Below are 252,640 nucleotides of genomic sequence, written 5' to 3' on the forward strand. Positions count from 1 at the left end.
GCTTGTCCTGCAAATGCATAATGGAACATCCTATTTGCATTGTCGCTAGCAGGCTATGTAAAGTAAGGTCTGGAACAATACAGGCAGTTCTAGATCACAACTGAGTCCAAAATTTCCATTCGCTAAGCAAGACGGTTGTTAAGTAAATTTTGCCCCATTTTATGACCTTTCTTGCCACAGTAGTTAAGTGAATCACTGCAGTTCTTAAGTTAGTAACACAGTTGTGAAGTCAATCTGGCTTCCTCATTGGCTGCTTGCCAGAAGGTCACATAACCCCGAGACCAGTGGTGGGATTCAAGTCATTTAACAACCGGTTCTCTGCAGTGATGGGATTCAGCCAGTTCGCACCACTTCGGGAGAACCGGTTGTTAACTTTGTGAGCAGTTTGGCAAACTGGTTGTTGGAAGAAATCATTAGGGTAGAGAACCGGTTGTTAAATTACTTGAATCCCACCACTGGTTCTCTGCCCTAATAATTTCTTTCAACAACCAGTTTGCCAAACTGCTCAGAAAGTTAACAACTGGTTCTTCCGAAGTGGTGTGAACTGGCTGAATCCCGAGACCCTGCAACCCGTCATAAACACATGCCAGTTGCCAAGCATCTGAATTTTGATTGCATGACCTTGGGGATGCTGCAGTGGTTGTAAGTGTGAAAAATGGTCGTGAGTCGCTTTTTTCAGTGCCGTTGTAGTGAATGGTTGTAAGTATAGGATGACCTGTATACAAACCTAAGTTTACAAATGCAGCGCAGTTTAGAAAGTGTTAACCTGTAATATTGTGAAGAATTAAGAAGAAATCGCAATCCCAAATTTAAAATGTGTAAAATACATAGATCGAAATAAATAAAAATATAAACAAAGAATCAAAGAAATGCTTTAATCTTGCTGTCAAATACCATGCTAATCAAATCTGCCTCGGACTGCATGATAAAATCAAGCAGCCACCACTAAAAGGGCTTCATCGTACAATACAAAATGTTTTTCATGGACATGAAGAAAAAAATAATCTAATAATCTTAATGCCTGGGCGGAGTCATATAGGATAGGCTTTTATTTGGGCCCCTACCTATTATGGCTATAACAATGAGTCCCCACATCTTCAGTCATATTTAAAAGCAATTAATTATTTTAGAATCAATGGAACATGCACATGCATCGTGTTCTCCAGAAATTTTGTATACATTTTCATATAAAGCTCATCTAGCAAACCTAAGGACCATGCCAAATATCAGGCAAATGGATTCAAATTCTAAATATTGCATTACTGAACCATTTAAAGGTTCACACTGAAGCATATTGCACTCTTCTTACCAAAACTGTGGCATATATGGTCCGTCATAAGCAGTTCCATGTGCAACATTTATTATTTGTTTATTTTATTTATTTATTTTGTCACAACAGTATATATAAGCATAAGCATGAAATAACTATACAATATATAAGCATATATATATGTATGTAATAACTATAGTAATCCATCCTAGATGTTGCTACGTCATGTGTTACCATAGTTAGCAATGTTATTCATAGCCAGGTTATGTATACATTATAGAAGACTTAAGACTACATGCATTGTAGAAGACTTAAAGTGCTAGAGCTCTTTCATCGTTTCTCAGCCTGATGCCCTCCAGTTGTATTGGACTTCAGTACCCAGAATTCTTGGTCAACAGATCTAAAGACTGCCAGGTTATTGAAGAGAAAATTAGAGAGAGTTGTTGCTGCAGAAGATGGACTTACAAGACCTCAAGGAGAAAAATGACGATAGCCTAAATACAGGTATGATGGTCTAAGAAAGAATATATAGTAATGTAAAAAATTATAAATTTGGAAGAAAAATAATCTGAGAATTTACAGACACTAAAACAATACAGGAATACAAAAAGTAAAGTAGCTTCTTTTTTAAATTAGATTTAAAAAACCAGGTAAAATCAAGAAATAACAAAAAAATAATCTCAGAGGAAAATGGAAAGTAATATTCTGAAGCAAAAAGATAAAGTGGCAAATCAGCTGCATTCAAACAATAAATAACTCTGAAGTTCTTGGTGCTCCCTGAGCTTGATTGTTTTGCTTGCAGATATTACCGAACTAGATAACATCATCTGTGCTGTAAGTGTGGGGTTTGTTGCCTGTTTACATGCAGTAGCTTTCTTGCAATGTTAGTGAGGGTATAGCTTCCTCCTTAGTGATTCCTTGTTTAGAGTATTATTTTCTACTTGATTATTTGTCTAGTATTAAACATTGCTTATCTGAGTGATGGTTGCTGGAAGTGATTTGTTCTCCTATAGTCTTTTTGTTTCTTTCCTAAGTTTTTTATTTTCTCTTTTAAATGGTGTATAAGTGGTTGATAACTATGTATACATTCATGGCTGATTTGCCCAAATGCCAAGCTTCCAGGAATTTCCAAAGCATTTTTGGATTTGTCTTGGTCTGAGATGGTAATAGTGTCCCAATTGAAACTGGTTGGATCTGCTATGTGTTTTGAGATTTTCATCATGATGTGTAATGGAATGCCTGCAAGCAAACATCCAAGATCAGAGAGCACAAAAAAACTTCACAGTTCAACCCTGAACTGCAGATATTCTAGTCTATTGGAAAACATAACTTAAAAATAACTTATAAAAAATTAACTGAGGAAAAGGCTGAAATCAGGAAAGGGATTAGAACTGCAACCAAGGTATCCAGGATCAAAATAGTATATTAGCATCAGCCTCAATAGATGCAATGATGCTATGCCAATGCTTTTTGAATAGGAAGAAAAATGATCTGGTAACTTTCAGATACAAGATACAGTGAGCTTCCAGGTCCATCAAAGCCATAGGCATTATACCAAGTAGTACCTGTGCTTAAAGCCAAACAGTGGTTATACTATAACTTAATCTGTGCATCCTGAGGATGGGGGAGGGAAGAGTTAAACGAGAGTTGACAGTTTGGTACAGTAGTTAAGGTGTTGGCCTAAAAACCAGGAGAACATGAATTCTTATCCCATTTTAGGCATGAAAGTTAGCTGGGTGACTTTGGGCCAGGCACTCTCAGTCAGTCCAATCTATCTCACAAAAATACCCTGTTTCCCCAAAAATAAGACCTATCCCATAAATAAGACCTAGCATGTTTTATGTGTGTGCCTAATTTGTGCCCTACCCACAAAATAAACCCTCATTAAGAACCTACCTTCCTGGTCGCGGTGCCGTAACCATGAGGCGAGGCAAGGTGGTGGTGGTAGAGATGCCTCATGTGCCTTGCACCGGCATACCTCAGGGCCCCCGCAGCCAGGCCATCCATGCCCTGACACCTGCCTCATGGCGGCAGCACTGACAGCCATTGTTGTGACTCCGCCCCCCAAGCCTGTCCTCATGGAGGAGAGTGACTCGGAGAGTGAGGGAGAGGAGCCAGCAAGGCCTCCCTCGCTAGGACCCTCCTCACTGGCACCGCCCCAAGTTCCAGCTGCAGGCCAGGAGGAGGAGCTGACAAGGCCTCCCTCTCCCGCACCCTCCTCCTCCCTGGCAATGCCTCAAGTCCCAGCTGCTGACGATCAATCTTGGATTGATCCGAGGCAGCAACAAAAAGATAAACATGCGCAGGAGAGGAAAAGATGTGGCAGGCTCAGAGATTGCTGAGCCACTGAGCCACACCCCACAGGGTATAAAAGTGGGTGGAGCTGCCATGTGGCCCTTGTGACGGACAAAAAAGCTACCAAGGGTGCACTGCAGCTCGGTTGTTGGAGGGTTAAAGGACTTTGTCAGTGAGTTTTGGCAATGGATCTTGGACACAAGATAATGGACTCAGAATTTGGCAGGCCTTTGCATGGTCACTGCCAAGTATTTCCTCAGCTGAAGAAAATCAGGTCTGTAGCAAATAAAAAGACTGGGAGACACGCATCTTTGCGTTTGCTCTGTGAAGTGGGGAGGGGGATATAAGAGCCATGTGCAGCAGGAGCCCACATGGCTGCTGGCCCACTTCTTCTGCTGGCTTGCAGCTGCAACAGACCAGGAGGCTAAGTGGCATGCTGGTGCCGTGACCATGAGGCAAGGCAAGTGTCGGGGCATGGATGTCCTGGCTATAAAGGCCCTGAGGTAAGCTGGTGTGAGGCACATGGGCAGCTCCACCACCACAACACCTCATCTCATGGCCACGGCACTGGTGCATGGCTCAGCCTTCTGCTCCATTGCAGCCACAAGCAGTCAGAAGTGGCCTGGCAGCCAGGTGGGCTCTTGCTGGATGAGGCTGCCAGAAGGACCCTGAAGTAAGCCAATGCAGGGTGTGTGGGGCAGCTCTACCTCCCCGCCTCACGGTGGTAGCACTAGCACACAGCCTCCTTCCCACTGCGAGCAGGCAGAAGAAATGGGCCTTCCTTACATGGGGAAAAGATAAGACACCCCCCAAAAATAAACCCTGGTACTTATTTTGGGGCCCAAAGGAAAATAAGACCCTGTCTTATTTTCGGGAAAACACAGGTAGGAGGAGGAAGAAATATTATAGATCTTCAACATTTTGAATTACTTATAAAGTAATAAATGTGGGATAAAAATCTAATAAAAAAATAAAATAAATTAGGATGAGATCTAGTTACAGAAAGATAAAAAAAATAAAATGAGGAAGAAGCAATGGTGGGTTTCAAAATTTTTTACTATCGGTTCTGTGGGTGTGGCTTGGTGGGCGTGGCAGGGGAAGGATACTGTAAAATCTCCATTCCCACCCCACTCCAGGGGAAGGTTACTGCAAAATCTCCATTCCCTCCCGATCATCTGGGACTCGGGAGGCAGAGAATAGATGGGATCCAAACTACTTAAAAGTAGATCCGAACTACTCAAAATTTCCACTACCAGTTCTCCAGAACTGGTCAGAACCTGCTGAAACCTACCTCTGGAAAGAAGCCATAACATTTTACTTCTTTCCCGCTATCTACATCCTATATCTGCTTAAACACATAGAGGGCTCTTTATCTCTTCTTTACTGCCTTAAAAATGATGTATTTACCAAATACAGATTCTGGGTATAGCTGGCAGCTTGTCCTCTGGATTGAAGGCTCCTACATTTGATTATGAAACTTCATGAAAATACTTTAATGGAAGTTAAATGTTCGATATGACCAATACGTAGCAGAAAAGGAATGGAGCAAGGTTGCTTTCCTTCTTCTTTTTCATTTCTATTTTAATATTATAATCCAAGCTCTGAAAAATACTGAATGGCATCCTCCCAAACTGGATAAGAATCCATTTTATGCTGATGAGGAAGCCATGCCCTCCCTGAAGCAAGTCGGCTGAGGCACAGTCTTTAAGCAAGCCTTTGCTTTATAGTGTGGCACAGACAGGCTCTTCACTCAGTATTCTAAGACAAAAGTAATTGCTGGAAAATAAATAATATCTCATAGGCTTTTAAATATCTGGGAATTATATTTCGGTCCTCTGCTGCCTGGAGGGAACAAATAAAAGATGTCACTGATCAGGCCCATAAGACTGATAATGCAATTCTGTCTTTCACGGGTAGCAGAAGCCGTAATAATGTGTCCGCTGCTATCAGCATCTGTAAAACTAAAGTGATTAGTCTTTTGCTTTACAGTTCCCAGATTTGCATTTACAAAGACTTAAGATCCCTCGAAGCAGTCTGAACAACCCAAATGTTTCAGATCTATACTCCAAGTCCTTCGGAACATATCCAACTCTTGGCTACGTTTAGAATTTGGTCTGGCTTTTTCTAACGGCTCGTGCAAGGCTTTGCTGCCTTAGATTCTTTTTATGAGAGAGCCCTGATTTCTCTGTCTCTTTTTGATTGTTTTTAATCTTATTGGGGAATAAAGGTATTGAATCAGGTTTTAGATACTACGGCTTTTCAATTCAATACTTAGTTTCATCTGAATTTGAGGGACTCCACTGGAAATTGAAGCAACCTGCCCTTGATGTTAATCTTCAGGATGAGTAGAGCATAAATCCCTCCATCCATGGAGATACACTTTGTGGACAGCCATTCATCCCAGGTCCCTAATTAATATCTCACATGTGCTGCACGGAAAGCCTGTTCCCTGGTGAGCCTCAATATTTTGCCACTTATGTTAATAGAAGGGAACTATAACAATACAGCACGGAGATCTAGATTGCAGACCCCTGATGTCCTATGCACAGCTCAACAATGGTGCCCCTCAGCCCTTCCCTTGTTTAAGTGACAATGCATTAAGATTCAAACATTTAAACTTTATTCATTCACCATGACAAAGAAAATATTTTTGCAATGCATATTAAAGTGAAACACAGCAGCTAAGAACAATTATGAAAACAAATATTATTACAGTCAAATACAGTCGTGGCAGTAAATGAGTTATAAGGTCGGGATAGCTAGGGGGGGAAATTCTGTAGTGTTGCCTTCCTCTTGATGCACTAAACACATACTTATTTTGCTTAGTAGTTAATCCAGGACTGACAAAGCTTCAACGCAGGATGGATTATGTCCCTGCCAGTTGGGAGAGTGCAACGTCCTATTGCACTGCCCGTTTATATGAAGCTTGATCCTTAGTCTTAATAAAGGCCCTGCTTCAAAAATTTATTGGAAGAACTGAGGGAGAGAAAGTTTGATGCTGTCTGTTCTGCCTGTTCTAGAAAGGTTACTGTGTTTTGTGCAACTCCATTACCTAACTGCCTAGGCTCCCCAATCAATGTTTATTTTTGTTCTGTCTTCTTACATCATGAATTGAGTTAATCAATTTTCCCACATGGTTGTGAATTATAATCCTTTTATTGTTTTATTTTTGTTTTATACCTTATTTTGGTATATTTATAAAGATGCCCTTCTCCCGAAGGACTCAGGGCGGTGTACAGGCAAAATAAAACAAACAATACAAAGTACAATTTAAAATGCAATTTAAAAAACTTATTTAAATTAGCCTGAAAAATTTTAAAAATTTACCATACACTAAAAAACCCCATTTAAAATTAATAAAAATTTGACATTTAAAATTCAATTCAAGCCAGCCCCGCGCGGATAAAAAGGTGTGTCTTCAGTTTGCGGAGGAAAGTCCGAAGGTCAGGTATTTGGCGTAAACCTGGGGGAAGCTCGTTCCAGAGTGTGGGAGCCCCCACAGAGAAGGCCCTTCCCCTGGGGGCCGCCAGCCGACATTGTTTACATAATAATTGGTTTAAAGTTATGATCCCAGCTTCTACCCAAACTTTCCAACAGAACCTTGTACTACCTATTTGCCACGTGGAATTTTCCAAAGAGTTAAACATATAAAGGAAGCTTACTACCGCAACTAGTCAAAAGCCTCCTACTGTTAGATAGTTTTTCTTATGCAAGCCAGAATCTGCTTCTTGTCATTTGTGCATCATTTCTAGGATGACAGAAAACAGGATTTGGCCTTCTCAGATATTTAAAGATTTCCATCATATTTGTATACCCCTCTGTGTCCTATTGTACATGTTCCATATTTCCAGTTCTGTCCATCACATTTCATAGGACGTAGTAACCAGTCCCCTATCTTTTGTATAATCCTTCTCAAAACCTGTTCCGGCTGTCTGAATCTTTCTTGAAATGTGATGCCCAGCGGGGGCCTAAATGCTCAGGATGGCTTCTGATGAACGTGGAATAAAGTAGAATTCTTACTTTCCCTGATGTGGAAACTGTTCTATTGTTGACTGAGACAAAACTGCATTTGTCTTTTTTGCAGATACATCATAGTATCAATTCCTATTCAGATTGTGTTCTACTACTATTCCAAGATACTTTTCATAAGTATTATATCAAAGCTAGGTGTTCTTTATTCTATACCTGTACAGTCAAATTAAATAATGTTAGCAGGAAAAACAAATTACAATTTACTGGAAGGATGAGGCATAGCAAAATTTGTCTCCCAATAGATCACAGCTACCTCATTCCAGATCACATTGTGCTTGTGACCATCAATTCCCCATTCCCATAACCGTTTACGTCGATGCTAGAAAACAGGGAGGCGAGCTAGACCTTGGTTCAAGAACCCACGTAATCATTTGACACATGTCACTCATTTTTCATTTATTCTAACACAAAGACTTCCATAAGTTCCATTTAGGAAAAATAGGGGGAAACCTAACTTTTGCAGGAGTTATTATTCTTCCCAAAATACTTCAAAATAACATCATATCTGTCGTATTTGGGTAAAAATCAAGCGAAATGGGAGAAATAATATTCTACATACACAAACGTTCATTGAAGTCAGGAAGTTGTCTGTAACTATTATAAATGATTTGTAAAACACAATTTTAACAAATGAATAATGAAACAAAAATTAAGCTGCAGTGAAAGGGTTTTTTTAAAAAATGAAAAAGAAAACAAATGAGGTATCAAAATAAAATTGATTTTCTTGGACACCACTACAAAGAACATAAAAGGGCTTCCCTTCTGCAGATTAACAAGAACAGGAGAAAGGACATGGCAGCCAGCAAATCTAAAAAGGATTCAGCAAGGAGATTACAGCAGGGTTGCTGACAATCTTATTTAATGAGGTATGAATTTCAGAGGATTTAGAGCCAATTATCCCTGTGGTTGCTGGCGAGCGCTTCAAGAGCAGGCTACGCTGAGAACCCTCTAATCACAATAAACTACATGTGTGAATGAGCCCTTTTAAAATAATTACCAAATTATTAGATATTACACTTCTGCAGATTTTTAATCATAAGTTTACACTGATATGTCTAGGCATGTTGGGAGAAAGGAGACATTTTCTATAATGAAGAATCTTTGTTATGGAGTGGAGGGAAGCATCATGTGTGACCCACGTAAATCCACTGTCAGTAACTAACATTTTATCATGATTCTAGGAACAGGCAAAATAGTGCTTGTGAGACGCAAAGTGCCCCAAAACGCACCCTTGATGCATAGCAGGAGTCCTACTTCAGCTGGGCTTTTGGTTTGGTTTGGTTTTTTGAAAGTTGATTTTAATTGTTAGAAAAATTAAATGGGAAGTTGGTGGCATGCTGCATAGGAAAGGCCGAGTCTCAGCATCATTTTTATTTATACTCATCATACTTTAAAAGCAGCATGCGTTACTAAAGCAGGGATGGCCAACCTTGGCAAATTTTAAGACTTGTGGACTTTAGCTCCCGGAATCCCCCAGCTGGCTTTCAAAATTTCGGATGTGCCCTTTATCTCAAGGGTTGTCCATTCTTTCTTATTGTTATGGAATAAGCATATCAATTATTTTCCCAGTCTTCAACCTTTTGCTTCTATTTCCAATTCTAAATCATCTGAATTTTTTGAAATTGTGCCAGCACAATTAACTAGAAAGCTGATTTTTTTTTTCCCATTCACCAAATTTGATTCACTGGTGTTTCAGGCTTACATTACTCTTTTAAAAGCCTCTTTTAACAAAACATTCCAGATATTTATGCTTATATCTAATAATATATAGTTCAAATTACAGGGGTAGTCTTGCATCTCTTATATTTCAAATACTATAGAAATATAGTCCGGGTAATTAAAATACATGTGATTTCACAGGTATCCATTTCTCAAAACAAGCCCCAAATGACTACAGGTAATCCTCAATTTATGGTCAGACACTTAACAACTGTTCAAAGTTATAATAGATTTGAAAAAAAAGTTACTTATGACCTGACTTTGAAAATACAACTGCTGCATCAACACTCATGTGGTCACATGATTGCATTTCAAGCATTTCGCAATTGGTTTGCATTTATGACAGGCAGTAGAATCCCACGCCGCCGCTGCACCATTCACTTTCTTCCCTCTCCTGCCATGAAATGAAAGCAAACGGTGGCGGGGTTGCTTTGGGAGGGCAGGCAGATGTGTGCACACTGTGCAGCCAGGTGGAGAGGGAGAGCAGAGGCGGCAGCAGCCCCTTCCAAGCGCAGTGCATTGAGTCGAAAGTGGGCAAGGCGGCTGTGGCGCATCTGTTGCTGCAGCGGCACTGCAATCGTTCAGCCAGGGCGGCCTCGGCGGAGGCTGCATTGACCTCTCTGCTCATGCCATGTCTCGCTCCAGCCGGCCGTGTGACTATAAGTGTGGCAACCTGGTCTTCGGCAAGATGAAGGGCTACCCACATTGGGCCCAATGGGTAAGTGCCGCCGCCCAGGCTGAAGGCAAAGCACCACAGGCTCCATGGTGGCATGGCTGGGCCTGGCCCTCTCCCCACATGTTTAAGAAACAAAGCACGGCTCTGGTAAGTTTTGCTGCAAGAAGCCTGCAACCGCTGCATCTTTTGGCACAAGAAGCACCTCCAGGCGCATTGGGGAAAAAAGGCTGTGGCTGCAGGCATCTCGTGACAGGATAATAGGGTTTTAGAATAGAAAATCGACATTAAAAAAAAAATTCTACCGGGTTCTGTGGGCGTGGCTTGGTGGGGGTGGCTGTGAGTGATGTCAAGTTGGTCCCACCCACTCAGTCACAGGAAACCACCCCCCCAAGCCACGGCCACAGAACCAGTAGGGAAAATTTTTAGATTTCACCACTGCTTCCATCCTTCCGAGGTTGGTAAAATGAAGACACACATTGTTGACTCTGGAAACCTCTTAGAGAAGGCTGTAAAGCTGTTGTGACCCAGGTTCCTGGACCCGGACTCCTGGACTCGGATGATTCAGAAAGTGAGGGAGAAGACCTGGCCAGCCCTGCTTCTCTTGAGCCCTTTCCCTCCCTGGCACCCACTCAAAGGGAGGGGGAGGGGCCGGCACAGCCTGATTCCATGGAGCCTCCTTCTGATTTGGCAACGCCCCAAGAACAGTTTTGGAGCGATGCAAGGTCACGTAGACGTAATCGCCGTGCGCAGCAGCGGAAGAGTTGGGACAAAGCCAAGTCATAATTGTCATGCAGTGACATCTGCAGAGACTATAAATAGGAGGCGGGACTTCCTGGTTTTTGTCTTGGACAAAATAATGAGTTAGCGAGCTAATGAATTGGCGAGCTAACTATTTCAATGGAGGGAAGAATATATTCGTGAGTAATTCTGGCCTTATCTATAATTTCCTCGTTATCTCCAGAAACTTGGCAGGCCCGTGGGTAGACGTGGCCAGGACATGTATCTATGTAAATAAAAGGAAAAAAGAAGGCCTCTGTCGGACTCTTTCCTGGGAGTATTAGGGGGAGGGAAACAGAACATTTTGTCCAAGACCTGACTAAAACATCTTCTACCAAAGATGGATCAGCAGCAGGTACAGCAGCAGTTAGAGCAGCTACAAGCAGCTAATCAACAGCTCCAGCAGCAAGTGGCTCACTTGGCAGGCCAACTTGCTGCCAGGAATGTGCCTGCAGCCCCCCCCCCATCCTCCCACTCCTCCTCCTCGTCGCAAGTGCCCGATAACCGTACCGGATAAGTTTTCTGGGCAGCCTGAGATGTTCCCGACCTTCTTGGGACAGTGCCAGCTCTACATGGCTATGAGGCCAGAGGATTTCCCAGACGACCGGGCTAAGGTGGCCTTCGTGATTAACCTTCTTTCCGGCTCGGCTGCTCGATGGGCCACGCCCTCTTGCTCCAGGACAGCCCCTGCTGGCGGACCAACAGCGTTTTGGCAGCACCTCGCACCATGTATGAGGACCCGTTCGAATGCTGGCGGCAACCAGGCGCCTTAAGGAACTCCGTCAAGGGAAACGCCCCTGCAGGAGTACATCGCGAATTTCGTCTTTTGTGCCAGGACTCTGACTGGAATGATGCAGCGCTGGTGGACGCGTTCAGGAGGGACTCTCAGAGGAATTGCAAGACGAGCTGGCCCGCGTGGGCGCCGCGGACCCTCGACAACTTGGTGCCCTTTGTCTCCGCCTCGATGCCCGTCTGCAACGGCGACCGTCCCGTCGCACCCCCCGGGACCCTCCGTCGACATCTGCACCCCCACTTCCTGCACCACCAGCACCCAGGGTCGCCCCACGTTTTGTAACCGCTGCGGAAGAGCCCATGGAGTTGGGAGCGGCCAGACCTCGCCTGACAGCCCAGGAGCGGAACCGGAGGCGCCAAGGGGGATTGTGCCTGTACTGTGGGGAGCCCGGCCACTTCGCCGCTTCTTGCCCCAGGAAGCGGTGGGGCACGCCGGTCCCCGAATCACAGCGTGACCAATCGGGAAACGGAGCAGGCCCGACCTCGGGGAAACCCTAGGTCGGGCACGTACTAAGCCCCCACTGGACGTTGCGGAAGTAGACTCTGGGCCCCCTCGGCATCTGATTCTGGACACACGGATATGGTTGGGGAACCAGTCGGACGGGCTCCAGGCGCATGCGCTGGTGGACTCAGGGGCCACAACAAACTTTATGGACCAGGCCTTTGTGACCCAGTTTGCGGTCCCGTGGTTCCGTGGACCCTCCGATGCGGTAGAGACAATTGATGGGCGAGAACTGGTGTCCGCCCCATTAAATTCGCCACCCAGCCTTTGCGCCTGGCTATTGGGGACCATGAGGAGGCGATCCAGTTTTATGTCACGGCGGACCTTCATTTTCCTTGGTCCTTGGGTTGGCCTGGCTTCGGACCCACGATCCTCAGGTGGCCTGGTCGCGAACGCCATCTCTTTCCCGAGTCTGCAGTGCGTCGATCACATCCGCCACACCTGTGCCGCCAGAACGCCCCACCGCTGCCATCACCTTGCCTCCTGAGCTGACGGACTTCGCCGACGTGTTCAGCGAGAAGGAGGCGGACCGACTACCCCCGCATCGGCCCTACGATTGCCCCGTGGACCTTCTGCCCAACGCACCACTGCCTGTGGGACGCCTGTATTCCATGTCGGAGCCCGAGTTGGCCGCCCTCAGGGACTTCCTGGACAAAAACCTGGCCCGAGGGTTCATCCGCCTTCAAAGTCCCTCTCTCGGCCCCGGTCCTCTTTGTGAAGAAGAAGACAGGGACTTGCGCCTATGCTGTGATTACCGCCGGCTAAACGCCATTACGGTGCGGAATCGCTACCCCCTGCCGCTCATCCCGGAGCTACTGGAAAGGTTGCGGGAGGCCACGATCTTCACCAAGCTCGATCTCCGGGGGGCCTACAACCTGGTGGGGATGCCAGACGGAGACGAATGGAACACGGCATTCGCACCGATACGGACACTACGAATACACTGTCATGCCATTTGGGTTGACCAATGCTCCCGCCGTTTTTCAGCACTTCATGAACGACGTGTTCCGAGACATGTTGGATCGGTTCGTGGTTATCTACCTCGACGACATCCTGATTTACTCGGTCCAGGAAAGCCACCTTCGACACGTCGGTCTGGTTCTGCAACGCTATGGAGCAACAACTCAATGCGGCTGGAGAAATGCGTCTTCTTCCGGACTTCCATAGAATTCCTCGGCATATCATCTCGCCCGAGGGCATAGCCATGGACCCATGTAAAGTAGAAGCTTTGTGTAGCTGGGAAGCCCTCGTCGGGTGAAGGATGTTCAGCGCCTGCTGGGCTTCGCCAACTACTACCGGACCTTCATCCCGGCTTTGCCACACTGACAGCTCCACTTACCCAGCTCCTCAGGAAGAAGGTTGCATTCCGGTGGGGTCCCCCGCAGCAAGAAGCATTCACAGCCCTCAAGAAAGCCTTCGTCACGGAACCCGTCCTGAGGCATCCCGACCCGCTCCGGCCTTTTGTGGTGGAAACGGACGCGTCCAATGTGGCTCTGGGAGCGGTGCTGCTACAGGCTCCGACGAATGGTGGCACACTTTTTCCCTGCGCTTACTACTCCCGGAAACTCAATCCTTCCGAGGCGCAACTACACTATCTGGGAAAAAGAGTTGCTGGCTATCAAGGCTGCATTCGAGGCTTGGCGACACCATCTGGAGGGGCCCGACATCAGGTGGAGGTCGAGCGGACCATCGGAATCTCGAGCACCTCACCACAGCACGGAAGTTGAACCAGCGGCAGATCCGGTGGTCATTGTTTTTTGGCCGGTTCAACTTCCGCGTGACCTACATTCCCAGCGGTCACAACCGGAGGGCGGATGCCCTGTCCCGCAAGCCAGAGTACCTCTGCGCCAAGGACCCCTTCCTCCACGGACAGTGCTGCGGCAGAAGCCTTGGCCGCAGCACGGGAGCCAGTGGACTTGCGGGCCCAGGTGCGAGGCGCAGCGCCAGGGCGCCTGGTCGCAGCAAAGGAGAGCGGAGGTGGGCCCCACGTCTCCTTGGACCTTGGAGGAGGACTTACTCAAGTTTCGGGGCGATTATATGTGCCCACAGGACCACTCCGAGCCCTCGTCATGACCCAGTGCCACGACAACCCTGCAGCAGGACATTTTGGGTTCTTCAAGACCCTCCACCTGGTGACACGGACCTTTTGGTGGCCCAGTGCGGCATGATATACATGCCTACGTGACATCCTGCGTACCGTGCCGGCAAGCCAAGACCGCCACGGGGCCCTCCCGGCTCCTCCAGCCCTTGCCGACACCCGACAGACCCTGGGGCGATCTCTATGGATTTCCTGACAGACCTGCCGCCGTCCTCTGGGTTCACCACGGTGCTGGTGGTGGTGGACATGCTCACCAAGATGGCACACTTCATCCCATGCCGCGGACTGCCCACAGCCGCAAAACGCCCGCCTCTTTCTGCAGCACATCTTCCGCCTCCATGGTCTACCGGACAGGGTGGTTTCGGACCGCTGGAGTTCAGTTCACAGCCCGCTTCTGGAAGAGCCTGATGGCGCGTTGGAGGTGCAGGTGTGTCTGTCGTCATCGCACCATCCGGAGACCGACGGGGCTACAGAGAAGGTCATCGGTATACTGGAACAGTATCTCCGTTGCTTCATCCACCAGCAACAGGACAACTGGGCCGACTACCTGTCCCTGGCGGAGTTTGCTTTTAACAACTCTCAGCACACCTCTACTCAGATGACCCGTTCTTTGCCAATGTGGGTACCATCCGCGGCTCTTCCTCTGGCACCACGGACTCTCCTGTTCCCGAAACGCAGACCGTCCTGACGGAATTGCATGCGGTCCAACAGTTGGTACGACAGCAGCTGAATCGGGCAAAGGAGGATTACAAACGGTCCGCCGACCGCTCCCGACGGGCAACGCCCCCGCTGGCAGTTGGAGACCGGTGTGGCTCTCCACCAAACACCTCCCGTCCGACCGCCCGGTAAAGAAGTTGGACCACCGATTCATCGGCCCGTTCCCTGTCGAGGCAGTCATCAACCCGGTAGCCTACCGACTGACCCTGCCACGATCCATGCGGATCCACCCGTTTTCACGGTCCCTTCTGGTTCCTGAGGCCACACCGAGTCCCCTTCGGTGCCCAACAGCACCCGTCACTGTCGCCGAGGACGGATCGGAGGAATCTGAAGTCCACAGCGTCTGAGACTCCCGCTGGCTGAAGGGTCGTATCCAATATTTGATCGCGTGGAAGGGATACGGGACTGATTTCTCCTGGGTAGATGCCTCCGATGTTCATGCCCCTGACCTGGTGCAGGCCTTCCATGGGCAGAACCCCGCCCGACCGCATCCCGATCGTCAGCCCGGGGAAGGGCCCTGCGGTGAGGATAGTGTTGTGACCCAGGTTCCTGGACCCAGACTCCTGGACTCGGATGATTCAGAAAGTGAGGGAGAAGACCTGGCCAGCCCTGCTTCTCTTGAGCCCTTTCCCTCCCTGGCACCCACTCAAAGGGAGGAGGAGGGGCCGGCACAGCCTGATTCCATGGAGCCTCCTTCTGATTTGGCAACGCCCCAAGAACAGTTTTGGAGCGATGCAAGGTTACGTGAGCGTGATCGCGTGCGCAGCAGCGGAAGAGTTGGGACAAAGCCAAGTCATAATTGTCATGCAGTGACATCTGCAGAGACTATAAATAGGAGGCGGGGCTTCCTGGTTTTTGTCTCGGACAAAGCAATGAATTGGCGCGAGCTAACTATTTCAATGGAGGGAAGAATATATTCGTGAGTAATTCTGGCCTTATCTATAATTTCCTCGTTATCTCCAGAAACTTGGCAGGCCCGTGGGTAGACGTGGCCAGGACATGTATCTATGTAAATAAAAGGAAAAAAAAAGAAGGCCTCTGACGGACTCTTTGCTGGGAGTATTGGGGGAAGGGAAACAGAACAAAAGCACTGTGGAGCGGTATATAAGTCTAAGTGCTATTGCTATTGCTACCCCTATTGAACCATATTTTAAGGGACTACAGGAAGACCATAAGCATTGGGGCTAAGCTAATACCACAAAAACATTGGGATATAACTAGAAGACTCATGTTACAATCTATTCTCAGTCATAGAAGCTTACTTTGAGCAATCAATCAAAGTGAGCTACAGGGCTCTTGACTTGTTATAGAAAGGATTGGAGGAGAAAGTGTTATAACTGCCAATATGAACTGCTGGAAGAAGGGAAGAATAAACATCTATCAAGAAATAAATATTCTTCAACCATATACTATTATATTTTTAAAAATACAATCAAATTTGCTTTAAAATATGGTTTAATACATAATTTTATTCACAATAAGATTTAACTATCAGAAAATAATTGTGTTGATTCCTTTGGTGTTTGGATGTTTTAGACATGAAGGGAGTGCATTCCTTTGCTTTTTAGAAGCAATGAAATTCTCCCAGGATGCCTAAATAATATTATTTCATCATGAAAAGTTTCTGGATAGAGTCCATCCCTTCCCTCATGTTAAAAAATATCAATACTACCTCCCAATCAAATAATAATAGTAGCCCTATTACTCATTATGTTCCCAACCATTCTCCCATCTTCCTGCAGTACCTACCCTCACTAACTGGCTGCCTGTATTATACTTGGGAGAGCTAAAATAAATTTTGCAAGATAAGACTTGAAGTTCCACCTTTACTTTACAGTCTTTGTTATCGGCATACCACACTTCTGCAATAAACTTTGCTTGTTGCAGTCAAACCACAGCTGATACCGCTGCTGTATGCTTCATTGAAAACTACTCCTACCCAATATTTATGGAATAAATTTTATAATTATCAGATGGGGCTCAGTAAATGCAGCCTCCTGTGTTGCCATTTCACCAGATGTCACCTCCAAATTAGACATTTGGTTTTTAATCTTTTAATTACTATGGTGGCGTTGTAATGTGAAGATTATTAGACAGAAATGTCTCCCTAGATGGAAATGATGCTGTACAACTTCTACATGATTATAGCCAAAAAGATGAGGGTATGAGGTGTTTCAAGGAAGGAAGGAAGGAAGGAAGGAAGGAAGGAAGGAAGGAAGGAAGGAAGGAAGGAAGGAAGGAAGGAAGGAAGGAAGGAAGGAAGGAAGGAAGGAAGGAAGGAAGGAAGGAATTTAGTTAGAAACTTAGATCAGATTCCTCAATATGGTTTCTTTTTACATCTGTTCTTGTTGAGATATTCTTCCATTATTGGAAGCTTCAAAGTCTAAACCTCTGGTAAGGTTTAGCTTCAGCATGGAAGCCGGGAGATAATCAGACAGCACAGGCCATTTGAGTACTACTCTTGTTATCGCTTGACTCATTCTCTCCTCCATCTCTTTTAGTTGTGATCCAGGCACCCTTGGGCTTTGGATTTACATTTTTAATACTCCAGATTTGCAACGTCATGCTTCTTGTTCTTCTAATTGGTATCACAGCAAGTGGTTTTGCCCCTTCTCGGAAATAAATCTTTGCTAAAAGCAAAAATTGGGCAAGTTTTCTTTATCCTATCCTCATTTGTAATGGGTTAGCAAAGGCTCTTCCACACCACAATAAACAAACTTCAACTCTCACTTTTTAAAAAGTGCAGCTTTATGCTTTAACGGCTTTGATGAATTTTGTTAGCCACTTCAAAAAAAAAAAACCTACCCTAAGCCATTTCAGATTGCCAAATTCTTTTTTTTTTCAGACATCTTTCCTACTCCAAAGTCTTTTATTTGAAAGGATTTATTTAGGATCCTGCATATTTCATAATTCTGAAAGCACTTTCAAAGTATAATACAAGCCAGTAAATTAGTCGGGCAACATGTCTGAAGTTTAGAATCTTCAGTTACAATGAGCTGCAACCTTGATATTATCCACATGGGCTGATTAAAAACTTTTTGGATTCTTCTGGTTTCATTGTGTGATAGAACATCACTGCAGTACCGTCAACACAAAATAATTACACGATTAATTAGCTACAATAGAAACTATGTTGGAACTAGAGAACTCCCAGATCTTGTTAAACTGTGGCTTTCAACATCCTTCACAGTGCAGACTGTGCACATAAATTCAATAGCCTATTGTTGTTGAATTTCAACAGCCTATGGAGGGCCACAGATGTTCTACCTTTGGGTAATGTAATTATGCTGATTGTTTGAGCATTTGAACAAAAGTACAGTTTTGGAGGCAGTTACTGCTGTCTGTTTCAGGGCTTATATTCCATCACTGTACTTATAATCATCACCTTCACAGTGTCGATGTATTCCTGAGTTCCAGCCTGTTCCTGAATAATTTGTGGATGTTGCTGACTTGGAATACTTCTTCCCAATCCTTTTTAGTTGCACCCTTTCCTTGAAGAAATCAAACCAAAGCCACAGTCATTAATGCTCTAGTCATCTCTAATCTGGGTTTGTGCAATGCACTTGATGTAGGTTTGATTTGGAAAGTAGTCTAAATGCTGCATTCGGGCCAAAATATTGTAGTAAAGGTTTGATATGAACCTTGGTCAAATGCCTCTTATCTGCTCCTGGGCACCACCAGGACCAGGAAGATCTAGATCTGTGATGGCAAACCTATGGCACGCATGCCACAGGTGGCACGCGGAGCCATATTTTGGACACACGAGTGTTGCCCTAGCTCAGCTCCAGCGTGCATGCACGCGCCGGCCATGTGCTTTTTGGGCCTTCCATTCTAGGAGCCTGGGGAGGCAAAAACAGCCTTTCCCTCCCACCCACCCAGAGGCCCTCCAGAGGCTGGAAACAGCCCATTCCCCAACTTCCAGTGGGCCCAGAAGGCCTGTTTTTTGCTCTCCCCAGTCTCCAGAGGCTTTCTAGGAGCCTCGAGAGAGCAAAAAATGGGCCTACCAGGCCCACTGTGCCATCGTGTGCCAAAAGCGGGGGAAGCACAGGGGGTCACACATGTATGCGCAGGGCGCGAGGTGCATTGAATTATGGGCATGGGCACACATGCGCATGACCTCCCCCTGTACTCCCCCCGCTTTTGGCACACAACACCAAAAAGGTTAGCCATCACTGATCTAGATTAGTGGTGTAATCTGAACCAGTTTACTGCCAGTTTGCCGGCTGTGCATGCACACTGTGTGCGGTTGCGCAGTGCGCACCATGCACCAAATGCAAGGTGTGCATGCGCAGTGCACTCCAAAAGGAAGCGTGGGTTAAGTAGAACAGTGGGGGGGGTGATCAGCTGTGGTGCGCGATCTTTTTTTTTTTTTTACTTTCAAAAGCATTTTTTTACAACCTATTCGGCCAAAGAGGTTGTAAAAAAATGCTTTTAAAAGTTAAAAAAAGGCTCTGACAATCGCGCGGCTCAGCTGGGCATGGGCAGGGGGGACAGGGATTTTTGCTACCAGTTTTCTGAACCAACCGCTGCCATCGCTACCAGATTGGCCGATCTGGTCCAAACCAGGAGCATTTCACCCCTGATCTAGATATTGTACAGTAGTGGCCAAAATTGTGGAAACCTTTTGGGAAAAGTGTATTTTTGCGGTTTGATAGTTAATAATACCACTTTTTTTAAAAAAGTTTCAAGATAATCATATTCCCACTGCTGGAATGGCCTGGGAATAGCCCAGACTTTAACCCAATTGAAAATCTATGGAGCCAACTAAAGAAACCTGTTAGTCAGAGGCGACCCAGCAATAAAACCCAGTTAATAGAAGCAATCATTCAATCTTGGTTTCACATTATAACAGCTGCAAAACTGAAAGACTTGGTTCACTCCATGGGAAGACATTGTAAGGCCATAATTCATGCCAAAGGTTACCCAACTACGTATTAACTGACATGATAATTTTTGTATATCTCGTTTTTTCTATGTGTTTCACTGTTCTTCTTTATATTGTAACTGCTATTCTAATAGCAAATCCTTCATAAATGTTATTGCGTTACATTCTTGGTTAAATTATTTTCCCATTGATATATAATTTTATAGTACTACTCCCCCCCCAAAAAAGTGGCGTTATTAGCTAGTTTTAGAAAATACATTTTTCCCAAAAGGTTTCCACAGTTTTGGGCACTACTGTATTTACATATCAGCACAGCTAAAAGAAATATTCCAAATTTTAAGATGTTTTAGTTCTCTTGCTGCAGACAAAAATGGGGCATCTGGGTGTGAATTATAGTATACTAATTAAAACATAATTTCTCTTACTTTATAGTTTCCTCTTTTTTCTTTTGTGTATTTCTGTTTCTTGCAATATGTGACCTGCTTAAAGAATGAAACCTGCTCGGTTATGAGACCTTGTGTATGGAATGCCTTTCTCAAGATGTGATCTTAATGCTCATATTGGTCTTCTGAGTGGCAGGTATTTCTCTTTTCCCAGTCACTATTATAGTTACTCATTTTTTAAAAGCCAGAGTGGTGACTTTTCTTTTTTTAAAGAAAAGGCTACTTATTTATGCCTTAAGACATTTAACTGCTTATTGTATGAAATAGCTTTGGAACCTCACTTTTTGAGGAGCCTGAAAAAAATAAACAAGTAAATATGCAGTAAACAAAGATTATGATTATGAATATTTTCCCATTCATAAAGTTTTTAGTGCTTTATCTATTTTAATAGTGCAAGTTTCCCATAAGAAAAAAATAGAAGGTACTAACACAGGCTATATATCACTAAGACATTTCCACCGACTTTGGTTCATTTTGGCAGCAGCAATGAAAAACTGGAACTTAAATCAGCTAGGAAAATGCCAAATACTAGTGCAGAGGAAATTGTTAGTCCAGTGTTGGAAAGGATGTTCTTGGGACTGTTTAGAAGCGGTGACTTAATAAAAGTGCCTGGAGTAAGAGATAAGCTAAGAGCCAGTTCTCAGGGCAAAGATGTCAGTTATGACAACAACCATTCAGATTCAACACCCTGAGGTACTGAGCAAGAAAACCTCTGCAATGTGGGAAAAGCAAGAAGCCACAGCAAAGGAGTAAGCTGCTATGGGTATGGGGGAGCCATACCCTCAGGGCAGACAGAGAGTTCTTTAATGTGGTTTACCTTAAGATTCTTGCCTAGTAACAAAATCACAAATGTCCAAGAGATTTCAGCCATGGGTCCAGCAGCCAAAGTCAGCCATGTGAAGGGATTGGAGATACATAATTGAGTCCTGGTCAGTGGTGGAATTCAAATTTTTTAACAACCGCGCTGAAAATGGAGCATTCAGAAGCTCAGCTGCTTACCTTCCAAGTCAGCCATGGTAAGTAGAACAGCGAGAGAGCTGGAAATCAGCTGTGCTGCACAATTGAGATGAGCTAGAAAGCAGGAAATAAAGGACAGGATAGGGCGGGGGCTGGTGGGCTGGGCCAGCTGATCGTCAGAGCTACCGGTTCATCTGAACTGGTCCGAACCAGCTGAATACCACCTCTGGTCCTGGTTCAAAAAGACTGATCCCTAGTACTGTCAACAATTTAAACCACATACCTGGACCTTTCAGTCTTCTATAAAGTTGATCATTATTATGACCAAGTGACACAGGCCAAAGCTATTTATCTTCAAATTATTCTTTTATAAATGAATGCACAAGTTTACTCTACTGGTAGACCTCAACTTAGGATCACAATGGAGTCCAAAATATATGTTGTTAAGTGAGACATTTGATAAGTGAAGTTTGCCTCATTTTACTTATTTTTTTTCTTGCCAGAGTTGTTAAGTGAATCACAGCAATTGTTAAGTTAGTAACCCGGTTGTTAAATGAACCTGGTTTCTCCATTGACTTTGCTTGTGAGAAGTTCACAAAAAATGATCACATGACCCTGGGTCATAAATATGAACCAGTTGTCAAGCATCTAAATTTTGATCTTATGATCATGGGGATGCTGCAAAAAGTCAAAACAGTGAAAAACAGTCATAAGCATATTTTTTCAGTGCCTTTGAACTGCCACTAAATGGACTGTTATAAGTATTATTTTGCCCTAACCTATCTCTTTCATTTTACACCATGTCATTTAAATTGCAAACTTAATGGCCAGATTAATATATATATATATATATATATTCAAACCCCCACTAGCAGTTAAAAGGAAGAAACAGCTGCGATCACACATTGCTCCCAGAAGCACGAAGCTGAAGCCTGAAGATGACGAATGAGACTTCGTCGAAACGTCGCCAAGACACTTCCAATTTTACACGGGAGAAAACCCGAACAACCAAAGACCTATATACAAACACCCGTGAAAACCTCAGAAAACAAATATATATATATATATGTGTGTGTGTGGGTGTGTGGGTGTGTGGGTGTGTGGGTGTGGGTGTGGGTGTGTGGGTGTGTGTGGGTGGGTGGGTGGGGGGTGTGTAGATATGTAGATATGTAGATAGATAGATAGATAGATATAATTAATAATAATTAATAAATAAATAAAAATAATAATATATTAATAATATATATATAGTGACATTTGTAAAACTTTTTAGGACCCTTTGGGTTGAGAGGGAAGAGCTAGACTACAAATGCTTTAAACAAATATACACATATTGGAGAAACGGAATCATTGGGGAGGCACATCAGTAATGTTAAATAGGTGACAGCAAATCCAGGAGATTTTTTTTTTTACGGATGGGACTCTTTTTTTTTTTCCTTTAGATTCAAAGCAAGCTGAGATTTTCTCAGAACAGAAGAGCAAGCACAGCTTCATGATCAGAATGACTATGGTGCCATTGTTTTATTTTATTCTATTATTGAAAAGATTCCAAGGTCATCCTTCACTGAAGTTTCCATAGCAGTTCTCAAAGCTATAAAACCAAGAGGGAAGTATATGATATTGACATTCAATTAAAATGACATCAACACCAAAAACCAGTAGCAAAAAGCAAAAGTAAAAGCAGCAGTAAAATCAAACTAGCAGACGTAAAGTTATCAGCTACAAGCTTGGAGAAGTAAAATCTCTTTCATGAACACCAAAAAGACAAGAAGGTCAATGCCAGGCCAACGGTGCTTTCACTGGAAATCTTGTTTGTGTGACCATTGCTTGCTCCACATTTCTAAGAGAAGCAGTGTTTATAGTACAGCGCCATTTTTCAAACTTGACAACATTAAGATGCACTGCCTGGACTTCCAATTCCTGTGCAGGATGGCAAATTCCAGATAGGTTGAAGTCCACATATCTAAAAGTTGCCAGGTTTGAAACACATCGTAATGAAGCTTCAGCAGATCCACCAAATAAATCAGGAAACTTTCGAATATTTTAGTAGCAACACCTGATATATGGTGCCAACCTGGACTTGCATCGAAATCAATTGACTGATTGATTTAAATGAATACTGGCATGCTGCAAATTCTGCAGGATCTGAGTGGCTCTGGCCAATCAGTGAGGCTATGATGTCCTATTCTCTTGAACTACCAGTGTTTTGATCACTGATATTGCCTCAAATACAAATTCAGTAGTTTTGGTCTAAGGCAACAACAGGGTAACAAGGTATTTGGCTCTTTTATCCAGCTTTCTGTGGCTTTCAGCAAGGCTTTTAAAACCCAGTTCCCATTTTTCTATTTGTAAATGAAAGATAATAATGCCTAATTGATTACATCAACTTATTTATAGGAATGATATTGTGCATGTCAAAGTATTTTGAAGCTGTTAAAATGATTTAAATACCAAGTGTGGTTTCTGTGTATAGAAAACTATAAGCTACATATTTGACTGTCTTCGTATCTCTGTCCAGATATAGCCATTCCCAGGTCAGACTGATGTTCAGAACCTCCACTGCTATATGGCAGTGATGATTAACCTTTTCCGGACTGAGTGCCCAAAGCAAGCCCCCCACCCAGCACGCGTCCTCTCTGCATGCGCACACCCCTTCATGTGTGTTTGCCCCCTGAATGTGTCCCGACATGCCCCCCAATTCCCCCACACATACGTGCGGGGGGCCCATATGTACCCCACCCCTTGCACATGAACAGGAAGCCCTCCCACACGTGCCCTGCCCCTCTGCGCATGCACAGCAGAGACCCAAAGACCAGCTGGCTGGCAGGAGGTGCGAGCACAGGCGCGGCGGAGCTGAACTGGGGTGATGGCTCGCATGCCCACAGAGTGGGCGCTGCGTGTCATCTGTGGCACATGTGCCATAGGTTCGCCATCACGGCTATATGGTTTCTAGTTTGATATTTCAGTTTGCTCTAACTGCTCCCTTTCTTTTCTGGTTTGCTTAACAAATATTTCAGGGAACGGAAGAAGAAACCCAGTTGTATTGGAAATTTTCTCTTTCCTTCTGTTTATGATTTCATATGTCCTTGCACAAATCCAGGACAAATAATGGCACTTACTATTTTGTGAGTGACTTAACCTTTTAATTTCTCCGGTATCCCAAATGTAGGATCAACCACAGAGGTGTTGTAAATCAAGAACATTGGCAGATTAAAACCCATACCATCACTGTTGTCTGCCATATAATTTACATCTTATTTAGGTCCAATAAGACAGAGGCATACCAACATTTGGGAGGAAGTGAATTTGCCAGTTCCTCCATAAACCTGGAACTAGTTCTATACAAATAAGCTCAAGAATGAGGGGTCTGCTTTGTCTATTGCAGGGGTCAGTAACCTGCAGTTCCAGAGCCACATGGGCCCTCTTTGGGCCCTCTGCTGTGGCTCCTTGTCAGGTGATCCCACCACTGGCTGGCCCCGCCCTCCCCTCCCAGTCACTTCTCACCTGTACTGAGAAGGTAAGGGCGACAGCGGGGGATGGAGAAGTGGCCAGGGCAGAGACAGAGAGATACAGAGAGAGGGGGAGATAGAGAGACAGAGAGAGATACAGAGAGAGGGGGAGAAAGTAGGGGAGAGAGAGATATGTCAAAAGGCTTATGTGGTTCACGGTGTTTTTTAACAACTGGTTCTCTGTCCTAATGCTGGCTAGGCATGGCTAGGGGGTCATGTGACTGGTAGAAGTGAGTGACATTGAGTTGCCCATACCCACCCAGGTTTTGTGGCTCCCAGTGTTTTCTTTTCTGTGGGAAATGGGTCCAAATGGCTCTTTGAGTATTTAAAATTGCAGACTCCTGGTCTATGGTATAGGCTGAAAGCCAGATGTAATATTGGACCTTATTTACAAATTGACTCTATAGTTAGGTTGCTATTTGTTGCAGAATGTATAGTATCCAGAAAAGCCATGAAAAAGCTACTTGAGCTCATATCAAGAAAAACAAACTTAAGGATGGTTTAATTCTAACTTCCTGAACTAAGGTAAAATTCTAGATGAGTAACAACTGTCTTAAGCAGTCTTCTCCAAATTGGTGTACTCCAGATAGATGGAGACTGTAACTACTAGCAACTTCAATAAATCTGGAGAGTACCAAATTGGGGAAGGCAAAGAATTAGAGATAGTCAAAAATACCATCTTCATTATCATCATCCATATTAACAGACTCTACTTCACCAGCAGTAAAGACTGGAGGATAATATCCAGGTAAAGCAAACACAAACATTGGAAGGTGGGGAAAAACAACACTTGAATAATTGATTGAGGTATAGGAAGGAACTAATATTGATGGGACTTTGTAAAAAAACTACTGAAGGCTACAAAGTCAAAAGAAAGAAAAAGAACTGAAATTCGTGCAAATCTCAGTCTGTTTATGGCCAATACATACATAATATTGAATAAAAATCTGATCAACATTCAAAAGGTTGTTTTTTGCCCTCCCAGGAGTCTCCACACGGCCCGTTCATCATTCCAGGTAAGTGCAGGGGCCGCGCAGAGGGTCTGGGAGGGCAAAAAACAGGCCTACCAGATGTTCTGGAAGTCCGGAAACGGGCCTGCGCTCCATGGCTTAGGACCGGGCTATTTACGAGACCGCCTTCTGCCACCAATAGCCTCCCAACAACCTGTGCGCTCCCACAGAGCGGGCCTGCTCCGGGTGCCATCAGCCAAACAGTGTCGGCTCGTGACCCCCAGGGGGAGAGCCTTCTCTGTGGCAGCACCGACCCTATGGAATGAGTTACCTCCTGGGTTACGCCAACTTCCCAACCTCCGTACCTTCAAGCAGGAACTGAAGACTCTGCTATTCAATCGGGCAGGACTAGCCTAAATATTATTTTAATTTGATATTTTAGTTTAATTTAGTTTTAATTGAATTTTAAACTGTATTAATCTATTTATAATTTTATATTTTAGGGTTTTATATCGGTCTTTTGACCGTTTTTAGTTTTAAATTGGCCGGTTAAATATTTCATTTTAAATGTATTTTAAATTTATTGTGTACCTATGTGTTTTAATAAGGCTGTACACCGCCCTGAGTCCTTCGGGAGAAGGGCAGTCTAGAAATCTTAAAAAAAAAAAAAAAAATCTGGAGGGCCTCTGGACCCTGGGGGAAGCTGTTTTCACCCTCCTGGAGACTTGAGGAAAGCTTCTGAAACTTGGGGAGGATGAAAAACGACCACCACCCCGCCATGGTGCAAGCGACTGACTAGGCCATGCCCACCATGGCCACGCCCACCCAGCAACAGGGCAGCAAACCCATTGCTAAAGGATCTGAAGCCCATCCCTGAACAAAACCTCCTGCTTGGAACTTTCTAGACTTTAGATGCTATGGTGCGTCATGATCCTAGGCTTTTGGTTAGAACCTGAATCAACAGAAAATATCAGTTCTAAAGACTATGATATATGTCAGATGAATAAAAAAAAACAATCATAGAATATATTATAGTGAATTTTAGCCTATATACCACAAATTCAATTTGGATTTTGAGGAATAATTCTTATTTGCATGTAAGGTAATTTCAAATTAAAGTTAATAATTAATAAACCTATACAGCAACATTGGAAACATAACTGTATAGCTCCCATTAGTCAGTAGATTGAAAACCTGATATCTCTATGACTTGTGAACATAGAGCTTACCTACTTAAGAGTGAATGATTAGCATGAAATATAGTCGTCATCCTTTATTTATTTATTTATTTTATTTATTTATTAATTAGATTTCTAGACCGCCCTTCTCCCGAAGGACTCAGGGCGGTGTACAGCCTTATTAAAACACATAGGTACACAATAAATTTAAAATACATTTAAAATGAAATATTTAACCGGCCAATTTAAAACTAAAAACGGTCAAACGACCGATATAAAACCCTAAACTATAAAATCACCATTAAAAACCCATAACTTAAAAAACTAACCCAGTCCAGCGCAGATAAATAAGTAAGTTTTGAGCTCATGAAAGGTTCGGAGGTCCGGAAGTTGACGAAGTCCTGGGGGGAGCTCGTTCCAGAGGGCGGGAGCCCCCACAGAGAAGGCCCTTCCCCTGGGTGTCGCCAGACGACACTGTCGCGCCGACGGCACCCTGAGGAGTCCCTCTCTGTGAGAGCGCACGGGTCGGTGAGAGGTATTCGGTAGCAGCAGTTATTGAAACTTTCGTGGAGATGGGAATGAAATGTGATGAGAGCACAACTATCAGTGGCAGAATTCTTGAAGTGGGCAGTCTCACAATCAATGGGTTGTTTCCTGACATTTCCAAGGAAACAATTTTTTGTGAGAGGGATCTTGGAGTCGTATGGCTCATATTACTGCTGGATATGAGCCAGCAGTGTGCAGCAGCTGCCAAAAAAAGCAACACAGTTCTTCTGGGCTGCATAAACAGAGGGATAGAATCAAGATCAGGTGAAGTGTTAGTGCCACTTTATAATGCCTTGGCAAGGCCACACTTGGGATACTGCATTCAGTTTTGGTCGCCACAATGTAAAAAAGATGTGGAGACTCTAGAAAGAGTGCAGAGAAGAGCAACAAAGATGATTAGGGGACTGGAGGCTAAAACATAGGAAGAACGGTTGCAAGAACTGGATATGTCTAGTTTAATGAAAACAAGGACCAGGAGTGTCATGATAGCTGTGTTCCAATATCTCAGGGGTTGCCACAAAGAAGAGGGAGTCAAGCTATTCTCCAAAGCACCTGAAGGTAGGACAAGAAGCAATGGGTGGAAACTAATCAAGGAGAGAAGGAACCTAGAACCAAGGAGAAATTTCCTGACAGAACAATTAATCAGTGGAACGAATTGCCTCCAGAAGTTCTGAATGCTCCAATACTGGAAGTTTTTAAGAAGATGTTGGATAACCATCTGACTGACCAGGTGTAGGGTTTCCTGCCTGGGCAGGGGGTTGGACTAGAAGACCTCCAAGGTCCTTTCCAACTCTGTTATTATTATGATGATGGGCTGAAAAGGGCTCTGTAAAGAGTGGAGCTGATTGTCATGTTAGAAAAAAAAGAGTGCTGGCAAATAGGGCAGTTTCTTGAGCTTCTTTCCAGATCAAGGAGAGGATCAGGATTGCCCACAAGTGCTACTTACAAAGGTTCCATGCAAATTGACTATAAAACAACAATTTCTGGTGGGTCTCAAAGCTCTGGGAAACTGGAGAAAGTCAACTTGCTTTAGCTGCAATTTAAAGCCCTCAAACGGACCCTGGGTTCACCCACTTCTTCTCCTAATAACTTCTGGAAAAAGCATATTAATTGCTTTTTGAATGCTAAGAATTTCAGAGAGGGGAGTTTCATTACATTAGGTGATTGTCCTTCAATCCTCAGCAAAAGAAGTTCTATGTACATTTAAGAACTTACATTTAAAAAGAAAGTAGGAATTATAGTGCTATAATATAGCAAGCAAGAGATACCACACTTCCGTCGTACTTACTTACATACAACCTTTCTTCTATTTTCTCCACACTGTAAAGATGGAAAACTCTTTAAAAGATTTTTTTTTTATCAGAGCATGTAATATCCTTAAAAAGTTGATTCACCCTTCTGGAATTTGATCAAGTTTAGCTCTTTAAGCCTAGGTTCTACACATATACGTATCCTCCAGCTAAACATTAGTTAGAAAGTTAGATTTTGGAAGAAGAATTCCCCAGCAAATAATAATAAAAATAATAATCACATGAGAGAAAGAGCAGAAAAGATATCAGTAAATTATAGCATCAGATCATTTTAAAGTGCTCCCAGTACAGAAACCATCTGAGTTACTAAAGCTATAATATAACATTCTAATAGCTGCCACCTTTGATTCTGAAAGTAATTTGTAGTTATGCTGTTGCTGCAGGAGGAAAAACACTTATTTTATTTATTTGAAATATTTATATATTGCCTGTCTAACCATGGATTTCCAGATGATGTATAACATTAAAGTACCTTTAACTCACTATTTGGTAAAATAAAGTAGTAAGTTACTCAGATAAGTATCACGCAGAGTCAAATGTCAAGGTGAATACAAATGTTCCCAGTGTGGACTAAAATATAATAATACTGGCAAATGTTAAATTTCTAAAAGGTTTTCCACAGTGTGGGTGCTGCAGCTATTATTTTTTTATTTTATTTATTTTTTATTTATTTATTTTGTCACAACAAAATACCGTATATACTCGAGTATAAGCCGAGTTTTTCAGCACGTTTTTTGTGCTGAAAAACGTCCCCTCGGCTTATACTCGAGTCTACGTCTTCGGGAACCCCGCACAGGAGGGGGTACCGAACGGACTCCCATGGGAGGGACGGGGAGCGGGCCCGCCGAGGTCTCGCGGGATTTGTCGCCCCCAGGCCGGCCCCCATTCCCGTGTCTGGTGGGCGGACGGCGCAAACTTGGCGGGCTGTGCATTGGCGCGGGGAAGCCCTGGTGGTGCAGTGTTCCCGTTCGCCTGGCCTCCGTCCTCCGATCTCCTGCGCTGGGAGGCGGGCAGCGACGGCTCGGCACGCGGACTTTGGCAGGAGGAAGGTGGGAGGAAGCGGAGCTGCGGCTGTGGGGGTTGAGGCGTGCAAGAGGTGGCGTGGAAAGGCCTTTTGTGTGTGTGTGCGTGTGTGCGCGCCTGTGCCCTAGGGAGGAAGCGGAGCTGCCGGCTGTGTGGGGGTTGAGGGCGTGCAAGAGGAGCGCCTCCTCCTCTTCCTCCACGCTCGCTCCTCTTGCACGCCTCAACCCCACCATCCCCACCCTCTCCAGCGTGAAGGTCACCTCCTCCCTCTTCCAGGCGGCGGCGGCGCGCTCAGCTCAGCGGGCGCCACAGCCGGCAGCTCGCTTCCTCCACGGTCCCAGTCCAGCCGAACGGTGAAAGCGACATGCGGCGCCGCTCCGCTTTCACCGTTCGGCTGGATTGGGACCGGCTTAACAGGTCCGCGCGGGCGGGGAGCCGCCAGCCTTCTCGGCTGAGGGAGGAGGTTTCAACGGTGAAAGCGTCGGCCGAGAAGGCTGGCGGCTCCCCGCCCGCCGCGGACCCAAGCCAAGCGGTCCCAATCAGCCGAACGGTGAAAGCGGAGCGCGCCGCATGTCGCCACCGCTCGCTGGACTGGGACCGGTGGGAGGGAAGCGGAGCTGCCGGCTGTGGCGCTCCGCCCGGGGCCGGGGCCGCCGCCGCCGCCTGGAAGAGGGAGGGGGGGAGCTTCACGCGCGGGGAGGGTGGGGGATGGTGGGGTTGAGGCGTGCAAGAGGAGCGGCGTGGAGGAAGAGAGGAGGCGCGCTCCTCTTGCACGCCTCAACCCCCACACACCCGGCAGCCCCGCTTCCCTCCCTAGGGCACACAGGCGCGCACACACACGCACACACACACAAAAAGGCCTATCCACGCCACTCCTCTTGCACGCCTCAACCCCCACAGCCGGCAGCTCCGCTTCCTCCCACCTTCCTCCTTGCCAAAGTCCGCGGTGCCCGGTTGCCGCTGGCTCGCCGCCGCTCCCAGCGCAGGAGATCGGAGGACGGAGGCCAGGCGAACGGGAACAGCCCACGCCCGAAGAGGGAAAGGGAGCGAGTGGGTGGGTGGCTGGGACGAGACCCCCACCACAAACACACACACACACGCCCCGTGAGACGTCTTGCTTGCATGTCACACACGCACCGCTCGCTGGGGAAAAAAAAAGGATGGATGGATGGATGGAAGTAAGGAAGGAAGGATGGATTGATGGATGGAGGCGACCGCTTTGAAGCGCAACCCTTCTCCCGCAACTAAGGGGGGGGTCAATGTTTTCCCCAATCCTAGGGTGTGGGGAAACAGTCATTCTTTCTTCCCCCCTAGTCTCTCCCGAGATCGCACTGCAGCGCCCATCATCCCCAGCCGGCAATCTGAGCTCGTGCCATCGATGTGGTCCTTGAACTTCCCCCTCCTAGGATGGCCGGCGTGGAGGGTGTGGTGGTGGTAAAACGGCCAGGAGAAAGCTTTCGCTCTTTTCGAGAGGTCCTCTTGGAAGGCTGCCTTGGAAAGGGAAAGTGGGGAGGGGGCAGAGATTTCTCCCTCAAAGGTCCCCTTGGAAGGCTGGGTTGGAAAGGGAAAGTGGGAGGGGCAGAGATTTCTTCCTCGGTCCTTCTAGAGTCCTTGAGAAACTGATATCATACAAGGTTAATAAATTATACTCCTCCTCCTCATTGATGAGTTTTTCATCCTGAAATTGATTGAAACATTGTACCATCATATGCTGCCATAGTATAGTGTTAACAACATCTGTAAAGATGATATATGAGCATGACACTAAGTTTTGTCTAATTTCCCTTTATTGAAAAACTTCCATCATGCTTCTTTCTGAAAACAAAGGTCATTATAATATACCTCATTATATATTTGATTTGATGATATTTCAGTTAATAAATACCATTTAAGGTGTTAAGCTTCTTTTCTTTTTCAGCAGCAAAGTGAATTACAACTTTAAAGAACTTTATTACTTTATATTCATTTATTTTAAGTATAGATTTTAGATTTTTAAACAAATATGTTTAGAGCTTTTATATCTTTCAAGTTATTCAAATTATCCCCTCAGCAGGTATATAATGGCATCCAATTCCAATATCATGTTGGGGCTTTTGAGCAAGGGAGGAGGAACGTGAGCACCACCTTCGCTGGCATTCCGGGATTTCCTTTGTTTAGAGCTGGGAATCCTCCTTCCCTTTGCACTCCCTCCCTCTCTCTCTCTCTCTCTCTCTCTCTCTCTCTCACACACACACACACACACACACACACACACACACAGACTTCTAAAGTCGATTGGCACAATGAAAGGCAAAGACCACAATTGTTTTAAGAAAGAAGCTTTAGCAGGGAGGGGGGATGGGAGGGTGTTTTAAGTTTTGGCAAACAGCCAGGCCAACTGTATTGGAGAAGGTCACACAACTGGCCTTAACATTTTAGCTGCTGTCTTTTTCCTCACACTTGGGTTTAATGATATTAGAGACCCTTATTGCCCTGCCAAAAAAAAGAGCCACCCCAACGTCTATGAAAATTAACCTTCTCTGCCAAGAGACACTGTGCAGGGTATTTTCACTATTGGTGTGCATACAGGCTTAGATTTGTGCTGGGTTCTTAGTGCTTAGAGCACTGACCTTCAGAGGCACCCTGGTCCCTTGGAAGCTAAAGGAGGACTCATTTTCATGCTTGCAGTTGTATTGTCAATTTCTGTGAGACAATGTTGTTGAAGTAACTCACTCACTCATTCATTCATTCATTCATTCCTTGTGTGTCCAATCACACTTAGCCAATAAAAATTCTATTCTATTCTATTCTATTCATTCATTCATTCATTCATTTTATTTTGTCAAATACATATTAAATAATTATATAAATATAAGCATGAATTGAATACATAAAAGGAATACAACTAAAGGGAACATTAGGACAGGGACGGTAGGCACGCTGGTGCTCTTATGCACGCCTTACAGACCTCTTAGGAATGGGGTGAGGTCAATACTAGATAGTCTTTGGTTAAGGCTTTGGGGATTTTGGGAAGAGACCACAGAGTCAGGTAGCACATTCCAGGCATTAACAACTCTGTTACTGAAGTCACATTTTCTGCAATCTAGATTGGAGAGGTTCACTTTTAAGTTTGAATCTATTGTGTTCTCGTGTATTGTTGTGGTTGAAGCTGAAGTAGTCATTGATAGGAAGTACATTGTAGCAGATAATTTTATGAGCTATGCTCAGGTCATACCAAAGGCGGCGTAGTTCTAAATTTTCTAAAGCTGGGAATCCTCCTTCCCCCTTTTGCACTTTTATTGTTTTTCGTTCAAATAAATATTCATGTTATTTTACTTGGCTCTATCTTTATTTTTTACATTGACCAGTAGCTGCCTCATTTCCCACCCTCGGCTTATACTCGAGTCAATAGTTTTTCCCAGTTTTTGTGGTAAAATTAGGTGCCTCGGCTTATATTCGGATCGGCTTATACTCGAGTATATACGGTAACCCATTTTTTCCATATAAGCATAAGCATGAAAATAACTATATAATATATAAGCATATATATATAAGAATAAGCATGCAATAACTATATTAATTGGATATAATGAAAGAAAACAATAGGACAGGAACGGTAGGCATGTTTGTGCACGCCCCTTACGGACCTCTTAGGAATGGGGTGAGGTCAATAGTATACAGTTTTTGTTAAAACTTTTAGGATTATGGAAAGAGACCACAGAGTCAGGTAGGTGTTCCAAGCATTAACAACTCTGTTACAGAAGTCATATTTTCTGCAATCAAGATTGAAGCGGTTAACATTAAGTTTAAATCTATTGTTTGCTCTTGTATTGTTGTGATTGAAGCTGAAGTAGTCTTTAACAGGAAGGACATTGCAATAGATTTTTATTTTACTGAAAAAGTTTTACAAAATTTCCCCCCCTTTCCCCTCCCCTTTCCCCTCCTCCTTCCCAAACCCCTCCTCCTCCCCGACTTCCCGGAACAAACACAAGGTATAGTAAAAATAAAGCAAACATATACTAAAAAAATTTCCTTCCTAACTAAATTATAATCCTACAATTCTCATCAATTCCTAACTTCCCCCAAAATAATCAAAAATAATACATCCTAATCATTCAAAGGCAGTCTGATAACTCTTAGTCTGATATCTGTTTTGAATATAGTCAACCCATTTTTTCCATTCACTTAAATATCTTTCTTGGCAATAGATTATTCTATGAGTTAAACACAGGTCCTGTCGAAGGAATTTTCTGGAATGATCCCAAATTAAAATCCACAGGATGTGACATGGCCAGGAAGGCCTCTATTGACTATGGGACAAAACGATACAGAAGAAATTTGTCATTGTCTGTATTGCTGGGATTACATTTTATAAAATTTGCAGCCAGCATATTGGCTAAGATTACTATATATTATGGAGTCATCACATCTATAGAATATCAAGTTGTAGATGAGTACACTATGCTGGGTTGCCAACATAGAGGTTGGATATCACAGGAACCAATGGACAGCTAAGTGAACATGTCTCACTAATGTTTGCAACTATTTTTTTTTATTACATGCTCCATTTTATGGTACCTGGTCTTGGTCAAACTTATTTTACCCCTAGGGCATGATCATTTTGCAAAGCTCTCTCTTTCTTTCTCTCTTTCTCTCTTTCTCTCTCTCCCTCCCTCCCTCCCTCCCTCTCTCTCTCGTTTTTTTGGAAGTTAAATACAAGATAAGAAGTGGGTGCATTGGTTTTACTATCATTTAATATGTGCAATCTCTAAATTGAAGCACAAGCTACTATTCCAAGCCATTGTTTGTGAGGAAAAGTTTGAGTAAGCAACCTATTGTAGAATAGTTGGGGTTTTTACAGTAAATCTGTAATCAATAGAATACCCTCCTGAGCTTGAGATCAATGGAATGCAGTTGATTGCAGAATAAATCAGCAGAGTACTCTATACAAAACACCAAAAAAAGCCAGTTCTGCATAGGGATCTTGTGATCTCATGCAGGGGAATTGGGATGCAATTTCTGTGTCAATTTGTAAAAAGTTGAAGTGGGAGGGGGGGGGGAGACGAGACAACGACAACAAATGAAGCTCTTTTATAAAAGTGGAAGAGGACTGCCAGATCATAATGCATTGATCCAAATGCTAACTTCAACTATTTTAATGTTGTCACAACATTCATTTTGTATTACATCAAACTAAACACATTCTTTAAGATGGGTTTTCAAGAATTTGCATTCAAATTACGTAATTACAGGGAACCCCACTACCATCTTTTTTTTCTCCTTCATATATATATCATATATATATGCTTCATATATATATGCTTATTCTTCCTAATATTTACTCTTATATATGTTTATACACTATATAATCTTTTCTGTATGATACTTATATATATTGTTGTGACAAAATAAATAAATAAAAATAAATAAATCTTTTTCTTTCAAAATGTTTAGTGGCTTTAATTAATAATATTTAACAGAGATGATGTATTAATGCTGAAAGATCAGCTGAAGCAGTCAAAAGAACATCAAACCCAGTTTGGTGTCACCTATATGTAATAATTTTGTATTTATTTTGTAGATATTTAGGACTTGCACTACCATGAAACAATTTGAAGTAGTCTTGAAAGGGGAATGAATTTAGTATTCTTACTTGCAAAGAAGATAAGATGCCTCTAGGATTCCCTATTTCATATAATAAACTGATTTTGTTAGTTCTGTAATACACCTTCATTTTAGTTGGTGTTATACTGCTATTTCTTTCTCTTTCACAGGCATCAAAATACTTCAGGATATCTCTGCAATCACTGTTTCTTCCTTCTTTCTACAATCCAGCTCTTATATGGACCAAGTTATTCCTCTGTTCTTTGTCAGACAAAACAGGATTTCAATATTTTCAAAATTAGTGAGCACTTTCAAAGGCATACTAATAAAAGAACTACAATATAAATTTTCTAAACAAATAAATAAAATGTCCCCTCTCTTTACCTCCAAAACATCTGAACAACATTCTTGTCCCTTAATAATAATAATAACAACAGAGTTGGAAGGGACCTTGGAGGCCTTCTAGTCCAACCCCCTGCCCAGGCAGGAAAATCCTACACCATCTCAGAGAGATGGTTCTCCAACATTTTCCTAAAAATTTCCAGTGTTGGAGCACTCACAACTTCTGCAGGCAAGTCGTTCCACTTATTAATTGTTCTAACTGTCAGGAAATTTCTCCTTAGTTCTAAGTTGCTTCTTTCCTTGATCAGTTTCCACCCTTCTTGTCCTGCTTTCAGGTGCTTTGGAGAACAGCCCGACTCCCTCTTCTTTGTGGCAGCCCCTGAGATATTGGAACACTGCTATCATGTCTCCCCTAGTCCTTCTTTTTATTAAACTAGACAGCAAGGTGATCCATTGTTGGTTTAGTGTGCTTTTTCCCTGATACTTTTTCAAAGGCTTTTATTATAGTTTATGTATAACAGCCAGTATAGAAAATTGTATAAATAAGTTGTTCCACCTTAATCCAAGATGCTATATTGAACACAACTTCTGAAGACCGTTTTTGCTACTGAGACCCATTGTGGTAATGAGAACTGACAACATCGAAGATTCCTTTGATTTCCCCAAAAGTTGTTCTTAAATCAAATTAAATATATCCCCCTAATCAGCCTGTATCTTTCCCACATAACTGAGAATAAATAAAACTAGATTATAGATACTTGGATGAACCCTGCACTGCACATCTCATTGAATAAGAGTTCTATTAAAACTACAAGCTCTTAAGTTAACAAACGTGTTACTATGGTGATAGAGTATGCTTGTAAAAAACTATAGGCATTCATATTCATAGAAACTTCTGAAGCAAGACCAAATGTTGGATGCAACACCTGCACTCTTGCCAAGTTTGAACTAACACATAAATTATGGTAGAAATAAATGGGTGTGACTAATATAAGCACAGCACACTAAAGGAGAAAGGAGGGGCAGGGGGAAAATGTAGCATATGCCTTGAAGGCAATATTCAGAGTTTGCAGGAGATGGGCATTTTGAAGAGCATATTTTTCCCCCCTGTTCACCTTTATACTCCATAACCGCATCGCACATTTCTCCCCCATAAATTGCACAACTGCTAGTTAATTATATTGCTGCAACCTGGGGAACAAGTGTTGTAACACTTTGTTTCTTTGTAATATTGGGAACATTAAGTTTCACTGGAGCAGGAAATTTGGTTCCCTTTCGCTCATAGGGAACTCAATTGCAAATCGCCCCTTTCAGAAATGTTGCCAGTATGGGTCAGAAGCACTATTCCACCTGCCATCAAGCCCAGCACTGGAGAATTATTATCTTGATATTTTTTTTAAATTTCTCTCCATTTTCAAAACTCCTGCCCTATGATCTTAGTTCCTGCATCTCCAAGATCAAATGCCATCAAGAATCTGCAGAGCATTAAATGTGCTGTATCCAGTTCCAGCAAGTTCCTGCTAATTACTGTGGTCACACTTCCTGGTCCAACCATCCGAGGAGGACTTAGCAGCCTTCTCAAATAGAAGAGGTCACCTAGCTGTGTGATGTAGGTCATCGTGTCCACAGGTGCTGTTGGTCAGAAGAAGCTAGTTGTTAGAACAGGAAGAGCAACCTCAGGGAAATTAACTGATACACACAGTATGATTCATGTGCACACTGCGGACAGAGGGAGAAGAGAAACAGGCATTAATGTTGGCTTACGCTTCATCATGGAGAGTCCCATGGACTGCAAGGCAAACGAACAAGCCAGTCCTAGAGGAGATCAACTCTGACTGCTCTTTAGAAGGCCAGATCCTGAAGATGAAACTGAAATACTTTGGCCACTTAATGAGAAGGAAGGACTCACTGGAGAAGAGCCTAATGCTGGGAAAGATTGAGGGAAAAAGAAGAAGGGCTGACAGAGAATGAGGTGGCTGGATGGAGTCACTGAAGCAGTAGGCTTCAGTGAGCTTAAATGGACTCCAGAGGATGGTAGAGGACAGGAAGGCCTGGAGGAACGTTGTCCATGGGATCGCAATGGGTCTGACACCACAACTAACAACAACAAAATACTTCATCCTCTTACCCTGTGTTTTCCCCTGAAGACTGTGCATGTTCTCGTTCTGGGATGCTATAATTTAAATCCATGAGCAGGGCCTGCAGAAGATAAAAGAGAAGATGTTCTCCTTTCAACGCAGGTAGTCCTCGACGGATGACCACAACTGAGCCCAAAATTTATGTTGCTAACGGAGACATTTGTTAGGTGAGCTTGGCTCCATTTTACAAGCTTTCTTGCCAAAGTTCTTAAGTGAATCACTGCAGTTATTAAGTTAGTAACACGGCTGTTAAGTGAATCTGGCTTCCCCGTTGATTTTGCTTGTGAGAAAGTCGCAAAAGGCGATCACATGAACCCAAGACATTGTAACCATCATAAATATGACTTAGTTGCCAAGCATCTAAAGTTTGATCACATGGCAACAGTGTGAAAAACGGTCATGTCACTTTTTCAGTGCCATTGTAACTTCGAACAGTCAAACAGACTTACAAACAGTTGTAAGTCATGGGCTACCTGTATGTGCTTGTGGAAGACAAAACGTACTTGCAGCTGAATTTATTTCACTAATGGCAGTGGAACAGCATAGCTTCCGCACTGCCCTAAGAGATAAGTTTGTACAACCAGCTATGATTAATATAAGGCCCTGAGAGATTGTTTCTTCTGCCAGGTTGGCAGTACAGTTTTGTGCCAAGTACAGTTCTTCAATAATTGGGGCCGAAGACCAAATATGTGGGATTTCAGTTCCCATCAGCATCAGCCAACATGGCAATGATAAGAATTATGAATAGTGGTGTCAGCACAGCCCCAGGTTTGTCAATCCTTGAATTTGAAATTTTTCACTGGCTTAACCAATGGTCTGAAAAAGCTAATTTTCTATCAGGTTTCCTGGAGTGATTATGCATGAGTTCACACAATTTAAAAAATCCATCAGGAGATAATAGTAAAGGACACAAGTTTCAGTTTGACTGTTTTCTTTCCACAAATGACATTCTGTTCTCAGAAATAAAAAATGCAGTGTATTTTTTTTCTTTTTCTTTTTTTAGAAAAGAGACTTCCACACTCCTGCTAATTAGGAGGGGGAAAGTTTTTCCACGACCAAATCACACATATCACTGTCATCCAAATCAATTCTTCTTTCTGTTCTGTTTCCGCTAATCTAGGTTGACATCCATTTGAACCTCAGTTTCATGAAAATTCTTCCACTGTAGAAACAGGGGAAAGGAACTAACCATAGACGGTATGCCATATCCAAAGCCCTGCCAGGCTCAATCCAACAGAGGGGAAGGGAAGGAGCCTTTCCAATTAGTTGAATGTGCACAGACACACACACATACACAGTCACATACATACACATACACTTCTTTCTTCTGAATTCCTTCAGCCTGATTACAATGGTGAAATTAATTTAAAGCAGTACTAGGATTTTTGAAAAATTGCTGCCTGTTATAAGGCTCTGCAATCAAAGTATTTTATCAATTATGGCCCTTCCCCAGAGAGAGGGGGAGGGAGGGAGGAAGGGGGAGAGAGAGAGAGAGAGAAAGAGAGAATTTTTTCTCTACTGTCCTTAGATAAATGATGTTTGTGAAATGAGGACTGGGGTGTATCTACAGTAGGGCAGTTGAGGTTGGATATTTCTTTCCAAAACTAAACATAGAACATAGAATAATAGAGTTGGAAGGGACCTAGTTCAACCCCTTACTCAAGCAAGAGACCTTATACCATTTCAAACAAATGGTTGTCCAGTCTCTTTTTGAAAGCCTCCAGTAATGGGACACCCACAACATCTGAAGGCAAGGTGTTCTATTGGTTGATTGTTCTCACTGAACAATGGGCTACTCTTAGTGAAAGAAATCCCAAATATTTTGTGGGCCCAGAGACATCCTTCCAGATGCCATCTGTTAGCAGCCTTTGTGTTTGCTACAATTCTATACTCTTATTTTTGTTTACAGACAAATTTATCCCCAAAACAATCTATCTACCCAAGTTATGTTCTGTAATCTTGCCTGCTCATTTAAGATGTTGATGGACCTTCTTCTGCTCTTGTGGGTATTTTTCTGGGTAATATTTGCAGCATGCTCTGCTTGTTACAATTCTTATATTAAGTTACTCAACTACCATATGATGATATGGCCAAATTCCAAACCAACTCTGTGTGTATAAACATTTTAAAGACACAAATGTATTTGCCAATCCTTGCAGCTTCACAGATATTTCACTGATTCACTGTGAATCTTATCAGAAATAGCCACGGTTCCAGTATCTTAGCAGTAACTTTTAAACATATACTGCGGCTTTTATATCTTGAACTCAGCATCTAATCCAAAATAAAATAAAGTCTTTGATCCACTTCTAATGATTATTTATGTTCTACTTAAAACAATAAAATAAACATTTAGAACAAAAATATGAGACTGCAGCTTACCCAATTACCTTTACTATAACTATGGATTCAAACCAGTTAAATGATTTTTTTTAAAAAAAGTTTATCCTAGCTAAACTGTAGATTTTGTGCCACTGATCAGCTTTTGACTCTGTTGCTAAGTGGTCAATTTCTTAGGAGGTTTGTGCAAATTTTGTTTTCTTCTAACTTTGATGAGAGATGTGGGTATTCTGAACTTCTGACAGACAGTTCCTTACCTGAAAAAGTTTTTTTTTTCATAAGACCAGAACAAATCCACATTATCCCTTCAATTTATTTAGAATTTTCATGACTAGAATTCTGTGTTCAGCTAAAGTACTTTATGCCTGAAATCTCAATTGTATAATTAATTTAATTCAACTGGGATATGAGTATAATGTGGTAGGTAAATTGGCTTGAGAACCCTAAACAAAGGATTATAAATAGAATTAGATGGTGCTTCAGGGTTTCAACTAAGTTCTGTCTTGTTCATTAAAAAAGAAAAGATATCATAAGGTACAACACTTAATGATAGTCATAGGGTACAAATAAGCAATCAAATCATACTAGGAAACAAGCAATATAAATCGTAAGGATACGAGCAACAAAGTTACAGTTATGCAGTCATAAGTGGGAGGAGATGGGTGATAGGAATGATGAGAAGACTAATAGTAATACTAATGCAGACTTAGTGAATAGTTTGACAGAGGGAATTATTTGTTTAGTAGAGTGATGGCGTTCAGGGGAAAACTGTTCTTGTGTCTAGTTGTTCTGGTGTGCAGTACTCTATAGTGTTGTTTTGAGGGTAGGAGTTGAAACAGTTTATGTCCAGGATGTGAGGGGTCTGTAAATATTTTCACAGCCCTCTTTTTGATTCGTGCAGTATACAGGTCCTCAATGGAAGGCAGGTTGGTAGTAATTGTTTTTTCTGCAGTTCTAATTATCCTCTGAAGTCTGTGTCTGTCTTGTTGGATTGCAGGACCAAACCAGACAGTTATAGAGGTGCAGCTGACAGACTCAATAATTCCTCTGTAGAACTGTATCAGCAGCTCCTTGGGTTGTTTGAGCTTCCTGAGTTGGCGCACGCATAAATCATTTCATACATTAAGGATATCTCTGATATAAAAGAGAAACACAGGAACAAGTGGGTGGGCCTTGAGGCAGAATCTATCAGCTGAGAGGCATGGCCCAACAATAAGAAACAACTGTGCAGAAACAAAAAACTGGAACTGAAAGCGCACTCAAGTTGTTGGCCTTAGGGTGACAAACTCAAGAAGACAATCCTGATTACACAACGAATCAAATGTATGTAATCTCTCTCTCTCTCTCTCTCTATCTGTCTCTATCTCTCTCTCTAGTCTATCTCTGTCTCTATCTCTATCTCTCTCTCTAGTCTATCTCTGTCTCTATCTCTATCTCTCTCTCTCTCTAGTCTATCTCTATCTCTGTCTCTATCTCTCTCTATATCTCTATCTCTATCTCTCTATTTCTATCTATCTCTCTATCTCGATCTCTATTTATCTCTATATATATCTATATCTATATCTCTCTATATCTCTATCTCGTCTATCTCTATCTCTGTCTCTATCTATCTCGATCTCTCTAGCTATCTCGCTATCTCTATCTCTATCTAGTCTATCTCTATCTTTGTCTCTATCTATCTCATCTCTATCTCTGTCTCTATCTATCTCAATCTCTCTAGCTATCTCGCTATCTCTATCTCTATCTAGTCTATCTCTATCTTTGTCTCTATCTCTCTCGCTCTCCCTCGCTCTCTCTATCTAGTCTATCCCCATCTCTATCTCTATCTAACTGTCATCTATATCTGTCTGTCTGTCTGTCTGTCTGTCTGTCTGTCTGTCTCTGTCTCTGTCTCTGTCTCTGTCTCTCTATCTCTGTCTATCTATCTCTATCTATCTCTATCTCTATTTCTATCTCTCTCTCTCTAGCTTTATCTATCTATCTATCTATGTCTGCCTGCCTGCTTGCCTGCCTGCCTGCCTGCCTGCCTATCTATAACCATCCCTAGAGTCAGACATGGTTGCATAGGGGAAACCTTTACCTTTATTTATTTATTTATTTGATTGTTTGTTTGTCTTTCTGTCTGTCTATCCATCTATCCCCCATTTCCATTTTTTAAAGGAAACTGTTCCCATTTTATAGATGAGAAACACAGAGTTCTGGTTGCTAGTGCAAGATTAGACAAAGAATCTCTGGCACAGTCTTCTAAAACTCGGGGCTTTCCCATCACCGAACAGATATACAAAGACATAAAATTCTAATTAAGTCTGAACAGCTGCAGTCTCTTCCCTGTCAACATAATTTTGGCAATGCTGACCTCTGAAGACATGACTCAGCAGAGTTTTTAGTACTGACATGCATTGATTATTGAAAATGGATCTGGGAGATCATCTAGCACTTTAAGTCTGGTTTTAATGAAAGTTTTAGGCTAGATATAACTCACAAGTTTTCATGTGACCAGCATCAAAACTATCAAACTGAGATTTCTCTTTCAAAAAAAGTACAATTTAAGAGCAAGCCCTCCCCCCACCCCCGTGGTACACTCAAGCAAATACAATAGCAGTTAGACTTATATACTGCTTCACAGTGCTTTACAGCCCTCTCTAAGCAGTTTACAGAGTCAGCCTATTGCCCCCAACAATCTGGGTCTTCACTTTACCGACCTCGGGAGGATGGAAGGCTGAGTCAACCTTGAGCCGTTCAGAACCGAACTGCTGGCAGTCAGCAGAATTGGCCTGCAGTACTGCATTCTAAACACTGCACACCATGGCTCATTACAATGAACGAAGGAAGCTGTGCTCATTCTTCCCTCCATGAAATGTTGGGCAACCCATGTTGCCAATCTTTGCAGAAGCTTAATCCTACTATGGCCAAATTTTCCATGCAAAATAGTTCTCAAAACAATTGAACCTGCCATGTATATGGAAATCACCTTAGTATCCTGAATCAGACTCCTGGATTGCCCTAGCATAGCCCTCTGCAAAGACTGTGATTGTCAACATGGGTTGCCCAACATTTCATGGAAGAAAGAATGAGCACTGCTTCCTTTGTCTACTTTGAGTTATATGCTTCTCTAGGATGATAAAATAGCATTATGGGAGGCATATAAATTTAATAAATGAATTAATAAGATTTGGAACTGGTGTGTGTGGTTTGTCAATTGTACTTGGGAGATGCTGATAATTGAACATACACATTTCCACTACAGAGCATATGCTCTGACTCTGCCACTAAATTAAAAGCCATCCCAGTGTGAAGATCTTGCTGATGTGATTGTGGTATTAGTATGTCTGCCTTTATATAATCCTCCCTAATAATCAAGATAGTTAGATACAAGTCTATGCAGAATAGAGTCACTTGACTAGAATAATTTATCCACATTAATTCAGCATTTCTTTTCAAACTGCTTTGGTCATGAAGATACACAAATTTCTGAATGTTTGTTTGTCAGCTAATCCATACCTCATTCTGACTCTCCTTTTAAATAAAATATTCTCCTGCCACTAATGCAGTCTTATAGTTTATTACCATATGGTAAAGATTAACATTCTTCTCAACCCACAGTCAATATAATATTGGATAAAGCAAGATAAATCTATTAAATTCAGGGCAAAATGAATGATTTTTACACCAGAATTTAATACATTTATCTTATTTTTGCATGTATCATGTCAAACCATGATGCTTCCTATCAAGCAGCATGGTTATTAATCATTTTTAATAGCAGTCATCAATATTACAAAAATTCTGAATAAGCTTTTAATCTAAATCTTTTGGATATATCAAAATCAATTCTTATTTTAAAAAGTATCCTTTATACTGGAAAATTTAAATGCTTTTAGAAACATCTGAGATGTACATAATTCATAATAAACGCATTCATATTTTATATCTTCATAGCAGTTGGCAATAATAAGGAAAATTGTAATTCAAGAAAAAACAGAATGTCTTCAGCAATAGACTGCATGCAGATGTTTTCCACTGTTATTTTCAGTTGGTCCTGGATTAGAACCAAGGTGATCATCTCAGTTCCTTGCTTCAGGCTAAGTGCCATCCCATCATTACTGAAACATTACAGATAAGCATCATTGACACCAGCTTTATATGTTACAGCCACCATCTGTCACATCAAAACAAGATGAAGCTCAAAATACTAGAAGAATGTTGGTCACTAAAGTGTAAAACACTTTCTCCTGTTGCAAATAACTGTGTTCCTCCCACACGTACAGGGGAGTCATGATATCATCCCCTGATAACTATGTTCAACAGCTGGCAGTTATGTAGAAACACCTGAACAATGATCTTTGAGATAACTGCCACTCACAAAGTATTTGCCTTCCAAAAGTTGAAGAGTATTGTTCGCCGCACAGTCAGCCAGGTGTTCAGATTGGATTTGGCATTTTTGTCTATTGATCGAGTACTTCTCAAGGACCTGGAATAGGCAGGTGTGTATATTTGATAGTGTTACAGATATCATGGCAGGATATAAGCTGTTTCAAGTAAAGCTGCAATTGACTGATGGTGAATTTGTCAATTCCGATGGTGTTCAAATGATGCTCCACTTGTTTTGGGATTGCACCCAAGGCGCCTATTATCATTGGAGTTACCTTTGCTTGCTTCTGACATAGTCATTCTATTTCTATTTGCACGTCTTTGTATTTTGTGATCTTCTCCAGTTCTTTCTCTTCTCTTCTGCTCTCTCCAGGTACTTACATGTACATTATTCACTCTTTTCTGTCTTTCTTATCAACCGTTGTTCAGTCTGTTAAACGGCTAGCACAAAGACCATCTCCAGTGTCACTAAGCCACTGTCATGTCCCACTCCTCCTCTGACGGCTGGGTCGGGGAAGTCCGTATCAAGCGTGCCTCTGAAGCTCTGCTAAAGTCCTATCAGAGTCCTCAGGGCAGGCAGGAATCCAAGATGTGACTTCAGCAATCCAGATTAAACTTTGCCTGACTCAGAGAATGCCAGAAAGCAGATCCTTTATATAGGCCATGGGGTGTGGCTCCATGACTCAGCACTTATCCAGGCCTGCCCCTCCCTTCCTTTTGGTGACGTCACCTCTCCATTCTCCAGAAGCGTGGATCTATCCATTGCATCATTTCGTCTCCAGCTGTTGGTAATCCCAGCTCGTGGCTGGCTTCAGGCGCACATGCTATCGGAGGGAGGTTTGTTTGTTCGGTTTCTCCAGGCATGGTGCCAGGGCTGGGGGCTGGAGGCATGCCAGGACATTCTTCAGCACTATCAGCGTCCGGCAGGAGATAAGAGGGGCCCAGCTGCGGCGGGGGGAGCGAGCAAGGCACAACAGCCACTGAGCTACCACATCTCCTAAAGTTGAAGATTATTCATGCAAATCAATCATTTGGTCTTTTTGAAATGTTTTTGAGGGGTTTTCTTATTTGAAAATAAGAGATGCAAATCAGTATGGATCAACAGGAAAAGGGGTGATAAACCATAGGAACACAAAGCAAACAACACAAATAAGCTGACCATGTATAGATGAAAGAGAAGGCATCAAACATGGAAACAATAAGAGGAACGCAAACAATGGTTTACAAAAAACAAGTCATTATATTGCACAGGAGTTAATGTAAATGTACCTTCCAAGTTCCATTTTCAAAGTCCTGAGTAGCTTCTTTTACCATGATTGCCAAAAACTGATATCAGTTTCCTGCCACTTGGTGAATATGAAAAATGTGCTAACTTTAGTTTTAGTTTTGAAATAAACACATTACAGTTAAAAACAACGAAAACTCCCCCCAATGAAAGCTCTCCCTTAAATCCATATCACCCACATCAGAGGTGGGTTTCAACAGGTTCTGACCAGTTCTGGAGAACCAGTAACAGAAATTTTGAGTAGTTCGGAGAACCGGTAGTAAAAATTCTAACTGGCCCTGCCCCCGTCTATTCTCTGCCTCCCAAGTCCCAGCTGATCGGGAGGAAATTGGGCTTTTGCAATAACCTTCCCCTGGAGTGGGAAGGGAATGGAGATTTTATAGTATCTTTCCCCTGCCATGCCCACCAAGCCACTCCCACCAAGTCATGCCACACCCACCAAGCCACACCCACAGAACTGGTAGTAAAAAAATTTGAAACCCACCACTGACCCACATGCTATGTGACCTCCAATCACCTTGGGGCCCTCAGACACTTGCCCCAAAAGCAGGAATATACAAATCAGTGGATCTCCACACCCCTTTAGGTGGCCTTTCACAGGTGCCTTGTCCATTGCCTGTATTGATGTTATAACTGAGCCTTTATTAGTGTTGATAATCCTTTGCATTCATGTATTTTACTACATTTGTATTTAAATATTTGATATCATTTCATTATAGTACTTTAACTCTTTTACTGTAGACGAGCGAGTCCTGCTGGATTGGAGCAGCATACAATCCCTAGTACATAAATAATTACTTGTTGCCCAGCAACCAACATCTACCTTTCAGAAGATGTCCTCTGCATAGAGCAGAACTTTTTAAGAAATTAGCTTCTCTCTATAAGGTCCTACAAGAAACATCAGCCATAGGTAGTCCTTGACTTACAAAAGTCCAGATTTACAATGACCTTGGAAAGGGTGTTTTATGACCTGTCACAAAACATTGCGCCACCCCGTGGTTATGTGATAGTGATCCGGGTGCTTGGCAATCTGTTTGCTTTAATGACTGGCTCCTAAGCACCCCAGATTATATGATTGCCATCTGCAATCTTTTCTGCCAGCTTCCCAGAAAGTTAATGGGGAAGTCAGAAGGGAAGGCTGTGAGCTGCTGCTGCCTGCTGAGAGGCTCCCTCTTGTTTCTGGGATCTGGCTGCCTGAAAGAGCTGCCTGCTGAGGGGAGCTGAACTTCTCTGTTGGGATGCAGAAACGGAGAACTGATCCAGAAGTTTCCACATATTGAGATAAACTGAATTTAGGAGGCAGCTCTTTCACTACTTCTGCTTAACAAGCAGCTTCTGCAGCTTAATGGCTGCAACCAGGAGTGCCTTGATTGCAACCACTGAGTGAATTAATCATGTGGGCATCTCATTTAATGACTGCTTCACTCAACAACCAAGATTCCAGTCCCGATACACCATAAATCAAGGACCACGTGTATAACCTTGGATTGCCAATCTCAAACACACCAAGGTATAAGGAAGATATTGACTGTGTGTGGTGAGGTTTTTTTTTTTAAAAAAAATAGAGAATCATATATTAGCCAATCACATTTTAGCCTAACAGACTCCAACCTGTGTGATTGGTTAAGTTTCAGCATGTCATACTAGCTCAGAAAACTGAATATGGCATGGTATGTTCCTCCTCTGATGTTTTTCTATGCACAGTCTGTGATCCCCACAGTTGTATTTGTCCTTGAAGTTTCCATCCCGCTGATTTAGGCTGATGCGCAAATCCTTTTAACGTAGGTTTGGTATCAGGTATAGGAAAATAAGATGTGACTTTTCTAGGAAGAAAATCAAAAGGAGGATGAGGAGAGAAGTTCACTTAAAGGATGATAGTCTCCCCAGAGTTTCAAGTTGTGAAGTACAGATGGGAAGTTATATCCCATCTTTTAGAATTATGATTGGGTTTCATTTTTTGTTTTTTGTTTTTGTGGAAAATATAATTAGCCTAAAAGTTTTTGGCATAAATTGCATCACAGCATAAATCCTTTAAGCTTCTCTTTTGGCTGGCTCTTTTGAAAATTCTGTACTTGGACATGTATGGAACCACAGGAAGTCTGTCATGGATTTTTCTTCCTGTCATGAACCAGTCTTATAGTTGCTTCTGTTTCTAAGGTCTGGACTGTTTCTATAGAATCCAAGTATTTTCATTTCATGTACAAATGTCCTCATGTTACGTCTTTAAAAAAATAAACTTACAGCATTTCTTTTCTTTAACTTCAGTAGTGTATTTCAAATTTCCATTCTGTGAAATTGTACTCTTAAATGCTTTGCTTATGATATGCTGCCTAGTAAGTGTGAAAGATAGAAGAATATGAATTGGTTCTATGATATATTTCTTATTACCATATTCTGAAACAAAGTCATTCAATAAAACAGGGAGCCTTCAATTATGTGCACCCCAAAATATTAATTATCACATACGACTTTTCCTTTAAAGGAAACTCTTTGTCTTTCTGTATTGAAGATAGACAACTATCCAGACCCAAGAGGTTTTAACAAGGGGAGCAACAGTTTGAAGCAAATTCTGGAGTTCCTTAAAATGCTTTCCTGTTAGCTGAAGCCAATGTCAGTTCTGGAATTATTGGGACATTTTTAAGTTGAGCCTTTTTGCGTATTACTCCCTTTCCAGACTGAGAAAATGATCCTTTATTTTCATTCGAGACAATACTAGGAGGTGTACATCTTATAAGAACTTCAGTTCACCAATCTGATGGGGTCAGAAACATTTTAATAAGTATGAGTAGAGGAAGCATTATGTTTCAAACTCAGGGAAGGACATCCTCTTGAATTAGGAATGTGTATCTATGTATGCGTGTACTGTATCAGAGGTGAGATTCAGCCAGTTCTCTCCTGATTGCGCAAACAGGTAGCAGCGATGGTGGGAGACTCCACCCACTCGACCTGACATAACGCGTGCCTTCTGCATGTGCAGATGAGGTGCGTGCTCCCATTTGCAAACCAATAGGGAAAGTAAGTGAATCCCACCACTGTACTGTACGTATGAAATTTTTAAGCTGCCCATCTCACCTACAAGGTGACTCTGGGCAGATGTATGTATGTGCGTATGTATGTATATAATTTATGCAATTAGAACTCATGATTGTTTTTAGTCTGACACCTTAACCTCTGCACCAAACTGGCTTTGTGAACGTAAATATACACAGATAAAACAAGTATTATTTGGAAGAAGGCTAGTGTAAGACTGCCTTTTCACTTATATCTACAGAAATAGAATTCACTTGTCACAGCAGTGTTTGGTTTTGGCTTTCGGCACACTGTAGCTTAAACCAGGGCTTATGGTTTACTACTTGTTGTAATCACAGGCTCTTGTGGCTTATGAAATAAATCATTGCTAAAACCATGCTTTGTATGACGTTGAACCCTGGCAAAACCCATATTGTATGGTGGACCACTGAGCCTTGCTTCTCAACTCGGCCACAAGTTTGCTCTCTCGGTAAGAGAATTAGTCCTGTCTTCTTCAAAGGGAGAAAATAAACAGGCTTTCCACTGAGCTGTCTCTTACAGTGTTAACGCGCCCCCTAGGGGAACAGGCAGTGCAGTACAACCAGATGGGAAGGCAGGAAACCGCTGTGCTCTGAAGATGGTCAGTCAGGATTCTGTGGCAAGAACAAAGGACACGAAGGTCTGCAACTTCCCATTAAGAGCCTTTGATTCTACGAAGAGGCCACTGACAGACAGATGACATAGCCATGATTTCCAACACTATTATGGTTTGCCCAATTCTGACTAGGACTAAACTATGTGCATGGACAGCATGGGCTGTAATCTACCACACTGATGATCCAATGAAGATTGCTTGGTTGGTTGGTCGGTTGGTAGATAGAGGGATGTTTTTTCAACTTCCAGTCTATAATTGACAAGGAGTGATTGACCCCAAATCAGGCAACTGGCTTTTGTGCCTAAGGGCGGGCTAAAAACTCAGCCTTCCTACTCCTAATCTAGCAATTTGATCAATACGCCATATTGGCTCTCATATTGTCATAGGTATTCCCAACCAATGCTCTTTTTTTAACCCTTGCTTCTTCATCCAGAAACAAAACATAAAGGGGAATGTCCCAGGAATACTTTTTAATTCAAAGAGCTCTCTTTCTCTTCCATATCCTGTAAGATTTGTTTCCCGAAACTTAAAATAGATTCAAAAATTGCTAACAAATATAAATCATACTTTACAATTCGTTACAGATCAAAGATTGTGGAGACATAAGATTGTCTCATCATCCTTGCCTGTCCTGTTATTCAAAAAAAAAAAACATTCTTCCCTTCTCTTTAATGCAAACAATGGCATCTTACATATGGAAACTAAATTAAAAGCAAAACATTATTTTATTTTATATTTTATATATATATATATATATATATATATATATATATATATATATATATATATATATATATATATATATATATATATATATATATATTTTACAGAAGCAAGTTTTGCAACCATGCCAGGGCCTCCATGGGGCAGGAATGTTCAACACTGTCAGAATGAGAATCATATGCATGATATACTGTGAGTGAAACGGTACTCATAGAGCATAGATATTTATTTACAATTTATTGCACAGGAAAAAATGTAAAAATAAGCTCAGAGCCAACTTACCCCCAAGCTAAAAGTGTAAAATTAGTTTCATATTATGAAATCTTTCATCTTGGCTTTAATACATCAACACCAAATTCCATCCCTAAGAACTTTGTAGAAGTTTTAGAGAAACTGCTTATCCATCAAACATTATACCCAGGAGGACTCCAGGGAGTCCTCCAGGGATGTGGCCAGAGATGGTATTCAGCTGGTTCAGACCGGTTCATCTGAACCCGTAGCAGAAATCATGGGTGGGCCCACCCACCCTGGCTCTATGCCATCTTATCTAGTCACGTTTTTGAGGCCGGGTGCATGTGTGGAAGGCAAGCGCATGCGTGAACCAGGCATGCATGAACCGGGCGCGTGAATAGAATAGAATAGAATAGAATAGAATAGAATAGAATAGAATAGAATTTAATTTAATTTAATTTAATTTAATTTAATTTAATTTAATTTAATTTTTATTGGCCAAGTGTGATTGGACACACAAGGAATTTGTTTTGGTGCATATGCTCTCAGTGTACATAAAAGAAAAGAAAAAGAAAAAGAAAAAGAAAGAAAAAAAATACCTTCATCAAAGGTACAACATTTACAACACAAATGATGGTCATAGGTTGCAATTTAACCCTTAGTAATAGCAACAAAAAGTTATAGTCATACAGTCATAAGTGGAAAGAGATTGGTGATGAAAACGAGAAGATTAATAGTAGTGTAGATTTAGTAAATAGTTTGACAGTGTTGAGGGAATTATTTGTTTAGCAGAGTGATGGCCTTCGGGGAAAAACTGTTCTTGTGTCTAGTTGTTCTGGTGTGCAATGCTCTATAGCGTTGTTTTGATGGTAGGAGTTGAAACAGTTTATGTCCAGGATGTGAGGGATCTATAAATATTTTCACGGCCCTCTTCTTGATTCGTGCAGTATACAGGTCTTCAATGGAAGGCAGGTTGGTAGCAATTATTTTTTCTGCAGTTCTAATTATCCTCTGAAGTCTGTGTCTTTCTTGTTGGGTTGCAGAACCAAACCAGACAGTTATAGAGGTGCAAATGACAAACTCAATAATTCCACTGTAGAACTGGATCAGTAGCTCCTTGGGCAGTTTGAGCTTTCTGAGTTGGCGCAGAAAGAACAGTCTTTGTTGTCCTTTTTTGATGATGTTTTTTATGTTAACTGTCCATTTTAGATCTCGTGATATGATAGAACCTAGAAATTTGAAGGTTTCTACTGTTGATACTGTGTTGTCAAGTATTGTGAGAGGTGGAAGTATGGAAGGGTTTCTCCTAAAGTCTACCACCATTTCTACAATTTTGAGTGTGTTCAGTTCCAGATTGTTACGGTCGCACCACAAGGCTAGTCGTTCGACCTCACGTCTATATGCAGATTCGTCATTGTCTCGAATGAGACCAACCACTGTTGTGTCATCTGCGAACTTCAGTAGTTTAACAGATGGATCGTTGGAGATGCAGAAGTGAGCATGTGTGGCGAACCAGTAGTAACATAATGTGAAACCAACTGCTGGATGTGGCCTTCAATTCCAAAATTCTCCACAATGACCATTCTGGCTATAGAATCCTGGCAGATGGTCCACACCTCTGAAAGCTATCCATGATGGGGAAGGCTGCCATGGAATATTACAGCATAGGAGGCTGTACCTCTTATTTTTAAACTAACTTCTATCTCAAAACCACAAAAAGCAAGTTAAAGACTTTAATCTTAAAGTAAAAATAGGTGAACTCTTCCTCCAACTGTGTTTTCTCACAGGCCTTTTTCCTTCCTTTCCTTTTTCCTTCATTTGGGTTTATGCATTGAAAAAAAAATCACAAGAAGAAGAAAATACCTCAGTCAGCAGCACTTTTCCCAAAATGAGTTGGGATTGCATCCCAAGAGTATTTCCAAACATCTTATCCAAGCCTAGAGGAAAAGACAGACAATCCATTTCTGTTGTCTTTGAATGATATAGGGGTGTGTGTGTGTGTGTGTGTGTGTGTGTGTGTGTGTGTGTGTGTGTATGACACCCATCTCATTATCATGCTATCCATAGGGTTCGCGTTTCCTGCAGGTTGATCTGTATTCACTATCTTGTGGAAATAAAACACTTCCATGAAAGGGGGAAATCTCGTTTACTCAAAACATTTTCACTGAGTTGATCTCAATCCTAAAATTAACACAACAGAAAGAAACAGTGTGGACGCCACTTAGTATATTTTGTTGTCCAGCAGATCTCGGTTGTAGATCATGGCTTTGCTTTCCAGAAATCTGTACTTTTCTCTTTGGAACTGTCAGATTCCAAGAATCTGAATCAAGTCTATACATTAAGTTGCAGCATAGAAGATTTATTCAAATCTATAGACAAGAATCTAGTCATTACTAAATTGGCAGTAAATAAGCGCCAAAGGAATTAAAGAGGGACTGGATTTTGGATCATTTGTGCCAACATAAGGATTCTAAGCTAATGACATGTTTAACTCTGCCCCCATCCCACCCCCACCTCAGCTCTGCCTACTCTTCTACAGGAATGTTTTGCCTGAGAAAGCTCTACTCCTAGAAACCTGGAACTGCTGCTGAACCATATTTGGGTTCCTGGACTTTTCAATCATAACCATCCCTTCTGCTTCAGATCTGACGATTTGGAGCTCACTGCAACCAAATACTCCAAGGATGTTTGACTTCCTGTATTGCTTAAAGTCTAACTAATGGTTCTTGCAAGTTACGCTGGATGGTTGTACTGTGTGTACCTGATTCTGTGAATAACAATTCCACATGCATACTAGGAAATCATCCTCAGCAGGTAGTAACCCTTTGTTGGTCTTGGAAAAACTGCATAGGGTTGGCCTTCCTTAATATTGGATAGGAGGCCATTAGAAAGTTTCAGGACTAGAGGTATGACAATTTCAGTTACTGGAACCCTTAGGTGCCCATTTTTGTTTTGCATATGAGTGCTTTGTTTCGTTACTATTATTTCTATTATTGTTTCTAAACTTGTTTATATTATTATTTCTAAACTTGCTCACCACCCAAAGCCCACTTGATGAAATGTGTATCCTTAGAAATAGTTATAAATAAATAAAATAATAAGTGGAAATTTTAATTTTAATTTTTTTTTCTGAAAAATTTTTTTTTTATTTTTTTTCTGATTAAACATTCCTATATTGTTACTAAAAAGCCTTGTATGGCCTTTCCATACTTATTTTTTTCAATTGATGCCTGGATATATCCTAAATAAACTAGCCCACCTTAGTCCAAATCATAAAAGTGTTGTGTCATTATATTTAATCTTTGCCACAAAGCATGGAAACTACAGCACGTTTCATTTTTAATCCATTCATACCCCTCTTGATATTCAAATATATAGTATTTACATGCAGTTGAGAAAATGACCACAAGATGTCGGTCTCACCCAATTCTTGAAAGAATTCTCCTCCCTTCATAAAAATAAGTTACAGCATAAAAAAAGATGAATACTTAAGACTCACAAAAACAACTTTCAATTCATGCAGCATGGTTATTTGAATGTAGAAAATGTCAGAGATCTTGTATAATGTTATTTTCCTTCCTTAGAAATTGCTAAGAATCTTCTTCTAGAATAACTGCTGTTTGCATTACCTTGCAAACTTCACTTCTCAATATATTTTTTAAAAGGATACTGCAACCTATATGAAGACATTAAGTCATACTTCTTAAGGGTTCATTTTTAGAAATACATGCAAATTACTTCAATGATTTTGCTTTTTGTAATAATACATTCCACATTGAACTTCTCAAAAAAAAAAAACCTCTTGCCTACCTTAAATAGAACAAACCTAAACATTAGTTTCCTTATAATCAGGATGGTGAAGGAGAAATGTTCTCTTGACATCAATAAAACCGCCTCAGATAATGAGATTTTGAGCAAAATGATTGCCAGGAATAGAAAAAGCAAAACAAAACAGCAAATGTTCTAGAACATCCTCTGATCCAGAGGTGGGTTTCAGCAGGTTCTGACCAGTTCTGGAGAACCGATAGCAGAAATTTTGAGTAGTTTGGAGAACCAGTAGTAAAAATTCTGACTGGCCCTGCCCCTATCTATTCTCTGCCTCCCGAGTCCCAGCTGGTTGGGAGAAAATGCGGATTTTGCAGTAACCTTCCCCTGGATTGGGGTGGGAATGGAGATTTTACAGTATCTTTCCCCTGCCACGCCCACCAAGCCACACCATGCCCAGCAAGCCACACCCACAGAACTGGTAGTAAAAAAATTTGAAACCCACCACTGCTCTGATCCTATAAAACAGGGCTGGGTGGCTATTTTGAACTGAACACTGCACTTAAGCCTTTGAACTGAAGGCTAGAAGTCACATTCCTAAACACAAAAGGACCAGGACAAAGGCACAGCTTGGATCATGTCAAAAATAAATTTGATCAAATTCAAATGTAATTTACATTTACGTCATTGAGTAGTGGTGATGCGATTGCTCTCCACCTACTGAAAAATTTTCCCATTGTTTTCTAATATAAAATTAGGATTGAAGAACAACACTGGGGAGATCATGGAGAACAACATGGAGAAGAGTGCGCAGCTCCAGGGATGCTGGAAATGTTGCTTTGAACTTGTCACTCCCGGAGACAAGTTCAAAACTACATAGCACTGATCACAAACTGCACATAACCACATTTTCTACCAGCACTGAATAGATGTTCATTTAATGGCACCAACTTATTTGATTGTTGGCTTAGATCAGAACTGCACATCTAAACCTTTACATAAATCTCTAAAGCAGAAGAGCAGCCAATGAAAACTGGCCTAGTAAAAACTCCATAAGATGTTGTTTGATCTTGTCACTCCCAGAGACAAGTTCAAAACTACATAGCACTGATCACAAACTGCACATAACCACATTTTCTACCAGCACTGAATAGATGTTCATTTAATGGCACCAACTTATTTGATTGTTGGCTTAGATCAGAACTGCACATCTAAACCTTTACATAAATCTCTAAAGCAGAAGAGCAGCCAATGAAAACTGGCCTAGTAAAAACTCCATAAGATGTTTGCTCTTGATAGGGAAGAAGTTATTTAATCTTGCAGATCTTGGCAGTGTAGCCCAATCAAGTCTTAAAGTCTTTGGTAGGGATGGGTAGACTTTTCCAGGTGTTGCTGGATACCAAGTCCTATCAACCCCAAACATCATGGACAATGTTTAACGAAGGTAGAAGTTGCACTTTGACTACTGGCAGAAGTTCAAAAAGGAAATTTGATGTAACAGAGCATGAATTACTAATTTTATGTCTTAGGACAGGGGTAGTCAACCTTTTTATACCTACCGCCCACCATGAAGCTGGAACGCCCACTAGTGGGCGGTAGGGACCAGGTTGACTACCATTGTCTTAGGACAGGGTAGTCAACCTTTTATACCTACCGCCCACTTTTGTATCTCTGTTAGTAGTAAAATTCTGACTGGCCCTGCCCCTATCTATTCTCTGCCTCCCGAGTCCCAGCTGGTTGGGAGAAAATGCGGATTTTGCAGTAACCTTCCCTGGATTGGGGTGGGAATGGAGATTTTACAGTATCTTTCCCTGCCACGCCCACCAAGCCACACCATGCCCAGCAAGCCACACCCACAGAACTGGTAGTAAAATTTTCTAACCGCCCACTTTTGTATCTCTGTTAACAATTTTTTAAAAGGATACTGCAACCTATATGAAGACATTAAGTCATACTTCTTAAGGGTTCATTTTTAGAAATACATGCAAATTACTTCAATGATTTTGCTTTTTGTAATAATACATTCCACAATGAACTTCTCAAAAAAAAAACAAAAAAAACTCTTGCCTACCTTAAATAGAACAAACCTAAACATTAGTTTCCTTATAATCAGGATGGTGAAGGAGAAATGTTCTCTTGACATCAATAAAACCACCTCAGATAATGAGATTTTGAGCAAAATGATTGCCAGGAATAGAAAAAGCAAAACAAAACAGCAAATGTTCTAGAACATCCTCTGATCCAGAGGTGGGTTTCAGCAGGTTCCGACCAGTTCTGGAGAACCGATAGCAGAAATTTTGAGTAGTTTGGAGAACCGGTAGTAAAAATTCTGACTGGCCCTGCCCCTATCTATTCTCTGCCTCCCGAGTCCCAGCTGGTTGGGAGAAAATGCGGATTTTGCAGTAACCTTCCCCTGGATTGGGGTGGGAATGGAGATTTTACAGTATCTTTCCCCTGCCACGTCCACCAAGCCACACCATGCCCAGCAAGCCACACCATGCCCAGCAAGCCACACCATGCCCAGCAAGCCACACCATGCCCAGCAAGCCACACCCACAGAACTGGTAGTAAAATTCTGACTGGCCCTGCCCCTATCTATTCTCTGCCTCCCGAGTCCCAGCTGGTTGGGAGAAAATGCGGATTTTGCAGTAACCTTCCCTGGATTGGGGTGGGAATGGAGATTTTACAGTATCTTTCCCTGCCACGCCCACCAAGCCACACCCACAGAACTGGTAGTAAAATTCTGACTGGCCCTGCCCCTATCTATTCTCTGCCTCCCGAGTCCCAGCTGGTTGGGAGAAAATGCGGATTTTGCAGTAACCTTCCCTGGATTGGGGTGGGAATGGAGATTTTACAGTATCTTTCCCTGCCACGCCCACCAAGCCACACCATGCCCAGCAAGCCACACCATGCCCAGCAAGCCACACCATGCCCAGCAAGCCACACCCACAGAACTGGTAGTAAAATTTTCTAACCGCCCACTGGTTCCACAGTAATGTGCCGTGTATCATCGTCTGTGCATGCCTCTCGCGCATCGTGGATTGAGTTTGGGGGAGAGGGGCGCCGGCTACTAGCTCTGCTTGTCTGTTACAACTGGGTGGTATGGGGGGGAGATGCATGAGCTATTCTGGGATGAGGCTCTTTTGTTTGCGGTCGCACTATAGTGCCATTTAGTTTCACTTATGTAACACGAACTAAACTTATGCGTGGGCAATACAAATAGTATATTTTCAGAAATTTAAATTGTCATGGGGAATTTTATGAAAACCTAATGAAAATGTTTTTAAATAATGCTATGAATTTTTTTTTAAAGTCAATTAAATTAAAAAAAAGGAAAGTGCTTCAGTATCAAACAAAACCCCTACCGCCCACCATGAAAGCTGGAACGCCCACTAGTGGGCGGTAGGGACCAGGTTGACTACCATTGTCTTAGGAGAATGTTTTGGGAAATATGTCTCTGTTAACTCACTGGAGAAGAGCCTAATGCTGGGAAAGATTGAGGGCAAAAGAAGAACGGGACGACAGAGAACGAGGTGGCTGGATGGAGTCACTGAAGCAGTAGGCGTGAGTTTAAATGGACTCCAGAGGATGGTAGAGGACAGGAAGGCCTGGAGGAACGTTGTCCATGGGGTCGCGATGGGTCGGACACGACTTCGCATCTAACAACAACAATCTCTGTTAACAATTTTTTTAAAATCTATACAACTGTTCCATCTTTGTCTTCTTAGTCTATTTTTTTCTAGTAATAAAAAGAATGGAAGACCTGATGAGAAACTATAGAAAGGGTTTAGCAGAAAGCAGCCCTTCACTTCTGTTAAATCACAATCCATGTTGTGCCCACATGGTCTCTACTCATCCTAGCAGGGACACAGCTGGTTAGCATGCATGAATGTGCTTCCATCCATGTCTGACTCACACAACCATTTTCCAAGGTTTGTTGGAAGCCCTCTGCCTACTGTACACTGAAAACCGTATGGGACATGTCTTCCATTTGATATGCCGTTTCCTCTATGCCTGAGAGGTGCATTGTCTGAATCATTCATAACATTTGGAGAATAAGATAAAGCAACTTAATAATGACAGCATTGTCTGGAACAGAAAATCAGAATCTGCAACTGCAAAGCCCCTTAAAACATGCTGCTGAACTATACTTTTCAATGTGACAAAAGGAGGAATTATTCAACACATGAGGAATATTCATGCATTTAAGTAAGTGTTTGATTCATTAATTCTGATTAAATACTTATATCAACTTTAGTTTTATTCCCACCCACCCCTATTTCTTTGTCCCAGAGTTGCCCAGTTCTTGGAGTGCAGCCTTAAAATACTGAAAGGCCGAATACGGGACCGCCTACTGCTACCTAATACCTCTCACCGACCCGTGCGCTCTCACAGAGAGGGACTCCTCAGGGTGCCGTCAGCTAGGCAGTGCTGTCTGGCGACGCCCAGGGGAAGGGCCTTCTCTGTGGGGGCTCCCACCCTCTGGAACGAACTCCCCCCAGGACTCCGTCAACTTCCGGACCTCCGAACCTTCTGTCGCGAGCTCAAGACACATTTATTCATCTGTGCAGGACTGGCCTAGATTTTAAATTTATAGGGGTTTTAAATTGGTTTTAATATTTATATTTATATTTTAAAATTTGGCATTAGAATAAGTTTTTTAATGGTTATTTTAATGTGTATATAAATGTTTTATTTGCCTGTGAACCGCCCTGAGTCCTTCGGGAGATAGGGCGGTATACAAATATGAATAATAAATAAATAAATAAATAAATAAATAAATAAATAAAACTTCCATCAAAAATCTGCACTTATAATCTAGAGGATGTTTATATTTTACCTGAGAATGGCAACTTGTTTAAGAATCTAGCAATCCTGTAGCAATGACTACTTAAATCTCTGCTATATAGGATTATAATAGTCTCATTTGTAGTTCATTTTGTTTCCATCTCACTCATGCATACTTTCTAGAGAGGTTAACTGGTGTGTGTGTGTTATCAAAACCATTTAAACAAACGAACAAATAAAAAACAGATGCTAGGAACACATTTCTTACATGAAAATGTTCTCACAAGAGCAGAGAGAAAGGACTTCTCTCCATATAATTATATCCAGTCAGATTTAAACTCTCGCAGAAAGACAGATCTCTAAAGATTAACCTGTTCAACTAAAAGCACTTTTCTGCTAATGCAACTCTGTTCTGTTAATGCACAATCAGCGGTCTTGAATTAATTGTTTTGAAGAGACTTTTTGAAGTTGGAGCTTTAAAAAGAGTTCTTTTAAAACAGGAGAGTTTTTTTCCCCTTGGCCTGCTGGTTGATGGGGAGGCCGAGCTAGATTTAGAACTGGCAGCACCCCTCTGAGAAGCAACACATGGGAAACTATCATGTCTAGTTCTTCATATATTCCTCCTTAGCGTCCAAATGAAAGGACAGCCTCAGAAAGCACAGTGCCTTTTTTCCCCCTACAGAGTTAGAACAGACAGAAACCTCATCCAGCCAGGTCTCCTTAGAATGGGATAGCAAGCAAAGCTTAGGACGCAGGCAGGCAGGCAGGCATAAATAAATAAATACATACATACATACATATATACATACATACATACATATATACTGCTAGGTGATTTGCTACTGGCAGTGAGAAGCTGGTTGCAGCCTACAGGAACCTGAAAGGGTTGAATACCAGAACTTGGAAATACGTTGCTATGACAACACGGCAAGCATCTATTAGGGAGAATTGAAAGTATATGTGTTAGAAGGTATCTATCTTTCTATTTGTGTGTGTGCATGTGCACATGCATGTGTGTGTGCGCCTCAAAGTGGGCGGATGGATGATTGATAGGTAGGTAGGTAGCAGAGGTGGGTCCAGTTCTGGAGAACCAGAGCGGAAATTTTGAGTAGTTCGGAGAACCGGTAATAAAACTTCTGGCCCCGCCCCCATCTATTCTCTGCCTCCCAATTCCCAGCTGATAAGGAGGAAATGGGGATTTTGCAGTAACCTTCCCCTGAAGTGGGTGGGAATGGAGATTTTATAGTATCCTTCCCTGCCATGCCCACAAAACAATGCCACGCCCACCAAGCCACACCCACAGAACCAGTAGTAAAAAATTTGAAACCCACCACTGGTAGGTAGATAGATAGATAGATAGATAGATAGATAGATAGATAGATAGATAGATAGATAGATAGATAGATAGATAGATGGGATACATCAACAAGGGATCCATTCCTTAGAAGCAGAGCAACATCTTCAATATGAATTGTTCACTGTAGGCAAGATTTTAGAACAGATTCCAGAGACCTCCATTCTTAAAAGTTTATCAGGAGGACTTTGAACTTCAACAATGCTGATTTGGTACATTTTGATGCAGAATACATAACCCTGGGAAGAGGGTTCCCCTCCCTTTATTTCGGCAAGCCGAAAGCCCATCACAGGCTTCTTAGCCGAATCTACCTCACAGGGCTGTTGTGGGAGAAAGATAAGGGGAGGGAGGCTTTTGTGCATTGTCTTCAACCCCTGGAAGGCAGGCAAGATAAAAAATGAATAAACAAACACTTGGTGGCAAACATATATATATATAATGTTATGTTATGTTATGTTATGTTATGCTATGTTATGCTATGCTATGCTATGCTATGCTATGCTATGCTATGCTATGCTATGCTATGCTATGCTATGCTATGCTATGCTATGTTCAGAGATGGGTTTCAGCCATCTCTGACCAGTTCTGGAGAACCGGTAGCAGAAATTTTGAGTAGTTCGGAGAACCGGTAAATACCTCTGACTGGCCCGCCCCTATCTATTCTCTGCTTCCCAAGTCCCAGCTGATTGGGAGGGAATGGAGATTTTACAGTATCCTTCCCCTGCCATGCCCCCCAAGCCATGCCACGTCCACCAAGCCACACCCACAGAACTGGTAGTAAAAAAGTTTGAAACACACCACTGGTTGTGTTGTTATGTTATGCTGTCTCGTGTTGCTTCGTGCTGTATTTATTGCATTACAATGTCTAAGTATATAGCTGTGTATGCAACTGTTACATATAATAGAATTATAATTACTGTATATATCAGCGGTGGGTTAGTACCAGTTCGCCCTGGATCAGGTGAACCGGTATGGGCGGTGGCAGGAGACTCCACCCACCTGCCTGGATGCTTCTGTGCATGTGCAGAAGCATTGCATGCGCGAGCACATGAGCGCTCACGAGCAAACCGGTAGCGATGGGTTTTGAAACCCACCCCTGGTATATGTAATTGATGGAATATATAATGTATATATATCTCTGCGTGTGTGCGTATATCTACCTCAATATAAATTAAATAAGACTTATCCTTCCCATTCTTACACCAACAGTAAAGGCAAGCCAGGAATGGAAGCAAGTTTATTCTATATAAACCAATAGAATAGAATAGAATTTTATTGGCCAAGTGTGATTGGACACACAAGGAATTTGTCTTGGTGCATATGCTCTCAGTGTACATAAAAGAAAAGATACGTTCATCAAGGTACAACATTTACAACACAATTGATGATCAATATATCAATATAAATCATAAGGATTGCCAGCAACAAGTTATAGTCATACAGTCATAAGTGGAAAGAATAATGGATAATGGATAATAATATAATGGATAATAATGGATAATAATAATAATAATGGAGATAGTGGAAAGGGAGGGGTAGAAACTGACTGTTGCTTAACGAAAAGTGTTGCTGAAATACAATAAAGGAAGGAAGGAAATGAATAAATCAGGATAACGTCAATGGAAGTAAGCACTAAAGTATGGTCCAAAGTTAATAAGCCAGATAAATAAATAAAGTGTATTGGTAGTAGTCAAAAATATAAAAAGCTTTGGCTAAAATCACTGTTTCCAAATAACAAATGAATATGGACTGAAATGCAGGCAAATAGCCACATACAATGGCCTCTAGCTAATGTTGCCTACTCGTGACTATAATATATAGGTCAATTTTCCCCAGCCTGATGTCCTCCATATGCCTTGGATTACCACAATCAATTCCCCTTCAGCATCCAAAGGATTTCAGGTTGGGCAAAGTTCATTTAAGTGCTTCCCAAGAGACAGATTAAAAAAACAAAACAAATACAAGACAGAGAAGCATTGTGTTAACTGCAATGCATAGTCCATTACGTTATTTCTTATTTAAGGTTTTTAAGAAGAGATTTGGATGAACTCTGCAGAAGACAATACCATAGGCACAGTTCTCTTAGAAAGCAACCTCTAAAAATGCATCTTGAGCAAAATAAATCACTTCAAATCAATTATTGCCGGACTCTGGTCCGATAAAGTTCCATTTTACAAAATTAATTATAAGCCTATTTGCTCATATCTACAAGAGAGATTTGCCAAGAAGTTTGACTTATGTTGTGCCTCGCTCGCCCCCCTCTCCGCAGCCGGGCCCCTCTCGTCTCCTGCCGGACAATGATAGTGCAGAAGAATGTCCTGGCATGCCTCCAGCCCCCAGTCCTGGCACCATGCCCGGACAGACCGAGCAAGACGAATGGCCTGACATGCCTCCAGCCCCCAGTCCTGACACCATGCCTGAACAAACGGAGCAGCTGGGCCCCTCCCCCACAGCATGTGAGCCTGCGGAGTGTGAAGCCAGTCACAAGCTGGAATTGCCGGCAGCTGGAGGCTAGAGGGACCCACGTTTCCGGAGAGTGGAGAGGCGACGTCAGTAAAAGGAAGGGAGGGGCAGGCCTGGATAAGTGCTGAGTCAAGGAGCCACACCCCATGGCCTATATAAAGGATCTGCTTTCTGGCATTTTTTGAGTCAGGCAAAGTCTAAATTGGATTGCTGAAGTCACATCCTGGTCTTCTGCCTGCCCTGAGAACTCTGACAGAACTTTGGCAAAGCTGCAGAGGCACACTTGATACGGACTTCCCCGAGCCGGCCGTCAGAGGAGGAGTGGGACACGAAACTTAGTAGAAGCCCGTGATGGTGAACCTATGGCACATGTGCTGGAAGTGGCACGTAGAGCCATCTCTCCAGGCACACAAGAGTTCTTCCAGGTTCCAGCGCACCAGCCAACTGGTCTTTATGCACACAGGAGCCCCGGAAACCGGAAGAGCAGCCACCCGGTGCGCATGTGCATGCCGGGAAGATAATCTTCCAGTTTCTGGCACAAACATGCACACCGGCCACCTGGTCTTCCAGTTTCTGGCACACATGCGTGCGTGAAAACCAGATGGCTGGTGCACATGCATGCACCAGAAACCAGAAGATCATCTTCCCAGCATGCACATGTACTCCGGACGGCTGCTCTTCTGGTTTCTGGCGCATCCATGCGCACTGGCCAGCTGGTCTTTGCGTGCGCATGCGTGCCAGAAACCGGAAGACCAGATGACCAGTTTGCTTGCATGCACCAGATCATCTTCCTGGCGCACACATGCGCACTGGGCGGCTGCTCTTCTAGTTTCCGGCGTGCGCATGTGCATCAGCCAGCTGGTCTTCGGACACGTATGGTGCTGAAAAGGTTTGCCATCACGGGTATAAGCTATCCAGTGTACTCCTGCATGGGGCTTCTTCCCACCTCCCACTTGCCCCTTCCTGTTATTGGGGGCATTTACACTAGTCATAGAGGCCCCCTTTCTTATTTATTTAATTTTGTGTAAAAAACAGGCCTCTGGCTTGCTTTCTCTTAACAAACCAAGCCAAAAGCCATCATTTCTTTCTTTTCTTTTCTTTTTTTATTTACATTTATATCCCGCCCTTCTCCGAAGACTCAGGGCGGCTTACAGTGTGTAAGGCAATAGTCTCATTCTATTTGTATATTTACAAAGTCAACTTATTGCCCCCCCAACAATCTGGGTCCTCATTTTACCTACCTTATAAAGGATGGAAGGCTGAGTCAACCTTGGGCCGGGCTTGAACCTGCAGTAATTGCAGGCTACTGTGTTCTTAATAACAGGCTTTACCAGCGTGAGCTACCACGGCCCCTTATAGCATGTGTCCAGTGATTATGCAGAGCACATGACCCATTCTTTGAAGACGAGCCATAAAATATACCCACATTAACTTTAGCTCTTTAAAAGGATGCATAATAAAAACTACAGCATCAAACATTTTTTCAACAATAGAATATTCCGCAAGGCCAAGTGAATTTATTAGGAAACAGATACCATACAAGACAGGGCAGCATAGAAAGGACGTGGTAATCCTCAACTTACAACCATTTGTTTAGTGATTGCTCGCAGCTGCAACAGCACTGAAGTGATTTATGGCCATTTTTCATATTTATGACCATTATAGCTTCCCCATGGTTACATGATTAAAATTCGGCTGCTTGGCAACTGGTTCATATTTATGACGGTTGCCGTGTCCCAGGGTCATGTGATCCCCTTTTGTGACCTTCTGACAGATGAAGTCAGTGCAGAAGCTAGGTTCACTTAACAACTGCGTTACTAATTTAATAACTGCAGTGATTCACTTAACAACTGTGGCAAATAGTCATAAAAAGGTGCAAACCTCACTTAATGATTGTCTTGCTTAGCAACAGAAATTTTGGGCTCAATTGTGGTCTAGGTCAAGGATTAGCTACCTCTAGTTGAACTGCTAAATTTGAAAAATTCAGTTTAAATTTGTTCCCTATGTTCTACAGTCATCACATCACTAAACTGAAAACAATAAGCCATTTGAAGTCACAGATTTCTGGAACAGCTGAATAGTATATATTTTATTTATTCATTCATTCATCAAACTCAACCCAAACCATTTGACTCTGCGCAGCATACAAAAAGAAGGGGGGGAAAACTATCATCAATACAAAATAACATATTACATTACAATAGAGTAAAATAATGGAGTGGCAATCACAAACTGCTGTGATACATACAGTGTGCACACTTGAGGACGTTTAGCTGTTTATCCACATGTGTCTTCCTCAGGCATGTTTCAATATATGGGCAATAAAGTTTTCAGAATTCTTAGTAGGAAACCTGGAGAACTGTATCTCCTTACTTAGATGGCTGAGCAGAAGTCTGTGTTCAGAAGTCTAGTTCATTCTATTTAGTTTGCTTTTCTGTTCAAATATACTACAAATATAAGAAGTGGATCTCAGATTGCCTCTTTGTCCCATTCAGTGGTGATATCTGAACCAGTTTACAACCGGTTCGTTGGCTGTGCATGCGCGCATGCATAGTGCGCATCATGCACCAAATGCGAGGTGCGTGCGTGTGAGCTGCATGCCAGAAGGAGGCATGGGGTAAGTAGAACAGTGATCAACTGTGGCGCACAATCTTTTTTTAACTTTTAAAAGCATTTTTTTACAACCTATTCGGCCGAATAGGTTATAAAAAAATGCTTTTAAAAGTAAAAAAAAAGGCTCCGACGATCGCGCGGCTCAGCTGTGATCGTCAGAGCCTTTTTTTTTTACTTTTAAAAACACAGTATTCATACTACACATTGTACATCAGATCACTATTTTCCCCAATAAAATCTGATGTACAGTATTATGATGGCTTCAACTCATTTGTTGTTTTCCTACACACTGAAGCCCCACTTGTCTGTCTATCTATCTATCACATTTCTAAACTGCCTATAAGTGGTTTCTGCAGATTGATATACAGCAGTGATGGTTAACCTTTTTGGTGCTGAGTGCCCAAAACGCACATGCGCGAATGCATATGCGGGTGCTCGAACCCCCAAAATGCAATGTGAGCACCCACACACATGTGCCTCATCCTGCACATGTGCACGCGTCCCCATGCATGTGTGCATGTCCCCATGCATGTGCAGGTGTTCCCTGCACATGCGTGTGTCTCCCACACATGCGCTGTGCACCCCTACACCCCATTTTGGCTTCCAGGTTGGTGCAGGAGGATTTCCAGGCCTAAAATGGGGCACAGGGGCGCGTGCATGCAAACCCCCAAAATGCAGTGTGAGCACCCATGTATGCACCCCGCCTCCCCTGCACGTGCGCATACACAACCCCACATGCTCCCCACCCCCCGTGCATGCACAGCAGAGACCCAAAGACCAGCTGGCGGGTGGGAGGCATGCACGCATGTGCAGTGGAGCCGGGCTGGGGCAACGGCTGGCGTGCCCACAGAGAGGGCTCTGTGTGCCACATGTGCCATAGGTTCACTGTCACAGGCATATAGATTCCTGTGGGTCACTCCCACTGATTTCTTGTAAGCAGTGACAAGACAAACTTGTAAGTGTGATGAACACTCAGAGCACTATCAGTACCCTGCACAAAAAGACCTGATAGCTTCTGTTTGATTGAATCAGACAAGCATTCCTCCAGTCACTCAGGGCAATTCCCCTTATCCTGCAGTCAGTTGTGCATTCAGGGAGAGCCTCCATTGGGCTGCCACAAAAACGACCAGTTAACGGCATCTGACGATCATAGCCAAGGAAATCCATTTGACATAATCAAATATTTCTCCTGCCCTTAACCAGAGTACGTGGGTGTTTTCAAAATACTTGAACTGCACATGTTTTCCTTTAGAGGAAGAGGAAGTCCTACAGTATGCTGAAGATGACTAAGCAGAACCTGCAGCCTTGAAATAATATCATGCCTGATTCTCCACAAATGAATAATTAAAAAATAAAGTGTATGTTTCCCTGCCTTTTCTTGCATCCCGTTAGCAATACGTCTTGGGATGCGATCTTGTGACACTGAAAACATCATCAAGGGCACAGCTGGGTGCTCAATCCTTGCTGTGGAAATCAGTGGTGTTTTTTTCCAACTAAACATGCATGGAATTGCACTGTCAGATAAATGAGCCATTTCTCCTTTCCTGGCATAACTTCCCATGGTGATCCATCTCAGCTGAAGATTCTTCCTTCTAGACTCGAGATGCAATTCCTCCACAACGCTCAAATATAGTCCAAGGGGAATTCTGATCAGAGTCAGCCTAGTTAAGTTTGAGGATTCCAGGTTCCCTATCTTTGCCCAAAGAGTATATTGTGCATGTACACGTATTCCCTTTTGGAGTAAGCAGGGTTGTACAAACCAGGGGTGGGTTCTACTTACTTTACTATCGGTTCGCATTGTGTCCAGATAGAGCTTGGAACTGTGAGTTAGTAGTCATTGGTTTGACTTTTATATGTAATTTTAAACCTTATTTTATAAAATAAGTATATATATAAATGATCAGTCAGTGAATATTAGAACAGCATATAAACCCTGTTAAATAAAGAACAAAATTTTGCCATCTCCCTGTCTGCTTCCCTGCCAATCTGTTTGTCTGTTTTTTCCTCCTTTTTAATTTGTTTTTTTTTTGTTTTGTTTTCGTGGTTTGTACCAGTGGTGGGTTGCCCCCAGTTCGGACCGGTTCTATAGAACCGGTAGTAAAATCGGTGGGAGGCTCCGCCCACTGACCCAAACGTCATCAAGATTCTTCTGCGCATGCACAGAATACTCCACCACCACCACCTTACAAAAAAGGACACTTTATGTCACAACTGTCCCCCAAATTTACTCAAAAGCCAAGTTTTAATGGTCTTTCAGAAGTCCAGTGAGGTTGAAGCCATATGGTTGGGGTTTGGAAGAAGAAAAACAGTGGTTGAAATCTGCAGTATGGCATTTTCTGAGTGGAGAGGGAGACAAAGGGAATCTCTTTCACCTTATTCTACTGGATGAGTAGATAAAATTGGAACAAGGCAGTATGAGTTTTTTAAAAAGACTCCCAGACTGTAAACCTGATCTTTTGGAAAGATCTGGTGTCTTTTGGAAAAACACCTTTGGGACCAGAGTAAGACCTTGATTGCTTTGACTTGAAAGGCAAAATTCAATATCATCAGAATAATGATGATACCTGGCCTCATACCAATGAATCATCTCTGTCAACAATTCTATATTGATGAGATATTGGAGTTGAGTAGTTGTCAGGCCTGGAAACCATACTAGACTTTAGGGTTCCAGACGCTGCCACATTTTTCCCCTGAGGGGAAGAACGGGGGGTTGAGGGGTATGTTAACATTCTTCAAGCGGTCAAGGTCGGATGGTGTTCACATCTGCAGGAAGAGTGGCGAGAAGATATTCGAATGAACTGGGAGAACGTGGGACCATGTGACCATCAAAGGGGTCAGGGGGGTGGGACTCTTGGGGTTTGTATAACTGGGAAAAGAATGCGGAAGTTCAGTTTTGGAATTTCACCCATCGTGTGCCAGTTTCCTCATGCTAGTAAAGAACTCTGAAAGACAATGGCTTCTGAGTTTTTTTTATGCAGAAGAGGTTTTTCTGGAACCTTGACAGTAGTATGCCAAGCTTTGTGGCATCCTACAACCAAGATACCTAGAGCTTGACCTCTTCCTCTAACTGCTATCACTTGAGATAGAGAAAGTGGAGGATATCTATCTAAATGTATTTCACACCACACTTTTCCATTTTACTACCTTTGCAAAACTTCTGTGTTTCTACCATCTTTTATTCATACATTGTTTTTGTTCTCACTTCTCTCTTTTTGAAAACATTATAATTTCCACTCAGCTACAGTTTTTTCGGTCTCCCCCTCACTCTCCACCCACTCGCACTTTTTTTTTATTTTGTATATTTTATTTGCAATTCAATCTTAATTTGTTTTCTTATAATGACCAAACCATCTCTAGGTACTTCTTTTGTACTGGTTATGTTTTATTCAAATCACATTCATTTGGAACTTACTCATTCTAATCCAGTGGTGGCGAACCTTTGGCGTTCTCGCATGCTGGCCTGCGTGCCAGAAGTGGCACACGAAACTGTCCCATCCCGAATGCGCAGCCTCGCCAGCTCTCGTCGCGTTCTTGTGCTCAAATGCACGCCAGTGGGCTGGCCATCGCACACGCGGTGCTGGCGACCCCAAAAATGCAGCGGTCCATTGCGCATGCACGCGATGCCAACCCAGAAGGCTGGGTGCTGGCTTGCGCATGCGCGATGGACCGCCACACTTCCAGGGTCCGTCAGAACCGCGCACGTGACGGCCAGCTGACTGGTGCACGTTTGAGCGCAGGAACGCGAGGAGGAGCCAGCGAGGCTGTGCATTCGGCACGGGACAGTTTCACATGCCACTTCCGGCACGTGTGCCATAGGTTCGCCAACACTGTTCTAATCCTTACCTCTTCATATTTTACCCTATCTCATAAGTACCTGACTCCCACTACATTCTCATTACTTTTATGTTTTTCATGACATACCCACTTCTCACTTCCATATATGAAAGTAGGTAGAATCCTTCCCCACCCATTTAAAAAGCCACTTTCTCTTCTTTCAATAAACAGTCATCTCTCAAAACAGACCATATAATGCCCATATTCTTCTACAAGCATTTGTATTCCTTAAAATGTTTCAATCCATTTTCCTGTCTTTAATAAACATTCTAAAAAGGTACACACAATTACCTATTTGTAAGCATTTCATTATGTACCATGTTTCCCTGAAAATAAGACCCCGTCTTATATTTTTTTGAACCCCAAAATAAGTGCTTGGGCTTATTTTTGGGGAGGTTTTATTAATTTGGGGCACATGGAGCAAGAAGGGACTCCTCTTGCCATCTTACCTGATTTCCAGCTCTGCGTTTAAATATTTTTGGGGAGGACTTATTTTGGGGGGGAGGCTTATTTTAGGGCATGCACTCAAAAGCCTGATTGGGCTTATTATCACAGGATGTCTTATTTTCGGGAAAACAGGGTAGGTATAACTTGCAATTGTTTATTTTATTTTCCCTGTGACTCTGGGCAGTTTGCAATTAATTTCTAAAATTAATCTGTAAAATACTTAGCACATTGAGTCCACAATCCTGGAATAGGAGAGAAACCTGCTTCCCTTATCACCATTCACTGTAGTCTAAGATACAATTATCACCCATTTATGGATTCCTATTTTTATTCATGCCGACAATGACTTAGATTAAAAAAAATACTACTATGTGACATACGTTGTAGCCCTTCTATTCATAATTAAATATATATCCTTAATTTCCTGTTTATATACACAATCTCACACCATAAGATCTTCATTAAGATGTACTTTTTCCTTCTTCTCCTAGTTTCATAGACATGTGTTTATTTTTATATATATATATATATATATATATATATATATATATATATATATATATATATATATACATACACACAATTTTCTCATTACCTCATGTTTTCCCTTTTACTCTGCTTACATTCCAAGTTATAATATTCCCAATACAGAGGCATCACCTACCATAATGGGCCAATAGTTGCTGACCTCTCCAGCCCACATGGCTTAATTTAAAACCAACATTATATAAATATATATTAAACAGAGGCAGGGGAGAAAAAGATGAAGAAATAAAACAACTGTGGGGTGGGGGTGGGGAAGAAAACAAGTATTATTTTACATATAAGAAACCATTCAGCCTAATTTTTAAACTCATTTGTATACCTTGACTATAAAATAATACTAACAGGTCTTTCTATTGCACCAGTAAAATGGCTTTTCAGAAAGCAAACACACGTTATTTTTCCAAAATGATAATTCTGGGTTGCATGTCTTTCTAATATAGTAGTGTTTTACCATTCCTCTCCCATGTTTGATCAATCCATAATTCTTCAGATTACACCCATCATCAGGAGCGTGGTGGCGCAGTGGTTAGAATGCAGCATTGCAAACTAATTCTGCTGACTGTCAGTGGTTCGATCCTCACTGGCTCAAGATTGACTCAGCCTTCCATCCTTTAGCGGTAGGTAAAATGAGGACCCAAATTGTTGGGGGCAATAGGCTGACTCTGTAAAGCTCTGCAAAGAGGTATATAAGCACTATTGCTATCATGGCTTTGCTCAATCAAGATCTTCCATCACTATTTAGTAATGCAGAGAAGGTGTAGATCAGAAGTACCAAACACATGGCCCTAGGCTGGGTATAACACACAATACTCCCAAGTGTGGCCTGAACCAATTTAAATACAGTTTGGGAAATATTTCAGAAAATAAAAATTAAAAATAGGCAATATTACATTTTTAAACTAAATAATAATGTCCACCAATCATCAAAAGAAATCCGAGCTTGCAACCTGAACAAGTTTGCTGTCTTGGTCTAGCCGCAGCAATGCAGGTCCGGTCATTCAGCATTGCTAGCCACAGACTGAACAGCATTGTGTAACAAGATCTCCTTCTCAGTCTGTGCTGCAGCAGCACCGACTACCCCAAGCATCCCTAGGTGCTGCAATTAAGCTGAGGCAGCAAGCTTGTGCCTTTTCCCACTCAGCAGGCAGGCACCTACTTGAGACCCCAGTATTTCCAGTGCAATAAAGGAGCCCTTCCCTCCAAATCAGGTTGAATTTATTTATTTCCTTCCTTCCTTCCTTCCTTCCTTCCTTCCTTCCTTCCTTCCTTCCTTCCTTCCTTCCTTCCTTCTTTCTGAAAAGAGTTAATTAATATCTCTTGACCTTGGGCTGCACAAGATCGGTGATCATTACTAATATTATAATAAATTCCATTTTTAAGTTAATAATTACATTTGAAATAAGTTTAGAATACATTCAGAAAAGAAGAAAATAATAAGGGGAGGGGAGGGGATATAAATGCTTTTTTTATAATTCTTTTGATAAAATAATTTATGGGGAAAGATGTCAACATTCCAGCAAAGAACATTAATTTTGAATATTCTAATAGTGATTCGTTTTGCAACAATTTTGAAACTTTTCAAAACATATTAAAGCATACATTTGTATTCTTTTTATCTACAACTAGTTTCTTCTTGATTGCTATGCATTTATATAATACGTATATGAATACACATAAATTTTGAAAACAGTCAAATTCATAGTAATACATTTATTTTTACATAGTACTCATAACTAGTTCCTTTCTGATTTTAATTTTAAAATTCTTTTAAAAAGGAAATATATAAATACAGTATGTGGTTTTCTGTCAATAAGTGCCTGCAAGGATTTATATGTAGGGTTTAGTGGTCCTTGCTTCTACCTGAGTTTGATACTGTTGGAGTAGATGAAAATACTGGCCTTAGTTTTAATAGAGTCTCTTGCAGCATTCCCAGCTAATGTTAAGTATAATGCCAATCAATTCTGACATATTTTTCCCATATGCCATAAGAGCAACCAAAGTTCAGAAATTTGTGTTTTGTGCAAGCTACCACCTCTAGAGACTACTTTATAAGCCAACATTTTATCCCACCACATCACACATATGGAGATCCAGCCGTTCTGAGGCTGACCGGACACTAGTTAGGTCCTATAGCAGGACCTACCTAGTGGCATTGAGGGATGCGAAATGTTCCTACGTTTCCTCCCTCATTGTGTCGGCAGATAACCGCCCAGCCACCCTGTTTCGGGTGACCCGCTCTCTCCTTCAACAGGAGGGGCGGGAGGACCCCCTACAAGGGCGTGCCGAGGAGTTTAACGGTTATCTATGCGATAAAATCGTTCAGCTTCAGGACGGATTGGATCAAAATTGGGTAGATCCAGGTGAGAGTTCCGAGACCCGTCTTGTTGAGGTGGTTTGGGATAACTTTGACCCTGTGACTCCCGAGGACATGGACAGGTTGCTGGGAAGGTTGAATGCCACCACATGTTTACTGGATCCGTGCCCCTCCTGGTTAGTACTGGCTACTCAGGAGGTGACACGAGGCTGGCTCCGGGGGATTACAAATGCTTCTTTGCAGGAGGGGGTCTTTCCCGCTGCCTTGAAAGAGGTGGTGGTGAGACCTCTCCTCAAGAAGCCTTCCCTGGATCCAGCTGTTTTAGGGAATTACCGGCCAGTCTCCAATCTTCGCTTCACGGCGAAGGTTGTAGAGAGTGCAGTGGCATGTCAGATACCCCAGTACCTGGATGAAGCTGTCTATCTAGACCCGTTCCAGTCCGGCTTCCGGCCCAGATACAGTACGGAGACAGTTTTGGTCGTGCTGGTGGATGATCTCTGGAGGGCCAGGGACAAGGGTTACTCCTCTGCCCTGGTCCTATTAGATCTCTCAGCGGCTTTTGATACCATCGACCATGGTATCCTGCTGCGCCGGTTGGAGGGGTTGGGGGTGGGAGGCACCGTTTATTGGTGGTTCTCCTCCTACCTCTCTGACCGGACGCAGACGGTGTTGACAGGGGGGCAGAGATCGACTCCGAGGTGCCTCATGTGTGGGGTGCTGCAGGGATCGATTCTCTCACCCCTCCTGTTCAACATCTATATGAAGCCACTGGGTGAGATCATCAGTGGCTTTGGGGTGAGATACCAACTGTACGCTGATGACACTCAGCTGTACTTTTCCACCCCAGGCCACCCCAGCAAAGCTGTCAAAGTACTGTCCCGGTGTCTGGAAGCCGTACGGGTCTGGATGGGGAGGAACAGGCTCAAACTTAATCCCTCCAAGACGGAGTGGCTGTGGATGCCGGCACCTCGGTACAGTCAGCTGCAGATGCGGCTGTCTGTCGGGGGCGAGTCATTGGCCCTGATGGAGAAGGTATGCAACTTGGGCATGCTCCTGGATGGTCAGTTGTCCTTTGAAGATCATTTGGCGACCGTCTCCAGGAGAGCTTTTTATCAGGTTCGCCTGATCCGCCAGTTGCGTCCCTTCCTGGACCGGGATTCCCTATGCACGGTCATTCATGCTCTCGCTACCTCTCGCCTGGACTACTGCAATGCTCTCTACATGGGGCTCCCCTTGAAGAGCACCCGGAGACTTCAGCTAGTCCAGAATGCGGCTGAGCACGTTATTGAGGGAGCGGTTCGGAGCTCCCACGTAACACCTATCCTGCGCAGACTGCACTGGCTACCTGTTGTTTTCCGGGTGTGCTTCAAGGTATTGGTTACCACCTTTAAAGCGCTCCATGGCTTAGGACCGGGCTACCTACGGGACCGTCTACTGCCGGCCTCTATCTCCCAGTGTCCGGTGCGTTCCCACAGAGAGGGACTCCTCAGGGTGCCGTCAGCCAAACAGTGTCGACTGGCGGCCCCCAGGGGGAGGGCCTTCTCTGTGGGGCTCACCCTGTGGAACGAACTTCCCCTCGGGCTTCGACAACTACCTGACCTTAGGACCTTTCGCCGCGAACTTAAAACCTATTTATTTCATATGGCTGGACTGGCCTGATTTTAATTTTAAATTTTAATTGAATTGTTGATGGGTTTTAAATTTTGTAATTTTATGGGGTGTAATTTCATTTTAAATTTTCTGGCATATTTGAATCAGTTTTTTAAGGGTTGTTTTAATTATTGAGTATGTTTGTTTGTATTTTATTTGCCTGTTCACTGCCCTGAGTCCTTCGGGAGAAGGGCGGTATACAAATTAAAACATTATTATTATTATTATTATTATTATTATTATTATTATTATTATTATTATTATTAATATTCCCTTATCATCCTTGATTTCTTTTGTACAGGTAGTCCTCAACTTACAACAGTTCATTTAATGACCATTCAAAGTTACAATGGCGTGGGAAAAACTTGACTTATGACCAGTTTTCATACTTATCATTGCACCATCTCTGTGGTCATGTGATCAAAATTCAAATACATGGCAACTGACTCATATTTATGACGATTGCGGTGTCCTGGGGTTATGTGATCACCTTTTGTGCCGTTGGACAAGCAAAATCAATGCAGAAGCCAGATTCACTTAACAAACATGTTATTAACTTAACAACCACAATGGTTCACTTAACAGTTATGGTAAGAAAGGGTGTAAAATCAGGCAAAACTCACTTAACATATGTCTCACTTAGCGACAATAATTTTGGGCTCAATTGTGGTCATAAGTCAAGGTCTACCTGTCGTGTCCCACTCCTCCGCTGACGGCCGGGTCAGGGAAATCCGAATCAGGCTTGCCTCTGCAGCTCTGCCCAAAGTCCTAGCAAAGTCCTCAGAGCAGACAGGAGACCAGTAAGTGACTTCAGCAAGATAAGTTCGACTTTTGCCTGACTCAGAGACTGCCAGAAAGTAGATCCTTTATATAGGCCATGGGGTGTGGCTCCATGACTCAGCACTCATTAAGGCCTGCCCCTCCCTTCCTTCTGTTGCCTCCGCCTATCCAATCTTCTGATGCGAGGATTACTCCAATCAGCTGTTGGGAATAAACCCTCCTCAGGCTCACCTGCTGTGGAGGAGGGGGAGGGGTCTAGCTGCTCCGTTTGCCTGGGCATGGAGTCAGGGCTGGGGCCGGGAGGTGCTCCTTCTTCTGCAGTTTGTCTGGGCATGGAGCCAGGACTGGGGCCGGGAGGCATACATTCCTCCGTGTTCGGGAGCAGATAAGAAGGCCCCGGCTGCTCTGAGGGCGGGCAAGACACAACACTACCTGTATAATGAAACACAGTTTCACCTCTGATTTTCTGGGAGGTTAGAGTTTATAAAGTTTCCCTTAACATACCGATATTTGGGAAATACTTCCCACCAACTAGGAGGTGGATGTAGAATAGCTACATATACTTGGGATGTACATAAAGTTATGATGTCATACTAGGAGGATCAGAGTCTAGATCTATTGCAACATATTTTCCTGTTTATCATTTATAAAGCTCCCAGAAATTGTGGAACCACATGGAATATAAATTCAAATAAATACAATTAATATTAATTTGCTTGCAGCTAATTTACCAAATTGTTAAAATGGTAATTAATATGGCAAATTATATGTACCATATTATTTTATCTGTCATTTAATTTTTAATTGGAGGGAGCCACCCAGAGTTAGATGTAAGATGGACAGTTATATAAATGTTATAAAGAAATAAAGTAATTGTAAAATTGATCATTACTTTTACTTTGTGTTTAGGACTTTTCTAGATTCCATTTCCTTTCAGTTTTACTCATAGGTTTTCATCACACATTGCTCTATTTTCTGTAATACTAATTTATGCTAATATGTCATATCATATTCTCTGACATTTGTTGCACTTTATACATGTTGCATTTGTGTGTATTTAGTATATTGAATAAATCATAAGCCCCCACAAATGATGACATAGAAATTATTTGTTCCATTATTATATTCACTGTGAAACTTAGACATCCATACCATTTTAAAATAAACAAAAGGGTTAATTCATATTGTAACCAATGTAAAACTGTAACTTGTCCTTGTATTTATTTTACTCGGATATAGAGGAAAATTTTTCCTAGTACAGTATACATCTGAGTATAATAAATGAAAAAAACCAAGTTTTTTACACTGAGCACAAGATTAATCTTTTTTGGTTTTTGTCAGAAGAATTCTTTTATTAATGACTGCATTTGTACACAGCATCAGCACTATTTATACGGGGCTAGTCATCTTTCAAAACACTAACCAGAGAATCCCAAAGGTGCTTTTTCAAGAGGCAACTGGACTTTATGGTTTTTCTTTGAAGACGTTTTGCTTCTCATCCAAGAAGTTTCTTCAGGTCTAACCAGAGAAATTCTCAGAACAGCCAGCTTAAAAGAAAAAGGAGAAGGTAGCAATCTGAGAAATCCTGTTCTGCTTTGTAGTACATTTCCATCCTTCTTTTTCATAATCACAAACTTCGCTGTTATGGGTTATTTGGGAAATACTTCCCACCAACTAGGAGGTGGATGTAGAATAGCTACATATACTTGGGATGTACATAAAGTTATGATGTCATACTAGGAGGATCAGAGTCTAGATCTATTGCAACATATTTTCCTGTTTATCATTTATAAAGCTCCCAGAAATTGTGGAACCACATGGAATATAAATTCAAATAAATACAATTAATATTAATTTGCTTGCAGCTAATTTACCAAATTGTTAAAATGGTAATTAATATGGCAAATTATATGTACCATATTATTTTATCTGTCATTTAATTTTTAATTGGAGGGAGCCACCCAGAGTTAGATGTAAGATGGACAGTTATATAAATGTTATAAAGAAATAAAGTAATTGTAAAATTGATCATTACTTTTACTTTGTGTTTAGGACTTTTCTAGATTCCATTTCCTTTCAGTTTTACTCATAGGTTTTCATCACACATTGCTCTATTTTCTGTAATACTAATTTATGCTAATATGTCATATCATATTCTCTGACATTTGTTGCACTTTATACATGTTGCATTTGTGTGTATTTAGTATATTGAATAAATCATAAGCCCCCACAAATGATGACATAGAAATTATTTGTTCCATTATTATATTCACTGTGAAACTTAGACATCCATACCATTTTAAAATAAACAAAAGGGTTAATTCATATTGTAACCAATGTAAAACTGTAACTTGTCCTTGTATTTATTTTACTCGGATATAGAGGAAAATTTTTCCTAGTACAGTATACATCTGAGTATAATAAATGAAAAAAACCAAGTTTTTTACACTGAGTACAAGATTAATCTTTTTTGGTTTTTGTCAGAAGAATTCTTTTATTAATGACTGCATTTGTACACAGCATCAGCACTATTTATACGGGGCTAGTCATCTTTCAAAACACTAACCAGAAAATCCCAAAGGTGCTTTTTCAAGAGGCAACTGGACTTTATGGTTTTTCTTTGAAGATGTTTTGCTTTTCATCCAAGAAGTTTCTTCAGGTCTAACCAGAGAAATTCTCAGAACAGCCAGCTTAAAAGAAAAAGGAGAAGGTAGCAATCTGAGAAATCCTGTTCTGCTTTGTAGTACATTTCCATCCTTCTTTTTCTCTCCTGCAGGATGTCAGGCTTCAGCTTTATCTGTAAATCATAGCCTTTTGTCGAGAGCCTTTCCTCTATGAATAGCCATTTCTTGTGATGAGAAACAAAGTAAGCAAGAGGAAGTGGTTATCAGGCTTCAAACAGAGCACTCAGGAGTCACAGCAGTGATATTGGTGGCACTCCTTGTGATTGCACTATGAAGGGTTTTTTCTTCTTCTAAATTTACTGTACACTACTAGAGTGACAGGAGCCCCTTTAATTTCATTAATTGCCATCAGAGGACAAATCTGAAGGAACGTTGTCTTATAAATTAAGCAACTCTGCTCTTATAAAAGAGCTACGTCCTTATTAAAGCACATCATACGTTTTTATCATTTTTGACAAGCAGATGGGCAAGGTATGCTGTTTATGCCTTAAAGTCATTGCCCATAACTAATCCTAAGGTGCTAGTCACAGGAGGCACCACAGTACAGTTAGATCTCAATTTACTATAGTTCATTATGTTGTGACCTATGGCTACTTTTCAGACTTACAACCATTGCAGCATCCCCATGGTCACATGATCCTCTTTTGTGACCTTCTGACAAGCAAACTCAATGGGAAACTTAACAAGCGTGTTACTAATTTAATTGCCGTGATTCACTTAACAGTTGTGGCAAGAAAAGTCAAAGAATGGGGCAAAATTCATTTAACAAATGTTCCACTTAGCAACAGAAATTTTGAATTGAATTGTAGTCATAAGTCGAGGACTACCTGTACATTTATGTGAAGTTTAGAAATTTGCCTATTATATGATAATAACTATATATGGTGTTTGCTTAAAATGCATAGCAATCAGACTTTATTAGTATGAAATTCTGTATATACCACGCCTTTGGGGAAGTCTCTTTATGTCAGCTTGACTTAAAAGAACAAGAAACAATATGTCCATTTGAGTAGTGAAGATGGCAGTTACAAGCTTTTATGACATATACAGATTATTATGAAACACTTGACCCTATCAGCATGCTACTGTCTGTTTTATTTTCATTATGATATTTATTTAGCACCATTGGAACAATGGCTCCCCCCCACATCACTACATAAGTAGCAAAAAAACCTGGAAATATTAAATGTAAAGGAAACAATCTTGCTATATGGTTTTGCTAAAGTTGCTAAATTTTGCTAACTTTCTTATAGCATTAACTTTTCAAATGAAGTCATTTATTTGTTTTCATCATATGAGGAGACTAAAATTGCTGCTGTAAAACCTGGATATTGAAGTAACATTTTGGGGTTTTTTTAGCCCAATGCTAGACATTTCTGGCATTGCTTTAATTCTTGTCATTAACTCCTTCCAAGTTTTTTTTAATCATAAGTTCATTGATGTTAAATACTCTTGATTTGCTTCTCATTATCCTCATAAATCCTCCTCCGTTTCAAAAGAAACACACCAGAAGAAATGTGAAACTGAACACGTGTGAGGGAAAAGTTACACTGATCTATGTTTTCTTTGTATAAAGCAATTTGAAGTTGGAAAATCTGTTCTTCAGACATTATATCAACCAACCTTTCATGCCGATTTCCACAACGTCCATGTCTTATTGTCAATACAGGTATTAATGAATATTAATCCTGGCTTGAAGAATAAAAGCCTTTATTGAGGACAATCTATATGTGCATATGAAGAGTATTAATAATACAGTTTTGCTTGGGTTTGAAAGGAAATATTTTACCTCTGGGATTTCCCAAGTAGCATCCATCAAATAGCTCTACTGAAATGCCAGTGCTGCTTTCTCCAACAAGACATCCTTAAAATTCCCCTATTTTTTAGCCTGTTGACTTCGGAATGTGGGAGATGGTCCAGCAATTTGGGGAAACCCAGGTGAGGGATTACTCTGTTTTCTGGTCAGATAGTATTTTCACTAAACCTATGGCGTCCTAGAGATTACTTTTCCATTTGCCACTGAAATACAGCATCCTAGATCAGTGAGCTCTCCTTAAGAGGATGGGAAGGACAGTCGAAGTATTGGCAAGCGTGAAGGAAACTATATCCTTGCATTAGATTGCTTGGGTCTCCGGATTCCCGATTTTAAACTTGAGTTAAGTAATTCTGCTCCTGTTTCTCTAGCAACGTAGGTTAAAGAGCGTGTCAGAAAGCCATGTTTTCTGATTTAAGGGAAGGGAAGGTGTGACCGAGCGCCTAATGTTTGCTCGGGTTCTGCTGAGGAGCCATGTGGAACGCGTCTTCTGCCATTCAAAACACGCAAACACACCCCTTCTGCACGCGCTCAAAAGCGCTTTCTCGGACGCCGGACCGCCCGACGCGCGGGTCTCACGGATCTGCGGCAAAGGCGGGCCTTCAAACCTTCGCTCCCGCGCCGCCCCGCCAAGACGACGAGGCCGCCGGCTGCACGGATGAAGGGCTAGGAGAAAGGGGCCGAACGACTCCTGGACGCATCTCCTTGCTTGGCGCAAGAGTGCCCAAAACGGCGATTCGTGAGGCCTCGGGGCAGGAGCGGCGGATCGTGAGGGGTTTGGGAGTTGTTGTTTTTGCGCAAAGCCCCGGGCGGAGTGGCCTCCGCTTCCTTCTCTGCGCCTGGACGGTGGCTTCTCGCTCCCAACCATCTTGAGGGAGGGAAACTAGCTGGCGCCTTGCCTGCCTGCCTGCCTGCCTTTCTCCCTCCCCGAAAGCAGCTGGGCTGCTCGGATAACGTCATCGCTTCCGCCCAGCTTCCTCCTCCTGTTGGCGGCGGCGGCGGCTAAGAATCCAACATGGAGTAAAAAAGAGACAGAGATGGGGCTCGGACGGGGCCGCCGGCTGCAGCACCATCCGGGCGCGTTGGCCGACGCGGCGCCCCGCTGCCTTCCCGCGCGCTGAGCGCCCTTCCGTCGCAGGTCTCGTCTCTCTCTCGCAGCCCCTGCGCTTGGCAGCCAACGAGGCCTTAGCAAACTGCCTGGCTTCTTTCCTTTTCCCTCCCCATCCCTGCCCCCTTCTCTCCCCCCTTCCGCCCGCCCGCTTGCTTTCCAGCGAAGCCGAGGCGGTCTCTTTCCCCGCATCCTTCGAGCTCGATCGGCTCGCTCGCCCGCGCTCTCTTTGCCCTCGATGTGAAGCTGAGGAAGGAGAGGTGGGGGCAAAAAAGAAAAAATGAAGAGGTGCTGCCCGGCTGCCCGCGGCGGGGGATGAATTTTTGAGAAGGAGAAAATGACCGAGGAAACCCATCCAGACGAGTAAGCGTCCGACGAGGGGGGAGGGGGAACAGCATGCTTGTAAACATCTGGCGAGGGGAGGTGCTCGGTATGGTCGTGGCGAGCTTTTCTCCCTATAAGCCGCCTTGCCCCGGTGTCCGGGCGATCGCAAAAAGAAGTGCAAGCTTTGCGGTTATCCCACGTCTGGGTCGCCTTGCCCGGGAGCCTTCGGCTTCCCAGCGCCCCGCTTCTCGGCTTTGCTCGAGAGATTGGCGCAGGGCGCGCAGCGCCCCAGTTCTGCAAGGCTGCTGTGTTTCGAAGAGGGAATGTTAACCCAGCTCGGTTCTGGCAAAAGTGGGGGGGGCGAGAAGGCGTAGAGAAGTATAGATGGACTTTTTTCGGGATCCGTCTAAGACGGGCTCCCCCCCCCCACCTTACTTCTCTGCGTTCCTCGTCTTCATGCTGCTCGCTCTGTAAGTTTGAGGGTCACTGTTGATGCCAGTTCCCCCCCCTTTTTTTTTTTTCCTCTGCCCCCCTTTCACTTCTCCCCTGCCAAGGTTTTTTTTTTTTTTTGCAGCCTTCACATCCGCCATTTCTTTTCTTTTTTTTCTTGACTTACTCTCATTTGCATACCACATTTCCATTCATAAAAAAACACCATTCGAGGCCAGGAGTCTGCTCGGACCGAGGGAGAGAGAGAGAGAGACATCTCGGGGAAGGTGGGGGAGGAAGAGAGGGAAAAGGTTCGATCGCTGTTGCAAGGCGGCTTCGGGCTGCCAGATGGGGGGAGGGAGGCTTCGGGTCTCCTTTCTCCTCCACCTCCCTCCCCCCCTTCGCACGGTGACGGCGGGGCGTGGGGGGGTGAGCAGATCGCCGCGGTGCTTGCCTGCCTGGGCCTCGGCTGACTCTGAAGCTGGCCTGGAGGGGGGAGGAGGGGGGCAGGGATAGAATTTTAGGCACGGCCGCCTCGCTGCTTTCAGCTCATTGTTAGCCTTGCAGCCGGTCGGGACTGTCGCTTGTTGTGTGAGTGTCTAAACTGAAGAAATGGAGGTGGGCGGCCGAGGAGACAGCGGGAGAAATCATTAACGATCGTCTTCGCCCGTAAAAGTTAGTTAACTTCCAAGCAAATCCCTCTCAGCGTGCTTCCAGACTACACTTAATCTCCCTGCTACCGCGCCTCTCCTTTGAGGCACGGAGTTCTTTAAAATTGCCTGGGTGGCGGGGTGCGGCTCCCTGGGCTACTGGTGGTTAAAGGTGACCCGGCTCGCCCGCAAGGGCTATAAGTGCCTCTCGCTGTCTGACTCGGGCGAAGCTGTTTCTGCTCCCTACGGCTGCATATAGTTGGATTCTTTTTCTGCCCTTTTTTTTTTTGTGTGTGAATAAGACAGGTTCCCGTTGTTGTCACATGATCCTGACATTCATAAATCCGGTAACCTTCAGCCTCCGTTCATTCACTCAATCGCTCGCTGCTATCCTTACCTTTCTTGCACCGTTGGCGAAACGTGGGGGAGGGAGGGAGAATAAGAAAACACTTCTGAAAGATTAGGAAATGGATTTTCTCTAAATAGTGCTTCTCCCCGAAAAGAAAGCATCTCTTGCATTCTGGAAATGGGAAGTGACTCACACTTCTTTTCTTATTTTTCTAATGCAAAGGGTTGGTGATGAAGGTTTAAAATGAACATCCGTGGAGAGGATGTAGCTGTTGCTAATTCAGTTTTGTGGAAATGGGTTGGGGGGGGGGAGAGCCAGAGAGGGAAAGAGCAACTCTTACATAAATGCCTTTGCCGATTTATGGCCCAGCATGACAAAGATGGGCTATTTCAGAATAGTTTAGACTGCTTCAATATTCCTTGCACCTGCAAACTGTATATAATCTGCAGCTGCCACACAGCTGTGAGCCCAACCTTGAAAAGCACAAAAAAAATCCCAAAACAACCCATGGCTGGAAACAGCAAGACCAAGTTTGCTAAGCTAAAATGCAATTCATTAGTTTGTATCTTGTTGTATGGGTCATTTATGGCTCAGTATAATGTGTGAATCTGGGCTAATTCAGTGAATAGTAGTTCAATGTAAGATCCGGTTTGGTGTAGTGATTAAGGCCAGGAGGCTGAGTTCCAGTCCCGCCTTGGGCACCGAGCCAGCTGGGTGACCTTGGGCCAGTCACTGTCCCCCAGCCCTAGAAAGGAGGCAAGGGCAAACCACTTCTGAAAAACTTTGCCAAGCAAACTGCAGCGACTACAGTACAGTAGTTGTGGCAGCTGCCAGGAGACAAACACTAATTTGAAGCCAACACACACACACAATTAAATGAGTGAGACAAAATGGGTTCTGGCCCTGAAATACTGATTTTTTATTTTTTTTTACATTTATATCCCGCCCTTCTCCGAAGACTCAGGGCGGCTTACATTGTGTAAGGCAATAGTCTCATTCTATTTGTATATTTATATACAAAGTCAACTTATTGCCCCCCCAACAATATGGGTCCTCATTTTACCTACCTTATAAAGGATGGAAGGCTGAGTAGGTCATATTAGGTAGGTCATGTTGTCAATAGGCTGTTCAGTGTTCACAATACTTTTAGCTGCTCCTTGGCAATTGTATTTAGGTTGCAACTTGCAGGATTTCTCAGAGAGCTTCTGGACATAGTGACTTGGATACATGATGCCTGGATAGGCATTAGGCATAGAATAGCTGTTTTTAGACTGGCTGTCCTAGTTTTTCTTAGAATGGAAAACTGAAAAAGCCTCATAGAAGACAACTTTAAAATCCTGGTACTTCCCTCTTTCTCTCCCTTCTCCTTACCACCAAAATGAGAAATATGGAACAACTGGAACTATTGAGTTGGGGGGAAAAATGGTCCATCTCGAATGAGCGGAAGATATAAGCTAAGAAGAAGTCCTTGTATTTCTTGGGCGGGGATGAGCTAATGTGATACATTTTAATTTGTAGTATATTTCAGTGTTGTGCTTCCATATTGTAGATTTGAAAATAAATCACAGGGCAACAATATTTGAACCAGGGAACCTCAAAGAGGCTTATTTACACAGAATGCATCCTGAAGTTTGGCAAAGCTGTGTCCACTTCAGCATCACGATGCCGCTGCAGTTATGTGACCGTTATGTCCAGTGCTTCCTGCAAGCTTCCCATAAGGAAGGTCCATATGGAAGCCAGCAGGAAGTGGGAAGTTGCTGCTATTCCCATGGATCTTTTATCAATGGTCATTCTGTTCCTCTGTTTTGGTAAGAAAATGTATCTGAAATGTGAACCCAACAGGGTTGTCTAGTTGTTGTCAAATATTTTTACTTACCTTGGTGGCTTACTCCTTAATTGAAACTAGTGCTCATTGGAGTGAAGGATTCCATTGACTTGCTCATGTAGCCTAAATGAAGAGCCGTGGTAGCTCAGGCTGTAAGAAGCCTGTTATTAAAACACAGCAGCCTGCAATTACTGCAGGTTCAAGCCCGGCCCGAGGTTGACTCAGCCTTCCATCCTTTATAAGGTAGGTAAAATGAGGACCCAGATTGTTGGGGGGGCAATAAGTTGACTTTGTAAATATACAAATAGAATGAGACTATTGCCTTACACACTGTAAGCCGCCCTGAGTCTTCGGAGAAGGGCGGGGTATAAATGTAAATTTTTAAAAAAAAGAACCAAATAATATACAGATAGTCCTCAATTTACAAAAGTTCATTTAGAGACTGTTCAAAGTTACAACGGCACTGAAAATGATGACTTATGACCATTTTTCATAATTACAACCCATAATAATGTGATCAGAATTCAGATGTTTGGCAACTGGTTCATACTTACGACCACTGCTGTATCCCAAGGTCATGTGGTCACCTTTTGCAACATTCGGACAAGCAAAGCCAGTGGGGAAGCCAGATTTAACTTAACAACTGGGTTGCTAAATTATCAGTTGCAGTGATTCACTTAACAACTGTGGAAAGAAAGGTCGTAAAATGGGGCAAAATTCACTGAACAGAAATTTTGGGCTAAATTGTGATCATAAGTCAAGGACTACCTGTACAGAAACCTGTGAATAATACCTTCAGCAAGGTGCTCATGTTGTACTTTATATTTTGGCAAAAGACACAGGTTCGGGCCAAGATGACTGCAAATCTCCTTGACTCTGTTCTAGAAGGCACTTTGACACAAACCTGTTTGGCAGAGATGCAAGATGAGGATATAAACAATAGCCTAGTCATTTCCACCTATGGCAAGAACTATTTTAGTCCTGGCAGCAGGAGGTTAGGAGATTTGTCTGCTGCAAATCACAGTTTTTAGCATTTGTTTATAATGTAGATAGAACATGATGTAATAAAAGCATACATATCCAACTCCCAGAAATGGTAAAATTAGGGTGAGCAGATATGTATAGCAACAGAGTCATATTGACAATGCATAATGAACTACGTTGCAAGTGGGCTACAGCTATCTTACATTTTGTGTTTTTAGTATTGTGGTTTGGGTACCATAAATGTGGTGATTATATTTGAAAACTAAGCTGTCCCCATTTCTTTTGCTTAACGTTTTAGCCTCCAAGCAACCATTTTTGCCAATATTTTCCCAAGTTCCTCTCTAATGATATGAGGATTTTGAGGGTTTAAATTTAATACAGGTAGTCTTCAAGAGTCATTTAGTGACTCTTCAAAGTTACAACGGCACTGAAAAAAAGGGACTTATGGCCATTTTTTACACTTATGACCATTGCAGCATCCCCCTGATCAAAATTCAGATGCTTGGCAAATGGTTCATAGTTATGACTGTTTGTGTGTCCTGGGATCATGTGATTTCCTTTTGCAACCTTCTGACAAGCAAAGTCAATGGAGAAACCAGATTCACTTAACAACTGTGTTACTAACTTAACAACTACAGTGATTTACTTAACAACTGTGGCAAGAAAGTGGGGCAAATTCACTTAACAAATGTTTCACTTAGCCATAGAAATGTCGGGCTCAATTGTGGTCGTATGTTGAGGACTACCTGTATTACCAACATGCCACTTAAATAGGAGGTTAGAAAAATGAGATTATTGGTCAGTTTTATTTTATTTTCTGAAAAATATATATATGATTTTTAGAAACATTATATCATTATTGGAGGCGTCTCCAACCTTGGCAACTTTAAGCCTAGAGGACTTCAACTCTTTGCTGGCTGGGGAATTCTGGGAATTGAAGTCCTCCAGGCTTAAAGTTACCAAGGTTGGAGACCCCTGATCTAGAGTAGGGTGTTTCAAAATTGCTCCACAGAAATTTATCAGCCAGTTTTCTATCACTAAGAGCTGTGCCTTTCAATCAGGTTTTGAGAACACATCAATACATTAACTAATGGTTCCACTGCCTGAAAAAGTTTGAATATCTCTGTCCTGTAGCACTGAGTATATAAATCTTAGAGAGGAATCTCAATTGATTGTCTCAGCATATGTACAGCTATACATATGTACTGTGTTATGCGCCATCCGGAGCTGCCTTTGGTAAGATGGGCAGCTATATAAATTTGATCAACAAATAAAACTGTGTTTTGATATTTATATTTCAGCCACCTAAGCTGAACCACTGAAATGTGTCAAACATTAAAACATTTTGAAGTTGGTAACATAGTACTAAAATATTCCAGTTGGAAAAATATAGAAGCCTAAAGTTATTAATATCACTAAGGCAACAATGAGGAAAATATATAACAGAAGAAATGTATGCATCCCTTAGTAGAAAGTCCTATTAAATACAGCTCAAGCGTTTGCAGATAGATGACTATTGGATTGCAGAATGTAAAGTCCCTTCTGTGCCCCTTGCAGTGGTTATGAAAGTTTCATTTTAGATATTTCGGTGAGATACCTTTCATACCTTCAAATTGTGATTGCCATCCAGCATTTAACTTGATGGTTACCATTTCATATACTGTGTTTCCCTGAAAATAATACCCTGTCTTATATTTTTTTGAATGCCGAAATAAACGCTTGGGATTATTTTTGGAGAGATCTTATTATTTTGGGGCACATGGAGCAAGATGGAGCTCCTCTTGGCATCTTACCTGATTTCCAGCTCTGTGTTTAAATATTTTTGGGGAGGGCTTATTTTCAGGGGGAGGCTTATTTTAGCACATGCGCTCAAAAGCCCGATTGGGCTTATTATCAGGGGATGTCTTATTTTCGGGGAAACAGGGTATATCCCCTTTCCAGTGTAAAATAAAATGTCAGATTGCAATGCCACATCTTATTTTAAAGTGACACCCTCAGAATCGGTATATTCCTACAAAGCAAGCTTGTCCTATCAACATCAGTCCTGGACGATAAAGCTAACCTTGTTTTGTGCTTTAAGGTTTAATGTATAACAAATTTTTAACGGGGGAAAAAAAGCTGTAATATTATTACAATCTATAGTTGAAGATATAAATGAAAATTGAGTTGAGTGGAGGAATCGTACCATTCAACATCATTAGTAGGATTGTTGTATATGTGTCTCAACAGTGTTTATGTCTAACTCTTGCCTGCTTATTCTCTTTCCCATGCAAACATACACTCAACTAACTTACCAGGGACCTCATGAATATCCCCTGCCTTGGATCCATTTTCTGTGTACTGCAAAGCTGCCCAGTGTAAGGTTTCTGTGTGTGGCAAGTACGTTCTTGCCCATGGGAATTTCCTGTGTGATATGAAAGAAGCATTAAAAAAAATGGAAGAGTTTATAGAATGTATCTGAATTTGTACAATTTTGTACATACATATATGTATGCTATTTTGAGCTGCTTGGAAGAAAACCAAGATGTTCCTTTGTGGGACAATATATGTATGCACATTTTTGGCTGAGGTCCACTGTAAAAAAAGTGGGTTTTCTTCTGCTGCTTGTGGTGCATAGAAGTTCTTCTAGGCTCAGAAATCTGGTCTCTGATGGAATGTTTAATGTTCTGCACACCTCTATTGTTTTTAATGAGTAACACCTGCACCTAATAGCTTTTGAGTTGTTTTCTGTTGGAGAAAATGGCAACAACATTGCTAAATTGCTGGGGGGAAGGTTTTTGTTAAAGGGCGTTTGGGAAATTTTATTATTAAATCTGATGCTTTTAGAACCCCTTTCTCTCTTTACTGGTATTAGATTTACATCAAGTACCCAAATCACCTTAAATTAATTGCAACTCTTGAACATGAAGAATATAACCCATTCCCAGCCTGGAGCCCACCTGATATATTAAATGATTGCTTCAGGCCAACATGGATATTAGGTTGATAAAAATTCTAATTGAGCACCTCAGAAGAATTCTGAGGAAGGGTATTGTGAATAAATAGCAACTAAGGTAATGGCAGGTATCTGAGAGCTTTTTGAGTCAGTGTCGACTCCTAGTGATTACCTGGGCAAGTTCTTGTGGGTTTTCTTGGCCAGATTTTGGAAGTGGTCTGGTTTGCTATTGCCCGCTTCCTACCGCTGAGAGAGAGGGACTGGCTCAAGGTTACCCAGCTGGCTTCGTGCCTCACAGCCTTTTGTTCACAACCTTGCTGTATTAACCACCCCCACGCTGAAATGAAGAATGGACAAATGGATTTGTACCAAGGAGACTTTCTGGTCTGCAGGTTGTATGTACTTTATCTCTTGCAGTGCTTCCATATTCTCTACTTCTTTTGGCTTCTTACTGAGCAAATTGTGGAATAGCCTCATGTATGCAAGATATAGATATAAGAACATATAAATATTTACACACACCCCTCTCCTTTCTAAGGTTTTTTTCCCCTCACGCAACTGTAAGCTGATTAGTATCCAATATGGTAGTTATACTGATTTCAATAAATTTTAGTTTGCACATGAGAGGTTTCTCTCTGGGACGACAACTTTCCTAGCCTCAGCTATGGTGTTACATTATATAATACAAACAGTTAGGAGAACCAAGCTCCCTTGCATCGTAACCTATGCCATTTAACTCATAATTAGGCAAATGTCTCCAGTTTTGGCCTTGCCAATAAACAAGGGAGAAACGAGGAAGGAAATTGCTCTAAAGAACTGAATTATGAAAAAAAAATGTTCTAAGGCCCACTTTTGATTTGGAATCCACAGTGACAGGAACCCAGCCAGAAAAATACTATTGTCCACTTAAGAGCCATGGTGGCGCAGTGGTTAGAATGCAGTACTGCAGGCTAATTCTGCTGACTACCGACCGCCAGCAGTTTGACAGTTTGACTCTCATCGGCTCAAGGTTGACTCAGCCTTCTTCCGAGGTGGGTGAAATGAGGACCCAGATTGTTGGTGGCAATATGCTGGCTCTGTAAACCGCTTAATAAAGCACTGTGAAGTGATATAAAAGTCTAAGTGCTGTTGCTGTTGCTGTTGCTGTTGCTGTTGCTATCCTAACAAAACTACTTAGTAAACCTAAGTGAAGAGAATTATAGGCTAAAGGGAATGCTTCCACTTGATGCTCACTTGAGCAGGAACAGAGTATGGGATGAACTTGTCTAAAAGTAGAGAAAATAACCAATAACAATTTACATAAAAAGGTAAATGTCAGAAACTTCTACCCAAACATACTTGACTTGCTTAGAGTATAATGGAATTCGGCTGTGCCTCAGAAAGTGAGTGGGGGGAAAAAAGCTTTTCATTATGAATCCTTTAATGGACTCCCAATCTCACATGTGAAAAACAGATGTTTGGGTTGAAGATATGCTGCTTATAGAGGAACTTGTTTTGGAATCCTAGTTAGTCATTGTACTATATAGAATGTAGCTGAGAACCAATGTAATCATGAAATATAGTCAGAATAATTGCCTGTTGCTCTTTAAAAGTTTGTAAATGCTATGTTGCTGCTATAGGATGATTATATTGTTCTAATGTTTTAAAAAGTTTATTGTGTGCTTCTTTCAAAAGTAAAGTAGCTAGAAATACTTTGTGCTACTATGTTTGCTTGTGAATAAAGAAAATGATTGAGAAAGCTATCCATGGTCACCGTTCTCTTGGCTAATAGAAAACATCCAGAACATCTAATAGAAAAATCATGCAATTCTTCTTCCTTAATTTCTTCTTAATATTCATGTTTCAGATACAGTGATCTATGAGAGGTCTAGATATTAGCTGTCTTATTAAACCGTGTATTACAATCTACGTTCACAAATTATGCTTCTGAGCCTTTGATTACCAACAAAAGAGACACACAGAATATATAAAACGTTTGGTTCTTAAGTGCCACACTTGGTTAGTGTTGTGTCTGAATCAGGCTTGTGGTTTGATTTCTAGTTCCCTTTCTAGCTTTCTTTTACGATGCGGCTCATAAAAATTGGATCTGAATTCTCAGAATTCCAGTTCCCTTTTCACAGACATTTAAGTGCTCCTGTTTTTTTCCTCAGCGCTTTTCTCATTCTGTGTACCAGCAGAAATACCTCCTTCTCACTAGGCTATTTGCAAGAGGATGCAAAAACAGTAGGATGATGTCAGCTCCTCCCACAAATACTTAAGTGCTCGGAAACACAGTATCAATTCCAACCATAAATAATGACTTGACAAGTAAATCTTCTAGATCCCTAGAAGGATACTAGGGAAATGGGAACTGCTTAGGAATCTGCAGTGACAAGTCAGTTCCAGACTGTTATCTAAAACAGTGGCCCCCAACCTTTTGGGCACCTGGGACTGGTTTTTCCACGGACCGGAGGGGGCGTGTTTTTGCTTGCTGCCTCCATCCCATGAATGGGGCTTCACTTGTTTGCACAGCCCAGTTTCTGGCATGCCAAGGACCAGTGCTGGTCCATGGACCAGGGGTTGGGGACCCCCTGATCTAGAAGGCTGCAAGATATTGAAAAGGAGACTCATTTGTTTGCTGTTAATAATTGTATTATCTGCAAAGTTGATAAGAGAAATAGGATGAATCACTACATGCTTGAAACTATGTTAAAAAGGACCAATCTCTACAACAGAGTTTGACATGTTCCATGTAGCTTTTGTGTTCTTAAACAGCACAGGCTACACTTACTGTCCTACGTGGATGAAAGGCAAGGCGCTTTCTTAAGGCCACCTCAGTGAATTCTTGGCTGAAGTGAGATATGAATGGGGACTTCAGTATCTCTTAGCCAGTTAGCTTTTATCTCAGCTTTTTAAAAACACTTCAAAACCAAGATATCCCTTGATGCATGAAGCTTCTGTTACATGAGTGGGAGGACATGCGCTTCAGCAGCTGCCTTCTACAGCTTTTTTCCCTTTGGCAAGAAGATATTTCATGCACCACTTTCCTCATTGGTTCCAGAGTTCAGCTTTGTGCTTGTTCATATTATTTCCGATGGCTTTGCAGCATCAGTTTTATCTCCCATTCACAGGCAGCAGTTCCTTATGAAATGTTATGAATGGCTTTGGAGTGGCGATTACTACCCAGCTCTATTTATCATCATGAGTTTTGGCTGTGTAGCTTGGACCCCTGCTGTGTCCTGCTGCCATGACATCAGTCTCTGCTTTTAAGGCAGGAAACACAGTCCTGGGAAGTGTAAGCGTGACAATTGTTGAATTGCCTTATCTCCAGGACAAAAATCCAGCTCGTTGAGGACTGTTTAAACTACAGGGTGCCAAGAGGGCATTTGATAACAAAATAAAAATAAACACAAAATAAATGTAAAGTCCAACTTTACAAATCCTCTGACTTTGTTGTATGTATTTTTTTGTATGTTGTACCTTGATGAACGTATCTTTTCTTTTATGTACACTGAGAGCATATGCACCAAGACAAATTCCTTGTGTGTCCAGTCACACTTGGCCAATAAAAATTCTATTCTATTCTATTCTATTCTTTGGATAAATTGGTGGAACTCCTGTTATTTCTTTGGACTGGTGATTGTTTCCACCAAGGTTTGTGGTAAAGAACGTCACTTGCAAGTTTAGTTGTACGTGTGCAATACTAACAGTACTATGGATCATGACACCTTTTAAGTTTTTTTCCTCTGAAGACAGGCATAATTGAACAGTTCAGATTGTTTGAGAGTAAGTGCCAACATGGGCATAAGTTGAGCACTCCCTTCCATTGATGGGAAGATGTTCATCACAAAGACAGAGTTCAGAGAAAGGGTGTGAGCAGAGCCAAAGTATGAGGAAATATCCCAGAATTATCCTTCCTGCTTCATTGAATTACAAGGTAAATTTGTTCAAGAATTGCTTTGCTATATGATGAGGTGCATTGAAGCTACCCAGATAAGCCTTGCTATTCTGTAATTGTCTAATGGTCAGTATTCAGTAGAGGTATTACATATCCATTCTGCTCCCCTCCCCTTTTCTCTCTCTTACATATTTCATGTTTCCCAATAATCTTTTTTTGTTGTTGTTTTTATTGAAAAAGTTTTAGAAAACAAACAAACATTTTTTCCCCTTTTCCCCCCCCTTCCCCCCTCCCTCACCTCATCACACACACACCCCAGCTTCCCGGGTCAATCACAAGGTATTATTACACATAAACCAAACATAGACTAAGATTTTCCCTTCTAACCCAATTAGCCTCATCCAAGTCTTTTCATTTCCTAACCTCCCCCATAACATTCTAAAATAATACATCCTAATTATTCAAAGGCAATCTGATATCTCTTAATCTGATATCTATTTTGTATATAATCAATCCATTTTTTCCATTCAATTAAATATCTTTCCTACGTATTGTCTTTCAAAAAGGCTGAGATTTTTGCCATCTCAGCCAAGTTGATAACTTTCAATATCCATTCTTCTATTGTAGGTAATTCTTTTTTCTTCCAGTATTGTCCAATCAGCAGTCTTGCTGCTGTTATTAAGTTCAAGATCAATTTAGTCTCAGTCACTGTACAATCCGTTATAATTCCCAAAAGGAAAAATTGCGGCAGGAACTTTATCTTCTTCTTCAAAACATTTTGAATAATCCACCAAATTCTTATCCAAAAGGCCTTAATTTTCTTGCAAGTCCACCGAATATGAAAATATGTAGTAGCATCATCACACTCACATCTCCAACATTTTGCTTGGATATCAGGATACATACATGATAATTTCTTGGGATCTAAATGCCATCTATAAAACATCTTATAAAAATTTTCCCTTAGATTCTGTGCTTGTGTAAACTTAACATTTCTAATCCAAATTTTCTCCCATGTTGCCAACATTATTGGTTCCTGAATATTCTGTGCCCATTTTATCATACAGTCCTTTACCAAATCCTTTTCCGAATCTATTTCAAGCAACACATTATACAATCTCTTTATATGCTCCTAGGTCTGATTTCTAATTTGCTTTATTAAATTTTCCTCCCTTTGCATTATACCAATTTTTTAATCTTCTTTCCATCTAGCGATTAGTTGCCCATATTGAAACCAAGTATATTTCCTCCCTTCTTCATTTAATACCTGTAAAGATTTTAATTGCAAGCTACCTCTTTCAACATACAAGAGTTCTTTATAAGTAATCATTTCCTGTTTCTGTTCTATATTTATATTCTCTATTGCGTGTCTATTTTTCCCAATAATCTCATTAAATATTGTATCATACAAATAGAACTAATACTACACAAGAAATACATTTAAAAAATAAAAGTTAAGAAAGTGTAGAAAAAGGGGAAAAGAAGAAAAAAATAACCATCTTTTTGCTGTACATTTTAAAATGTACAAGTTGTATTTCAACTTAAAAAAAAAAAGGATTAAAGCAGTCTCAGCTGGTGATTTCAATAAAACCGGTCGGAAGTTTCTCAATGTTTACTTTTAAGAAAAACAGCCAAAAGGGGAAAAATTAAATCTAAAGTGATTAAGAGATCAGCTTCAGTTGAACATAAAGTCCATTTGGGCAACATTAGTGGCTCTAAGCATGATGGAATCCTGTGACTCCCAGCTAATCACAAGCAGACCACAAAAATGCAGTTCCAGCCACCTGCTTACAGAAGAAAGAAAGAAACCTTGTATGGAATACATGTGGGTAATCTTGTGATTTCTCTTTAACCCAGAGAGATTTCAGCAGCCCGAATCCTGCAGTTGGGTGCCATTTTCATCCACAGCGTATTTTAGAGGAATATCAATTCACCATAATGGTTCACCAGAAGGTGCCACCACCACCAAAAAATATTTTGGATAGTTGAAAATGTTTTTAAAGAATGTTCCTGAATTCGTATCATAGTCATTTTAGCACTTCACTCCCTTTCTCAAATAATATGGGGAAATAGCTTTGCTTTATTTTAAGTCAAGAGAATTGAATATGTCAGCAATGAGTTTTCTGGAGTCCAGGACAGAAACAGTTTCTAAAAGATTTGCATTCAAGAACAAAAATAAACTAGAACTCCCTTTTATGTTACAGTTAGGGCTGTTAAAATTATTGTCACCATCCTCACTGCCATGTTCATGTTCTTAAAGCATTGTACCTGGTAAATGTAGTAGGTAATCCTTGACTTAGGAACACAATGAAGTCAGCCCATTATGGTTGTTAAGTCATTATGTTCATAAAACTGGTCACCCCATAACCAACCTGATTTTATGATATTTTTTCCAGCAGCTGTTAAGTGACCACTGCAGTTATTAACCGAACACCACAGTTGTAAAGTGAACAAATGGTTTACTATGGCTGGGTTTGCTGAAAAATGAAAGTAAATGCTGGTTTTGTGAGAAAATGTTGTAATGCCACAAATAGCCGTAAATGCAGACCAGCTGCCAAGCTGTCAGAGCTTCAGAACTGCATTGCAAGTACCCCTAGGGAGGTCTAGCATAACCTTCAAATGGTCACTAAGCAAGCAGTCATAAGTGAAAGAATGCCTGTAAGCTTACATATGCCTACCTTGGAAAAGCTGAGTTCTTGTTTCTGGCTAGGTAGAACCCTGTACTTTTGACCGTGATGAGATTTAAGATATGATGGCTGAGAAACACTGCCCCAAGCAGCCTTACAAAGTAAATCCTGATGCAGTATTCCAAGTCAGGAGTGCCTTCAGACCATCTAGCAAAGTTATCACCAGGAACTGAGTTTAATTCTTTAACTTGGCCCATGGCCAACATTGGTGATTTCAGAAAAAAAGCTAATCAGAGTCATTATTGATTAGTATTTGCATTGAAAAACACCAGGAAAGTCCAGAGCCTACCATCTAAGTTGGGAAGCCAATAAAGCAATGAGAAACCACTTTGATATCATTGCCAAGAAGATACATGGTGACCAATAAATTTAATTGGAATTAGAGGTTACCTGTCTTGGACAGCTTGCACAGTTGATGCGACTGTGCTATTTCTAAGTAGTGGAACCATAGTTCATGCTCTGCTGCCCTACTCTTCACATGTGCAAATTCACTGTCCATAATTCATGTCATGTATTAAACTTTTGTTGTACTTATTCATGGGACTGGATTTGCACAGCATACTAAGCCACATATAATGATGTATGAAGCACAATGGCCGAATTCCCATGACAACTTAGTGCAATAAGCAGAATCGGCCATAATGAAGAATTAAGGCTGCATGGAGTAGAATATGTTACACCGTGAACTGCTTCACACATTGCACTAAGTCAGGGGTGTCAAGCACTATTTCATTGAGGGTGACATCAGGGTTGTGTTTGATCTCATGGGGGCGGGGGATGGGTATGGCCAGCTCAACATCCGTTTTCAGCTGCAGTAGCCTCCTGCAGTCCTCTGCCAATGAAAACGGAGCTCGGGAGGGCTGTGCGCATACCCCAGAGCTCCATTTTCACTGGCAGAGGCAATGTGGTCCATTCCTTTGCTGTTTCCAGAGCAGCCCCATGGGCCAAATCCGGCCCACAGGTCTTGAGTTTAACACCCCTATACCAAGTCATGGTTTCTTAAGCATAGTTATTGTTTGGTTTAAAGTGATAATCAAAACTAGTCAGTAATTTCCTTAGCAGTTTGTGTGAACATAGCCTATGGCTAGTGCTGTAAAGAAAAAAGAAGAGTGAATTTATAGGTAAGAAGTATGTAAGGATACATGGTATCATGCTTGTTTTAGATAATCTCCTTTTACAAGTGTTTTAAGAGAAACACAGCCACACACAGCTACTTTACAAAGTAGAATTATTTATCCTTTAAGATAAAACTTGCATGCCAGAGAAATAAAACTATTAGACACACAGAAATCAGCACTATTTCAATTTCAACTATTTCAACTGATTCAATTAAACAGCATTATTGTAAGCTAAGACAAATCTAAGAATATGACTTCTCTTGTGCTTGCACGTATTTTCTATATATGGTCTCAGAAAGAGTAATATGATGGACTGAATAAATATTCATTCACCCCACCCCAAATTTGATTATCTGTGTACATAGCAAATTTTTAAATAAAAATGAGGCAATGAATTGAATGTTCCCATTATCATGGAATGAATACTGACCAATTTGAAATTAGTAGAAAAAGAGCAATTTAAGACCAAAATTGAGCCTAGCAATTACCATTGTAAGTCACGACAATTGTAAATCAGGTCATCACGTGACTACTTGGATTTTATGCCCTGTTCTTGTGGCGGGGGTCATTAAATGAATGTGGTGATGTTCACTTTGAGTGGTTTTTGCCAGAAATACTGGCAAAGAAGTAACTGCCAGTTTCCAGCAAAACTGCTGCAAATCACAATTATGTGACTTTAGAATGCTGTAAATAGCCCTAAATGCAGGCTGGTTGCTCAGCATCCAAAATGCAGTCATGTCATTGTGGGAGGTGGGGGACTGTCATAACTTCAGAACTAGGTCGTCAGTAGCTTTTGTTGGATTTGTCATAACTTTGAATGGTTATATTAGCTATATTAGCTAAGCAATCATGAATTGCCTGTGTTGCTAATTGTTTAGTAAAATCTGGGCAACTGAACTTGTCCTAAATACATGAAACAATCAAACACAACAGAGGAGCATGCAAAGGTTTGCATTAAATACTTGGGAAGAGGCTTTTGTAGTGGACACGGTATAAACATAACCATATGTGACCTTCCCTGGAACATGACCCCCTGCGCTCAGTTTACTCAAGCCCTGGTCATCTCTAGTCTGGATTACTGCAATGCATTCCTCATGGGGCTACCCTTGCAATCCACTTGGAAGTTTCAGCAAAGTGCAGCAGCAAGAGAAGTCTTTGGAGCTCCCTATAACACCTCTGCTCCATGAACTTCACTGGCTACTAGTCTGCTTCCAGATGCAGTTCAGGGTGTTGGTTTAAACCAGAGGTCTTCAAACTTGGCAGCTTTAAGAATTGTGGACTTCAGCTTTGCTGGCTGGGGAATTCTAGGAGTTGAAGACCTCCAGGCTTAAAGTTGCCAAGGTTGGAGACCCCTGCTTTGGAACATCTTACCCTCCAGAGTAAGATCTGCCCAACCTTCCTGTACTTCCATAAGAGGTTGAAGACCTGGTTCTGCCAGTTGGCCTTGAGGATCTAGTGGGGGGAGTTCCACACTGGAGGTGACTGCTGCATTGATGGCAGACTCCACCTCTGCGCCCTCCCCACCCATTCTCTGCCCGTCCATCTTTTGTTATATTGATGTATTCTCATTTTCACTATTTATTTCAAAGTTTTCCTTATTGTTTTACTTCTGTTTTGTTTATATTTCTTTTTGTTGTAAGCCATCTAGAGTAGCCCCACCTAGAGTAGGTGGCAAATCAATTTTTTTAAAAAAAAAAAAAAAAAAAAGTTTGAGGGAACAGTCCAGGCCATAAGAAGTCAACTTGCGTTCTCCAGTTATTTAAATTGAGGAGATTCTTTCTCTACCATTCTTACGCTTTTTAAAAAAAAAAGTTTGAGGAACAGTCCAGGCCATAAGAAGTCAACTTATGCTCTCCAGTTATTTAAATTGAGGAGATTCTTTCTCTACCATTCTTACGCTTTTTAAAAAAAAAAGTTTGAGGAACAGTCCAGGCCATAAGAAGTCAACTTATGCTCTCCAGTTATTTAAATTGAGGAGATTCTTTCTCTACCATTCTTACGCTTTTTAAAAAAAAAAGTTTGAGGGAACAGTCCAGGCCATAAGAAGTCAACTTGCGTTCTCCAGTTATTTAAATTGAGGAGATTCTTTCTCTACCATTCTTACGCTTTTTTTAAAAAAAAAACCATTCAGGGTAGTAATCACCAAAAATGAGGGAAGGCCTATAAACATAAGCCCCTTCCCAGCTTAAGTTTCCCACAAACAAGTTTTAACAGTATAATTTTAAGAGCTTTTAGGGAGGAAAATGGGGAAGATCCATGGCCTGTATTTTAACACTTGAAAAGAATCTGACTGTTTATATAGGCAATGAATAAAACGTTCATGCCCTGGAGCTGATCTAGGGTTGCTAAGAATGCAAGCTGTAACATATAAAGGTGCGTGTGAGAGAGAAATGGAAAAAAAACCCTGCAGGAACCAGTTCAAATGTCTAATTTCCTGAGTCTGCCAGCAACTATATGATGGAGGACAGAAAAAGATGCTACTTCTTTAAGAAGCCATCAACAGCGACTTAAATGCCCCCACATGCTCGGAATCAGCTTTTCCCCTTTTGAATCTGGATCACTGCACCGTCCTAGAAATTAATATGTGCCTGAGTGGATCCCTTGTGTCACTTCACTATTAACACTCCAGTTGGTTGTGAAGGTGGCCTTTTTGCAAAGAAGGGAAATCATGTTCAGAGAAAAGGAAGGATAGCATCCCTCCAGGGATGGTTAACATGGCAGCCGCACAAAGCCATTATTGCATTTTAGGAAGATGCTCCTTACAATTATGTGAAATTATGGCGAGGATTATAGAAAATTATGGTGAGGAGTGACTAGGAGAAAATGCTTAAATGAATCCTTTACAGTAGTTTTACTGGAAAAGAAATTAAGAGCTGGTATGAGAGTGGCTAGAATGATGGGCTGTTGAGGGAGATATCCAGGGAGATTTTTTGGCTCACTGAAGGATTGAAATACTGCAGGGAATATAATAACTGGATGGGGCTTGTGCTTAGGTTACCCATGAAATAGTTGATAAATGAGGGTGGCGATGTGATTTGGCCTGAATTATAGCATCTAAGAGTATCATTGGGCAGATCTGAAATAAGACATAAAGTACATATTACATTAATGATTGGCTATTCTAATTATGTTCTCATGATGGATTACTTTTGCTCTGAAGATCTTGATATGGTTTAAAAGGGCCTCTGGTGGCTCAACAGACTAAGCAGTCTGTTATTAACACAGCTGCTTGCAATTACTGCAAGTTCAAGCCCCACCAGGCCCAAGGTTGACTCAGCCTTCCATCCTTCCATCCTTATAAGGTAGGTAAAATGAGGACCCAGATTGTTGGGGGCAATAAAAGTTGACTTTGAATATAATATACAAATGGATGAAGACTATTGCTTAACATAGTGTACGCCGCCCTGAGTCTTCGGAGAAGGGCGGGATATAAATTCAAATTTAAAAAAAAAAAGTTTGAGGGAACAGTCCAGGCCATAAGAAGTCAACTTGCGTTCTCCAGTTATTTAAATTGAGGAGATTCTTTCTCTACCATTCTTACGCTTTTTAAAAAAAAAAAAACATTCAGGGTAGTAATCACCAAAAATGAGGGAAGGCCTATAAACATAAGCCCCTTCCCAGCTTAAGTTTCCCACAAACAAGTTTTAACAGTATAATTTTAAGAGCTTTTAGGGAGGAAAATGGGGAAGATCCATGGCCTGTATTTTAACACTTGAAAAGAATCTGACTGTTTATATAGGCAATGAATAAAACGTTCATGCCCTGGAGCTGATCTAGGGTTGCTAAGAATGCAAGCTGTAACATATAAAGGTGCGTGTGAGAGAGAGATTTGCAAGTTCAAGCAATACTCATAAAGGTGGTGAATGCATTAACCCTCAAATAGAGTAGACTGTATAATAGTTGGGCCCCAGATATATATTTTTCTGATTGTCTCATGTACTATCCCAGTGTTGGTGAACCTTTTCAGCACCAAGTACCGAAATAGGAGTGTGCGTGCGCACACAGGGGAGCACCGGAAGAGCAACTCCCCGGCGCATATGCGTGGGGGCTCCGGAAACTAGAAGAGCAGTTCCCCAGCGTGCGTATATGCACGGGTCACCTGGTATTCCAGTTTCTGGCACGCATTTGCGAGTGAAGACCAGCTGGCTGGCATGCATGTACACGCCGGAACCGGAAGCTCAGCTTCATGGTGCGCGCATGCGCGCCACGGAGATGTTTTTCTGGTTTCCCATGCTTTTTTTTTTTAATTTGAATTTATATCCCGCCCTTCTCCGAAGACTCAGGGCGGCGTACACTATGTTAAGCAATAGTCTTCATCCATTTGTATATTATATACAAAGTCAACTTATTGCCCCCAACAATCTGGGTCCTCATTTTACCTACCTTATAAAGGATGGAAGGCTGAGTCAACCTTGGGCCTGGTGGGACTTGAACCTGCAGTAATTGCAAGCAGCTGTGTTAATAACAGACTGTCTTAGCAGTCTGAGCCACCAGAGGCCCTTGAGGTGCTTCTGGTTTCCCGCACTGGAATCCAGAAGAGCAACGGGCGATGGCTGGCGTGCCCGGAGAGATGGCTGTGTGTGCCACTTCTGGCACATATGCCATAGGTTCACCATCATGGTCCTATCCCTTGTCAGTGAAGCATGAAATTTAATGTGGAAATACCCTAAAACTTTGAATTACAATCAAGTTCTGAAAGTTTTAATTATTTCACATATTTCTTATTTTTTATTATGCATATAGTAAGAAAAACCTAAAAATTACAGTATTAGAAGATGCAAAACTCCAACTACTCATAGTAGGTTTCAAAACCTGGTTTTGAAAACCCTTTGAAAAATAGCTGCTTCCCTTTCATTAGTAATGTCATATTCAGGCTTGCCAAAAAGATTCTGGGTCACCCTCCAGACCTCAGCCTATGTTCTTGGGTATTATGTTTGTCAAAAGCTAAACATTGCATGTCAAAATAAAAACCTACCAATTGTTAAACATGGAGGTGGTAAGATGGTGATTTTAGGATTCTTTTCTTCTTGAGAACCTGGACAAATTGACATCATTGAGGGGAATATGAAGTCTCATTTTATTAGAATTCTACAGGAGAATATCAGAACATGTGTCCATCGGAGAAAACAAATGGGTTATAGACCATGTGCTAAGATGGTGAGCATTAACATCTTTTATTACATGTATAAGATACATAAAGAAGAGATATCTCTTACCTCTTGTTTATTTAAGTAGAGCTTGAATGGAAAGCTATGCTGAGAATAGGAAAGGTGCTAACCTAGATGTTTAAGGGAGGCTAGGTTTTAATGTTCCCATCAGTTTGTATCTATAATTATTTGTTTTCAGTTGCAAATTGCAGTTCTGCTTCCAGCAATTCAGAGCTGTAAAAATAGGTGGTAATATATCCTTGATACATTTGAATGTTGTGTAGTATTGAAGGGGGTTTGTTTGGTTGAATTTTTGTGCCTGGAAGAGTACCAGAAGAGAATGTGGATTTTTCTAATTAATGCCATATTGGTTTAAGAAGAAAAACCTTATTGCTCCATGTTGTATAATGCTGTTTTGTATGGGGGGAGGGGGAATGGTGGTGTTTTTCAAAGGAGAAATGCAACACACAAAGATCCATATAAGCTTTTTGTGTCAGGGTTTTCAAAAACAAATTAAAAATGTGTAGCCTAAAGTATCTACATGGATATTATCACTAGGGAACATCACAGCATTAATTTAAAATATTACTGAATAGTAATGGGAACTATTAAACATTTGTTTTTGTTTTGATAGTGTCTTTTTTGGAGCTATAATTTCATTCCAGATATTCTGTGTCTGCGAGATTTGAAAATGATCCTTGCAGCACCCTCTCGCTCTTCTGTGGCCTTCCCACTCCAGTAACTTTCAGTAATGCCAAATAAGGGAGTTCCCAAAATGTATTTCTTAGAATGAACTGTTTTGAATACAGAAGGTAAACTTAAGGGGCATGCTTGCATGTATTTATTTATTTTTTAAATACTAAACTGCTTGAAACAAAATAATCTTGCTTGTAGTGTTTTATTAGAACATTCAGAAATTCCAATATGCTGCCACAGAAAAATTAAAATAAGTCCTTGCTCAACTATTTTATGTGAGAGGGGGCCACAAATGCAATGGAACAGTACAGGAATGCTATCTAGCATACATCCTCATAAAATTAGACTAAAAAAATAACTGTAAAACTTTTTAAAACTTTTCATAGCACACAATGGCAGTTTGGCCTGCCAACCTGACAGCCATGGAGCTGAGGTCAGCAAATATATAGATTCACTACAGAAATACAGCTTGTTAACAGCAGCAAAAAGTGCATTTTTCTGGCTATTGGATTGAGATGGTCTGCAAATATCAACAAAGCATCTTTTTAAAAAAATTTGGTATCCTGAAAGTTCATTAGCATAAGCAACACTTTCTATCAATATACTTGGCACATCTGCATTTGGCAAACTGTCTTAAGAAAAAAAAAATAGGACAGGACAATAACATGATATTGTAACCAATGAATTCTTCTACACAACAAAGAAGACAGCCTGAATGTGTGTGTTGATCACTTTAAGAATATGAAACATTGGGCAAGGGATTTGCTAAGAGAGAAAACTCCCTCCCCCACCACTTCCCAAATAGAGGTTTTTGTACTTGTAACATACCAGCAGTGAGTGTATCTTTGTGAATGTATAACTTCTCTGTATGAAAGATGGAAGACATAGTATTGCCACGTGCTGTTTACGGTGTTACTCTTGTCAGATTTGTAGCCTGGCAAACCTCACCCCATACCAGAATGTGTGAGGCTACTATCCTCACCTCCTGACTCACTTTAACAAGGTTCCTGGAAGGATTATTGAAATGAAGTAAGGGATTTTTGCAACTGGATATGCGATATCTCAATGCTTAGTATACTATTAGGAAATAGGTGAGATTGATGTTTAGTTTCAGGATTCACAAATGTAAACATCAACAAAGCTGGTTTTGGTTTTGGTTTTCTTTTTTTTTTCCATTTAAGGATGTTTGATTTTTCAGACTTTCTTCAGACTAGAACTGTGGTCTGATCCTACAAGAGTAGACATTGGGAGTTGCATAATGAATTTCACTTTCACAGTGAAATCCTCAGATATGTACATGGCAGTCTTTGTTCATAGACTTCTGGTTTGTTTGAATGTGGCTGCTGTTAGCCATTTAATGGGTTGTACAGCATTGTCAAACTAGCTTTTTAATCAGATTTAAAGTAGCTTGATAACTGACTTGAACATTGCTAACTACTCCAAAGATGTTGAGGGATAGCAAATTTTATAGCCATGTTACCTGATGTACACTACTTGCTAAAGTAGACCATACACATCCAGATGCATATCCATTCTCCTTTTTCACCCCAATCAAGTGATGGAGTACAGGATTTCTGTGCAAGCTACTCTTTCAGTATGAGGGTGGCCTCTTTTTAACAGCAGTAGAGTAGATAGTTGAGTATTTCTGTGGACAAGTACTGTCCTGTAAGTTGGGAACAGTGAAAGTTTCATTGTTTTAAAGACAGTATACCACTATTTCTGACTGAGTTTAGTTAGGACAGTCCTAGCAGAGAGCAAAAGTCTTACACTGTGGTTGTTCTATGTGTGCTGAAAAATCTGTCAATGCCAGTGGCATGGTTCTCCAATAGTTTGTTTACCAGTCATATAAATGGAACTACTGCAGTTCTCTGCAGGGAGATAACTAGTGTGCTGAAATTTGAGTATTTGCAACATGCATACAATTGAGGGAGAAAAATTCTTAGCCATTTAAATTCAAGAAACAATCCTGAATTCATTGTACTTCCAAGTGGATGCATATAAACATTGCTTGACTGACTTACGTCCTGCTCTTCTCCACATTATTAGTGCATGTAAATATCATGGCATTGGCATAGTTCAGCCCTCTATCTATTAAGAAACATGATAAACTCCTAAACTAATTATTTCTGTCCTCTCCTTCAATGCCAACCATGTGCCAGTGGAGCAGGTAGTCTCCATGGCAATGTAGCTTGTTTCCATGGCACACTACTGCCAACATGAGTGATATTGTAGCTTTCTTTTTTTATTTTGCCCTTCAATCCAGAAGGCTGGCAGTCTGCATACCTTGAGTGGCAAAGGAAAACCTGCTTTATATACTCTTGTGCTGGTAGCCAGACCAACAGAGGCTAGTTTACCTCTTTTTATTACTCTTAAAGCACTGGGTACTCTTACCATATGAGTTCTGTGTTCACCATTGCGTAATAATATTGATTTACCAGTAAGGTGCAGTATCAGAGCTTGACGTAGAAGCAGGAAGAGATTAATCCAAAATTTCAACAATAAACTCCAATCTTAGGGAAAATATATATCTAGATGGGCTGCTGGTCAGGGCTCCGAACTTGGCAATTTGGTTGCAAACATTTCAACACACATGTGCGCGCCAGGAAGCTGAGTTTCTGTTTCTGGCACGTGCATGCGGGCCAGCCAGCTGGTCTTCACGCGTGCACCCCAGAAACTGGAAGCTCAGCTTCCAGGAGTGCGCATGCACGCCGGGGAACTGCTCTTCCAGTTTCTGGCGCTCCCCTGCGCGTGCGCTCTTGTTTCGGCACTTGGTGCCGAAAAGGTTCACCAACACTGTTCTACACAGACTGGCCCACTGCTTAATATCTGTTACCATTAAGAAACTCCTCCTAATGTTCATCCTGGATCTCGCCTTGTTAGCTTTAGCCGATTTCTCCTTGCTCTGGTCTTAAAATCACCACCACCCTTTTGTGGGACAGCCTTCCTTTTAGACATTTATAGACTACTATCATATCGCCCATTAGGCTTCTGTTTGGAAGGACAAACATGCCCAGGAACTTTACCAAGTCCTCATAAAGCTTAATTCCTTATTCTGCTTTCTGTACCACTTGCAGAATTTTGTGGTAGTCCTGGAATCTTATTAACAGTGATGTATATGATGCGGAAAAGGCTTAATTTTCTGTGGGTCTGTACTCAAAATCCCAGTGTCTTCTGAATTCTTTCCTTAAAACGGCTAAATTCATATGTAGCCAACTTTATAAGCTTACTTTGTGATTGGGCACTCCACTTTAAGCCATTGTTTGATTAACTATGTTTCTTGAACTGCAGTTGTCTGGGATTACAGACCATCAAAATTAGATTTTTTTTAAAAAAAAAGTATTCCTGTATGATAACCAAAATAAACTGAAGACTGTATTTAAGTCAAAAGACATGTTTCTTTACAACGGGAGTTGGGGCTGTAAGTCTGAACTGTACATTATTTTCAACTATGGATGTTTCGAAGTAAGTGTGTTTTAGGATTTCAGTATTTGAACTGTGGCATAGATACGGATATGTTATTTCTTGAAAGAAAATGTTGGAAAGCAAGCTGAGGTGTGTCGTTTAGGCTTGTTCTGGTTCTTACATTCCCGCCTCTCTAGCCATCTGTACCTGACATTTGAGACACGTATTCAGTCCTTGGATACACATTGCACAAAGCATGCGCTTCACGGATAAAGCACAGGCTGATCTTAATATTGGCAAAGGAATTTTAATGTGTTTATTTCCCCCTCTGTGAATAAAGGAGAATCCAATATTATGCCTGTCGTTCTTTAATGATGTTCTCCTTTGTAGTTACATAACAGTTTTTCAGTCCTTACCCTTTATCAGTTTGATCATCTTTGTTGAGAACAACTGGTCAACAAAAGCAGTTAGTCATGTGTCAAACAAATATAGCCATATCCCATTGGGTTATAGAGTCAGTTGAAATCATTCATTTCTGAAATAGCCCGTGAAATGGGAATTCTTCATGCTTGTTTTTTCATAACTCATGGGGTGTTTAATATATCTTCTATTGGTGCATTTTTTTCCCAAATTAGAAAAACTGGAATGTTAACTAGGCCACCAATGATCAAATGCCAGGTGCAGTATTAACAGAGAAAAATCAAGTTCTGATTGTAAGCAGGCAAGAAAAGAACCCTAGTTTATATATTTTTATGCATTCAACTACTGTGTGGAACTGCATTACCCATCATGCCACTCTTCAGTAGAACATACTATTAGTCCACTCTTTAGGATCGATCAGTTTCACCTCAATTAATATTCAGGTTTAGTCCTCTCTGAAGAGGGCAATTTTGTGTAACCCAGGGTGGTCGGAAACAGACATTTGGGAAAGTGCTGTTTATCAAGCTCTGAGGAAATGCTGCAGCTTGGGTTGACAGCTTCAAAAATGATGGTATGAGAGTTAACCAAATGCTGAATAAAGAAATACGTTTTCTGTGTGATAATTTGCAGTTCTCCAAAATGGTAAAAGAAGTTGTAAAATTGTGCAAAACGCTATAGAGGTTTTCTTGTTTTCCATTTTTCTGGATGGTCATGGATATTTTTAAAAAGTCTAACTAGTTCCCTTTGTTGCTTTTTCAGTTGAATAGAGTCAATCATTTGCTATTATTTAAAAGCACGCATTTCGGTACTTTTGATCTGCAAGTGCCATGACTTGTTATGGCCCTAGAGCCTTTGCTTTTGAGCTTATAAAATCCCCACTTATTTTTGTTTATCCAAAACTGCTCTTGTTATAAGCAAAGGTACGCACACTTCTAGTTTGTAATTGTTTATGGGGTTATGTTCTATTTCATAGGTAAACTGTTTTTTGTTATCTATTTTAGATTATTGAGAAAATGTTATATGGTGGCATTGGTTATGTTGTAAATAAACCATTAACTGAATATTAATGCCTTTGTTTGGTATTCCTTTTCCATGTGCCCTTGTCTGTGACTAGTCAAGTCAAGACATATTTATTTTTTAGATTAGAAGAACATTTCAAGACTTGTGGTATGCATGCATGTTTTTTATTCTTCCACTGGAGTCTTGGTGCTTTGAACTTATAACCAAAACTTCTTGATGATCAGATGGGATTTGACTTAGGAAATGGAAGACTTTCCATTGTTTTATCTATCAGTTGCAAAATATCTTGCATATTAAAAGTAGCAATATTTCATTTTTGTTTGTTTGCTTTATGGATATCCTTTGTTTAAGAGATGAGAAAGGCATATGTTGTTAAGTCTAAATTTGGCTTAACAGTCAAGCATTAATCATTGGGATTGTTGAGCCACAGTCTTTAGGACATAATGGACTATCATAAATTGGACTGTATCAAACACACAATTCTCTACTTTACTTTTCTCTTTATTGCTAAGTGTGAACTCTTCAGTTGTGTGCCCATGTTGTCTTCTTCAAATTCCTGCCTATAATTAATATGTGATTCATCCTAGAAATGCCTACTTGCCAGCTTGATGGTAGAAGGAAGATGGAAATGAGTATAGTCTTCTCCAGTTAGTGGGAAAAAATGAATGGTTGGAGGAGTTCTATCTGGCCATGAAAGACAGAACTAATTCTCCCTGATGGATTGATCTTTATGCAACTATAATATTAATGTTTATGTGGTTGACTGTATTCACTGACAGAAATGCTTAATGTTCTGAAACATTTTTGCGATGGAGATGCCTGCTGCTTTGCCATAACTCCTCCTTGCATATAGTAAAGTTGTGGGAAAACACAAGGTATATATCCAGTAATATCCCTCCTTTGAGATTATAACATGTACAGTAGAATAGATTGCTGAGTCCTCAAAACTGCATTAGAGATCTGGGGTAATCTCTGGCACAGGGTAGGGATAGGCGAGAGAAGAAAGAAGCACCCGTGGAATAATGGAAATGTGCAAAGATACGTTTGAAATTCAGCCTATGGATTCCCACTTATGGAAACAGCCCTTTGTCCCATTGGAAGTGATAAATCACAGGTTGGCTCTGCAACTCCCATCCAAGGGCTGCAACTGTGTACAGATTTCCCTGCCAATATGAGAAATTTTTTTGGAATAGAATTAGTTTTATTTGGCCTGCAGCAATATCAAATGGACAAAACAAAAGCAGCATTTGGGGGAAATAACTACCTTTTTTTTTTTTTTTTTGCAAACTACTGGTAAAGAGCAAGTTGCCAGCAACACTTGTCTAGACATGATCTTTTCTTACATCCAAGATTGGTGTATGCATAGAATAGAATAGAATAGAATAGAATAGAATAGAATAGAATAGAATAGAATAGAATAGAATAGAATAGAATAGAATAGAATAGAATAGAATAGAATAGAATAGAATAGAATAGAATAGAATAGAATAGAATAGAATAGAATAGAATAGAATAGAATAGAATAGAATAGAATAGAATAGAATAGAATAGAATAGAATAGAATAGAATAGAATAGAATAGAATAGAATAGAATAGAATAGAATAGAATAGAATAGAATAGAATAGAATAGAATAGAATAGAATAGAATAGAATAGAATAGAATAGAATAGAATAGAATAGAATAGAATAGAATAGAATAGAATAGAATAGAATAGAATAGAATAGAATAGAATAGAATAGAATAGAATAGAATAGAATAGAATAGAATAGAATAGAATAGAATAGAATAGAATAGAATAGAATAGAATAGAATAGAATAGAATAGAATAGAATAGAATAGAATAGAATAGAATAGAATAGAATAGAATAGAATAGAATAGAATAGAATAGAATAGAATAGAATAGAATAGAATAGAATAGAATAGAATAGAATAGAATAGAATAGAATAGAATAGAATAGAATAGAATAGAATAGAATAGAATAGAATAGAATAGAATAGAATAGAATAGAATAGAATAGAATAGAATAGAATAGAATAGAATAGAATAGAATAGAATAGAATAGAATAGAATAGAATAGAATAGAATAGAATAGAATAGAATAGAATAGAATAGAATAGAATAGAATAGAATAGAATAGAATAGAATAGAATAGAATAGAATAGAATAGAATAGAATAGAATAGAATAGAATAGAATAGAATAGAATAGAATAGAATAGAATAGAATAGAATAGAATAGAATAGAATAGAATAGAATAGAATAGAATAGAATAGAATAGAATAGAATAGAATAGAATAGAATAGAATAGAATAGAATAGAATAGAATAGAATAGAATAGAATAGAATAGAATAGAATAGAATAGAATAGAATAGAATAGAATAGAATAGAATAGAATAGAATAGAATAGAATAGAATAGAATAGAATAGAATAGAATAGAATAGAATAGAATAGAATAGAATAGAATAGAATAGAATAGAATAGAATAGAATAGAATAGAATAGAATAGAATAGAATAGAATAGAATAGAATAGAATAGAATAGAATAGAATAGAATAGAATAGAATAGAATAGAATAGAATAGAATAGAATAGAATAGAATAGAATAGAATAGAATAGAATAGAATAGAATAGAATAGAATAGAATAGAATAGAATAGAATAGAATAGAATAGAATAGAATAGAATAGAATAGAATAGAATAGAATAGAATAGAATAGAATAGAATAGAATAGAATAGAATAGAATAGAATAGAATAGAATAGAATAGAATAGAATAGAATAGAATAGAATAGAATAGAATAGAATAGAATAGAATAGAATAGAATAGAATAGAATAGATTGCTGAGTCCTCAAAACTGCATTAGAGGTCTGGGGTAATCTCTGGCACAGGGTAGGGATAGGCGAGAGAAGAAAGAAGCACCCGTGGAATAATGGAAATGTGCAAAGATACGTTTGAAATTCAGCCTATGGATTCCCACTTATGGAAACAGCCCTTTGTCCCATTGGAAGTGATAAATCACAGGTTGGCTCTGCAACTCCCATCCAAGGGCTGCAACCGTGTACAGATTTCCCTGCCAATATGAGAAATTTTTTTGGAATAGAATTAGTTTTATTTGGCCTGCAGCAATATCAAATGGACAAAACAAAAGCAGCATTTGGGGGAAATAACTACCTTGTTTTTTTTTTTTTTTTTTTTTTTTTTTTTTTTTTTTTTTTTTTTTTTTTTTTTTTTTTTTTTTTTTTTTTTTGCAAACTACTGGTAAAGAGCAAGTTGCCAGCAACACTTGTCTAGACATGATCTTTTCTTACATCCAAGATTGGTGTATGCATAATATATAGTTCCATTTAAGTAGTGCAAGGACAGGTAATGAATTTCTTGAGCGTCTGCTACTTGCTCCAGGGTATAGAATTGGATGGCAAAGGGCTGTCTAGGAAGGCGCATGTGTTTCAGGTTCATAGATGATAAATAAGCCTGTCGACACACAAAGTTTCTAAATCTGTGTTCTTACATTTGGTTTTTTGTGCAATATTTTGGCTTTGATATTAGCATAAACTATTCTGCGTCTGGACTGAAGATACATAAAATTTCTGTCAGGACTTCTTAATGACAACCTGTCTCTCAATTCTTTAAAAGATTCCTTGAGTTAAAGAGCTTTGACTTTTCACCCTCTCTGGCAGGGGTGGGCTGCTGTGGGTTTGCAGTGGTTCAGGAGAACCTCTAGCTAAGATTCTGTGCAGTTCGGAGAACCCCCAAATCCCACTCCTGGCTGACCCCGCCCCACCCCTCCCAGGAATCCCCATGCGGCCCGTTTTGGATGCAAGGAAGTGTAGGACGGGTGCGGAGGCTTGGGGATGGCAAAAAACAGCCTTACCAGAAGTTCGGGAAGGCCAGAAATGGGCCCGTTTCCAGTCTCCAGAAGGCCTCTGGAGCCTGGGGAGGCCGTTTTTTCCCTCCCAGAGATTCAAGGAAAGCCTCCAGAGCTTGGGGAAGGCAAAAACGCCCCCTCCCGACCAGTGATGCAGGAAGCCAACTAGGCCATGCCCACCATGGCCCCGCCCTGGGGTCATGCTAAAATTTTTGAAGCCCACCCCTGCTCTCTGGCCCCTTTTCCACGTACCTCACTCTGGGAGAATTGCAGCCCTAATTCAGTGCTAACTAGCTGTTAGGGTCCTTCAAGGAATCCTTCCACCAAGTTCTGACCACAGACACAAGCCTCTCTGGCTGGGACACTTACCTACAATCCCTAGTGACCCAAGGCCGATGGTCATCAAAGGACCTCCTGAATGACATCAACTGGCTGGAACTGAAAGCAGCACATCTGGCCCTCTGCCATTTCCACAGACAGCTGTCGGGTCACCACATGTTATTGTTGATGGACAATGTCACAACCAAGGCACGCGTGAACCGTCAGGGGGGGCACACACTCCAGGGCACTGATACGCGGGGCAGCAAAGATAGGCATGTTGGCAGAGAAACATCTGCTCTCCCTTCAGGCAGAACACATCTCTGGGGTTTCCAACACCCGAGCGGACTGGTTGAGCAGGACAACCATCAATCAGGCCGAATGGCAACTGCATCTGGACCTTTTCCTCCTTCTGTCAACCAAATTCGGTCAACTCCAGGTAGACCTCTTTGCCAGTCCAACAAACATGCAACTCCCAAGGTTTTACTCCAGGTTCCAGACTCCAGGGGCCAAAGGAATCAATGCCCTCCACTGCCCATGGCATCAGGGTCTATTATATGCTTTTCCTCTGACCCCTCTAATACCAAGGGTTATCGAGAAGATCCTGGAGGAGGAAGCAGAAGTCCTACTTGTAGCTTCTCATTGGCCCAGATGGGCCTAGTTCACAGACCTAGTGAACCTATCAATCTCTCATCCCTGAAGGATCCCTCCAGACAGGATCTCCCTCTGCCAGGGGCCCATTACCCATTCAGAGCCTCAGTGGCTCCAATTGGCAGTCTTACACTTGAAAGGGAGATCCTGAGGTGGGACTGATTTTCCAGGAAAGTAATCTCTACCATCCTAGCTTCTCAACGCCCGTCGACTAACTGCATATTCGAGGCCACATGGGCCTCCTTTTCCTGATGGTGCATCAAGAAAGGGGTGACACCAACATTGGTATCTGTTCCACATATTTTGGGCTTCCTTCAGGAGGGATTAGATAAAGGATTAACCACAAACACTGTCCGCAGGCAGGTAACTGCCTTGGCAACTGTCCTGACCTTGATGGGGCTACAACCTTCTCCCAACATCCCAGGATACATAGCTTCTTAAAGGGAGCATCAAATTTACACCCTCCACCAGTACACAGATATCCCTTCTGGATCTGTCGCTAGTGTTACAGGCACTTACGTTTCCTCCATTCTAGCTGTTAGGGTCCACCAGTCTCAAACTGCTGACCTTTAAGGTTGCCTTTCTCATCGCTATAACATCTGCTAGGAGAATTTCTGAACTGGCGGCCCTTTCTGTAAGGAAGGACTTGTGCATCTTTCAGCCGGACAGAGTCATTTACGCCTGGATCCTACGTTCGTACCAAAAATCAACACCTAGTTCCACAGGGCCCAGGAAGTCATCTTACCAGATTTTTGTCCGAAACCCAATCACCCCAGAGAATGATGGTGGTATTCCTTAGATGTCTGCAGGGCCCTGTGCAAATACATCGACAGGACAGCGTTGTTCTGGCGAACGGAATTGTTATTCATCTCCTTTCAACCCAGGTCCATGGGCATGAGGGTGAGTCCATCCACCATCGGCCTGTATAGCCTTGGCCTACGAACATCAGACTAAGCCTCTACCTGGCCACATTACGACACACTCGACAAGGAGTGGGGAAGTTCCACAGGGCCCAGGAAGTCATCTTACCAGATTTTTGTCCGAAACCCAATCACCCCAGAGAATGATGGTGGTATTCCTTAGATGTCTGCAGGGCCCTGTGCAAATACATCGACAGGACAGCGTTGTTCTGGCGAACGGAATTGTTATTCATCTCCTTTCAACCCAGGTCCATGGGCATGAGGGTGAGTCCATCCACCATCGGCCTGTATAGCCTTGGCCTACGAACATCAGACTAAGCCTCTACCTGGCCACATTACGACACACTCGACAAGGAGTGCAGCCACTATGGCAGCTTGGCCTACTTAAGCCTCCATTCTAGCTGTTAGGGTCCTCCAGTCTCAAACTGCTGACCTTTAAGGTTGCCTTTCTCATCGCTATAACATCTGCTAGGAGAATTTCTGAACTGGCGGCCCTTTCTGTAAGGAAGGACTTGTGCATCTTTCAGCCGGACAGAGTCATTTACGCCTGGATCCTACGTTCGTACCAAAAATCAACACCTAGTTCCACAGGGCCCAGGAAGTCATCTTACCAGATTTTTGTCCGAAACCCAATCACCCCAGAGAATGATGGTGGTATTCCTTAGATGTCTGCAGGGCCCTGTGCAAATACATCGACAGGACAGCGTTGTTCTGGCGAACGGAATTGTTATTCATCTCCTTTCAACCCAGGTCCATGGGCATGAGGGTGAGTCCATCCACCATCGGCCTGTATAGCCTTGGCCTACGAACATCAGACTAAGCCTCTACCTGGCCACATTACGACACACTCGACAAGGAGTGCAGCCACTATGGCAGCTTGGCCTACTTAAGCCTCCATTCTAGAAATATGCAGGGCGGCCACCTGGACTTCGCCCTTGCCCTTCATCAGGAACTAAAATTTGGACAAGTTTGCCTTGGCTGAGGCAGTCTTTGAGAGAAGTGTTCTACAACAGATTCTTCCAGCTGAGGGGACCCTGGACGCCTCCGTCTCCCACCCTAAGGATAATTAGCTTGGGTATATCCCATTGCTTGGACTCTCACGCAGTGCACATTCCTTTTCTTAGCAGTCTGTACAGTCACACTATTTCAGGAGCATATGCAAAGCACTGCAATGCATGCACTCATACTTTTGTTTCACTTGCCTACCAAAACAAACATATATATGTAATGCATCCTTCCACCCACACAAATTGTCCAGTTCCCCATATCAATTTTGTTTTAAAAAGCAACAAAGTACCCAGTGGATTGAGAGGGTTTCTTCTGAGAACCATGGTTTTCTGCCTGGTAATACGCTTAACTCCTCCTTTCTTCTGAACATTTTTCATATGCCGTCTGGCTTAAACCAATGGTAGCCAGGACATGGCTACTCCCTGGTACTATCCTGGCTATACTGGAAAAAGGTACATTTTGTTCATATCAGCAACCCAACCACAAAATGACAATCCTATTGTAGTGCCTGGAATGATTGGAACACATAGAATAGTGCTGGTTGAAATTGCCAAGTTTTGTTACATGTTCTTGCATGTGTCCTGGGGAATTCAGATGGTTTTAGGTAGCTCCTGGTAATGGCCTAGGACACATGCAAGAACATAGAGAGAGAGAGAGAGAGAGAGAGAGAGAGAGAGAGAGAGAGAGAGAGAGAGAGAGAGAGAGAGAGAGAGAGAGAGAGAGAGAGAGAGAGAGAAGATAGAGAGAGAGAGAGAGAGAGAGAGAGAGAGAGAGAGAGAGAGAGAGAGAGAGAGAGAGAGAGAGAGAGAGAGAGAGAGAGAGAGAGAGAGAGAGAGAGAGAGAGAGAGAGAGAGAGAGAGAGAGAGAGAGAGAGAGAGAGAGAGAGAGAGAGAGAGAGAGAGAGAGAGAGAGAGAGAGAGAGAGAGAGAGAGAGAGAGAGAGAGAGAGAGAGAGAGAGAGAGAGAGAGAGAGAGAGAGAGAGAGAGAGAGAGAGAGAGAGAGAGAGAGAGAGAGAGAGAGAGAGAGAGAGAGAGAGAGAGAGAGAGAGAGAGAGAGAGAGAGAGAGAGAGAGAGAGAGAGAGAGAGAGAGAGAGAGAGAGAGAGAGAGAGAGAGAGAGAGAGAGAGAGAGAGAGAGAGAGAGAGAGAGAGAGAGAGAGAGAGAGAGAGAGAGAGAGAGAGAGAGAGAGAGAGAGAGAGAGAGAGAGAGAGAGAGAGAGAGAGAGAGAGAGAGAGAGAGAGAGAGAGAGAGAGAGAGAGAGAGAGAGAGAGAGAGAGAGAGAGAGAGAGAGAGAGAGAGAGAGAGAGAGAGAGAGAGAGAGAGAGAGAGAGAGAGAGAGAGAGAGAGAGAGAGAGAGAGAGAGAGAGAGAGAGAGAGAGAGAGAGAGAGAGAGAGAGAGAGAGAGAGAGAGAGAGAGAGAGAGAGAGAGAGAGAGAGAGAGAGAGAGAGAGAGAGAGAGAGAGAGAGAGAGAGAGAGAGAGAGAGAGAGAGAGAGAGAGAGAGAGAGAGAGAGAGAGAGAGAGAGAGAGAGAGAGAGAGAGAGAGAGAGAGAGAGAGAGAGAGAGAGAGAGAGAGAGAGAGAGAGAGAGAGAGAGAGAGAGAGAGAGAGAGAGAGAGAGAGAGAGAGAGAGAGAGAGAGAGAGAGAGAGAGAGAGAGAGAGAGAGAGAGAGAGAGAGAGAGAGAGAGAGAGAGAGAGAGAGAGAGAGAGAGAGAGAGAGAGAGAGAGAGAGAGAGAGAGAGAGAGAGAGAGAGAGAGAGAGAGAGAGAGAGAGAGAGAGAGAGAGAGAGAGAGAGAGAGAGAGAGAGAGAGAGAGAGAGAGAGAGAGAGAGAGAGAGAGAGAGAGAGAGAGAGAGAGAGAGAGAGAGAGAGAGAGAGAGAGAGAGAGAGAGAGAGAGAGAGAGAGAGAGAGAGAGAGAGAGAGAGAGAGAGAGAGAGAGAGAGAGAGAGAGAGAGAGAGAGAGAGAGAGAGAGAGAGAGAGAGAGAGAGAGAGAGAGAGAGAGAGAGAGAGAGAGAGAGAGAGAGAGAGAGAGAGAGAGAGAGAGAGAGAGAGAGAGAGAGAGAGAGAGAGAGAGAGAGAGAGAGAGAGAGAGAGAGAGAGAGAGAGAGAGAGAGAGAGAGAGAGAGAGAGAGAGAGAGAGAGAGAGAGAGAGAGAGAGAGAGAGAGAGAGAGAGAGAGAGAGAGAGAGAGAGAGAGAGAGAGAGAGAGAGAGAGAGAGAGAGAGAGAGAGAGAGAGAGAGAGAGAGAGAGAGAGAGAGAGAGAGAGAGAGAGAGAGAGAGAGAGAGAGAGAGAGAGAGAGAGAGAGAGAGAGAGAGAGAGAGAGAGAGAGAGAGAGAGAGAGAGAGAGAGAGAGAGAGAGAGAGAGAGAGAGAGAGAGAGAGAGAGAGAGAGAGAGAGAGAGAGAGAGAGAGAGAGAGAGAGAGAGAGAGAGAGAGAGAGAGAGAGAGAGAGAGAGAGAGAGAGAGAGAGAGAGAGAGAGAGAGAGAGAGAGAGAGAGAGAGAGAGAGAGAGAGAGAGAGAGAGAGAGAGAGAGAGAGAGAGAGAGAGAGAGAGAGAGAGAGAAAGAGAGAGAGAGAGAATATGAGAGAGAGAGAGAGAGAGAGAGAGAGAGAGAGAAAGAATAGGATACAAGGTACTTCTTGATTTACAGCCACAATTAAGACCATAATTCTGGTTGTTAAGCAGAGTGGTTGTCACACCCAATTTTACGACCTTTTTGCCACTGCTTGCTAAGTGAATTGCTGCAGTTAAGAGGAGGAGGAGGAGGAGGAGGAGGAGGAGGAGGAGGAGGAGGAGGAGGAGGAGGAGGAGGAGGAGGAGGAGGAGGAGGAGGAGGAGGAGGAGGAGGAGGAGGAGGAGGAGGAGGAGGAGGAGGAGGAGGAGGAGGAGGAGGAGGAGGAGGAGGAGGAGGAGGAGGAGGAGGAGGAGGAGGAGGAGGAGGAGGAGGAGGAGGAGGAGGAGGAGGAGGAGGAGGAGGAGGAGGAGGAGGAGGAGGAGGAGGAGGAGGAGGAGGAGGAGGAGGAGGAGGAGGAGGAGGAGGAGGAGGAGGAGGAGGAGGAGGAGGAGGAGGAGGAGGAGGAGGAGGAGGAGGAGGAGGAGGAGGAGGAGGAGGAGGAGGAGGAGGAGGAGGAGGAGGAGGAGGAGGAGGAGGAGGAGGAGGAGGAGGAGGAGGAGGAGGAGGAGGAGGAGGAGGAGGAGGAGGAGGAGGAGGAGGAGGAGGAGGAGGAGGAGGAGGAGGAGGAGGAGGAGGAGGAGGAGGAGGAGGAGGAGGAGGAGGAGGAGGAGGAGGAGGAGGAGGAGGAGGAGGAGGAGGAGGAGGAGGAGGAGGAGGAGGAGGAGGAGGAGGAGGAGGAGGAGGAGGAGGAGGAGGAGGAGGAGGAGGAGGAGGAGGAGGAGGAGGAGGAGGAGGAGGAGGAGGAGGAGGAGGAGGAGGAGGAGGAGGAGGAGGAGGAGGAGGAGGAGGAGGAGGAGGAGGAGGAGGAGGAGGAGGAGGAGGAGGAGGAGGAGGAGGAGGAGGAGGAGGAGGAGGAGGAGGAGGAGGAGGAGGAGGAGGAGGAGGAGGAGGAGGAGGAGGAGGAGGAGGAGGAGGAGGAGGAGGAGGAGGAGGAGGAGGAGGAGGAGGAGGAGGAGGAGGAGGAGGAGGAGGAGGAGGAGGAGGAGGAGGAGGAGGAGGAGGAGGAGGAGGAGGAGGAGGAGGAGGAGGAGGAGGAGGAGGAGGAGGAGGAGGAGGAGGAGGAGGAGGAGGAGGAGGAGGAGGAGGAGGAGGAGGAGGAGGAGGAGGAGGAGGAGGAGGAGGAGGAGGAGGAGGAGGAGGAGGAGGAGGAGGAGGAGGAGGAGGAGGAGGAGGAGGAGGAGGAGGAGGAGGAGGAGGAGGAGGAGGAGGAGGAGGAGGAGGAGGAGGAGGAGGAGGAGGAGGAGGAGGAGGAGGAGGAGGAGGAGGAGGAGGAGGAGGAGGAGGAGGAGGAGGAGGAGGAGGAGGAGGAGGAGGAGGAGGAGGAGGAGGGCTGGCTGGGGAGAGAGAGAGAGAAAGAATAGGATACAAGGTACTTCTTGATTTACAGCCACAATTAAGACCATAATTCTGGTTGTTAAGCAGAGTGGTTGTCACACCCAATTTTACGACCTTTTTGCCACCGCTTGCTAAGTGAATTGCTGCAGTTAAGTGGTCATTAAGCGAACCCAACTTCCCCCATTGACTTTGTTTCTCAGAAGCCAGCTGGGATGGTTGCAAATGGTATTTACAGGATCCCAGAATGGTGTAACTGTGCTAAACACACTGGATACTGCAGTGGTTATAAGTGTGAGGACCAGTTGTAAATCACCTTTTTCAGTCATTGTAGCTTTGAATGTTCGCTGAACAAATGGTTGTATAAGTCAAGGACTACCTGTGTATGCAGAACTCCTTCCTTTTATTTTAATATATTACATGATTTATATGGCTGTTCATCTCACAACAGTGATTGCAGTAATTCTCTATTTTTCTAACCTTGTCTGTATGAAAATGTGGGACTAAGTCAGTGGTGGGATTCAAGTAATTTAACAACCATGTTACTAACTTAACAATGGCAGTGATTGACTTAACAATTGTGGCAAAAAAGGTTGTGAAATGAGGCAAAACTCACTTAACAACTATCTTGCTTAGCAATGGAAATTTGGGGTTCAATTGTGTTCATAAATTGAGAACTACCTACATGTGGTTCATCACTTCTTATTTTATCATTCCAACAATAATGAAGAAAAATTGCCAGCCACAAACAGGGATTGAAACGGGTTTTGCAAATAGGCTTTTGATTAAGAGCCAGATTGGTGTAGTAAATATGATGGACTACATGCCAGGAGATGATGAATTATAGTCCTCCTTTTAGGCAGCTGGATAACTTTGGGTCAGTCAGTATCCCTCAACCTTAGGAAGACAGTAGCAGCAAATCACTTCTGAAAATGTTTTCAAGAAAACTGCAGGGACCTGTCCATGTAATAGTCAGAAGTCAAGATTGACTTGGACCTTAATTATTTTTCTTGGGCTGGTTGTTCACTGTAGGATCCAGCCCTTAACTGATAATATTTAAAACGATAACACCAATCAGTCTGCCAGTCTACTTGTGAACAGGACAATCCTGGAAATTAAAAACCTATTTTGAATGTTGGGGTTCTTTGCAGTAGCTTCTAACTTAAATCTTTGATGTCTCAGTGGGTCAATATAAATATAAAATATCAATACAAAACAAAAGCTTTCAGGTGTGCCTATGGAACTAACTATCCATTATTTTTCTTGGGCTGGTTGTTCACTGTAGGATCCAGCCCTTAACTGATAATATTTAAAACGATAACACCAATCAGTCTGCCAGTATACTTGTGAACAGGACAATCCTGGAAATTAAAAACCTATTTTGAATGTTGGGGTTCTGTGCAGTAGCTTCTAACTTAAATCTTTGATGTCTCAGTGGGTCAATATAAATATAAAAACAGGATATAAATGGATCAAGACTAATTTTCAAACCCCATAAATTACAGTCATCCTGTTTCCCTATAAAATCTATGCTTTCTTTATTTTTAAAATTGTTTCCTCTACTTTTTAAAAAGAAGTATAACTTTTTGAGTTGCTGTAGTTTAAATTGTCTAATTTTCTTGATCAGCCTCATCAAGAAATGTTATTAGATTTAAATTGCAATCTAATGAAATTCATTCCAATATAATTCTAAAATTATAGAACTAGATAAAGGCAAGGAGGGATAGAAACGTAGTGAGTTGTAGCAGGGAAACTGTGGTTGGGGTGCTAGGTTTTTGTGTTCTGATTTTGCTGGTTCTTGAGTTTTTATTTATTGTGTTTTTATTCTTTTATTTTTGGGTTGTAAATTGCACAATGTTTGGCTGTAAAATGGGCAGCTATGCAAATATTTTAAATAAATATTCAGTTTTACTGTTTAATTTGTTGACTTAATTCAAATAAATGACAAAAAAAAAAATCCCAGCAACAGCCATAGTGCCCTGCATCTGACTTGGGCTACCAGCTTGCCTGATGATGGAGGGAGATGCAGTCAAACACATCTAAAAGACCAAATATACTTCTTTAGAAGTACTAATTCCAGTTGTCAGGCTAGAAGAGAAACTGGTTTCTGTGGCAACAAAATCTGAGCAAGAGTGGAGGAGGAATAATTGCTGGCCCACTATTTCTTACTCCCATTTAACTAGATGTTTTCTTCTTCTCTTGAATCTCTTTTTTGAAAAAAAAATGATACTAAATTAGTTGGGAAAACTGATGCTTTACTCAAATACTGGGAATAAATCTATTGGGCTCTATCTTCATGATAAAAGCTTTGAAGAGCAATGAATGGGGAACTGAATTGTCTTGACTATCTATTCATTCACTCAGAATCTAAATTTATCTAGGTAATCCTAACCCTGTTATACCTTGATCCAAGGTATTTCTCATCTGTCAGACTATTAGAACGTTATTTATAAATTTCTTTTGATGTACCAGAACTTTATATTCTGGATTTCTGAAATCTTGCCTCTATAACATGCAATTTCAAAACGCTATTAACAGTGAGATCATTCTGGAGTCCAGATTAAACAGAGTTTTTTGTTTTGGATGGGTTGTAATCATTTCAGTATTAATGGTCTTCAGGGAAAAAAATACCACTGTTTCTATACATTTTGATATATTGTTTCAAAAAACACTAGGCAAATAGGAATTAATTCTTGAAACCAGTATGATTTATATAGAGCTGAAACTTTCTCAAAATTGTACTGTGGTGCAGCACTGAGGCCAGCTTCAGATACATTTCAACTTGTATATTTACTGCAAGGTGATTTATGGCATGCGACTTTGATTTAAGAAATAACATGGGAATGTTTTGAATAATTAAAAAAAATACAGCATGAGGGAATGAAGGGCTCTGAACTCAGCATAACTATGCCCCTGAAGATGTTGTTATGTGTTATTCTGAAGTGTCTACTGCACAGCTGGCTGGAGAATTCTGGGAGTTGAAGTCCACAAGTCTTAAAGCTGCCAAGTTTGAAGACCTCTGGCCTATTGAGTTACCTCTGGCTGCAGGTTCATGCAACTTTGGAGCCCAACAATCTTCAATTGAAGGGGATAGGAGAGTAGCATGGTTGGTAGGAAGTCCAGATAAAGTGGAAAGGGACATGGTCTTTGTTAGGAAGCTTTTTTATTCCATGATCTTACTTGAAGATGAAAGAAAAGCTAATGAATATGAGCAGATTTATAATCGATAGTGCCTGCAGGGTTGTAATGCTCCATTTATCATGTGGCTCGGTTAAGGTCCTATATAATTTTTTCTGATATCCTGAAACATGTAAAAAAAAAAAAAAAAAAAAAAAAAAAAAAAAAAAAAAAAAAAAAAAAAAAAAAAAAAAAAAAAAAAAAAAAAAAAAAAAAAAAAAAAAAAAAAAAAAAAAAAAAAAAAAAAAAAAAAAAAAAAAAAAAAAAAAAAAAAAAAAAAAAAAAAAAAAAAAAAAAAAAAAAAAAAAAAAAAAAAAAAAAAAAAAAAAAAAAAAAAAAAAAAAAAAAAAAAAAAAAAAAAAAAAAAAAAAAAAAAAAAAAAAAAAAAAAAAAAAAAAAAAAAAAAAAAAAAAAAAAAAAAAAAAAAAAAAAAAAAAAAAAAAAAAAAAAAAAAAAAAAAAAAAAAAAAAAAAAAAAAAAAAAAAAAAAAAAAAAAAAAAAAAAAAAAAAAAAAAAAAAAAAAAAAAAAAAAAAAAAAAAAAAAAAAAAAAAAAAAAAAAAAAAAAAAAAAAAAAAAAAAAAAAAAAAAAAAAAAAAAAAAAAAAAAAAAAAAAAAAAAAAAAAAAAAAAAAAAAAAAAAAAAAAAAAAAAAAAAAAAAAAAAAAAAAAAAAAAAAAAAAAAAAAAAAAAAAAAAAAAAAAAAAAAAAAAAAAAAAAAAAAAAAAAAAAAAAAAAAAAAAAAAAAAAAAAAAAAAAAAAAAAAAAAAAAAAAAAAAAAAAAAAAAAAAAAAAAAAAAAAAAAAAAAAAAAAAAAAAAAAAAAAAAAAAAAAAAAAAAAAAAAAAAAAAAAAAAAAAAAAAAAAAAAAAAAAAAAAAAAAAAAAAAAAAAAAAAAAAAAAAAAAAAAAAAAAAAAAAAAAAAAAAAAAAAAAAAAAAAAAAAAAAAAAAAAAAAAAAAAAAAAAAAAAAAAAAAAAAAAAAAAAAAAAAAAAAAAAAAAAAAAAAAAAAAAAAAAAAAAAAAAAAAAAAAAAAAAAAAAAAAAAAAAAAAAAAAAAAAAAAAAAAAAAAAAAAAAAAAAAAAAAAAAAAAAAAAAAAAAAAAAAAAAAAAAAAAAAAAAAAAAAAAAAAAAAAAAAAAAAAAAAAAAAAAAAAAAAAAAAAAAAAAAAAAAAAAAAAAAAAAAAAAAAAAAAAAAAAAAAAAAAAAAAAAAAAAAAAAAAAAAAAAAAAAAAAAAAAAAAAAAAAAAAAAAAAAAAAAAAAAAAAAAAAAAAAAAAAAAAAAAAAAAAAAAAAAAAAAAAAAAAAAAAAAAAAAAAAAAAAAAAAAAAAAAAAAAAAAAAAAAAAAAAAAAAAAAAAAAAAAAAAAAAAAAAAAAAAAAAAAAAAAAAAAAAAAAAAAAAAAAAAAAAAAAAAAAAAAAAAAAAAAAAAAAAAAAAAAAAAAAAAAAAAAAAAAAAAAAAAAAAAAAAAAAAAAAAAAAAAAAAAAAAAAAAAAAAAAAAAAAAAAAAAAAAAAAAAAAAAAAAAAAAAAAAAAAAAAAAAAAAAAAAAAAAAAAAAAAAAAAAAAAAAAAAAAAAAAAAAAAAAAAAAAAAAAAAAAAAAAAAAAAAAAAAAAAAAAAAAAAAAAAAAAAAAAAAAAAAAAAAAAAAAAAAAAAAAAAAAAAAAAAAAAAAAAAAAAAAAAAAAAAAAAAAAAAAAAAAAAAAAAAAAAAAAAAAAAAAAAAAAAAAAAAAAAAAAAAAAAAAAAAAAAAAAAAAAAAAAAAAAAAAAAAAAAAAAAAAAAAAAAAAAAAAAAAAAAAAAAAAAAAAAAAAAAAAAAAAAAAAAAAAAAAAAAAAAAAAAAAAAAAAAAAAAAAAAAAAAAAAAAAAAAAAAAAAAAAAAAAAAAAAAAAAAAAAAAAAAAAAAAAAAAAAAAAAAAGAGAGTATCATCTGGAATAGCAATGAGTTCACTGAATAGCACTTTCTGTTGAAGAATACCTATCAATCGATTTGATACTGTTGGGTGTGTATATGCTGTACAATCAGATTGGTCAGTCCAGTTGTGTATTTGACAAAAGAGTTCCATTGTACACAGGGATAGCAAGTGCTCTTCCCAACTAAATAGCAAGAATAAGGATGCAGATACTTGTTCTTAGTATTGTTCTTAGTATTGTTCTTAGTATTGTTCTTAGTATTGTTCTTAGTATTGTTCTTAGTATTGTTCTTAGTATTGTTCTTAGTATTGTTCTTAGTATTGTTCTTAGTATTGTTCTTAGTATTGTTCTTAGTATTGTTCTTAGTATTGTTCTTAGTATTGTTCTTAGTATTGTTCTTAGTATTGTTCTTAGTATTGTTCTTAGTATTGTTCTTAGTATTGTTCTTAGTATTGTTCTTAGTATTGTTCTTAGTATTGTTCTTAGTATTGTTCTTAGTATTGTTCTTAGTATTGTTCTTAGTATTGTTCTTAGTATTGTTCTTAGTATTGTTCTTAGTATTGTTCTTAGTATTGTTCTTAGTATTGTTCTTAGTATTGTTCTTAGTATTGTTCTTAGTATTGTTCTTAGTATTGTTCTTAGTATTGTTCTTAGTATTGTTCTTAGTATTGTTCTTAGTATTGTTCTTAGTATTGTTCTTAGTATTGTTCTTAGTATTGTTCTTAGTATTGTTCTTAGTATTGTTCTTAGTATTGTTCTTAGTATTGTTCTTAGTATTGTTCTTAGTATTGTTCTTAGTATTGTTCTTAGTATTGTTCTTAGTATTGTTCTTAGTATTGTTCTTAGTATTGTTCTTAGTATTGTTCTTAGTATTGTTCTTAGTATTGTTCTTAGTATTGTTCTTAGTATTGTTCTTAGTATTGTTCTTAGTATTGTTCTTAGTATTGTTCTTAGTATTGTTCTTAGTATTGTTCTTAGTATTGTTCTTAGTATTGTTCTTAGTATTGTTCTTAGTATTGTTCTTAGTATTGTTCTTAGTATTGTTCTTAGTATTGTTCTTAGTATTGTTCTTAGTATTGTTCTTAGTATTGTTCTTAGTATTGTTCTTAGTATTGTTCTTAGTATTGTTCTTAGTATTGTTCTTAGTATTGTTCTTAGTATTGTTCTTAGTATTGTTCTTAGTATTGTTCTTAGTATTGTTCTTAGTATTGTTCTTAGTATTGTTCTTAGTATTGTTCTTAGTATTGTTCTTAGTATTGTTCTTAGTATTGTTCTTAGTATTGTTCTTAGTATTGTTCTTAGTATTGTTCTTAGTATTGTTCTTAGTATTGTTCTTAGTATTGTTCTTAGTATTGTTCTTAGTATTGTTCTTAGTATTGTTCTTAGTATTGTTCTTAGTATTGTTCTTAGTATTGTTCTTAGTATTGTTCTTAGTATTGTTCTTAGTATTGTTCTTAGTATTGTTCTTAGTATTGTTCTTAGTATTGTTCTTAGTATTGTTCTTAGTATTGTTCTTAGTATTGTTCTTAGTATTGTTCTTAGTATTGTTCTTAGTATTGTTCTTAGTATTGTTCTTAGTATTGTTCTTAGTATTGTTCTTAGTATTGTTCTTAGTATTGTTCTTAGTATTGTTCTTAGTATTGTTCTTAGTATTGTTCTTAGTATTGTTCTTAGTATTGTTCTTAGTATTGTTCTTAGTATTGTTCTTAGTATTGTTCTTAGTATTGTTCTTAGTATTGTTCTTAGTATTGTTCTTAGTATTGTTCTTAGTATTGTTCTTAGTATTGTTCTTAGTATTGTTCTTAGTATTGTTCTTAGTATTGTTCTTAGTATTGTTCTTAGTATTGTTCTTAGTATTGTTCTTAGTATTGTTCTTAGTATTGTTCTTAGTATTGTTCTTAGTATTGTTCTTAGTATTGTTCTTAGTATTGTTCTTAGTATTGTTCTTAGTATTGTTCTTAGTATTGTTCTTAGTATTGTTCTTAGTATTGTTCTTAGTATTGTTCTTAGTATTGTTCTTAGTATTGTTCTTAGTATTGTTCTTAGTATTGTTCTTAGTATTGTTCTTAGTATTGTTCTTAGTATTGTTCTTAGTATTGTTCTTAGTATTGTTCTTAGTATTGTTCTTAGTATTGTTCTTAGTATTGTTCTTAGTATTGTTCTTAGTATTGTTCTTAGTATTGTTCTTAGTATTGTTCTTAGTATTGTTCTTAGTATTGTTCTTAGTATTGTTCTTAGTATTGTTCTTAGTATTGTTCTTAGTATTGTTCTTAGTATTGTTCTTAGTATTGTTCTTAGTATTGTTCTTAGTATTGTTCTTAGTATTGTTCTTAGTATTGTTCTTAGTATTGTTCTTAGTATTGTTCTTAGTATTGTTCTTAGTATTGTTCTTAGTATTGTTCTTAGTATTGTTCTTAGTATTGTTCTTAGTATTGTTCTTAGTATTGTTCTTAGTATTGTTCTTAGTATTGTTCTTAGTATTGTTCTTAGTATTGTTCTTAGTATTGTTCTTAGTATTGTTCTTAGTATTGTTCTTAGTATTGTTCTTAGTATTGTTCTTAGTATTGTTCTTAGTATTGTTCTTAGTATTGTTCTTAGTATTGTTCTTAGTATTGTTCTTAGTATTGTTCTTAGTATTGTTCTTAGTATTGTTCTTAGTATTGTTCTTAGTATTGTTCTTAGTATTGTTCTTAGTATTGTTCTTAGTATTGTTCTTAGTATTGTTCTTAGTATTGTTCTTAGTATTGTTCTTAGTATTGTTCTTAGTATTGTTCTTAGTATTGTTCTTAGTATTGTTCTTAGTATTGTTCTTAGTATTGTTCTTAGTATTGTTCTTAGTATTGTTCTTAGTATTGTTCTTAGTATTGTTCTTAGTATTGTTCTTAGTATTGTTCTTAGTATTGTTCTTAGTATTGGCTTAGTGTTCTATGTGAATTCAGCCATTATGGTATATAGATTAAGCAAATTATAAGCAGACATAAAACGTTAGCCAGGTTAACAATCCAAATTTCTTCCAACTATTCTTCCCTCAGCACTTACAGCTTGCGCCATTCTGGGAAAGATTTGGCCCAGCTAGCAGTGATGAATAGCGAGCACCATGTCAACCTTCAAGTTAAGCAATCAGTTCCAGAAAGAATGGAGTACAACTGACCCAGAAAAAAAAAAAAAAAAAAAAAAAAAAAAAAAAAAAAAAAAAAAAAAAAAAAAAAAAAAAAAAAAAAAAAAAAAAAAAAAAAAAAAAAAAAAAAAAAAAAAAAAAAAAAAAAAAAAAAAAAAAAAAAAAAAAAAAAAAAAAAAAAAAAAAAAAAAAAAAAAAAAAAAAAAAAAAAAAAAAAAAAAAAAAAAAAAAAAAAAAAAAAAAAAAAAAAAAAAAAAAAAAAAAAAAAAAAAAAAAAAAAAAAAAAAAAAAAAAAAAAAAAAAAAAAAAAAAAAAAAAAAAAAAAAAAAAAAAAAAAAAAAAAAAAAAAAAAAAAAAAAAAAAAAAAAAAAAAAAAAAAAAAAAAAAAAAAAAAAAAAAAAAAAAAAAAAAAAAAAAAAAAAAAAAAAAAAAAAAAAAAAAAAAAAAAAAAAAAAAAAAAAAAAAAAAAAAAAAAAAAAAAAAAAAAAAAAAAAAAAAAAAAAAAAAAAAAAAAAAAAAAAAAAAAAAAAAAAAAAAAAAAAAAAAAAAAAAAAAAAAAAAAAAAAAAAAAAAAAAAAAAAAAAAAAAAAAAAAAAAAAAAAAAAAAAAAAAAAAAAAAAAAAAAAAAAAAAAAAAAAAAAAAAAAAAAAAAAAAAAAAAAAAAAAAAAAAAAAAAAAAAAAAAAAAAAAAAAAAAAAAAAAAAAAAAAAAAAAAAAAAAAAAAAAAAAAAAAAAAAAAAAAAAAAAAAAAAAAAAAAAAAAAAAAAAAAAAAAAAAAAAAAAAAAAAAAAAAAAAAAAAAAAAAAAAAAAAAAAAAAAAAAAAAAAAAAAAAAAAAAAAAAAAAAAAAAAAAAAAAAAAAAAAAAAAAAAAAAAAAAAAAAAAAAAAAAAAAAAAAAAAAAAAAAAAAAAAAAAAAAAAAAAAAAAAAAAAAAAAAAAAAAAAAAAAAAAAAAAAAAAAAAAAAAAAAAAAAAAAAAAAAAAAAAAAAAAAAAAAAAAAAAAAAAAAAAAAAAAAAAAAAAAAAAAAAAAAAAAAAAAAAAAAAAAAAAAAAAAAAAAAAAAAAAAAAAAAAAAAAAAAAAAAAAAAAAAAAAAAAAAAAAAAAAAAAAAAAAAAAAAAAAAAAAAAAAAAAAAAAAAAAAAAAAAAAAAAAAAAAAAAAAAAAAAAAAAAAAAAAAAAAAAAAAAAAAAAAAAAAAAAAAAAAAAAAAAAAAAAAAAAAAAAAAAAAAAAAAAAAAAAAAAAAAAAAAAAAAAAAAAAAAAAAAAAAAAAAAAAAAAAAAAAAAAAAAAAAAAAAAAAAAAAAAAAAAAAAAAAAAAAAAAAAAAAAAAAAAAAAAAAAAAAAAAAAAAAAAAAAAAAAAAAAAAAAAAAAAAAAAAAAAAAAAAAAAAAAAAAAAAAAAAAAAAAAAAAAAAAAAAAAAAAAAAAAAAAAACCAAAATACAAAAAAAAAAAAACAAAAAAAAAAAAAAAAAAAAAAAAAAAAAAAAAAAGATGTCTGAAAGAATAAAATGACAATATTGTGCCTTCAGTTCAGAAGGATGCCATAAACTGTTGTGGGATTACTGCACATTTCGACTGCATTATGACTTGAAAAACCACTCTCAGGCTAAGTGACATCAGAGTAAGCAATTGCTAGTTTTAACAGAACGTTTTGGAACAAGCTACAGTGGTGTGACTCCCATAAACCATGGTTTACAGAATGATTAATACCTTATCACAATGGAATAAGCTAATTGCAAATTCTGAAATACCCTGTTTCTTTCTAGGTTGACGGGGGGAATTAGCCTAAATTCTTGCTTAATAATTTTACCCTTGCTTAATTTTGATTTCAGCTATACCTCCTCTCCATCTTGGGCAGATAAACATCCATGTTTACCATTTTTGATATTTTAGGAAAGGATGGAAGGATGTTTTTAATAAACATTGGACATTTTTCCATTTATGGTAACCTGAATGAAACTGAAATCCTTGAAACACCTTGCTCATTTTTGTCAATCGGTACTCTTTGAACCTGCTTCAAAAGTAGCTCAAAATTTCTACTTTTTCATCTTTGAGAACTCCAAGTGAATTAAAAGCAATTAGAGCTTCACAGCCAGCTATATTTAAAAATAGTACCCGTTTGATGCATCCTTTTCATTAGCATCCTATACATTTGCAAACGACAGCTTGGATCTCTTCCAGACATCATCCTCTGTGTTATTTTGATAACTTACTTGTGACTAAAGCTTTTAAAATATTCGCATTATATAAATAAACACTGTTCTCTTTCTCTCCCATATCACGGTGCTCTCTCTCGTCCTTTGGTCTGACTCATTTGTTCTGTTTCTTCGACACCTTCCATCTTTCACCAGCAGCCTCTGCTACAGAGCTTTATGCTCTGGCAGCTGTGCAGTTAATGCTGGATTAATCAGAGTTAGACTGCACACAGGGCTCTATTTACATAAGCACGCAGCACTAATTATTTTGTTTCAGATGTCTGTCTATTCAGATTTTCCCTATGATTTCCCCCATATCTATGGTAGACAGTGCAGAATCCAGGTGTTGAATTCTCATGCTCTTTCTTAGAAAGTCCCGTGTGGTCAAACCTTTTGCATATCACGCCTATTTGCTCCACCCAGAACCATGATTCCCATTTTTTTTAAAAAAAACTGTTTTCCGTTATGAGACAACTTGAACTTAGTTCTACTCTTGTTCTTGATAGTTACAGCAGACAGTTGTTGAGCTATCACGCATCATAGAAAGCCACTGTTTCTGATTATTCCGGCTTCTGGTGAACCAGCAAGGAAAAGATAATGGTGGGTTGTTCCTACAATGCTCTCTTCCTTTTGAAGCAGGACATTGTAGTTTGGAGAAATTACATGAGACTTCACATTTTTATAAGGCGAGTGCAGGAAGATGCTTCTACAGAAGTTATTAAAAGGCTGCATTCCATTTTTTCCCATGGTTGCCGTTACTCAGCTATTGTTAAGCTTTTATTTCCAGATTGGCTTATAAACTAGAAGTAAGCCTGATTTAAGAGCGAAATATGTGTTTGGGGTGGATGGAATATTGGCAAGGCATGCTGGCAAATACCCAAAGAGTTGCATGTACTCCTTTACTGACCACAGGCTACTTTTCAGTGCAGATGCTTTCTACTTCTTTCATTTTCATGGCACATATACCATATCTTTCGGACTATAAGACACACTTTTTTGTCTCGTAAAAGGGGGTGAAAATCTCTGTGCATCTTATAGACCAATATTGTCAAAGCTCTGCCCACTGGCCAGCCATTTCTTGGCCTCCGCACACCCTGTTTTGGGGCCTTTTTCCAGCCTTTTTTGGCCCATTTTTGAGGCTTTTTTTGGCCTGTTTTCGAGGCTTTTTTCATGGCACATATACCATATCTTTCGGACTATAAGACACACTTTTTTGTCTCGTAAAAGGGGGTGAAAATGTCTGTGCATCTTATAGACCAATATTGTCAAAGCTCTGCCCACTGGCCAGCCATTTCTTGGCCTCCGCACACCCTGTTTTGGGGCCTTTTTCCAGCCTTTTTTGGCCCAATTTTGAGGCTTTTTTTTTAAATGGGCTGAAAAAAACATTGAAAACAGGCCGGAAAAACCTGGAAAAGGCCCGAAAAAAGGGAGGCCAAAAACTTTTTGTTGTTGTTTTCCTCTTCTATATTTAGGTGCGTCTTATAGTTCCAAAAATACAGTAGATTTGGGCATTTGCTAGTGTGTCTCAATTGGTTGAGACACATCAGATTGAGACAGAGAGCCCATGGAGCACATGAGGACCCTATCACTTTGAGATCACATCAGAATTTAACAGCAAAAGCAGCACACTTCAGTAAAATAGTTTCAGGTTTGCCTTTTGGGCTTGGAGGGATAGTGGGTAGGTATGATGGTAGCTTGCCTTCCAGAGGCCTCCTGCTCCCATTCCTACTCTCAAGCCCACCTGCCAGATGCTAAAAAGGGGCCAAAAACTTCACACACATCCTTTAAGGGCCTCACAGCTGGAAGGTGTTTGGAGACACAAAATTTCAGATGGAGAATGACTCTTGGGACTTCCCCTGCTATAGTCCACACAGAACCGTGTGTGTGTGTGTGTGTGTGTGTGTGTGTGTGTGTGTGTGTGTGTGTGTGTGTGTGTGTGTGTGTGTGTGTGTGTGTGTGTGTGTGTGTGTGTGTGTGTGTGTGTGTGTGTGTGTGTGTGTGTGTGTGTGTGTGTGTGTGTGTGTGTGTGTGTGTGTGTGTGTGTGTGTGTGTGTGTGTGTGTGTGTGTGTGTGTGTGTGTGTGTGTGTGTGTGTGTGTGTGTGTGTGTGTGTGTGTGTGTGTGTGTGTGTGTGTGTGTGTGTGTGTGTGTGTGTGTGTGTGTGTGTGTGTGTGTGTGTGTGTGTGTGTGTGTGTGTGTGTGTGTGTGTGTGTGTGTGTGTGTGTGTGTGTGTGTGTGTGTGTGTGTGTGTGTGTGTGTGTGTGTGTGTGTGTGTGTGTGTGTGTGTGTGTGTGTGTGTGTGTGTGTGTGTGTGTGTGTGTGTGTGTGTGTGTGTGTGTGTGTGTGTGTGTGTGTGTGTGTGTGTGTGTGTGTGTGTGTGTGTGTGTGTGTGTGTGTGTGTGTGTGTGTGTGTGTGTGTGTGTGTGTGTGTGTGTGTGTGTGTGTGTGTGTGTGTGTGTGTGTGTGTGTGTGTGTGTGTGTGTGTGTGTGTGTGTGTGTGTGTGTGTGTGTGTGTGTGTGTGTGTGTGTGTGTGTGTGTGTGTGTGTGTGTGTGTGTGTGTGTGTGTGTGTGTGTGTGTGTGTGTGTGTGTGTGTGTGTGTGTGTGTGTGTGTGTGTGTGTGTGTGTGTGTGTGTGTGTGTGTGTGTGTGTGTGTGTGTGTGTGTGTGTGTGTGTGTGTGTGTGTGTGTGTGTGTGTGTGTGTGTGTGTGTGTGTGTGTGTGTGTGTGTGTGTGTGTGTGTGTGTGTGTGTGTGTGTGTGTGTGTGTGTGTGTGTGTGTGTGTGTGTGTGTGTGTGTGTGTGTGTGTGTGTGTGTGTGTGTGTGTGTGTGTGTGTGTGTGTGTGTGTGTGTGTGTGTGTGTGTGTGTGTGTGTGTGTGTGTGTGTGTGTGTGTGTGTGTGTGTGTGTGTGTGTGTGTGTGTGTGTGTGTGTGTGTGTGTGTGTGTGTGTGTGTGTGTGTGTGTGTGTGTGTGTGTGTGTGTGTGTGTGTGTGTGTGTGTGTGTGTGTGTGTGTGTGTGTGTGTGTGTGTGTGTGTGTGTGTGTGTGTGTGTGTGTGTGTGTGTGTGTGTGTGTGTGTGTGTGTGTGTGTGTGTGTGTGTGTGTGTGTGTGTGTGTGTGTGTGTGTGTGTGTGTGTGTGTGTGTGTGTGTGTGTGTGTGTGTGTGTGTGTGTGTGTGTGTGTGTGTGTGTGTGTGTGTGTGTGTGTGTGTGTGTGTGTGTGTGTGTGTGTGTGTGTGTGTGTGTGTGTGTGTGTGTGTGTGTGTGTGTGTGTGTGTGTGTGTGTGTGTGTGTGTGTGTGTGTGTGTGTGTGTGTGTGTGTGTGTGTGTGTGTGTGTGTGTGTGTGTGTGTGTGTGTGTGTGTGTGTGTGTGTGTGTGTGTGTGTGTGTGTGTGTGTGTGTGTGTGTGTGTGTGTGTGTGTGTGTGTGTGTGTGTGTGTGTGTGTGTGTGTGTGTGTGTGTGTGTGTGTGTGTGTGTGTGTGTGTGTGTGTGTGTGTGTGTGTGTGTGTGTGTGTGTGTGTGTGTGTGTGTGTGTGTGTGTGTGTGTGTGTGTGTGTGTGTGTGTGTGTGTGTGTGTGTGTGTGTGTGTGTGTGTGTGTGTGTGTGTGTGTGTGTGTGTGTGTGTGTGTGTGTGTGTGTGTGTGTGTGTGTGTGTGTGTGTGTGTGTGTGTGTGTGTGTGTGTGTGTGTGTGTGTGTGTGCTCATATACCTTGGGTTCGTTTCTCTGCCTCATTCTAGTTTCCTTTTAAAAGAATCTATGAATGGTGCAGAGATCTGTGGTGGAAGAGAAGATGCATTTTAATTTTAGGTGAAGATGTTTCATTAAAAAGAATTAACTTGTGTTTGCATGAATCATTCTCACTGACTTGTGGTGTGGGTGAAGAGCAATGAATATTCTTAGTTCCAGAACAAAGTAAAGGAAAAAGAGAAGAATTGGGCTTTAGCAATACACATGTGCCGTTTTGGGAGTTAGGTTTTTAATCCACTTAAGCTTGTAGGTGATTAACCGTCTTTAAGAAAGAAAGAAAGAAAAGAAAAGAAAAGAAAAGAAAAGAAAAGAAAAGAAAAGAAAAGAAAAGAAAAGAAAAGAAAAGAAAAGAAAAGAAAAGAAAAGAAAAGAAAAGAAAAGAAAAGAAAAGAAAAGAAAAGAAAAGAAAAGAAAAGAAAAGAAAAGAAAAGAAAAGAAAAGAAAAGAAAAGAAAAGAAAAGAAAAGAAAAGAAAAGAAAAGAAAAGAAAAGAAAAGAAAAGAAAAGAAAAGAAAAGAAAAGAAAAGAAAAGAAAAGAAAAGAAAAGAAAAGAAAAGAAAAGAAAAGAAAAGAAAAGAAAAGAAAAGAAAAGAAAAGAAAAGAAAAGAAAAGAAAAGAAAAGAAAAGAAAAGAAAAGAAAAGAAAAGAAAAGAAAAGAAAAGAAAAGAAAAGAAAAGAAAAGAAAAGAAAAGAAAAGAAAAGAAAAGAAAAGAAAAGAAAAGAAAAGAAAAGAAAAGAAAAGAAAAGAAAAGAAAAGAAAAGAAAAGAAAAGAAAAGAAAAGAAAAGAAAAGAAAAGAAAAGAAAAGAAAAGAAAAGAAAAGAAAAGAAAAGAAAAGAAAAGAAAAGAAAAGAAAAGAAAAGAAAAGAAAAGAAAAGAAAAGAAAAGAAAAGAAAAGAAAAGAAAAGAAAAGAAAAGAAAAGAAAAGAAAAGAAAAGAAAAGAAAAGAAAAGAAAAGAAAAGAAAAGAAAAGAAAAGAAAAGAAAAGAAAAGAAAAGAAAAGAAAAGAAAAGAAAAGAAAAGAAAAGAAAAGAAAAGAAAAGAAAAGAAAAGAAAAGAAAAGAAAAGAAAAGAAAAGAAAAGAAAAGAAAAGAAAAGAAAAGAAAAGAAAAGAAAAGAAAAGAAAAGAAAAGAAAAGAAAAGAAAAGAAAAGAAAAGAAAAGAAAAGAAAAGAAAAGAAAAGAAAAGAAAAGAAAAGAAAAGAAAAGAAAAGAAAAGAAAAGAAAAGAAAAGAAAAGAAAAGAAAAGAAAAGAAAAGAAAAGAAAAGAAAAGAAAAGAAAAGAAAAGAAAAGAAAAGAAAAGAAAAGAAAAGAAAAGAAAAGAAAAGAAAAGAAAAGAAAAGAAAAGAAAAGAAAAGAAAAGAAAAGAAAAGAAAAGAAAAGAAAAGAAAAGAAAAGAAAAGAAAAGAAAAGAAAAGAAAAGAAAAGAAAAGAAAAGAAAAGAAAAGAAAAGAAAAGAAAAGAAAAGAAAAGAAAAGAAAAGAAAAGAAAAGAAAAGAAAAGAAAAGAAAAGAAAAGAAAAGAAAAGAAAAGAAAAGAAAAGAAAAGAAAAGAAAAGAAAAGAAAAGAAAAGAAAAGAAAAGAAAAGAAAAGAAAAGAAAAGAAAAGAAAAGAAAAGAAAAGAAAAGAAAAGAAAAGAAAAGAAAAGAAAAGAAAAGAAAAGAAAAGAAAAGAAAAGAAAAGAAAAGAAAAGAAAAGAAAAGAAAAGAAAAGAAAAGAAAAGAAAAGAAAAGAAAAGAAAAGAAAAGAAAAGAAAAGAAAAGAAAAGAAAAGAAAAGAAAAGAAAAGAAAAGAAAAGAAAAGAAAAGAAAAGAAAAGAAAAGAAAAGAAAAGAAAAGAAAAGAAAAGAAAAGAAAAGAAAAGAAAAGAAAAGAAAAGAAAAGAAAAGAAAAGAAAAGAAAAGAAAAGAAAAGAAAAGAAAAGAAAAGAAAAGAAAAGAAAAGAAAAGAAAAGAAAAGAAAAGAAAAGAAAAGAAAAGAAAAGAAAAGAAAAGAAAAGAAAAGAAAAGAAAAGAAAAGAAAAGAAAAGAAAAGAAAAGAAAAGAAAAGAAAAGAAAAGAAAAGAAAAGAAAAGAAAAGAAAAGAAAAGAAAAGAAAAGAAAAGAAAAGAAAAGAAAAGAAAAGAAAAGAAAAGAAAAGAAAAGAAAAGAAAAGAAAAGAAAAGAAAAGAAAAGAAAAGAAAAGAAAAGAAAAGAAAAGAAAAGAAAAGAAAAGAAAAGAAAAGAAAAGAAAAGAAAAGAAAAGAAAAGAAAAGAAAAGAAAAAAGACAATGTTATGACTGTTATCCATCAACTAATTTTACAGGGCCTTTTTTTCAAGGGCAAGGTCCCAGGAAGACGAAACTAGGTACAGAAATGAATAATTTATTTGTGTAAATAGTTTGATATGAGGATTTTTAAAATAAAGATGAACAAACAAGTCTCCTTGCCTGAGAAAAGTTCAAGAAAAAAAATTGAGGATATCTGGAATATAACTCTAGCCTAAATCACCAGGGTCAATTGCTAAGAGTGGGTAGGATTTGGGCAGAAAACGTCTGAAGGATACCATCCTGGTTAAAGCTGAGCAAGAGGCTTTGCAAATCTTAGCTAGTTTCTTATCCAAACCTATTATTCACAATAAGACAATTCCTTTTCTTAGGAGCAGTCAAAATAGTGATAAAGAAAAGTTAAAATAAATAAAAGAATGGAGCAGGCAGATTGAAGTACAGGTGAAAGTACATTTATAGAATTGTGTAACCAATTTGTATTTAGCTAATGGCTCAGCATTTGAGTTGTTGAGTCAGTGAGCAAATTATATTAATAATGGTGCCATATAAAGAAGTTAAAGCATAGTTCCATGCCAGAAACATTGGCTTCAAACAGATCAAAATAGAAGAAGCTCACTTAAAATGACTTTTCCACTGTTGCACTGTTTTCATCCTTTTTTATTTCATTTCAATAGATTTTTCTTTATCTGATGGAATATTGCTAGCAGATGAAAAATAATTTTCCTGAAAATCTTATTGAATTACCTAATCTCTTGGTAATGTATTTGTGCAACTGTACAGTTTTTGAAAGAAAAGAAAAAAAAAGAAAAAAGACAATGTTATGACTGTTATCCATCAACTAATTTTACAGGGCCTTTTTTTCAAGGGCAAGGTCCCAGGAAGACGAAACTAGGTACAGAAATGAATAATTTATTTGTGTAAATAGTTTGATATGAGGATTTTAAAATAAGCATTTAAGTTATGAGTTAATGTGCAAAGGAAAAAAAAGGAAGACATGAGCAGATGTTAATTTATTGTTGACTTTGGCAACAACTAAGTATCTAGTTTCATAATTCAGAAATTTCATGCACAAGGCTGTACAGTTATCATATTGCTGTTTTCTTTCCTTCCTTATAGCAGAGGTGTTATATGCGCAGCCCTTGGGGCCATCCAAGACTGCCTGCACCATCACATTCTGCACCAATTGCAGTTTCTGGATATTCTTCAAGGGTAGTCTCTTGTAGAGCATGTTGCAATAGTCCGTGTGGGGGATGGTCAGCATATAAATGACTGAAAGAAGAGCTTGTCGACCCAGGAAATAGTATAATTGGCACAAGATGTTGAGCAAAGACCTTCCTAGCCACAGCTGCCACCTGCTCTTTGAGCAGGAGTCGTGACTTCAGTAAGACCCCCCAGATAGTCCAATCTTTGTTTTGTTTTGTTTTGTTTTGTTTTGTTTTGTTTTGTTTTGTTTTGTTTTGTTTTGTTTTGTTTTGTTTTGTTTTGTTTTGTTTTGTTTTGTTTTGTTTTGTTTTGTTTTGTTTTGTTTTGTTTTGTTTTGTTTTGTTTTGTTTTGTTTTGTTTTGTTTTGTTTTGTTTTGTTTTGTTTTGTTTTGTTTTGTTTTGTTTTGTTTTGTTTTGTTTTGTTTTGTTTTGTTTTGTTTTGTTTTGTTTTGTTTTGTTTTGTTTTGTTTTGTTTTGTTTTGTTTTGTTTTGTTTTGTTTTGTTTTGTTTTGTTTTGTTTTGTTTTGTTTTGTTTTGTTTTGTTTTGTTTTGTTTTGTTTTGTTTTGTTTTGTTTTGTTTTGTTTTGTTTTGTTTTGTTTTGTTTTGTTTTGTTTTGTTTTGTTTTGTTTTGTTTTGTTTTGTTTTGTTTTGTTTTGTTTTGTTTTGTTTTGTTTTGTTTTGTTTTGTTTTGTTTTGTTTTGTTTTGTTTTGTTTTGTTTTGTTTTGTTTTGTTTTGTTTTGTTTTGTTTTGTTTTGTTTTGTTTTGTTTTGTTTTGTTTTGTTTTGTTTTGTTTTGTTTTGTTTTGTTTTGTTTTGTTTTGTTTTGTTTTGTTTTGTTTTGTTTTGTTTTGTTTTGTTTTGTTTTGTTTTGTTTTGTTTTGTTTTGTTTTGTTTTGTTTTGTTTTGTTTTGTTTTGTTTTGTTTTGTTTTGTTTTGTTTTGTTTTGTTTTGTTTTGTTTTGTTTTGTTTTGTTTTGTTTTGTTTTGTTTTGTTTTGTTTTGTTTTGTTTTGTTTTGTTTTGTTTTGTTTTGTTTTGTTTTGTTTTGTTTTGTTTTGTTTTGTTTTGTTTTGTTTTGTTTTGTTTTGTTTTGTTTTGTTTTGTTTTGTTTTGTTTTGTTTTGTTTTGTTTTGTTTTGTTTTGTTTTGTTTTGTTTTGTTTTGTTTTGTTTTGTTTTGTTTTGTTTTGTTTTGTTTTGTTTTGTTTTGTTTTGTTTTGTTTTGTTTTGTTTTGTTTTGTTTTGTTTTGTTTTGTTTTGTTTTGTTTTGTTTTGTTTTGTTTTGTTTTGTTTTGTTTTGTTTTGTTTTGTTTTGTTTTGTTTTGTTTTGTTTTGTTTTGTTTTGTTTTGTTTTGTTTTGTTTTGTTTTGTTTTGTTTTGTTTTGTTTTGTTTTGTTTTGTTTTGTTTTGTTTTGTTTTGTTTTGTTTTGTTTTGTTTTGTTTTGTTTTGTTTTGTTTTGTTTTGTTTTGTTTTGTTTTGTTTTGTTTTGTTTTGTTTTGTTTTGTTTTGTTTTGTTTTGTTTTGTTTTGTTTTGTTTTGTTTTGTTTTGTTTTGTTTTGTTTTGTTTTGTTTTGTTTTGTTTTGTTTTGTTTTGTTTTGTTTTGTTTTGTTTTGTTTTGTTTTGTTTTGTTTTGTTTTGTTTTGTTTTGTTTTGTTTTGTTTTGTTTTGTTTTGTTTTGTTTTGTTTTGTTTTGTTTTGTTTTGTTTTGTTTTGTTTTGTTTTGTTTTGTTTTGTTTTGTTTTGTTTTGTTTTGTTTTGTTTTGTTTTGTTTTGTTTTGTTTTGTTTTGTTTTGTTTTTTGTTTTGTTTTTGTTTACATTTATATCCCGCCCTTCTCCGAAGACTCAGGGTGGCTTACAGTGTGTAAGGCAATAGTCTCATTCTATTTGTATATTTACAAAGTCAACTTATTGCCCCCCCAACAATCTGGGTCCTCATTTTACCTATCTTATAAAGGATGGAAGGCTGAGTCAACCTTGGACCTGGTGGGACTAGAACCTGCAGTAATTGCAGGCAGCTGTGTTTTTTTTTTAATAACAGGCTTCTTACAGCCTGAGCCACACCACGGCCCTTCTATCTTCTATCTCCTGCAGGAATAGTTGCTGTCCAAAATATGAGCATATAAATGCCAATGAAAAAACAATGTAAAACATTTTGATTTGATGGTTAACTTTTTCGGCACCAAGTGCCGAAACGGGAGATGTCCTGGCCACGTCTACCCACGGGCCTGCCAAGTTTCTGGAGATAACGAGGAAATTATAGATAAGGCCAGAATTACTCACGAATATATTCTTCCCTCCAAAACTGTTCTGTTTCCTTCCCCAATACTCCCAGCAAAGAGTCCGTCAGAGGCCTTCCTTTTTTCCTTTTATTTACATAGATACATGTCCTGGCCACGTCTACCCACGGGCCTGCCAAGTTTCTGGAGATAACGAGGAAATTATAGATAAGGCCAGAATTACTCACGAATATATTCTTCCCTCCAAAACTGTTCTGTTTCCTTCCCCAATACTCCCAGCAAAGAGTCCGTCAGAGGCCTTCCTTTTTTCCTTTTATTTACATAGATACATGTCCTGGCCACGTCTACCCACGGGCCTGCCAAGTTTCTGGAGATAACGAGGAAATTATAGATAAGGCCAGAATTACTCACGAATATATTCTTCCCTCCAAAACTGTTCTGTTTCCTTCCCCAATACTCCCAGCAAAGAGTCCGTCAGAGGCCTTCCTTTTTTCCTTTTATTTACATAGATACATGTCCTGGCCACGTCTACCCACGGGCCTGCCAAGTTTCTGGAGATAACGAGGAAATTATAGATAAGGCCAGAATTACTCACGAATATATTCTTCCCTCCAAAACTGTTCTGTTTCCTTCCCCAATACTCCCAGCAAAGAGTCCGTCAGAGGCCTTCCTTTTTTCCTTTTATTTACATAGATACATGTCCTGGCCACGTCTACCCACGGGCCTGCCAAGTTTCTGGAGATAACGAGGAAATTATAGATAAGGCCAGAATTACTCACGAATATATTCTTCCCTCCATGAATTAGCTTGCGCCAAATTCATTGCTTTGTCCAAGACAAAAAACCAGGAAGTCCCGCCTCCTATTTATAGTCTCTGCAGATGTCACTGCATGACAATTATGACATGGCTTTGTCCCAACTCTTCCGCTGCTGCGCGCCGATCAAGCCTTCGTAATCTTGCATCACTCCAAAACTGTTCTGTTTCCTTCCCCAATACTCCCAGCAAAGAGTCCGTCAGAGGCCTTCCTTTTTTTTTTAATAACAGGCTTCTTACAGCCTGAGCCACACCACGGCCCTTCTATCTTCTATCTCCTGCAGGAATAGTTGCTGTCCAAAATATGAGCATATAAATGCCAATGAAAAAACAATGTAAAACATTTTGATTTGATGGTTAACTTTTTCGGCACCAAGTGCCGAAACGGGAGAGCGCGTGCGCACACCAGAGCACTGGAACCCAGAAGACAGCAGCTAGCCAGTGCACATGGCCGCAATGTGCACAAGTGCGCAATGGAACCTGGAAAAGCAACTGGCGACAGCACACATGCCTACAGAGAGGGCTCTGCATGTGAACTCTGGCACCCATGCCATAGGTTTGCCATCATGGGCCTATACTGCATATCTATAAGGAGAAAGCACTGTTATCAAGGAGAATTACTAGAAGGAAGAAGGTGTGTGTTTGGCAAGTTTATTCAAGTCAACTTGAATCCTCATAATTAAGACAAACTGGCTTCAGCCTTCTCCACTTAATTACTTGAAGCTACCCTGTATTTTGACTGTCAAACATTTTGTTTCTTCTTCTTCTTCTTCTTCTTCTTCTTCTTCTTCTTCTTCTTCTTCTTCTTCTTCTTCTTCTTCTTCTTCTTCTTCTTCTTCTTCTTCTTCTTCTTCTTCTTCTTCTTCTTCTTCTTCTTCTTCTTCTTCTTCTTCTCCTTCTTCTTCTTCTTCTTCTTCTTCTTCTTCTTCTTCTTCTTCTTCTTCTTCTTCTTCTTCTTCTTCTTCTTCTTCTTCTTCTTCTTCTTCTTCTTCTTCTTCTTCTTCTTCTTCTTCTTCTTCTTCTTCTTCTTCTTCTTCTTCTTCTTCTTCTTCTTCTTCTTCTTCTTCTTCTTCTTCTTCTTCTTCTTCTTCTTCTTCTTCTTCTTCTTCTTCTTCTTCTTCTTCTTCTTCTTCTTCTTCTTCTTCTTCTTCTTCTTCTTCTTCTTCTTCTTCTTCTTCTTCTTCTTCTTCTTCTTCTTCTTCTTCTTCTTCTTCTTCTTCTTCTTCTTCTTCTTCTTCTTCTTCTTCTTCTTCTTCTTCTTCTTCTTCTTCTTCTTCTTCTTCTTCTTCTTCTTCTTCTTCTTCTTCTTCTTCTTCTTCTTCTTTATGGTTAGATGATCAAATAGCTGAAATAAAATGCCAAGTGTGAAAGACCTAGAGCAGGTGTTCTGTTTCCCTTCCCCCAATACTCCCAGCAAAGAGTCCGTCAGAGGCCTTCCTTTTTTTCCCTTTTATTTACATAGATACATGTCCTGGCCACGTCTACCCACCGGCCTGCCAAGTTTCTGGAGATAACGAGGAAATTAAAGATAAGGCCAGAATTACTCACGAATATATTCTTCCTCCATGAATTAGCTTGCGCCAAATTCATTGTTTTGTCCGAGACAAAAAACCAGGAAGTCCCGCCTCCTATTTATAGTCTCTGCAGATGTCACTGCATGACAATTATGACTTGGCTTTGTCCCAACTCTTCCGCTGCTGCGCACGCCGATCAAGCCTTCGTAATCTTGCGTACCTCCAAAACTGTTCTTGGGGCTGCACGCACTTTTGCGCATGTGCAGAAGCTTCCTGATGACATCCAGGTCAGTGAGAGGAGCCTCCCACCAGTTTTACTACTGGTTCTTCTGAACCGGGGGCAACCCACCACTGATCTGCATAGGTTAAAACCACGGTCCTTGCTGTATTTGGCTGATCTTGGGAAAAGAGTCAGGTTATCCTTACTTATACTTCATAGAGACTCCCTGGGAATTTCAGAACTGTTTTGGGAGAATCTTCTTCTTTATGGTTAGATGATCAAATAGCTGAAATAAAAATGCCAAGTGTGAAAGACCTAGAGCAGGTGTTCTGTTTCCCTTCCCCCAATACTCCCAGCAAAGAGTCCGTCAGAGGCCTTCCTTTTTTTCCCTTTTATTTACATAGATACATGTCCTGGCCACGTCTACCCACGGGCCTGCCAAGTTTCTGGAGATAACGAGGAAATTATAGATAAGGCCAGAATTACTCACGAATATATTCTTCCCTCCATGAATTAGCTTGCGCCAAATTCATTGTTTTGTCCGAGACAAAAAACCAGGAAGTCCCGCCTCCTATTTATAGTCTCTGCAGATGTCACTGCATGACAATTATGACTTGGCTTTGTCCCAACTCTTCCGCTGCTGCGCACGCCGATCAAGCCTTCGTAATCTTGCGTCCCTCCAAAACTGTTCTTGGGCGTTGCCAAATCAGAAGAAGGCCGGGAGAATCAGGCCTTGCCGGCCCCTCCCTTTGAGTGGGTGCCAGGGAGGAGAGGGCTCAAGAGAAGCAGGGCTTGCCAGGTCTTCTCCTCATTTTCTGAATCATCCGAGTCCAGGAGTCTGGGTCCAGGAACCTGGGTCACAACACTATCCTCACCGCAGGGCCCTTCCCCGGGCTGACGATCGGGATGCGGTCGGGCTGGGTTCTGCTCATGGAAGGCCTGCACCAGGTCAGGGCATGAACGCCGGAGGCATCTACCCAGGAGAAATCAGTCCCGTATCCCTTCCACGCGATCAAATATTGGAAACGACCCTTTAGCCAGCGAGAGTCTCGTGACGCTGTGGACTTCAGATTCCTCCGACCCGTCCTCGGCGACAGTGACGGTGCTGTTGGGCACCGAAGGGGACTCGTGTGGCCTCAGGAACCAGAAGGGACCGTGAAAACGGGTGGATCCGCATGGATCGTGGCAGGGTCAGTCGGTAGGCTACCGGGTTGATGACTGCCTCGACAGGGAACGGGCCGATGAATCGGTGGTCCAACTTCTTTACCGGGCGGTCGGACGGGAGGTGTTTGGTGGAGAGCCACACCGGTCTCCAACTGCCAGCGGGGCGTTGCCAAATCAGAAGAAGGCCGGGAGAATCAGGCCTTGCCGGCCCCTCCCTTTGAGTGGGTGCCAGGGAGGAGAGGGCTCAAGAGAAGCAGGGCTTGCCAGGTCTTCTCCTCATTTTCTGAATCATCCGAGTCCAGGAGTCTGGGTCCAGGAACCTGGGTCACAACACTATCCTCACCGCAGGGCCCTTCCCCGGGCTGACGATCGGGATGCGGTCGGGCTGGGTTCTGCTCATGGAAGGCCTGCACCAGGTCAGGGCATGAACGCCGGAGGCATCTACCCAGGAGAAATCAGTCCCGTATCCCTTCCACGCGATCAAATATTGGAAACGACCCTTTAGCCAGCGAGAGTCTCGTGACGCTGTGGACTTCAGATTCCTCCGACCCGTCCTCGGCGACAGTGACGGGTGCTGTTGGGCACCGAAGGGGACTCGTGTGGCCTCAGGAACCAGAAGGGACCGGTGAAAACGGGTGGATCCGCATGGATCGTGGCAGGGTCAGTCGGTAGGCTACCGGGTTGATGACTGCCTCGACAGGAACGGGCCGATGAATCGGTGGTCCAACTTTACCGGGCGGTCGGACGGGAGGTGTTTGGGAGAATCTTCTTCTTTATGGTTAGATGATCAAATAGCTGAAATAAAAATGCCAAGTGTGAAAGACCTAGAGCAGGTGTTCTGTTTCCCTTCCCCCAATACTCCCAGCAAAGAGTCCGTCAGAGGCCTTCCTTTTTTTCCCTTTTATTTACATAGATACATGTCCTGGCCACGTCTACCCACGGGCCTGCCAAGTTTCTGGAGATAACGAGGAAATTATAGATAAGGCCAGAATTACTCACGAATATATTCTTCCCTCCATGAATTAGCTTGCGCCAAATTCATTGCTTTGTCCGAGACAAAAAACCAGGAAGTCCCGCCTCCTATTTATAGTCTCTGCAGATGTCACTGCATGACAATTATGACTTGGCTTTGTCCCAACTCTTCCGCTGCTGCGCACGCCGATCAAGCCTTCGTAATCTTGCGTCCCTCCAAAACTGTTCTTGGGCGTTGCCCGTCGGGAGCGGTCGGCGGACCGTTTGTAGTCCTCCTTGCCCGATTCAGCTGCTGACGTACCAACTGTTGGACCGCATGCAATTCCGTCAGGAAGGTCTGCGTTCGGGAACAGGAGAGTCCGGTGGTGCCAGGGAGGAGAGGGCTCAAGAGAAGCAGGGCTTGCCAGGTCTTCTCCCTCATTTTCTGAATCATCCGAGTCCAGGAGTCTGGGTCCAGGAACCTGGGTCACAACACTATCCTCACCGCAGGGCCCTTCCCCGGGCTGACGATCGGGATGCGGTCGGGCTGGGTTCTGCTCATGGAAGGCCTGCACCAGGTCAGGGCATGAACGCCGGAGGCATCTACCCAGGAGAAATCAGTCCCGTATCCCTTCCACGCGATCAAATATTGGAAACGACCCTTTAGCCAGCGAGAGTCTCGACGCTGTGGACTTCAGATTCCTCCGACCCGTCCTCGGCGACAGTGACGGGTGCTGTTGGGCACCGAAGGGGACTCGTGTGGCCTCAGGAACCAGAAGGGACCGTGAAAACGGGTGGATCCGCATGGATCGTGGCAGGGTCAGTCGGTAGGCTACCGGGTTGATGACTGCCTCGACAGGGAACGGGCCGATGAATCGGTGGTCCAACTTTACCGGGCGGTCGGACGGGAGGTGTTTGGTGGAGAGCCACACCGGTCTCCAACTGCCAGCGGGGCGTTGCCCGTCGGGAGCGGTCGGCGGACCGTTTGTAGTCCTCCTTGCCCGATTCAGCTGCTGACGTACCAACTGTTGGACCGCATGCAATTCCGTCAGGAAGGTCTGCGTTCGGGAACAGGAGAGTCCGTGGTGCCAGAGGAAGAGCCGCGGATGGTACCCCACATTGGCAAAGAACGGGTCATCTGAGTAGAGGTGTGCTGAGAGTTGTTAAAAGCAAACTCCGCCAGGGACAGGTAGTCGCCCAGTTGTCCTGTTGCTGGTTGATGAAGCAACGGAGATACTGTTCCAGTATACCGATGACCTTCTCTGTACCCCGCCGGTCTCCGGATGGTGCGATGACGACAGACATACCTGCACCTCCAACGCGCCATCAGGCTCTTCCAGAAGCGGGCTGTGAACTGAACTCCGCGGTCCGAAACCACCCTGTCCGGTAGACCATGGAGGCGGAAGATGTGCTGCAGAAAGAGACGGGCGTTTTGCGGCTGTGGGCAGTCCGCGGCATGGGATGAAGTGTGCCATCTTGGTGAGCATGTCCACCACCACCAGCACCGTGGTGAACCCAGAGGACGGCGGCAGGTCTGTCAGGAAATCCATAGAGATCGCCCCAGGGTCTGTCGGGTGTCGGCAAGGGCTGGAGGAGGAGGAGAGGGCTCAAGAGAAGCAGGGCTTGCCAGGTCTTCTCCCTCATTTTCTGAATCATCCGAGTCCAGGAGTCTGGGTCCAGGAACCTGGGTCACAACACTATCCTCACCGCAGGGCCCTTCCCCGGGCTGACGATCGGGATGCGGTCGGGCTGGGTTCTGCTCATGGAAGGCCTGCACCAGGTCAGGGCATGAACGCCGGAGGCATCTACCCAGGAGAAATCAGTCCCGTATCCCTTCCACGCGATCAAATATTGGAAACGACCCTTTAGCCAGCGAGAGTCTCGACGCTGTGGACTTCAGATTCCTCCGACCCGTCCTCGGCGACAGTGACGGTGCTGTTGGGCACCGAAGGGGACTCGTGTGGCCTCAGGAACCAGAAGGGACCGGTGAAAACGGGTGGATCCGCATGGATCGTGGCAGGGTCAGTCGGTAGGCTACCGGGTTGATGACTGCCTCGACAGGAACGGGCCGATGAATCGGTGGTCCAACTTTACCGGGCGGTCGGACGGGAGGTGTTTGGTGGAGAGCCACACCGGTCTCCAACTGCCAGCGGGGCGTTGCCCGTCGGGAGCGGTCGGCGGACCGTTTGTAGTCCTCCTTGCCCGATTCAGCTGCTGACGTACCAACTGTTGGACCGCATGCAATTCCGTCAGGAAGGTCTGCGTTCGGGAACAGGAGAGTCCGTGGTGCCAGAGGAAGAGCCGCGGATGGTACCCCACATTGGCAAAGAACGGGTCATCTGAGTAGAGGTGTGCTGAGAGTTGTTAAAAGCAAACTCCGCCAGAGACAGGTAGTCGCCCAGTTGTCCTGTTGCTGGTTGATGAAGCAACGGAGATACTGTTCCAGTATACCGATGACCTTCTCTGTACCCCGCCGGTCTCCGGATGGTGCGATGACGACAGACATACCTGCACCTCCAACGCGCCATCAGGCTCTTCCAGAAGCGGGCTGTGAACTGAACTCCGCGGTCCGAAACCACCCTGTCCGGTAGACCATGGAGGCGGAAGATGTGCTGCAGAAAGAGACGGGCGTTTTGCGGCTGTGGGCAGTCCGCGGCATGGGATGAAGTGTGCCATCTTGGTGAGCATGTCCACCACCACCAGCACCGTGGTGAACCCAGAGGACGGCGGCAGGTCTGTCAGGAAATCCATAGAGATCGCCCCAGGGTCTGTCGGGTGTCGGCAAGGGCTGGAGGAGCCGGGAGGGGCCCCGTGGCGGTCTTGGCTTGCCGGCACGGTACGCAGGATGTCACGTAGGCATGTATATCATGCCGCACTCGGGCCACCAAAAGGTCCGTGTCACCAGGTGGAGGGTCTTGAAGAACCCAAAATGTCCTGCTGCAGGGTTGTCGTGGCACTGGGTCATGACGAGGGCTCGGAGTGGTCCTGTGGGCACATATAATCGCCCAAACTTGAGTAAGTCCTCCTCCAAGGTCCAAGGAGACGGGGCCCACCTCCGCCTCCTTTGCTGCGACCAGGCGCCCTGGCGCTGCGCCTCGCACCTGGGCCCGCAAGTCCACTGGCTCCGTGCTGCGGCCAAGGCTTCTGCCGCAGCACTGTCCGTGGAGGAAGGGGTCCTTGGCGCAGAGGTACTCTGGCTTGCGGGACAGGGCATCCGCCTCCGGTTGTGACCGCTGGGAATGTAGGTCACGCGAAGTTGAACCGGCAAAACAACGACCACCGGATCTGCCGCTGGTTCAACTTCCGAGCTGTGGTGAGGTGCTCGAGATTCCGATGGTCCGCTCGACCTCCACCTGATGTCGGGCCCTCCAGATGGTGTCGCCAAGCCTCGAATGCAGCCTTGATAGCCAGCAACTCTTTTCCCAGATAGTGTAGTTGCGCCGGAAGGGTTGAGTTTCCGGAGTAGTAAGCGCAGGGAAAAGTGTGCCGCCATTCGCCGGAGCCTGTAGCAGCACCGCTCCCAGAGCCACATTGACGCGTCCGTTTCCACCACAAAAGGCCGGAGCGGTCGGCGGACCGTTTGTAGTCCTCCTTTGCCCGATTCAGCTGCTGGCGTACCAACTGTTGGACCGCATGCAATTCCGTCAGGAAGGTCTGCGTTCGGGAACAGGAGAGTCCGGTGGTGCCAGAGGAAGAGCGCGGATGGTACCCACATTGGCAAAGAACGGGTCATCTGAGTAGAGGTGTGCTGAGAGTTGTTAAAAGCAAACTCCGCCAGGGACAGGTAGTCGGCCCAGTTGTCCTGTTGCTGGTTGATGAAGCAACGGAGATACTGTTCCAGTATACCGATGACCTTCTCTGTACCCCGTCGGTCTCCGGATGGTGCGATGACGACAGACATACCTGCACCTCCAACGCGCCATCAGGCTCTTCCAGAAGCGGGCTGTGAACTGAACTCCGCGGTCCGAAACCACCCTGTCCGGTAGACCATGGAGGCGGAAGATGTGCTGCAGAAAGAGACGGGCGTTTTGCGGCTGTGGGCAGTCCGCGGCATGGGATGAAGTGTGCCATCTTGGTGAGCATGTCCACCACCACCAGCACCGTGGTGAACCCAGAGGACGGCGGCAGGTCTGTCAGGAAATCCATAGAGATCGCCCCAGGGTCTGTCGGGTGTCGGCAAGGGCTGGAGGAGCCGGGAGGGGCCCCGTGGCGGTCTTGGCTTGCCGGCACGGTACGCAGGATGTCACGAGGCATGTATATCATGCCGCACTGGGCCACCAAAAGGTCCGTGTCACCAGGTGGAGGGTCTTGAAGAACCCAAAATGTCCTGCTGCAGGGTTGTCGTGGCACTGGGTCATGACGAGGGCTCGGAGTGGTCCTGTGGGCACATATAATCGCCCAAACTTGAGTAAGTCCTCCTCCAAGGTCCAAGGAGACGGGGCCCACCTCCGCCTCCTTTGCTGCGACCAGGCGCCCTGGCGCTGCGCCTCGCACCTGGGCCCGCAAGTCCACTGGCTCCGTGCTGCGGCCAAGGCTTCTGCCGCAGCACTGTCCGTGGAGGAAGGGGTCCTTGGCGCAGAGGTACTCTGGCTTGCGGGACAGGGCATCCGCCTCCGGTTGTGACCGCTGGGAATGTAGGTCACGCGAAGTTGAACCGGCAAAACAACGACCACCGGATCTGCCGCTGGTTCAACTTCCGAGCTGTGGTGAGGTGCTCGAGATTCCGATGGTCCGCTCGACCTCCACCTGATGTCGGGCCCTCCAGATGGTGTCGCCAAGCCTCGAATGCAGCCTTGATAGCCAGCAACTCTTTTCCCAGATAGTGTAGTTGCGCCGGAAGGGTTGAGTTTCCGGAGTAGTAAGCGCAGGGAAAAGTGTGCCGCCATTCGCCGGAGCCTGTAGCAGCACCGCCCCAGAGCCACATTGACGCGTCCGTTTCCACCACAAAAGGCCGGAGCGGGTCGGGATGCCTCAGGACGGGTTCCGTGACGAAGGCTTTCTTGAGGGCTGTGAATGCTTCTTGCTGCGGGGACCCCACCGAATGCAACCTTCTTCCTGAGGAGCTGGGTAAGTGGAGCTGTCAGTGTGGCGAAGCCCGGGATGAAGGTCCGTAGTAGTTGGCGAAGCCCAGTAGGCGCTGAACATCCTTCACCCGACGAGGGCTTCCCAGCTACACAAAGCTTCTACTTTACATGGGTCCATGGCTATGCCTCGGGCGAGATGATATGCCCGAGGAATTCTATGGAAGTCCGGAAGAAGACGATTTCTCCAGCTTCGCATTGAGTTGTTGCTCCCGCAAGCGTTGCAGAACCAGACTGACGTGTCGAAGGTGGCTTTCCCTGGACCGGGAGTAAATCAGGATGTCGTCGAGGTAGATAACCACGAACCGATCCAACATGTCTCGAACACGCTGCTCATGAAGTGCTGAAAACGGCGGAGCATTGGTCAACCCAAATGGCATGACAGTGTATTCGTAGTGTCCGTATCGGGTGCCGAATGCCGCCTTCCATTCGCCTCCTTCTCGCTGAACACGCCGGCGAAGTCCGTCAGCTCAGGAGGCAAGGTGATGGCAGCGGTGGGGACGTTCTGGCCGGCACAGGTGTGGCGGATGTGATCGACGCACTGCAGACTCGGGAAAGAGATGGCGTTCGCGACCAGGCCACCTGAGGATCGTGGGTCCGCCAGGCCAACCCAAGGACCAAGGGAAAATGAAGGTCCGTAGTAGTTGGCGAAGCCCGGGATGAAGGTCCGTAGTAGTTGGCGAAGCCCAGTAGGCGCTGAACATCCTTCACCCGACGAGGGCTTCCCAGCTACACAAAGCTTCTACTTTACATGGGTCCATGGCTATGCCTCGGGCGAGATGATATGCCCGAGGAATTCTATGGAAGTCCGGAAGAAGACGATTTCTCCAGCTTCGCATTGAGTTGTTGCTCCCGCAAGCGTTGCAGAACCAGACTGACGTGTCGAAGGTGGCTTTCCTGGACCGAGTAAATCAGGATGTCGCCGAGGTAGATAACCACGAACCGATCCAACATGTCTCGAACACGCTGCTCATGAAGTGCTGAAAACGGCGGAGCATTGGTCAACCCAAATGACATGACAGTGTATTCGTAGTGTCCGTATCGGGTGCCGAATGCCGTCTTCCATTCGTCTCCTTCTCGTATCCGCACCAGGTTGTAGGCCCCCCGGAGATCGAGCTTGGTGAAGATCGTGGCCTCCCGCAACCTTTCCAGTAGCTCCGGATGAGCGGCAGGGGTAGCGATTCCGCACCGTAATGGCGTTTAGCCGGCGGTAATCACAGCATAGGCGCAAGTCCCTGTCTTCTTCTTCACAAAGAGGACCGGGGCCGAGAGGGACTTTGAAGGCCGGATGAACCTCGGGCCAGGTTTTTGTCCAGGAAGTCCCTGAGGGCGGCCAACTCGGGCTCCGACATGGAATACAGGCGTCCCACAGGCAGTGGTGCGTTGGGCAGAAGGTCCACGGGCAATCGAGGGCCGATGCGGGGTAGTCGGTCCGCCTCCTTCTCGCTGAACACGCCGGGCGAAGTCCGTCAGCTCAGGAGGCAAGGTGATGGCAGCGGTGGGGACGTTCTGGCCGGCACAGGTGTGGCGGATGTGATCGACGCACTGCAGACTCGGGAAAGAGATGGCGTTCGCGACCAGGCCACCTGAGGATCGTGGGTCCGCCAGGCCAACCCAAGGACCAAGGGAAAATGAAGGTCCGCCGTGACATAAAACTGGATCGCCTCATGGTCCCCAATAGCCAGGCGCAAAGGCTGGGTGGCGAATTTAATGGGGCCGGACACCAGTTCTCGCCCATCAATTGTCTCTACCGCATCGGAGGGTCCACCGGAACCACGGGACCGCAAACTGGGTCACAAAGGCCTGGTCCATAAAGTTTGTTGTGGCCCCTGAGTCCACCAGCGCTGCATCATTCCAGTCAGAGTCCTGGCACAAAAGACGAAATTCGCGATGTACTCCTGCAGGGGCGTTTCCTTGACGGAGTTCCTTAAGGCGCCTGGTTGCCGCCAGCATTCGAACGGGTCCTCATACATGGTGCGAGGTGCTGCCAAAACGCTGTTGGTCCGCCAGCAGGGGCTGTCCTGGAGCAAGAGGGCGTGGCCCATCGAGCAGCCGAGCCGGAAAGAAGGTTAATCACGAAGGCCACCTTAGCCCGGTCGCCTGGGAAATCCTCTGGCCTCATAGCCATGTAGAGCTGGCACTGTCCCAAGAAGGTCGGGAACATCTCAGGCTGCCCAGAAAACTTATCCGCACGGTTATCGGGCACTTGCGACGAGGAGGAGGAGGAGTGGGAGGATGGGGGCTGCAGGCACATTCCTGGCAGCAAGTTGGCCTGCCAAGTTTCTGGAGATAACGAGGAAATTATAGATAAGGCCAGAATTACTCACGAATATATTCTTCCCTCCATGAATTAGCTTGCGCCAAATTCATTGCTTTGTCCGAGACAAAAACCAGGAAGTCCGCCTCCTTCTCGTATCCGCACCAGGTTGTAGGCCCCGGAGATCGAGCTTGGTGAAGATCGTGGCCTCCGCAACCTTTCCAGTAGCTCCGGATGAGCGGCAGGGGTAGCGATTCCGCACCGTAATGGCGTTTAGCCGGCGGTAATCACAGCATAGGCGCAAGTCCCCTGTCTTCTTCTTCACAAAGAGGACCGGGGCCGAGAGAGGGGACTTTGAAGGCCGGATGAACCCTCCGGCCAGGTTTTTGTCCACGAAGTCCGCCTCCTTCCCCCTGACCCCGTCGGCGAAGTCCGCCAGCCCAGGAGGCAAGGTGATGGCAGCGGTGGGGACGTTCTGGCCGGCACAGGTGTGGCGGATGTGATCGACGCACTGCAGACTCGGGAAAGAGATGGCGTTCCGCGACCAGGCCACCTGAGGATCGTGGGTCCGGAGCCAGGCCAACCCAAGGACCAAGGGGAAATGAAGGTCCGCCGTGACATAAAACTGGATCGCCTCCTCATGGTCCCCAATAGCCAGGCGCAAAGGCTGGGTGGCGAATTTAATGGGGCCGGACACCAGTTCTCGCCCATCAATTGTCTCTACCGCATCGGAGGGTCCACGGAACCACGGGACCGCAAACTGGGTCACAAAGGCCTGGTCCATAAAGTTTGTTGTGGCCCCTGAGCCCACCAGCGCTGCATCATTCCAGTCAGAGTCCTGGCACAAAAGACGAAATTCGCGATGTACTCCTGCAGGGGCGTTTCCTTGACGGAGTTCCTTAAGGCGCCTGGTTGCCGCCAGCATTCGAACGGGTCCTCATACATGGTGCGAGGTGCTGCCAAAACGCTGTTGGTCCGCCAGCAGGGGCTGTCCTGGAGCAAGAGGGCGTGGCCCATCGAGCAGCCGAGCCGGAAAGAAGGTTAATCACGAAGGCCACCTTAGCCCGGTCGTCTGGGAAATCCTCTGGCCTCATAGCCATGTAGAGCTGGCACTGTCCCAAGAAGGTCGGGAACATCTCAGGCTGCCCAGAAAACTTATCCGCACGGTTATCGGGCACTTGCGACGAGGAGGAGGTGGGAGGATGGGGGCTGCAGGCACATTCCTGGCAGCAAGTTGGCCTGCCAAGTGAGCCACTTGCTGCTGGAGCTGTTGATTAGCCGCTTGTAGCTGCTCTAACTGCTGCTGTACCTGCTGCTGATCCATCTTTGGTGGAAGATGTTTTAGTCAGGTCTTGGACAAAATGTTCTGTTTCCTTCCCCAATACTCCCAGCAAAGAGTCCGTCAGAGGCCTTCCTTTTTTCCTTTTATTTACATAGATACATGTCCTGGCCACGTCTACCCACGGGCCTGCCAAGTGAGCCACTTGCTGCTGGAGCTGTTGATTAGCCGCTTGTAGCTGCTCTAACTGCTGCTGTACCTGCTGCTGGTCCATCTTTGGTGGAAGATGTTTTAGTCAGGTCTTGGACAAAATGTTCTGTTTCCTTCCCCAATACTCCCAGCAAAGAGTCCGTCAGAGGCCTTCCTTTTTTCCTTTTATTTACATAGATACATGTCCTGGCCACGCCTACCCACGGGCCTGCCAAGTGAGCCACTTGCTGCTGGAGCTGTTGATTAGCCGCTTGTAGCTGCTCTAACTGCTGCTGTACCTGCTGCTGATCCATCTTTGGTGGAAGATGTTTTAGTCAGGTCTTGGACAAAATGTTCTGTTTCCTTCCCCAATACTCCCAGCAAAGAGTCCGTCAGAGGCCTTCCTTTTTTCCTTTTATTTACATAGATACATGTCCTGGCCACGTCTACCCACGGGCCTGCCAAGTGAGCCACTTGCTGCTGGAGCTGTTGATTAGCCGCTTGTAGCTGCTCTAACTGCTGCTGTACCTGCTGCTGATCCATCTTTGGTGGAAGATGTTTTAGTCAGGTCTTGGACAAAATGTTCTGTTTCCTTCCCCAATACTCCCAGCAAAGAGTCCGTCAGAGGCCTTCCTTTTTTCCTTTTATTTACATAGATACATGTCCTGGCCACGTCTACCCACGGGCCTGCCAAGTTTCTGGAGATAACGAGGAAATTATAGATAAGGCCAGAATTACTCACGAATATATTCTTCCCTCCATGAATTAGCTTGCGCCAAATTCATTGCTTTGTCCAAGACAAAAACCAGGAAGTCCGCCTCCTATTTATAGTCTCTGCAGATGTCACTGCATGACAATTATGACTTGGCTTTGTCCCAACTCTTCCGCTGCTGCGCACGCCGATCAAGCCTTCGTAATCTTGCGTCCCTCCAAAACTGTTCTTGGGCGTTGCCAAATCAGAAGAAGGCCGGGAGAATCAGGCCTTGCCGGCCCCTCCCTTTGAGTGGGTGCCAGGGAGGAGAGGGCTCAAGAGAAGCAGGGCTTGCCAGGTCTTCTCCTCATTTTCTGAATCATCCGAGTCCAGGAGTCTGGGTCCAGGAGGCTTCTTAAGGAGGGTCTCACCACCGCCTCTTTCAAGGCGGCAGGAAAACCCTTCCAACAAAGAAGCGTTGATAATCCTCTGAGCCAGCCTCGTGTCACCGCCTGAGTGGCCAGTACCAGCCAGGAAGGGCCTTCTCTGTAGCTGCTCTAACTGCTGCTGTACCTGCTGCTGATCCATCTTTGGTGGAAGATGTTTTAGTCAGGTCTTGGACAAAATGTTCTGTTTCCTTCCCCAATACTCCCAGCAAAGAGTCCGTCAGAGGCCTTCCTTTTTTTTCCTTTTATTTACATAGATACATGTCCTGGCCACGTCTACCCACGGGCCTGCCAAGTTTCTGGAGATAACGAGGAAATTATAGATAAGGCCAGAATTACTCACGAATATATTCTTCCCTCCATGAAACAGTTAGCTCGCGCCAAATTCATTGCTTTGTCCAAGACAAAAAACCAGGAAGTCCCGCCTCCTATTTATAGTCTCTGCAGATGTCACTGCATGACAATTATGACTTGGCTTTGTCCCAACTCTTCCGCTGCTGCGCACGCCGATCAAGCCTTCGTAATCTTGCGTCCCTCCAAAACTGTTCTTGGGGCGTTGCCAAATCAGAAGAAGGCCCGGGAGAATCAGGCCTTGCCGGCCCCTCCCTTTGAGTGGGTGCCAGGGAGGAGAGGGCTCAAGAGAAGCAGGGCTTGCCAGGTCTTCTCCTCATTTTCTGAATCATCCGAGTCCAGGAGTCTGGGTCCAGGAGGCTTCTTAAGGAGGGTCTCACCACCGCCTCTTTCAAGGCGGCAGGAAAACCCTTCCAACAAAGAAGCGTTGATAATCCTCTGAGCCAGCCTCGTGTCACCGCCTGAGTGGCCAGTACCAGCCAGGAAGGGCCTTCTCTGTAGCTGCTCTAACTGCTGCTGTACCTGCTGCTGATCCATCTTTGGTGGAAGATGTTTTAGTCAGGTCTTGGACAAAATGTTCTGTTTCCTTCCCCAATACTCCCAGCAAAGAGTCCGTCAGAGGCCTTCCTTTTTTTTCCTTTTATTTACATAGATACATGTCCTGGCCACGTCTACCCACGGGCCTGCCAAGTTTCTGGAGATAACGAGGAAATTATAGATAAGGCCAGAATTACTCACGAATATATTCTTCCCTCCATGAAACAGTTAGCTCGCGCCAAATTCATTGCTTTGTCCAAGACAAAAAACCAGGAAGTCCCGCCTCCTATTTATAGTCTCTGCAGATGTCACTGCATGACAATTATGACTTGGCTTTGTCCCAACTCTTCCGCTGCTGCGCACGCCGATCAAGCCTTCGTAATCTTGCGTCCCTCCAAAACTGTTCTTGGGGCGTTGCCAAATCAGAAGAAGGCCCGGGAGAATCAGGCCTTGCCGGCCCCTCCCTTTGAGTGGGTGCCAGGGAGGAGAGGGCTCAAGAGAAGCAGGGCTTGCCAGGTCTTCTCCCTCATTTTCTGAATCATCCGAGTCCAGGAGTCTGGGTCCAGGAACCTTCTTAAGGAGGGGTCTCACCACCGCCTCTTTCAAGGCGGCAGGGAAAACCCCTTCCAACAAAGAAGCGTTGATAATCCTCTGGAGCCAGCCTCGTGTCACCGCCTGAGTGGCCAGTACCAGCCAGGAAGGGCACGGGTCCAGTAAACATGTCGTGCCGTGAAGCCTCCCCAACAACCTGTCCACGTCCTCGGGAGCCACAGGGTCAAACTCATCCCAAATGGGCTCAACAAGATGTGCCTCCTCTCCCTCGCTTGGATCATCCCAAATTCGGTCCAGACCGTCCCTCAGCTGAGCGATTTTGTCGTATAGATAACCACTAAACTCCTCGGCTCGTCCCTGCAAAGGGTCATCCCGCACCTCCTGATGTAGGAGAGAGCGGGTCACCCGAAACTGGGCGGCCGGGCGGTTATCTGCCGACACAATGAGGGTGGAGGCGTAGGAACGCCTCGCTTCCCTCATTGCCACTAGGTAGGTCCTAGAGTAGGACCTAACTAGTGTCCGATCAGCTTCGGAACGACTGGACCTCCAGGTGCTCTCTAGGCGTCTTCTCCGGCGTTTCATCTCCCTCAGCCCCTCGGAGAACCAAGGGGCCGGACGAGACCTACGCCGGGTCAGAGGCCGCAAAGGCGCGACACGGTCCAAGGCCCCGGCCGCGGCCTGCTCCCAGGCCACGACCAGTTCCTCAGTCGTGCCATGGGCCAGATCCTCAGGGAATGGCCCAAGCTCCGTCTGGAACCTCTCAGGGTCCATCAGGCACCTGGGACGGAACCACCGTATAGGTTCCGTCTCCCTGTGGTGGTGAATGGCGGTTCGGAAGTCTAGGCGAAGGAGAAAATGATCCGATGATCATCCCACGACAGCAGTTATCTTATATGCTGTTGTCTGCCAGGAATGTAGTGTTGTAGAAACATCTGAATAGTGCTGTACAATTTCACACCGCAGAACATTCTGATTTCTAAGAAAGCTATGTTACCTATAGACAAATGTAATAGAATTCTATCACAGTAGCTTGACCAAAACAGAAATTTAAGAAGAGATAAGAACTAGTTTCTTTCAAAATTGCAACTAGTCTGCCACTTACTATGTTTCTGTTCCCACCAATAGAAAATAGAAATAGAAAATATCTTATTTCTAATTATTTTCTAGAAACATTAATAGAAAATTTATTTATTTATTTATTTATTATTCATATTTGTATACCGCCCTATCTCCCGAAGGACTCAGGGCGGTTCACAGGCATATAAAACATTTATATACAAATTAAAATAATCATTAAAAAACTTATTCTAATGCCCAATTATTAAAAATAGAAATATAAATATTAAAACCAATTTAAAACCCCTATAAATTTAAAATCTAAGCCAGTCCTGCACAGATGAATAAATGTGTCTTGAGCTCGCGACGGAAGGTTCGGAGGTCCGGAAGTTGACGGAGTCCTGGGGGGAGTTCGTTCCAGAGGGTGGGAGCCCCCACAGAGAAGGCCCTTCCCCTGGGCGTCGCCAGACGACACTGCCTAGCTGACGGCACCCTGAGGAGTCCCTCTCTGTGAGAGCGCACAGGTCGGTGAGAGGTATTCGGTAGCAGTAGGCGGTCCCGTAAATAACCCGACCCTATGCCATGGAGCGCTTTGAAGGTGGTTACCAAAACCTTGAAGCGCACCCGGAAGGCCACAGGTAGCCAGTGCAGCCTGCGCAGGATTGGTGTCATACGGGAGCCCCGAGGGGCTCCCTCTATAACCCGCGCAGCCGCATTCTGAACTAACTGCAGCCTCCGGATGCCCTTCAAGGGGAGCCCCATGTAGAGAGCATTGCAGTAGTCCAGGTGAGACGTCACGAGGGCGTGAGTGACCGTGCATAGGGCATCCCGGTCTAGAAAGGGGCGCAACTGGCGCACCAGGCGAACCTGGTAAAAAGCTCTCCTGGAGACGGCCGTCAAATGATCTTCAAAAGACAGCCGTTCATCCAGGAGGACGCCCAAGTTGCGCACCCCTTCCATCGGGGCCAATGACTCGCCCCCAACAGTCAGCCGAGGACTCAGCTGACTGTACCGAGATGCCGGCATCCACAGCCACTCTGTCTTGGAGGGATTGAGCTTGAGCCTGTTTCTCCCCATCCAGACCCGTCGGGCCTCCAAGCACGGGGACAACACTTCGATAGCTTGGTTGGGGTGGCCCGGTGTGGAAAAGTACAGCTGGGTGTCATCAGCGTACAGCTGGTACCTCACACCGAAGCCACTGATGATCTCACCCAGCGGCTTCATATAGATGTTGAACAGAAGGGGCGAGAGGATCGACCCCTGCAGCACCCCACAAGTGAGGCGCCTCGGAGCCGACCTCTGCCCCCCTGTCAACACCGTCTGCGACCGATCGGAGAGATAGGAGGAGAACCACCGATAAACGGTGCCTCCCACTCCCAATCCCCCCAACCGGCGCAGCAGGATACCATGATCGATGGTATCGAAAGCCGCTGAGAGGTCTAATAGGACCAGGGCAGAGGAGCATCCCCTATCCCTGGCCCTCCAGAGATCATCCACCAACGCGACCAAAGCCGTCTCAGTGCTGTAACTGGGCCGGAAGCCGGACTGGAACGGGTCTAGATAGACAGTTTCATCCAGGTGTAAGGGAAGCTGATATGCCACCATACTCTCTACAACCTTCGCTGCAAAGCGAAGGTTGGAGACCGGACGATAATTACCTAAAACAGCCGGGTCCAGGGAAGGCTTCTTGAGGAGGGGTCTCACCACCAAAATGATGTGAAATGATATATTGACAAGGTTGAGGGTGTGATATTAAATACATTGTGTGTGCTTTACAGATGATGCGAGTAGAGTAGTTTGTCTTCTCATAAATGAGGGCTGACCATGCTTTAACATGAGAACATGTGTTTTTTTTTTGTTTACATTTATACCCCGCCCTTCTCCGAAGACTCAGGGCGGCTTACAGTGTATAAGGCAATATGTTAAATGTTAAAGATGAACTGACAAGCTCTCCACATGTTACCTGCTGTGACTGAAGTGTTTTTGCGTTATCTGACATGAGGCTAATTATGAACTCATTTCCTAGAAAGCCTGACTAATGGCTTTAAGCAACCATTAGAGAATGGTCTCTTTTTAAAAGTACGTGCCCAGGAAGTTTTCCAGGCTGTCTCTCTTGGCTTAACTGATGTTCAGTAATATATTGCCTTCATTTAAGAAGGGGATTCTTGAACTATGACACGGTCAGAGCAAAAAACAGCTTTAGCAGTTTGCTTTATGGTAACACTTGGGCTATTAGCTGAAATTTTCCTGATCAACTCTGTAGAATGTGAGAAACCTTGCTCCCTGTTCACTTAAGTGATGAGAGTCGGAGTCCAGTGCATCTGAAAAACCACTATAGTGAGTAGACTTGACTCCTGTTTGCTTATAAAAGCAAATTAACCACTTCTCTCCCGCTATGATCAATTAGTGGTTATCTATGTGTTGGCAATATATATTATACATAGCAGCAGTAGACTAGTAGACACCTCCCGTTGTGCTTACCTGACTCCTTGTCCCAACTGTCATTTTAAAAATATACCTTTAATTAAAAATGAAACTAAACAGGCGGCAGAAATGCGGCAAAGCAAAACATTGTCCTTTAACATACTTTATTTATTTATTTATTTATTTATTTATTTATTTATTTAATCATATTTATATACCGCCCTATCTCCCGAAGGACTCAGGGCGGTTCACAGGCGCTTAAAAACACATAAATACAGAATAAAAACAATTAAAAAACTTATTTTAAAGCCCGTTAATTAAAAATACAAATAAAACCCAATTAAAACCCATAAATTTAAAATCTAGCTCAGTCCTGCACAATTAAATAAGTATGTTTTAAGCCCGCGGCGGAAGGTCCGAAGGTCCGGAAGCTGACGGAGTCCGGGGGGTAGTTCGTTCCAAAGGGTGGGAGCCCCCACAGAGAAGGCCCTTCCCCTGGGCGTCGCCAGACGACATTGCCTCGCTGACGGTACTCTGAGGAGACCCTCTCTGTGAGAGCGCACGGGTCGGTGAGAGGTATTCGGTAGCAGTAGGCGGTCCCGTAAGTAACCCGGCCCAATGCCATGGAGCGCTTTAAAGGTGGTCACCAAAACCTTGAAGCGCACCCGGAAGGCCACAGGTAGCCAGTGCAGTCTGCGCAGGATGGGTGTTATACGGGAGCCACGAGGGGCTCCATCTATCACCCGCGCAGCCGCATTCTGGACTAACTGCAGCCTCCGGATGCCCTTCAAGGGGAGCCCCATACTTATTGGCAGAAATGCCTTTGGACCCTCAAACTCCTACTGAAATAAGAATAGTTTTCCTTCTTTAAATGGTGGTTTTGAAACTTCCATACCTGCTGTGGTGTCCATTTTGCAGAGAGGCAAATCGCAGCCATTTCACATCTGTGCCCATCTTAAGGCACTGAAAATTCCAAATATGTCCTCATCAGAAAAAGTTTATCCTGGTATAAACCTTTAAAGACAGTTAATTGGTGATTCTAATGAGTAGATAGCACAGATAAAAGTACATTTGTTTTATGATCTAAAGTTTATTCACATTGAGGAAGAATCTAATCTTTCAGTTGCCCAGGTTGGTGTGTTTCAGAGTTGCAGCTACAGGACTTCCCCACAAAGTATTATTTTCCTGCTAGGAGCAGTGAAGGTGGTCTCTTTCATGCTACAATTTTTGTAGAATTTTTCGGGTTTCTTTTTTTAAATAAGCCTGGCAGTCATTAAGATTCACTGCAGATTCATCTGCGATTTAGAGTAAAAGCCCTTGGCAACCACTAGCATTTCTAAATTTCTGACAGAATTTGACAAAGAAAAGATGGAAAAGATAGCTTAGAATTATAGGTAGTAAAACAACACAGTATACTAAAATGTTATCTAGTTTGCAAATTTACTGTGATTCTGGGAGTATCATAAATATTAATATAGCCAAAAATATAACACCAGTAGCCTGAGGTGATTCACTTCATAATATTACCTCTTTAATCTGTGTAACATATTAATTTTTGAAATAAAGTTATGCCCTTAAGTGAAAATAGAATTGTTAAAAATGCTTGACAGTATTTCAAGAAAGTATCAGTCTTTCTCCCCACCCCAAAATAGAATAGAATAGAATAGAATAGAATAGAATTTTATTGGCCAAGTGTGATTGGACACACAAGGAATTTGTCTTGGTGCATATGCTCTCAGTGTACATAAAAGAAAAGATAAGTTCATCAAGGTATCTTTTCTTTTATGTACACTGAAAGCATATGCACCAAGACAAATTCCTTGTGTGTCCAATCACACTTGGCCAATAAAATTCTATTCTATTCTATTCTATTCTATTTTGGGGTGGGGAGAAAGACTGATAAAAAAGTCTAAAGCTTTAAAAAATATATACACCTTCCAGTTATCCAATTAAATGCCCTCTTTAGACATAATTGGATCAATCTGTTTTGCTCCTTTTGACGAACACATCATGTGAATGCAGACGCAGAATGTGAAGCTGAATGGAATTAGCGCAGATTCTGAATGGAGTTTCAGCCATTAATTTGCTTCATTATTGAATTCCACCCTTCCCCTTTGTCTGTCCCTGATTTAACAACGCCTGCCGTTGACCTCTGACACTATAATGTTCTTTTGCTGAATGGGTGCTTCAGAGCCAGATGATTATTTCATTGTAAATTGTGAAGTCATTAAGAGCACTCCATTCTTAAAAGTGCATTGCTGTGCCAAAGAGATTTGATGCTTTTGTAGGGGAATAAGGATGCTTGGGCTTTGCAAGTTCAGATTGGTCACAATATATGATATAAGATTATGTGGATTCACAAATTCACAGATCCATATGCCAGCACATTTGGATAATACCATATCATATCATATCAGGATATGTTAAAAAGTCAGGATGTCAGAAATTTGGCTTCAAAATTCAAAGGAAATTTTAAAATGTTACACTTCTATTTTTTTTCACATGAAAAATGCATCAATGTTCTACAAGCTAAGCTGTCTAAATGCAAAAGTAACGATCCACTTTGTGAATCTTAACACTATTTTGCCAGTGAAGACATATTTCATCTCTATATTGTGAATCCACATTATCTTATAGCATGTATTGTGACCAATCTGGGATTGCAAAGCCCAAGCATCCTTTTTTATTTCCAGAATGTAGGAGATACAGCAACTTGTTTAAAGAAAGAGACATGTGTCTCAAACAATTTTAAGAATGGTATCTAAAAAATATATCATTTAATATGCTACAAGATAAATAAAAGCATTTTTAAGTATACTTTCTTAAGTTTATGCCAATAGGCACTATAGGCATAGGCACTATAAATTGATTGAAGGAAGTGTAGGAATTTAGCACCCACCCCCCTCCTAGAAGAATGAAATATTTTAGAAAATATTTAAAAGGCAGAATATATTTCCCTGGATGAGAAATGGAGAAACATGTTTTAAAGACAAAGCAGCTTCCTGACTCCCCCCCCCACCTTTGTCAATGGGCCATTAAAGCCTCAGCTAAGCTCACTCATTTCCCCTCACCTTTGTCAACCATCATCTGCATCATAATAGAACCCATCTAGCAACTGAAACTCACCACATGGCACCTGGGAAGATTACATCAGCCAGCAAGGCTAGCTAAGACCCCCACCCCCTGGGAGTCTGACAGCCAATCAGGGTACTCTTCCTGTGCCCCAGAAAGTTCAAAGCTCAGAAAAAGCATAAAACCAGGGGCACACAGGATCTCAGCCCTTTTCTGTTCAGGAACTCAAGCCATGTGATCCTGACCACCATTAAACCATCTTTCCAAGCAGCCTCCATGTTTCCAGTGTCTTTGTCCCCACTTGGAACTGAACCCAGATGGATATTTCTTCCAACAATAGGAAGGGAGAAACCAGAAATTAAAAATGAAAATCTATAATATTTTAGAGTGGGTTTTTTTTCTTTCTTTTTAACATTTATAGATTATTACTACAGATTTTGGTATTAAGCTAAAACATTAATATTTTAATATAATAAAACTTTGCTTTGTTGGAAGAAATATCCATCTGGGTTCAGTTCCAAGTGGGGACAAAGACACTGGAAACATGGAGGCTGCTTGGGAAGATGGTTTAATGGTGGTCAGGATCACATGGCTTGAGTTCCTGAACAGAAAAGGGCTGAGATCCTGTGTGCCCCTGGTTTTATGCTTTTTCTGAGCTTTGAACTTTCTGGGGCACAGGAAGAGTACCCTGATTGGCTGTCAGACTCCCAGGGGGTGGGGGTCTTAGCTAGCCTTGCTGGCTGATGTAATCTTCCCAGGTGCCATGTGGTGAGTTTCAGTTGCTACATGGGTTCTATTATGATGCAGATGATGGCCCATTGACAAAGGTGGGGGGTGGCAGGAAGTTGCAGGAAGCTGCTTTGTCTTTAAAACATGTTTCTCCATTTCTCATCCAGGGAAATATATTCTGCCTTTTTAAATATTTTCTAAAATATTTCATTCTTCTAGGAGGGGGGTGGGTGCTAAATTCCTACAGCTTGCTATGGCTAATCGTGTATTAATTAGTTAGGTTTAGTATGAATTGTATAACTTTAGTACTTCTCTATCCATTTATTGATATTATCTCTTTAAAAAAATAAAATATGAAAAAAAAAGAAGAAACATCTGTCTAGAGAGAACCAGCCTGGGTAATTCCAAGTTTCTTGCCTTGGTTACCAAACTTTGAGTCAAGCAGAAGAAATAAGGAGTCACGCTGGCTTAGTCAAAACTATGTCATCCAGCATCACACAGTAGTCAACCAGATGCCCCTCACTAGTCAAAAAATAGGATATGAATAGCAGTCTCTTGCTTCTTTTCTCTAGCATTGCAATTGAGACACATGTTATTCCTGAGTCTAAACATCTAAAGCCAGAACAATTAATAAATTATTATTAATCTTTCCTACTCATGTATTCATATTTGGGAAGATGGTGAGGTAAATCTAGCAATTTATTTCTCTGGAAAGAATTCCAAAAGATATCTCCCATACCCATCCACTTGATAATAGCCCATTTCAAAGTCATAACAGTGATATAATATCCCTGCTAATGAGTTTTAATTTATGTTTATTCATAAACATTGGCAATTCACCATTTCTGTTTTTGCTGAACCTTAGTGTTTAGCTTAGAATTCTAAGGAGCTGACTTGGTACTATAATTTTGATCAAAGACATTGGAAGAAGAATCATCACCCTGATGTCTAGGTTACCCATCTATTCCCCCTTCCTGAGTGTTGTGGCCTAAGGCCTCAAAAAGGTGTCTGACTTAGAAGTGCAGGAAACCTCCCCAGAGACATCAGAAAGTCCCTTAAATAATCAGTTCATTGAAATTGGTTGCATGTTCTCACAGAAACTACAGGTAGTCTGAAGATCCATTTAGTCTCCCTTTTCAAGCATCTGTTCTGATAGCCATCATTACATTTTTTGATTGCAGATTCCATAGCCAGTGCACTTTCCCTTCTCTCTAAATGGACAATATCCCTGAATTGTGATATTATATTATTGGAGGAGGATTTGTCCATCTTTCTGACAGATCATTTTAGTTGCTCATTGCTTTGCCAGTTTTGGGAGATCCAAGAGTTCCAGCTTGTGAGCCCTTCAAGATACTGTAGAAACCAAAACCAAGAATACTAATACTATCTTTATTCTAAGGCAGGGGTGCTTAGGTCTGGCCCACAGGGCCAGCCTGGAAACAACAAAGGACTGGCCCGTGGTGCTTCTGCCAGTGAAAATGGGGCTCGGAGGGACGAGAATGAGGGAGGGTCTCAGGGAAATCCTACCTTAACACTTGGCCACCACAGGTGCCCCCAACACCAGTGACATCGAGTTGACCACACCCATCATGGCCACATCCCCCCCCCCGGCACTCCAAGGTCAAACAACTGATGCAGCCCTCAATGAAATTGAGTTTGACACCCCTGTTCTAAGGTTACGGTAACAGAATATTGCAAGTCTGACCAGAGAACAGGAGAGAAACAATGGCTTAAATGCTTTCTCCACCCCATCCCTGCTATGGACTCCATTTCCTCTTATCAGATCATTGTATAGGCTGCATCTCTTTCTAAAGGTTGTTCTCTCAGCCCATTATACAGCTCCATTATACAGCTCTCACATCTCCTCAGTTAAAGATGATAGATCTGCCTTGGGCTTCATTGCAGATTTTTCCCTTGTCACATCCTTACGTATATTAATATTTCTTTAATTAGAATATTAGGATCTTTAAAATATTTATAATTGGGCTGTGCTTTTTTTAGACAATTGCATTTGTTGTATCCAAGCTGACAATCAGAAAGCAGCTTCACTTGTCATGATTTCAACTATACTGAATGGATTGACCTTATTCTGACATAAATTTGATAATCCAATCACAGAGTCTGATTAACAATAGCAGTAGCAATAGCACTTAGACTTATATACCGCTTCACAGTACTTTACAGCCCTCTCTAAGTGGTTTACAGAGTCAGCCTATTGCCCCCGACAATTTGGGTCCTTATTTTACCCACTTCAGAAGGATGGACATCTGAGTCAATCTTGAGCCTGGTAAGATTTGAACTGCCAAACTGCAGGCAGGCAGCAGAAGTAGCCTGCAGTATTGCATTTTAACTACTGCACCACCAAAAGAAGAGCAGCTATTTTTCAGGTTTTTATAAGTAATGCAACTTTTTTCATATCATTTGATTATTATGTCTAGGGTCCCAACTATTAAGTTCTAAAAAAAGGATAATGTAATATGACAAAGGATTTTTTTTTTTTTTACAAATACACAGGATGTGCATAAAATGGTGCCCTAGAGTCTTGAATAGGAATATTCTTTGAGGTTTTCAAAATGCACAGCTGAATAAATTGATTTAGATATCCTCAGTGCTATTTCATGCTAATAGTATATCAGGCTATTTGTGATTTTCTGAAGAAATTACAAACCTTTGATTGTATCCTAGAGAATATTATAATTATACTTAAGGAATAAACAAGTCATAACTATAAAAAATGTGCACCTGCTCTGCCTCCCATAAGTTTCCAACTAACCTGGCAACATTCATACCAGCTAAGATTGTGGAAAATAAAATAAAAAACCACACCTAGAAGATACTAAGTTATAAGCAACTACAATTCTTCAGCCATAATGATAAACCCTGGGACATCTGATCATGGATCTTTCTTCCTTTGTCTCCATTCCAGTCTGTAGATCAGGTCAGGATACTACCATTACTATTAATAGGTCTCTTCAGCGGAAAAGATATGATCCTCCTTATCTTACTATCCCATGATATTAACTTCCTGCAAGTTGCAGCTCAGCAGATATTTTTTTCTATTTGCTCTTTAAGACATCCACATCTGTTGAGGATGGATGGATGGATCTATATTAGGAAGAGAAGTAACAGGCTATGATCTTGAAGATAGTGTTGACTATTATCACATTCATTGTGCTGTTGTCAATGTCCGAAAGTTGGGAGTTGCCACAAACCACAGGGGGGGGGGCACATAGTTGGGTGTCAGGTACTGGGTGCTGTAATGAACTCATGCTGGTGGAGGGCCATGAAGAGAGAGGCATGAGAGGCCATTTCCTGTCAAGTCACTTGGAAGGATTGAAACAGCATAAAACTGCTTGAAATTAATAATTTTTCATCACCACCACCCTTTGAAATAAATAAGGCCTTTGGTCTGACCGCCATGTTAATAATACAAGCTAAACTTAAAGAAAGGAAGAAAAGAAACAAGAGGAGGAAGAAGTGCAAGGAAAGAATTAATAAAGAAAGAGAAAACCCATTGAACAAGGTGGGCTTATTTTAAAGTAAGAGTGCATGGGAATCTCTGCAAGTCTGAGTGGACTCTGACCTGTCATAAACTGAACAATGTACCTATGTCTAAAACCTTAGGCTAGCACATTCTCAAAGCCCCACAGCTGCAATATCCTGTGAATACTGCTGATTATTGTATATGACTATCATAAGGGTAATGCATGAGAAATACTTTTAAGCAACTGAGCAGTGCTATATAAGTACTATTAATAATGTTAATACTCATCAAAACATAGTTCATTCATGTCAGCAAGGAAGCATAATTGTTTTGAAATAATATTTAATCTACATTATCGTTTTCAATCTCTGTAAACAGATTAGGTTCACAGTCAACAACAGCGTACCTAGAGTATTTAGGTACTCTAAATATTCAGATATTTAGAAAAGGATGTTTTATATCAGGAGTGTCAAACTCAATTTCATTGAGGGCCACATCACGGATTTGTTGACCTCGGGGGGGGGAGTATTAGGGGGGCATGGCCAGTTCAACGTCACTTGTGTTGGGGGTGCCTATGGTGGCCTGAGTGCTCTGCCAGTGAAAATGGGCTCCCGAGCTCCGTTTTCAGCTGCGACAGTGTCCTGCAACCCTCTGCCAGCAAAAATGGAGCTTGGGAGGGCTGCATGTGGCCCTCGTAAGCTCCATTTTCACTGGCAGAGGCACTGTATGCCAGGCCTTTGCTGTTTCTGTGTGGGCTGGATCTGGTCTCTGGGCCTTGACTTTGGCAACCCTGTTTTATATGGTAGTATTTGTACTTCTTGGCAAAGGCTGTATTTACCAAGTAGCATCTAAAAAGAGACTTAAAGCCAATAAGCCCAAATTACCCTGTATTAAGAGAAATGTAGTTTTATTTTGAGTCAATGTGAATAATACAGAAACATTTCTTTAATTGTTTCACAAAAGAATATCCGTTCGAAATTGAATCTTAATTTGGAACTCTCAAAATGCTACCCATAGCCATCATTAAGGGAAAATACCATTCAAATCTTGAAAATGCCTCCATTTTCTTCAGTCTAAGGGTCTTCAACTTGTGTTAGATTTCAGCTTACTATGGCTTGAGGAAGGTATCAAAACAGGACTAAGACGGAGCACCAAGTTGAAAGCACTAAATTCCTCCTAGAAACATTGAATGTAGCATAAATCAATGCTTTTATTATAAAATGGATATATTGTTTTGTATACAATACCTAGTATAGAAAGAAATTTATCTCTTAGAAAATTAATATTCAAACTGAAGACAAATGGATTTCTTTCCATATCTTTGTTACAGGGTATGTAGCCTATATAGAGTGATATAACATTCTTAATGAAGACACAAATATAGGGTCTCACAATGCTGGGTGGTGGTGGTGGTTGGGTTTAGCAACATGTTTGTATAGCCTCAGGAGAAAAGTAGAAAGTAGTCAGCAAACCAAAATAAAAACAGAAATAAGAAAAAAATTAAAAGAAATAGTAGTAGCATTTAGATCTATATACTGCTTCACCAGAGGTGGGTTTCATCAGGTTCTGACCAATTCTGGAGAACCGGTAGTAAAATTTTTGACTGGTCCTACTCCCATCTATTCTCTGCCTCCCGAGTTCCAGCTGATCAGGGAAAAATGGGGATTTTGCAGTAACCTTCCCCTGGAGTGGGGTGGGAATGGAGATTTTATAGTATCCTTTCTCTGGAGTGGGGTGGGAATGGAGATTTACAGTTTCCTTCCCCTGCCACACCCACCAAGCCACACCCACCAAGCCATGCCACGCCCACCAAGCCACACCCACGGAACCGGTAGTAAAAAAATTTGAAACCCACCACTGTTTGGGGGGGGGGGTTTCAGGGTGTTAGGAGTGCCCTGAGCAGGGCTGTCTTAACAGCATTATGGGCCCCGGGCAAAGCAGTGTACTGGGGCCCCTACAAAAATTACTCACAGAACTAAAAGTGTAAATGTTCAATAAAAGTAAATGTATATTTATCAGCGTTATGGGTGCTAATTTCTATTCATGCATGTTAGTATTAAGAAAAAAATGCAGTAAAATGTAATAAATATGTCACTGTATTTATATGATACAAGGTGAATTGAAGGGTTAACATCAGAGGTGGGTTTCAGCAGGTTCCGAACAGTTCTGGAGAACCGGAAGCGGAAATTTTGAGTAGTTCACCATTCTCTGCCTCCCAAGTCCCAGCTGATCGGGAGGAAATGGGGATTTTGCAGTAACCTTCCCCTGGAGTGGGGTGGGAATGGAGATTTTACGGTATCCTTCCCCTGCCACGCCCACCAAGCCACACCCACAGAACCGGTAGTAAAAAAAATTTGTAACCCACCACTGTGCTTCACAGTGCTTTTTACAGCCCTCTCAAAGCGGTTTACAGAGTCAGCCTATTGCCCCCAACAATCTGGGTCCTTCTTTTACTGACCTCAGAAGGATGGAAGGCTCAGTCAATCTTGAGCCTGGTGAGATTCAAACCGCCAAACTGCAGGCAGCCAGCAGTCAGCAGAATTAGCCTGCAGTACTGCTTTCTAACCACAGTGCCACCACGGCTCAAATCTAATCAAGTAGTATTTGCGTGCCATACTTTACTATCTATCTTTTGATCTTTAAATTCTTACCTCTCTCTTTTTTAGGATCTCATAAACTGCCATGAATTTCGCAATCTTTCCCCTTTTCTTGATCTTTTCATCCCTCTTCCATATATTTCTTTTGCCACCTTAACCCTCATTCGTTCTTTTTATATAACTACAACGTACTTCTTTCATGCTGATCATCGGCTTTGTATTAAATCCACATTCATGGGACACCCATTTATTCTTGAACCTCTCACGCTTTTCTTATCACAGTCTTGAGTCTCACCAAGCTCAAGGTTGACTCAGCCTTCCATCCTTCCAAGGCCAGTAAAATGGGGACCCAGCTTGTTGGAGGAAATATCCTGATTCTGTAAATGGCTTAGAGAGGGCTATAAAGCAGGGGTCTCCAACCTTGGCAACTTTAAGACTTGTGGACTTCAACTCCCAGAATTCCTCAGCCAACAAAGCAAAGCTGGCTGAGGAATTCTGGGAGTTGAAGTCCACAAGTCTTAAAGTTGCCAAGGTTGGAGACCCCTGCTGTAAAGCACTGTGGAGTGGTATATAAGTCTAAGCGCTATTGCTATATGTACTGTATAAACGTACATATAAGTACCCCATTCCCATGGCATTCACATTGTTTTTGTTTTTCCTAGCATACCCAGCATCCATACATTTCCATGTAAGCAAATAAGCGGAAGTACTCTTTCTATGCATCTATTTTGCTCCATTTGGCAAACATTCTTTTCTTGCGGCTGACTACATACTACCCACAATTTTATAACCAGCATTTGTCTTTTATTTTTTATTTTTTCCACTTTTTTCTTATTCTTTGTAAACATTCTTCCATCATCCAAATTCATTCTCAATCTTTTTTTTGTTCATTAGTTATTAGGTACACATGAATAGAGATACAAATGGCACTGACCCAAAGTGGATTTGATTTAAATCAAAATCATGCATTCATGATTTAAAACACTAGTAAAAAAGGCTTGATTTAAATCAACTCAATTTAAATCATAATTTTTAAAGAGCAAGTGTCATCTCTGCCCTGCAGCAGCTCCTCCTCTGACCTGCTGTTGACTCACTGACAGTCCCAATATTGCAGAATATACAGCCTTGTGATACATTACTGAGCTCCATTTCATGCTGAATAAACTAAATAATTAGTGTACCTTAAATAGAAAACTATTTTTAGATAGATTTTACTCATTTTATTAAAATAAATTTAATAAAAATCAAAAAATCCAGTTTAAATAAAAAAAATTCGATTTAAATTTTAAAAACCTGATTTTTTTTTAAAAAAATCAATTTTTATCCACCCTGTGTGACTGACCTCAGTCCTATTTAGTCAGATAACCTCTGATGCAGATATTATGTTCGATGTTGAAAATCAAATCTTAGAACCATTTACTGTATTTTCTGTTCGTTTGATAAGCAGTTAAATAGTATTTATTAAAGTTGTCTTTGGATTCTTTTCATAAATACTATACCGAAGACTTGAAGGATGTTTGCATGGAAGTCCATTCTATATGATATGGATATATAGCATATAATATAGCATCCAGCTATACCCCAAGTGATAAAGAAAACAATACTTCCATTTAAAAAAAATCTCTGGGAGATCTTATTTGGTCTTTTCATTCTGGTTGACCTAGGGATATCTCTTTGCCCTTAAATAAAATGGTGGCTCTTGTTCTGGACAAAAAACAGACTATGAAAAGAGTAATAGAAGGGACTAGGTACTGCATTTACCAATTAGCTTATTAGTTTGGAGATATGCTTTTTCCTAAAGCTTCCATCACAGGCATCAATTGAATTAGAGGAGCCAGTTAATATAAGATGTACAGATGAAACACTGCCCTCAAAATAGCATGAGTTTAAAACTTCCGGGACAGGAAATTGCTTATGGGAGTTATTTATAGTCCTTGGACATTATTATGTGGGAAGTAAATATCTTAAAAGGTTGGTAGGTTCTACTTTTTCAGTAGAGTACCGGTCTGGCATTCTTATTACTAGGCAGACATGCCCTGGATGGGTAGAAGGATGGACAGACAGAGTAATAAGAACTACTGGTTTATTTCCATTTGCTTTTGGTAGAAAAATAAATAAATGAGTGATTACCTTATCAGGCGTGTGTGTGTGTGTGTGTGTGTGTGTGTGTGTGTGTGTGTGAGAGAGAGAGAGAGAGAGAGAGAGAGAGAGAATGAATGAGAATACATATACAAAGAGAGAGAGAGATTGTTTAATTTCTTATGATATATTGCATTTCAAAATTTCCTTGTAGAGAGCTTTAAGAACATAGTTCAGTTAGTCCTCAACTTACAACCACAATTTTGAGCCCAAAATTTATATTGCTAAATGAAATATTTGTCACGTGAGTTTGCCCCATTTTATGACTTTTCTTGCCAAACTTGTTAAATGAATCATTGTTAAATTAGTCAAACTTGTCATTAAGTGAATCTGGCTTCCCCTCTGATTTGGCTTGTCAGGAGTTCGCAAAAGGGGATCACGTGACCCTAGGACTGGTCACATAAATATGACTCAATTGCCGAGTGTCTGAATTTTGATCCATGTGACCATGGAGATACTACGACAGTCATAAGTGTGAAAACTGGTCATAAGTTACTTTTTTCAGTGTCATTGTAACTTTGAATTGTCCACTAAACGAATTGTTGTAAATTGAGGATTAGCTGTAGTTGAAATCACATTGTATCATACAAACCTTTACAAAGTACAATTACTGATCAAAAGCCCAGATTGAAAGCTGCATCTGTGAAATTCTATTGCATTTATTTATTCTATTGCGATCTTTCATTAAGGATTTGATAACGAGTTTATGTGAGTATCTTGTTGGATATTTTCTTTCTGTAAGGAAAATAGTTTAGTTTATATTCTATTACATAAAATAATTGGAAAGAGAGCAAGAGAAAAAGAGGTGGTGTTTCTTTAGACAGGCTACACGATTTGATCTTTTAAGAAAGGAGAATGGGGAATAGCCAGCACTTCATTCCTGCTGGAAAGTTTGTAGTGTAACAAAAGATTCCTCTGGGTAAGATTGTGATAAGTTGTGTGGCATTCAGAACCTGGCAAAACAGGAGGAAATAAAAGCAAAATTAAAGGATCCTTCTCTTTTTTCAGTCCTAGGGTTTCTAGAATAATAGCAATAGCACTTAGACTTATATACCACTTTACAGTGCATTACAGCCCCCTCTAAGCAGTTTACAGAGTTAAGCATATTGCCCCCAACAATCTGGCTCCTCGTTTTACCGACCTTGGAAGGATGGAAGGCTGAGTCATGTCGTTTTATTGTACTTGGACACCTTACCCTTCAACTGGCCCTTCTATCCTACCATTCCTCTCCTTCATCTCCAATAACCATATATTTGCAGCTCTGACCTTCCTGTTTCAAGTACCTATAGCTCCATGCAGCCAGAGTCACACGGCAGCTTTGTCTAATGCATTTGTTCTGATGTCAGCTTTTATCGGCAAGAGCCCATAAGGCCAGATTAAATCTGTTTCAAAATGAAACATAAACATTGATCTCACTCCATAGATCATTAACTATTCATCCTCCCCCCTATTTAAAAAAATATATATTTGTGTCACTTAGCGTGTGGAATTAAATTTGAGTTCCTTTGGTGCCGGTTGTAGGTTGCTCACGTGCAGAGTGAGATCTACTTTCTCAATATATGAAGATTTTCCTCCAGGCAGTTTTAGGTCTTCAGCTGGATTGAGCATGAATGACACCTGGAATCTTTCTGTGGTATCACTTTTTAGCTGTGATGGCAGATCACATTTTTAATTGAGGCCTACAACCCCAGAAAACTACTGATTTTTTTTCTGTAGCTTTAGATAATTAGATGCTGAAATCTGTGAAATGTACTCTGTGATTTATTCGCCTCCTTTTTTTTTTTTTTTTTTTTGTCTGTTGCAGTGACAGCTATATTGTGCGAGTCAAAGCTGTGGTTATGACCCGAGATGACTCCAGTGGAGGATGGCTGCCCCAAGAAGGAGGTGGCCTTAGTAGGGTTGGTGTCTGCAAGATCCAGTGCACAGAGGCCAGTGGAAGGAATGGATTTCTCATCCATGGAGAAAGGCAAAAAGACAAACTGGTAAATTAAATTGATTTGGTATTCATTGACTTTGGCCCCTTTTCTTCCAAAATGCCCCTCCTCAAATCTTCCTTAACATTTCCTAAGCTCGTGTGTGACACATCTACAAAGCTTCTCTTAGTGCAAATGGATGTTATCTATTGTTTTCACAAAGAGCAAGGTGCATATTAATGTTTAAACTCCTTAAACATTTAAAGAGAATGAGAATGGAAAACAACGCATTCTCCCCCCCCCCCAAAAAAAAAAATTTGCTAAACAGATTAGAAATATTTTTTTAAACAACTAACAAAGCCACCCACGTTATATGAGGTAATTCAAGCTTTTGAAATGGGACTGAATTATTCATATCATTTTATTTGAGATAAGAGTCTGGGAGAGCAAAAATGCCAGGATGATTTAAACTTAGCTCTTTGCCGTGACTGTGACTTGCTGTGACCACAGCTTCCTGCTTCTTTGTGGGACAAATAACTCTCAAATTTTGGGATTTCTCTTCTTGCCCACTTTTAATCAGAAGGTGTCCCTGTCCACAAGTTTATTCTAGTCTAATCCAAAGATGGGGTAACAAACTAAACAGATAACAGATACCTGTTTTGTTGCATGTTTAGGTCTTGGACATAACAAATGAAGCCTGCAATAAAATGTTGCAGTGTGAAGTCTTCAGAGTCCCAGCTAACCTTGCCTTTCTCAGCAATGTCCCATTCCAATGGTAGTCAAATATCATCCTAGCCAGGAAATACAAGAAAGAGGAGACAGTTTTTCTAAGGCAAGAAGAATTAACAAAGAACAAAAACAAATTAGTTGTGGGTTGAATTACTGTTGGTAAAAGCAAAGTATGAACTAGAAGCAGTGTGTGTATTTTAGATACTTTAAATAAGGTAAGTTAATGCTGTTTAGCAGACAATCGCATTTATGAAGAAAATCATTCCATCCCTTCATTTTCATTTTCTGTGGCTACTGAACCTTTTCACTCCTACTTGGATTGCTTTGGGCTTTACCCTCCTCATTAAGTCTTGCTGCCTCTTCCCCTTCTCTTAAAGAAGTTTGTTTCCTCAAATCAAGCTAGCTTTCTGGATGGCCTCTCAAAAATGAAGTTGTCCCATTAGATGTGGGGCCTGCTTGAGGTTCTAGGTGACTTTAAGCATGCTTTTGCCTTTACTCTGCACCCCAGATTCCTCCAGTTTGTCACTGGAAGTATGGGCAGGACTTTTTGCAACGTGTGCGAGTATATATATGCACATCCTGTCAACAGAAAGAAGGCTGCATATTAACCAAGTTGCTTACCATTTCTCCAGGGAGTTCTGAATTGCATTTGCCCATTATGATTGGTGGCAATCATATTTTCATGCTGGCCACATGATGATGGAAACATCTCTCAGGCAATGCATGCTCCCTTGGCTGGACAGAGGAAACTTTTAAACCTTTATAATGAATAACTTAATTTACAACTCAATCATAAATGAATAACTTGAAGTAACTTACAGGGTTGTTATGTTCAGTACCAGTTATAATTCAGGTCTCACTATCCAAGTCTTAACCAGTAACGCAATACATAGATGTTAGCTGTTTCCTGTTGAATAGGGAATATAGCAAAATTGTTGGTGGGTAGTTCCCACAACCCCAAAAATCATAACATTGTGGAAACTGTTAAAAATGTGGCTGTTGTACAGTGAGTGGATAAACCACTGATAAATGAAGGTACTGTTAAAATAAATACGGAATGAGATGATGAATCAGTTATTATGGTTTGGTGATACAGATGTTTTTGAATGAGCTGGGCTTTACTGATTCAGTGATAATGGTTTGGAGATGCTCTTAGGGTCAAAGCACTATAATAAATTAAACTCTAGTCATCTTCTAATTAGCATGCCCTTGGCCTTCTACCAGTGTATTATGATAGCTGTAGTCCAATATGTCCAGAGGATACTAAATTAGACAAAGCTATAACAGAGGAAGAGAAAAAGAATAACGATTTACATGGTTGGTTACGAGATGTGAGTGGTCAGTGTGGTACTAATTGCCCCAAAGAAAAGAATATTTGTAACTCAGGGTTGAACTGTGGAATTCTTGGTATTCTCTGAGCTTTTTTATTATTTGCTCATCATATAATAAACTTATCATTTATTATAAGTTATTTGCTTGCAGATACAACATCATCAATCCTAGTGAGTGTAGGTTGCACTGCCAGTGTTGGTGGGAGTATAGTTTTCTCCTTGGTAGTTGCTTGATTAGGGTATTGTTTTCTCCTTGGTTGTTTGTCTTGTGTTAATCCCTGCTTATCTGAGTATAAACTGCTGGAGAGGATGTGTTCTATTTTTTTGTTTCTTTTTTAGCTTGTTATTGTCTTTTTTGAACTATACTAAATGTGATTTATCTCTACATGTCTATTTGTCTAAATGCCAGGCTTCCAGGAATTCCCTAGCGTTTTGGGATTTGGCTTGGTCTAAGATAATTTCCAGGTTGAAACTGTGGTTGAGTCCGGCCATGTGTCGTGAGTTTAAGCAGTTTTCATTATAAAATGGGTAATGAAGAGCAGCAGTGACTCCATGGTACTAACTATATAGCAATATAGATTGGATTTCATTTTGAATGAAAAGGAGTAAAGTCATGAATGCTGAAATGGTACAATATTTATATTCACACACATGTGAAGAATAAGTTTCTAAAGAAGTTAAGCTTGGCTTTGCAGAGATATGAAATATGATGTGTAATGTAAAGATTTGTGTTCCTGTATCAGCCAAGCAGGAAATGTTTCAAGCATGTTGTCGTCTCATTTAATTTTCCCGGATTTCTTGTGTTGAAAGGAGAGTCACACCAAACAACTGCAAAGCAAGCAGATTTTTTTTTTTTTATGCGTGCAAGAGGAAGTAGTAAATTATGCTAATAAACTTGTGTCCTTTGCCTATAAATATCATCATTGCACATCTTTGCATTTTCACCCCAGGTGGTACTGGAATGCTATGTGAAAAAAGACTTGATCTACACTAAGGCAAATCCTACATTTCACCACTGGAAAGTTGACAACCGAAAATTTGGACTCACTTTTCTAAGCCCTGCTGATGCGCGAGCATTTGACAGAGGGGTGAGAAAAGCCATTGAAGATCTCACAGAAGGTACTATACAATATCCTACCACTTTAATGTGTGTAGCAAAATGGCTGTCTTCTCTACTCTCCACCCCCACCCACTTCCCATTTTTTGTTTTGTTTTGTTTTTGGTGCTAACTTTGAAGACAGAATGTTGCATGTCTTTCACAGAAGCCCTGCTACCTTACTTAAATCAGAGTCTGAACTTTCTGTATTGGCTTTCAGAGAATGTGATCCCATCATTCAGCCAGTCCACTGTACTATCTAGGAACTGTTATGTAGAAGGAACTGTAAGGTTAATCCAGAGTGAGCAAGTGTCATATATTTCTCATACTGTGGGTCTTTCTTTTTGTTTTCCGTATTTGCTGTTATCTATCTAGACTTTTTAAGATTGATGTGTAATTATTTATTATTATTTTGCCAACTAATTTGTACGTTGAGGCTTTACATAGTTGGAGAGTGGCAAGAGGAAGTCCAAGTTCTAATTCACCTAATCTTTTGTACCATTCTAAAACACTTGATCAGGAATTCACCCCAAAAAATATACCACATAGAATTGCTTTTGTGAAAATGCGAAAAAAAATGGCTTCGTCCTAAAGAATATTGACTTGGTTTTTAAGCATGAGACCAGGTGCTCTACACAACACAACACCCTGGCTTGTTTGACTTTGGAAATGTGGGCTTGGCAGGTGGCTTATGAGAGGGATGGCTGTGCCCAAAACAAATATTTGCCCTCCGCTAAATTTTTATAAATAGGATGGGCTGGAATATAATCTTTTATCTAAAGGAACAACACACATTTTAAAATGTCTTTGCAGGTTCTACAACATCATCTTCTACGATCCACAATGAAACTGAAGTTGGAGATGACGATGTCTTCACTGTACGTATCTTCCCTATCAAATTCATGTTTGTGGCGTCTGAATGGTTTTTGTCTTTCATGAGAAAGCAGAGCTTATGAGGGGACTGATTGCCATTCGCACAAAGAGGAGGTGGTTGTAAAAGTGAAAATAGAGCCTCTCTTAATCCAAACTGAGCTCTTGGTGACAACACGAAGACCATCTCCATGTTGCTTTCAAATGATTAGGTTGGTATTCTTCTAGAATATTGCTTTGATTTCCCAGGCATAGAAATCTTGGTGGTGTCCTACCAAGTACTTCCCAGATTTAACCCTGCTTAGCTATTTTGAGATCAGCCAACTTTGAGTAAGGTGTTCCAGTGACATGCAGATTTACATGTGAGAATATTCATTATTGATGTGTTTATTTTGAACATCTTTTTTTTTTGCTTTTCTGTAACAAAAATGTAAGGCAAATTACAAAATAAATGTTATTCAGTTGATAAATTTATCCTGAGCAGCAATTCTAAAGTTGAATTCTCACAGTTAATTTCCCTAGGAAAAGGGAGCAGTTAACAAATTGGATGGAGAATGAGAAATGTTGCTCTACCACCCTTAAGTAGGAATAGCTCTATTGACTCACTCCCTTCCCCTCTTTTTTTTGCTTCAAGTGGAAATTCAGCTTCATCACATATAGGTTAATGAATCCTCTAAGACCAACTATCTCTCCAACCTTAGTAAGTAAATAGAAAAATCTAGGATCTTACTTAATGCTTAGGTTCTTTTACCCATTTCAGAAAGTTTTGTGGCACTAGTTTAGAAATTCCACTTCTTCCCTATGATCAGGTAAGAAGAAGAAGGAAGAGAAGGAGATATTAATCGTGTTCCAACTGTAATCTTCACATGATCTCTTCCAGAAGTTCTGCTAGAGCAGATCTAAACAATCTATTTCAAGCACCCCATGACACTCTGAACCATATGCTCGGAGCTTATTGCCCACATCTGTGTTTTTGTTTTTGTTTTTCTAAACTATGCTTTAGCAAAAGGCTGGTGTCTTTAAAAGGTCTACTGCTACAGCTTCAAGATGAATCAGGACCTTGCTGTCTTTCAGGAAAACGTTTATCATCTTCTTGACCCAATGGCTCAGCTCTGTCCTAGAAGATTTAATAAGTCGTGACAGGCATGGTAGACCTTATCATTCCGGGGATTTTGTCCACCTTCTCAAGTTTCACAAACGCAAAAGTAAACTGGCTAGATAGGACCGTCGGTGATCATTTGAATAGATTCTGTTTCAGTACTTCATATGATTTATTTACCGGAAATTATTGAAAAGTAGCTTTTAAGAAATTCAGACACGCTCACCTTTTTATTATGTTTACAACCTATTTATCATTGAGGGAACAAAAGGATTCTGTTCATATATTGGCCTAGACCTACTCACAAAGCTGTTCAGGCTATCAGCATCTCACCATTTCCTGTTAAAGCTCATTCATACTGTGTTGTACTTTTGGCACAGCTTTTTCTCTGGAATTTAGTCTGTTATTAAGCCTTAGCTCTCGTGACTTCAACTGCATGGTGCTTCTCTATTTCTCTCTCTCTCCCCCCTCGCTTAATTTTTCATAAGTCAAAGTGTTGATGGGAGCATCTCTAGTGGACTGAAACAGGCACGCAATATTTTTGATTTTTTTCCATTCAGAAAATTGGCTGATTCTTCCCTGATTGAATCTAGGGAGCATTTGAATGGGTGAAGGAAGGGTAAAAGGCATCCCATCCAAATACTCGGACTGAGGGACAGACAGGCATAAGGTTTCCTGCTGCAGTTGTGATCAGATCTTCTGTGACAGTTGGCATGTTGTTTTTTATCTGTTCTCCAGTCTTATTGTAAGACAAACAACAGCAGGCAGGGTTAAAAGGTGACTTCCTTTCCTCCAGAGCAAAACTATCATTAGCCGTTGCTTCCCAGCTACCTGCCAGAAGTGATTTATAGATTCCATGGTGGAGAAGGGAGGGAAGAAAGGCAGGAAGGGAGGGAGGGATGGGAGCACCACAAAGCTGGAATGGCTTCCTCTTCTACACAATAAGATAGGAGCACAAAGGGAGAGAGGATCCCAATAGATAGATGCAGCTTTCCACAAATGTTTATCCATACTTGCATTGCATCAAAATACCCCAAATGCCAGTATATATTGGCCCTTATATATCCCTGGAAAGAAGCAGATATGTGTATAGAATAGAATAGAATAGAATAGAATAGAATAGAATAGAATAGAATAGAATAGAATAGAATAGAATAGAATTTTTTATTGGCCAAGTGTGATTGGACACACAAGGAATTTGTTTTGGTGCATATGCTCTCAGTGTACATAAAAGAAAAGATACCTTCATCAAGGTACAACACTTACAACACAAATGATGGTCAATATATCAATATAAATCATAAGGATTACCAGCAACAAAGTTACAGTCATACAGTCATAAGTGGAAAGAGATTGGTGATGGGAACGATGAGAAGATTAATAGTAGTGCAGACTTAGTAACTAGTTTGACAGTGTTGAGGGAATTATTATTTATTTAGCAGAGTGATGGCGTTTGGGAAAAAACTGTTCTTGTGTCTAGTTGTTCTGGTGTGCAGTGCTCTATAGCGTGGTTTTGAGGGTAGGAGTTGAAACAGTTTATGTCCAGGATGTGAGGGATCTGTATTCACTTCTTTAGCCTCTCTGACATTGAAAATCCACTCCCTCTCCTTCTCCTAAAAAGATCTCTATTGCTTGTTTGGAAGATAAACTTTAATTACTTTTGAGTTCCAAGAGCTCAGTTTTTGTCTTCTATCCCAGCTTGTGGCCAGAAACACACATTGCAATGAAAGGAGTAAAAAATAATTCTGCTGTGCCTGAAAAACATGTGCTTGCTTCCTAAGATGAAGCGCCACTTTAGGGATGTATCTTCTTCCATGAATTATTTTGTGAATGAATACTGGGTTGCCAACAGCAAACGTATGCCTTGAGTGCATTCAGGCGACCCACCTTTTAGAAAAAGTTAACCTGCAGAGAAGCAGTTCTGAGCCTTGATGTTTCCCTTTCTTGTAGTACACAGCCTCTCACGGTGCAACTGTTAGAGAAGCATCTGACGTGAGGTGATAAATATTCAGACTCTTCACTGCTTCAGATTTAAAGATAGTTAACCCCAGGTTATAACTTCTTAGAGTGGCTGTACCTTTTCTCCTGTGTACATGGGGGCCGGTGGGTGGAGGAAAACAGATTTTCTTTCAAGGAATTGCAAACAGTGTCATGTGGAAAGCATTGCATCTTTTTATCTTCTAGTCGCAAGCACAAAACTATCCAAGCAACTGGCATAATTGCTAACATACCTATTGATGACGCACCATCAAGTTAGTGTCACCTTTTAGCAACCACATAGATAGATCTCTCCTTCAGATTTTCTGATGGGGCACCTATTGCCAGTGCTCATCCATCTTGTTGCCCTCCTTTCCTTCAACCTTTGTCAGCATTATGGTTTTCTCCATAATAAGGCAGCTGGGTATTTTAGATATTTTAGATGCTATTTGTCCTCCCGCCCACCTCCTCACATCTGCATTTCTGAAATGGGATGAGCCATCCTGAATGGCTTAGCTCAGCTTACCCTTGGTGTTTGCGTGGGGGGGGGGAGAGAAGCAAGATTCTGGTGAAGAATAATATATTTCAGGAATTAACCACTTAATGTTCTATGTAACTAATCGTTATTGCAGCGTGGCACTGGATAGCACATTTTGTCAAAACCATTCCTGCCAGGATAACCATCTGGAAAAGTTAAAAGGTTTATCAAATCTTACTGTACATAATGTAGAGATGTTGATTTTGGCAGGTTGAGAGTGGCATTTTGGAAGGCTAGAACTATGTTGAATGGATAAAATATTAGGTCATAAAATTAGCACAAAGGATGTACTGTTTCTTCTTTAAAAACCCATTTGAATTAGAGACTCCGTGTGATAAAACAAAAGGCCTTTAAAATAAATTAATGGAACTGTTCTGTCGAATTTTGGACCATCGCTAAAGTTGGGACATTTTATTATCCGAATATAACAATTGTTACTTGAAGTTATGGTTCTCTGGCTCTGATAAGCTCTTGTTCCATAATCTTGATTTCTCCAGACATGCTGCCATTTGATTTAGCAACCCGTTTGTTTATGCTGCAGCCATACTGGAAATAACTGCTAACAAAATGATGGCCAAGCCACAGACCTGCATATAGGGTCCAGAATATGCATTTAAAAATTAGTCTAAGAAATCATCATCAATTTGGTAGGGTCATAGACCAGCAATACACTAAGACATTACTGACAATATCAGAGCCCAGTTCCTAAAGCAGAACTTGGCAATTACTGTATTTTTCCCCCTTTGGTTGGAGACTGTATCTTGTGGTAAGGCAGGGCTGAAGCAAAATCCAGATAAGAGTAGAGCCAAAATGGATGCCTCCTCTCCACATATTCTCTCACTCTGGCACCTTTGTTTGTTTTTTCTTGTCTCTCAAGAACAAAGGTTTGAGTTGAATACTTATAAAGAGCTTATGAATGCGATCAGAGGTTGCCCATAGTTTCTCCCTTGGCTGAAAGAACACCCCTTCTTCCACCTTTTGTGGCATTCAAGCATTCTGTGTCCTTTACTGTACATGCAATATTTACTCACTAGGGCAGGTCTTCCTGATTTGTTAAACACTTTTGAGTTAGTTCTAGTTAATTGCGAATAGTTCTCGGCCAACCGGATTGCTTGATAGATATACTGCTACTAATGAGCCACAGAGCGAACTAGCTTTATTTGAACGAAGAACCATTCAGTTTTTTTATATATTATACATTGACTGTCCGCATTTAATGCAGAAGGAGAAGCCAGACCAAGGAAAACACAAAGCGGTTGCTATTACTGCCTGCCTTGGAATCTATGGCTAAAGTTATGTACTCCCCCATTGGTTTTGACAAGCTTTTTCCAGGGGAGCTTGTTTACATTAGCAGTCAGGCCACTTCTGCTCAGAGCATGAATGGTCACTTGGAAGAAGCATCATGTTGGGAGTCAATAGGGATGGAAGGGAGTAGTGTAAATACATGCCAGATTGGATGTAACTTCAGACATCTTCCTGAATTTAAGCAACCCAGTAAGAATGCTGATTAGACTATATATTACATTTTTCCCTACATTCTGCTTTGCAGTGATCCAAGAAGCCCCACCATGAAGCCAATAACTTTTCTTTCTACCTGTTGTACTGAGATGCCTGGTGCGAAGAATTCCTATATGACCATATTTCATCAATGTATTTAATTCCCCTTTAAAACTTTTTTCAGACAGTGGCCTTCAGTAAATTCCATGAATTATTTACTGTATGTTGAAATGTTTTCTTTGGCCCTTCCTGAATCTAAGGCTAATCATGTACATTAGCTAAACCTGGACACACATGCAAGCTTATACACAAACTATATGGACTGGGGACAAGGAAGACTTCATTCAGTGAGTGCGGCCTCCTGTTCTGTGGGCTCTTATGATTGCAGTCACATCTCTCTTCACACTCCTTGATTTAAAAGATGCAGGGGGTTGTTCATTTTTTTAAAACAAAAATTAGTGTGGTACTTCTGTCTGACATCTGGATAGAAAATCAGGAGAATCTACATATATTGTATCTAGGCTCACAAAGTAAAAATGCAAAATAAAGAAGATGATCGTCAAGGTGTGCAGAAAGTGACAGATAGTTTGGTGCAGTGGTTAAGGCATCAAGTTAGAAATCATGAGACTGTGAATTCTAGTCCCACTATGGGCATGAAGCTAGCTGGGGACCTTGGACCACTTACTTTTTTTTTTTTTTAATTTGCATTTATATCCCGCCCTTCTCCGAAGACTCAGGGCGGCTTACACTATGTTAGCAATAGTCTTCATCCATTTGTATATTATATACAAAGTCAACTTTTATTGCCCCCAACAATCTGGGTCCTCATATTACCTACCTTATAAAGGATGGAAGGCTGAGTCAACCTTGGGCCTGGTGGGACTTGAACCTGCAGTAATTGCAAGCAGCTGTGTTTATAACAGACTGTCTTACCAGCCTGAGCCACCAGAGGCCCTGCTCTCAGCCCACACAGCACTGAGGCAGGGACTATCAATGCCTTGATTGCGGCTGCGCGGGTTATTAAGGGAGCGGTTCGGAGCTCCCACGTAACACCTATCCTGTGCAGACTGCACTGGCTACCTGTTGTTTTCCGGGTGCGCTTCAAGGTATTGGTTACCATCTTTAAAGCGCTCCATGGCTTAGGACCGGGCTACTTACGGGACCGTCTACTGCCGGCCTCTATCTCCCAGCGTCCGGTGCGTTCCCACAGAGAGGGACTCCTCAGGGTGCCGTCAGCCAAACAATGTCGACTGGTGGCCCCCAGGGGGAGGGCCTTCTCTGTGGGGGCTCCTACCCTGTGGAACGAGCTTCCCCCCGGGCTTCGACAACTACCTGACCTTGGGACCTTTCGCCGCGAACTTAAAACCTATTTATTCTGTTTGGCTGGACTGGCCTGATTTTAAATTCTAAATTTTAAATTTTAATTGTGGGTTTTAAATACTGTAATTTTTATGGGGAGTAATGTTATTTTAAATTTTCTGGCAAATTTGAATCAGTTTTTTAAGGGTTGTTTTAATTATGGTGTATGTTTCTGTTTGTATTTTATTTGCCTATTCACCGCCCTGAGTCCTTCGGGAGAAGGGCGGTATACAAATTAAAACATTATTATTATTATTATTATTGTTGTTGTTGTTCTTCTTCTTCTTCTTCTTCTTGTTGTTGTTCTTGTTCTTGTTATTATTATTATTTACTGTTCACCATGTCAGCCCTGCTTTGTTTCTCTGGCATATTCCTGAGCTGCTAATGTCACACTGCAGAACTACACTTTGGCTTAGTTTAGGATTTGTCAATCCTTTTGGGTTGGAAACTTGCACAGATGCATCCTAAAACTCCGCAGAAGCACTGAATGAAGAAGGCATTCAATTCTGAGGGTAGAAAGACAATGAGTATACTACACAAACATTGAGTATCAATAAGAATTCCTCCTAAAGTTTAAGGAATGGGGAAAAGAAAGTGAGGGACAAAATGCTAGGAGTATATGAGTAATGAAGTTTAATTAAGTAATGAAATTTATCATTATTAAGTTGCTTACTTGGGAACAACCTGCTTTATTCCGGTTAGCGGGGAGTGAAGATATCTGTGCGTATATGCTAGATTAGAGGAACACTACCTAAATCTGGAAACTGAGGAAATTTGACTTGCAGTACTGCGGTGTTACATTTACATTCTCCCCCTGCTGTTTGTTTCTTCAGTTGTTTAGATATGTGTGGTTTAATGGTCTTTGACCTTTAAATAAGGCATTTTTAAATAAAATACATTTTGTTGTAGGTTGGTTTTTTAAAGCATATTTGCCATGCAACTGGACAGCAAGAAAATGGAATGCAGCACTGGCATATTTTTTGATTTGCTGATTCAGCACAATTGTTCTTAGGTTATTATGATGCCACTTCTTGAATTACATGTTTACAGGCTATACTTAAACAAACGACGAGAATGCTTTAGAAATAAATGACAGCTTTCTGAAAATTGGTGGCTGGCTTGGTGGAAAGGTGACAGTGTGGTTGGGCCAAAATGGATTGCACCTTAAATTTAAAAGGCTAACTGAGTTTTCTTTTCTAGCAATCAGATTGTACTCGTCTCTAAGAACTCAGGCTGATTTATACTCCCCGGCAAATTGTAATTCTAGAAGCCAGTTGATTGTTCTTTGGTTTGATTTATGCCTTTGGTTTTTTTTTAAAGAAGTCAGTTGTCAAAACACAGCAACAAAAGTAATTGTACTTCAAATATATTTAACTGGCGTGCCCCCAATATTAGAGTTGAGAAGGTTGTAAGTCAGTGTTTTATACAGAGATAGAAGCCTTGCTAAAATAATCTTGAATTTCTGTTTGACAGCAGGGATGCGGTTCGAGCTCCCACGTAACACCTATCCTGTGCAGACTGCACTGGCTACCTGTTGTTTTCCGGTGCGCTTCAAGGTATTGGTTACCATCTTTAAAGCGCCCATGGCTTAGGACCGGCTACTTACGGGACCGTCTACTGCCGGCCTCTATCTCCCAGCGTCCGGTGCGTTCCCACAGAGAGGACTCCTCAGGGTGCCGTCAGCCAAACAATGTCGACTGGTGGCCCCAGGGAGGGCCTTCTCTGTGGGGCTCTACCCTGTGGAACGAGCTTCCCCGGCTTCGGCAACTACCTGACCTTGGGACCTTTAGCATGAACTTAAAACCTATTTATTCTGTTTGGCTGGACTGGCCTGATTTTAAATTCTAAATTTTAAATTTTAATTGTGGGTTTTAAATACTGTAATTTTTATGGGGAGTAATGTTATTTTAAATTTTCTGGCAAATTTGAATCAGTTTTTTAAGGGTTGTTTTAATTATGGTGTATGTTTCTGTTTGTATTTTATTTGCCTATTCACCGCCCTGAGTCCTTCGGGATGAGGGCGGTATACAAATTAAAACATTATTATTATTATTATTGTTGTTGTTGTTCTTCTTCTTCTTCTTCTTCTTGTTGTTGTTCTTGTTCTTGTTATTATTATTATTTACTGTTCACCATGTCAGCCCTGCTTTGTTTCTCTGGCATATTCCTGAGCTGCTAATGTCACACTGCAGAACTACACTTTGGCTTAGTTTAGGATTTGTCAATCCTTTTGGGTTGGAAACTTGCACAGATGCATCCTAAAACTCCGCAGAAGCACTGAATGAAGAAGGCATTCAATTCTGAGGGTAGAAAGACAATGAGTATACTACACAAACATTGAGTATCAATAAGAATTCCTCCTAAAGTTTAAGGGAATGGGGGAAAAGAAAGTGAGGGACAAAATGCTAGGAGTATATGAGTAATGAAGTTTAATTAAGTAATGAAATTTATCATTATTAAGTTGCTTACTTGGGAACAACCTGCTTTATTCCGGTTAGCGGGGAGTGAAGATATCTGTGCGTATATGCTAGATTAGAGGAACACTACCTAAATCTGGAAACTGAGGAAATTTGACTTGCAGTACTGCGGTGTTACATTTACATTCTCCCCCTGCTGTTTGTTTCTTCAGTTGTTTAGATATGTGTGGTTTAATGGTCTTTGACCTTTAAATAAGGCATTTTTAAATAAAATACATTTTGTTGTAGGTTGGTTTTTTAAAGCATATTTGCCATGCAACTGGACAGCAAGAAAATGGAATGCAGCACTGGCATATTTTTTGATTTGCTGATTCAGCACAATTGTTCTTAGGTTATTATGATGCCACTTCTTGAATTACATGTTTACAGGCTATACTTAAACAAACGACGAGAATGCTTTAGAAATAAATGACAGCTTTCTGAAAATTGGTGGCTGGCTTGGTGGAAAGGTGACAGTGTGGTTGGGCCAAAATGGATTGCACCTTAAATTTAAAAGGCTAACTGAGTTTTCTTTTCTAGCAATCAGATTGTACTCGTCTCTAAGAACTCAGGCTGATTTATACTCCCCGGCAAATTGTAATTCTAGAAGCCAGTTGATTGTTCTTTGGTTTGATTTATGCCTTTGGTTTTTTTTTAAAGAAGTCAGTTGTCAAAACACAGCAACAAAAGTAATTGTACTTCAAATATATTTAACTGGCGTGCCCCCAATATTAGAGTTGAGAAGGTTGTAAGTCAGTGTTTTATACAGAGATAGAAGCCTTGCTAAAATAATCTTGAATTTCTGTTTGACAGCAGGGATGCAGTTTAATATTTTTTGAATCTTAGTTGTATTAATGGAAAATTGTCGAAGGCCTACTTTCAGTTCAGAACCCTTCAATAGTTTTCACTATACAAATCTTTAAAAAATTTCTAAGCGTACTTCTACTTGGGGTACATTGGGGAAAATGTTAGGATAGTCTATAGCCTCAAGCCCAAAAAATAAGTATTCTGGTACCTTTTGAGATCTTTATTGTATGTATTTTATTTGTAACAGGATATTTATTATGTAAACACAACCTAGTTTTTCTATAGTAGTAATACATGCCTCTCAATGAAGATGCTGGGGTGTGTGTGTGTGTGTGGGTGGGTGGGTGTGTATTTTACTAGTGGTGAGGAAGTCAAAGATGGCCATCAGATATGGCTAGAAAGGTAAAGCCAAACAACCAAGTTTTCTCTTTGCCACAGAGCTCTTATGTGATGTCATGTGGGGCTCTATGACATCACATAAGAGACTGATGGTCTCTTTTTGCCTGTGTCTCTCTGTTGACACATTCAGAAATTTCATGTTCTTTCTGGTAAGTTGGGCCAACACCAAATTGCTGAGTTTAAAAATATTCTCAGTAGTATATACCAGATTTGTTTGATCAGTTATATTAATCTCAAACCTTCAATGATTGTATCAGATTTTGAGCCCATTACTTTATGATTCTCACTATTCTGCTCAGAACAAGCATATTATTTACGGGACATTTGCAGGCAGTTTAAAATGAAAAAGAAAACCTTGGAAAGGAGTGTGGAAACATTGTGCATAAAGAGACAATATAAATACACAGATCCAAGAAATGAAGGAAACAAAAAAAAAACTTTGGAGATGGAGATATGTGAAGTAGTTGCCAAGGGCAAGGAAACTGGACCTGAAATATCTATGTAAGATAGACTGTAGGGATGTGAGATATTGCAAAACTTGCTAATATGAAATTACTTTTGCTTACAATACAGAGGATTTGTTTAGCATATGTATATTTAGTTCGACCATAGGCCTAGCTAGAATAATGATTTTTCCAGCTGCTTTATGTACAGATAATTGTAAGGTCCCATATACAGTATGTGAGTAAGTTCTTCACATTTGGCTCCTGTTTACTAAACCAAGCACCCTTTGTCTGCATTGTCAGCATAAATAATAAAAAGTGCAAAACCATTTATACAATTTTTTTAGAAATAATATTTTCTTTGTCCCTCTCGCAATTAGAACTAAGGAACTATGTTCCTTTCTAGAGATTCCTTCCTGAAGCCTTTGGCCTACATTTGTCTCCCAGAGGAGTGTGAAATATGCTACAACCACATTGCTAAAATGTGCGTGAGAGGGAACAAGAGAAGCTAAGTTTGATTTCACAAATTACAGCCCGTTCAATTCTCTACACCCACCCAACTAAAAATTTATAGTTTCGTTTCTAAAAGAACTTTTGATTGCAATATGTCAGAAGTTTAGAAAGGATAGGAGAACCAGTTGAAGCTTAGTGAGACTGAATCTACAAGACTTTGATTTTCGTGATATTAAAAGCGGTGTCATTTCATTCAAATGGTATAGTATGATTGGGAGTTTTGCTGACTTGTAAACCAGGGTCTTTATATTCTAAGTGAACCAGATCACTATGCCTTTTTTTATAAGCCATGGACAAAACAGGCAGGGTTTAACATGATGTTTGAACCCAACTTCCATTTTCTGTTAATACTGTATCTTAGATACCTGCATTTCTTGGTTGATGAAAGCCTTCAAGAAGGAGAAGATGGTGCCACCTGCCTTGAAAGAGGCAGTAGTTCAATCCTTCTTCAAGAAATCATTGCTTGGCCAAGCAAAGTCAGCTGTGTGCCAGTGACATTCCCTTTCTGGGAAGAGTTGTTGAGAGGGTTGTATAGCTGCATTTGCAGAGAGCTCTAGAGGAAATCCACATCAATCACTATTGCAGATGGGGCCAAGATAGGGGACATGTAAGTCCTGGTCCTGTTTGATCCCTTGGTGACCTTTACTACAGTATCCATCTTAATTGTCAACAAGAAGGGGGAGGTGCAGTGTTGCAGGGGCTCTTTCTGAGTGAGTGGTTCAGATCAGTGGTGGGAGGTAAGAAATTGCTAGTGGAACCAAATCCCAGGTGGACACATCTCTGAGATGGCAACATTGGCTCATGTGTTGATCACCTCCCATTTGTATTACGGCAACTGCTCTACATTGGGTTGCTGTTGAATTCCATTCAGAAATTCCAGCTAGTCCAGAATGCAGTGGCTTGAGTCAGTAGTGGGTTTCAAAAATTTTTACTACTGGTTCTGTGGGTGTGGCTTGGTGGTGGGGCATGGCTTGGTGGGCATGGCAGGGGAAGGATACTGTAAAATCTCCATTCCCTCCTCACTCCAGGAGAAGGTTACTGCAAAATCCACATTTCCTCCTGATCAGCTGGGAATTTGGAGGTAGAGAATAAAAGGGGGCGGGGCCAGTCAGAACTTTTACTACTAGTTCTCCGAACTACTCAAAATTGGTCAGAACTGGTCAGAACCTGTTGAAACCCACCTCTGGCTTGAGTGTATTGTGAGCTGACTGTATAGCACTCTGACAGCTGTACTTCTTACCAATTTCCTTCTGGATGTAATTCAAGGTGCAGCTGTCACTTTTAAAGCCCTTCATGAATCAGGACCTGAATGTATGCAGGATCGACTACTTCTAGCTGTTTCTGGAATCCCTTGAGGAATGCCATCTCCTGACATGCCAGAGTCAAGCTACCTCTGTGGCTTCCCCTATTCTTTGGAACAGTATTTCCCCTGCCATCAGATAGGATCCGATTGTTGTGTCTTGCCCGCTCTCACCGCAGCCGGGGTCTGCTTATCTGCTTCCGAACGCTGAAGAATGTCCTCCCGGCCCCAGCCCTGGCTCCATGCCCAGACAGGCTGAGGAGGGGGCATCTCCCGGCCCCAGCCCTGGCTCCATGCCCAAGCAGGCTGCAGAGGAGGGAGCACCCCCCGGCCCCAGCCCTGGCTCCATGCCCAGGCAAACGGAGCAGCTAGACCCCTCCCCCTCCTCCACAGCATGTGAGCCTGAGGAAAGTTTATTTCCAACAGCTGCTGATTGGAGTGACCCTCGCATCAGAAGACTGGATAGGCGGAGGCAACAGAAGGAAGGGAGGGGCAGGCCTTAATGAGTGCTGAGTCATGGAGCCACACCCCATGGCCTATATAAAGGATCTGCTTTCTGGCAGTCTCTGAGTCAGGCAAAGTCGAACTTATCTTGCTGAAGTCACTTTCTGGTCTCCTGCCTGCTCTGAGGACTTTGCTAGGACTTTGGGCAGAGCTGCAGAGGCAAGCCTGATTCGGATTTCCCTGACCTGGCCGTCAGCGGAGGAGTGGGACACAACACCGATTCTTCTGAACGCAAAGCTCTTTTGGGTTTGAGGGATGATATTTTTGTTGTTATATTTTTGTATAGGTTTTTTTTTTTAATTTGCATTTATATCTTGCCCTTCTCCGAAGACTCAGGGCGGCTTACACTATGTCAAGCAATAGTCTTCATCCATTTGTATATTATATACAAAGTCAACTTATTGCCCCCAACAATCTGGGTCCTCATTTTACCTACCTTATAAAGGACGAAAGACTGAGTCAACCTTGGGCCTGGTGGGACTCGAGCCTGCAGTAATTGCAAGCAGCTGCTGTTAATAACAGACTGCATTAGTCTGTTGAGCCACCAGAGGCCCATATTTTTTTAATCTTAATGATGAAGTGGGTCTGTGAGCTGCCCAGAATAAGGTATGTGCTCCTTTTGATTAATGGGGAACTATATAAACATTTTAATAAATAAATTGGGCATTTAGTGGCGAATTTTTATAAACTGCTTTTGCAAAATTAGACTCGGTAATCCATTGTAATCAGTGTTGGTGCAAAAGAGCAATGAAAACAAGATGAACTTGCATGTAGAGAAGCTCAGTATCTTTTAATGGACATTGTAATTAAAAGGCTGCTAAATGTGTTAGTGCTAATTATTCACAATAGCATTTGCATGCTAATGTTCAGTTGCTAAGGTTTTAAAGATAGAATAATAGCAAAGGGTTAGGGTAAGGTTTGAGTCATAGAAATGGCTGGGCATTTTGAACAGCAAAACTCAGAAGTAGTGAGAACTGAAGAAGCTTAACCAAGAAAGTTCAGTTGCCTTTTGGAAGCAGCACCTTTAGGACAACCATGACCTGGATAATTGAGAATTTCCATAGACAGCAAAACTTGAGCGATATACTGACTGAAGACCTGCAGACATGCCTCAAGAGCACCTTCATCTCAAATGCAACCAATTTACTTCTACCTGTGCATCCAGGTGTCAGGATTGAGTCCTGAGCCAAGCTTGATCAGGTTGAAATGACCCTACATCATCTCCTGAAGTTCTAATTTAGTTCGAGCACTGAATTTGGAAATTGTCTTTTAGCCTACAGTATAATGAATGACTATCAATGCAGTTAAGGATACTTCTTCTTTTTCTTGTGCCATATCCGTCATCGGACGTTGGCGATCATGTTGGCAATCCTATTTTTGTCAACAGCTGCATGAAAAAGTGCTGCTGCTTTGTCCAAACTAGTGCCATAGGTTTTGAAGCCATGATGTTCTTCTTCTGCCTGGACCTTGTTTGCCTTCAATCTTTCCCTGGAGGATTAAGTGAAGGATGCTGTATTTTGATGGATATAGCATCACATGTCCAAAATATTCTAACTTTTACTTTTTAATGGCTTTGATTATTTCCCTTGGCTTTCTCAGGCAGCTTATCACCTCCTCATTTCTGATTTTGTCAACCTAGCGTATATGTAACAGCCGTCTGTAAATCCACATTTCAAATGCTTCTAGTTTCTTCAAATGGTTTTCTGTCAGAGACCAACTCTCCACTCCGTAGAGCAGGATAGAAAAGATATAACATCTTACAAGCCTGATTTTCAGTCTTAGGCTTATGTCGTGACTGTAGAAGACCTTTTTCATTTTGAAGAATGCTGTTCGAGCTTTCTCTATTCTTGTCTTTACTTCACTGACCATGTCCCAGCTTTCATGTAAATTAAAACCTAGGTATGTGATCCTTTCAACTTTTTCTAGTCATATTCCTTCCGAATTTATCAGTGCTTAAATTAATGGGTTGTTTGCTGACGACCATGATCTTGGTTTTTAAGTGTTAAGCTTCAAGCCATATTTTTCAGATATATCTGAGACACCGTTGATGAGGAGCTGAAGGTCTTCATGCTTACTGGATACTTAGAGGAAGGGATCTGCAACTAGTTTTTGAAGTGATTTCTGCCTTCCCTGTCCTATGGTTCCCTCCAGTGCCATTCAAGCAGAAATCAAACCAATGAAGATTCAAAAGCAAATAATAACAATAATGCAATATTATTGCTCTCTTCCTTTAACAATCTCGGGATACTCTGATCTGCTTTAGAAAGCTGTTTTATTGCAACTAGTAGGAAACAAGGACTGTGGTTCAAAAACAGGTATTGTTTCTTTGCTTTGGTCTCCTCGAGGCATGCTATGGCCAAACCAGTATGGTTGCAAAATGGAAGGATAGCTCGGGGCAGGAAAAATAACCTCTTGTAGACATGAAGGATACTTTTGAATGCTGGATGGACCTCTTGTTTTTCTTTTATGTTCGTACTGGCTGCCACCCAGACACAGACTGCCTAAAGTTGCTAGGTTGCCTGTTTCATTGTCCAGAGGCAGTGTTTCGCATTGGGATGTCCTTTTTCCATGACCAACTGTAGAGAAGAACTTGGAAACTATGGTTTTAAAGAAGGAGCAGGCAACATTAATTAGGCAATTGATGTTTTTGGGCCTCCAGGAACCATGGGGAGCATGACCGGTGATGAAGAGATATCACTAGGAGGAAGAAGAACAAACATTTCTTGCTTATTTTTTTTATTGGTCGATTTGTTCAAATATGGGTTTTCTTTTTGTACAACTTCTTTTTTCTGAAACTTAGCAGTTCAGTGGCATGTTCTCAGGGTAGTCTTGGGAATACAAAAGGACAGTTGGGGCCAGCATGCAGTCTCCAGATCAAGGTTATGCAGACATGCTCTTCACAGGCAACAAGAACATAAGGCTAACTGTTGACATCTTAAATGAATATTGTGGGCCTTTAAATGGATGCTGTTCTAAGACAGTGTAGTGTCTTAGCATTATGGGAATCAAAACTTGAGTGCCTGTGTTGCTTCTTTAAAGGGGAAGAGCCATATTGATGCAGGTTTGGGTGTTGTGTTAAATGTGAGTTTCTAAGCAGGGGTCCTCAAACTACAGCCTTTGGGCCAGATACAGCCCGCCAAAGCCGTTGATGTGGCCCGTGCAGGACCACGAGGCTGCCCTGCCCATATTACCCCATCCACACATCCCCTTCGGCCGAGCACAGGACTTAAGTTTGTGAGGCCCGCAGGCTGGAATTGGAAAGTAAGACCAACATTTATGGCCAGCAGAGTGCTTCTGGAGGTGAGGGAGGTCAAAAATGGGGAACACAGGTGCTCTGGGAGGCCAAAAATGGGACACGCGGAAGCCTCCCGGGGCATCCGTGCATCCCGTTTTTGACCTCCCCCACCTCCAGAAGATACAGAGAAAGAGAGACAGAGAGAGAGAGGGAGACAGAGAGAGAGGGAGACCAAAGACAGACAGAGAGAGAGAGACAGAGAGAAGAGACAGAGAGACTTGTTGATTGTAAGCTCCTTGGGGCTGAGAACTAGTAAACAGAAAAATCAACCAAAAGAGCAACATGCAAACAAAAGCAAATAAGATAAGATAACAGTAACTAAATTGGAAGGGACCTTGGAGGTCATCTAGTCCAACCCCCTGCTCACGCAGGAGACCTGTACTAGGGATTCGAACCGCCAAACTGCTGACTTTTCTATCAACAAGCTCAGCGTCTTAGCCACTGAGCCCCCTAGCACCTCCAGGAGCAGAACAAATTAAAGTTTAATTTGTGTGTATTGTTTAATGGACTGCTAAATTGGCCACGCCTACCTAATCACATGACCACCTAGCTACGCCCACCCTGTCACATGACCACTAGCCATGCCCACCCCAGCTGGTCCAGACCCCCAACAGTCTGAGGGACCGTGAATTGACCCCCTGTTTAAAACATTTGAGGACCTCTGCCCCAAAGCATGTGTACCTTTTTCCATTCCTGCCCTCTATCTAGGATTTAATATTAGCATGACAGGTGAAATACCATGTTTGTCTGTAATAGAAGCATTTGAATTAAAAATTTGGGTTAAATTTTGCTCGCATGCTGTGCCTTCATATTTTGCTATTTACAGCTTTTAAAAATTCCTTCCAACTTCAGCTGCGCATTTGTGAGCTTATGCTGATACATTAAAAAGACAGTTATTGCAAGCAGAGATTTCTCAGAGCAGACAGAATGATATTTTAAGAAGTCAGATGGGGTCACTTATTTGCAGTTATGATGTTCATCCACACTTATTTGAGCTGGAATCCATTGCCAAAATAGAATTCAACAGCTGATGCTGCTAAAACTTTGGGAATATTCTTTCAAAATATGCCAAGCTTTGTATAAAAGCATAGTTACTTTTATTGCTCTAAAGTTTCTTCTTTGGGAAGAAACAGAAGTTAAGCAGCCATTTAATCTATCTGTGAAACACTTTTTAGGCTGTCTCATAAGAATTGGGGTTGTCTTGACAAAGCACAGCATCAAGAGGTAGTGATGTAGTAGGTAGTCCTAGGCGAAGTTAACCTAAACAGTTCATTTTCTGCTTTGATACAGGCTAGAATGTTGGTTTACCTGGAAGGTAACTAGCATGAAGCTCTAACATTTGTGCAGCAGATGTCAGCCCAGTTTTGCAAGTTAGGATCACAGGGCCCCAGGCGAATTTGTTAAAAGCCTGTCTGGAGGGCCAAAACTGAGTAGTGAAAGCATATACTGTGAATCAGATAAGGATTTAAATGTGTTTTTAACTCTTTCTCGTTTCAGATGTACACATTGTTTATAAAGGGGGTAAAATCCCCTTTTCGTGTGTGTGTGTGTGTGTGTGTGTGTGTGTTTTCATATGCAATTTCCAGCATCTCCAAAGGAGTCCTTTGCATAGTCCCTAACTCAGAATATTGTCATGTGGTTCCTGGCTCTGGGTATTTCAGTGTATCACACCACTTTGTGACTTGAGAATTCTCACTGTACATTTTCTTTTTCAAATTGCACATTGGTGGAAAATAAATAATTCCTGTTTCTTAGCTGAGTGTGTAGTACAAATTTGCTCTTTAAAAAAAAAATCAGAAATGTGTCCCAATTTTTCCTGGTCATTGAAAGGTAGAAAAATTAGCCTGAGCAACTTAAGAGTGACTTGAAATGCAAACGCACAAGTACTTAGGTGAGATGGGCGGTATAGAAACATGATGAATAAATAAAGATAAATAAATAAATGTTACTCCTTGTTATTTTTCTCTGAATTGTAGTATAGAGAGATCTCTTTGAATTTGTCAAATGGGAGACAGGTGTGTGGGTAGAAATTTGATGTTATGGCTATAATTTGTATAGCAGCAACTTAAATAGATTGGGTACATTTCTGCTTCTTAACATTAACATTTTAAGACCCACAGCTATGCAGCCACTACATAGTGACTCTTCTGGTCTCTGCCAATAATAGCCAGTAGCAAGGGGCAAAGTTTTGTAGTATTTTGACATACAACAGTGTTGTGCTCCCGATGCCTCCTTACTTTTCATGAAATAAGAGGTTAAAACAATGTGATGTTAAATCCCTCTGTGTAGATAAGACCGATTATTCAACTAGCTTTTTGCCACCAAAACTGTATACATTGGTTTGTAAACCACCTGGGTTCATACAATAACACTAGATTAAAAATAATGAATAAGCTGTGGTTCAGCCTGATTTAGATATAGCATTGTATATGGATACAAAATTGTGACTTATTTTCCCAGGTTTTAGGGGGGTTTTTTGTTTTTGTTTTTTGTTTACATTTATATCCCGCCCTTCTCCGAAGACTCAGGGCGGCTTACAGTGTATAAGGCAATAGTCTCATTCTATTTGTATATTTACAAAGTCAACTTATTGCCCCCCCCCAACAATCTGGGTCCTCATTTTACCTACCTTATAAAGGATGGAAGGCTGAGTCAACCTTGGGCCGGGCTTGAACCTGCAGTAATTGCAGGCTGCTGTGTTCTAATAACAGGCTTCTTACCAGCCTGAGCTATCACGGCCCCACGGGTTTGACATAACCAACCGTGATTTTGGAAAAGTTGGTCAGTTTAAAATCTAGCAGCTTTTATTTAGGGAGAAAGGTGTCTATTGTGACCCAAATCTGCAGAAAGATTGTGTTCACAACTTAACTAATATTGTCCCATTTGTTTTTTACAGAATGCCACTGACAGTTCTTCTAATTCTTCTCAGAAAAGAGAGCAGCCTTTACGAACACTAGCATCTTCTCCCTCCTTTGAGCATCACCGAATTTGCACCCGCGGCCACTTTCATGACCAGTTTAGCCCTGAGCATTACCATCTAGAACAAGTGAGCCTCTCTTTAGATTCTTTCCCTGCTGTTCCAGAATGCTGATATTTCTCATACTGACTTGGCCAGAAAGCCTGGTGACAATCTGTATCTTTGACAGAGTTTGATATGAGCTTTACCTGTATTGTCTTCCAAGTCATGGCTGTTTTGGGAAATAGCAGATTTATTAGGCTTTGGTGTATTGCCTGTTTAAAATTTCCTATTAAAAATATATTTTCAATTTAAAATTTAATTAAAAGTTAATCTATTTAAAAAGAGGTTGTCTTTGAAACCAGCTGTTTTCTACAGCTGCTCTGTATGTATATAAAAAACAACATGGTACATTTTGACTAACTGAAAATGCATTGGCGTTTTCTCTAAATGCTACAGTCCTGATTGGTTATATAAACTTAGTTTTCTAAATTCAGAAAAAAATGGGCAATCTTGGGGCACTTGGGGCTTCAGTTAAGGCCATGGTAAGCGATTGTGGGAGTTATACTCCAAAACCCCAGCTTGTATCCTGCTGTGAAGAGGATGTTGTGACCCAGGCCCAAGTAAGTAGTAGGAAACTCAGTCAGTGTAAAAACAAACAAACTTTATTAGAACAGCTGAGAATTAACTCATTCTCAGCATAATCCAATTAAATTAAAGCAAATTCCTCCCAATACAATTCCTCAGTCCTATCACCAACCTCGGTCCAATTAGGCAAACTGCCAAAGGCCTTTCTTGGCAAAAGTTCAGAAGACACCAATACGAAACAAATGCAACACGGCAAAGCTATCAACGTTGTTTTCCGGCAAAGAGCCCAAACGTCGTTGCTGATCTTTTAAGCCTTATGGGAGGGGCCAATCATCTCTTGGCCCTATTCCCAAATCGTCTCTTTGGTTTAGCTGCTCTTGCCTTCTGGCAGCTCTCCTCATGCGTGCATTAGGAACAGGCTCCTGTTCGGCTGCCTCACTACTGTCAGCCTCTGGAGGCTCTGGAGTCCACACATCACTCCCAGATGGCCCTGGCCCCACCTCTGCCTCTGACGCAGAGCCCTCATCCAGGCCTTCCCCAGCCTCCAGGACTGGCCCATGTTCTTCCTCAGCCTCATCACTGTCTGACTCTGTTGCCAGCGTCGCAGGCTGCTGGCGGACCACAACAGAGGAAGCTTAAAGGCACCCTTTCGGGTGTCCTTCCCTATTCTAGAGAATATCAGTTGAGGGAGGGTGCCTTTCTATGGGAATTATAGTTTTGTGTGCCACAATAATTTGTATTGTTGGCTTTTACTGTATATAGTATATTTTTAGCCTTTGCTAAATGACTTGTGTCATTGCCTGTGCTGGTATCTCTGATAAATCTACTGCTAAACGTCATACTCGCCTGCTTGCTTAAAAAAAACAAAACCCTGTGCCTTTTCAAATCTCTTTCTCTCTCACCTATAGTCAATCTTGCGATCGTGCCGGCACGTCAGCTTCCCCGATGATGACGAGGAGATTGTACGGATTAATCCAAGGGAAAAGAACTGGGTGACAGGTTACGAGGACTACCGCCATACCCCTGTCCGGGGGAAGTACATTGATCCCGATGATGGGGACTCCTATGTGCGGTTTGCAAAAACGGAGGCCTCGAAACATGACTACAACTACCCTTACGTTAGTAACACTGACTTTGATCGAGGGGATGACATTAAGGGTGCCGTGATAAAAACTCAGCCAGCCAGGTGTAAACAGCGGCGGCGAAAAGAAGACGGGGAAAGGTCACGGTGTGTCTATTGTAGGGACATCTTCAACCACGAGGAAAACAGGCGGGGTCAGTGCCAGGATGCTCCAGACCGAGTCCAAAGCTGTATCCGCCGAGTCAGCTGCATGTGGTGTGCAGACAGTATGCTCTACCACTGCATGTCTGATCCAGAAGGAGACTATACAGACCCTTGCTCCTGCGATACCAGCGATGAGAAGTTTTGCCTCCGGTGGTTGGCCCTAATCGCCTTGTCCTTTCTGGCCCCTTGTATGTGCTGTTACTTGCCCCTCCGGGCTTGCTACCACTGTGGGGTGATGTGCAGGTGCTGTGGTGGGAAACACAAAGCAGCTGGATGACCGTGCTCTAAGCTGGTGAAAGGCCTGTTTTCTTCCCCTTCTTGGTCTGGAGCATTCTCGGTTTGTGCCCACCTGAGCTGGCCTTGGGAGCCTGTTGGAATCTAGGAACCAGACGGCTCCTTCTCTTTCCCTCCCACTTGGCTGCTATGCATTGATTGCTCCCGGAGTTCTAACAGACTAATGTACCACATAGACGTTTGTGTTATTGATCTGTCATCCAGCAGAAGGTCTTCTGTGTGATTATTCCTTCCCTCCTGCAAGGAAAGCATTTGAGATGGGAACGGTTGAATGGGACGGAATTTGGAACATCTCACGGGGGTAACCTATATTTAGCAAGCTCGTCACACCCGTGAGAGTATATAACAGTGGAATGGAATCCCACTTTGGATTGTGAGCACCTTGCAGCCAGTTTGAGGGTATGGATTCTTGTGTATACAGAAGATGTTTGTGGGTAATAATTGTGCACCACAGTAATGTAGGGCCAACAATCGCACAACCTACGGTTCCTGAAAAGTCCCATCATATTTTTTTGGTGGTCTTCTGGGATTTTCTGATTTTTGAGGGGTCAGTTAAAATGTGGGAAATGAGCCTTAGTATTACCTGTATTATATGTGAGAATCTGAGAACTCCTGTGATTTCAGACCAATTTTTATACACAAAATGAAATATTTATAAATAGATTTCTCCTCTTCCTCTTTCCCCAGCCACCATCGCCTTTCTCTTCCAAATAACAGTGGAAAAATTAGCTTTGCATTGATGTTCTTCCCAATGAAAACAGTCTTTATGCTATGGTGTTCCTATCTGAGGCAAAGAGGGAATTTGCATGTTTTGAAATTGATGTGTACACCCATGCACTTGTGTACCTTGAAAAGAAAAAGAGGGAATGTTGCTTTTAAACTTTGTCTACAGGTCAGTATGCTAAAAATAAGGGAATGAATCCTCCTCCATTCCCCCCCCCTTTTTTTTTGGGAATCCAGGGTGGGAGTGTGTCTGGAATTAATCAAAGGTCTTATGCTTTCCAGACTAATCCAGAAATATAGGGAAGCCTCAATTGCAAGGCATTTCATTGGCCAGTGTCTTTGCCTTGAAGGCCTTTGAACCAATGAGGGTGCTTCGAACATTTTCTTATCATGGAGTAGGACATAGGACTCCCTGCACCTGGATTTGTTGGGTATGGATTTAATAGAGCCAGAGGGCACCACCGCTATAGCACTTGACAATCACTTAGATATAGGCAGGAACATGGCTTTTTAAAAATCATTCAGTTTCTTTCAATGGAAGTGCATTTATTTCTCTCTCTCTCTCTCTCTCTCTCTCTCTCTCTCTCTTCTTTAAAGAAAAGCCTAAGAGGAATTGACACATATTGTCCCAATCATGAATCCAGAGACCTTGCAGAAACGGAGAGAGGAGAGTTCAAAGAAGCATTTACTCATGTTTTTAGTACCAGTGCATGCTCTAGCTGACCTCTCCCCCTTTTCTTTACTAACCTGCATGCCTTTGTTCTTAGGTGAAATTGACTGAGAACAGTTTCCCCATCCAGGCAGCGTGTATCTTCAATTCTCAAGTTCCAGGATCTGCACAGTAACTATACTGTGAACATAAATAATTCCTAGTGACGTTGGGTCAATGTTCCCAGTTCAGTGACATAATACAAAGATAGGAAGAAAAAGTAACCGGGCGAAGTTGCACCAGGGTGTTTTCAGGGTTCTCTGTCATTGGCTTAAACCAACATCCCCACCCCCAGCTATCTGCTGTGCAGACAATAGGATCAACCTGCAGTTGGCATAAGGCCACCCTGTTCTTCACTCTCAAATGCACTGAACCAGCATATTTAGCATCTGCAGAGAACCAGGGTGAATAGTTCAAAACTGGAGGAATCCCAGGCCCTTCTTATCATCTTGCCATGAAAGATACTAGGACCCTTCAAATATTTTCGTAGCCCTTAATGTGGGCCCTGACAAGCAGTGAATTTCACTATAACTTGGTAGTGTACAAAGCGTGCATGCATTGCAAAACCTGTATCGAACCCACTTCTTTGATTTCTGAGTTGTAAAATACAGCAGGGCGAAGCGACGACCTTAATTTTGTGAGGTTTTTATTTTCTTTTAAAAGTCATGTCTTGTGTACAAGGCTTGTAATTAGCTGGGGAAATGATATTTTTCTAATATATGATGTGGAAATAGCAAAGGTTTTATTCAAAGGAATAAAGTGTAGAACAGTTTATAGCTATAATATAGCATAGTACAATCTGAATATTCTGAGGCAGCTATAGGCGCTGGCTTGTGAGAACAGGCACTGCTGTTCCTGCTTTGGGCAGCTGACTGCCGGGGCACGCGTGACCTTGCCCCTCTCCCACCTCTTCTATTGCACATTGAAAGAAGTCTTAATAAAAAGAAAAGGAAATGGCTTTTCGTTTTTGCCAAATAGCAGCAACCAAGAGTGAACACGTTTGCATTGTTCCATGGGAAACAGGCCAGGAGTGTTATCACTTGGATCTCATTTAATTGCATATGCAACGATCTGTGACGTTATGGCCAAATCCTGGAGCCAGAGCACCCCTGGTTATACTCAGGCATTGATTTCACGATCAAAGAACATTTCCCGTGCCCCCCCCTTTTTTTTTTTTCCTGCAGCTCTCTGCTTTGGGGACTTCGTAGAATGCATTGGACCAATCCAGAAAGACATGGGCTGGGATCCAGCACCCTCTCAATGAGCAACCCTCCTGAACGCATTCTTCACCCCCACCATTTGCCATGACAAGCTACTCTTAAACTCAGGGCACCTCAGGAGAAGTCTTGAGCAGAGACCACACCGACTTGCAGGTGTCAGTGTAGAAACCAGCTTAAAAAGATCTTGCATTCTCCTTGCATTGCCTTTAGAGGCAGGAACTGATTAAACATACCCTGTTCCCCTGTTGGCTGGGCCTGTATTCCCTCCAGGCTTTATTGAGATGATTTGATGCTAAAGTTCCTCCCCCTGTCAATATGGTCCTCCTTTATGTGGGGGGCTTTTTCCTCTTCCAGAGCCCCTGGAGTTTCTTCTGACATCTTTGTAGCTGAACAATGAATACTTGGCTGTAAACCCTCCTATCTTAAAGGTAAAGTGAGGACAGTGCAAACTCAGATCTTTGACATAATTTGCAGAACAATACGGGGATTGGAGCAATTAGTTTTAGTTCTGCATTTTACTGTGAATCTACCTGATTTTTCATTTTCAGACCAATACCTGAATTGAAATTAATTTACCTTTTGAAAATGTGCACTTATGCGAGAATGTTGGCTTGCAGTTCTCCAAACAAAAAGACACAGTATTAAGGTGTCAGGAGAAAGGTGAGCAAAAATAATTAGAGTGTAGAATTGCCTTCTGCTAGGGAATATGCTTGCCATTTAGCACAAAAATGGTACAATTGTTGCCTAAAGTTAGTGTTTAAAAAGATAAATACAAAGATGGGATAAGCCAGGGTTAAGGCTTGGAAAAATGAGGAATTGAAATTCAACGTTCTTTCATCCTTAATAGCAAGTAAAAATCTGACCTAGATCACTTCATCTTTCACATATATAGGGAACCAAGTAATATTTTTTTCTTTGTTTAGCAGTAAGAATTCAGTAAGAATTCATATAATCTCCTTAACAGGCTAGTTTACATCAGCTATTTAAAACACAATTCCTCAATTGCAGCCTTCAATTCATGTGTGAGTAAATTAGCTCTAAAATCTCCATTGTTCATGTTTCAAATTCCAAATTTGGGATTTGTCTGTAACATACATGACATAGTACAAATGAAAATACTGCTGTTAAATATCCTTTTTTGAAAAAGTGCTAAATGGTAAAGGAAGCTCTTCACTTTATTTTACTATTATTATTATTTTTTAACTGGGGAGAAATTCATGGGGCAAATGCATATTTTATGTGCCTGACAGCAAATGACATCCTTCCAAAGGGTGACTAACAAACATCAAGCCAGCCTCAAAAATCGAATAATGGAACAACTTCATTATCCTAGTGATTGTTGCAAAGTTGTCCCATTTTCCTGAATTTCTGTAAGGTCTTTCTCCTCTACGAAGCACAACACTACAGAAGATCTTAAGGATTGTCAAGGTTCCCCATTTAAATGCCCCTATTTATTTCGTTAAAGCAGCTAAACTTACCCCTTTGCCTCCTCCTGTAAATTCCTTCTTCCCATCTCTACCTTGGCTTTCTTTGAATCCTTGGCACTTTGTGTCATGTTCCTTCTTTCTCTCTGTGCATTGAAGCAAGAGGGCTGTTTTGGGAAGAAGGTTTCAGAGGGGCACGAGCAGAAATGGGGGGAATGTAAATATTTCCCATTGATCACACTGCAGCTGATCAGTGTGTGGTTTTCTCCTCGTCTCAGCTTTTCAGTACTGACATTAATCATCTGAGAAATGATTCAGATTTTATTTTTGTATCTGTGGTAACAATCCATTAACGAAAAGGTGGGTTTTTTTCCTCAGTTGTGATTATTTTTCAAGCTATTGCTCACGTTAACAGATTTAAGTGCCTGAAGCAACCTTCCATTATGTATCTGTATACTAAAAGTTAAAAACTCAGTTGTATTGATTTTTATAAGCCTTTTTACCTCTGTGTAAAGAATATATATACAAGTATATGATGTACATTTTAGTTCTTAACTTCTTTTTTATTGTTTCTAATAAGTATGATCATTGTAGCTATTGCTTTAAAAATGTATCATGTAAATACAAATACATCATATAAAAACAAGTGTTTTTCATGTTTTGACAAACTGGACACATTTAAGACAAACATCTAGGGTGTATTTCTTATTTCTAAAATATATACACCAGCATTCCTTTTTTTTTTACTTTTGTTTTTTTTATTTATTTGTTTTCACAAAACAGTTTCACAGTACACAATAAATCCTAGTGTGAAATTGATGACCAAGTTTGTCCTTATCACTACAGTAAATGTATAGACTTGTATTCCAGGCTTTTTATAGCAAAATTCAGATAAACAAGCTGATTTTTAATTAAAAGACTGACTGTAGGTGAGGGTATGACAGGCTTTCCTGGAATTCAGACATTATGCCTCTGAGAAGATGCTAATTTCTGGCTTGAGTGCTGGGTGACATGGTGGTAGCTACATATATCTCACAGGCATGTGATGGATGTTTTGTGTTGTAATTTTGTGCAGTTATTTTGGACAGCCCACTGAATAAACATATTTAGGATTGGCTATTCAACTATAAGGATTATAGGTATTTATATCTGTGAATAAGCCTCATTGTGCTGCCTGCAATTATTTTAACACTTAGCATTTCTCAGTGCTTGGCATCAAACCAGAATGATTTCATGTTTTCTGAAACTTCATTAAGTGTTAAAAACCATTTTGAGAGTGGGTTATGGTTACAAGTTATTCCTTTGAAGTAATATCAGAATTCTCCATCTCCACTTAAGCAGATAAAAATCAATTTCCTATTCTATTCTTGCATTTTGGATTCTGAGAATTCCTTCCGTTATTACCGGGCTCCCTTCCCACAAATAAGTATTCAGTTTCTCAAGTTAACCAAATCAAGAGTGAGATTGCAATTATGAGAAGCTCAATAGTAGTAAATATGTTCTTGTTAGGAAGAGTTTGCAAGAGCAGTCTAATGGATGATCTGGATGTGTGGCCCAGGAGCCGCTATGTCTGCTATTTGTACATAAGTCGTAATGGTTTCCTGTTTTCTTTTTGGTTGAAAGCATGTCCTTGAAACTTCTGAAGTTCCAAAACATACCAAGCTATCAACGCTTTTAGTTGGAGGACTGATTTCTGTCATCAAAAACATTTTGATAATGGCTGATTTCCCCAGGAATAACTAGCAGTGTCAAAATGTAGCAAGAAAGCTTATAAAAGGATATAACATTCAAAGAGTTTAGACTTCATAATCTCACTTGGAATTAGTGTTACAAATGCTTTTTGATCTGACTGCCCAGATAACAGGAAGTTTTTGCAGCTATACAGAGCCTCACAATTTAAAGCAGATTTGAAAAAATACATATTCAAGGATATGTTTTATTCTGCTGTCAGGTCTTCTCTTGGTCCTCAGAAGTAAAACTCACTAAATTTCACAGGACTTTTCTCCAAATATGTGTGCCTAGAATTTCAGCCTCCATAATCATCTTATCTACATGATCTGTATTTGTCTTCATATCCAAAATAGATTGCTTTGTTTATTTTTTTATTTCTCTATTTGGGGAAGCAATTTCACCAAGTAGTTATAAGATAGTACAGTAATCTTTTACTATTCCTCCATTAAGATAGGACTGCTGAAACCACTCCATCGTGTTCCAGGAATGTACTGTGTTTAATGGTACCAAAATATAGATTACACAATCAAGACAACTGGAACTGCTTGCTAACTTGTTGGAAATTCCATTTTCAGGATTTCCAATGGAGTAACAAGTATCATTTTCTCCAAAATCTGAGGTTTCTTCCAGAGAGAGAAAAATGAAAACTGGACTCATGTTAAACAAGTCAGTTTGGAAAATTAAACATCCTGTATTTTTTCTACTTGGTTAGAGGAGTCTGTTTTTCATGAAGATGGCCTTAGGTAACCAAAGTCATGTGAATAAATATGCATTTGAGAAAAAAGCAGTGACGCCATTAGAGGGATCTCCATGTAAGATGCCTTTCCAGTGAGGGTGAATAATATATATAGGTTGGGACAACTGGTATCATATAAATTTTATGTGGTAGGTAGGTAGGTAGGTAGGTAGGTAGGTAGATAGATAGATAGATAGATAGATAGATAGATAGATAGATAGATAGATAGATAGATAGATAGATATAGACAGGCAGGCAGGCAGATGGATAGATAATGGATGATAGGTAGATAACAGATTATAGATAGACCATAGCGGCAGTATCTGAATTTATTCAGATACAATTTCACATGTTTCTTATTGACCGTTTGAGCTTTTCTGGTAGAAGAATTCAGTTGGGGATATCCATATTTAATTCAAAAACATTCAAACATAGACAAAAGATGAAAGGATAATACAGTACTTCATTTACTATCCACTCGTCCAGATGCCTGGTATTGTTCCAGTAGCCTCCAACGTCACTCTTTGTCATCACAGGCTGAATGGATGCTTTCAGCACTGTCTACTCCAGCCGGTTTTGGCCTAACCAAATGGGTCTAGCAAAAAGAAACGCTGCAGGTCCCATCTTTCTGGGAGGCTCAAGGAACTAAGGAAAGGACGTGCTGCATTTTTGTTGGGATGCCTCCCTGTAGAGATCAGACTGACTCCTTCTGTGCTGTTTTCCACAAGCTTTCCCCTGATTTGAGTTTTTGTGTACATCTTTATTTTGTTTTCTATTGTACTGTTGCATTTTTATTTTTATATGGGATTTGTTTTATGTTTTGCTATGTGAGCCACCAGGGGTTGTTTTGAATTACAGTGACCTATACATAAGTTTAATAATAGCATTTGCATAGTATTTTGAGAATGTAGTCCAAAACATCTAGAAGTCATTGAGTTGCCCATTCCTGTATCATGCAGGGATGAGGAGTTCTCTGGTTGCACTGAATTAAAATTCTGTGTCTATTAGCCATGCTACCAGGCACTATTGGGAATTATCAGGCAATTACAATTGGTTAGCCATAGGTTTAGGGCCTCCACCACACAGCAACATGGTCAGTAGGTAGAGATATTAATAAGCTTTGTGGAGAGGTTTGAAAGAATTTGGGTAATGGTACTATATTGAGCCAACACTTTCATCAGAGCATAAGACATCCTTTGCAACAAGGCATCATTTACAAATATGAACAATAATGAAAACTGCATTTGACTGTCTATTGTACGTTATACTGCAGGTCATATGAACTAAAACTATTGATATTTAAAATTAGGCAGCACTGAAAATATCTGACAAGAAAATGTGGCTTCTACCTAACATGGACAGAGTGAGAAGGAAGCTCTAAGAACAAGGCAAGTTGCCCAAAGTTGTGTTTTTGAAGATGGGCAGCCATGTATCCTTTAAATCAATCAACATAAGCAATCTAAGACTAAGGGAGTTGGTCATCAAAGCAGAATTCCAAATTATCTAAATATCTGAAAAATATTAATTAATCAGCTGTCATGATTTTCCAAGTTGGGTGATAAAACTTGCCTGGAAATTTTCTAAATTTGGGGGGCATGTCTTCATTGCCAGCAATGCAGCAGGGCTTGCTTCTAAAGGAGAGAACAACAATGGACCTGAAAAGCTTTTTTATCTTTATTTTTTGCATTTGTCCAATAGAGATTGGGGAGTTAACTTCATTCTCATTGTTTCTGATTAGTGAAGACCACGGGGTAAATAAATCTCCACCTTAATGCCATTTTTTCTTCACAGTTCCAAGGGCACAAGTGAAAATAAATATAAAACTACTTGGCTTTTAACCAAAGAAGGATAGTTCAAAGGATGGAAACTGTATGTATTTTTGGTGCGGCAGCTTTGCCTCTCTGAATTTTTAGTCTTTCCGTGCCCTGCATTTCTGGACATGAAGGCACCAACGCTCATCAGATTTTGTCAATCTTGGTTGCTATGAACTTTGAACAATATGACAAGCTTGGCTGCTTTTGCTGACACTGATTCTAAAACCCAGATAAGTTGCAGATTGTACTATTAAACCATGGGCAATTTGTGTAGCCTTAGAGATACAACTCCAAGAGGAGGAAGGAAGGTATTATATTTTCAGATTCCATCTGGGAAAATAACAATTGCTTGTTTGTACTCTGAATGAAAAAAAAAAGTTCTATTTTTTTTTAATGTATTTCTGGAAATTGCAGAGGAAGACATTCTGATTCTCAAGAGATATAATTCTTTTCCCCATGTGTGAGGATAAAATGGTTTTCTTTTTTCCTTCAGGTCAGCCTTGATTCTTGGCAATTGCCTGGATTTGTCTCTATAGTTGTCTTGGCAAGATTTTTAGTAGTTTGCCATTGCCTTGTTTCTAGAACTGAGTGATAGGTGATTCCAAAGTCACCCAGACAATTTCATGCCTAAAGTAGGACTAGAACTGATAGTTTCCTGGTTTCTAGCGTGGTGTCTTAACCACTAAACCAAACTGGCTCTCATAATAATTTTCAGTAAAAGAAGATCTGGGAAACTCCCTAAAATATTCAGTTTATATGTCATTGCTATCTCTCTTAGGTGCAGGGAGATATAAACATCCTGCAGAAAGAAAATATACCCAATACTCTTCAGTTTATAAAACTTACTCAAGGCTAGACATGTTCAATTTCTAATTCATTATTAACCACTCTTTATGGAGATTCTCAGTCATCCAAGTCATAGTTGTCCCAAAAGTGCTTTTTCAGGAGAAAACTGGATGGTGGGGAATGGAAGGATTTATACTCCTTGCAAGCAGATGGTCATTTGCATTCTTTTTAGAGAGTCGTTGAGGCTACTTGGAGGTTTATCTATGTCCTCAGAGTCACCTGAGTAGTGCAAATGTGTGTGGAGCCTTCTTGGCTGCAGGATGTTTTATGCACTGTGTCCCTTCACTGTCAAAGTGCATTTAGCTATGCACTTTGGGATGAACACCATTCAAATGGTGCGGGAGTATGAACAGATTTCCAGAAAAATTGCAGACTACAGGAACTATTTGCGCTTCAGTTTGAGATGCAGCCACTACTCAGGTGACCCTGAGGACACAGATAAACCTTCAAGTGGCCTCTCTAAAAGAATACAAATGACCAGCTGTCTGCAAGGAATATAAATCCTTCCATTCCCCACCATCCAGTCCGAACTAAAGAAGCTTCTTGGATGAAAAGAGAAACGTCTTCAAAGAAAAACAAGAAAGTCCAATTGCCTCCTGAAAAAGCACCTTTGGGGCTGTCTCTTATTTATTTTTTATTTATTCATCAAATTTTAAGCTCTTATTTACACAGTTTATAATCCAATAATTGTAAGACTAAATAAAAGAATTCTGGAGTGAATAGATGCAAACTTAATGAACTACTACTGTTATAGGAAAATATAAAACTAAACCATTACTAGGATCTAAAGAACTTCCAAACCAATTAAACTTCTGATTTTTCCTAGTTTATTTATTTAAAGTATTTATATAGCCATCCCTCTTTCAGGAAACTTTGGGCTGCTCCCAATCAATTCTTAACTACAATATGAAAATTTTGTTTATCTCTCTGGCATCATTATTTAGTTTTGTTAGTAAGGAATCAGACATATTGTTAAATAAAACTGATGTAATTTGTAAATTACAATTCTAGCTTGTATAGTAAATATATAACTGATCCAGAAAGATCAAAAATGTTTGAACAATGCATTATTTTCAAAGTGTATAGAGAAGTGACACAAAGCATCTGGGGAAAGAGACTCAGCAAAACTTTGCTCTCTACTTCTAGTGAGAGTATGGAAGCCTTCAGGTTTTGGGACTCTCTCATGGCTTGTTTTCACACACATTAATCCATCATATGGGTTGTTTGATCCCGACTTAACATAATGTGTGGACCCAGGAACTGTCCTTTGTAATTCATAATTTATGACCTTATGTAGTGTGAAACATTACAATCTGAGCATTTTTTTAATGAGTCTGTGGTTAGTAGATCTTTGGTTGGTGGATCCTATGAACCTGAAGTTTACCTAACTTTTCCCCAAAGAAAGGGAAGACTTTCTGAATGCTGCTATTTCTGATTTAAAATAGTTACAGAGACAAGCAAAACCAGGTCTTTCAGCCTGCTATCTTTAGAATTCATCTTTAAGATGTAGAGGCCAGCCATATGTTCAAGGAAAGAGCCAGTTTGGTCTAGTGCTTAAGGCAGCAGGCTAGAAACTGCAAGACCAAGACTTCACATCCTGACTTAGCCATGAAAGTCACTAGGAAAAATAAGAGGAGGAAGGAGTATTAGATACTGTATGTTCACCTATAACCTTGAGTTATAGAAAGGAAGGAAGGAAGGAAAGAGAAAGAAAGAAAGAAAGAGAAAGAAAGAAAGGAAGGAAGGAAGGAAGGAAGGAAAGAAAAGAAAGGAGATAGGAAGGAAGGAAGGAGAGAAAGAAGAAAGGAAAGAAAAAATAAGAAAGGAAAGAAAAAAGAAAGAAGAAGAAAGAAGAAAGAAAGAAAAGAAAACTACAAAACAACTCCCTCTTAGGCCCCCTTCCACTCCACTCCACTCCAATCGCAGGAAAAAAATTATCCAATTCCCTTCCTATTAACCTCATACAGGAAACTGTAAACACTTTAGCCACCGACAGTAGAATGCATGCAATGCAAATGGCAAAATATAATTTGAATGGATCCTCACTATGCTGCGACTCATACCCACAGTAGCTTTTTACCATAAAGATTAATAGATTGCTAGAGCTTGCCCACCATTCCTTCTTGATTTCATTAAGTGCAAACTTGAGAGAAAAGAACAGCAAGACTGCCTTGAAAGACTGTCTTATTGCACGCCTTCCATCCTTCCTGTGCCCCTTCCATACTAATGCCAAATCAGAAACCACCAATTATATCTCTGAAGAATTATGACTTTGAAAGTGCCCCATGATCTGTGTTCTCCTTTCATCCAGTGTTGCAGTGTGCATCCTGCCTTGGGTGTCCTGTGGTTGCATCTTCTGCCTACAAAATAGCCACTTGTCAAAATAAGTCAAAACTGTTCCATCTTCTGCCCTTTGCGGCACGTAGTTCACCTTGGAGCAGAGCTGTTCTGCAGACATAACCTCATCCTTTTTCTCCTTCCAATAAGGTGGAATTCATTTGGCTTTGCTACATTCGGAGTGACCAATGTACAATTTTTATTGACAATTTTGAAGAACAAAAATGCTTGCAGGTGAATGTCTTTTATTAAGTTACTTATCGCGGAATTCTGTCTATAGATCAGAGTACTCTGAGCCATCTTAGCTTTTATCAGCTGCTTCCAACTGAGCAAAAGTTAAGGTATATTCCAAGCTATTACTTAGTTTCTCAATTTAGGCAGTCCTCAACTTACAACCATTTGTTTAATGAACTTTCAAAATAACAATGGCACTGAAAAAAGTGACCTGAACATTTTTCACACTTATGACCATTGCAACATTCCCCCCCCCGTCACATGATCAAAATTTGGGCATTTTACAACTGGCATGTATTTATAAAAGTAGCACTCTTCTCGGGGTCATCTGATCATAATTTGTATCCTTCCCAGCCAGCTTCCCACAAGCAAAGTGTGATTTACTTAACAATTACAGTGATTCACTTAACAACGGTAGCAAGAAAAGGTTGTAAAATGGAGTAAAACTCACTTAACAACTGCCTTGCTTAGCAATGGAAATTTTGGACGCACTTGTGATCCTAAGTCAAGAACTACCTGTAATTCAGGATATCATATTTGGGATTATTCCGGTTTATCTTTCTGAGAATACTTCCTGAGTATTCTCAGAACCTTATCTCAGACTAAGGCAAACAAAATTATTATACTCCTGTGGACGGTGAACTGAACACCAGTCTATCTAAGTTTATATCTATCACTGGTGAAATAATATGCTATGTTGAATCAAAGGTTATCATAACTGCAGGCTGGGAAACAGAGACCTTGTTTAAAGATCAAGAGAAAGAGGAAGGATGGAAATAAGTTTTAAAGAAATTATTGTGGATGCTGATGTTAGGTTTGTAATCCTATATGAACAATAAAAGTGAAACAGCAATAGCACTTAGACTTCATAGTGCTTTACAGCCCTCTCTAAGCAGTTTACAATGCCAGCATATTGCTCCAACAAAATGGCTCCTCATTTTACCAACCTTGGAAGCAGTGGTGAGATTAATTTTTTTTTTACTACTGATTCTGTGGGCGTGGCTTGGTGGGTATGGCTTAGTGGGCATGGCAGGGGAAGGATACTGCAAAATCCCCATTTCCTCTGGATCAGCTGGGACTCGGGAGGCAGAGAATAGATGGGGGCGGGACCAGTCAGAGGTGGTATTTACCGGTTCTCTGGACCACTCAAAATTTCCGCTACCCGTTTTGCAGAACTGGTCAGAACCTGCTGAATACCACCTCTGCTTGGAAGGATGGAAGGATGAGTCAACCTTGAGCCAGTGAGAATCAAACTCCTGGAGTGAGCAGTAAATTAGTCTGCAATCCTGCATTTTAACCACTGTGCCACCACAGCTCTTCTGTGTTTAAAATACTCCAGCTTCTTGTTTGTTATATTATAATGCTAACATCTGACAAAGTAGGGTGGAGTTCCTTTCACTGTCTGCCAGACCTCTCTTGTTATATATGTACAATGGGTGTATCAAATTTGGATGCAATGACCATCTCCTGTTCTCTATGACTCACATAAAACACTGCGGAATGACAACCTAAAACTGCACTGTGCCATTTTCCTTATTAGTGCTTGGCCAGTTCTTTGGATACATTGGGAAATGGACCAATAATTCTGTCAATGCCTGATTTTTTTTAAAAAAATGAGACATCCTATCAAACCCGATATTGCAACTGTATTAAATATGCACAATCAACCTATTTGCATGTAGTTGTCAGGGTTCCAAGTAACACCTCCAACCAAAGAAGACTCCAAGGCTAAAAGTTCCACAAAGTTCCATTTTATTAGAGATGTCATAGTGGCACATCTGAGAAAACCCGAATCTGAAAGTTTCCAGGTTTTCCCCACCCAAAAGAAAGTCCAAGTCCCTTCCCCTGCACCCACATGTCCATCACATGGTCCAATCAATGCACTGTCCCAACTGGAGTTGCCTCCCAGTCACACCACTCCAGGTGCAGGCAGAATGCCCTTGGCTCTCAGAGAAAAGAACATTATTATGGCTAGATATCTCTACTACTCCATGCAATCCCCCCTCCCAGTTTGCCACAGTACTAAGTGTGGCAGCCCTGAAGATCCAAAGAAAAAGATGGCCACCAGGGCTGACAGTAGTCACGATACTGCACTGCATCGGCTCTCAAGGCTTTATGTTTCAAGCTTGAACATGGGGAGGGGGGGAAGAATGTTTTCTGGATTGTAACTCCTAATAAACTTAGACCCACATATTCTGAAAATGTTCTATTTATACTAAAGAATAAATATCCAAGGGAATATACTGGATTAGAAGAGTCTCTGCATGTATAGAAGCATACTGCTGACATTTTTAGACTCGACCTTGCTTGCTTGTATTTTTTGATGATCATGATGATGATGATGATGATGATTCATTTCTAAAACTGGATGAATCCATAAAAGCTGGTAAGATTTAAATGGATCCACAGCAGATAGCCCATTTTGCCAATCTGAAGTCCTGTCTTGAGGCTCTCTTTCTACTTATCCTGCACAACTTCCTTCTGGCCTGCTTTCCTTCGACTTCCCTCCCTCCCTCCCTGGAGTCCCCCTGGAGATGTCTGTGATGGACGTGGCCAGGAATCCCCCTCTTCTGCCCCAAAAGCAGAAAGAAATCTTCCTCCCTCAGCCCCCAGGCAAGGGAGGAGGTCAGCCCCTAATTGTAATCTTGAACAATATGGCTATTCATTGTTTTGCAGTTCTGGGAAATATGTTTAAGTTCAGCTTGCTCAATGAGCTGGCGCTTGTGGAAGCCACAGCTGCCGCATAGCTGTCCCATTTCCACTGCCCCCCAAATGCCGCAGTTCTCATTATAGGCAATTCGTCTTTTGACATATGGTTCTTCCATTACACTTGTGGCCCTGTTGCTAGGCAAGGGTGTATATTTGGGGTCTTCTTCCCTCCTTCAGCCGATCATCCCTCTCGAAAGGAAGTTAAAGGCAGAGATTACGCTGCCCCACAGGGAAAAGCACAGCAAGGCACAGAGCTGGGGAAACTCTTTAAACAGCATCCCTTGTTTTAACAGTGCTAAACATTTGCAGTTGCTCGGCTCAGACTTCCTGTGTGCATCTACAGGAAGAGCTATCCCTCAGACCACCATCATCGGCTGGATTGGCCTCAAAACCATACACATTCCTCTGTTTCATGGTGGGCTAAAACACAGGATCTCAACAATCCCCCTCCCTCAAATGATAGTGATAGTATGGAGGGAGTTTAGGCCAGTTTCCTCCATCCTAGAGTTCTTTAGGTGCATTGGGACTCCGAATACAAAAATTCCCTGCATGTCCAGAGGCAAGGCTGGTACTGATTTTCCAGAAATGGATTATTCAGTGGAAGAACATGAATCTTTCCAATAATTTCCTAGGATTAATATCTTTTCATCTAAAGAATTCAGATCCTTGGTGGATGGCAAGATAGGGAGTTGGGGAGGGCTCAAGTAACCAGGAAACAGAATCCAGGTAATTCTTGCCTTACAAACAGTCGTTTAGCAGCCATTCAAAGTTAATGGTTAATGGAGTTGATGTTTGCAGATTGGTCAGCTGTTTTGTAGCATCCTGTGTGGGATGTAGCATCTCGGGTCCTGGTCTGGACTCAATAGGGTCAAAGTGGAGGACATTGTATGGCAACGTCGCATCCATTCTATTATTGTTTTGTCTCATTTGTTTTATATAGACATCATTACTACTATTATATTGTGTTGGTCCATGCTGACTTTGTCACTACCAGTTCAGGCACTTGACCCAGCAACCCCATCACCATAGGGGGCACACTTGATAGCCATGCAATACCAGCCACGGGTGGGTTTCTTGGTTCAGGATCCCAAGCCTGTAGTTTGGTTTCTTCCTTGAGGTTACAAAGCCTTGTGTGGGTATCTGTCCAGTTCCCAAGCCGGCAATTGGGCAGATTATCCTAGGTTCCCAAGCCTAAAGTGGGTATCTTATATGGTTTCCAAGCCAAAGTCCATACTGTTCATAAGAACTGCTAAATTCCAACGATTGCTTAGTTATTATTGAATTTACGCGCCACATTCTTTAGCATTGCTTCTGGGAATTGATACTGTCGACCTGACAATGTAACTGAAGGCGCTGGAAGCATGCAAATAAGATGTGGTTCTGGAACCCAACAAACATCTTGTCTTTCTGGCCAATAAAATGAATATTATTTAGACAAGGAGTTCTGGAGAATTTCAAGGTTTGCATAAATATAACACACCATCAGAGGAGGAGATTTCTTTTAAAATGTGGGATGAATAAAACCAGTTCAATAAGGACTAAAGAGCAGGAAAGGAAATCACAGAGAAGTGCACAGCACCTTCTGCTGTCATGAGATGCCATTTTCAGCAATTTTTGCCTTGGGCCAGGCTGCCTGCAAGCTGTGGTTTAGCAACATCTGGAAGGATGTGTGTTATGCACCCACACTTGAGTGAATGAAGAGCCTCCGGGCTACAATGCTGTAATGTTTAATTGCTGGCCGTGCTAGTTGGGTCTAATGGGAGTTGAAAGACACTCCTCTCCCACTTTCAATGTGCTTCTTTGCTTGATTAAATTGATTAGATTTGATACTTTGAGTACTAAAAGAAGGTAAAGCTTTTTAAAAAACCACCACCAAAAACTAATCATCACTGAAATATTAAAAGCAAACCAGAATCTTGGGTGGGAAAACAGACTTCAGATTCATGAAATAAATATTTCTTATTTTAAAATCCACCAACTAGCAAAGGCTATCAGGTTACATAGCATTAAACTGGATGCATTTAGAATTAAAGAATTTTGAATTAAAGAATCTGAGCGCCATAATTCATCAGAATTCATTGTGTTTTCATCCCTGGCCACATAAAATTCCTCTTACATTTCCATAGTTTTATTGATGTGGGAGAATATTTAGTGCTTCCATCATTAAAGAGTTAAAGAAATTCTTGTAAATCCTAGTCCTAGAGAGATTTACCTATAAATCTCAGCCTTCTCCCTGTCTCCATGTAAGTGCCATTTATTATTTTCCTATTGTTTGTTTTGGGAATTAAGAGGGGGAACTTGTTGAAAATGAAGGATATTATTTATCCAGGTTCTGTTTGTAAACTACAGCACATTCTTTTGTTAAAAGAAGCTAGATTTATTAGTTCTGCTATTTCAGAGGAAACTTAAGGTTCTCCAGATGTAGCTGGACTGCAACTCCCAGCATCCCTCATAATTGTCTATTGATTATACACAGCTGAGAATTGTAATTTGAGGATTTTTAGCCTTCTATTTCTGATTTATATTCCCTGTTTCTGAGGCAGCCGTATAAGAAGGGTGTGTGTGAATGTTGAAAACTGGTTGGAATCTCTATACTACTACTACTACTCCCCCTCCCCCCCAAAATAATTAGAGGTGAAATTGTTTCCTCAGCTTTTCTTCCTAAATCAGTTTGACTATTCTTGGCAACTTCTGTCCTTCTGCACAGCTAGTGGGGATTCCCTCTTCAATTCCTCCTCTGGGCTGTTCCAGCCATCCTGCTTTGTGCAGATGTGATGATGCCTTTCTCTGCATCTGTCTCACTGTTAATTATTTTACCAGATAAGTCTATAGCCTGAAGAAATAGACTGTCCATATTCTTTAACCCAACAGCACCTAAAAATCATTTCCTTCCGTTCCTCTCTTCTTCCAGCAACAAAGAACTTGGAGAGATAACAGACAACTGCTCAATTCCCGCGCCCCTTTTTTGGGCATGCATTTTACTCATTTTCAGAGAGCAAAACATCAGCTTCTGAACATATTCTTCTCTTTTCCCTCGACATGCAGAAATTCAATCTCCAGGATGTTGAATTTCCCAAATGTCTCCAGATGGGGGAGGAAAGCATGCAGATAAAGTGATTACCATATGCAAATGACAGGTAACAAACACATCAACCATGAGAAATCTGCTGACTTTACGAAGAACTGCTTTCTGGATAATTACATATGGAAGAAGGAAACAGTATAAAGAGTTCAACCAGAAGCAACGCCAAGAGGATATAGCACAATTATATGAGTAAAGCAGAACTGAAATACTTTATTGCCTAAAGTTTGATGTTATTGTCTTTAGGACAAAGGATATAGTACCGTACATATCAATCATTCAGTCAGAAGATTTGCTTGAAGTTGTGTGTTTACTCATCCTGATATTTCCTAACCTGAAGCTAAGCCCAGAAATTTTGTTAACACGCACATTGCAAAATCCCTACACCTATTTTAACTAGAGCATGAATTCTCCATAATCTCATACTCTTCTGGGGCCGAGTCCCACTGAAGTCAGAATGAGCAGAATGTTTGTCTCCTGGAGACTACATAAACAGCAGGTATTATTTGCCATTTTCTTCTTCCAGGATTTTTTTTCAACTTTCCAACTACCCTGTTGTTCTCTGATTGCTAGTGGATTCAAGTGCAAAACATGAAGATTGCAACTCAATGGAATTAAAGCAAATTATTAATACAGGTTTCCGAGGCTCCCTTCTCTTGTTCCTTAATGCCATCTCTCTGTATTGTAGTCTGCAGCTGGTTTTGCGTTTGCTTAAATTCAAGAAAACAGCTCCTCACATATGGCCATGGAGGCTGAGGCCTGGGAAGGAGAGGAAGCCAGAACCTGTCTTTGATCCAATTAATGTCCGACAGTCATGGAAGAGGGGGCGAGAAGTTGATCTCTCAAAACATTTAGTTTTTAAAACTTTCTATATTTATCTTTTATACCAGTCTATATTTTGTCAGGAGACAAAGGCGGCTACAATAGCTAGACATGATGCAGAATGGATGAGTTTGTCATGTCTGGATTTGGCTGGAATTTTTCATGTTTGTATTGGGACGAAAAGAGATGTTTCAAGGCGAATACTTGCCTATATTTAATTTCTGTATTTCTTTCATCTGGTGTAGGCACATGCATAAGCACTTACCGGCATACACATTTTTTGTGTAGATTCTTCCCCTCAAGTTTTTTGAGCAGTTTCTGAAGTAATTCCACCTTGTAATTTGCTGTTCGAGTTTTTGTGCATTGCAAGTTTGCTGGGCTTTAGGTGCCGTGAACTTTTTTTTTATTTAAAAAGAACACTTCTTGGATCTTCTTCAACTCCCATTTCTATCTTGTCGCTTATCAGAATTTATAAAAATAGTTATGTCTTGAGCAAGTTGGATGCAAAAACATTGTACACTGAAACACTACTCTTACCAGAGAACCCTATACAGATATTCCTCAACTTATGACAATTGAGCCCAAAATTTCTGTTGTGAAGTGAGACATTTGTTAAGTGAGTTTTGCCCCAAATTTTACAACTTTTCTTGCCATAATTGTTAAGTGAACCACTGCAGCTAATAAGTTAGTAACCTAATTGTTAAATGAACCTGGCTTCCCCATTAACTTTGCTTGTGAGGTCTCAAAAGGTGATCACATGACCTCGGGACACAGCAATCGTCATAAATTTGAACCAGTTGCCACGCATTTGAATTTCGATCATAGGACTCTGGAAAAAAAGGCCATAAATCACATTTTTCAGTGCCGTTGTAACTTCGATCACTAAACTGTTGTAAGTCAAGGACTACCTATACAGTTCTGACCCAAAATTTGCCCCTTCTTTCTAATCCCATGTCTATAATTGAGAACCATTCTGAATCCTTATATCCTAATATGGCTTAACTCTAATTGTGGTGATAAATATATGTACACAAGTATGTTCTGGAGTCAGCCTTTTTCTTTAAGACCAACCGGTGCCAGACCTGTCCAAATACATGGAAACATCAGTGGAGGGAAAAGCCCCAGATGCTGCCGCAAAACACCATTAGCCATTAATAACATACTGACCGAAGATAATTTGATTAGAAAAGTCTTGGAATGTACAGAAATGGATAAACTTACAAAGGAGATACAAGAAAAAGAGGAAACAGAATATTGTATAGTGTGGGAGAAATGGTACGAATGGCTAAAGGAGAGAGATAAAAGGCAAGGAAAGCTCAAATAAGGAAGATACAGGAGTAGAAATGTAACAACAAATAAGAGGAAACAGAAAAAATGTATTTTGTAGAAATGAAATTGGGTACACTGATATTTATATGTATAAATAAATTAATATTAGCCTTGTATGAATAAAGGATACATTGAAATAAGGGAGAAAAAAATGGGCAAGTAAGAAATATTTAACCCTTGCGAAATTGTTGGAAAGAAACTATTGTTTAAAGATTCTTTTTTGATTTTTGAAAAATGTTTAATAAATAAATAAATAAAAAAGCACAATTAACCATTCCGAGTGTAGAACTACACTCACCCCATTGCGTATCCTGGCTAATGCATTATGAACCAAACAGACTAGTAATCTTAGGCAACCATACAACTACTCTCTAACACTGTAATCTCCCAGCTAATGTACCATCGCCATATGCTAAATAAATATATACCACTAAAACTCTTGCCATGACCTTTAACTGAGTAAAATAGTGCCTCATAGTGCAAAACTTTTTGAATGAAGGTACCTCAAATCAGCTAATTCACAGAATATGTCTAAAATCTGGGGCCCATGATTGCCAAGGGAATGAAATTTGGGGAAATTATGGCTATTTCAGTGCTACTGGCTTCTGCTGTGCTGCTCTTACAGTCACATATCTAAATTTTTAATGTTCTGTGACAGTTTCCGAGCCAGTCTCACAACGCCTTGCTTTCTCCCCCACCCATCACACTTACCTGTCCACTGGGAAGGAAACAGAAGGGGAGATTTCCAATGCTCCTTGAAGATTTCCACAAAGAAACTCAGTGGGAAGCCAGCAGGAAGTCAGAAGTCACTCCTGCTCCCACTGCTTTTTTGCCCACTCTTAAGTCATTCTGTTTCTTTGTTTAGGAAAGGAAATCTCTCTGAAATGATGGCTCAACAGGGTACAGGTTGTCTAGTCACGATATATAAATAAAATTCTTGATTCTATATAGGAATCACACAATAAAATAAAGTTGTAATAAATTCTATGTAGGATGTTCTTGAAGATAATTTGAGAACTTCAGTTGATTCAGGATGATGGACATCTCTCAAAGCATTTATTCAGTTCTGTCTCCACTTAAAGGCAAAGTACTGCTAGGTTTGGCCATATATTTTATAATGAAGTCTAGGCTGCAATGGGGACGCGGTGGCTCCAATCTTTGCCCTAAGTTATTTAAAACTGTTTCTTATCTTGGCAAGAATAGAAATCAGTAGTTAAATGTCTCAGACTGGAGCTGGAGGGGTGGGGAGAGATACATGTTAATTTGCATGCAAATAGTTTCATTCATCTTTAACAGATCCTGGGAAAATCAAAGTCAGTTTTTACCCCCTTAGTTCTTGTTGGGACTCCTTTAGAATTCCTATGTACTTTATTGTCTGTGGCCACAATTCAGTATGACAGGTCATTGATTTTTGCAGCCTTGAGTAACACACAAAAATAACACGGTATCATTTTTTTTACAGCTTTCTGAATTGTTTAGAAATTAATAATTGCCAATTTTAAAAATTTAAATATATTTCTGAAAGTTTTGAATGCAAGTTATTTCTTTTAAATCTAAAGGTCTTTTCCCCATTTTTGATTGAAAGCTCTATCCACAGAAGAGTTTCTATTGCACATGCAGATTTTTGGAACATGCTTTCTGAATTGTCATGATAGGAGGGCAACTGTGTTAGTCTATGGCATAGTCTTTTACTTTGCTTGTTATCATGCAATTAATGTATTTTGAAGTTGGTTGTCTTTTTTTTTACACCGTAATATACTTTTCTGCTTATGCTTTTTAACGTATATGTTTTGTTTTAAAGATGACTTATTGTCTAATTTCAGTAGCATGGAAGCTCCCTCTACATTCTTTAAATATATTTATTTAAACATGCATATTTCATGCAAAGTACTTAAAATCCCCTTTATCCATTTCACTGGACATCTTCAGTGCTATGTTATTAGAAATTACACCGACCAGTTAACAAACACTTCTATCTTTGGATTGCCAGCAAAATAGATACCAAGGAGGAATAAAAGCTTGTAAGAAAAAACCAGACAAGTGGAACCATTATAAAATACCACTTTGCTGTGACTTGGATCCTAATCCACCATGGAGCAGATTTATGCCTGTTTGTAACAAGTATATTTACAGTACTATGTTAAGGCTACATATATATAAACATACCACAGGAAAACTACGGTGTTATCGCCCAGTGATATGAGATCTATCACACAAGTGTGTGTGTGTGTGTGTGTGTGTGTGTGTGTGTGTGTATGTGTGTATATATATATATATATATATATATGGAGCTATTACTTTTCATATTTCATATAACAGTTTCCTTCAATTGTCTATCTGTTATTTATGCTGCCTGAAGCTACTCCAGCCAAATGTTTAGAGGCTTGTATTTTATAGACATATATGGTTGAAAGGATCATATATTGGCCAGGAAAGGCTTTGTCAGAAATAGCTTTGTTTCTTGTTGTCTGATAGATCTTATACTACTGGGTGATAAGTCATCATAGTTTTCCTGTGGTATGTTTGCCTGAAATGACACAGTATTTCAAATACTTGCTTTATTTCTCTTTTTCCCAGTCAAGATTGAGCTGAATATTTACCAGACAAACAAAAACCTACATTCTGAGATTCCTCTCCCCACCAACAAATCTGCCACAAATTCAAGATTCTTTTTTTTAATAACCTACGGACATTTCCATATATAAATATGTGGATGATTTTAAGTAACATTTAATAGTCATGTAACTTTTTGCAAAAATTACTTGGCACCGCTTTTTTTTACTGTGTTCAAAATTTAATACAATTCCATTTTTTTTGTAATGTTGCACCAATAATTCAAGTTTACAGACTTTTTTTAAAAACATATTACTTATAATAGATAATATCCAGGAAATCCAGTCCCAGATGACATTCTAATGTTGCCCATTAAAAAAAAAACAATAACCCTTTATGCCCAATAGCAAAGAAAGAAGAAATGATATCAAAACAACAAGGGGGGGCTAATTATGTATTCAAGAACACAAAAATATTTCCTACTGCCCAGGGTAGGAAAATATACTTCCAAGAGAAAAATGCAGGAAGTTTGGGTAACTAATTTGTAGCAATAGCCAAGCAAATTATTGGCTTCTTAAAGAAGGGGTAATATCTAGTTTTTTCCTTAACTTTTACTGCCTGATTCATCTGTTCATAGCCACTAATCATGGTACTTAAACTTAAAAATATTCTGGGTTTTTTTTAAAAAAGGATGCTGGTAGTTTGACTACTAATTTGACTTGATTAATTTCAGAATTCCTATGTAAGAAATAATGTCACCAAACAGCAAATAAGGATGAAGACAGAATCATAAGAATCAAAAATAAATCACTACAATCACATGATAGTTGAGAACTACTATTTTTTGAATCTTTATACTAATAAAAGTATTTCATCCATGATAAGCTTATGGACAAAAGCTGATAGCATTACAGCAATAAAGCAAAGGGGGAAAAAAGTTTATTGGAATTACCCAACTACTCACTGGGAAGAAACAGTGCAGTAAGCAGGCTGGTCTTGGCCTTGTTTTGTATGCAAAGTGGTCCAATTAAGTAGTTAAATATAGCCGCATTATCAAATATCTAACAAAAAGGAGCAGAACGAAACCTAGCCTTTGAGTCTAAGGATAGTAACAGGCCTTTCCAATTTGTGTAGCTGAATGACTTCAAAGATTGGTAATAAAGGAATGACAACAACAAAGTAGTGATGGGGAAAGCCTCTGAGTTTATCGAACAGTCACACCAAGTTTCTCAAGCACACGCACTCCCTTCTCTTGATATTCTTGTCTGGTCATCCAAAAGTTGTCTTTGTCCTTCATGATGTCTGCAAGAACTGCACCACCTAGGAACACCATGTGCTTTCGACGAGGTGGATCTTCAATTCGAATCTTAAATTTCTTACAGGAAAAAAAAGATACACAATATTACTGAAGTTTGAGGGGCAAAATTGCCAAACTATGATGACGACAACGGTAGGTTTAAATTACTTTTTGGTTAAGTGGATAATGAGTTTATGTTCTTAAATGTTAATTAAAAATATTTATATAAGATGCCTTAGTTTAGAGAATACTGTTAAATTACAAAATAGTGTAAGTACTATGGGACAAAGTGGCATTTCAAGCCATTTCCAATTTTATGTATTTGGATACACATATTCTCCTAACAACACAAATATAATGGATCTATTAAGTCCACTATATATTAAGCCATGTAAATAAATAAATATTGGAATATTCTTTTGTTACCATATAAATTACTTGGAGGGTTTTTTAATCATTCCACTCTATTTGGGTGATTTTTAATAAAATGTTCTCTTTCGGGAAAACTATGTAATGTTGTACAAGCTGACTTCTACTTATGCAACAGGATTTTCTATCCTTTGTTCCCTCTATAACACCAATCTACTCTTGATGATTCCACCATCCTGTATGGACAGAAGTGGGGAACTGAAAGGGCAGAAGATATCTGTTCCTTTGATGGTTGTGGGATCCCCAGTTAGGGACCACAAATGGATCTCATCCCAAAGATTTGATATATTAAGAACATAGATCAAAATATATCCATTTCTATATCTCCATCTACACATATATTTTGGATACATACACACACATATACTTCTTCCCAAGAATTATCCTTTAAATAAAATAATCCCTCATGCCATAATTTGTGGGTGCAACAGGCAACAGGTTCCAATTCTCTCAGTAACTGTGAGAAGGTTGGAATTATGCAAGGTTGTAATAAAGAAATGAAAGTAGGTCCTATTAAGCAGAAGCATACTCCCTAGGTAGGCAAGTAAAATGATAGGTATTTTTTTATTATGTAGATTTTATAAGCTACAGCAGGGGTCCCCAACCTATGGGCCCCGGTCCACTAGTGGGCTGTGAGGGATTTGTAATCGGGCTGAAGAAACTGCTGGCACATGCACAGGTATCCTCCCTTGCGTGAGCAGCGGGCGAGTATGTGCGCTCCATTTAAGTGAATGGCACGCATGCATGCTGCTCATGCAAATGGAGTTATGCGCATGCACGCACCATCCTCTCCCCCCCCCGCCCCCGCAATCCACAAAGCCAGAAATATTGGGGAACTCTGAGCTACAGGATATTATAACAAAGAGATTTTTCTGAAATGAAAGATACCTATGTTTTGATCAATCCCTAAAGGCAACATTGTTCCAAAGTCCAAAAGGAAAATATTAGTTAATAAACTGAAATGCTATTTTAAAACACACAGTTCTGTCCTATGAACCGTTAAAAGATTCATGAAAATAAATGTCAAGTGATGGTATGAAGAGGAAAGAAGAATAAATATAGTTCTAATATAGTAGTTACATTTAAAGATCATATCAAATATTATCATTAGATCATATATCATATCTTCAAAATCTAGTATAATCCAAAATAGTTAACAGTATATAATTATTTTATGTGGAATTTTAATAATCTCTATTTAAAGCTAACCTATTCAAAACTCAAAATTAATTCAGGCTGTCCGCTATATTAGCGACCATCTTGCTCCCTCTAGTGACCACCTTGTGTATGTTGTAATCAAGAATTGTTTGATGGTCAAGTACTTACTGAAAGTTTTTCCACATCACCTTTCAGAACTCGCTCCAGATAAAGCTGCTTTAGTTCACGTTCTAGGCGAGATGGTAGGCCAGGATACATTGTGGATCCTCCAGATAATACAATGTGCTTATAAAATTCAGATCTAGAGACAGAACAGATACCTCACAGTATAAACAATCAAGGTACATAAAACAAATCCGGTACATCAAAGAATATACACTATATTTATTTAATTTCTTGGATTTCTATAGCAACACCCCCCCTCCATGTCAACAATTTATTCTGAATGGTATGCATCATAAAAACAATTCAAATAAATACGGTTGCTTTGTAAAACTATTGCCATAGATGTTAATGTAGTCAAGAACTGTGGCCCTTAACATACATGGCATACAGTACATATACAGTAAATCCTCAATTTAATGGACCTCAGATTTAACAGACAATATGTGCTTTGGCTGCAGAGTTCCTACAGTTGGCATCAATTGATGTCTACACTCTCAATTCATCACTGTTGTTTTAACTTGCTAGAGAAACTAATCTGGTTCCAGGATTGGCTGGATTGTAAGGCTGGGTGTTATTCTGGCTCCTAGTATATCACATTTATGACTGGCAGATTTATTTTCACAAGGCTACTGCTCAAATATCTGGCCCACTTGCACTGCCTTTTGCTCCTAGACCTACCTACCTTCCTCCCTCCCTCTTTCAGCTTTAGCAGGAAGCACTTCTACCTCACTAGTTAAATCAAGTATTGAGATTCCATAAAAAGAAAAATAAATCCACTAAAAAGCATGGCCTCTGGTGGTTCAACAGACTAATGCAGTCTGTTATTAACACAGCTGCTGGCAAATAATGCAAGTTCAAGTCCCACCAGGCCCAAGGTTGACTCAGCCTTCCATCCTTTATAACGTAGGTAAAATGAGGACCCAGATTGTTGGGGGCAATAAAAGTTGACTTTGTATATAATATAGAAAAGGATGAGAGTATTGCTTAACACAATGTAAGCCGCCCTGAGTCTTCGGAGAAGGGCAGGATTTAAATTCAAATTAAAAAAAAATAGCTGCCCCACTTCAATTCAATATCCTCTCTGTAACAATCATAAATACAACACATATTACCATTTTCTTATAATCCGGGAACATTTTTTAAAAAGAATTTCCCCATCAAAGTAGAGCTACAAATCAGGACATGTCTTTTCCCATTAAATGGTTCCTGCGTATGTGTGGTTTCAAAAACCTGTGATATAGTGTAAGAACTACCAACTTCCAACTCATACCTGGTATCAATATCAGCAGCTTGGATGGTGTTGAACAGCAGCTCAGCAACACCAACTCCTTCCACATTGATTAAGTGAGGCTGGAACAGGGCCTCAGGTGCCTCAAATCGCTCACCTCCAACTTTAATAATTCTGCCATCTGGGAGCTGTAAAATAGAGACAGTCTGAAATTATCTATTATCACTATTTCTCTAGACTAAGATAAAGGTAAAGGTTCCCCTCGCACATACGTGCTAGTTGTTCCTGACTCTAGGGGGTGGTGCTCATCTCCGTTTCAAAGCCGAAGAGCCAGCGCTGTCCGACGTCTCCGTGGTCATGTGGCCGGCATGAGTCAACACCAAAGGCGCACAGAACGCTGTTATCTTCCCACCAAAGGTGGCCCCTATTTTTTCTACTTGCATTTTTACATGCTTTCGAAACTGCTAAGTTGGCCGAAGCTGGGACAAGTAACGGGAGCTCTCCCCGTTACACGGCAGCACTAGGGATTCGAACCGCCGAGCTGCCGACCTTTCAATTGACAAGCTCAATGTCCTAGCCCCTGAGCCACTGTGTCCAGACTAAACTAGGTCAAAAGCTTGCTGGGGAAATTTCTCTCTTGCTAGCAGTTGGATCATGCTCCCTTTGCTACAAAATTGATTTTTCCTATAAATGCCATAACTCTTTTTTTTAAAGGAAAACACTAAAAAAGTTTAATAATGATTAAAACAAAAATACATCTTTCATTATTGAAGCCTCTTCGTGTTTGCCAATCAAATTTTAAAAAAATTTCTCACTTCAGTCTTTACTGGTCAATTCTTAGACTAATTCCATTAAAAAAAAATACATTAACAGATAATTCATCTGCCCTATCCTCTGTAGTGTTAATTGTCACTGTCAAAAGTAATTCTTACCGTTGGTACTATTTCACTTATTCCCAACTCACAAATATACATATTCTGTATAAATGTTATAGAAGTGGTTTGCCATTGCCTGCTTCTTAGAGCTGAGAGTGCATGGTTGGCCCAAGATCACCCAGATGCCTTTGAGCCTAAGGCAGGGCTAGAATTCATGGTCTCTTAGATTCTAGCCTGGTAACTTAACTACTATACCAAACTGGCTTCCTTATCTATCTATATATTGTTATATAGATAGCTGGAAAAAGTATAGAATAGGATGGATAAATTGAACTTCCTTCTCTTCTAGAAAGGGATATAAAGTTTGGTACTTTTTAGACTAAAATGAAAACAAACGAGGACATAACTGAGCAGTATTAAACTGCACCCAGTATAGAGAATATGAATATGGAGGGAAGCTGACCAGAAGACTTAAATCAGGCAAAGGAAATAACTTCTTTACAGAGCATAAACTTAACCTAAGAAATTATAAAATGTGATTATCACCACTAATGTAGAACATAGAATATCAGGGTTGGAAGGGACTTCGGAGATCTTCTAGTCCAGTTATACCCTTCTGGAAAAATGGTTGTCCAATCTTTTCTTAAAAACCCCAGTGATGGAACACCCTCAATTTCTGGAAGCAAGCTGGTTGTTCTGTCAAGAAATTTCTCCTTAATTCTAGGTTGGATCTCCCTCTAATAATCTTTCACTTTGTCAAAGAAGGCAATAAGGTTTGCGTAGCATGATCTGTTTTTAACAAATCCATGCTGGCTTCTAGTAATTGCCATGCTTGTTTCTAGGTGCTCACAAATCCGCTACTTGATTGTATCTTTTACAGGATTTTCCCAGGTATTGCTGTCAGGCTAACTGATGTATATTTTCTGAAATCCACCCCCACCTTTTGAAGACTGGAACCATATCAGCTCTTTTCCACTCCTCTGGTAGTTCCCACATGCTCCAAGAGCAATGAAAGATTTTGTTCAGTGTTTCTGAGATCATGTTTGCCAGCTCCTTCAGAACCCTGGGATACAATCCATCTGGTCCTGAAGATCTGAAATCATCTAGAGTGGATAGGTATTTTCTTACCATTTTTTTGCCCATTTTGACTTGCATTCTTGTTTTGTCTTCAACAGTGTTGCTTGACCTCAGGACCTTTCGCCGCAAACTTAAAACTTATTTATTCCGTCTTGCTGGACTGGCTTGAATTTTTAAAATTTTAAATCGATTTTATGGGTTTTAAATTTCTGTAAATTTTATAGGGAGATATTTTATTTCAATGTGGCCATTCAAATAAGTTTTTTAAGGGTTGTTCTTAGTATTGTATGTGTAGTTTATATATTTTATTCTGGCTGTGCACCGCCCTGAGTCCTTCGGGAGAAGGGCGGTATGCAAATTATATTATTATTATTATTATTATTATTATTATTATTATTATTATTATTATTATTATTATTATTATTATTATTATTATTATTATTATTCTCATAAGTTAAAGTATTGTTTCCTTTTGCATGAACCGAGATGCAAAGAATGAATTAAGTGGTCCCGCTTTCCCCCTGCTACAGTCATCTCCTTGCCATCTTCTCCCATTAGCACACTAATCATTTCCTTTATTTTTTTTCTTATTTCTCATAAAAAAGAAACATTTTTTAAAAATATTTTTGAAATTGTTGCCAGTCTTAATTGTTTCTGAGCCTTAGCTTTCCTGATTCCATCTTGCAGATTCAGGCTATTGGCTGGTATTCTCTTTTAGTTATGTATCCCTTTTTCTATTTTTTAGACTTGTCCTTATTATCTCTCAGTTAATCAGAGTTCTTCATGCAATTCTATTGATTTTGTTTAGTGTCTTTTGTTTTCCTTTCTCTGTGGTATTGTGTTAGATTGGGCTTTTATAATCTCATTTCAGAGATCTGAAATGCTCATTTCAAGCATTTTGAGTTGTTTCCCTTTTAGGATTTCCATCCATGGAATCCTTCCTAAATTCTTGGTTTGTTGAAGTCAACTCTCTTAGTCTAAGCTATTAGATTGATTACTTGTGCCAGCATATGTTGAATTCCAGTAGGACATGGTTATTCTCCCCCAAAGTTTCCACAACTTCAACTTCTTCTATCATTTCATCCCTATTATTAGTGAGAATTTAGTCCAATGTAGTTGAATCGCCAGTTCCCTCCTTTACTTTTTAGATGAAAAAGTTGACAGCTAGATCTCCCCATTTGCTGCAGAGTTTGTCTTTCATTTGATATCAGGGTAGTTAGTTCCCCATTATTATCTGTTCCTGTTTCCTGCGCACCTTAGGTAACTGATTAGTAAAAGGTTTTTGTCTGCTTGTATTATGGCTATGTCATTTCTTTTTCCTTTTATGTTAATCCAAATGCATTAAAGAGGGTTTTCATCTTTGGTTTTGTGCATTTTCTGTAGAAGAAAGCTTTAACTGAATTGAGTACACTCATTAGGGACACATTATTCTCGATTGGAGACAACATGCTTCCAAATATCAGGTGCAGGGGAATAATGGTGGTACAGGGTACATCTCTAATCCTTTCCTAAAAACGTATCAGGAGTAGCTGGTTCATTAAGAAATTTGAAAAACGAAATGCTAGGTTAAGATAGGTCTTGGTCTGTTTCTTACATTCTTATAAAATACAATAAATCCACTCTGCAAAATCTTGCATCATGACAAAGGAGGATGCAACCTCAGAACCACTGAATATAATCTTTGAGAAATACTGGAGTACAGGGGAAGTGCCAGGAAATGGAAGAAGAGCTACTCTTGTTCCTATCTCTAAAAAAGACAAAAAGTGGCCCTAGGAAACTACAGACCACTCACTTTGTCTGGTCTCAATATCATGGGAAATCTCAGAAAAGATAATTAAGCGGTGAGTTTACAAGCTGTTAGGAAGAATCATTAGAAAGTCCAGCAAGGGCTTGTTAAAGAAAGGTTGTGCCACGTAAAGCATATTGTTTTCCTTGACAAAACTATTAGCAGACTGAGGGAATGCTGTGCATATACTATTCTTAGTTTTCAGCAAAGCATTTGACAAAATTAACTACAGCCTCCTTATTGATAAAATGGTACAACCAGATAGATTTGCAGCCACTTGAACAACAGCAACTAAGTATGTGGGCCTTTATGGTATTGTATCAACATAGAGAGACACATTTTTTTATGGCTCAATCCCAATCAGGCTGGCCTTCTGTACAGTTTTAAAAATAAGATGTTTCCTAAAGAATTGTACTGGGTTGTTTGATCAGCCATATTGGTTAGCTGCTCCTATGTATTTGTTAATGATTCGTACAGTGAAAAAGATACGTTAGATTTCTGGCACACTGTATAATGATGGTTGTATAACTGCTTTAAACTAATTAATCAATTCACCTATCTGCCCATCCTGTGGTGTACCCGAGGAGTCTGCCCTGAGTCCAGTATTATCTATTTTCATAAATGACTTACAGGAGAGGATTGAAATTTGCAGCTGCCTCAAGTGGTGGTGAGAAATTGCTAACACTATAGAAAACAGACTTGAGGTTTAAAAAGATCTTAATAGATTGAACAAGAAAAGCAGGTGCAGGTGCAGGTACAAGATAAATAGCTTAGCAATAATACTTGAAAGAAGGATGTGCGTCCTGATGGTCCACAAATTAAGCATTAACCAGCAATGTGCTACAACACTACTTCAACAGAATTATAGTGTTGAAACCATGAGAAGTGATTGTTCTGGAATATTTTGTCAAGTTCTGATCATCATAATATACAAAGACACCAAGGAACTGGAAAGAGGCAGAAAAGAACGTGTAAGATGCTAAGGGATCTGGAAGTTAAATTTTATGAAGAACGTTTTAAAAGACTGGGTATGTTTTAGCCTAAAGAAGAGAAAGCAAAGGAGTCACCATAGCAGTTTTTAAATATTTGAAGGGCTATCACAAGGAAGAGCGAGTGGATTTATTCTCCATAGCTCTTAAGTGTATTATTTATTGGATTTCAAACTAATATAGTAATACTGGGTAGCTTAGAATATACTGTTAGGTGTAGAGCAAGAACCAATGGGGGAAGCTTTAGGGAGGTCTAAACTTGACATAAGGAAGAATTTCCTGGCTATGAGAACTATTAAGTAACAGGACAACCTGCCTTCTGTAGTTGTGAGTGCTCCATTGCTGGAAGTTGAAGAGACATTGTCGGAGATAAGATGATTCTTGCCATGGACATAGGATTCGACTAGATGACTTGCAATTCCTTTTCAATTCTATAATTCTATTAAACAACTGTTATTATTATTAAAGATACTGGTTACTAGTATTGATGGACAATTACTGCTTTAGGTAGATATTTGCTAACCTAAAGCAGTAATTACCTTTCATTACTAGCAACTACCTGTAATTTTTCAATAAAGTAAAAAAAAAATTAAAACTCATAAAATTTAATTGAGCATGGTCATAGCTGTCATACCATAATGTAGCCAATCTGATTAATGTTTAAGGGTAGAAAGGAAAGAAACAACCAACACATTCATATTTTTGTATTTGCTCTCTATTAAAGCAATCAAGAATACTTAAATAAGAATGGGGGAACAAATACTATCTGTATAGCATGATACGGATAATCCCAATTACCAGTGGTAACATTCAACTTATAATGTCAAGTTTGAGGACAATTCTGGATGGCAAACTTAGTGGCTGAATCATCTTGTCCAATTTTTGGACTTTTTTTTTTCCCCTGTTCTATTTTTGTCTAAACAAGTATTCCAAAAATCTCCAATTCTTGTATCATCTTTTGTGCCATTTTGTTATTCTGCTTACTCCTAACATGCCACTAATGTCTGAACTGTTTTACCAGGGGCTCCAGATGTCTTAAAAAGTACCATGTAATCCCTTGCCGTATCAACTGAAAAATAACAGGCTGTCTACTTTTGCATTATAATGGGAAACTGAAAATGCACAGTTACTCACCGTGTAGGACTCAACTAACACAGTAGTTTCCAAGGCCAATTTCTGTTCCTGTTCAATATTGTAACCCACATAGCAGAGCTTTTCTTTAATCATGCGAACAGTTTCAAAATCAGCAGAATGATTGAAGGCATATCCTCGTAGCAAAAGTAGCTAGTATTGAAGTAAGACAGTTAATGGCGTACCTGAAATAAGGCTTTCAGATTGAGACATTTTCTCTTTTATAGCAATGATGATAAATTTTATCATTTATAGCAAGAGTGACAAAGATATATTGCATCTTGATTGATAGCTGCTGCTCACATTTTATTTTGAACTCAAACCTATTGAGTTTTTCATCAGACATTAATAGAAAACATGCAAGGTGATCTGCCAATACTTCAATATACAGAATATACCCCTGTTCTTGAAGAATGTCTCTTGACTCTTTCTTGCACATAAGGTGCATTTATCATCATACATATGCTTGACCCAGTTTTAAAACCCAAAATGATTGGGGCCTCACATGTATCTCTGTGAATGCCTTCTCTCCAGATAAACAAACAAACAAACAAACGCCTCCTGCAACAGACACCTGGACCCTCAAAACAAGGCAAGGAGGCCCTGCTATAAAAAACTAGTGGTATTCAAGGCACAGCATTTACTGATAATAAAAGCACTGTTCCTTGAATAGCTTATCAAGGTTAAAACCTCTTAAGAGTGGAACTTTTGGAAATAATCTTTCATTTATGTCTCATCGCTTCTACACTATTTTGTAAGACAATTTTTCATTTTCATAATTGCCTTAGTATTATTATAAATCATTTTAAAGTTGCAAGAGTAGCTTGGAATTCAGCAAGACTTAGACAAGCAAACATGTTCTGGTATTCTGAATAAATGCTCAGTGCTCATTCCTTCCTTAGGAATAATGTTACACTCTTGCTAGAAATACCCCATTGAGTGATTTTCTGATCTTCCCCATTGTAAGCTTGTGACAAAATGAGCCAAAGACCTATTAAAACTGGTAATATATTTTTCTCAAATTTAAAAACTCCAACTTACTTTGATGAGATACCTGGTAATATCTCTACCAGCAATATCTAGTCTCCTGGTGAGATGAGGAAGAGAAAAGCCTTCATACACTGGACAGATATGAGTAACACCATCTCCAGAATCCACAACAACACCAGTTAGCAAACCTGAAGAAAAATAGCAACAACAACAAAAATCCTCATGAGACCATTTCAATTTGATTTCAAATTTGATTTTAGAACCCAAACTGCATTGATCACTTAAGTTTGCCGACTCTATACAGCAACTAAAATAATAATGAAATAATTTAATGAATTACTTATTGTATAAATGCACTTGAATTTATACTTTAAATTTAACTACACCAAGCAAAATAATATCCTTATGACAAAAATATTACCAGAAAGGCTGTCTGGTTTAACGAATTTTTGTAATTTGGATTTGGTTCAAATATATTTCTTTATGATACATATAATTCAAAGTAAAACCTATTCTTACCTTGTGCATACAGAGTAAGAACTGCTTGAATGGCTACGTAAACCCCAGAAAACTGGTATGTTTCAAACATCACCTGAAAAGATAAAAATTGCTTTTTGTCTGCAAAACTGAAAATTACATAGCTATGAAATATGGAAGATGATTAAAAGTTTTTCCTGAACAATATGAAACATAAATTGCCATGTAAACTCTTTTCTTAAAAGCAACATAAGAAAAAGCATAATGCTTGTGTCTGAGTAGTGCAATATGAATTAATACCTAGTTTCGCAGGAAATGAGTTTATTACTCAAACAGAAAAGTGAAAACTTCCTTAAATAGTTTCTGCCATTTTCTTCCTTGTTTACTTTTTAGTGTGCCAAAAACTACTGAATATATAATATAAAATTTTATTTTGTCTCACATCGACCTATTACGTTTTTGTTTACTGTCCATTAACAATATTTTAAAATATTTAAAAGACAGTATAAAAACACATCAGCTATAAAATATCAATATAAATTTAACAATGTAATAAAATTATACAAAAAATCCTCAAGCAATAATAGCATAAGGGAAGTATGCAATGATCTTTTTATAAATCATGGCTATCGTTAAAAAACTAGCAACCTTGTTGGCAATACAGGTAGTCCTCAATTTACAGTCTCAATTAAGCCCAAAATTTCTATTACCAAGCAGGATAGTTGTTGAGTGAGTTTTGTCCCATTTTACAATCTTTCTTACCAGTTCTTCAGTGAATCATTACAACTGTTAACTTAGCACACAGTTTTTAAGTGAATCTCGTTTCCCCATTGACTTTGCTTGTCAGAAGGTCATAAAAGAACCCCAGAACACTGCAACTATCCTAAATATATGCCAGTTGCCACGTGTCCGAATTTTGATCACGTGCACAAAGCTGTCATAAGTGTGAAAAACAGTTATAAGTCATTTATTTCAATGCTGTTGTAACTATGAACGGTCATTAAACACATGGCTGTAAGTCAAGGACTACCTGTAGGTGAAATTTGATCACCTAGAAAAAAAACAAGGGGCCACAATTAAGATTTTTAGCAATCGTTATTATGAATTTAATCCTCCGTTTATTATCTAGAAGGAAGTCTAGCAACTTGCATGAAACAGATTCAGCTTCTATATCAGAACATACACAAGTGCACTTTTCATAGAGGGTACTAATAGAATCGGTCCTTATGGGTAATTCAATGTTTTGGGGCAATATGAAGAATCTCTTATGTGAAGTGCGAGAAATGTTATAAAATATCAGGGAATGGAACAGGGGAGGAAGTTACAGAGTTATAATGGAGATAGGAGACTGTATCAGTTTCAAGATACATGTCCCAGATTCTCTGCTGAACGGTAACTATGGTTTTATCAAGATCGAGACCATCACAAAAAAATTGGGGCAGAGAACGGAAGAAGCCACAATAAGCCAGACCAAAATTCATTTGTCTTCTTAGGGCAGTTTGAAACCTATCTAGTAAGATGAGGCAGTCCAAAGATGTGACCCCAAGAATTTGCTTCAACTAGGATCTGAGTGACAGGCACTCAGACAGGCTCCTATGGAGATATAGCCTAATTCCAGACAGATAAAGGGTCTTTTCAACTGTGGTTTGGACAGCTTCTAACCTAGAAACATACTGTATACCCATAACTATGTGTCATATAGGATAGATCAAGAAGTATAGCCTTGATTAATTTATTGGCTGCTCCTAGTATACTTGCTTTCATAGTGAGATGCATTATTTAATAGATTCAATGGATATTGGGGGAGAGGGGGGTTTATAAGGAGGTTGTTTACTTGATTGATCCAGCAAATAGCTGTTTGGATATGGAACAGCATCTGGGGTTGCCGTTGTTCTTCTCCTATAGCAATTACCATTCTGTTCTCTTGACAGGCTTTTTATAAATCTATCAAGAAAATGTTGGATACCTCACTCTTTCACTAATTTGGCTGCAAATGTTGGTACCTCCAAAAAAAGTTTAAATATTAAAGTTACAGCCAATGCTAACTAAGGGCTTATAGTGTAATGGACTACATATTTCAAAGTGTTTGCCTTTTAATTAAGATTAATAACCTAATGCAAATATTACAATTATCCAATAACATAACAAGATACAGTAATACAGAAGGTATTTATCAGTTAGAGTCATAGAAATAAATATATTTCTTTAATATTCTAATTTATTTATTATTCTAATTCATATAGCTGCATATCTCATCTATAGGACTCTGGACAGCTTACAAAGTTAAAACAATAAAAATAACCAAACAATACATCCACTGAAAACAATAAAAGACAATACAAAGCATACAAAACACATCATAAATATTCACAGAATTCACAGCTAAGATAATTTAGTGGAACCAATGTGTGGGCTCTATCACACTCTAAAAACTTAAAACAGAACTTAACAAAACTTTCTGAAAGCTTTACAGAATGAGACTAGATTGAGCACAGAGGAAAAAATCCAGTGAAGGAAACAGTACAATGGTAACCATGTGTAGAGATGTGAAGCTGAGTATCATCAGCATATTGATGATATTGCAACTCTTGGTTATGGATGTTTTACAGCTTTCTGTAAATGTTAAAGAAGAGAGGAGAAAGTACCAAGCATACAAGATTTATGTCATAAATTAATGTTATTTTACTTAGAAAAGTGGTAATAAGAATCAGGCTATGACTGAAGGACAGTTGATTTGTATAATGGAGCAAAAATGTATATATATTGTACACACACACTCGTACAGAGTTCTTTGGAAAACTGTCGCAGATTGCTAAAGTTGTTGTGACAGAGGATTTTATTTTCAGGATAAACAGAGGCTCCATATAAGCTTCTTATAGTACTTCATACAAGATTTTAAGATTCACAGTGGACTCAAAATGGAATATATTTAGTTCTACTAAACCATTCATTTATAAATATTTGTTTTAATTTGCTAGCTTTATAGCCTGCCTTTCCTGCATGAATTGAAGGCAGTCTACTTGAGGATCGAGACTGAGGAGAGAAAACGGACTAACCTAATGTCACCTACTAAGTTTTCATACTTGAGACCAGACTTGATTTCCTCAGCCTTGTTCAACATTTTAATCTAGGAGTTTGTAAACTGTAGTATGGAACCCAGTTTAGTATGCGAAATATTTTTACAACTATTCAAACTTCTTTAGGCAAAGCAAGAGCACTCTCAGAACTTGTTCTTACTTTGTCTAAGCAAGCCTATAAGCTAACTTGAGTGTGAAGAATGGCTAAATCTATGTATGCATCCCATCTGTCAACTAAGGCAGTTTTAATATTTATCATTTCGTTTTATTCATGGAAGAATACCACACAAATTCATTTATCATGTTAAGAGACTGCAGTATTAAAAATTTTAGGAACCCTTGCTTTAATTTTTTTCCAGGTTTCACTACAGAATCTTGATTCACTATAGATAGAATCTTGAATTATGTCTAGTTTGTCAGGCACTGTCATTTTAGCTTTGCTCAAGGAAAGAAAAGAAAGAAAGGATGCAAGATGCATTTACATTGTCACTTTCTCGATAAGACTAATGCAGAGCTACTCAACCTAATGATCTAAATCTACAGATTTCTTCTAGAGAAACAGCCAGGGTGGTGCAGTGATCAATTTGTTAGAATAGGATTGCTAGGGGAACAAAATGAAAATTAATTCCCATGTAAATCACTTGAGCTCTTGAAGGATAGGTAGGATATAAACCTAACACATAAATAAAACAATAAACAGTGGGGGAAATACTCTATGTATTTGAGCAATTTTTTAAATCTATTTAAGTTCTAAGAATTCCATCAATGTTTTATATATTCCCAACCCAAACCGTTCTTTAATAAAATGGTTTAAGTCACTTATACAATATATTATGACACAATTCAATTTGTGAATGAGGTCTGTATTATATCAGCAGGCAAGAATAAATTGAGCCATAAAAAGATTCAGCAGCCATTTTTTGTTTCTGGCCCCACTAATAAGAGGTGCATTCATAAAGTGTTTAAAAGGTAGCACAAAATGTAGCAGCCAGAGTACTGATGCAGTACAACATACTGTACATCAAAATGTTATTCAGTGCTTAAGCATTTACTCCAAATTCCTCATTTAATACAGGATATTACTCAAAATCCAAGATCAAATGAACAAAAAAATATACTGTATTTTTCAGAGTATAAAACACACCCTTCCCCCCCCAAAGAGGGTGGAAATGTTGGTGCGTCTTATACACCAAATACAGCCATTTTTGGCCTCCCAAAGCCCCACTCTGCTTGTTCCATTTTTGCAAAAACAGGGGCGTTTTTGCCCTCCTCCAGCCCCCAGGAGGACTCTGCAAGCCTCCCAAACCCTCTGCGTGCCTCATTTTTCACAAAAAAAAGTTCTCTCTTCAACCTTATCACTAAAATCCATTTCCTTCTCAGCTTCAAATTCAGAAACTATTATCAATGTGTAATTCTTTCTCTTTAGAGTTGATAAATAGTCAGCATGACTATTTTCTGAAACTCTGTAAAATGAATTAAAGTCAAATTGTGCTGCTTTCCAACACAACCTCTTAGTCTTCAACCAATGCATGGAAACCAGAATCAACAAAGGTAACAAAAATTACTGCAAATTTAATGTTTAATTTACTACCCATACTACATTACCATATGTCATTTAATTGTGAAACCAAAATACCTTGTTCTTAAACATAGTATGTGTTATGATGTAACCCTGAAGATATATATATATATATATATATGCACAACGTAAGTAAAAACGTGTAATTGCCATAAGCTAGACCTCTAAACAGTAATTTTTCTACATTCACTGCATTAACAAAAATGATTACATTTCACCTATATAATATAAATTTAGCAGTGAGAGGGCATTTCATTTGTTGATAGAATCTTCTCCTTTAAGTAAGAATTAGTAAGAATCTCAGGCCATATTCTTAACTGAGCCAGAACATTCAACTTTCAATTTTTGAGTGGAACATCAGATCACAAAATATTGCTCTATTTGGAAGTAAGCCTATTAAATTTAATGTGCTTTTCTTTCAAGTTTTTTTTTTACAAGGAAGTTTATTATGTAATTTCTATATAAACCTTTACTAGTCAGTTCTTACCACTTTCTCAATTTGTTTATCATGCAATAAACACTCAGTATTTCAAAGCTCTAATTCTATGAATTGGATTATGTCTCTGATTATTAGAATGTCCACTTACATGTTTTAACAGAATTATTAAAAATATTTGCAAGTATGTAAGATGACTTTATTTTAGAAAAAAGTACAGGTAGTCCTTGAGTTACAAATGTAATGGAGCCTGCCAATTACATTAGTAACCCGAGGATTCACAGGAGTGAATCACGTAACTTGACCATGATCACTCCCTCCTTTTGCCCACGCATTCGCTAATCAAATGTGCAGGTCGTTAAGTGCACATGAGGTATCTCAGGATGGGGGGCTTAGTGATGGAACAGGCCACCTGCATCAGAACACCTAAGGTTTTCCCCGACCCACAGATACCTCATGCAATTGCTTCCCCCTCCCTCATCCAGGCAGGCCTGTGGAGACTCACTTACCTTTCGAAGATCTAGCGAGCTGTCTCCTCTCCAGCCTCTCTGTTTCTTTGCCTGCTCTGGCGAGAGCAGAGGGAGAGCAAGACAAGAGCGCCCTGCTTGCTTCTCTGACTCACTGAGGCTGCCTGCCACTTCTGGAGACTGGAAACTTTGTCTGTGTGCAAATGGGGCACTTGGAAATGGAGTGAATCATTCAGTTTCCAAGCCCTCCATAGATGCTCAAACACTTTTTGTCCGGAGACCTGATGGAGACTGGAAACTTCTGGGGGCCATGGTGTCATGCGACTTCAGGCACCCATCCGCTTTTGCAGATAATGTCCTTAAGTCCCACAAGATCAGGGCACCCAGAAGTTTTCAGTCTCCAGGGGGAAAATGTTTGCATGCCAACGAGAGGCTTGAAGCAATGCGAGTTCGCTATTCCAAAGCGTCACTTCGGCATGCAAACACTTTTCCACGCCTAGCCTAGAAGTCTTTGGAGGAGACTTGCCGAGGCTGCCTGCAGCTCCAGAAGTGGCACACAGCCTTGGTGAGTCAGAGAAGCTCAGCAGGGCGCGCTCATCCTGCTCTCCCTCTATTCTTCCCGAGAGCAGGCAAAGAAAAGAGAGGCTGGAGGGGAGACAGCTCGCTAGATCTTCAAAAGGTGAGTCTCCAATGGGGGGTGGGGTGGGGAGGGAATAGGCAGAAAAAATGTTGCAGTGCCTCTGTGGTCATTCACAAGGATGAACAACGGCCTTGGTGTTGCAACATTCGTAACTTCAGGATTGGGTAGTAAGTACTTGGGGGGGGTGCTACGTCGTAATTTGAACAGTCACTAAGTGAACTGTCATAACTCAGGGATTACCTGTATGCATAACATCACTGAAAAAGCATTCTATGGAACTTTACTTCTACAGTTTTTAAAGAAGATTCTGAATATAGATTGAATCTGTTCTTGGATAAAACATCAGTTTGGTTCTAATTCATCGAAACTCAATAAAAGTTATCCTGAGGTAAGAAATGCTTTCCATTAAGAAAAATTAATTCTGAGTTGGATAGCATGACTTTTTAAAAAAAATACACCTACCTCCACAATCTTTTCTCTGTTCTTCGTTGGATTCATAGGAGGTTCTGTCAGAAGTATTTTACAGTTTTTTGTATCGATGTTGAGTTTTTCTGGTCCAAAGGTGTAGTCCCAAAGATGTTTCATATCATCCCAATTTCGGACAATGCCATTTTCCATGGGGTAATTAACTTCCAGCATTGATCTCAGCTCACTTGCTTCATCCCCAACCATAAGATCCTACAAGTTGCAAATGGATACTAATAAATTATTTTCTATAAATTTTTATTGAATATATATTTTTAAAAACGAATCCCCCCCCAAAAAAGAAATGGCTTTTCTAGTTATCCTTTATGATAAGATTTGAGGGGGAGAAATTGATTTATATACCCAACTGAAAAGCATAAAAAGGCATTAAAAATGGGGGGAAAATACAACTAACACTCTTTAAACAGTTATGCCAATATACATTTCATGGATTTGATTTATTTTCATGCAGGTAAGGTTATGTCATCTGAGACTGATTTTAAATAATGTTAACATTATATACCAACTACCATTAAAGCCTCAGGTATATTAGGGATTCTAGATTTTGCTACCTTCAACATTACTTTATCATAAATAGATGCATAAGTTCTTGAAATTCTAAACAAGAAGAATAGGTGAATTTAGCAGAATTTTTTTTCCATGCATGTTTCATGTTTCTGTGCACATTACTAAATGGGAATAACGAGTGCTGCATAAGCATAGAGAACAAGTAGCAAAAGCAAATAAGGGGCTGCAAATTTCACGCTGATTAGAAAAAAAATGGATGTTTATATTAGTCTAGAGCAACAAATTGGTATCTGAGAGCCATTTATTCCAAACCTGGGTTACTGTTCTCCCGCACAAATATATGACCTTCACTCCTAAATCTTAGTTTAATATTATCAAATGATTCAGGAGTCCTATCATTATCATAAAAATTACACAATAATTTGTTCTATAAAATAATTATGAAGCACCATTGGTTGTTTTAACAATACAAGAATACAAGATTATTTCTTGTCCCATCCCATCATTATCCTAATTAATATATTAGTATATTAAAAATAAATATATTTCATATGGAACCATTAAATTTGACTTCAGGCTTTGAAGTTAATATTCCACATAAATGGAAGCAATTATTAAATATCTTCTAACAAAAAATGAAGAATTAACATTCAGTGACTAAACAACACAATGTCTGAATCATTGGGGTAATCCTAAAGACTTGATGATATACAGATTTGTCAATTAGCTTTTAGCAATGTAGTTTTCTTCAGGCTGTAATGCCAAATTAATATTTTAGTAGAGCTACAAGAGTTTATTTATTGTAAAAATGTGAATACAGCCCTTTCTAATTCAAGGCAATTCACCCTATAATAGATCAAACTTTTTAGTTGTAATTAAACAGTTTGTCAAAAATCATTCATTAACCCAAGCAAAATTGTTTATGTGTCAGAAAGAATCCAGATTGGACTCAAAAATTTCATAATCACTACACTAGTTCTATAAAACTGCTTTAAAATATTAATGTTTAACCATATACAACACTCGTTCACTTAACACAAGCTTTTAGTGCATGCCTCAGACATGATTTGCTTAAAACTGAATTTCAGAAGCATGAAAAAACTTTACTGAATTATGCATTCAGTTTAAAAGGGTGTAAGTAAGACTCACCTATGTGGGAACTTAACAATACTGAACATACTTAGGGTAGGTTCACACATATAAACCAAGTGCTTTTCCCATCCTGTTGTAAGAATTTTTAAAAAATACACCTACCTCCACAATCTTTTCTCTGTTCTTCGTTGGATTCATAGGAGGTTCTGTCAGAAGTATTTTACAGTTTTTTGTATCGATGTTGAGTTTTTCTGGTCCAAAGGTGTAGTCCCAAAGATGTTTCATATCATCCCAATTTCGGACAATGCCATTTTCCATGGGGTAATTAACTTCCAGCATTGATCTCAGCTCACTTGCTTCATCCCCAACCATAAGATCCTACAAGTTGCAAATGGATACTAATAAATTATTTTCTATAAATTTTTATTGAATATATATTTTTAAAAAAGAATCCCCCCCCCAAAAAAGAAATGGCTTTTCTAGTTATCCTTTATGATAAGATTTGAGGGGGAGAAATTGATTTATATACCCAACTGAAAAGCATAAAAAGGCATTAAAAATGGGGGGGAAATACAACTAACATTCTTTAAACAGTTATGCCCATATACATTTCATGGATTTGATTTATTTTCATGCAGGTAAGGTTATGTCATCTGAGACTGATTTTAAATAATGTTAACATTATATACCAACTACCATTAAAGCCTCAGGTATATTAGGGATTCTAGATTTTGCTACCTTCAACATTACTTTATCATAAATAGATGCATAAGTTCTTGAAATTCTAAACAAGAAGAATAGGTGAATTTAGCAGAATTTTTTTTCCATGCATGTTTCATGTTTCTGTGCACATTACTAAATGGGAATAACGAGTGCTGCATAAGCATAGAGAACAAGTAGCAAAAGCAAATAAGGGGCTGCAAATTTCACACTGATTAGAAAAAAAATGGATGTTTATATTAGTCTAGAGCAACAAATTGGTATCTGAGAGCCATTTATTCCAAACCTGGGTTACTGTTCTCCCGCACAAAAATATGAACTTCACTCCTAAATCTTAGTTTAATATTATCAAATGATTCAGGAGTCCTATCATTATCATAAAAATTACACAATAATTTGTTCTATAAAATAATTATGAAGCACCATTGGTTGTTTTAACAATACAAGAATACAAGATTATTTCTTGTCCCATCCCATCATTATCCTAATTAATATATTAGTATATTAAAAATAAATATATTTCATATGGAACCATTAAATTTGACTTCAGGCTTTGAAGTTAATATTCCACATAAATGGAAGCAATTATTAAATATCTTCTAACAAAAAATGAAGAATTAACATTCAGTGACTAAACAACACAATGTCTGAATCATTGGGGTAATCCTAAAGACTTGATGATATACAGATTTGTCAATTAGCTTTTAGCAATGTAGTTTTCTTCAGGCTGTAATGCCAAATTAATTTTTTAGTAGAGCTACAAGAGTTTATTTATTGTAAAAATGTGAATACAGCCCTTTCTAATTCAAGGCAATTCACCCTATAATAGATCAAACTTTTTAGTTGTAATTAAACAGTTTGTCAAAAATCATTCATTAACCCAAGCAAAATTGTTTATGTGTCAGAAAGAATCCAGATTGGACTCAAAAATTTCATAATCACTACACTAGTTCTATAAAACTGCTTTAAAATATTAATGTTTAACCATATACAACACTCGTTCACTTAACACAAGCTTTTAGTGCATGCCTCAGACATGATTTGCTTAAAACTGAATTTCAGAAGCATGAAAAAACTTTACTGAATTATGCATTCAGTTTAAAAGGGTGTAAGTAAGACTCACCTATGTGGGAACTTAACAATACTGAACATACTTAGGGTAGGTTCACACATATAAACCAAGTGCTTTTCCCATCCTGTTGTAAGAATTTTTAAAAATAGGACTTTGTAGAAAAGTATATGATGACTTTTCCTTCTATACAGATGCATGTTTCCATAATTATTTTAACTGTACTTTAAAAGACAACCATTAACTGCCATTGCACTAATAAATTCATTTATTAATAAATACACCTATTTCATTAATGATAACTTGGATATGATTTAGGCATGAAGTTTACAATAGAAGGCTGCATAGAGAAAAAAGACCAGTTTCTATGTGTGAACTATCCTACTTGTTCTAATGATCCCACAGTATAGGTCTTGCCCATACAGTAAGTTATGTGTGGGTATTTTCTGTATGTTTCATTTCTGTTGAGTTCAATAAGTGATTTCTAGCATAGGTACTAAACACATACAGACCTGTAGATGCCTTGCATCTGCAGTTAACTACAAATATCTACAAGAATTTGATGTACTAGCTACCAAATCAAAATGATGAAGAAAGACTGAAATAGGAATGTATTCAAAACATAAAAGTAAACAGGACAAAGGGGGGGAAAAGCACACAAAGAGAGAGAGAGAGAGAGAGAGAGAGAGAGAGAGAGAGAGAGAAAGGCTACAAGTCCCATGAAGCAAAAGAGTGGATGATAGCACAGGGGCGCCTCACTTACCATCTTTTTGTTATTCTACTTCAACAGGTCAAGAAAGATGAAGAAAAGGCAGAAGCAAGAGAATCAGAAGAGGCCCTGGTGAAACCTTTATCCAAATTATTTCAAGTATACATAACAGAAACAAAGCAGAAAAACAGATGCAGGTGGAAATGCTTTGAATATAGCATACTTCAAGGTAAGTGACAGAAAGGCTCCTGTTAAAAAAAACCCAAACTAAACGAAACACCAAAAAAAAGTTATTTCCATGCATACAGTGGCTGATGGTTTTACCAAAAATGCTCTGCAGATATCTTCATATATCAGCAAATTTGCTAAGAATGAACTTCTCCCATGCTAATCTCAATGAAAATATCTTAACCAAGTAAAAATCTACCTGTATCCTTCCCCAGGAACTGACAATAAATTCAGCATATTCAGTATCTTTACTTCTCATTATAGATGCGAAAATATTTTGACCGACAAGCAAATAAGAAACCAGCATTTTAATTTAGAATACATCAGTTTTACTAAACAGCTTGGCAATGTTTAGAATACGAAAAATATTTTGAGATATCTTATCTGGGATACTTTCAATGGTGTTGGCAGTTTCCCTAAAAGTTTTCTATTTTAATGTTTCTTTAATATATTGCAAAAACCCAATATTCAAAATATATGACAAGAACAACATCACCATAGTTACAGGCTTCATGAATAAAATTTCACATTGCTCTAAAAATAGATTATGCATTGACTTAGTAAGAAGTGTGTCCCAATTTGCATTTATATTAGCAATAACAAAAGTAGTTTTCTATATTTGTTAATATACTCATAGGCCAATATTTGTATATTAACGCCTATCTTCCTATTCATATAATTTTATTTCAATTCTCAAACTACCTTCTAGCCTCCAAGAAACAACAAAGTTTACAACAAATTATATAAAAACATGCTTTAATCTTTTTTCTTGCACATTTCATATACTATACATATATCTGACTTGGGGAAAACTACTTTTTACAAAGAAAATGAATAATGTATGATATAAAATAAGTCTAGACTATCCATTCTTTAGAATATGTTTAAACAGATTGAACATTTAGTTAAGAATTACAGGTAGTCATTGACTTATGATCACAATTGAGCCCAAAATTTCTGTTGCTAAGCAACAGAAGCAATTGTTAAGTGAATTTTGCCCCATTTACGATCTTTCTTGCCAGTCATTAAGTGAATCATTGCAGTTAAGTTAGTAACACTGTTGTTAAATGAATCCAGTTCCCCTCGTTGACCTTGTTTGTCAGAAGGTCACAAAAGGTGATCACATGATCCTGGGACACTGTAACTATCATAAATACGTGACCAGATACCAAGCAGCCAATTTTTGATCATGTGACCACAGGAATGCTGCAATGATTGCAGAATATGAAAAATGGGAATTAGCCACTTTTTTTCAGTGCCACTGTAACTTCAAACAGTCCCTAAACGAATGTTCGCAAGTCAAGGACTACATGTACATACTGGTACAATGAGTCAAAACAATATCCTAAATTATGTTAATTTATGCACAGGCTTTAGGACATTATAAACTTTTCTCTTTATAGGGTCTTTGGGCTCAAAACCAATTATTGCCAAAGAAATGGTACAATCTGTGCAGGACTGATTCTGTAAAATACCAGTATTTAACTGATTCCTAAAATATAGAAGACAAAGGCAAACAATATTGGTTTGCTTTTCCCCATTGTTCCTTCAATTTTTCAGCAAAATCATACTTTAATCATTTTGACTCAGCTGCTCTTGAAAATCACTTAAGACTATTACAACCTTCCTGATATAAATTTACAAAACTGTTAGCTTGATGTTAGATTCCGAAGGACATTCTATTGACAACGTAATTCAACAGCCAAGTACAGAACACACCTATGCTAAGAATGCTAATAAGCGAAGTGCCTAATTGACTTGACATTTTACTAACATACAAACTTCAGTACATACAAATGCTATAAAATTTTCTTAGACAGCATTCAGGAGCGAATGTTTCATTAAAGTGAAATAAATAAGATTTTAAACTTTGCAATCTTTAACAACCTCTTAAACATGTATTTTTAATCATTATCTACCTTAACACCTCCAGTCTTAAGAAAAAATGTATTAAGCCTAGTGATATAGTTATTTAATCGTAAACAATAAAAACACCATGATGTAAGAAAACCCAGTTGAATTGTGCTGCTACACAATTTCTTTGCTGACAGTCTTCTGCTCAACTATTTTCAACACCTAACTTTGGAAAAGGTTAATAAGAAATCTACATCTGGCAGTCCTAATCTAATCTGCTGCACTCTGAGAAACCACCAGGCATAATTGTTAGAAAGTGGTAAGACTTGTTTAAAAAATACTTTTCATTTGTAAGGTAGTCAAAGCATCGAACATCCTTGCTTCTCTGTGTCTTTGCGTCTTTGGGGGATGAGCAGAAATGGGAACTATCTCCAAGAGGCTATAAAGTAGCCAAAATAAGAGAAAGAACACACATTTAGACCCCCAAAATATCATACTAGACAGGAAGAGTACACAAGCTCCTAAATAGCAAGAGAATGGGACAAATTGCTTATTACAAAAAAAGAATCACTATTTTTTCTTTTTTTATTCTATCAAAAGCAAAGGATTGCAATGGCTATACTATTAGGATATAAACTGGCTAGAAGCCCACCTAATTAATTAAACAGCAATTTCTGAAGTACTATCCCCAATGGCCAAGGCTTAGTATTATGCTGTTTTAGAATGCAAGAGGAATTCCAGATTTGACTCCGTTTATGCACTCAAATTGCTAGGGGACATGAAAGCAGCATCCCCAAATCAGGCATCCCCTGAGCAACAGTGTTGTCACTAGCAAATCCTTTTAATCTAGAAACACCCTTCCATTAGCTTAGTAGGTGTTTCTGACACGAATACAGACAGATTCAAATTGCCTGTTGCCAAAGCTAACTACCTCTATGTCCTAGCTGAAAGGCAGACTTTAAACCAAGCACTGCAGATTCAACGCTGCAATATGTTTCACCATATAGCCTCTTTTTAAACCAACAGTTATTTCCTCTTCCCTCAAGTTGTACGCTTATCATGCTCAAAGTCCCCCCTCCCAACCATACTTTAATAGTCTCTGTTATGCAATCTGAGTACAGCACCTTCACTATGCTTCCTGGGGAGATTTCAAGATCTAGCCTTACATGTATATCTTGATAGTAAGATAAAACCATTTTAAAATATTATTTTAGGGAATGATTATGGGAAGAATGCATCCTATTCAAAAGAAGCAGCCATCGGGAAGCTCTGCTGGAGGAGGAATATATTACCTACCACAAAATAAATGAATTCTGCATGGTAGAGTCCGAACATGGAACAAAGATAACATACAAACGTTTCTCCTGGTGTTGTAGAGAAACAAAAACAATTTTTTAGCCCAGAACGAAATCACAGCTTTAATAATAAAGGAGACAAGTACAGAGCACACAAGTCAAGAAAACTTTGGAGAAGGAAAAAATACCCTATCTATTGTTCATTGCTTCAATCTATGATATAATTCAGCTAATTTCTTGTCCCTATGGAAAAGGCTATTGGTCAAGCTAACAATTACAAGGTGAGGTATTCTCATTATCGACTTGACTCTTATCGTCTCTCACAGAACACATTGGAAGAGGCTACAGAACCTAAATTGTATTTATTTATTTATTTAGGCTTATCGGCCATTTCAGTTATGATCAACTCTAATTCTCTTATAAGAGAAATATGGCGTTTTTGTTTTTGCCTTATTATATGTTTCTTTAGTTTTTAAAGCAGAATAAATTCCATGTATTTAATTCAGAGGGCAACAGATTGGAATGGAGTTCAGAGTATAGCTTATGAAGAAAAGTGGGGTAGCTAATATTGGTAAAAGATTTCATGAGGTACATAAACAAACAATACCAGAGGATTTCTCTGCTTTTTCACTCAAGTAAAATAACAAGTAGTTAGCAAACACCCGGTGAAAAGAAAGCCACATCCTATATTTTTTCTATTAATATGCTAATGCCTTTTGCACACTAATAACTTTGCCTAGTTACTTGATTATCACATAATGTCTCAGAAGCCATTATTCAGAGGAAGGGAGAAATATTTCAAATTACCATGCAAGGAATCAAGTTTCTTAAGTATTACCTTGATTTCAATGTTTCCCACTTTAGCAGTTGAACGAATAATCGGTCTTCCAACCAACGCAGGGAAGATATGTTCTGGAAAATTGGATCCTGCATATCCACATTTCACAAACTATAAAGGAAAAAAACCCTTCATGTTAGCTTCCGGATATGTTATTCTATAATTTTATCAAACACTGCAAAGATCACTGGATGTATCATTTAATAACTTTTATTGTTTTGTTTCACAGGAAATAGCTGAAATTATTTGAAAACATATATACAGTACACACTCTATAGGCTACATATGGTTAAATATACCCAAGTCGTTATCTAAACTATAATTAAATTTCTCTAGATTTTAAATTTATGCCAATAACTAACTAACACACTCTCTCTCTTTCTTTCTCTCTCTCTCTCTCTCTGTATTCATTCATTCATTCATAGCAAGATCAGGAAGTTTCTATTATTCTAGTCACTGGCTAGTGACCACTCTAAAACAGCAAGGCTTTTCAATATTTAGAAATCAGGTGGGGCATCATCATATTTTGGTATGCAGACAAGAATAAAAATCTGCAAACCTTGGCTATCATTAAAATGTTTAGATATACAGAGAGGCTTAAAGGCAGGCATCCTTAATTTGCAAAAATTTACACAGGTTAACACACCAGATATTTTATGCCATTAACACTCCTGGCATAAAAAGTATGTTGAAAGTTTGAAAGCTGACTTTGATTTGCAGCACTGCAAACACTAACAAAGGCCCATTGAGCAAAAATCTCAAATTCATTATCTGCGGATGCATAATAATAAGCACCATAAAGGCTTATATTTCGTAGAAAAGTATGATGGCTGGAAGGGATCACCTAGTCCAACTTACCGTGCAGTGTAAGAATCTACTACTACACCATCCCAAGAGATGGCCATTTAGCCTTTGTTTAAACACATCCTGGGAGAGAGGCTCTACCATCTTTCAAAGTCTTCCTTTGAGGGCCGGATAGCTCAGGCTGGTAAGGCCTGTTATTAAGAACACAAAGCCTGCAATTACTGCAGGTTCAAGCCCGGCCCAAGGTTGACTCAGCCTTCCATCCTTTATAAGGTAGGTAAAATGAGGACCCAGATTGTTGGGGGGGCAATAAGTTGACTTTGTAAAAATATAAAAATGGAATGAGACTATTGCCCTATACACTGTAAGCCGCCCTGAGTCTTTGGAGAAGGGCGGGGTATAAATGTAAACAAAAAAAAAATATCTACTTCCTTGTACTGTAAAAGCCATCATTTCATACCCTGTTCTCCTTGTTCTGAAAAACTCGAAACAATTCTGGCTGTCTTCTACACAAAACCTCTTCAGATATTGGAAGACAGCTAACATGCTTCCTTGCAGGGTTTTTTTTTTGTACCTAATCATACCTAACACCACCAACCCCTTCTCAAGTTATTTGTAATTTTTTCCTTCCATGCTATTCTTCATCATGATTTCTCTTCTCAGGACACATTGAAGTTTGTCAGCATTTTTTCTAACTTGTAGTGTCCAGAATTGGATACAACATTCTACATGTGGTCTGACCAATGGAGAACAGAAACAAACAATGACTTGATCTTCACACTACATCCTCTTCTCATTTAGCAACCAAGTTTCATTTCCTAAATTGGAAGCAAAAGGCCATTAAGTGAAATGAACACTTAGTGATCATAAGCAAACCACAGGACTGAAAGATATTGCAAAGTTCACTAGTTACTACAGTCTTGTTTAATGAAGTTCTTTCCTGCAGCAACATCATCATTACTTTCACTTGGGTGTGTGTTGCTGGGAGATGCAGAAATTTGATTGTAAGTGCACCACTGGTTGGAAAGTGAGTTTTTTAAAAAAATCATCATTGAATTTGCAAACGCTAAATGAGAAATTACTCAAGACTTCTGCTGATGCAATGTAGGAACCTTCCTTCCTTCGTTCCTTCCTTCTGCATCCTAGTCCTGACTTGTGTTATCTTGTAACCCACCAAGATGGTATGTACTTCTCCCTAGTATACTTTCCTCCACACTTATGTCTTTGACTTTTCCTACTCAAAAGTAGGACCTTGTATTTCAGATTGTTTCAAATCTGCTGAAAATCTATGTTCAGCAAGGCAGCAATAATGTTGGTTAAAAAAAAAAAGCAAGAATCCTTAGCAGGTACTGTAAAAGAGAGGCTAAATAACATCTCAGCCTTGGGAAAGATGTCAGCTGGAAAAAAAAATTAAATTAACTCTGCTTTGATCCTATGTGACATGTAGGGGGCAGAAGTAAAACCTGGCAGTTTTTCAAAATTCATGATTTTAAGACACACTGATATTACAGTTGGTCAATGAACCATCTGCAAGCAAACAAACAAGCTCAGAGAGCACCAAGAACTCTACATTTCAAGATTCTTATTTTTATTTAACATTCTTCCCTACAAAAATAGAGTTCTAATCATCCTTGTGATCTCTATTTTTTAGCCTAGTCATCTAAAGGGGCTGAGAGTAGAGAAGCCTAAGTAAAAAAAATAAAGCTCATCTAGCTGGTTTCTGCCCCTTGATCTACTATAACAGCTCTCAAATTTTGATACAAGTAGTCCTCAGCTTATAATCACTCATTTAGTGACTATTCAAACAGCATTGAAAAAAGTGACTTATGCCTGTTTTTACACTTACGACCATTGCAGCCTGTTCATGGTCATGTATTCAAAATTCAGAGGCTTGGCAAATGACTCATATTTATGAGTGCTGCAGTGTCCCAGGATCATGTGATCACCTTTTATGACCTTCTGACAAGCAAAGTCAATGGGGAGGCCAGATTCATTTAACAATCATGTTACTATCTTAACAACTGTAGTGATTCGCTTAACAATTGTGGCAAGAAAGGTCATAAAATGAGGCAAAGATCACTTAACTGTCCTTAGCAACAGAAATTTTGGGCTCAATTCTGATTGTAAGTTGAGGGCTACCTATATTGTTCTCCTAGATGCCTGCTATCCTTCTCCAAGTTTGTATCATCTGTAAATGTATTTTTTACCTCTTAACCAAATGATTTATAATGAAATTGAACAGTGTGGATCCTAAAAGGGAGCCCTTCAGTATGCTACTGAAAACATCAACTAAGGCCACTAATACATATTTTGGCAGAAATTTTATTCAATCGGTTCTATATTCATTTTATGGAAAAATGCAGTAGATATTCCACCTGATCAAGATTGGAACAGGAAAAAATCAAAGTAAGATGGAGTAGTTGTTAATTCAGAAGTTACTGACTCCAGGACTATAGCATCTCAGTCTACACAATATTTGACCCTTGATTGGGGTTGTGTTTCCTCAGATACAACAGGCTGCCAATCTGAAGGTCCTCCTGGACTCATATGTCCTGTTAGAGGAGCAGGCAAAGATCTTGGTTAGGTGTTCTTTATTCAGCTTTGGCTGGTATATCAGTTATGATCTTACCTGAAATAGAAATCATTAAAGACACTCACCCACACCCTTGTCATATTATTAGGTCTGGGATCTACAAATCCAGAGCATCCTTTTAAGATTTGTTGTTAATATGCTGGCCGTTACCAAAATGATTACAGTATCCAACCAATGATTAATAACTAAACTACAAGATAGTAAGGAACAGAACTGGGCTGAGGGGGTAAGGTAGAGCACAATGACACAAGGTGACACAAAAATAAACTGTTGTTTAAATAGTGAAACCTAAACATAATGAAATAAGAATAAAATCTTTACAAAGCTTTTATTTTAGAAAAATCTATGTTTACAGTCTTCTACACCTTTTGATATTAGTAACATTGCATTTCATTACAAACATTGTGGACATACCTTTTTTTTTTTAGTATCCCACAACACTTGTTTATAAATCACTATAGTCTGAATATAACTATATTAATTAAAATGAAGAACACAGATAAAATTTAGAAGTGGAAGCTTTCCATAACTTTATTTTACATAATGTGGGAAAAACTTCTATGTGGTTGCTAAGGTTCACCATCAACTTGATATCACATAATACATTCAAATTAATACATTCCCATAAGAACACTTTTAATTTGCATGGCAAAATATTCTGTTTTTTAAAGACCTTCTAAACAGTAAAATATGCACAATGAAAACATTAAGACAATATACACAGGGGTATCAAACTGGCTGAATGTGTCCCATGCAAGCAACACCCACCCCAGGCCTGTGAATAGGAAAAATGTCATGAAATGTTACATGACGGCAACGTGAGGCTGTGAGTTTAACACCCATGATATACAATATTGGATGTTAGAAAACATTAAATCCTTTTTACCTGAAAACAATCATTCTGTGATTGTGCAATATTAGCCAAGTTTGATTGATGCAAACTTTAAAAATATTCAAAATCATAAATATTAAATATTAATTTCTAAGATTACATTTTCAATTGGCACCTATCAAATTAATTTGTTAATAAACAAAATACATCTAGCATATATAAATATTTATACCAATGAGTAATCCTATTTCTCTTATAAGCAAAGCAAAGCCATAAAGTATTCATACATTGTCCCAGCTTATCTCAGTGAAATTAGAATCATCCCAAATTAAAAGTATTACAATAAACGTATTTATATAAAAACAATGAAAACTGTTTTTAATAGACTATGCTGTTGTTGTTTTTTAGAAGAATGAAGAAAACCTTTAAATTTCCAACCTAACAGGAGGGTTTCAGAAAAGGCAAAGGACACAAGATCAAAAATATAATGCAACTAATAGAGAAAGCAACATGTGCTACAAGAAGAATTAAAGAACCAATCCTGGTTCAACAAAAGCTGTGATTATCAATATAGCAAATATATATCAATATAGCAAAGGTACATATTCTGGACGAGCCACAAAACTCCGTGTACTAGAAAAAATAGCTTCTCTGCTTGGCAAGGTTGAAGGAAGTAGATGGGGAAGATAAAAATCAACCCATCGTCTGAAGTGAGGATGACTACAATGTGCTACTTCTTTATAGTGCATTTGCGTTTGTATTTAAAGTCTTTATTTTTTTTCAGCACACTTTTAAAAGGAACTCTTCTCTTGGTACGTTCCTTGGTAAGATTCATTGTTTCAAATAATTAAAAAAAAAGCCTTGAAAATCGCACTCGTGAAAACTTCGCTTGAGTAAACTAGCCGACTACAAACATTTGGAAGTGGGGCGAAGAAAACCGTCATGGAACACACTTTTTGCTTCTCTCTCACAAGCCCACAACACAAGCCAAATCCTAGCGATGCAGGGCTCTCTGTTGCGACTTCCGGTGTATAAAAACCAGCCCATTTGAAGGAACGAGGAAGATTAAACCATACCACACACACACACACAGGAAATTGTTCTGCTCGGGGTTGTGAGGAGCAGGAAAGCAAGGCGCGACGGCGAGGTTATATAGGCAGAGCTAAACAGGCTGGGATTCGGTTAATAACCGCGGTTGCAACATAACGCGGCTGACGGCAAAATAATAGAAAAGGAAGGAGAGCGAATGAATCCTCTGACCAGCCTTCACGTTCCCTGGTCAGAAGGGACAAGACCAAACCGAAGGCGCCCCTGCATCTTCGGGGAGGCAGGACGATAGGAAAGGAAGGCGGTTTTCCTGCCAGCGCCCTAAAAGAGCTGCAGCTTCCTTGAGGAGGAGAAGGAGAGGAGGAGGAGGAGGAGGAAGGCGGCGAGGCGGAGCCCAACTTCCCTCCGGCTAGGAGGGTAGAGTTGGTTGCCGTTGGTGCCGCCAGGCCCATGAGGGTCTCCCCACCACCACCCACCTTCTACCGAAACCGGCCATCCCCGGAGAGCCCGGGCCCGTCTTTCCTCACCCCGGTGCCGTTGTCGCAGACGACTACTTTCCTGCCCAGCGCGTCCATCTTCCTTCCTCAGCCGACCGAGAGAATGACTGAACTGAATGACAGCGGATGCCCCGTCCCCGCCCGCAGCTCCAACAGGCCTTCGCTCGCTCTCACAGCCCGGAAGGGAAGCAAAAGGAAACAGGCGCCGACCACGCCCGGCCGTGACCCGCCTCCGCCATTCAAGCCCAGATACGCCGCGGGCCGCAGCTGCGGACCACCTACTTCCTTCGCCGTGACTGACAGGCTCGGGGACGTCCAATCAGAGACGCGGGTTTCTCCGGCCGTCCATATTTGTGCCGATCGTTCTCCCTGCCTGGGCGTCTTCTTGCAGTTGCTTCCCCATTCGATTCGGGTGTTGCCCAGGACGGCGGAGCTGGAACCTGGGCCTTTTCCTTAAAGCAGTGGCTGCTTTAGGGCAGAGGTCTCCAACCTTGGCAACTTTAAGACTTGTGGACTTTAACTTAGCTTTGCTGGCTGAGGAATTCTGGGAGTTGAAGTCCACAAGTCTTAAAGTTGCCAAGGTTGGAGACCCCTGCTTTAGGGAACTGTTGCGGCTTACGACTTCAATCAGAATAGAGCTGGAAGGGACCTTGGAGGTCTTCTAGTCCAGCCCCCTGCTCAATTAGGAGCCCCTATTTCAGACAAGGGACTGTCCAGTCTCTTCTTTAAAAACTCCATTGATGAAGCACCCACAGCTTCTGATGGCAAGCTGTCCTACTGGTTAATTGTCCTCACTGTCGGAAAGTTTGTCCTCAATTCCAGGTTGCTTCTCTCTTTGATTAGTTTCCAATCATTGTTTCTCGTCCTGCCCTCTGGTGCTTTGGAAAATAGGTTGACCTCTCTCTTTGTGGTAGCCTCTCAAATACTGGAACACTGCTGTCATGTTCCCCCTAGTCCTTTTCTCTACACTAGCTAAACCCAAATCCTGCAACCGTTCTTCGTATGTTTTAGTCTCCAGGCCCTTAATCATCTTAGTTGCTCTTCTTTGCACTTTTTCCAAAGCCTCAACATCTTTTTTTGTAATATGGTGACCAAAACTGGATGCAGTACTCCAGGTGTGGTCTTACTAAGGATGTATAAAGCAGTACTAATACTTCACATGATTTTGATTGATACAACGGAGGATTGTATTAGCTCTTTTGGCTGCTGCCGCACACTGCTGACTCGTGTTTATGGCAGAGCTCAAGATTAAAACTAGTTGCCATTATTATATACACAATGTGAAATCACAACTGCCAGTTCTTTAGCTGGTGTTAGCCTTCATTGGATTCTTCCCAAGAACCCAGGATGTTTTAATGTATCCGCCTAGTACGGAACATGTGCAAATCTAAGTAGTGTGGTCACTTTTAGTGTTAGCCACCCCGAGTGATTTATAAGTTGACTTGATGCAAATGTTTAATGTTCCAAGGAGTATTTGGACAGAAAAGTAGTTTTGATTAGTTCTTAAACCTAACTCTAAAAGAATCCTGAATCAGGTGATACTCAGACTACTCAAACCAAAACATTTTTGCTAAATTAGAATGGATGCAAGCAGTGGTCGGATTTAAATAATTTAACAACCTGTTCTCTGCCCTAATGATTTCTTCCAACAACCAGTTTGCCAAACTGCTCAGAAAGTTAACAACTGGTTCTCCCGAAGTGCTGCAAACTGGCTGAATCCCACCACTGGATGCGAGGAATCTTTTCACGGGTTAGATGTAGCCGATGTCTGCTATGCTCATATTTATAAAATTCAGTTTGTATTAGCCGCCACATATCAGTAGTATCTCAGGTTGATCAAGATCTCTGAGCCAAGGATCAGATTCAGGTTGGATACCTGACGTGCATCAAGAAGCCAGTGGAACAGACTGTCCCACTGCCCATGATCCTAGAAAATAGTGAAGAGAGGGACCATGCTCAAAGAGCCATTTTAAAATTTTATTTTAATCAATTTATAAGGCTTTCAACTTATAAATCACTCGGGGTGGCTAACACTAAAAGTGGCCAAAAAGTATAAAAAGTAAACAACAGAAAATGGATGCAAAAACATGTAAAAAAAACCTTTTGCCCATGGTCAAAATTCACATGCATTAATAGATATTTATGGTTCGTGGTGCATCTTTGATAGAAGAAACAGGTCTTCAGAACTTTTCTAAAGGCC

The 252,640-nt window shown here is 40.3% G+C and overlaps 2 protein-coding genes and 2 long non-coding RNA genes across 6 annotated transcripts; 3 read left to right on the top strand and 1 right to left on the bottom strand.

Annotated features, from left to right (window-relative positions):
- The first annotated feature begins 602 nt into the window (after positions 1 to 602).
- Positions 603 to 36,953, top strand: LOC131197797 (uncharacterized). The gene is made up of 3 exons (XR_009155030.1): positions 603 to 642; positions 1,615 to 1,774; positions 35,433 to 36,953. It is a non-coding gene; the product is annotated as an uncharacterized LOC131197797 (long non-coding RNA).
- Positions 36,954 to 79,920: 42,967 nt separating this feature from the next.
- SPRED2 (sprouty related EVH1 domain containing 2) lies at positions 79,921 to 200,863 on the top strand. Of its 2 annotated transcripts, XR_009155032.1 has the most exons (7): positions 79,921 to 80,878; positions 170,355 to 170,532; positions 173,474 to 173,642; positions 174,433 to 174,497; positions 193,573 to 193,722; positions 195,129 to 196,198; positions 196,487 to 200,863. XR_009155032.1 is itself a non-coding variant. In XM_058182314.1 (6 exons), the coding sequence occupies exons 1-6, from the start codon at positions 80,853 to 80,855 to the stop codon at positions 195,780 to 195,782; spliced, it is 1,242 nt and encodes a 413-aa protein (XP_058038297.1). In that variant the 5' UTR covers positions 79,921 to 80,852; the 3' UTR covers positions 195,783 to 200,861. The 2 variants fall into 2 exon arrangements, 1 of the variants encoding a protein (XP_058038297.1); XM_058182314.1 differs by having other exon boundaries at positions 195,129 to 200,861.
- Positions 200,864 to 218,174: 17,311 nt separating this feature from the next.
- ACTR2 (actin related protein 2) lies at positions 218,175 to 250,649 on the bottom strand. Of its 2 annotated transcripts, XM_058182340.1 has the most exons (9): positions 250,471 to 250,649; positions 244,668 to 244,778; positions 238,117 to 238,332; positions 229,713 to 229,785; positions 229,245 to 229,381; positions 228,207 to 228,356; positions 222,388 to 222,533; positions 221,121 to 221,253; positions 218,175 to 219,443 (listed from the first exon to the last, which is right to left on the bottom strand). In XM_058182340.1, exons 1-9 carry the CDS (start codon positions 250,516 to 250,518, stop codon positions 219,273 to 219,275), a joined length of 1,185 nt encoding a protein of 394 aa, XP_058038323.1. In that variant the 5' UTR covers positions 250,519 to 250,649; the 3' UTR covers positions 218,175 to 219,272. The 2 variants fall into 2 exon arrangements, with proteins under 2 accessions (XP_058038323.1, XP_058038314.1); XM_058182331.1 differs by lacking the exons at positions 238,117 to 238,332; positions 244,668 to 244,778; positions 250,471 to 250,649 and adding an exon at positions 236,332 to 236,571.
- On the top strand, positions 238,993 to 243,101 carry LOC131197824 (uncharacterized). The gene is made up of 2 exons (XR_009155033.1): positions 238,993 to 240,681; positions 240,945 to 243,101. It is a non-coding gene; the product is annotated as an uncharacterized LOC131197824 (long non-coding RNA).
- Positions 250,650 to 252,640: the final 1,991 nt, after the last annotated feature.

This window comes from Ahaetulla prasina, chromosome 1 (genome assembly GCF_028640845.1).
Source record: "Ahaetulla prasina isolate Xishuangbanna chromosome 1, ASM2864084v1, whole genome shotgun sequence".
Taxonomy (NCBI): Eukaryota; Metazoa; Chordata; class Lepidosauria; order Squamata; family Colubridae; genus Ahaetulla; species Ahaetulla prasina.

Excerpts from the sequence above, each read along its gene's own strand:
- ACTR2 (XM_058182340.1), bottom strand. The coding sequence starts at position 250,518 with ATGGACGCGCTGGGCAGGAAAGTAGTCGTCTGCGACAACGGCACCGGG. Across the intron at positions 238,333-244,667 it reads TGGGAAACATTGAAATCAAG|GATCTTATGGTTGGGGATGA; the intron begins GTAATACTTAAG and ends TGCAACTTGTAG. Across the intron at positions 219,444-221,120 it reads GTGATGTGGAAAAACTTTCA|AAATTTAAGATTCGAATTGA; the intron begins GTAAGTACTTGA and ends TTTTCCTGTAAG.
- SPRED2 (XM_058182314.1), top strand. The coding sequence starts at position 80,853 with ATGACCGAGGAAACCCATCCAGACGA. Across the intron at positions 80,879-170,354 it reads GAGGAAACCCATCCAGACGA|TGACAGCTATATTGTGCGAG; the intron begins GTAAGCGTCCGA and ends TGTCTGTTGCAG. Across the intron at positions 170,533-173,473 it reads AAAGGCAAAAAGACAAACTG|GTGGTACTGGAATGCTATGT; the intron begins GTAAATTAAATT and ends TTTTCACCCCAG.